Raw genomic sequence first — 288,358 nt, 5'->3', positions numbered from 1 at the left:
AAAACCAATGTTTTATATAAAGCTTTGATTTGATTGAAGTTCATCGTATTGTCTAAACTAATTCCAGTAGAACTATATAATTGTACTATATAGAGGAAGGCTGATGTATTGGTTAGTTCAACGTCTTTATATGACATTATTTGACCTTACACCCGATATATGACGTGGACAATAATGATCGCCATGTTGTCCAAGTGTTGGTATCACATGATACCTCTCGAGGACATCTTCTGCTTTAGAAACATATCGAGATTCATTTACTCTAGGTGTTCAATACGGGACAACGGAAAACCCGGGTTTGTCGATCAATACCTGTATAAAAACAAAGAATGAGTCACGCCTCACTTCACTAGCCTTAGAGGCCAATTAGTGCACTCCTGGTCCCTCCGCGTATGGCAGTGATTAGGTCCGCCTCATATCGTGACACCTTTGCACCTTAGAAGATATTACATGTTGATTTATACATTTGATACAAGCGTTCTTGTTGACGTAATCTTGGTGTTTGAGGAGGAGGCCTATGATCTGCTAACTGCCGCAGCTGACATTTGTATGCAGTTAATACAAAGAATACCTGGCGGCGAATATTGTAATTACATCAGGATCAGAATCAATGCTCTCTGCTGGCGAGAAAAAGAACTTTAGCACTTTTCAATTTTCATTTTTCTTTTGAACTTGATGAATGTATTGGTGGCATTAGTAGACCATTGTCTTGTCATTACTTCGCGTTAAAATGAAAACAGCCGTAAAACCGGAAATTATCGTAATAACCCGAACGTATTAGGGTGACTTGGTGCAGTCTAGGTAGTAGTGAATTCATTGTTATATGGAGGGTGTAGTAAGAACGGGGGGATTATTTACAGAGGGGGGCATACGGAAACCTTAAAGAATGATTAGGGGTGAAACATGACCAACTGGTTCAGGAACCCACAATTTAATCAAGAAGGCCCACAATGCGTCCCCTTTGGAACACATGTTTCGGCTGACATTCTCGGAGAAAACGGGCGATCGTTGAGCATTTTGTTTATATGGCTTAATGAATAATGCAGAGGTTGTAAACACCCGTACCTATATAGTATGTACATGTTTTACTAAGTAGACGTTCTATAACCGTGGTAAACCGACCGTGGCAATACCGTTGTCCAGCCTTCTAGTATTTCTAAATGTCAAGACTCCAGGGCCAAGTCTTGGTGCAAAGCATCTCCAGCTTAACCCATAATCACTAGATTTTTTCACATGCTATTCTTGTCGCGGTTAGTAAACCAAGATAGAAATTTATGCTTATCTACGTGTTGCGTAACTTGACTTATTTCTTAGTTGCTTGAAATGTTTGAAGATTTCTTGAATTATACTTTTCAATACACGATAGTGAAGCTGAGCAGTTGGTGAAGAATGGTAACGGGGGCAAATGAAAATAGATGGTTGGCAAGTCGACACGTCTCAGTGTGACTGTCCAGTTCGTATAAGAATTCTATATACGCAACATAATGATAAAAAACACTATGCCGTCTGACATTCGACATATGGAATGATTTTTTGTAAGTATTTCAAACTTTGGCAGGGACAGACGGAATGCCGTCAGTCACGCTTTCTTTGCGTCTTCTAAAGATGTCACCTTTCAATTGATGTATTAGTTTGACAGCAGACTCTTACGCGACAACATGTTTTCCTTTGTTTCCTATGTATACCCCATTGTCTTATACAACGTATACCCACAAAAAACCACACCAGGTGGGGAAGGCCTTTTTAATCATCGAATTTCCTCTGTTAATTTATTTCGTAACAAATTGCATAAACTATGCATCATTGCTGCATGGTTGTCTAGGTATGTGAAAAATGCATATTTTTCAAAATTCAATAATCTGATTTGGAATTATAAACCTGCAAGAGCACCCTCATAATCCGGGTTTCCGTACACCGGCAGCCGGTAGTGGTTTGGACCTTGATGTTAAACAGCCCCTACGTCGTCACGCTCAATTTCTCACTATATGGTTAGAGAATTAAAACTAACGGATGGTGACGTGAACCAACATCATGAGGATTTCCTGTTCCGGCCTCGCGTGTAGAGCACGTGTTGTCCCTCCCTAAAGCAAAGTACCTTGTGCTACAAGAAGCTGATCAATGACAGGTCACAAAAAGTTTTGTCCTATCAAAAGTATAAATTGGGATTCCTATCATCTAAAATTCAGATGTAAAAATAAATGTTTACCATGCAGACATCAAAAACTATGAGAGCGATGTTTATATAAAATTCACGATTATAATTCTTCTGGAAAAAATATCGATGTTTTCTTTGTCGGTTAATATCCGGACTGTCCGGTTGACGATCTCTTCAATCCACTTTCAAAATATTAACAGATGTACAACGAAAACAAGTCCGTAAACTTGTCTATCATTGCTACCATCCCATAGTGATTGTTCTGCCAACGTTCGCGGTTGCAGACACTTTGGGTACTGAACTCCTACTCTTGTAAGGACTTTGAACCAAAAAACAAACATCAATGTTTTCTTATCATGCAGATCATGAGAAAACCAAGCATCGTATGTTCTATAAAATTGGTCATGAAAACTAATCGTATAGAAAAATGACTCTGGCACAGTTCTGGTAATTGGCGACGGCCAGACTAAGTTGACAACATGTCAAACTGACCACTTCGGACTCGTTGACCACGGGGAAACCCGCGATGTCCATTCTGTACTCCTTGCATCCATTACCTCAAGAGTTTGACATATGTTCTGGGAAGTATCACGTGACCCGTTTACCGTGTTATTGGATACGAACCGGAAATAGTTTGAAGGGTTAGACATTGTTTCGCATTTCCGCCTTTAATTGGTCAATATTTAATGACAAATACCAGATAGTATATTTTCATTGTTAAGGATTTCACTTGATCAACAGATCTATAGGCGTTATACAACACTATGGCATACTATATTGGTTTTTCTATGGCCGCTTAATCGGTCGGTTCTTTGGACTTGAATTAAATAAGACTTGTACTAATTGACCTGTTGTCGAACAACAGCACGTGCGGACATTTACCCTGATTGGTTGGTTTAATACAATGATTATTCTATGGTACACATATATACTTTCTTTAAAGTATGTGATCGGACTTCCATTCAAAAATCTATGAAACTACTAAACACGTTGTTGCGTCAAGAAATGATAATTAATCATTTGTTATCACCGAATACATAAACGTTTCTTCGGTCTATATTATACTGTATTGGGATGGAATCATTCATATAACAAAACATCGTATTATTAGTTTAAACATATTTTATTGACATAAAATGACAAAAGGATAAGTCATTAAGTTTTTCCAACTTATACATGTGACTTCTCCTGAAATAGAGAAAATATAAACATACATAAATGAATAGTCACGTGATTACATGGAACAAAATAGTATGAATTCACATAAAACACCAAGAACATTAAACTAGTAAGAGAGAGGGAGACAGATAGAGATTAATCCCATTCATTGGGTTAAGAAATTGATTTGTACTCTTAGTATTTGTGTGATACCATTATAATACATAAAACAAGGATGAAAAATGGAAAAAAAAATCTTGACGACTTGTAATGATATAGGAAATAAGTAAGAGAGCGAAAGAGAGAGAGAAAGTGGGGGGGGGGAGGAGAGAAAATTGAAATGTTAATTATATTATAGTATTATTGATAGAGCTATGCAATAAATTTAGATTCGAATATTTTTATTTTGTAAATTCTTCCGCATAGTACACCTGTTCCTTGAATGCCCATTTAAAGATAAATTTGATTTGATTTCGAGGAGGTTTTTACCGGGTGAACTATTAAAACTGGAATATTTGTGTGTATGATATCATCTATACCTAGATATCATCTATAACGTGTCTCTTTCACTTTTACTCATTTTATACAAAACGTGTAAAAATACCTACTATTGACTATTTTGAAAGGGAATTAAACTATGAATCCTTTAATTCCCGTCTACTGCACTTAACGCTAGCAATAAATCTATAATCATTTTAAGATAAATCGTTATGGAACTAAAATTCAAGCTGAAGATATGTTTGAAGTCTGTTAACGTTTCTGGTGCACGATTTGACCGCCTATGATAATGTGACGATCACACATATTTGATGATTTTATGGTTATGGGGATGAGATAGGAAGGATGAACTATGCTGTCCTCTAGTCCATGTGAAATTCTCAGATGTGAAATTTTCAAAGCTGTCAACATATCACTTTGAAGTAATGTCGTGACAAGCGTGCGTATAAAATTGTACTTCACTCGAGCAGATCAAATTGTAAATTGTACTTCACTCATGTATGATAACAGATCTGTATCGCGTCCTATCAACTGTCATCATAGTTCTATAATTTTACCACAGTCTGTAACGTTTCTCCGAAGTCGATACTGCCCCGATATACCCACAGATACAACACAAGAACATGCACCTGACAAATCCACGTCAGTCGTCATTCATAATGAATTAGGCCTGTGCATATATAGACATGCACAATTTGAATATAATGACTTTCTGACACTCGCCAACTAAAAACGGTACCCCTGAACAATGCGATTCTATGCTTGGTTTGCTGGCGTTAGAGCCGCTTCACCGACAGATGAAGCCATTGCATGCAGCTTCCCATTGACTTGCCTGTTCCGTATTTGACAGAGTCGCGACGCAGCACTTAAGGATGTCAGAAAACGGAAGTCAGAAGGCTGTTCCGGGAAACTAAAACGGACGTGAACATGCGACAGTTACCGGAATATATTATGGGTTATTTCTATCGGTTTGAACACTTGCTGAAGTTCCATATAATATCGATGGCTATAAAAATACTTCAGCACCATGACGATGCGCTTTTGTGGTACAGCTCAGACTGTTGGTAACGTTTCTGGGTTTTTCCATATATATTTTACCTGGACTGCTGCCCCGGCCAGCCGGTTGTTCGGATACCCTCGATATTGTTCATTGATTTGCCGCAAGCATTGTAAACCCTGTCGAGTGAATACGATATTTCGGTGTATGATCAGGTTGTGTCAATATTTGGGACGAACCTCGACATCAGTAATTAGCGAAAAGTCACTGCGTTCAAAAATACACAGCCGATAAATATATACATGATGACTGACCGTGAAAGACTGAGGCTCGTCGATATTCTCGCTCTAAGCTGATGCATGTTGTTTTAGAAAGATAAAACGGTACGAATTAAAAAGTACCAGGCGTCAAGGTGAAATATTAACGATAATTTATTTTAATACAAATCAAAGTCGATATACAACCGCGTCTCGGTTTACATGACACAGGAGCGCCGTGTGTTGACATTGTCGTAAAAGAGAAGGTAATTTGTCCAGACGCCTATCGTTCACGCTGAAGCAATTTAGTTCGTTACTGGTCAAATATTGAACTTTCTTTGTTCAGAGTTTGCAACATATGGTGTCATAGTAATGTAATATTACTGTCTCCGTGTATGAGTGTATGTCAGGTACTGTATAATGGGCCACAGCGGGATTCTGATTTTAAATTCTATTAAATATTTCTACATTAAATTATATATTTTTAAAAATGTAATTTTCAATATTGAAGTTGTTAAGAGTTTTCTCTACAAACAATTAAAACAGAACATTGCATATGTTTGTAATTTCCTGCATCCCCTGTGAATTTCCGTCCGTAGTAAATGTGTAGCAGACATCGAACGAATTCATTCTTAAGTACACCGTTGGGTAGGTACACATGTAAGGCCACGCTGATTTAATCTTTTTTTTTTCTGAATTCAATTTGTCAGTGCGATAGGACAATTTCAGCAAGTCATAGATGGACCAGTAGACGAGTAATGGATGTCATACAGCGTTTAATTGCTAAGGGAATAATACATTGAAGAACAAAATTAGTATTTACTTTGTTATGGAAGGTTTTGTTTTTACCTTGCAAGAACTTCCTGTTTTGTTTCAAGATTTGGCTATGATATTCCATATCAGCTGTAGATCGTACAAGAACCTTAGGGCATGATATTGGGATTTTCTTCTTTATCATCATACTATATTTTTGTCCTAATCATACGATGTATTAAGTGTAACGACCCCCAGGCAGAAGCCACATTATTAGTCCGACAAGTGTAATTGCTATGGAGAATTAGTCCTATCTTGCTAATTCCGTAGATTCCCCAATACTAAAACCTAAAACACTTCACTTTGATTTTTTTTGTATTCTATTAACAACGCATTCTTACGCCATAACTATTCAATCTTCAGCGTATTAATGTCTAATCTGGCGAGCCGCTCGGATGGGCACCAGAAAGACCATCAACTTCCGGTAGCCGTTAGAAGTGTAGATGTTAATTTGATTTCTCCATTGACCTGCTTCAGTAAGCTAATTCACTAGAGGAGCGACTAAACACCTTGCTGGAATGCTTTCACTTACTTGAGCAGATCGTTGGTATTACGATATCGCCCACTCCTACACTCGATTGAATTAACTATACCATCTGGCTAAAGTATCAGTAATGTGTTATTAGGCGGGTTAATTAAAAATATGAGCTCGTGTCTGTTAATTAAGAGATAACATTTTAGTGTTTTTTATTGACAGGAGAGTTTACATCCGTCGGACTTGGTAGGTGGCTAAGGTGCTAATGAGTTTTTGAAGCCTTCCACCATCAGTCGGCCTCGATATAGATCTCGTCATCGCGTTACCACAGGGATAAATGAACACATTACACACTTAATCATGCGTACGTTTCAAATAAAGGGATACTAAATGTTTATACATGTATGTTTCAAGCTATTTTATTATATTGTTGTCCGGACCTTAACAATTGTATCCGTACAAAGCCGATATGTAATAGAATCGCCGTAAGGTCACCATGGCCTATGATTTAAAGAAAATATTTGGTAGGAATCGAGTTTTGCCTCAAAGGTCAAAAGACAATACTGTCAAATGTGTGCGCCAAGGTGAAGCCAATGATTCCTACGTCATGGTCCATGTAATATGCAAGTTCAAATGCGGGTATTTCAATAAATTTGCGCCGTTGCAATGTGGACACAAATATTGATTACAGCTATATGTGGTTAAGTAATAAATGGGTCCAATAAATAAGGTATTTTGTACTTTTCTAATCCCATTGTACCTGTATATATTGTTTTGTATCTGCCATTTATTCAATAAATTAATTTTAAAATATAACAATTACATTAAAGGGAAGCGCAAGCTGGCTTCAAGTCGTGTTTGACAGAACATGCTTTTATCTTACGCCGTAAGTTACGTTAACCCAAATAATAGAAACGACCTTCACCCATGGATAGACATTTGTATAGGTGACCCAGTTTCCTGATAACAAAAGCGAGTTTCGAACACTTTATATGTAAACCTAATCAATGGCCATTTTTTCGATTGATCCCCGGGGAATAAATACAATAAAACATCCAATGCATTGTGTCGTGTATTCCGGGTCATTAATAAGTTTCAGTATGTTTACTCAGCAAAATAACTTTATAATTAATAATTTACTTCCTGTTTGGGTTTAACTTGAGTTTAACTATTAGGTTAATATAGCGTTTTATTACATGATATAACCCCATGGTTTTTCAACCTACTACTTCCAACCAGGTAATATTCAATATTTCTCTGTAGCCTCCACAAGTATTTAACATAGTTATGTAATATCCATGGGTATTCAGCCAATTCCTGTTACCTTCTTTCAACATGTTCATGTGACCTTCACAGGTATTCAACCTGTTCATGTGACCTTCACAGGTATTCAACCTGTTCATGTGACCTTCACAGGTATTCAACCTGTTCATGTGACCTTCACAGGTATTCAACCTGTTCATGTGACCTTCACTGGTATTCAACCTGTTTATGTGACCTTCACAGGTATTCAACATGTTCATGTGACCTTCACGGGTATTCAACCTGTTCATGTGACCTTCACATGTATTCAACCTGCTCATGTGACCTTCACGGGTATTCCAGCTATTCATGCGACCTTCACGGGTATTCAAGCTATTCATCTGACCTTCACGGGTATTCAAGCTATTCATCTGACCTTCATGGTTATTCAACCTGTTTATGTGACCTTCACGGGTATTCAACCTGTTTATGTGACCTTCACGGGTATTCAACCTGTTCATGTGACCTTCATGGGTATTCAACCTGTTCATGTGACCTTCACAGGTATTCAACCTGTTCATGTGACCTTCACGGGTATTCAACCTATTCATGTGACCTTCACAGGTATTCAACCTGCTCATGTGACCTTCATGGGTATTCAAGCTATTCATGCGACCTTCACGGGTATTCCAGCTATTCATGCGACCTTCACGGGTATTCAAGATATTCATCTGACCTTCACGGGTATTCAAGCTATTCATCTGACCTTCATGGTTATTCAACCTGTTTATGTGACCTTCACAGGTATTCAACCTGTTCATGTGACCTTCACAGGTATTCAACCTGTTCATTTGACCTTCACGGGTATCCAAGCTATTCATCTGATCTTCACGGGTATTCAACCTGTTTATGTGACCTTCACGGGTATTCAACCTGTTCATGTGACCTTCATGGGTATTCAACCTGTTCATGTGACCTTCACGGGTATTCAACCTGTTCATGTGACCTTCATGGGTATTCAACCTGTTCATGTGACCTTCACAGGTATTCAACCTGTTCATGTGACCTTCACAGGTATTCAACCTGTTCATGTGACCTTCACGGGTATTCAACCTATTCATGTGACCTTCACGGGTATTCAACCTGTTCATGTGACCTTCACGGGTATTCAACCTGTTCATGTGACCTTCACGGGTATTCAACCTGTTCATGTGACCTTCACGGGTATTCAACCTATTCATGTGATCAACCTGTTCATGTGACCTTCACAGGTATTCAACCTATTCATGTGACCTTCACGGGTATTCAACCTATTCATGTGACCTTCACGGGTATTCAACCTGTTCATGTGACCTTCACAGGTATTCAACCTGTTCATGTGACCTTCACGGGTATTCAACCTATTCATGTGACCTTCACGGGTATTCAACCTGTTCATGTGACCTTCACGGGTATTCAACCTGTTCATGTGACCTTCACGGGTATTCAACCTATTCATGTGACCTTCACAGGTATTCAACCTGTTCATGTGACCTTCACAGGTATTCAACCTGTTCATGTGACCTTCACGGGTATTCAACCTATTCATGTGACCTTCACGGGTATTCAACCTGTTCATGTGACCTTCACGGGTATTCAACCTTATCATGTGACCTTCACGGGTATTCAACCTATTCATGTGACCTTCACGGGTATTCATCTACCTTCACGTTTCAATCTGTTCATGTGACCTTCACAGGTATTCAACCTGTTCATGTGACCTTCACAGGTATTCAACCTATTCATGTGACCTTCACGGGTATTCAACCTGTTCATGTGACCTTCACGGGTATTCAACCTATTCATGTGACCTTCACGGGTATTCAACTTGTACACGCAAACTTCAACCTATAACCTCCGGGTATTAAGCCTCTGTTTGTAACCATACTACTTCGTTTTCTCTGCAATATTGCCTCTTCGATTTTTATACGTCCCAAACATAACCTTTACAAAATGCTGTATGTACCGTTATTTGTAGCGTAACAACACTGCGTGTGACGTGACCCTTATGGCCTCCATACCTGTTCAGTTTGTACTTGTGACTTACTCGACCTTCATTGCTACAATTTACCTGTACGCAACAGCCTTCACCGGAAGTTGCAATCAGTTTACAATAAACTTTTTCAATCTCGAATAATGATCATCTTCTTAAGGATATCGAACAATCTTATCTTTCTTGTAATCTGTTTAAAGTCTTAGAAATGCATAAATCGACCATGCTATAAGTCTTATTGAATAGAGTAAAAATTGCAAATAATACCTATAGCCCACAAGGTCGTTATATACACACTTTGTTAACGCCTCGATATCAGCATCCGCCGTAAACCACAGCAGTCATGATATTCCCGATACAGGTAAATCATACCTGAATACAGGTAGGGATCAATAGTCCGTCTTATAGGACAGTTCGATATGTGTATGCGCCTTTGGTTATTTTCTCTGTCAAGAATAGAAGCACTCGTAAGACCCACGATATTAACCTTTTTAACCCATGCAGAGAAGTTCGAGGGATGACAGCCTCTCGAGCTGTTACTAAGTAGGTCAATCGGGAAAGAGGCCATCAGATGGTGGGGAGAGGGGTCGGCGGTGACGAGTCCAATCTGTCACCATGGAAAAATAAAAAATAAAAATAAAACGGGTTTCATTTGAATTAAGGTTAACAAAATAAACTAATTTGTTACTATTAGTTTTGTTGTGCTGAATGCCGTTTGTCTTTGATCGCCATTATTTTCTTTTCTTGGCAAATTCTAAGTTGTATTTTTGCGGAATTAACCTGGTGTAACCGTACTAAAGGTAACTGAAACCGCCGATATATAGATATGATAATATGTTTTATCACATTCATAATGTCGTTAGGTGCAACATGTGGCGTTTTCATATGTCCACGTTATATGCGTTTGATGTACAAATGATTCTTGTTTAATTTATTTGTTAATGCTTCGTTGGATTTAATCGTTCTGGACTCGCACCTTTATAGGTGGATAACGAGATTATCGTACATAAAGAGAAACTGGCCCTTTAGGGTCACTTTAGACACGACAGGGCATCTCTGTTATAGCCATTTCTAGCTCCCCTTTGAAAAATATACATGTAATGTACATACCAGTCTCAAACGCTAGTAGAATAGAGGGGCAACGGCTGCAAAAACATCAACACGATCTCGCCTAAAGATGAGCTCTGATAAGGGGAATTACTAAATCGTCGAATTTCACTTTAAATAGAAGGGATCTAAGGTGTGGACATATGTAAGTATAGAGAGACACATGTCGCTACAGATCACAGATGCTGGCCACAAGCGTATCACTGACACCGACTGGCGTGATGTTCGATCCCAGGGGGCGGTGTGAAGAATTTCTCTGGCGGTCACAAAGTATATACGTCGGTAGTTCCCGATAAAAACTATTATTTTCAGTCTTCCGCCTTAAAACTACGTGTGTGTATACACAATGCGACGGTGCCGAGAGGTGGAATGCTGTGAAAGTGATAAGGAAGGATTATCAAAGACAAGTTTCCACTCTCACGAGCATGTGCTCGTGCTATCAGTCATCTCTATCAGCGGTCTGCCAATTCCAACTGTTGTTCAAGTTTTGATGGAATATTCAACTTAAACTTCAACCAATAAAATATCACTACAGTGATGCTCGATCTCGCTTTCATGTGTTACACAAAATGTTACGTCCCGCCTCGTTGGGCATGCGCATAAACTGTGAATTGATAATCACAGATGACGTCTAGCAATATCAATTCTTTTGGTTTTGCGCAAATAGATGACGGTATAATCTGAGATTTTTGTATTCATGTTTCGTCGTTGCCTTGTCTCGTTACCATAGCGGTTTCACTACATAAGGGGCGTTTGATGATTATCTGTAGCATAGTGAACATTCCCTATCAACGCTTTCACAAACCAAAACTCAATCACCGCGGTGAACAACTGAAATAACCGAGAAAAGCTGGTGAAATGATAATGGTTAACGTCAGACACGGTGTTCGATATTTGACAGACTGTGTCATGTTTGAGGTTAGAACAAATGACTGGAGAAGTATAAAAGCCGTGATGGAGAGATCGAGACTTTGAGTGTCCAATGACGTGACAATTGGTCATATATCATTCATAATTCGCCAGGCACTAGTGTAAGGAAAGGTGGTGATCGCGTTAGCGAAGGGCGTCCTATAACGTACTGACAGGTCACCTATAGACGAGGCGCCATTATCTACTTCTCAAAGACTGGCGTGTGTTTGATTCTTATCTTGTCGCGAATACACAAATAGCATATAGAGCAAAATCTTCCCAGCAAAAGTGCAGTTAGTATGATTGTTCAGCTATACGGTCCAGTCATCTTTCTACATCAACCTAATACATTAATCTTAGATAGTCATCGACAGGTCATATCGACCTTTTGTCTGAGGCCATTGTTTAAAACTCTGACCACCTCCACCTTGGTGTCTTTCCGATCTCATCAGGACGATGTTTACTGTTTTCTGTGTAGTTGAGGTACATGTGATGTCGTTGGTTTTCGTTCTATGGGAGGCACTTAGGCCATGGTCACTTACCCCGAAACTAAGATGGTCAAGGACTATTGACCATTAGGATAGTGTAGACGATCATATTGTAGATATATTACGATGCGTAATGCCAAATGATGGATGTGTGCGTATTACAAAAGATTACGAACTGCGATAGAAAACCCGATTTACTCCGATATTCCCGTCACGTATATACAAAACTATTCCAGCTCTCAAAATTGCAATTACAGATACAAAATATCTTTGCGAAATAAAATCTCTGAACCATACATCTTTTAAAATGCTTGTTTCCGCAATATCCGTTGCCTATTGTATGTGATTTTAGGTGGGACTAATAAAACTGTCCATACATATATACACTGCTCGTAAATTAGACCGCAGTATATTTAGGATGTATTTATGTACCCGACGCACGTCATTTATTTAGACGTTACCCACTAACGGAGTGTGAGGGGCGTGGCTACATTCTCATTTCCGGTCCAGGAGAGTACTCATCCTGATACGTCGTCTGTGAACAGACCTATACTTTTGTCTGGTGATTTTATTTATAGAATGTCTAATCAATCTCTATTGCATGTTAATTGGGTGTAATTAGGCTAGACCGGGATAGAAGATGTGTACCCCGTGACCTAAGAACCTGATCACACGGTCGGGAGGTTGTCATGCTAGGTAACCACTGAGAACCGCAAGAGGGAGCACCTGTCGACAATGTCGGCCAGACGATGCCGAAAAGCGGTACAGCTCTTAAAGGGCATCTGTCGTAATAGGAAGATCCCCACGACACAACACCTGTCGCTCGGGTAGATCTAGGGTTAACGAGGTGGTGGGAAACAGGCACCTGTCGGCAAATTTCGGCACAGTCATAGTTCATCAAATATATCCGATCTCTTCCGATCGTTTTCTGCTGTCCATAATACGAGAAATATTCGATGACTTCTCTTGTGCTGTATTCATAAATGTAATAACATGGACCATCATTACAGTCACATTGTACTCGTTCAAAACCCAAACGAACACATATGCACAATATTTTCTTTTTTTTTCCGCAAAAAACATAGATTTGGGTTTTCCAAATATTCAACAAAATGTCCATTTGAAAAAAGTCGGATTGGGAAGCACGCACAATAACGCAATGCATGTTTGATTGTTATGCCAACATATTTAATAGACATCTTTTCGTTAGGCAAAGCACAAAACCAGCTTTACTTTCAATGATTGATGAACAGAGTGATGATTCATCGATTTCTTCTCGGATTCGGATGACGCCATTGGTCCATTCTGAATGATTTTGTCTTAATTTCCGATTTACAATATAAATCGCCGGTAGAAGTCAGTCAGTCAGTCGAGAAGAATGGTAGGAAACCCTATCCAATGATAAAGAGTTGCGATCTACTGTTACGGATCTCTCCTAAGTTGACATTATTACCTGTCTGCGGTTTCTATGGTAACCATGAATATTGGGTAATATTTCCCCGTAACATCATTAACACGTATGTTAATGCCGATACTGAAAGTGTCCTCTGACTCTACAGCAAAGAGAAAATCCAGTATCGAGGTGTCACGGGATGCAACTTTCATTATTATAGATAGAACACGTAAAATATGCTTAAGGAGCTAGATATAAGAGAATGACTAGGATACAAAATTAAAACGAGTCAATCTTCATAGTTTTCAAAAACTCCTCGTGTTGTTATATAGAAAGAATTTATTTTACGACCTCTGGTAAAAAGAGAAAAGATAAAACTGTCCAAACTTGTCCTTTACCCTCATAACATGGGTACAGCAGTATGTGGCCCTTTGGCTGTTTTCATCAAAGCATATACATGCGTCATTCAATTCTAAACTAGCGATCATCGAGTCAAAACAAAAGTTAATATATTAAAAGTTCAAATTTCATGCTAGCTGATCTGTCTCAGCCTGCCCACTATACTTGAACTGTCAGAAAAAAATCTATCGGAGAAAATTCCATGGTAATATTCTGCATAGTTTCCTGCCTATGCTATATCTGCAAAACCTGCGCACGCATTTTATCAGCACGCACGAAGGACGCTCTACATGGGGAATTCAGCTGTGCTCAATAAATTCTGAAATTTAAAGAAGAAAAAAAGAGTTCTTTTTCAAAATTTCTTTGCAACAAGCTTTCGACGACAGGTGAAACGATTACATCACGGCGGAGAGTCTAAGGAATTTATTGGTTAAACAAATGGCTATCAATATAGAGGGTATATACACACGACATCTATGTCAGACTATATTTATTGCAAAAACTGAAATAAGATCTAGCTCATCCGTCTGATTCAACAAGAACTGTAAATGTTACCGTTCTGTCACCCAGGATGAATTATAAAATGTTCAATCGGCACCTTGCCTCGTCCACGTCCAAAATATTTCCGGAGGAGAGGACGAGAAGATCTTGTTAAAAGAGGTTATTTCATTACGAAACAGGTCCTGTTGAGTGTATTCCGGATTATTACACACGAATCAAATTAGTAATACTATTCTGTTGTTGAAATTAATTTGTTACATAATGAAATAGTGATTGTGAATCACTTTAATTACGCTAGATGGCCAAGTTAACTAATATAAAATCAATGAAGTCTATTAACGCACATGTCTATTTTGGAAATTTTGGACTATACCGTGCAAGCCTTGGTTGTTCTTGTGGTTAAAATGTTCCTAGACAATAAGTTCTATTAGTTTAACTTGCATGTGCTATACGGGTCTACTGACATTGCTTCTGCTCTCAATTCAAAACGCATAATTCACAAATCTCTTCCTGACAAATCGTTCCTTTTGTTACGGATCGTGTCGGTTAAATAACACTAAATCTTTACATAAACAACGCTATCGAATCTACTTTTAGCTTAACATCAATTTATAACGTCATTATGACTATGGTATAATTATAGTAATTGTGAATCGCTTGTCAGCCATATTGGACACGCTCAATACCGTCAAAGTAAAACGAAACAGAAAAAAAAGGATTAATTTTGAGGTTGGTCCAGAAATGCCATTTCCCACGTCGTATTTACAGTCACGACTTCGTCATCACAACCAAGCAGCCGTCATCAAAATGAGATCATGTTACTATAGCAACATATGACTATTGGGTGCGCGGTACATGTAACCATGACGACATATTAAGATCTCTAAGCACGTATCCGAGCGCCGCGTGTCGGTACCCGACGGTAACAGCCATATTTAACCCTTATCACAGCTACAAACTGATTGAATCGTAATTGTACCTAACAATCAAGTTAGAAATCGATCACATGCACCGGACATTTATTTAGATAGCTGGTCTTATCAGAAGTTTGGAAGCGCACGAGACGGAAACACGTGCAATGCACGTGTCATGTCCATTCATTAAGTTCTCATTAATCTAGTAACAATCTCTATGACTTGATACGGATATCATTTTTGAATTCAAAACTGAAAAAAATAGTTGATATTAACGATAATTGCCTCGATATCAATTTTGGCGACATTTCAAATAAGAATTTATCATAATACGTTTGCCTGTAATCGGATGTATTATTCATCATATATGCCCTTCATCGGGCCATCTAAAACTAGATTCCTTAACAATTTAATAGCAAATCGCTATATCTATGAAATTCATCTGAGAGTTAGGCTGACATTATTTTGCCTCCTTTACTCCCATTTCCGTATATTTTTTTTCGAATTTCGTTATGACTTTGTTTTCTGTAGTAAGAAGACATTTTGTTATTTGTGGCGTATCTATTGTAAGTGTAATTTATAGTCGCAGTTTGCAATCGAAGACATCAAATAAATAGATAATTGTTTCCTCAAAAATAATAAAATTACCTGAAATTTCTAAGAATATTTGTTCTGTTACACTTACTCAATGTCATTCGCTGTTTCTTGGTTATGTCGGGCAAGATTATTAGTAAGCAATGTAACAGGGAGACGCAAACAGACCAACATACAGTTACTGTACACATCACACAGGGGAGGAGGGTGTCTTGTAACGAACGGACAATTAGATGACTATTGGTATAAAATTGATTAGAATACGAGATCACCAATTACCTCTAATGGTTTGTAATATCTATTTAAAGATCGATAACTATCACTTTGGAACCGAACTCTCCACATCGTCAGTAATGATGGATATATTGTAGCCAAAACAATGTCTCGTAGAAGTGGTATTTGTTTAATGACTATTAAGAGGGGTCACTTTCTAGCTAAATCAATGATAATATTTTAATATCCGCTAGTTCGTCTGCAATAATCACATTAAGTATCTGGGTGGATTGGATCCGCGCGACCCCGTAAACTCCATGTCTGTGCTATATATAGATCGGGTACAATGCATGACCCGGGCACGTTCGATATTTACCTTTACCTTTTTGTTCCATGGCAAAAATATTTCCATTTCTGAAGACTAGATGTCATGTGTTACTATCGCAATTCCGAAGTCATACAGACAATTCGATTCGGGCGACCTTGAGTATCAATCTTATTGCATTCCCAATCGCAGCATCTCGAAGACATTTCCGGCAATCTAAAATTTCCGAAGATTGCCGGAAATGTCTCCAAACTGTTGCGGTTGCAGTCCCCTGTAAAGTCGGACTATCTGTAGACTTCGCCCGAAGTCCGACCCAGCTCTATCAATGACAGGCCTGTTACATGCTGTGGAGGCCTTAATGATGGTGTTATGGCCTTGCCTTTTCATACTTTATGGAGAAAGAAAGTTATGTTACTCATAAACACTCTTTATGGAGTTTATACAAGAATAGCAAAACGAAAAATCGATATACTGTTACAAAACGTTATCGTCGGCAATGAAGGGGAACGTCATACAACAAATCAGCTCATTTTCTAAATCACAAAAATGGTGCCACGAGGCTTGATGTTGTCATTAGGTACAAATACATAAAATCTTCAGGGGCAATTATTTTACTCACTCGGTACTCTTAAACTAAATGCTGTATACCATTATTATTGTCTTTTCGAAAACGTTAGAATATATTTAAGAAAAGCACAGTAATCATGAAGTTTATTCTTATAATACAAAGTTTGTACTACACCTTTGTAAAGCTATGCAGTTCGTTTCTGTCCTATGTGTTGCTGAAGTGTCAGTAAAGAATAAAGGAGAGATAATATAAGAAACCATGCGTGATTTTTGGGAGACTGTTCGTGTTGGATGTCCTTGTAATAGTACAATCTCATTTTAGCGTTATCTCACTGAAGCATACCGCTAAAGATACCGAGCGGCACACAACATCCGGTCACACTACTATACTGACAACGGACAACGGGCAAACCAGTCGTCCCTTACCCTTTATGGTGAACATTAAACACCAGCAGAAACTACCACTTTTATAGACTATGGCTTGTTTCGTTCAAGGGACAGAACCCAAATTCTTCTTCACAAGGACGAGCGATCAACTCCAGGCGTTGCGGTGTATAGGGAGCTGTCGTCTTTTGCAATTATGTAATGGGGCAGCAGGGACAATTCTAACATCCTACCTTCAGGGTAAATCTATAATACTAGGCTACCTTTGCCAATTGTTTTTCTACACGTCTTTTTGTCTTTGCTTTTCAGTTCTTCTTGTGCGTTCACATCCGTTCTCATAAGACCCTGATGGTTGGTGTCTCACGACAACTCCTGTTTACATTCACCTTTGGAACAAAATCACACAATGCTGACATTACTGATATACAATTTCTCGTTTCAAACGACGATGAAGATAAACTTGTATATCTAATGAAGAAAATGTTGAAGTTTTGTTGTACTCGCTAGGCTTCATACTGACAAACCTGTCTGTAAAGGACATCAATTGTACCTAGTAAGATGTCCTTTATAGACAAGTGTCCTTTATAGCAGATTAGACCTAAACAATCGTGGGAATTTTATTTTATAGCTTACAGTCGTAGATCGCTAAATACATATATAGACATTGATTTCTACTAATAGTACTTCATTGGCCTTCCTTAATTCGAATCATTTTAGATCTATAATTTCATTTTATCCCATGGGAATTTGGGATATTTGGGTCAAATACAAGAGCAAAATAACCGATAAGTTATGCAATTTTCCGCTAGCGTCTGTCCCACCACAAAAGTCTAAAGAATAGTGTTTATTGTGTACTTTATCCAATTAAGCAACGCGGACCACGGTCGATTGGACAAAGGGCCCATCACTTCTAATCAGTATTGGTTGTGTATACAGTTGGGGACAGTACACAAATACTGGTGTTTTCCTCCTCAATAAATCTGTTTGTTCCGCAAATCATTCTATTGAAATTAATCAAACCTCTAAACCCAGGATACCTTTTAATTAGCTGTGTTTTCGCCAATAGAAGTGACCATTTACCTTATAACCTGGGCGCATTCAAGCTTTAATGAGGCCATTTTGTGATCACTTATTTCTTTACCCAGGCATGGCATCAATCTACCGGAAGTGGCCAGATGACATGCGTGACTGCTACAGCTAACAAAAACTCCATTTGAAATCGATGATTGGATCAATGATAGCACTTAATATGCTATGTTCTGTCATTCAGGAGAGACATATAGCTCGTCAGATGGCGCTAAATCTGCTTAAAAGTGATTTTTATCAGAATCTCATAAATATCTTCCAAATCCCGATTAAAAAATTCAATATCTTCAGCCTACAAAAAGTCCTAGCTAAGTATTCCATCAGTTATGGGTCGTATGTGCGGGCCTTTAAGGACATAGATATAAATACACGTAATGTTTGTCTCTCGTACTCAGAGATTTCTCATCTTTGTTTTTGTCTCTGGAAAATGATTCTAAAAAAATAATGGGCACTAACGAGCCCTGATCGATTTAATGAATACAGGCCGAGGCACGAGCCGGGCACCCGAGTCAGGTTTCAGATTTTACAATATACTTTGTCGTTTAGGGAAATATGATAGGTTTGTATCGTACTTTTTGTAGTTTTATGAGGAATTTTATCTATCGAGTAGTTAATTGATTATAATTTACGAAGATTCCATACATCATTCTGGCTTATTGATTATCGATTAATTTCTCATTTAATTTAGTTTTTTGCATTTGATTTTCTTTACGATTCTAATCAAAAGCAAATCTGTCTGCGACTTATAAGTCACTCGTTGTTAGATTTAACAAAAGCATTTGATTTTAACAAAGCAAAATTTATCAATAAGATTTGACTGAAGCAAAATGAGTTAAGTACAGACTTGATTTAAAATTGAAATCATTGTGTGTGCACTAAGGATATTAATATAATTTACTAACGGAATTGTCCGGATCGTGTTCAATTAAAATCAACAGTTGATAGGGATGCCGGCTGGACTTGTTGCTAGTAGCCACGGGGCCGTTTGACCCCGCCTTGTCCGCTGGTCGATAGGAGATAAGACAAAGGTAAAAATCAATGAGGCGCCCGATAATTGGAGAGGTAGCCAAACACTGATATGTTTCTATCCAGTATTTGACCTTGGTCCCGTTTTATCTTCCAATGGGATGAGGGCGGGTGCATGTGGATGGCCGTTAACACAGAAATAAAACACCCGACCAACACACCAGACCTATTATCTCAAAAACACATTGTGCATCCGATCATAAAAAAATGGACATGCAAATAAGGTCACGCATCGGTCAAATTGACCATCGCACGCGCAAAGCCGCTCACCTGGACCAACAGGTGGCGCCTGAGAGAGCAACAGTGGCGACAATAACGCCACTCTGTGGCAGACAACGTCCGCGATTGTGATAAAGATGGGAATAGGGACACCTTGGATAAAAAATAAGCGGTCATTATACGCCGGGGACAAATGGCCATCAGGTAACACGATGAGCGCCGTACACAGGTATATCCCGCGAAGTTAAACTTAGTCGGATTGAAAGCAGCGCGTGCCACGGATATATTTGTTACTTAACGTTGCAATCGCGACGGCAGGCCGCGGAAGATGAAAAAAAGTGTTAACGGTTAGATTTAATGAAGGTCGATGAATAAGACCTGTAGTCCAGTGCGCTATTATGTAGGCGCATTCACACGGATACCAAGGTGACGGGCGCCATATGTTACCGACACCACCCCTGAAGGGCTAAATGGGAATCTGTAATATATGTCGTTTATTTGATAAATTTGCTATGTCATTACGGCCGTATGTATCAATAGTGTGTCCTGCCATATTGCATCTATAAACAACGTCAATCAAATAAGTTTTGTTTAGTAAATAGTATACATCGTCAGTGAATGTCGAGAATATCAGAATGAATGGGGTACAGACGGAAGTAAGTCTTCTACTGGTAAGGATACGTGGCACACAATAACACAAATTACACACAAAACAAACTCACACTGTGAATGACACGTTTGTGAAGCACATACCCCACAAAATACACAATAGACACTACCAAATACATGAAATATACACACACGACATCGCACCTGCACAACACAACACACATACACTAAAAACATGCAGCACTGAAAGCAACACAGTCGTAAACGAAAACGTGTAATTACATTCAACACAAAATCAAATCATACCACACATAATCATGTATAACACAAAACTTGTAACGTATGCAACACATATACAACACAAAAGCATACACGAAACATGTCAAACATAACACAAAAATGGAACACGAGACACGTAACACAAACGGCACAAAACCATACAACATACACGGCAATGACAACCAGACACAAATTGTACAGCTATAACACAGACTATGAAATTTGACGTTAAACTTGACAACTTCCTGATTACAAACTCTTCAAAGTTGTCGAAATAAGTTGTATTTCTTCGGTTTTTATTTCACAACATTTAGAACAATCGTGTTTCCATTATGTGGCCAATAACGTTATAAGTTGAAAACGAGAAAGATTCCTTTCAGCATTACAGCATGTTTTTAAAAACATTTTTTGGTTATGTAACACCCATTGTGAAATCTACACCGATGACGCCACGAGCGTGATCAGCGCGAGAGAGATAGGTCTTGTTGTCGTGGAAGAGAATTCGACTACACATGGCGGTGTCACTCCTGATAAGAATTAATATATTATCTTTGTTTGGCTCACATACATCTCACATTTCATTCAGTTATTCATCTGAAAGTCTACAGTTGCGGTTTTCTAAAATTTTAGTCGTGCGATGATGATAGAAGTTGGTTAAAACTATTCTTCTTATCATGGCCCGACGAAAGTTTTGTTTAGTATCCTGTGAATCACATTGCAGTCGCGTGCCCGTCGCGTGCAGAAGCTTTAAGAACCTATATTACTGCAACTCACTACATAAATTATATATTACGGAACTTGAAGCATTATTTCAACTCAGGCTTTATCTCTCTTATCAATCATAGCCAAACTAAATACAAACACACGCGTTTGTTGTGCGTCTGTATCGTTGAGAATAAGGTTTATGCAGAAATTAAATGATAAACTCATTGTTCATCATCCCATATTGTCTATGTCAAACAATCAAACGTCCGGGTTTCTATACAATAGACACTCGTGTATTTTGTATACAAAAACTGCATTATATCAGTGAAAAAACCTTACACAGACTCTACTAAAAGGGTTGGAAATAATGAATTAACTCACTCTTCAGCTTTTTAATCCTAAACCTGACTTCTACACTTTTAAGAGTTTTATTGAATCGACCTTTCTTTGTCGTCGGTTTAAACTTTTTAGGAGAGGGTGAATTCATAATTGAGCCACAAAACATCAACAATTGCCATCGGTGCACGTTTTCAGTTAGCCAGAGAAAAGAGAGGGGAGCACCTGCCCGAATAAGGTGCTTATGATACCATGTGACCAGCATGGACATTATAGGAAGCCACTGGACAAAGCCTGTTGACCATTTCAATAGCTAGGCTGAAAAAATATAATTTGTAAAGGTGCCCGGATGATAATAACAGACTGCGTGACAAATGGCCGCCAGGTCACGCGACATCGGGCAGATTTTCTTTTTTAAGAGGTGAAAATCCGTAAATTGGTCTGAGGTGTTGGTCTAGCTTGACCTCGTGTCTGTAGACTGGACATGTGGTGTTAAAACAGTAGTGGACGAGGTCAACAATTAGTTCAACCTTCACCCGCCTACATTGTATCACACACCAGGCGGATGCCCATGTTTGCAAAACACAAGGCTGCAAACTGGACTCAATCTGTTTTAGATATTGGTAAACCTTCCTCCCTGGACGCAGGGAGTCGTATGTTCGACTCTAGATTTTGTCAAACTAATTAGCGTCGCACTCTTGAGTGACAGACGCGTAAGCCGATGTTATAAAAAATCTAAAGCTTCCGTACAAAGATGACGCCAATTAGTTTTTCCTGTTAGAGATAATTTATTTATGTTTTATGAATTGAGCGCCACCTATCATTTTGGCGAGAGTGACGTTTATGTGTCGCAGTCTACATAATCATAATATGAACAAATCTCTTCATCAAATACCCTAAACGAGAAAACTTTTCTTCTTCTTCTTTTTTAGCCATTAATGAACCCATTTATTACAAACCAATAATTGGCTGTGGAAGAAAATTTAACCTGCAAGAAAGGAAAAATTGAAATAGTCTGAAACGGATTACACCGCTCCGTGATAATTTTACAGAATATATGAATAGTAGCATCCAATCTCTTATCTTCAATGACAGATTGCGATTCTAAATATCAACACCATTATGATCATTGTGATTGCGATTCCTAAGGCGATACGGCCTGTTCCAGGAAGGTTACCTTGGTCCCCTTCCAATGTCACCTGGACATGACCTTTAATTGCAGGTAATGCATAAGTAACGAAATAGGTACACCACGGTTGTGTCATTAATGGCATTTTGATTACAATCACAGTAGGTGTTCACCTGGGAACTGTAACGGCCTTGTTGCTGATGTATCTATTGGCACAACACAAATCATGTCCAATCCAATAAGAAAGCCATTATGTAATCCGAATGTAGATTCATTTGTCTATAAAGGGGGTTCGCAGTCGGGTATTCCGTATTCGGCTAGTTATGCTTCTATCCTAATACACACAAATTCATTTTCTTGTGGTGAGGTGATTATTCGGTAGCCTTGACTATTCATAAGATCTGATAATCCTAGTAGTTACACGTCTAAACACCCGATGTCTTGGTCTCGTAATAATTTATTAATGTTGCATGCCGGGTAGCTATGAATGTCGGTTGAAATCCCAAGGTGCTTGCAGCAGTGAGATTAACCACTCTGGGGAGCGCCACATTAATTTTTGATGCCGATTTGGAGATAATAGCGATACTCTACACGCCAATTTTTCTGTGTTACGTATAAGGATCGCACTGGATGGTGTAAACCTAACACTGATTCGACGGATAGTTATCTATAACGGGGATATTACAATGGAACGATTCCATCCGTCTATTGACTAAATACTGCTGCGTTCATTGATCAATAAAGTGCATGGTTGTAGATTGATCTTATACATATCCCAAATACACAAGAAAAACCTTTCCTATATAGCAATTGCCTGGAACTGTCTTCGAGGGGTTTCTCGACAAATACTCGAGAGACCAAAAGAAATGATGTACTATGACTCTGTATACTGACCGTACGGTTAATGTATCAGATCTATTTCGATCCTGCCTCAGAAATAAATCGTTATTAAAGTTCCTACAAGAACAAAACATCATTATTGTTTCATCAAATCAGCGTTTGCTTCAACTAATCTACTTATAACAGGCTTAAAAGTGTCTGATCCAGATAGTTTAGTATTGTTTAAATACATAAAGAAGGTAATTTGACGGATTATTTTCAGTACGAAATTTTTGATAATTTATGGAAATCAAGTCCATTTATCAAGATAGTGTATCTTGAGCAAACAAGGTCACAATGGTGTCACGACCGCTACAGGTCGCCACCTGAAGCACCTGCGCGGTCGGGTCGGTTCCACTTCAGCCGTTGTTTTATCAGTGCAGAAAGAAAACATCAACGATACCCCGGTATCATATGAAGAGATTTTGAGTGGCCATCATGTGATGTTCTCTGATAGACAGATAACAATCCCGAGCCACGAGCGGTCGCGTGCCAGTTGTCTTGTCCTGTCAAACGCTTTAGTGCAGTTGTCTTGTTCTGCAAGATGCTTTACATGCAGGACTGGGTACCATGGCCTCCGCAGAGTGTTGAATTTCCGGATAATTCGGACGTGTCCGGTTTTGATCTCCTGTTGATTAGTATCAGTTTTAAAATTTGAAATTGTAAACTTGTTTAGATTTTGAGTAGTGATGATGGACACGTGATATAAATGCCATCCCAATATGATAATGGCGATGGCTGTCGAGGCTTGACGATGGACATGATAGATATCTCTGTGGTAAGGAGGGGTTATGCACACTGGCCAGTTATAATTATCACCGCCATTGTATCTACTCATTCCTGTGGTTTCGCCTGATATCATCAGTGCTCTCCAGCAATGCTTACCGCTGATCAACGACACCATTCTTTACCCATGATGTCACTGATAAGTCACGTGGCCCATGTTCATAATTAATGAAATCATGACATATTTATAACTTGAAAATAAAATTCAGATTCTGGTAGAAAATCACAGAAAAAAACCCAACAACAATTCAACAGCAGAAAACATCCGTTACATTGTATTCATAACAAGTTCAGGATTATAATTTTGTAGCTAATTTTCCTCAGTCACTGTGTAGAACCTAGACTCACATGGGAACATTCCACTTATGGTGAAAAAATAAGGCAGTTTCAGGATGACATTAAGAAGGAGCGAGCCATTTAGGAAAACGGGGAAAGATAGGATCCCAAATTTAGATTAGTCACCTTTAATGATCATGCTTTGTTGGTAGCAGGTACAATATTAACGACTTATAGTATGTTGGAACATTTACACAGAGATATCGGTTATCCATTGCAAATAGTTTATATATATTGCTATTTAAGAATGTGTCCCACATAGACCAGTTGCTCGTTGAGAACGGTTTCCTTAGAAGCTAGATTATAAAATGCATTGGTTTTATGAGTCGATTCTAAATGAAAAGTTTCTGACTCTACGTCGTGAAATCACGAGACAATTGTGAAGAACACACTTAACTTATTATGATAATGTTAATATGAACGAGACCTTAAACTTTTAAATACAATGGTATCGACAGTTTTGTGACATTCAAAGAGAAAAAATGTAAAACCATTTCGGTTTTACAGAATAACACCTCTTGATGAAAGCTAGAAACATTAACAAAATTTTGAGAGGTAACATTTAAACTAATATAAGGTGATTCAAACAGGCACAACCTGGTGACAGCTACTGTATAGTAAGACATTATAACATTTCTTTATAATAAAATCTTATTTGTCACCACAAAAGTATTTGTCGGACGTTTTTGTTTGGCTGGATGAACTGTGGTAGAAGGCTGCTCTTCCCACATACCAACAACTCCAATCGCTTCTTACAATACAATATCAAAGCCTGTCTGGAAAATGTATTACAAAATGTTTTATGTCGTAAACGGACATTGGCCATAACAATTTTGAATGATTTATTTAAGGATTAAACCTATTTATATAATTGTTAAACATCTTTTTTAAATCCAATTTTACACGTTATCTGCCTTTATCGTTTCCAGTCTGGTCGACAATGTTGTAATGATCAGTTTATGCTTCACATTGTACTCTCGTATTTTCTCGCGATAACATGATACGGTCTTAGATTACGACGATATTTCAAAAGAAGAAATATAGCGATTGTTATCTCCTCGTGGTTTTGAATTACATTTAAGGTATACGGTTATTTTCCCATGGTCGTGCAGTTTAAATCAGAATGGGTATTGTTGTTTGCCAGTCTAGGCTAATTGTGCGGCAAATGGCTCCCTTTATGTACCTAGCGAGCCGCGTAATGGCGAAACATACCAGGGGAAGATAACTCCTATCTCATCCCTATCGGCAAATTCTCTGTATTAGTGTATCGGTCAGACACAAACAAACACAAAAGAAAACAAATCAATAATTCTTAATTGTAATTAAACACGATTGACAGTCTAATTCATTATCTTGAGAACAATAGCTTTGGTGACGTCACACTCTCCGGGGAGCCAGACGTGGAGGAATTCCATTGATGACATCTTAGAAATTCACTCGAACCTCCCTAAGACGTTCTAGCAGATCGAGATACGCCGGAGACATTGATGGTATCTCTTGTGCCGCAAACAAGAATAATTAACACGTCCAAACCAAATTGAAACAAGGCAATTGCTACCTTCAGAAACAAAAGATGGATCCTCCCCAATTCTCTAATCTTGGGACTTGGAGGATAAGGGCGGGATTTACGATAATCCATTTGAGTATGTTCTGAGATAGAAATACCAATGTCTATCTTGGTGTCCTCTCCCTCCAGAGCTGTTTCGGGCGGAGAAGGATTCCAATAATCCAGTTTTGGCAGAGTCTTTATTCGCATTTCAGAACCAATGATTTTATTTCACTTCATAAACTTATGAACTGCTGAGTTGTTATAAAATCTTGAAACTTCAAATAGATATGCAGTACATCTTGGGCCCTCCCAAAACACAAACAATCAAGTCAGCTTCAAGAAAAATAAACAAACAAAAAAAGCATTTGAAATGTCTGTAGGCTTTGCATTATCCTATCTTTTAGACAGTAATGAGTTTGGATGTGGTGGGGAAAGCATAAGCCAATGCAATTACATGTATTTAAAACTAGCAAGAAACATCTCTTCAAAGCTCTATAGATTCTAGACAATACACCGGTACGATCAAAGCTATATCGGCATGTTTATCCCAAGTTATCTATTTTGAAATTAAAATGAATATTTCAATTTCGAATTTTGGCTGATTCTTAGCTGCCTTTACTCTAAACGAATAATTATTTTTAGTAAATCGTTTTCTTTAATTTGTTCATACCAAAATGATTCACCACTCAGCGCAATATTTTGGCAATAAAACAAAACACGATTAATATAATTTACAAATAAAAGAAATATAAATTAGATATTAAATGTAATGTGTGAGCACGCCTTCCCACGCGAAATCTACCCAGAAGCCACGCCAATCCCCTTTCAACATGGCACCATGACAGATTACTAGATCTAACAACAATTAAACGACGTACCTGGCGTTTAAAACATGCCCATCTAGTAATATCGTATGCCTGTTAAGTGCTATCAATTTCAATTAGACAACAGAAACCTGAATCAAACCTGGAAACCCTATCCGGGTAGGATTCTTGAGGAATGGTATATGGGGGTCGGCAGAGGACCTCTTAATCATCTGAATCTTCAGTATCGAGGGTTATCAGGGCTAATCCGCCCGATAATTGTCTCTATCATGGTAATCTCGATGATCGTGACCGTTCTGATAGCCTCTGACGTTTTAATACGCGATAGATAGATAACGCCAATTAGTCGCTGCTCTCAATCAAGACAACAGCAAGTTCCGGAAGAGCAGTGAGCCGTAGTTTCGTACCCGTTCCTACATGTCATTCTAAATCAATGAATGTCTGATACAATCTGCCTTACCATAATCAGTATTAATAGTTTTTAGTTTTGTTTTGTTTAAGTTGTTGATACACCTGTCCAAATGCAATAAAATAATAATAGACTAAATTAATAAACGTTTGTAAATGGTAACACAAGTGACAACTTTGGCACTTTGTTTATGAATCATACCTTGACCGGGTCTTGGCCAAGGTTAAGATGCACTTCATCACCTATAGCTAGGGTGACACCCTTATATCCCTACGGCCCAATAGTCCGAAGGCCCGTTAGTCCGAAGGCCCAATAGTCCGAAGGCCCGTTAGTCCGAAAATTAGTAAATATTGCAAGTTAGAGAGTTGTTATAGTTAACGTATTTTGACGAAAACATTTTTCGGCACTGATGATCTGACAATTTCTATGGACAGCAAGTTGTCATTTCTTCATGAGCAATGCCAGGTCAAAATTACATCAAAATAAAAAAAAAATAGATAAAAAAAAATAATAAAATAACATCTTACATTTTATAGGATATCTCACAAGCATACATTCTATGGATTATCTTACAAACATACAAGCTTTAAAATGTCCGATTGTTAGCCTTTTGTACACTGTATTGCATTAGGATTAACATTGCTTCATGAATAAATGATGTATATAATCAAATCTTATCGAAAAATGACTTTTATTATACCTGTAAACGTCGTTATTTTGTACAATATATACATGTATTTAAGGACTTATTTTTGCTTCCACATTCTTTGAATTGTTTATTCTACCCATAATGATGGAAATGGTCCGCATAATGATATTTTTCGGGGAAATATTAAACAGGATCACATTGTACATATACAAAATATTACTCTTTAATATCAGATACGTTTATGTATTTCAAGATTATGCTCTTTTTGAAAATACGCTACATTTCGTTGTTTCATATCATTTTCCGTATCAATTCTATAGTCACATACATGTAAGTATACCTTAGCAAGTTTACAACAAATCTTTTGCATCGAAAACTGTAATAAACGTTTGTTTCATTTCAAGTACTATTCGCATATAAATCCCAATTGTATTATCTGTTTTCGGACTATCGGGCCTTCGGACTATTGGGCCTTCGGACTAACGGGCCTTAGGACTAATGGGCCTTCGGACTAATGGGCCTTCGGACTGACGGGCCTTCGGACTATTGGGCCGTAGGGATATAAGGCGGTCACCATAGCTAGAGCTACTTAATACACAACATCATTTCTTCTAATTTATCGCTTTTAAAGGAGGGAAAGGGAATGATTAAATCAAAACTGTGGAAATGATTCTTTTATCTTATAAATATAACGTCAAAATAACATATTGGAAACATCAATTCATCATGCACTTTGAAGTTTTGTTATTGCAGAAACGTTGCTATGAAATCCATCCATTTGTCTATGCGAAAGTCGTAACACACGTGGTCGTTCAAAATTACTGAATATGAACAGAATCTATCTTGAAAGTATCTATTTCTTGTAAATGGCAAAATATAGCTTCTTATGAATAAGGTACTCCAGCAGATTAAAAGGAAATTGAAACTTCCAGAATAACTTGTTTCTTTTTATGTGTCGATAGGTTTGTAATCATACCAGGTTACATAAAACGTCAAAAAAAATTAAAAAAAAATAAAAAAAAATCTGGCAGGTCGGTTTGGCAATTGTAACCACAGAGACCTGGCACGATTTTTTTAAACTAACAGTATACATATATACATATTATAGTATCTATAATATATATATGTATACTGTTGGTTAAAAATTTTCGTGTCAGGTCCTTGTGATAGTAACCTATGGAATCGACACCACGCAATGACTAATATCATACCTGTTGTCGGATAGATGGATTCCGGACTCGCGCCATAAACCCATAATTTATCATACTCAGATCGATCTGTTGTGAACCATTATGATTATTTCATGTGAAGTTGGTCAGTAATGCTTGGCTAAAATTTATAATCCAATTGTCATCAAAATTAAAATCCAGCCAATGTTAAATAATACAATCACGAAAACATCCTACCGCACATACCGTCCACACATGCATTGGCATTGGAGTGTCTAAGAAACACTATTTTAACGTTGAAACTCAACTTAACATTTTTGATACATATGTCAGTAGTATCTTTGTTTATGGAGCTGAAGTTTGGGGGTTTCATAGGGCGCCTGACATAGAAAAAACTTCATTTAGGATTTTGTAAACGATTATTGGGCGTTAAAAAAAACTACAGCAATCTTTATGGTATATCAAGAATTAGGAAGAATGTCTTTAAAATTAGGGAGAAAACTTAAAATTTTCAAATATTCGATAAAGGAGTAGATATGATAGGACCAGTATTTGGCCTTAATTTTTCAGGCCGAAAAAACTTAACTCTGATCCCCATCAATTTCATATCAATAAATACTCTCATACTTGCCATTCATCAAAACATATTTTTTATAACCATGTACACGATGTGATCCACCTATGACGTCATCAAATTGATGATTTTCCTCTTCTCGCCAAATTTTGCTAGAAATTCATCATCTTTAGGTTAGAAAAGGCTTGAAATGGATTTGGCCGCCACCTTGGAGCAACTTTACATTTTGCATGGATATGCGTAAATACACGATACACAACGTGTGAAAATCTCTTTCTGCTCCACGAAGGCGGCCACATTCATTTTTAGAGAAAACCACTCAAAAAGTATGATTTTTCAAGGATTTTTGTAAAAAATGACGGGAAACTGCATGTTGATGACGTCATAGTGAACATAATTGGCACATGCGGGATATTTTCGAGATGTAATGTGTTAGCAAATGTATGCAGCTGTTATATGGCAAAATATGTTGTTCTTTACTGGAGAATTAATTTTGAGGCCATATTCGAGTCTTAACGTACCTTCTCCTTTAAAACAGACTGACAATCGTGTTTTGAACGCTTGCTATCTGGAAATGTTAGAAAATGGAAGTGAATTGTTGGATGGAGTGAGAAATGAATTATTTAGGATCGGGGTAGGGTATTGGTGGCAGTTTGGGGATGTATATACATCTGACTATATAATAAATGTTATAAAATGTAAATTATGTGATATATTCAAGCAGGAATGTAAAGAAAAAAAATGCGTCTTCAAAGTGTTCATTGTACAAGTTTATTGGTCAAAATTTCTGCTTACAAATTTATTTAACAAAACCAATTGGTGTCTTGAATTTAAAAGAAATAACAAAAATACGATTGTCATCTCACAAATTAAACATTGAAACGGGGAGGTATAACAATTTAGAAAGAAATTAAAGAACATGCAGATACTGTAACAGTGAGGACATTGAAGATGAGTTATGAGTTTCATTTCATTTTAAAATGTGAATGTTATTTAGCTTTAAGAAAGCGTTTTATTAAGAAATATTATTTCATTAGACCGAGTATATACAAATTAATTCAACTTTTAGAAACAGAGAACAAAAAAGAGTTGTCAAATTTAGCAAAATATATCAAATTAAGTAATAAAATAAGAAATAACATTTTATAAGTAAAATATGAGCATAATCCCACTACACTAGCCTTATGTATACTTACGAGGGTTGTTTGTGTGTCAGTGTGTAAGTAAATATGGCGAGAGCATGGATGTGAGTGTGTTTTTTGTGTATTGTATTTGTAAATATGATTGTTTCAAACCGATGAGCCGAAAGGCTCAAGGTAATAAAAGAATTGAATTGAATTGGATACAGAGGAAATTGCACATGATGGCGGTTAACAGTGGTCGGTATAGCATAATGGTTTTAATGGTTTAGATAATGATTTCGATTAAATTAAATTGCTTGTGTTAACAAATTAATACGTAAATAAAAGCAGTTTAACACGCGACTGAGGTAAACGAAGTCATGACAAGTACTGCACGTGCATATGGTTTGAATTCGTGCTTAAATGGCTTTCCTGTGATCAAACAAATTGAAAGCCAACCCCAATTGGTGTGCTTAATTGGATGGCCACTTTTCTATACGAGTGGTCACCCACTTCCTGTTTGGGGAGCGGTATTGTCCAGTAACGGCACGTGCGATGTCCGTGCCGGGGTTGATTAGACGATTAGGAGATACAGATGCTGAACGAATTGGTCAGTGATAGCGGATACGACATCAAACGGTCGGACTGGCTAGACGGTGATTGACCAAGAATGGAAAGTGTCCGGTTCCGTCCCTTTCCTGTACCGCTCACGCCGCTATAGATATTAATGCTTACTCCCCTTAACCTTCGGTGCACTATATATCAGAATTGTGTCCCTTTGTTTCTTTTTATAAAGCTATTTTGTCAGCCTATAGAACAAATATCTGATATCTTCTCGGATTTGTTGTAAGTTTTAATGTTATTATGTCCTGTTAAAATGTATACAAACTTGAAATCTGAAATAATTGAAACGAAGCTTGAAATATTTCAAATAGATACCCGTAAAATTGCTTTGTATTCATCAAAACCTGCTTAAACACCATTTCAATTAGCTACAAGACATAAGGGCAAATTAATGTACAATTGATACATTTTCACACGTCAATGTATACCATAAATCCACTTTACCCCAGACCAAAATCTGCAACGGCTTTAGTGCCGTCCAAAACGGAAATACCACTGTACTAAAAGACTCGTAAATCCAGAAAGTAGTCTCTTCAAAAAATAGGTAACGAAGACTCCAAATTGTAATTCCATAGCCTGCACTTTAAGCTGTGTGTGGGCAAGAGAAATACAAGTAAAAGACTTCCTGAACCTTGTCGTCTGCCTTTATAGTAAACACTGTGAAGGACACAGTCGTGTAAACATCTCGTTCATAAAGGAACAGTTTGCAAAATAGTACAGGAAAAAATTGTACAGAAAAACATTGTCACAAAAATGTCTTTAATGATAATCTTGTTCTAGTTCCAAGATAAACCCATGTCCTACCTGCACTACAGCAACCTCAGCAAAGATAACATGTCGAGATCTTATCACATATACTTCAATACGACAACCGTCTTTTCAAGTTTCAAGTCCACATACTGACTTCAGGTAAAGTTAAAACCGATATCGATATTTTTGACATGCACACAAATTTATTATGTTATTATACACTTTAATGAAAATATTACGCAAACTCGGAGCGTTGGTAATCAGTTTGCTTCATTCACCAACAACACCTTTTGCAATAAATGTCATTTGCTTTTCACTAGATGTGGCGAAATTGTTTGCTGTAAGAAACATAATTGCGACGATTTCCCCCGTGGAGGTAGTAATTACGTCTTGTGTTGTTAATTGATTGTCCATGAATCAGAGCTTGGCACTCGCCATATGATACAGAGATGATCGCTATGGTCAATGTTTTATTTAATTTCCACAAATTTCCGTCTGCATCGAGAATTAATCTCCCCTCGCCACAGAATATCGTTTTAAAATGTGATATTTGTGAGCTAGAACGATAAAACCAGATTGTATAATATATCAATAACTCGGGCCACACAACAAAGGACGGGAAGCGCGCAGGATGTCGGCTCTTATCGCAGTCTCAATATTCATTTGATCATTTCATTTTTGCCATAAGAGAAAAACTAAAAAGTCCTAGATGATAAAAAGTAAAATATCATGTGAAGTTTAATCAATTTTATTAGTTCTGTCTGTAATTTTTATCCAAATTACTCGTCTGAATGCCTGTCGTATCTAAATTATCTCATTTCTGTTTCGTTCTCCAAAGTTTTTGTTTGCAAGGAACATTTTTGATGACAGCTTTTGCATTAAATGTGTGTATCAATTGCACCTATACATTCCGCCATAGACAAAAACATTATACTATGGGGTTTGTAGATGTTTGATGATACCGCTTACAACACCAGACTCGTTCTGGAAGGGCCGCACGAATACAACTTTTATTGGACGCGCATGCGTAAATAGAACTTTCTCTAGTGACTGAAGTTACTTGTACTCTTGAATACAAAAAGTCCAACGTCTACATAATTTACTTACACTTCTGGTTAAAAGCTGCATTAAAGAGCTATATTTCAAAGTGCTAACCATTGCAATTTGCTAGTGAGTTAAATCTGAATAGGCTAAAACAAGTAATTTGCGGTATGTAATTGGCCATTGTTAAATATAACTGTTGTTGCTTACCTGTGTATAATCACCTGCCCTTAAGAAAGGCTATTCAATTGAAATAAAAACTTTTGCCTAATAATGACATGATTAGAAACGTGAACAAGTGAGCGTTGAATAGCGTAAGTTAAAAAAAATGCATCATCAGTTTATAACACAACTGAGAATTTGTTTGGATAAAAGGAGTGAACACACCTGTTATCGTCTAGATATTTTATTACAATTAACATGCACGGGTGATTACAAGTCTACAGCGTAATGTCACTGTAAACATGAATTAGCCCAGCATTATTTGTATACACTTTTGATTACCAAACTCCATCGAGGCTTAAATTATAAATGAGAGCGCAGTTTAGTGGCTCGGAATACATATACATCCCAGTACCTTTATTAGTTCATTGTTCACAAGCTTACTCATGCAAAACAATACATAGATGTGGAAGGTTACTGCACCTCGGACAAGTATCTACTCCATAAATATAATTCCAAACTCTTTCATATTCATTTCAAGGAAACATGCGATGACTTTAACTCATCGCGAGGATGGAGCTACCAAAGCGATTTATTTTTCAATAATTTATTCGCAGACATCGATCCATATCCAGAAAAAAAATGGCCTGTGTATATTTTTGTGGTGGACCTGTTGATTGACCCGGGGATGTTCTCGTCCGTCTTTGTAATTATCAGCACCTGGTCATCTCTTAGAGAAGGGCGGGACTAGGGCGAGGTCAGACTGGCAGATGTGCCTTGTCTGTGTACCCAAAGTAAATAACATGCACCCGATCTCTGGGCCATAATTTTACGAAGAATTGGAAATCGCTTGCTGCATGTATTTGACACAATTACAATGTTTATTGTAGGACGGCGCATTCGATGAGGCTGTCCGGCTTCGTGTGTCCAGATTACATTCTCCTTCCCTGTGCTGTCAATCAATGATCCAGTCTATTGAAATCTTAACTATTATAACAAAAGATTTACAATGAGCTTTGAGTGATTCCAATTGATAGGCCTCAAGTGACAATACTTTTAAGAGCCAGTAATCGGGCAAAGTAAACAGCGCGCCCTGTCCCGCCATTACCGCCACGCCATCTGGCGGTGAGTTACCGTCTAAGTGCTGTATGGCTATCCACCTGTTGTCCGTCCTTTAATCCAAGACGATAGTACTCAATCTTAGAATCAGATAAGTGCGAAAGTAAAGACATAGACTCCTTTGTAGTTATGTTGAACCAATATAACTTACATCTGGCGAGGCACGCGCCATAGGACCGCCCCATATTCATTATTATACCTATACTTTAACACATAGATTCGCTTGGTCGGTCACAGGTAAAAATCACAGGTAATCACAGGTATGCTAGTCTTTATGATCAGTAGACGAGTTCACCACTATTAATAAAACCTCCACACACTTTCACCACCTTCCAAATGTTGCTGTAGATGAGTTCGTGATAGACATAGATGAGTAGGCTTTCTACTGGCGTGGTCGTCAAACAATCGTTACTAACATTCCATTTTATGTCTAGAAACACTTAGAATCTGTATTAATCTGTTAAACTTTAACTTTACAATGTATTTAACTTTTAAATGTTATGTCAGTGGTCATAAACATCAAAGAACCGAGCACCTGTTCTATGATGACAGGTAGGGTGCGCATTACCAGTTTTCTTTAAATTCAAATTTCAAAATAATTGCATATACCGAAGATTGAGCAGGTGCAGCATGCTTCCCCATGATTCTTTGTACAAATCATATCTGTACTTTTTGATTTGGTACATACATATGCAATGCACTTTTCCATTTAGGCGTTTAAACAATGAGGTTTTATATAGAGCCGTTGCAATAACGAATGAAAGTGAATTGTTGAAGTGAATGTTTACCGAGGTAAATGAAATCCATCTTGGATTTTGTAGGAAAACTTCACCTGATTATTGATGGAGTTGGTGATGCTCTGAAGAAGCGTATGCAGTTTTTTTGGAAAATAAATTAGTAAACGAGGTGGCAAATACATCAATGTACGTAAATCTAGACCGTCTTGGTCATGGTTAAGATGGGAACGAACAAAAACTGCCAAACGTTTGAATCAACAATGATATAATATCAGTATTACTATGACAACGAGAGGACATTTGTGTCGTAATTTTAATTTAAATGCAATTTTATGCATGTGGTATTTTGCATATCAATAAAACTGAATTCAGAAACAAAGTAATATGCGATAGTAGCGTCTAGACCAAATATTTTATTTAGTATTCGTATTTTATGGCCCACACGCTATGTATTTACAAGAGAAATTTCCAATCGATAGTGAATTTCATTGCATTTGTTGTTTCTGCAGAAAAAGGTTAATTCTGCATGGCACGGGGAACATCTCTAAGGAAATAACCAACATAATTAGACAAAAAATGAAAAGAACATCATTTATGTAGATTGGTATACAATAACATAGACCTAAAAAACTTAATATCGACGATATAAAGTAAAGTGTATCGTCCGCCTTTTACTATCTTGAATATTCATTGCAGGTTTCAGAAAATATAATAACTTAACAACATGCTCCCTGGACTGCACTACAAAAGACACTTCTCTGTTTTGATAAATAAGAGACAGACAATATTTGAGAGTTTTTCTAGCTATTTTGTACCAGTGTACTTGACCCTAAATGACAAGGTCATACTGGTGTCCAGGAGTGCTCGATTCAGTGGGTATAACCCAGTGGACATGCGTTGTCGTGACTGCCACCATTTCGTGAGTGCTGCCACCTGTCGCTAGAAAGCAGTGAGTACGGACACAATATTGCACCACCGTCTGTCAGGGCTGAGGGGTCGGGTTCACATAGGACACACAAAGCCAATCTTACGGCCTAATTACAGTCCATATGTCCCTTGGTCCGACAGAATCCTCTCCCCTCTTCCTTGGCCCCTCCCGGCAGCTCCAAGATATGTACTTAAGAAAGTAAAGACAAATAAGGACTAATCCCCACATCCAAATTATCTTTGTCTTTTTAACTTTACATCGTCTACTCTTAGAGATCACTCTCCTATTGATGGTCAACGAGGGAGGGAACGAATACTAGATCAGCTCTGTTTTACTGATAAGTGATTGAAAGTTACATTTTAAAAATATTCATAACTCAAAGAGTTATTCCAAAACCTATATATTTTTTTAGATTTTATCAGTTTTATTAAAGTAAAGATTTGCATGAGAAAGTCAAGATGGTACATTTGATTACATATATTTGGTCAGTTGAAAGTTCAACTATACGTTAAACTTTGCAAATGAAGTAATTATACTGTACCAATTATCTCAAGGTTGATACATTAATTGATATCTTACTTGAATTTATCTATTATGGCCAGAATTTTTCAGTGTCCGTGAAACTCCAATATCAAGTGTAAATTTTGTATTTTTGTTATGCGTTGACTATAATTTTATTTTGATTACAATTATATCATTTGTAAATTTACCCCAAATCACATTGTTTTACAAGCCCTTGATAAAGTCAAGAATAACCCTCACTGTCGGGTACTATAGCAAACATATGAAAATAATGAATATTGAATATATTCTAATTTATTCTCATTGTAATGGCTTCTTTTCATTATCTAAGGACAAAAATATCTTAATGGTTTTTAAATAGGTAGTGTGATTTCATAGTCACTGCTCTACCATATGGCGGGGGAAATGGAACATATCTTTACTGTTTAGTTTTAACCAGAGGCATATCAGAGTTTCGTAACCTCGTGCTAGGTGCAAATGTTTTGCCGCTATTTGCATTTTAATTTTTACTTTATCTTTTAAGCTGACATTTACATTTCAGATTTCTATTTGTCATGCGCACCAGATAGGGGTGGATTTGTTTTACTGTGACAATAAATAGTTTTTTAGTGTAGCGGCCACCAAGCTGACAACATGAAATATTAATGTACGATGTCTGAAACATATTTCATTTGAATTAAAGAAATCCATTTTGAGTAAAAACACATAACGCAACAACACATGGTGACTATAGGTTAGAAGAAAATATTGATTTCTAAATTAAAACTGACACATTTATCTTTTAAAATGATCTAGAACTGATTTAATTCTTTTTTTTTTTAAAGAAGAACATGATTTCCCAAGCTCATAATTAATACATCGTGATTTTATATTCATGTTTATTCATGTCCGACTAGTCAGGAAAGCGAGATGACATCTACCTGTGTCAAGTATTATCTTAGTTTTTAGTTCGATCTGATAACTTGTGCTGAATATTAAAATTCAAGTAGGCCTACATGAAGTTAAACGTTATTCGCCAAGAAATCTAACGTCGTGACTCAAGTTTTCAGCTTCATATGTGATTTTATCGAACACTATAAATTATTATGTAGACAACTATCTATTTTTCTTTTAATGCAACTCACAAATCTGGTTATAAAGTTCTCAAAGGTCAACCGATTCGGCTTGTTATATAGGTAATAATATTAGAGATCGGACAATAGACAGTACAAACAGAACCCATTCTGAAAAGGTGACGTATCAATAGATAAAAAGAGAAAAAAATTGTGGGTGAACTCAAACTCATGTAACAAGGCATCTATAGCAATATTACCAAAATCCGATAAAGCGACAACAAAAACCCGAAGTACCTATACCAAAATTATAGCTATAGAAACCTCAAGTAATATACCCAAATTATACCAATATATGTGTGCGGACGAGAACACTATGAGAGCCAAATGTAGCAATATATCAATGAGGCCCAAGACCTATATAGCAACATCTAATGAGACGACTATCAGAGCCAAATGTAGCAATATATCAATGAGGCCCAAACCTGTATAGCAACATCTAATGAGACGACTATAAGAGGCAAATATAGCAAAATGCCAACGCAGCCCCAAGACCTATATAGCAACATCTAATGAGACGACTATCAGAGCCAAATGTAGCAATATACCAATGAGGCCCCAGACCTATATAGCAACATCTAATGAGACGACTATCAGAGCCAAATGTAGAAATATACCAATGAGGCCCTAAGACCTATAAAGCAACTTCTAATGAGACGACTATAAGAGCCAAATGTAGCAATATACCAATGAGGCCCTAAGACCTATAAAGCAACATCTAATGAGACGACTATAAGAGCCAAATGTAGAAATATATCAATGAGGCCTCAAGACCTATATAGCAACATCTAATGAGACGACTATAAGAGGCAAATATAGCAATATGCCAATGAGGCTCAAGACCTATAAAGCAACATCTAATGAGACGACTATCAGAGCCAAATGTAGCAATATACCAATGAGGCCCCAAGACCTATATAGCAACATCTAATCAGACGACTATAAGAGGCAAATATAGCAATATGCCAATGAGGCCCCAAGACCTATATAGCAACATCTAATGAGACAACTATCAGAGCCAAATGTAGAAATATACCAATGAGGCCCTAAGACCTATAAAGCAACTTCTAATGAGACGACTATAAGAGCCAAATGTAGCAATATACCAATGAGGCCCTAAGACCTTTAAAGCAACATCTAATGAGACGACTATAAGAGCCAAATGTAGAAATATATCAATGAGGCCTCAAGACCTATATAGCAACATCTAATGAGACGACTATAAGAGGCAAATATAGCAATATGCCAATGAGGCTCAAGACCTATAAAGCAACATCTAATGAGACGACTATCAGAGCCAAATGTAGCAATATACCAATGAGGCCCCAAGACCTATATAGCAACATCTAATCAGACGACTATAAGAGGCAAATATAGCAATATGCCAATGAGGCCCAAACCTACAAAGCAACATCTAATGAGACGACTATCAGAGCTAATGTAGAAATATATCAATGAGGCCTCAAGACCTATATAGCAACATCTAATGAGACGACTATCAGAGCCAAATGTAGCAATATACCAATGAGGCCCCAAGACCTATATAGCAACATCTAATGAGACGACTATAAGAGGCAAATATAGCAATATGCCAATGAGGCCCAAACCTATAAAGCAACATCTAATGAGACGACTACCAGAGCCAAATGTAGCAATATGCCAATGAGGCCCCAAGACCTATATATACGATTTAACCCTAAATAACAATGTCTGATTGGACGAACCAAACACAGAAAACTGCATTCTCCGTCATTTTACAAGTCAACTAATGTGTGTTTTTTTCTAGATAAGAATCTTTTATTTCATCTGTATGATGATAAAGTGTACCTATGGATATGATTTTATCTTTACTGAAGAGTGTCGTTTGGTCGGGGAGGTAAAGATGGGGTGACGATATTGGGTAGCTTGATTACAGGGTATCGCACTCCTGGGAGCTTTCCACATCTGAAATGAACAAACCTGATAACAGGACCAAGGTGATTTATGCATCACCATGTCCTTAGGAGCACAGATGCCACCAGAGTGTAAAAAACGACTATTGTACATGAACGAGGTGTGATTCTTGTCAAATGGGGTAGTCATCTTTCATACTCCGCGAACACCATGCTGTCCAACTACTACTGGTTGTCGGTGTAGACAGCAGAAAATGGTGTCTCCTTGTGTCCCCTTGTGCACGGACAACAATGGTCAGCAACAGGCCTTCGGCCAGACAAGTTTTATTCTCACGGGAACTTCTAAGGACCCCCATCACCCGTCCTGTCACGTGACTACCTCTGTCGAACCATTCGGGTGTCTTGTTTGGCCACTCAGGTACCCCGTCCAGTCCAGGGTACAATACCCGTGTTTATATTTCTTCTCTGTTTAAAAGAACCGTTATTTCTAATGACAATTGTTTTGTATACGACTAGTGGCAGTACAATATATCTCCGGATCCGACAGAAAGGCATTAAAAACACCGTTATTTCCTTTTAGTCTGAAGTACTTCTTTATGAACCGAAACAACGGCAGCGATCCTTTTCAATAGAAAGATGCTGATTTATTTTGTCAATGTCGCTACACATACAATATCGGATTTGAATTTGCTGAATTTAATTTTATGCTCTGTCCTATATGAATCAATGTTTTCACATGACAATATCGCTGTTCAACAAAACACGATTCAAGTGTCGCTTTGGACGAAATTGATAGTCTATGGGTCTAGACAAGGATTTATTCTGACACCTTTATTTTGTCGTTTTGTCTTTTGTAAAATAAGGACACCATTTTGCACAGTTCTGTTATTTCTCAGTTCTTAGTGGAAATGTATCCCAGCTAAGTTGCATATTGTATGTTAAATTCAAAACTTGGTAGGATTTTCTGTGGCCTTCTTTATAGATAGGCTATTTTCAAACGGAAACCAACATTTGGCTGCTAATTTCGAGGGTTTTCATTTTGTGAAATAGACCCGGTATGTTTGTTTCATTTGCGTCCGATGTAATTGAATAAAGAACAAACGTATAGACAATAAAACTGAAACGTTATTAGAGTTAATTAGAATGGGTTGGGCATGGTTCATTAATGTGTCCTTTCTTTTAAAAGGTGATGATATTTCTAGCTTCCCTTGATTTTTACTGCTATAAGATTCAATTAGAGTTTCAATTTATCGGCATTTTCCGAAAGGGTCAGAGGTGTTCATTAATTTGTATTGACTGATGGTACTCCGGACAATTAACTGTTGGTCATCTCATCTGTTCTCTGGACCATGAAGTTCGAATAACCAATCTCTATTTATTATTTAAGCATGTCCACTTCTCATGCGCCGTCCGCGCGACAATTAGCCAGTAAGGCACTCAAGGAGAACAGGTGTCCGGAGTGTGGAAATGGTCACTGTGACCTAGTCTGCAATTATTGACCAACAATGGTCACGCACCACGACATAAGAATGACCGCCCTATTACAGCCCTGGCAAATCTCCATTACACAATGGTCTAGGGAGGGTGAAGGTCAGAGGCCGTGACCAAAGCTGCTGACCTTCGTGACAGTGGCCAGAGAGGCTGACCGACTGGACAGTGGCCTAAGAAACTGGACAGAAGACTGTACTGTGTTAATTGTGCTTTCATTTTAACTATTGCGGAAAATGTGTTATTATTTAGTCCGTGGAGCTCAATGCCTTATGTTCATCTGTGCTTCTGACGACGCGTTTCGGATAAACATTTAATTTTCATTATGTTGCATAATGTGACGATATTCTATTTATATATATATATTTATTTTTTTTGCAAATATCAAAACGGATAAATCTTAAAAAGTCAAATGTTGCGGTGAGTAATGAATATCAAAAAAGCCAAAAACATTATTGGAATCGTTGCAAGGGTGGCCTCTTTCAACTTTTCTATTGTTATGCTTTATACCATAAATCATTTTTTTCAATTATCAGCTATACAAAAATGGATTCCAGATGAGTAAATTTGTCAAGAATAATTGTTGATAATATGTACGTGATACCACAAAGTTTAGCTGATGACAACGTATGATTAATAGAATTCGGCTTCCTCCGTCATCGTCTGTTAAGCCAATTGGTTTAACCAATCGATGAGGTTTTCTTTGCTGCCACAATGAAATAACCTTCACCCTTTTTAAATCACTAGTTTTTATTCCTTTTTAAGATATCGGTTAGTAATCAATAACTGAGTAGAAAATCTCTTCTGGAGTTCAGTGAGTTAACAAAGGCGCTGCTTACTCACTTCGATAAAAGGTAGAGAAGAATTTCCCGTGAAATAGAACACACATTACAAAAAAAACTTTGCGCAACATGCTCATTTTACTGCCATTATTTCTGAGAGTCATACCGCTTTGGTGCAATTATCATATTTGACAAGGGGTATGGAACTTTTGTATGTCACCAATACAATATGCAATGTATGACACATGTAAACACCCTTAACTACCATCATTACCAGTCTATCACTATCAAATACAACAAGCAACATCAGCACCATCACAAAGTCAACAACAAAACAACCACTACAACAACAATGACGTTCAAACAACGGCCAACAACAACGACAAATACTGATGAGGAAACAACATTATTGTGTCCGCCAACCTACAACTACAGACAACAATAACAAAATAAAAAACAACGACAACGGTACAGCGTTGATGAAAGATTGTCAAGGTCAATCAGAAAGTGATACGAACGCAAACACAATATTTGTCTAATCTAACGTGGTTTTGACAAACAGAAGCGTATAATATATTTTTATGTGTATTTTTTCAGTTTATGTCGCCATTAACGTATTATACTAATAATATAGATTCACAGCTTCAAAGTAAAACATATTTTAGTGTCAGTTTCAGGGACAAATAGTTTAGCGTCATAGCACAGCAGGGTTGAACTCCATTAAATGATGGATAGACCTTCAAAACCTTAAAGTGCGACAGGTTTTACGACAATCGCGACTGTTCCTTAAAGCGGTTTATGGCTCTTTTCAATAAAAAAAAACATCTTCAGCGATATAAGGAATATGAAGAAAGAAAACAGAACAGGTACCGTAGTCATGGTGATGTCATTGGAGCGTAACCTCATCCCTTGGTACGGATGCTGAAGATTTCCCCTGATTGTTGTGCCGTCACGTCAACAGATAGGCATGATGGACGAGGTATTGATGCTATGGAAATGGAATATCCACCAATCACTTTATAGCTGTTTAATTGCCGTAATATGACAGGAGGAAGACAGTTTGAGAACGCTTCTACTCCTGGCCCGCGCTTTATTCTGGATCTTTTGTGCTCTTTACGTCAATCTCGCAGTCTGGTGCACGTTTGCTTGGTGAAAAATTAGGACTTAAATTACATGATATTTTTGAGAAAAAAAAGTGTTGAGAGTATTTAAGATTTATGTGGAAATCCAGTATTCTTTCATTTACCTGGTTCACGATCTAGTGACTTTAAAATTAGATTTCTCTTCCAAGTTAATGATCCGATGAATAGTGTCTATTTAAAACGAAATAAACTAATTCCCTAAGTCTTTAAAACGAACGTCGTTTAATATTACAGCCTATCCATGTTAATTTACCAAGCAAATAACAAAACCGCAGAGAGTTTCTAGGTTATTGATCTTGGAAAATAAAAGTACACCACATTTGAATGTAAAGTTTCATTGGGAATTAATTAGTACTATATAACACCGGAGCCTACAAACACATCTGTCTTTCTGTTGGTAAAAATCAATATTCTCCATTTTTAGTTGTGTAAGGTAATTCTTTGGCTAACTCTTGCACTGACCCTCCCTTACAAACTGTAGTGAGCTGGATTGAAGGAGGGAACGACTATACATTAGAGTTATAGGAAGGAGGCTTGAAGGGGTGGAGACGCAAACGTCTGAATCCTAAGTGAAAAATAAGGGTTGCAGGGTGCCAACTCTTGCCCTCGAGTTTTGACGAGGCAATCCGAAACTATTTTAAAGATCAAATGGGTTTTATATTTCGAAGGTTTGGGGGTAGACTAAAAAACCCTCAATAAGATTCACGAAGAGTTGTTGAAATGGGGTTCAGCGGAGTTCGGATGTTACCTGGAGGAGAGGGGGGAGGCTTAAGAAGGGATACCTTTGTACAGAAGGGAGCAGATGTCGATGTCATTATGATTAAGTAGAGGTCATTCGCGTCAAACAAATAAAGTCAAGCGTAACTATATTAATATTATCTCGTGAAGTAGTGCAGTCAATCAAATATATGATAACACAAAATTTGATATTAGTTGGCTCGTGCCAGTTGTATAATTGATGGACATGTGCCTCGCGCCACCAGGTAAACTGATACAGGTAATATAGGTAATATTTCTATTGTTAGTCGCTGACGGATGACACCCTTAGTACCTGCAATAAACACTACCTACTTGTAATAAAGCAGGTGGGCTATTGTTGTGGAGACACTCTACCTGCCGTTGATAACCATCATCCTGTTAATCTAACGGTTAAATTAGCGGCTAGTGGTCAGCCACCGATGACCACCACTGAACATTCGATACGTGAGTCGTGTGTCACAACACTAAATCAATATGTCTGACGAAAACTTCTCCATCTTAGAAAGATAATATTCCGAAATTCTGTAGATCTACACTGATTATCTTTGGTATCTTGACGTTTGGAACATATATGTGTCTTCGTGACATTAATTGACGTTTTGTGTAAATAAATTTATAGATAAATGATAGATGTTTAAGTCTTCGTGAAGGCCACCGTAGTGGATTCGATCTGTAGTCCCCACTATAGGAGATGTATATTAATCACCTAAGATATCTAGGATAAATTAAATCACTTTTTTTCCAAATCCAAACAGTTTTCTGTGTATGTGTATATGTAATTATATAGAAATAAACAACATAACAAACTATAAGGAGGAAAAACATGAAGATAAATTTTATTTAAACTCGTTCACTTGAGTTTCTAATGGCTAGCATCAAACTCCAATTGGTGCCATTTGCACGTTTTTTGGACGATGGGAAGTAACTCGTACGAGAAAGAGGGTGTTTAACCTTTTGGCCAAAAGTTTTGGGTGTTTTTTATCAAACCATTGAATGTTGAGGTTCTGTATGCAACTGTTATACAAAGAAGATTAAAAACAATACTTAACCTTATATCTATTATTGGATTGGGATCTAAACTCTGGATTACAAGGCAAACTACATACGGGAAGTACACTTCACTGGTGGTACAAATCAGTGGACAGCAATGCCACTACACTACTGTATTACAATGTATATTGTTCCAAATATATTTCGGTTATAGTTTTAAGATTTTTTTCTAAATTTTCACCATCTTTTGTTGACATTATAGTCCAAATAATTACAAAATATTTTTGGTGTATAATAGCTGGAAGTGAGTGTACCATTCCGGTGAAAATTTGATGTTGCTAAAAATAGGTCTACAAATTTGGTCATTTTTGGTTTTAAGACACTGTAAAAATCTTATCTAAATTTTTTAAGCCACATATTCAGTCAATATTAAGGAAATATACACTTTTGAGAATATATCGTTTTACGAAATTGAACATTAATTTGATCTAGTTTTGGACCAAACACCTCAGGAGGGCAACATTAAATCATCCAAAGTACAGGCCCCTAGGACCTTTTGAATTTGAATGGTATGTTACAGGTTCTCTGGTGCATGCGCAATCAGTACTTAATTCCATAAAGGGCATAGAATATTTTCGGGACTTTTAATATTTATATCTCGAATTAAAATAAAAAGAGAAAGCTTTTCAATTGTGGTGATGGCGGAAAAGTAAGTAAATTTTCTAACAGAAGGAAAATACTAATTTGTCTGCTTTTGTTTTTGATAGAGAAAGAATACCATTAGTCGGCGGTGGAGCATCTTAAAAGTTATCAATATAAATGTTTTGATGTTATGATGAAATACGGAAGTTTCGAGATCCCAAAACGACGCGGGCAAAGTACTATTTACCGTCGATAAGTTCCACCTTCCGATGATTATGACGTCGTCATTTGGCGTGATTTTTTTTATGGTAACCTTTACTCAGAGTGAACAATTGTTGGAAACATCGCCCATGCAAGTTCGCCTCCGACTGATTGTGTGTGTTCAATAAGTGATTAAGCAGACACAAGGCCAAATCGGTTTAGTGACAATCTAATACTGGCCTACAACAGTATCTCATATCATCGATCACGGATTTTAAAAACAAAATGTGACTATTATCAATCTATACCAAACCTGGTGTTAACAGATGTCTGGGGAGATACCCGCCACTTTCAATTACCAACGTTTACTATCAATGCCTAATACTATGAGCAGTTATAATGACATTCAACCACAAGAGAAAACCAAACTATACCATCCAGGCTCAACCAACTATACTTTTACGATTTTAATTGCGCGTGTAACCGGAACTCACATTCTAGTCGGTGTAGGGAGAAAAGACCCCTATCGGACATCTCAAGCACGGAGCCTCATCAATGCCCCTCTACAAGTCCCCTGACTTTCCATGAGGCCGAATACCTGCGAATTACCTGCGAATTTAATCACTGAGCTTTGAATAAATAGTGCCGCTTGCTAGAACATTGGGCAAAGGGAAGCAACTCAAACAGCCGTAATTAACAAAGCACAAATACAGAAAGCAACAGATTGACAGGAGAAAGAGACCAAGGCACTGGATGTGATGAACTTTTGGTAAAGCAGTGAGACAAGAACAGCGATTAGTACATCTTCGGTCGTCAGCATCGGGAATGATTCAGTGGCGTAGAAAGATGAAACGTAATGGGGGGCAAAGGTCCTCAATATTTTGTAAACCCCCCCCCCGCCGTCGCACCTTCAGGAGGAGATTAACTCCCAACCATATATGCTTTATGTACATTTTTCATATATCATTAAATTTAATCCTTGTACACATTTATAGACAGTGGGGTCCCGAAAGCGCGAGATTTTGGTGGATTTTTTTTTTTTTGGGGGGGGGGGGGGGGGGGAGGGGGTCTCCCCCCGGAAAAAAATTACGATTTAGAATGGCTTAGATGAGGTTTTATTTACGATGCATTTTGATGAATTTGTGAGCGCCCAAAGGCGCGAGAATTTGGTGTTAGGGGGGTCCGGGGGTCTCCCCCGGGAAAAAAATTACGATTTAGAATGGCTGAGATGAGTTTTACGATGTATTTTAATGATTATAAAGCGTTCTTAACATGGTAATTTTTCGATTTAAAGCTACCTGCATTTAGAAATGATAATTTTGTCGTCATAACATTATGCAACCCTACTCGATCTGAATATACCGGCTTCACACCATCGGCACATTGTTGTGTAACATAAACAAATGAATTTATTGTCTCGCTAAGACATATAAATAAATTGATCTTTTAGAGACATTTTTTTTAAATAGTACATAGAATCCCTTGATGGACATTTTTAGGTCATCTGACCCGAAGGGTCAGGATGACCTATAGTCATCATGCTTCGTCCGTCGTCGTGCGCCGTGCGCCGTCCGCCGTCCGCCGTGCGCCGTCCGCCGTCCGTAAACTTTTCACATTTCAATCTTCTTCTCAAGTTTGACCAGTGGGATAAAGCTGAAACTTACATGAAATGATCCTGACATGGTCCCGACAAAGTGTTGTTATTTTTCGGGTCGATCCGAAATCCAAGATGGCCGCCACAGCCGCCATCTTGAAAACATATTTTGAACTTCTTCTCAAGTTCTACCAGTGCGATTTGGCTGAGACTTGCATGAAATGATCCTGACATGGTCCCGACAAAGTGTTGTTATTTTTCGGGTCGATCCGAAATTCAAGATGGCCGCCACAGCCGCCATCTTGAAAACACATTTTGAACTTCTTCTCAAGTTCTACAAGTGCAGATTGGCTGAAACTTGCATAAAAATGATCCTGACATGGTCCCGACAAAGTGTTGTTATTTTTCAGGTCGATCCGAAATCCAAGATGGCCGCCACAGCCGCCATCTTGAAAACACATTTTGAACTTCTTCTCAAGTTATACCGGTGCGATTTGGCTGAAACTTGCATGAAATGATCCTGACATGGTCCAGACAAAGTGTTGTTATTTTTCGGGTCGATCCGAAATCCAAGATGGCCGCCACAGCCGTCATTTTGAAAACACATTTTGAACTTCTTCTCAAGTTCTACTAGTGCGATTTGGCTGAAACTTGCATGAAATGATCCTGACATGGTTCCGACAAAGTGTTGTTATTTTTCGGGTCGATCCGAAATCAAAGATGGCCGCCACAGCCGCCATCTTGAAAACACATTTTGAACTTCTTCTCAAGTTCTACCGGTGCGATTTGGCTGAGACTTGCATGAAATGATCCTGACATGGTCCCGACAAAGTGTTCTTATTTTTCGGGTCGATCCGAAATCCAAGAGGGCCGCCACAGCCACCATCTTGAAAACACATTTTGAACTTCTTCTCAAGTTCTACCAGTGCGATTTGGCTGAAACTTGCATGAAATGATCCTTACATGGTCCCGACAAAGTGTTGTTACATCTCTGGTTGATCCCCAATTGAAGATGGCAACCATGATGCATGACACTATATCTAATTAATTTCCTATATGATTATTGCCAAGGTACTCAGATGACCGTTAAGGCCCATGGGCCTCTTGTTAGTCTAGTTTGTGTGCATTGAATTTTTACTATTTAAAGATGCTCCACCGCTGACAAATGGTATTTTTTCATTATCAAAGACAGGAGCAGATGATTTAGTACTTTTCTTCAGTTACAAAAGTTACTTACTTTACACATTTATCACCATTGAAAAGTTTGAGCTTCTTATTTTACTTCAAGTTAAAAATATGAAAAATAATTAATTGCATCCCGAAAAAAATTCCATGTCACTATATTCTATATGAAATGAAGTACTGATTGCGCATGCATCAATGGCGAAACAAATCATTTTATTTTTTGTGTGTATTAATTAGGCATATATATACACGATTAAACACCAATTATTATTCAAATGATGAATATCATTTATACTCTGTCGGCGGTGGAGCATCTTTAAGGTTTGGCATCATGTGCTTGAACGTTTTAGGAAATGCGTCGCGCAGCGGAAAATTTTCTGGAATGAAGTACGAAAAATGTGCAGGAGGACCCTTTTTTCTTTCAAATAAGCATTTTTTAGAAAATTTCAGTCGGCGAAAATTGGGGGGCAAAAAGACATGTTTGCAGTTGCCCCCCTGCCCCCCCCCCCCGCTTCCTACGCCCCTGTGATTACAAATACATGTACAAACATATCAATAAATTAAGTAATTATATACATATGTGAAAAATAAACTCTCTCTCTCTCACACTCTCCATCCTCTCTCTCTTGTAAATATGTAAATATGTATATTTTTTTTTGCTATCTTTGTGTTCTTTGTCATATAATAAATTATAATTCTGTAGGGAGAGGGCTTCATTTAAGTTGGAAAACTTCTGCCCAATCCCATTGTATATAAAATTACACAATGAAATATATGATTGCATAAAAAAATAAAACGGGTAATCTTTACAACCACACACCACTTCAACTTTTCTGCGATTCCTTGAAAATTGAGTTATTCTTTCGCTAAGAAATCATCAGTCGGTTAATACGATGTTATTGTGGACAGAAGAGGTAAAACATAAGTCTCCCGAAAAAGTTTATCATTAGATGGATTAGAGTATAACGGAGAAAGTAGTGATGTTTGCTTAGAGTTATTGACGAATAATATATATTCAGTTTTTGATGAGTTTTGTGTCAATGACAAATTTGTAAGTAAATGTGATTGCTCATGTCACCAAGTTAACAAATGTAAGGAGCCAGACAAGCCCTGGTTTAATACTGAGTGCAAACGATTTATAGTGAGTATAGAAAATCATTGTATTTGTTTAATAACTGTAGATTCCCCGGCAATAAGGAAAATTTAGTTCGTCAAAAGAAAAAGTATAAAGTGTACGAATCAAGGTTAAAACGTAACTATCTTCAAATGGAAGGGAAAATGTTAAGTATTTTGAAGAAAAATGACCTCAAATCGTTATATAAGCATTTTTCGAAAATAAATGGCCGAAATGCAGGAAATATAGGCTTGGATCAGTTTTATGAGTATTTTAAAGGTATTGGCAATATACCGATTGAGTGTTCTGATGTCAATTTTGATAAAATGCAAAGTAATGAAAGTTTATATCATGAACTTGACAATGATTTTACCATTGAAGAATTATTAGTTGCAATCAAGGGATTGTCTAGATGTAAATGAATACCTCATTGAATACGCTGATGTTTTTTACCAGGTTTTATTGAAATGATTTAATACGATTTTACAAGTCGGTTATTTTCCCAAAGCTTGGTCTGAAGGAGTTATCATCCCTTTGCATAAGAAAGGAGATAAAAGCGACGTTAATAACTATAGGCTAATATCCGATGCTCAATTTGGGTTGAAGCCCGGATGTGGTACCAGAGACGCAATATTTGTGATCATGTATGCTTACGACACTGTTTTGTTCTCCGAAAATATTAATGATCTTCAAAATATGCTTGACTTCCTGAAACGATATTCTAATCGATGGAATTTGTCCGTTAATATAGATAAAACCAAAATTGTAGTATTCAGAAAAAAACCATAAGCGTTTATTACCAAATGAACACTGGAAATATAATGGTATAGATATTGAGGTGGTAGACCAGTTTTGTTATTAAGGCTTAGTTTTTAATTACAATGGTAAGTTTACAATAGCACAGAACAACATTGCTGTAAAGGCAGAAAATCATTTTATCTTCTTACTCGTAAAATTAAATTTTTATATATTGAATGAAAATACAAAATTTTCTTTGTTTGATACTTACGTATCTTGTATTTTGAATTACGCTTCCGAAGTCTGGGGCTATAACACTGTGTCACAAATTGAAAAGCTACATTTGATGGTTTTAAAGTCAATATTGGGTGTTAAAAATCTGTTAACATTTCCATGGTTTATTTTGAATTGGGACGTTTTCCTTTTTACATTACGAGAAAGATTTATATTGCGAAATATTGGCTTCATTTATTGAAGACCGAAAACTGCATATTGAGGGCTTGTTATGAAGAATCAGTTGAACTTAATATTAAAAAGCCTAATTGCAAAGATAATTGGGTATATCATTTGAAAAACGATTTATGTTCATTTGGTTTTGGTGATATATGGTATGCACAGAGCGTTACAAATGAAAACTATTTTTGTTATTGTATAAATAACGTTTGCAAGACATTTTTATTCAAGAAATCTCTTACAGATAGTTGAAAATACGATTATGTCTCACGATATGGAACAATGTGTACATGTCAGAGACATCATATACTTGTCTCGTATGTGTTTAAAATCAATACAATGCACTAAAATATGTTCCACTGAAAAACATGCATGGCATGTATAAGGAGCCTCCGTCTTAATAGATCTATATAAATGTGTAAAATATGTGTGTCCAGTTCGGAGCCGAGAGAGAACAACTTCCTCGGAGCAATTTTAGCTGCTTTATCGGCCTTTTCATTCCCCTTTGTACCCACATAGCTGGGAATCCAGAGATAAGTAATTTGAGTTTTAGAAGATATTCGAAATGTTCGGATCGAAAGATTTTGGATAAATGTGTTTCTAGGGTTTCTTGATTGCAACGCCTGAAGAACCGAAAGAGAGTCGGAACAGATGATTGCCTTTTCAATGCGGTGTTCTTCGATATGGCCAAGCGCCAGACCGATAGCACTTGCTTCCGCAGAGAAAATGGAGGCAACATCCGGGAGTCGGATAGAGGAGCAGTGATTAGATGTACAGCATGCTGCCGCAACATTATCACCATCTTTTGAGCCATCAGTGTAGATCTGAACATGGTCAGGGAAAGCCCTAATGCACTCCCGAAAGGAGGATTTGTGTTCTTCGGGTAATGCACTGGATTTTGCCCTCTCATGCAGAGATAAATTGATATCAGGTGTTTGAATGAGCCATGGGGGTACATCCGATACGGTGTACTCGTCAATGGTGTCGAAATTTATATTTGGTTCCTGAAAAAAAAAAATGAAATTCTGATGCGAAATGTTGGTATAAGCTTTCGATTTTGTGTAAATATTTCTTGATGTTGTGGATTGAATACAAGGTTAAATGCGGGATTTTCGGGATTGGATTTCAGTTGAGCAGTATACTGTAAGGATAATTTCTTTCGTCGATCTTCTAGAGATGGCTCATTAGCTTCCACATGGAGACTCTTCACAGGTGTTGTTCGAAAAGCTCCAAGTGCGAGACCATGGAGACGCAGTCCCTGATTCTGGATATGGTCAAGCATCTGTAAATAGGAGCTGCGAGCCGATCCTTAGACAATCGAGCCGTAGTCAAGTTTAGATCTAATAAGTGCCCGATAGATACGTAGAAGCATTTCACGGTCTGCAACCCAATCAAAATGGGAAAGAACACATAGAATGTTCAGCGTCTTCGAGCACTTATCCTTCAGATGTTTGATATGTGGATCAAAGGACAGTTTCGAATCAACTATTAGTCCAAGAAATTTAGTTTGTTCAATTACTGGAATTTTAATTCAATTGAGTGTGAAGTCTGGATCATTGTGTGGTTTTCGTTTTGACAGAAGTGCATACAGACAGTTTTTGATCTTGAGAATCTAAAGCCATTTTCGTCAGCCCAATTTTGTAATTTGCCTAAACATTGTTGTAGTTGTCGTTCTATAGTGTGCATGTTTTTTGATCTATAACAGATCAAGAAATCATCCACAAATAGAGACCCTTCCGTTGATTGGCCAAGACATTTCAACGGGTTATGGCGTTAATTTTTAATCCAAAAAGTGTGACGGACAGGATACCACCCTGAGGGACACCCATCTCCTGTGTTTCTGTTTTTGAATAAGTTGAACCCGTTCGAACTTTGAAACGCCTGTCAGATATAAAATTTGAAATAAACTTTGGCAAATTACCAGTATACCGATATCATGGAGATCGTTCATGATTCCATATTGCCAAGCTGTGTCGTATGCCTTTTCAAGGTCAAAGAATACGTCCATAAGATGTTCTTTCTTGGCAAAGACTTCTCGTATAAATGTTTCTAGACTAACTAAGTGGTCTACCGTTCCCCTGCGGTTTCTAAAGCCGCTTTGCAAATGATTCAGGATTATCTCAGTAAACCATTGACTTTCAAAATAAAGCGAATAATATCCAAGTACAGATTAAGTGCCCATTGTTTGAACGTTGAAACTGGTAGATACACCGGTATCCCTAGACCACAAAGGCTGTGTACTTGTTGTGATAGCCATGAGGTTGAAGATGAAGCCCATTTTATTTTATTATGTCCAAGATTTTTTTGATATAAGGGTAAAATATTTAAAACCATACTTTTATCGTCGACCATCTTTTTCAAGATGGTTGAATAGTTTTGTAGTACCCATGTAAAAACTTTAAGAAATTTTGGTAAATATTTAATTCAGGCAACGACTAGAAGAAAGTTACTATTAAATAGTTAAGCAATTTATTTATATGATACATGTATTGAACACAATCTTAGCAAATTGCACACAAGATTTCGCATTACCAGTACCTATTGTCTTTTCTATGTTATTAATTGCAATTGTAAATTAACTGTAACTGTATGATACACATATATTTTGTTTCTTGTTTTCTTATGGCAAACTTATTAATATTAACACAAGCTTGTTGTAATGTATATCATAGTTTGTGTTGTATTACACTGACTGTGTTCTCCGCCATCTTGCACATATTTAATGTGTCGTCATATATATGTTTATTGTAATCCTATATGCTGTTTGCATTCGGAATAAAATAAATTGAAATTAATGAAATATATTTTAATTAAGCCAACGAAAATGGTCGTTGTGAGCATAAACACCTACCTGGTATTAGAGAGATTGAACTCCTTCTCATACAGAGGGACCGGTTTATAGGCAAAACACCAACTTTTCTGTAGTTATTAAAACACATACTATATTAGAAACATATATATGTGGAATTTTCAGAGACTTTGAATTAAAGAAAAAGGACATTGCACAATAAGTTTCATTTAAGTTAGCATGCAGTTATCTTGTATTTTTGTATATTATTTAATTCCATATTTTGACATGTTGCTGTACAGTATAGATCTATCTTTAAATAAACACGTTTTCACGCAAATAAATTTGTATCCGTATCCTCTATTATACGGTATGATAGGGTCTAATTTCAACAAAAAAATATCAATTATGATTATCTACAACTTTAATATCATTCTTAGCGGAAAACCAAACGAGTTGTACAATATATATATCACGAAGAGAATAACCTCCTCTCATAGAAGCAGCTAAATAACATTAAATTATGATTAAGGTTCATGTAATGGCTTTAAACAGTGATATTATGCAAGCCTAAAACTCATTACTGTGCTGCAATTGAACAGAACTAATTTCATTAATTGTTGGTATATACCCTGGCTAACTGTCAGTCTTACTGTTGATATGTAATTTGTGAAGCTGCGTGTAAAATACAGTAAAATATGAGAAAAATGTATATTTCTGGAGAAGACATAGAACTCGTGTGAATTGCATTGATGGAACCAGATAATCATGCCATCGTGTTCAGTTGTGAATATGCCAGGTACTCCAACAGTTTGTTTGGCAAAATCGGACCAGCAAATAGCGCATGAGCCTAGTGTAGTAAATGCAAATGGCTGCTATAAATGGCGGATCAAAAATATCGCATATAAGAAGCCATCTCAATTGATACAAATGTTTTTGTAGACACCATAAGGTACTCTGAACATAACAAGAAGACTCTTCACGAAAAAAAAATAGTTCAAACAATCTGTTTGGGGCGAAAAATGCAAATTTCCGGAAAGAGCCTCAAAGTCCACATTTTAACTATTTTTTTTTTCGTAAATATTCTTCTTGTCATGTTCAGAGTACCTTATAGTGTATATAAGAGCACTTGTATCAATTAAAATGTCTTCTTATATGCTATATTTGTGATCCGCCATTTAAAGCAGCCATTTGCATTTACAACAATAGGCTCCTGCGCTATTCGCTGGTCCGATTTTGCCAAACAAACTGTTGGAGTACCTGGCATAGTCACTACTGAACACGATAGCATGTTTATTTGGTGCCATCAATGCAATTCACACGAGTTCTATGTCTTCTCCAGAAATATACATTTTTCTCTTATTTTACTGAAATTTACAAGCAGCTTCACAAATTACTTATCAACAGTAAGACTGACAGTTAGCCAGGGTATATACCAACAATTAATGAAATTAGTTCTGTTCAATAGCAGCACAGTAATGCGTTTTAGGCTTGCAAAATATCACTGGTTAAAGCCATTACATGAACCTTAACTCCGTCCTATATCAAGTGCACAGTGCTGTACATTATAGACTCATGTGTTATTTGGATTTAATTGTTCCGTGTAAAAAATCATGTGTTATGAATTATAAAATGTTTGCATCATATAAGCCTACATACATCGTTTCCATGCGTTTTGAAATTAAATAATGGCATTGTTTTTGTCTCGACAATCCAAACCGGGTTCGGGGAAGGCGTGCGATCGAATTCTCATAACATGTACGAAAGTCCTCGAGGAGTTCCGATATTTAGGCAGCCATATTGGTATCTTCTCGAATATTCAACGTGATTCATGTGGGGACCTGCCGTAGAAATCCATTAACATCCACGATTTTACGGCAAAAAAGGACTTTTTAAACCATCCATCATGCCACCGGCACCTAAAAGTAACCAGACAAGGAAGTCAGAATACAAGGATAAAGAAAAACCGACACAAATTCGCTTCAGCAACATCACTGCCGCAAAGGGTTGGTTTACAGACGATACATTTGTTTACATTGTTGTGATCGTGACAACAGATATTTCTGTCGTTTTAAAGAATAAAATGTATATGTATTCAATATATTAACAGGCTATTTAAGACAAACAGATATTATTTTATTAATTTCTTATGTTTTATGACGTTTCCATGGCGTTTTTTTTTAATTCGATGAAGTAGATCTTTAGTCGCTTCACTCACCAGAACATTCCTGACAGTTCTAGACATTTGTTGGTATGGAAATCATATGCGTTTAAAGTATTCATATCACCAATTTACTAAGTGATAAAGCATAATAAAATATCCAATATTCCAATTATAATGCATTTATTCAATAATTATTCATAATTTTCAATGCAGTAATAAAATGACAAATTATGTTCTATTATTAGCCGTTGCTGATGCTGTCCGAACAAGTCTTGGCCCTAGGGGCATGGACAAGATGGTAAGTTGATAACAGCACTTAATGAATAGAAATCATCCTGCCATTTAATCTTTAGTTCATACTGATTTAACCATTCATAATTATGTAGCAGCCAGACCAGGGCTCCAATCTGGAACTTCTGAACATTGGCTGTATGCTATACCAATTGGCGATTGCGCACTGATGATCAGGCCAGTCCTAACCCGCTTCTAATCTACTAGTCTTAATGTATAGATCTAACTCTGACAGATTATGATCATCACATGAGTCTTTAGAGGAATTGGGGTAGTCAAAAGGGTTATACAAACTTGTCTCATCCATATCTTATTTTCATAAGTGTTACAATTGTGTGAATACACCAATGGCAACTTGATGCAGAAGCATATCAAATTTAAAATTGATATGAATTCCTGCAAAGATGGGAAAGTATGAAAACAGACAATTTAGGATTGGAAAGTCACAGGCCTTGTACATATCATCTTCGATACTCCAGGGGTTCGACCACATGCGATCTCTACACCCCTGGACTATCTCCAAGTAAAACATTGTATCAACTCAACATTTGATTGTTTCATCAACATTGTGCATAAGGTTTTTCATGAGTTTTAGCCCATACAATCTTTTTATAAAATCATCTTTTATAATCTGTGTTTTTGTTCTTACTTGCCTTTTTCTTACCCTGGTCTTTTTGATGCAATTATTATCTGGATCATTGATACTGATGCATGACTTGTAGTTTGACCCTAAATGATCTTAGTTGTTGATAAATCTCTTAACAAACAAAATGTTTACGAGGTAACAAGTTTTAAAGTTTTTTTTTCCGAAAATTGAAAGCCATATCTTGTGTTCACATACTAAATGAAATTTTGCAGATCCAGGCCTCCAATGGGGATGTAACAATTACTAATGATGGAGCAACAATCCTGAAGCAGATGATGGTTCTTCACCCTGCAGCGAAAATGGTACATTTACTTAAGTGTTCAGCCCATCATTTGGCCTTAGAGAGTGAACTGTTCAAAAGACTACAGGTCTTTTGACAATCGTTACATATATTTCTTTATGCCTCTTTGGCACCAGCTTATATACAGTCAAAATTGCCTTAGCGACCTTCTGAATTCAGCGACCTTCTGTCTTAAACGACCTAAATTATTCCTCCCAGCGAAAATTGCTATATAATCTATCTGTATTAAACGACCGTCTGTCTTATGCGACAAGCGACCATACTTTTAGGATCCAACGACACTCGATGTTCTGTATTTAACGACCCAAATCACACATGCATTTGTCTTCTATTCATATATAAAGCCAAGCCAGTTAACTATCCTGTAGGGCTTCCAACCCAGCCCCATTAAGGCAAGACAAAAGAGCTATCCATATGGCTTGGTTATATACACAAGGTGTTCACTTTGACATAAATTAGCACTTATTCATGCATGAAGTCTCTCGGCTTCGGTACTGATGAGCGAAGCCGTCTGCATGTCTGAGCTGGATATTGCAAGGAAAATGTGCTATTTATTCACGATGCTTATGATGAAAATCAAGAATAATCACTTCCAAAACCAACTAAAATAATGATGAACAATGATTTACTCACAAAAGAACGACATGAATGTAGAAATACTGAAAATGTATCAGTGTAGCTAAGCATGATGGCAGCCATTTTGGGAGATAGTAACAGAGGAGTCGGAAATAGCTGATTTCCGGATTTTTTTTAAATTATTTTTTTCACACTATTTTTTTATCTATGAAATAAATGAATAAAATGATGAAAGAAAATTAAAAAAAACATTAAAAATTATTTTTATTTTTTTCTGCTTTTAAATACATTGTAATTCTGTAGCTAATTATGATATATAAGTGGTAGGCCTAAACAAATATTTGTTTTAGAAATTCTTAATCTTATTCATTAATAAAAACAGAAAGATAAATAAAAAATAAATAGATAATTGAAAAATAAAAGTGCCTAAAATTAAATACTGTACATAATTAAAAGATGTATTATATTATGTGATATATTATATATTTAATAATTTCCTATTATTGTGACTGTTTTTAGTACAACAAAACTGTCAAAACATGTCCCACAATATACATTGATACATGTATTTAATTGTTTCGAAAGGGGTGATTCAATTAAGAGACCAACTGTCATATGTGACCTATTTTTCAATCTCCTTTGGAAGGTCTCTTAAAACAATTTTGACTGTAACTTGTCATAGTAACCATTTGTATCAAAACAAATCTGAATATCATTTTCTGTAACTATACATCCTAGATGTATAAAATTAAACAATAGAAATACATGGATATACAAAGATAACTTTATATGTAACTATGGATAACCTTTTTCAGCTTGTGGAGTTGTCCAAGGCCCAGGATGTCGAGGCTGGAGATGGAACTACAACAGTTGTAGTTATAGCTGGAAGCCTTTTAGATGCCTGCTCAAAACTATTGGCAAAGGGTAGGAACATATCTGATACCTTGTACAGACATTGTGGAGAGTTTTTGTGTGGACTTTCTTGAGCCAATTATTTTATTCCTTTCTTATCTGAGAAAACTTCTCCTTATGCTTAAAATTTTGAATTTGCTGAACATTTTGTCGTGAGCTGTACAAATTAGAAAGACCATGAAAATTAACATTTATTTTGGATATAAAATTTTAGAAACTTTTTGTAGTTTTTACCCCTCATTATCCTTTCAACTTGCAGTTATTCTTAACTTAAAAGGTAAATAGGCTTATTCAGAAATAGGTGAATAAATTCAATAGTTGTTTCAAGCAAAAAAAAAATTACCACTTGAATGTTTGTAAATTGTATGCTTGTGTTACAGGAATTCACCCAACCAGTATATCAGAAGCATTCCAGAAAGCCTCAGCAAAGTCTGTGGAGATCTTGGAGAGCATTGTAAAACCACTCGAATTATCTGATCGTGAATCTCTTCTAAAGAGTGCATCTACCTCTCTAAACTCCAAGGTATACCTATACATTTACCATTGATTGGGATAGTTGGGATCGGGTTATATTTAGGTAAAAAAAAATACAAACGAAAAACCAAATAACAAAAAAAAAAAAAAAATTAATGACGTCAATATCATAATATTGCTGAGATTGTCTCAATTTTGATTCGTATTAAAAGGGGATCACATCAGTTTTAAAACAGCATTTGGAAATATATACTGTTTTGGGTTTACCGAAAATTGGATTGTTGATTTGTGAAATCAGAAACTAGATATATCTAGAGGTATCAAACTAGAATATTACACAGAGCACAAGGAAACACCAAAATAAAACCACCCTATGTTTTACCACTCTGCCAACATATCTTAATATGCTGTAACTTAGGATGATAATAATTGTGTAATACATCAAATGATCTTGTGTATAGTAATAAGGGCTGAATCAATATATCGATATACCGATATGTATCGATTTTCAGTAGTGTATCGAATACCAATATGCAAACATGTTTTGTATATCCTAGTATCGTTTTTACAACTTAACCTACTGTTTTCATTATAGAAAGAGGAAATTTCAAACAAAATTTATTCTAAAACATTATTCAAGTCAGAGCATTTCGATCAAAGGGAAGTGTTTAAAGCATCTGTATCACCTAAATGGATTAGAAATGCCTTTTCATAACTAAGAATACAAATTGACAGAAATTAATTAACACAGATGTTAACTCGATGAATTTGAAAAAGAGGTCCACTGTATCGTCAATATGTATCATGTATTGTTTCAGTGTATTGTAAATACGTATCATATCGTTTTAGACCTTCCAATACCCAACCCTAATAGTAATTGTCATTTCAAAGAAACCAGGATAAGTTTGATAGTTTGACTGAAAATCTTTCAGTATAATTAAGTGTTTATCTGTGTTTCAGGTAGTATCCCAGTACTCTGGAATTCTGTCTCCCATTGCTGTAGATGCAGTGTTGAAAGTCATTAACCCATCAACAGCCACCAATGTGGATCTCCGAGACATCAAAGTAGTCAAAAAAATTGGGCAAGCATTTCCATGTGGATTTTATTCAAAATAATCTTTATTTTGCTAAGTTAACTTCCAAAAACTTGAGTGAATTTTTTTTATTTGGATAAAGGGGAAATATTTTTAAGAACAAATTTCCAACTTCATCTTCATTGTGAGATAGCATTTTGTCACAAAGTATATCCCAGATAAAAAGTATGTGTAAATATGCAGCAATGTTCGGTTATTTATAAGGGAAACAAAGAATAAACTTTGCATTCAATGTTGAGTGTTTCAAAGTGAATCATGTTTTACTCTAAAATGGTTGTCTTTATTCGTTTGAGAAAGAAAGAAAAACAGTTTGGTTTGAGAAATTAAGAATGATTTTGTTGTGCTGTTACAGTGGAACTATTGAAGATACCGAGTTGATTGAAGGTTTAGTGTTTAACCAAAAAAGTGCTGGAACAGGTGGTCCTAACAGAGTGGAAAAGGCCAAGGTTGGCCTGATACAGTTCTGTGTATCTCCTCCCAAAACTGATGTAAGTTTAAATAAAACTGGTAGCAATCGGACACAAGAAATAACAAGTCATCACATAACTTAAAAAACTACATAGATTTGTAAAGTTAGGTTCTATCTAAGTTAATAGAGAATTTGTCTGGTCACTAGTCTAACACAAACATATCTATCAACATGGCAGACTCCAGTTGATATTTCCCTCAGAAAGAATGAATTATCGGTCATTTTTGTAGTGCCACCATTATGGGTAAAAACTGATCATGTTAATGACGGTGTGTGGCTTGGTTGTGCCATGTGTAATGTATTATGAAGTCGCAGTACTATTTACCCTGTTTGTGCTATCCTTTCCCTATCTGACAAAGAACCTTGCCATTGACCCTACACAGAACCGATTTTAACGTGTAAAGTATTTGGAGGAATTAGTTGTGTTGAAGCATTCCCACAGTACTGTCTTCACATGAACATGTTTATACATAAACTTTAGTAGATATGTACAACAATATGAGCAACATGATAACTCTTGCTACGTTAATCTGGGCCTAAACCTTTAATAAGATGTAGTCTTATTTCCCTAAAACACCTAGCAGATAACCTTGTTATTAAAAAGTATGGGACAAACATAACTTCAGTGAAATGCACCAGCTAGGCTTCCTGTGCACCAGCTAGGCTTCCTGACAAACATAACTTCAGTGAATTGCACCAGCTAGGCTTCCTGACAAACATAACTTTAGTGAATTGCACCAGCTAGGCTTCCTGTGTGCTTTTGATTAGATAATTACTGAATTTTTTTCAAAATGAGACTTCCAAGAATCAACACCCTGGACCCAGTATCACAGAGCAGTATAACTTAAAAAATTTTACTTATTGCTTCTTTGCAGATGGACAACTCGGTAGTAGTGTCTGATTACTCTCAGATGGACAGAGTGTTAAGAGAGGAAAGACAGTATATCCTAGACATAGTCAAGAAGATTAAAAAAGCTGGCTGTAATGTTCTCCTAATCCAGAAATCCGTGTTAAGGTAAGTCTAGGCACCAAGTGGTTGTGTCCTTTCAATTTATACTCGATGTGAAGATGTTAATCATTAAAAGGAAACATATTTGTAATAGGAAACCCTTAATATATGTTGAAAGTTCTGTATTGGAAATTAGTATTTGATATTAAACTGTAAATGATTGTATTCAACACAATAATTTGTCCTGATATTATAATACGAATACTCTGACTTAAGTGATTAGATTTTTATCCCCCGCGAAACGCGTTTGCGGGGGATATTGATTTGGGCTCTGTCCGTCCGTCCGTGCGTGCGTCCGTCCGTCCGTCCGTCCGAGTATCGTTTCCGGGCTATAACTCCTAAACCGTTCAACTTGGCTACACGAAACTTTCTGTACATGTTAGGCTAGTGCTCTAGTTGTGCCTTTTGCTAATGGGAACCTTTCATTTTCGATACTTTTTCTGTTACCATGGAAACTTATTCAAAAATACCATATTATTAAAGTTTCCTTTCTATTCCGGGCTATAACTCGAAAACCGTTCAACTTGGCTACACGAAACTTTCTGTACATGTTAGGCTAGTGCTCTAGTTGTGCCTTTTTCTAATGGGAACCTTCCATTTTCAATACTTTTTCTGTTACCATGGAAACTTATTAAAAAATACCATATTATTAAAGTTTCCTTTCTATTCCGGGCTATAACTCGAAAACCGTTCAACTTGGCTACACGAAACTTTCTGTACATGTTAGGCTAGTGCTCTAGTTGTGCCTTTTTCTAATGGGAACCTTCCATTTTCAATACTTTTTCTGTTACCATGGAAACTTATTAAAAAATACCATATTATTAAAGTTTCCTTTCTATTCCGGGCTATAACTCGAAAACCGTTCAACTTGGCTACACGAAACTTTCTGTACATGTTAGGCTAGTGCTCTAGTTGTGCCTTTTGCTAATGGGAACCTTTCATTTTCGATACTTTTTCTGTTACCATGGAAACTTATTCAAAAATACCATATTATTAAAGTTTCCTTTCTATTCCGGGCTATAACACGAAAACTGTTCAATTTGGCTACACGAAACTTTCTGTACATGTTAGGCTAGTGCTCTAGTTGTGCCTTTTTCTAATGGGAACCTTCCATTTTCAATACTTTTTCTGTTACCATGGAAATTTATTAAAAAATACAACTGGGCGCGGGGGATAATGCCAAGCTTTGCGGCTCCTTGTCTTCTTATTAATTGATTTGAATTTCAGAGATGCTGTTAGTGATTTAGCTCTTCATTTCTTTGCCAAGATGAAAATTATGGTCATTAAAGATATTGAAAGAGACGATGTTGAATTTGTCTGCAAGGTAAGTTTTAGTTATGTAATAAAGGTTCAATATCTGAACTTAAAATAATGAAAAGGACAGGAAACTGGTATTGTCAGAACACTAATGTGAGCCATTTGAGATTACAAAGTGTGTATATAAAAGTAAGATATGTGAAGCTTTTTCACTTAGATTTGCATCTATGTAATACTGTATAAAATGCTAAAAAAATGTTCTTAGAGGAAAATTACTGCAAGATGTTAACAGTTACATTGCTGGTTGCTTGTTCATTCAAATATGATTCATTCTACAATTTGGACGGTTTTAATTTTTGTTTATAAAGTTGAAGAGTTTCTTTTGCCATTTGAAAAGTAAGATAAGTAAAAAAAAATTGTAATGATTTTTCTTTTGTATACAAATACATTTAATATTAGGATGACTATGTTATTTAGGGATTGGGATGCCGACCCATTGCTAGTTTGGATCATTTTATACCAGAAAATCTCGGATCTGCAGATTTGTTTGAGGAAATTCAAACTGGACCAAGCAAGATTGTCAAGGTATGCAATAAGTACATGGTATATCTAAACAAACAAACACGAGGAGAAAAAAAAGAACTGTTAAGTGCCTATACACTGCCTATACACTGTCAAAACTCCAAAGTTTGTAAAAAGTGTATTCATTTCAACAGAACAGATTAAAGGATTAAAGTGAGTTATGGTATATCATGGTGTCCAATCTCAGTTTTGTGACATGTTATAGATAGACATTGTCTTCGAAGGATTTTTCTAAACTGCTGAATAGAATTTATCTAAATTCAATAACATGTGGTTGTAAGGAGAAAGGATTCTGAATTGTACAATTAAAAGACAGAACTTGATGTAACTAAAGGGATAAAATCAATTATATTTTTTCTGTGATATTATCATGTAAATCACATTCTGACAGAAGCATTAGTGTTGTTATAAATAAAAATTTAGAAACAAAGTTTATTATTTATACTCTTTCCATATTGAGACATTTTGCCTCAAAACTTCTATGATGGTTTCATGAACTTTATCAACAGGTCACAGGTATCCCTATTCAAGGAAAGACAATGACCGTCTTAATCAGAGGATCAAACAAGCTGGTCTTAGAGGAAGCTGATCGGTCAATCCATGACGCCCTCTGTGTGATCCGCTGTCTTGTAAAAAAGAAGTAGGCATGGTTTTCATTATTTAAAATTACATCGGTTATTTTAAAACATTTCAACTTCATATGATATGCTATTAATAAAACATTTCAACTTGGTATGATAATCATATGTTATTAATAAAACAGTTAATAATTTGCAAATTATTAATTTTGATTTATAAGTCCTTACGAAGATTTTAACAATGTGTATATTATCAAAAGAAAGCACATTTGTAAATGCTTTATGAATTTTTCACAGCAAATGAATATTTATATACAGTCAATCTGATGTACACCTTACTGTTTGTCGTTACAGGGCTCTGATAGCTGGAGGTGGTGCCCCTGAGACTGAGTTATCTCTCCAGCTGATGGACCATGCCAACTCCCTAACAGGTGTAGAACAGTACTGCTTCAGGGCTTTTGCAGAGGCCCTTGAGGTAATACCCTATACCCTGGCTGAAAATGCTGGACTTAACCCCATCGCCACAGTGACAGAGCTGAGGAACAGACATGCCAAAGGAGAGAAAACAGCTGGTATTAATGTCCGCAAGGTAGGTCTTCCTTAAACAGCCTTAGCAAAGGATAGAAGTAGGAATTAGACAAAAATGTAGGTGGTGCTTTCACAGCTGCTGTTTCTTTTGATAAATATGTCAACATTAAACTTCACACAAGCTTTCCTTTAATACCAAAAGTGCTTGCTTTTTATGTCTGTAAATCGAAGGTCAACGTTACTATTACTATAATTTTGTTTCTGTACAGCTTGTGAAAACTTATATAATAATTTCTCAAACTTCAACTGTTCATCATTTTGATTTTTTTTTTCATATTTCAAATCATTATGACATTTTTTTTTTCAGGGAGCAATTACCAACATTTTAGAGGAAAATGTAGTGCAGCCTCTTCTTGTGTCTACTAGTGCTATCCACTTGGCATCAGAAACCGTTAGGAGCATCATGAAAATTGACGATATTGTAAGTAAGACCCGACAACCACCTTTGTTCATGTGACGAATGTTAAATCAAACATATTGAATAAACTATTTTAAGTGTAAATGATTTTGGTATTGAAAACAAATGAGCCATGTTTTTATTTGATCCTTGAAAACATTCCCTACTACATAGACATACCATACATAAAAAGGTTCTAATTAAATATTTTTGTCATCGTTGCAGGTAAACTGTGTACGTTAAATTATTGAGAAGTTACCAGAGAAGTATCCCCCTGCATCAAAGAGGTTTCCGTTTGAACAAAGTATGAGTGACAATGACAGTCTGTTGTTGGACAATTAACACGTGAGCATGTGGAGTGTGAGAACTGAAGCTTGCCCTTGTTAATGGCATTATACAAAGTTACTACACATTTTGTGGATACAATTTAGGACTCTGCAATATGCTGAAGGTGGACTTCATTTTACCATATTTAACGGAATCATCCAATGCTGATATTGCTATGTAATTAAACCGTTTGGTGTTCTCTTGTCATCAAATATTCATATTTATGTGAAACTGCGTGATAATATATGTGCTAAACAATCCTTTTGATAAGAAGTAAAAATTAAAAAATTGAGATATCACTTGAATGTTTTGTCATTTATAAATAAACCTATTACGTATTAGTTATGTGCCCTCGAAGGTAGGTATCAATGGAAACATCCATTTTTTGTGAGCAAAAATGACTTTGTTTTCTTTGAAACATCAGATACATCTATGCTGACAACCATGTTTGAACAATCTATACCTACCAGCAAGGACAGATAACTCTGTTTGTTTGTTTGAGTTTTACGGCCCATCGTGAACTAAGGTCATTTAGGGCCAAACTACAAGTCAGGCATTAATATCAGGATAAAAGATCAGGGTAAGAAAAGGCAAGTAATGACTAAAACACAGATTGTAAACGTTTATTTGATAAAAAAGGTTTGCATGGGATAAAATAGTTTTGGCTAAAACACATGAGAAAACTCATGCACAATGTTGATCATAAAATGTTGAGTTGATACGATGTATGATGATGTTCATATTTTGCTTAAAATACCGATCTCTTTGAGATAATTGAAAATACGATTATGTCTCACGGCATGAAACAAAGTGTACATGTCGGAGATATAGTATTTATCTCATATGTGTTTAAAATCAATACAATGCAATAAAACACGCTCCACTGTGAGAGGAGAATCACATGCATGGCATGTAGGAGGATCCTTCCCTCTCAATAGATAGGAATGTGTAAAATATGTGTGTCCAGTTCGGAGCCGAGAGAGAACAACTTCCTCTCTGCGGTCTCTCCGACTGGACAGTTTAGGATTAAGTGTAGGTTGAATTTTAAACAGTTTATTGTTGGTTTCGGTAGACCACCTTTGTTGCCAATGGTGTTTGATGGCTGACTAAATTGTTTCAAATCTGTTTGTGCTAGGCGAAGAGCAGTCTTAGCTGCTTTATCGGCCTGTTCATTCCCCTTTATACCCACATGACTGGGAATCCAGAGATAAGTAATTTGAGTTTTAGAAGATAATCGAAATGTTCGGATTAAAAGATTTTGGATTAGAGTATTTCTAGGGCTTCTTGATTTCACAGCCTGAAGAACCGAAAGAGAGTCTGAACAGATGATTGCCTTTTCAATGCGGTGTTCTTCGATGTGGTCAAGAGCCAGACCGATAGCACAAGCTTCCGCAGAAAAAATGGAGGCAACATCTGGAAGTCGGATAGAGGAACAGTGATTAGATGTACAGCATGCTGCCGCAACATTATCACCATCTTTTGATCCGTCAGTGTAGATCTGAGCATGATCAGGGAAATCCCTGATGCATTCCCAAAAGGAGGATTTGTGTTCTTCAGGTAATGCACTGGACTTTGCCCTCTCATGAAAAGATAAATTGATATCAGGTGTTTGAATGAGCCATGGCGGTATATCCGATACGGTGTACTCGTCAATGGTGTCGAAATTTATATTTAGTTCCTGCAAAAACTTTGAAATTCTGATGCCAAATGTTGGTATAAGCTTTTAATTTTGTGTAAATATTTCTTGATGTTGTGAATTGAATACAGGGTTAAATGCGGGATTTTTTGGGTTGGATTTCAGTTGAGCAGCATACTGTAAGGATAATTTCTTTCGTCGATCGTCTAGAGATGGCTCATTAGCTTCCACATGGAGACTCTTCACAGGTGTTGTTCGAAAAGCTCCAAGTGCGAGACGCAGTCCCTGATTCTGTATAGGGTCAAGCATCTGTAGATAGGAGCTGCGAGCCGATCCATAGACAATAGAGCCGTAGTCAAGTTTTGATCTAATAAGTGCCCCATAGATATGTAGAAGCATTTCACGGTCTGCACCCCAATCAGAATGGGAAAGAACTCGTACAATGTTCAGCGCCTTCGAGCACTTATCCTTCAGATGTTTGATATGTGGAACAAAGGACAGTTTCGAATCAACTATTAGTCCAAGAAATTTAGTTTGTTCAACTACTGGAATTTTAATTCCATTGAGTGTGAGGTCAGGATCATTGTGTGGTTTTCGTTTTTGACAGAAGTGCATACAGACATTTCTTGAAAATCTTAAGCCATTTTCGTCAGCTCAATTATGTAATTTGCCTAAACATTGTTGTAGTTGTCGTTCTATAGTGTGCATGCTTTTTGATCTGTAACAGATCAAGAAATCATCCACAAACAGAGACCCTTCCGTAGATTGACCAAGACATTTAGTTATGCTGTTAATTTTTAATCCAAAAAGTGTGACAGACAGGATACCACCCTGAGGGATGCCCATCTCCTGTGTTTCTGTTTTTGAATACGTTGAACCCATTCGAACTTTGAAATGCCTGTCAGATATAAAATTTGAAATAAACTTTGGCAAATTACCATGTATACCGATATCATGGAGATCGTTCATGATTCCATATTACCAAGTTGTGTCGTATGCCTTTTCAAGGTCAAAGAATACGGCCACAAGATGTTCTTTCTTGGCAAATGCTTCTCGTATAAATGTTTCTAGTCTAACTAAGTGGTCTACCGTTCCCCTGCGGTTTCTAAAGCCGCTTTGCAAAGGACTTAAAATATTGTTTGATTCCAGGAACCAAACTAATCTAGTATTTATCATACGTTCTAGAGTTTTACAAATACAACTCGTCAATGAAATAGGACGATAGTTATTGGCATCAGTAGCATCTTTCCCGGGCTTCGGAAGGGGTATAATGGTGATTCCTTCCAAGACTCGGGAATTTTGCCAGAAGAGTAAACTTGATTAAATATAGTTAAAAGACATTTTAGTGAAGAGTCTGATAATTGTTTTAAAAACATATATGGAATTTCGTCTGGTCCAGCTGCCGAGTCCTTTGATTTCTCAAGGGACTCGAGCAATTCTGGTATCTCGAAAGGCCTATTGTAACTTTCACTATTGGAGGATTTAAAATTAAGACGTCTCTTTTCCTTTTCTTTTTTAAATTTTTTAAATTTTTTGGAATGATTTTTGACAGATGAATTTTTAGCAAAATTTTTGGCAAAGGCGTCAGCTATTACGGATTTTGAGGAAAATATTTTATTTTTGTTAATGAGGTGGGAGGATGGTGTTGCTTTTCTTTTCCCACTGATTTTACCAATCATTTCCCAAACTTTCTTCGAAGATGTATTGGAATTAATTTTTGAGACGTACTCTTTCCGAGTACTTTTCTTGTCGGATTTGATAGACCTTCGAGCTTTTGCTCTCCAAATTTTAAAATTGTTATAGTTTGAGACGGTTGGCGAAGCCAAGTACCGCCTCAGAGCGGAATTTCTACCAGATCTATTGATAAATGAATCATTTGAGACGAAACTTTGTAGGTTTTGGCACGGATTTTGGTATGGTTTTTGTAGCGATAGAAGTGAGCGCTTCTGTGAAAATTTTAATGGGGTCATCGAGGTTCAAAAATTTATCCTCGATGAGCTTCTCTGCGCACAAATTTTTGAATTGAACCCAGTCCGCCTTATGTAGATTCCAACGAGGAATAGGCTCCTCAAGTTTTGGTGACCCTATGTTTTTAAGTATAAATGGAAAGTGATCGCTCCAAACTTTGGCTATGTAAAGGTCTGCAGATCTTTACACTGTGTAAGGATAGTGAATTCCTCTTGATTTGCTGATTGCCAAAGTGGTTCTTACAGTGCAGTACTACTTCAGTGTAGAATCGGAACACCATACCAAATTTGACAAGTGAATGTAAAGTGTAGAGATATAAGATGCATTCTGAGTGCAATCGACAGTAACAGCATAATACAAGTTTTCAAATGGCAACAATAATACAAATCTGTACAACAAAACTGTTGGGTTGAAATTGAAAATCCTTGTAAGATGTTATTAATAGTGCCAATATCGTAAAATTAATCAAATATTTCTGAATTGGTCTATCAATGTCACAAAAAGCCAACTTTATTTGGTGATGGTATTGTTGGTTTTGTTCTTAATGCATTACAATATGACTGTAAACTCAACTATACTAGTATATTCTTGCAAAAACCACTTCAATCACGAGTCTGTTGTGTTTAGTCCACGAATTAGGTTTTAGTTCCACTAGTGGGATTAAACTGAAACTTCAAATTTGACATTTGTTTTCGGGTGAGGCTGCCATTTGTTTTGAAATTTTTTTTTGTGGTAAAATGGATTGAAAACAGGCAAGCATATTTCAAATTATCAAATTCAATAGGACTCCATCTATCATCTTGTGTGTGGATTGTCAAAATCAAAGATGGCTGCTGATTAGCCATGTTTGTTCACAAAATGCAATTTGCAGAACCGTAGCAACCAAGAGGAAACTGAAATTTCTTTGATTCTTTCAGTACTTGAGAAATTGTAAAAACAAACTTCAACTGTCAAAATACGAGACGATGGTCTTGTCTCTGTCTGTACTGTACCTCACATGTAACTCGCAGGTGGTTGGCCTCATTGTAAGTCAGAGGACATTGATATGGCTCCATGAAATGCTTTACAGAACTAGAACCTACATATGAAATTTGAGAAAAAGCGGTGTTGCTATCAAAATCTAAGACAGTGTTCTGTTGTTCTGATTGGTTTCAAAATGCAACATGCACAACTAGCTATTGGGCCTAAGGGGAGCCTGCATATAAAAGCAGGAGACATATTCCTTCAGTAGTTCCAGAGAAAATGTGGTAACAAGAATTGTTAACGGATGGACCAGAGACGAAAGACAATTCAAACACAATATCTCACCAGTCATCCAATTTTGGCGAGACAGGAGATCTCCAAGTATTAGATATGAGTTAAGTAAACCTTGTGTTTGACTTCCATCCTTTTAAGTTGAAATTCTCCTGTCTCACACACAATTGGAGTATTAAACATTTATCAATGAAAATTAAAACATCTGTTTCTATTATTTATTGATTTCTGATATGATGTATTTCTTTCTCCAGAAACCAAACATTTATACGTCATGCATTCCTTTGCTTCTTCTCACAACATACACACTTTCTCTATGCACTTAAGATTATGTAAGTAGACAGTTTAGAAAAAGTTAGGACATCAAAGTAGAAATAGACAGTAATACATATTCTGACACTGGTAACTATAATTTTCTAAATAAATATTTGGAAAGTAGCTTTCCTGTATAACTGACTTCAGGATTAAGTATATACTTTTCTGCATCAAAAGTGGGAAAAAAGAAGACTCGTTCCACTAACTACTCACAACACAAAGGCCGTTTTCGTTTATTCGGAACAACCGGTTCGACCGTTAGTAAAAGTCATTATTTCAAGTATAAATCCTGACGGACATGCAGTTTATAATACAGGCCAGTGAGGGCTTTGTCAAGGCTCGTCTGAAAACAATATAAAATCACCAGGTCCGTCTTTAATTCATAAACAAACGACTAGGTCCAACCAGTTAAACCGCATAATCAAAAAAGGCCATAGACTATTAAAGTTATAAGTATACAACAAACACTGGCATGTAACAAAATCTTAAATAACACGAAACAATTTTCTAGGACAAATACTGGCACATTACTATCGTAAAACACCATTTGCACATGTTGAAAAATATATCAATTTCATACCCATTTTGTAAAACACCAGAAGTAATGTATTCACAAAGTTACTCAAATGTGTTATTCAATATACTATCCATACTTTGCTATTTGTGTACAATTTTTGTTTAATACATGTATCGGTATAGAATAATGCTGCAGTCAAAACAGAGATAATGCTTTGTAACACATTTAAAATGGTTCTACTGTGACAAAACATACAGCAAGGGACCTGATTATGTGATTTGTAGTCAACTGTGGCAGTAACAGTCTATTCATGACAAAAGAATAAATAAGCCCGCTTCAAATTTCACAGATAGTTTTCTAATAAATTGGCTTAAAAAGTAACAAATAATGATTTAATACTAGATATAATACAACATAGCTAAAGTTAATGATCTAGTGGAAATACAAAAAATTTGTTTTCAACATTTGGCCTGTACCCCTGCACTCTCAAATACATACCAATTATCATTGAAAAAGGGGAGTTATCACTGAAGAACCCATTAATATCAGGCTGGACTAAATAGAATATTGTTAAATAAACAAAATCCTAGAAATGTGTAAAAAGTTATTGCAGATTTCAGTACAATTCAGACTCTTGGATATTCTACCTTTGCAAACTTAATTTTCTACATTATTATTTTAATGTAAGAATATTGTGCTAGGTCACTTGTATACCAGTCAAGAGAATTTTCATAGACTGAAGTTGTAGAATTCTGTAGAATAACAATATTGCTATAAAATACAAAACAACTTTACTTCCTATTTTAGATTAGGTTTACATGATAATATCCATTTTTTTCTTCAAACAATCCTCAATGTATTCAATAATAATAAAACATCTATTATAGAAGAGAAGCTAAAGTTCATGAAGGTACAGTCTGTATTAAAATATTAAGGACAAAAATTCATTTCAGGTTTATAGCCGTGACTCATTTCAACATTTTCACATACATGTATATTGCCTTGTAATAAAAGTTTCTGTAACAATAACTACATGTACATATTCATGTACCAGGGTCTTCAAAAATTTACAAAACAATCGGGTATTGGACTTCTTTTTCATGACATGTTAACAAATGTTCTACATACAAGAAACCTATTGTACAAGATATACACTGATCAAAATCTCTTTGATAAGAAAATGTCTATGTACACTTCTACATAATACACCATACATGTTTGCAAGAGCATAATCATTCAAATTAATTAAATATGATGGAAACTTTTTGACATTGATATTTTAAACAAGTTATAATCTACAACTAAAATCTCTTTCAGCAGAGTTACCGTGCAGGACACCATACTGTTGACAAACGTACTTGTCTAGCCGCGCCGTGATCAGTGCGGCTGATACAGATAGCTTCAGCACTGCACGGGAAAGTGGTGTACTAGACGATCACCGCATAGTTTAAATATAGAACAACGCAATACAAACGCGTCGCTGACACTCACATGTTCGCGGTAAACTCTACTCCAACGGACGACGAACTGATGAAAAAACAAGACAACGACTAATTGAACTATACACAAACGGTAAGACATACAACAAATGAGCGAATTAACTGGATTAATGAGATGCGGATGTCAAAAGATAGAGAAAAACAGTTTATCGCATGAGGATCTGTCAACGAATACGTGAATTTTCCTACCAGAGAATTTTCGTGCCGGGGAAATTTTGTACCGTAAAAAACATACACAAATGATAAACTTACATGATATATTGTTATTAATGCTGTGGATGTAAGGAGTTATTCTATGAATTACAAGGAAGATTTCTTTTCCTTACGGTAGCTTTTCAGACATCGCAGCCGTCAGTGCTTGGTAGTAATTACATATTGTACAACGTATCTATCTGTAGTCTAAAAACAAATTCTAGTAGAATCTAGTACATTTTCTGGTGAACCATGATTTAAAAAATCATACAAAATGCCATTTATTTTAGAAATATGTCTAAAAAATTCTAAATAGCTGGGTCACTGGTCGGTTCAGAAACCACGCCACCTTGTCAATCACCTGTATTACTGACACGTGTGGTTAGAGCTAGCCAGCCAATGATATTTACCTATAGTAACGGGGGAGGGGCCATACACTTCCATGTCTGTCAATTATACCTAACTGACTGATTGATCAAAGGGACAGCCACGTGCACGGGAGCATGTCAGTAGACGACTGGTTTTTTATCGGTGCACCAAAAAACGAAATATGTATGTTGAATTTATATATCATTAAGATCATCCTGTTTGATAATAATCCTCTCAGGGTGACATTTCCACAATACCACGCAAGTTAAAATATCTGCCAGTACTGGGTAAATTATAAATTATTTCTGATGTGCTACATGTAAATGCAACCATGATTATATGAGGCAAAAATAGAAGAAAAAAATAGCGATATAAACAGCGCTGTTAAACAATATTTATTCGTATATTAGTTATATTTAAATATATGATTTACTTGTAATAAAACAAAAATTAACGCATGTTTTCTTGACAAAAACCCACCTGTTTTTTCTCAATCTTCTTTGTCTAGTGAATTTCTGTTTGAAAGTTATTTTCTACAGGTTACAGACTTGTTTTTCAAAAAACAGAAAGGCTTTGGCACAAGCAATCAGTTACTAAGAAAGACATTTTGTGCGATACCAGGGGCTTAGATCTACTATATACGTTGATGGTGATATCTTCATTCACGAGTGTCACTGCGCTTCCGGTAATCCCGCATGCTCGGATACTACAAACAACACGATCTAAATTTAGCACAATCACACCAGTCACTGTATCAGCTACCTGTGTCAGCCGCACTGATCATGGCGCGGCTAGACAAGTACGTTTGTCAACAGTATAGTGTCCCGCGCGGTAAATAAAACAAATGATTTCACTAAAAACATTATTGCATTTTACAGTCTTGATTATCTGCTTCTGTTGTATTAGAATTTTGAGTGTCTGTTTTACGTAGATGTTTACGCATTTCTGGTGATTTGCGTAAACTGAGCACTCTTTTGGCTTGTCCAACCTTCTTAGTTAGATCCTCTGTCGATGGGTGTGACAGCTTACTAGGGCTGTTGGTAATCGTACTCAGAGGTTTCTTGTTAAGTTGCAAATCTGAAAGGCAGAAAATATTACATAATTTTTTTTTTTTAATTTTAGAGACAAGACCGTTCACTTTCTCATTTAATATTATCACCAGTCTTAATTTACAGTATATATATGATATATTTAAACCTGTTAGAGTTATTTGGGATTGACCCTTTTAAGGAAGAAAGTACAATGTATGTGAATCTAAAAATTCTAACTGATTGAAAAACAAACCAATTGAGAATAAGGTCTAAGTCTAGTCAGATCACATAATAGTCAAGGACTTACATGTAATAATACATGTAATTTACTAGTGATGGGATGATGAATATTAGCTCTACATGTAGATACAACTTTAAACAATTGTGAAAGCTCTTATATCATAACTATTAAATGCTAAATATTCAAGTCATTAATTTAAACTATAGTATACATGTATACAGTTCTTAAAAACATGTGATTTCAACGTCTGAATGAGTGGCCAGCTCAGTTATACAGAACAGCCACTTTGACCAATTGTAAAAGTAAATATTCTGTAGATTTTGATACATCACATCCATAATTATATATATATATGTGTGTGTGTGTGAACAAATATGGTTAAACCCAGAAAAGTTAAAGAAAGTGACTTAGGAGAAAAAGCTAAGCCTGTTACCATACCTGCTGCGCTTTTCACCTTCTTTGTCACCACCTCATCCCGAGTCTCCACTTCGAGTTTGCGTTTTTCCTGACTCCTTGTTAGTCTGGGAATTGTGGATTTTTCTGTAGATAATTTTGAACTCATTGCTCTCGTGACCGGAGAAGATGATATTTTACTGGGTGACTTTTTATCTGCTTGATGTTTTTGCACTTGTAACATAGTTCTTGACTTAATATCTTTAGGCAAGTTTTGTGAAAGTTTGGTAGAGGAAGATCTTAATTTAGGAGACACTTTTCCCACCTGAGGTTCAGATTTTGATAAAGTAACAGTTGGCACACCCAAGTTCTTTGAATTTACTGGACGGCGTGGTTCAGGTTTCACTACTGTAAAGTTTGTAGGTTCAATGTTTATAGATGGCACCTGCTTACTTGTCATACTTTCATTTTTGGACACATCAGAAACCTGGGAAGTTGTTTTCTGTTCTGTCTTCTTCATATTCAGTATTTTACCTAAAACAAACAAATTTTTAAAATATTAATTTTCAAATGTATCACACTTTTTCACACATTTTCAAACAATTAAGAAGAAATAAAGCATGAAGTGATATTGAATATACATTTGCATTTTAATTAGTACAAATTTCAACTTTGAAAGTTTATGTATGTAATACAGAAATAATGGAGTCATTGTTCCTAAAATGATAGAGGGTGAGAATGTCTAGGGAACCTTCTGGATCATGACAGGTGATCAACATGTGATCTAGTGTCTGAGACCACTGCACCCTCTAGCCTTAACATATCCAAACATTTATATATACAACCAGCATATCTAGCAATGTAAGTACATACTTAGGTTGGTGACTTTGGTATTTAGTGAGGCGTTTTGCTGCTTTAGGGAATTCCTTTCGGACAGTGCCTGCAGTAGATCTGCCTGATATTTGTCCCTCTCCTCCATAGCAGTCTTTAATTTATCCTCCGAACCATTGTTATCCTAAAACATACAAACAAATCCAGTTTAACTGGTCAAGATTTTTTGATCAGTTTAGGAAAATGAAAATTATAATTACTATGATTAAAAGAATGTGATTTTAGTTGTCATAAATGACATTACATTTCAGTAAATTACTCACCGATGTGGATTCAGGCTCCTTATTGCTTCGTAGTTGTTTGAGCTTGAGTGAGCGAGCTTTTTCTGCTGATAGTTCAGTCTGTAGCTGAGAGCATCGACTCTCCCACTTCTTCATCACCTAGTAACATTTACAGAGTTATCTCAGAGGCAGATATAACAATCACAACAAGGATACTTCATTTGTGTGCTTGTATAAATGCAAAACAACAAGGAGCCGCAAAGCTTGGCATTATCCCCCGCGCCCAGTTGTGTATGAAAGCTCAAACATAAAATAAATAAAGCTCATTGTAACTAAGAGTTTAAATTTTGATATTGTCATCCATGTAGGTTTAACTATTTGAACAGAGCTTAGTAAATTGTCCTTGAATAAATTCATACAACAATATATCCGCTCTCCAGTAACATGACATTTAAAAGTAACAGAAAAAGTATCGAAAATGAAAGGTTCCCATTACCAAAAGGCACAACTAGAGCACTAGCCTAACATGTACAGAAAGTTGAATGGTTTCGATTATAGCCCGGAATAGAAAGGAAACTTTAATAATATGGTATTTTTTAATAAATTTCCATGGTAACAGAAAAAGTATTGAAAATGGAAGGTTCCCATTAGAAAAAGGCACAACTAGAGCACTAGCCTAACATGTACAGAAAGTTTCGTGTAGCCAAGTTGAACGGTTTTCGAGTTATAGCCCGGAATAGAAAGGAAACTTTAATAATATAGTATTTTTGAATAAGTTTCCATGGTAACAGAAAAAGTATCGAAAATGAAAGGTTCCCATTAGCAAAAGGCACAACTAGAGCACTAGCCTAACATGTACAGAAAGTTTCGTGTAGCCAAGTTGAACGGTTTTCGAGTTATAGCCCGGAATAGAAAGGAAACTTTAATAATATGGTATTTTTTAATAAGTTTCCATGGTAACAGAAAAAGTATTGAAAATGAAAGGTTCCCATTAGAAAAAGGCACAACTAGAGCACTAGCCTAACATGTACAGAAAGTTTCGTGTAGCCAAGTTGAACGGTTTTCGAGTTATAGCCCGGAATAGAAAGGAAACTTTAATAATATGGTATTTTTGAATAAGTTTCCATGGTAACAGAAAAAGTATCGAAAATGAAAGGTTCCCATTAGCAAAAGGCACAACTAGAGCACTAGCCTAACATGTACAGAAAGTTTCGTGTAGCCAAGTTGAACGGTTTAGGAGTTATAGCCCGGAAACGATACTGGGACGGACGGACGGACGGACGCACGGACGGACGGACAGAGCCCAAATCAATATCCCCCGCAAACGCGTTTCGCGGGGGATAAAAATACTGTCTGTCAGAGAAAACTAAAATTTAAGTCTAAAAGATACAAGGCCAATATGTCAATGATAGAGTCGATAAGCTAATGATATTTTTTAAGGATATGTGACTCATGCAAGCTAATCCAAGCTTGAATGAAACACAAGATCCCAGAGGGATCTTGATGCCCACCAAAGAATGATCTATATCTGAAAAATGACAGAGGGGATCTTTTCTCTCCTTTTCAAACTTTAATAATCAAAATCAAAGATGGCAGTCCGTCAGCCATCTTGTTGACCAATCATTCCCAAAATGCAATATGCACAAATTGGCCAAACCTGAACTATCAAAATCCAAGATGGCAGACTATCGGCAATCTTGTTGACTGATCCTTCCCAAAATGCAATATGCACAACTAAAGCCCTAGGGGAACCTACAGATGAAATTCGAGACAGACCCTTCAGTACTTTCTGAGAAATAGCTGTAACAAAATTCAACTACCAAATTCCAAGATGGCAGCCGGTCGGTCCCAAAATGCAATACATAATGTATGCACAACTGGGGCACTGGAGGAACATATATATGAAATTTGAAACATATCCATTCAGTACTTTCTGAAACTTAACTATCTGACTGATCAGTCCCAAAATACAATATGAACAACTAGGGTCCAAGAGGAACCTACATATCAAATGGGTAAAAGATCCCTTTAGTACTTTCTGAGAATAGCGGTGACAAGAATTGTTAACGTACACACGGACGAAAGGAGGATGGACCATGGAAAGAAAGTCAATTTGAATAGCTCACCATCTGATGATGGTGGGATAAAAAAAAAAAAAAAAAAAATTGAAAATCAAGATCAAGGCTAAATATTTTGAATAAACATGATAGCCATTCATCTAAACTTCCTACAAGTTAAATTGGTAAGACAATCAAAGAAAAAATTTAATGTGTATTTCCATTACTGAATGAAGAAATATCTCAAGGTATCACAAAGGATACTAATCTCTGGATGCCCAGATTTCCTAGAAGTCATAATAATGATTTTGGCATTGACCTTGGTAACCTGAAGCACAATAGTATTTTTCTAGGGTTGTCACTGGTTAACTGGTAACAAATATCTGTACTGTTTTAGGCAGACAGTGCAGAACTGATTGAACTTATGTAAATAAAACAATGTCATACCTTGACAAGTTTCTCCTCCTCATCAGACTGTGTTTGTATTTTGCTCTTGAGCTCAGCTATCTTTCTTTCTGCCATATCCAGAGCCCCTTGTAGGTTGTCACTACCCTGGCCTCCCACAGCCTGTGTTTCAAGATCTGTGATAGTCAGACGAAGCTGCTGAAGCTCCGATTCATACTGCTCCTTCATTCTGTCTGTTGTCATGGAGTGGTCTCCCATCATCCTTTCTATTTCCTCCGTATGACAGGAAGTGAGCCTCTCTACCTCAGCCTTGTGGGAAGAATTCATCTCCTCAATTCTGGAGTCCTTTTCAGAGAGATCAGCAGTGATGGTGTGAAACCTTTTTGTAAATTCCTCCTGAAACATTAATGTTATACTCATGTTTATTTTACTTCTTACAAATCACATTTAGTTAAACCAATTTATCAATAAAAGCTCAACAGATATATACGTATTATATGTGTAAATACAGGATTCCTTGCAGATAATACATATTTTAAAGATTTATTGTAAGATTTTATGCAATCACATAAAAAACAGAAAACATTTTTACAAATGTTATAAAAAGAGAGGAACATTGTAGTCTGTGGCTATCATAAATAAATTGAACGCTGCTACAGCATCAAATGTATTCTGATCAACTGTATTTTACAGTGTACTTGTTAATTTTGTCCTTTATTTGTTTGGAATTTAACGTTTTAAGACAGTTCTTTTTCCAATTTTAATTGTTTTTGGAAGATTGATCACTTTATCTGATGTTGATATTATCTTCTATTTATACAATGTTTACTATGTATACATACTTTAATGACTTCCAGCGTAGCATTGGTTTGTTCGTATTTGGTGAGTGAGGTTTTGGTTGAGGCAAGCTCCGCCTGTACTGCACATAGCTTGTTGTCTAACTCTGCCTGTTTTGTCTCCTTGATTGCCAGATCCTTCTGAGCCTCTTCTGCTTCCTTCTCCTTATCACGGCGTTCTCTAATCACATCATCCACCTATTCATGAACAGAATGCATCTTCCAATATAGTTTCTAATTGTTTAAGAAATATCAAATTTAAAGTCAGGATAAATATTATGTTTTATAAATCATAAGTACACATAATATATGGAATATTAAGTTCATAGAAATGATTTTGATTTTACTAATTTATTTTGGCCTTTTATTTCGGATTATTAATATACTAGTTTTTATTCCGTTTTTACCTCATTATGATTTAGTTCACTCCATCCAGGTTTCAATTACAGAAAATTAATTTTTGATGAAATGCTCTATTAATTTAGACACATGTATTTTTTGAAAGATTTACCCCCTAATTTTTCTCTCTCACCCTATGACACATCAATTAGAGGTTTTGTTAAGTTACTGCAAACTAACTGTCTTCTGCATCTGATTTACCGGGTATTTTTGTGAATTTCGCGATCAAGGTGAATTCGCCTAAGTCATTGTGAATTATATTGTCAACAGTTTTTGCATATTTCAATTAAAAGGTATTTCCATTCAATTTTGAATCTGCATAAAAAAATTGGCATTTAGGAGTACATTTTTATATAATATATCTACCTCGAGTCTGAGAGCATCCACATTCCTCTGTAATTGTGCTTTATCATTCTCCAGGTTGAGGAAGTCATTGAGTAGATCACTCTTCTCCCTCTCCTTTGTGGCACACTGCTGAGTCAGATGAACATTGCTCTCTGACAATGTCTTCACCTGTGACTTCAGATCCTCAAGTTGACCTTTAACCTCTTGCTGCGAATTTTCCCTGGAGTTAAGTTGGTCGGTTACTTGTGCCAGTTGTTTTTGGACACCACTTAAGTCGGCCTTTAAGCTACTCTCAGATTTACAAACAAGTCGGTGCTTCTCTGTTGTCTCCAGCATCTCTGTGTTTAGAACATCTAGGTTGTCATTTAGTGACGAGACTTGAACTTCTAGCTGTTTCACCCTATCCTTACTGGCCTGTAACTTGGCTGTCAGATCCATGTTCTCACCGCTCAAGTCAGTCTGCTTTTGCGAACTGGAGCTAAATTTATCATTGAGCTCTGCTACTTCCACCAAAAGAGATTCAATTCTGTCTCTGAGATCTTCTCTCTCAACTGTCCAGGATGCTCTCTCCTGCTCCATTTCTATCTCCTTTGTCTTATTCACTGTTTGTAAATTGCTTTCTATTTTTTCTGCAGTTTTCATGGCATTGTCTCTCTCCAGTCTTGCCTGCTTCAGTTCAGATTCCAGCGTAGCCTTTTCTACATTTAGACTCTCGTTCTCCATCTCTAGTGACTCCATGACATCCTTGAATGTTTCTTTATCAGACTCTGAAGCCTTCATCTCTTTGGTCAGACTTTCAATTTGTTCCTTCAGTTCTGTCATCTGCCTTACTTGCTCATTCACTTTCTCCTCAAGATTCTCTAATGTTTTTTTCAGCTCAGCAATTTGTGTATCTTTCTCCTTTATTGTCTCATTTTTCCTCTTCACAGCAGCTTGTAATTCTCCATGTGCAGAACTCAGAACCACAATGTTTTCTTTAATATCTGACAAATCTGATTTAGCAGCCTCATGATTATCCACCAAATGGTCTTTTTCAAGGACAATGTCATCCATTTGTTTCTGACAGGCAAGTTTGTCATTTTCAACCTGCTTCAATTTATCCATAACCTCTTCTATCTCCTTTTTTAGTTCAGAAATTATCTGATCTTTACTGACCATACCATTTTTCAGTTCCTGACATTCCATCTTAAGCACATTGACTCGGGTATTTTCATCTCTGACACAGTTCTCCAATTTTTCAATTTCATCTTTAGATTCTTTTAGACTTTGCTGAAGTGATTCATTCTGCTCAGCCAATTGTTTCTTTTCCTTATCTAGTTTACTGACAGCTTCCTGTGTTTCCCCCTTTTCTACAGACATCCATTCCACTTCAGACATCTTCTGGCTGTATTCTTCCTCTAATTTTTCAGACTTTTCTTTCAATCTTTGACAGTCTGCCTCTAACTCTGAACACGTTTTTTGATGCTGTTGTACCATGGCCTCTAGCTCTTTGACTTCAGTCTGTTTTGCCTCCAGGTCATCTTTGGTAGATTTCATCTCAATCTCCATCTTTTGAACACATGTATTGAGATCCTCTTTGTCGCTCTGTAGACATTTCATGTCCTCAGCACTAGAGCTTACCAGTGCTGCTAGGTTCTGGACTTCTCCCTGTAGATCTGAGATACGTTGAGAGAAAGTCTGAGTCTGTTCTTCTGATCGTTCCTCACTCTCCCTGAGCTGAATTTTGTACCGTTCCACGTCTATGGTAGCTTGCTGTGCTTTACTGACCAGCTCCTGGTTTTCTATGTACAGCTCACTGATACGTTCCTGCATGGCCTTGTAGTTTGTGTTAAGTGAGTCATGCTGAGACTGCATGTCTTGGGAGAAGGTCTGAGTGGCTTGAAGCTGAGTTTGAGACTCAGATATCTGGTCTTCTAAGCTCTGGTTATCCGTCTTTAATGTTATTATCTCTTTTTCTAGCTCTGATACTTTGTATCTAAGATCAGCACTTTCCTGTGACGTCTCTGATAGCAGATCATTGAGCCGTTCCTTCTCTGACACAATCTCCTCCATGTTTGATTCATTTACTTGCAAAATTCCCAACAGTTTCTCTTTCTCCGAACTTTCATTGTCAAACTTTGATTGTAGTGATTCAAGCTGCATATTAAGAGCAGAGATTTTTTCCTGCAGTTCCTCAATATTTACATCTTTGTCACCAATGACCTTTTCTAATCTCTGCCTCTCCTCCTCTTTCTCAGAACAAAGAGTTTCTATCCTTCTTTCAATATTAGAGATTTCTGAAGATTTGTCTGTTACTCTGAGTGCATTTGAAGAAATTTCCTCCTTCATATGTAGGATTTCGGCATCTCTTACACTGACTTGTTCCTGTGATGACTCCAGTTCGTACTGAAGACTTTCTAATTTAGACTTATTGTTTTCTATTTCCTCCTCCAAATCTAATATCTTGTTTTCAGCAGACATCAAGTCTGATTCTAGTACTTTTTGGTTTTCTTCATTGTCCATGATTTCTTTTTCGAATTCCTCTACCTTTGTTTTCAAGTTGTCCCTTTCCTCTTCAATAAGAGCTGTCTGTTTCTGATTATAATCCATGGTCTCCTCATTATGCTTCAGCTGCTGTTCCAGAGATGAGATTTTACCAGACCAGTCAAATGAATTTTGTTCCATATTACCTAGCTTTAATAAAAGTTCCTCTTTCTCTTGCTGGAGAGCAGCATTGACATCACAGCTCTCGCTCAGTCTATTCTCCAGGGAGTCACACTCCGACTTCATCTCGCTCATCTTTGCATTAATAGATGATAATTGTTCCTTGGTCTGGTTCAGTTTATCTGTCAAATTCTCCTCTGAGTCATGTAACATTTTCTCAAGTTCCTCAAGTCTTACAGTGAGGTCGTTCTTTTCACCTGTCACCCTCTCAAAGCAATGCATGAGCGTTTCCTTCTCTAACAGTAGTTGGCTGACTTTCTCTGTTGCCTTGACATGGTCTGATTGTAGTTGATCAAGCTGCTGCTGGAGTGTCTCAGACATTTCACTCTTAGTTTCTAGCTCAAACCTAGTCTCCTCAGCTGTTTGTGTAGTTCTGGCCTTTTCTGAGTGAAGGGCAGACAACTGTGATAGTAACTCGTCCACTCTATTCTGTAGAGTTTCCTTTTCACTCTCAAGAGATGCTGCTAACCCTTCTAAGCACTTTTGTTCATTTTCACGGACAGCAAGATCATTCTGAGAACTTTGTAGAATTGAGTCCTTCTCTATGAGATTATTCTCCATGTCATTTTTTTCTGTCAAGTACTTTTCAAGGTCAGCAGCAGATTTTTCCAAAGCAGCAGAGAGTTTAAATTTCTCACTTTCAAGTTCTTTGATATGTTCCTGTAGTTTTAACTCTTTCGTGCTGAATTCATCCTTGCCCTGGGATAATTTCACCGTAGCATCATTGACTGCAGCCTGAAGACTGTCAATTTTCTCGGTCAGTGACTTGACCTCTGCTCTTTCCTGATCAAGAAGGTTCTCTAGACGTTCTTTCTCACTCTCCATCATTGTGCTAGTATTTGTCATAGCCTCAAGTTGATTCTGAAGACTTGCCAAAGACTCACACATGTCTATATGCTCCTGGTTAGTGTTATCCTTCAGACTAGCATTTTCTTTCTTCATCAAATCCAGGTCACCATTTAATTTACCATTCTCCTGTTCTTTGAGAGATAATTCCAGAGCCATGCTTTCCAGTTTACTGATTAAATCTTGCGTCTTGGCATCAAACTCATCTTCCTGCTGCTTCAAAAGATCCATTTGTTTTTTCCTTTCTGTGTCTAAAGTGTGATTTAGTTCGGATACCTCATTTTCAACACTCGCAGTAAGATCCATCAACTTCTTTTCCAAATCTCCACTTTGTTCAGTTTTCTCTGCGAGATTTTTCTCAAGTCTGGTAATGGCATCAGTGGAGTCTGTAAGTTTACTCAGTAATGTCTTCTCCTGGTCTTCCCAATTGCGTTCCTTTGTGGCCAATTCCTCTGTCAATGTTTCAAAATTTGTCTGTAGTTCAAATCTAGCTTCCTCCTTTTCCTGGAGTTCCCTCCTCACTTTCCGTAAGGATCCCTCACACTCGTTCATCTTCTCTGTCATCTTCTGGTCCATTAATGTCTCATCAGACAGAAGTTTGCAATTCTTTTCCTCCAAGGTAGCAACCTGAGACTTCAGCTCTTCAACTAGTGATTCCAGTTCAAAGAGATTTTGTTTCAATAAGATTTCGTCATTTTTGGAGGATTTCAGACTTTCTTGTAAATCAAATTTTTCTTTTTTCAGTAGCTCTGCATCAGAAGACATTGATTTCAACTTATCATCATATCCCTGCTGCTGTAATTCTTTTTCCCATTCTATGCGACAAATTTCTGCCTGCTTTTCCTGCAGTTTATTTCTTAATGTTTCAATTTCCTCTTTTAAATGCTTGATATTTTGCTCCTTTTCATGTTTCTCCTCATTCACACACAACAGGGTTTTTTCAGAATTTTCTTTTTGGCATTTCATTTCATCTTGGAGTGACTCCATAGACTTCAATTTAGCTTCCACAGTAATTTGAAGTTTGCTGATCAAGACATCTTTTTCCTCTATAAATTTTGTCAGACTTCCAACTTGCAGTTTGAGGGCTTCCATATCATTTTCTGATGATGTGTTCTTTGACAACAGTTCCTCATACTCCTCAGATAACTTCATGGACCTATCTTTCAAGGCTTGTAGCTCTGCGATGTTGTCATGCAAGCTAGTCTCCTTATTTTTCAGCTGATCTAATGTATCCTGTAACTGTTTTTTCAAATTTTCCAAATCATTTTCATTTTTCTCTCTTTCTTCATCTCTCTGTGAAATCAATCTCTCATTTTCTTCTAATTTCTGGCTAAGTGCTTTCACTTCCTCATTGCTCTGATTCTTCTCAGACAGCATCATGTCAAGTTTCTGCTTAAGTTCATTCTCCAGGTCGCCTGTTTTTCTTCTGTTGTCATTAAGTTGATCAGAAGTACTTTTCAGTTCCTCTTCTAAATCTGAACAAAGTCCTTTCAACTTTTCTGCTTCTTTTTCTAAATTTGTAACGGTTGCCTTTAACTTTACGTTTTCGTCCCGGAGACTGTCTGTACAGTTTGTCAGATTCTGAGATTTGTCCATCATATCAGCAATAGTAGCATCGCGATCCTCAATATCCATTTCCAACATATCAACTTTACACTTAGCAGCATTCAACTCATCTGATAAAGTTTTAACCTTTTTCTCTGCTTCATCCAGATGACATTTTAATTTGTCTTCCATGGTGCTATTTGAATCTATCAATGAGTTATAAGCTGATGTTTTGGTCTCAAGTTGTTCAGATGTATCCTCTAATGCCATTTGTAGCCGGTCACATTCTTGGGATAACATTTTGTTATTTTCCTTGACTTGTTGGAGTTCCTCTCGATGACTGGTTAAGACTGATTGCATATCTGCCATGTTGACCTGAAGTTTTTGTAACTCTTTGACTTTTCTGTCCAATATGTCCTGTTTAAATGCTATCTGGACATTCAAGTTTTTCATGTCCTTTGAAGCAGACTTCTGCATCTCTTCTTTTTCTGTGGACATACTCCTCATTTTTTCCTCATGGATTTGTATTGCTGATCTGAGCTGTGTGACTGTATCAAAATACTCTTTCAGATTACTGTCCTTCTCATCCATTTCAGCTTTGAGGTCTCCGAGCTTGTTGCTGAGTTGATCATACTCTGTAGACTTCTGCTCCAGTCTACACTGTATTTCAGTAAGCGAACTCTCAAGGAGTACAACTTGGTTTTGGAGGCGTTCGTTACATTCGGTCTGTTCACCGAGATCTGAGCACCTGCTTTCCCAGTCATCCTGTAGTTTACTACACTGTACCTGTAAACTATTGATGTTTTCATCTCTCTCAGAAAGGTCATTTTTCAAACAGTTAATGGATCCTTCTAAGTCCTTTAAAGTGTTGTTAAGTTTTAGAATTTCACTGTCTTTGTCCTCACATGAAGATGTCATTTCCACTAAGTTTTGTTTAAGTTTGTCTGACTCTTCACACAGACTCTGGTATTTGTTGCCTTCCTCTCGTGCAGTTTCTGATTGTTTATTTATGACAGAAGTCTGTTGTTCCAGCTGTGTCGTCTGCTCTTGATAGCGTTGCTCCAAGGCAGTGTGTTCCTCTCTGAGATTATCCAGTTTGGCCACAACTTCAGTCATCTCTGCCTCAGCTTTAGCTAGGTCCTGCTCCTTTTGTGACAGAGATGTTTTAACTGCAGCCAGACTCTGCTCCATTCCTTGTGACTTACTTTCCAAATCCTCCATACATTCATCCTTGTCATCCATGTCCATCTGTAGCATCTCCATCTTTGTTTGAAGTTGCTGATGATTTTCTGATAGAGTGTGCATCTCAGCACTCTGTCGTTCCATCTCCTGGTCACGAGCCTTTATCAACTCAAGACCTTTGTCCTTTTCTATAGTCAGAGTATCAACTTGCTGGCGGAGCTCAGACAGAGTGGTCTCTGTGGCTGTACATGTAAACTGAGCCTCTTCCTTGACCCTACTTAACTCGGCTTCCAGTGATGAGATTGTTTGTCTCTTGTCCTCTACTGCATCCTTTGCCTGTTGTAACTGTTCGTTCACTGTTCCATTTTCTTTCTCCATTGATTCTACCCTCTCTGAAAGGCTCTGACATTTGTTTGCTAGTTCTTTATGTTCATTTTGAAGCCCATCCATACTCTGTTTCAGCTTATTGCTTATTTCCTCTCTTTCCTTAACAAGTTCACTCATTTTCATTTTCTCTTCTTGGTATTTACAGTTCTCTTCTTTTAAAACATCAAGATCTTCAGTCAACTGTTTACAATCACTATCTGCTTTTGCTTTGAGAGCAGACAGTTCAGCGCTCATGCTGCAGACTATATTGTTTTTAGTGGTGACTGCATCATTAGCCTGACTGAGTTGTTCTTTCAACTGACTGTTGTCTGATGACATTGTTTCTGTTTGATCCACCAGAGATTGACATTTTTGTGCAAGTTCATAGTGCTCCTCTTGGAGGTTTTTCAGTTTGTCCTGTATATGCATACACTCCTCTTCCTTGACTCGGAGAGATTCCTGTATTTTATCATGTTTCTCCATCACTGCTTGGAGTTCCTCACTGGTATTGACTAGACTTTCGATTTTTTTCCCCAGTTCTGTCTCAGCCTGCTTCTGAATTCCACCCAGTTCTGACCGTAACTGATCTACCTCTGAAGATTTCTCTTCCACTGCTGTTTTTGCCTGAGACAACATACTTTGAAGCTGTTCTTTTTCCTTTGCCAAATCTTCCCTCTCTTTATCTGTACTTTCTAGCTGAACAGCTAGCTCTTTCTGATAGGCATCAAGTTTTGACAGATTTGTCTGTAATTCCTCACACAATCTTTCCTTAGCATCCACAACCTCTAGGGCTTTGTTCTTTTCCATTAGACAAAGTTCAAACTCCTCCTGGGTCTTGGAAAGTGAGTCATACAATTCCTGACAATGGCTGTCAGATTTCTGTTTTAATGAGGATAGTTCTGTCTGTACCTCCTCAAGTTCTTGGTTTTTACTTAACACAGTAGACTTGGCTTGCTCATACTGAGCCTTGAGTTCACTGTTCTCGGATTCCACTCTCTCAAGCTGATCATGATATCCCTGAAGCTTGTCTGCTAGAGAAGAACCTTCAGTCTTCAGGTTGATCAACTCTTGGTGGAGCTTTTCACATTCCTGTTCTTTCACCTCAAGTAGATCAGCGATTTTGTCATGTCTCTCCCTGATGGAATCCAGGTCTCCTTGTACACTGTCCAAGTGTTCTTGTTTTTCCTTCAGGTTAGAATCAAATTCATCCTGTGAATACTGAAGTTGTTTGTCCAATTCTGTAAGCTCACTAGATTTTGACATCAGGGCACTCTCTGCTTGCTCCAACTTGATGGTCAATGTTTGTCTCTCACACATCAAGCTATCATGTTCGACAGTCAAAGCATTAAGCTTTCCTTCCAAATCCTGTTTGGTGGATGACATACTTTCCAGCTTACTTGTGATATCTTCCAACTCGGATTCCTTCTTAGAAACAATATCAAGTAGTTTGTCTTTCTCATTGTTACAAGTTTTAAGTTGATCTTTCATTTCCTCTAACTCCTTCTCCAGGTTATTTCTTTCGTTTGCCAACTGTTCTTGAATGTTTGATAACTCTGTTTTCAAAGCGACATTTTCTTTCATGTGTGACTCACTTGAATCCTTGGTGAGGTCCAATTTTCTATTTATGTCCTCTAACTCATTGGCCATACTTTTACATTTTCCCTCAAGTTGACTCAGAGTGTCCCTTGTATTATTCAGTTCATGTGTAGTTTCTTCATGACTCCGCTTCATAGAATCCATCTCCTGTTCCTTGTTCTGCAAAATATCCTTCATGTGACCTTCACTGACCTCGAGACCCTTGACCTTTTGCTCAAGGTCAGATATCTGTCCTACATAGGTCTGAGCAGCAGAGTCTACTTGCATTTGAACTGACAATAGCTGCATCTCCAGTGAGGTAATTTCTGCTGTTTTAGTTTCGGCGGACTGCTGGAGATTTGTCATTTGACTGTTCAGCTCAGTAATTGCAGTTTGGTGACGTTCTTCACATCGAATAGCCTCATCCTGCAGGCCCTCCAGTGTTGTCCTTAGCTCCTTGATCTCTGTATCCTTCTCTTCCACCAACTTTTTAGACTCCTGTAAATGAGTGGTGGCAGTATGATGGCTGGAGTGGAGCTGGTCCAGTTTGGTCTGTAGACAATGGTACTCGTCCATAGCCTTCTTGTGTTTATTCTGTAGAGCATCCAAATCAGACTGATACTGGGAATTAGCATGGGACAGATGTGAGTTTTCTTTTTCCTTTTTCTCAATTGTGCTCTTCAGATCCTGAAACTGGTTCTGTTGGTTTCTGTGGTCACTCTGTAGCTGTCTCATTTCTTTTTCTGTTGTGGAAAGTTTTTCAGCCATGGTCTTGAATTCTGCTTCTTTCTCATTACTTTGGTGATTCATACGAGCCTCAGTTTGCTGCCAAGATTTCTGCATCTCTGAAATAGACAAAGAAAAACCATTTTCAATTTCAACATATCTTAAATCCAGAAATGTCTGAAGGCATAAATGCTTCTATCTCAATACAAAATCCGAATTTGATGGGTCAGATATGGGTCATACAATATGTCCCTTCCCCATATTATGACAGGGTTATAGAAATTCAAACTAACAGCTTATATAAGTTAAAACAATATGTGGGAAACACCAACTCATGAGAGTCAAATAAGAACAATATGTTTTTCTATTCTTTTATGTAGAGCATAAGTCAAATTAAAGGTCACAGTGGCCTGGTTTAATTACATGACAAGCCACCTTGTCTGGGCTGAATAAATCCATGACCTTGGTAAGTAGTTATTGTGACTAGTAATATAAATAAAACATTCATGGCAGGGGCAAAAAGCATGTTTCTTAGGTGAGTTTGAAAGTAAAAAGAATGTCCAGGTCTATTGTAATGACAAGAAGCTCAGGCCAGTATACAAAAGAGCTCATAATGAGAGAAGAAAAAAAAATCACTCACGCTGCATCTGTCTGTCTTTCTCTGCGAGACTGTCCTTTGTGACCTTGATGTCATCCTTCAATTTGTTCACTTCCTCCTCTTTGCTTTCGAGTTTCTTCTGTATCACACTTTCATTTTTCTTCATCTGCCTGTAAAAGTAGAGAATCCTTAGTTTACTGATCTTCAACAGTTCTAAATAAGGCAAGCAGCCAGTGACTTACACTATAACTTGTCAAGACTGGCCCTTTTATAATCTGTATCCCAGTGTATTATGACACTATAACTTGTCAAGACTGGCCCTTTTATAATCTGTATCCCTGTGTATTACGACACTATAACTTGTCAAGACTGGCCCTTTTCTAATCTGTATCCCTGTGTATTATGACACTATAACTTGTCAAGACTGGCCCTTTTCTAATCTGTATCCCAGTGTATTATGACACTATAACTTGTCAAGACTGGCCCTTTTCTAATCTCTATCCCGGTGTATTTTGACACTATAACTTGTCAAGACTGGCCCTTTTCTAATCTGTATCCCATGTGTATTATGACACTATAACTTGTCAAGACTGGCCCTTTTCTAATCTGTATCCCTGTGTATTATGACACTATAACTTGTCAAGACTGGCCCTTTTCTAATCTGTATCCCGGTGTATTATGACACTATAACTTGTCAAGACTGGCCCTTTTCTAATCTGTATCCCTGTGTATTATGACATAATTGTATAGCATTTTCCTTCTTTAATTGTATTAATTAAAGGGACATGAACCTTAAATTATTTGTTCTGTATGCTTAGATATGGTTTTCAGATGTTTATCGAATATTTTATTACAATGATTGGTTATCTAAAACGACAGGAAAATGTGGGGAATACCTACCTCAAAAATGATAAAATAGACCGTCATATTCTATTTTTGGAACACAAAACGAAAGCTGGACGAAAGCGAGGTTATAATGAACAACAAACTTGCTGACATGACAAGGAATATTAGTTTTCCTCATTTTAAGATTATTTTCTAATTTACGATGGTTGACAAATGAAGTTTAAGCCATATTTGTTATAAAAAAATTTGTATTCAGCATAAGAATGATAAGTCAAACGAGACTTTTCATTCGACAGGGCACCGCAAAGGGAGGTTCATGACTTATTGCACATATGTACATCACACAAGTATAAAGTGGGGAGTTGCTCCCGTCTCTTGCATTTCAGTGATCCATTTATATTTACCTACTTTCCCAATCACACACGTTACTGACTCTTGATGTACACTGTTTTTTATCGGAATTCGTTTGTGTTCACTTCACCCACGTTTTTGACCTACCATTTTGTTTACATATGCAGTGCATTGTGGGAGGTCACTAAAGTTCAACACTACTATACTATCGTTACAAAATCGACCGGGCCGGTTCAAAATACAGAAAGATTGAATTTCCATTATAATTATTTTATTTGACACATTTGCACAATAATTGATATATATTACTTAGTAAGGTATCTGACACCTCTTAAATATGTATTTTACTCAAATTTACATGGTTTATTTAGGTTCATGTCCCTTTAAAAACCTGAATAATCTGGAAACCTTGTGACACCAGTCAAATATGATGGACGTGGTGACAAAACTTGGATATCTTCAGCTCCCATAAAGTTTTGATTTCTGCTAGGTTCACTTCTACTTTCTCTAACATGTTTACTAATAGTTTTATAGTGGTGTCTGTAGCTGCCATAAAGTTTCGAATCCTATCTGCTAGATTTACCTTTGCCTTCTTTAACATGTTTACTATAGACTTGTAGTGTTGTCTGTAGCTGCCATAAAATTTTTAAATTCTCTCTGCTAGGTTTACCTATGCCTTCTTTAACATATTTACTACTAGACTTGTAGTGGTGTTTTTGGCTAATTTTACTGTTGGAATGATGACATGCTCTATGTAGCCTGTTTACTCTGTCCGACTAAGTCATGCTCTCTGTAGCCTGTTTACTCTGTCCGACTTACGTCATGCTCTCTGTAGCCTGTTTACTCTGTCCGACTTATGTCATGCTCTCTGTAGCCTGTTTACTCTGTCCGACTTACGTCATGCTCTCTGTAGCCTGTTTACTCTGTCCGACTTACGTCATGCTCTCTGTAGCCTGTTTACTCTGTCCGACTTATGTCATGCTCTCTGTAGCCTGTTTACTCTGTCCGACTTATGTTTACTCTATCCGACTTCTGTCATGCTCTCTGTAGCCCGTTTGCTCTGTCAGACTTATGTCATGCTCTCTGTAGCCTGTTTACTCTGTCCGACTTACGTCATGCTCTCTGTAGCCTGTTTACTGTGTCCGACTTATGTCATGCTCTCTGTAGCCTGTGTACTCTGTCAGACTTATGTCATGCTCTCTGTAGCCTGTTTACTCTGTCCGACTTATGTCATGCTCTCTGTAGCCTGTTTACTCTGTCCGACTTATGTCATGCTCTCTGTAGCCTGTTTACTCTGTCCGACTTATGTCATGCTCTCTGTAGCCTGTTTACTCTGTCCGACTTACGTCATGCTCTCTGTAGCCTGTTTACTCTGTCCGACTTATGTCATGCTCTCTGTAGCCTGTTTACTCTGTCAGACTTATGTCATGCTCTCTGTAGCCTGTTTACTCTGTCCGACTTATGTCATGCTCTCTGTAGCCTGTTTACTCTGTCCGACTTATGTCATGCTCTCTGTAGCCTGTGTACTCTGTCCGACTTACGTCATGCTCTCTGTAGCCTGTTTACTCTGTCCGACTTATGTCATGCTCTCTGTAGCCTGTTTACTCTGTCCGACTTACGTCATGCTCTCTGTAGCCTGTTTACTCTGTCCGACTTATGTCATGCTCTCTGTAGCCTGTTTACTCTGTCCGACTTATGTCATGCTCTCTGTAGCCTGTTTACTCTGTCCGACTTATGTCATGCTCTCTGTAGCCTGTTTACTCTGTCCGACTTACGTCATGCTCTCTGTAGCCTGTTTACTCTGTCCGACTTGTCATGCTCTCTGTAGCCTGTTTACTCTGTCCGACTTATGTCATGCTCTCTGTAGCCTGTTTACTCTGTCCGACTTACGTCATGCTCTCTGTAGCCTGTTTACTCTGTCCGACTTACGTCATGCTCTCTGTAGCCTGTTTACTCTGTCCGACTTGTCATGCTCTCTGTAGCCTGTTTACTCTGTCCGACTTACGTCATGCTCTCTGTAGCCTGTTTACTCTGTCCGACTTATGTCATGCTCTCTGTAGCCTGTTTACTCTGTCTGACTTATGTCATGCTCTCTGTAGCCTGTTTACTCTGTCCGACTTACGTCATGCTCTCTGTAGCCTGTTTACTCTGTCCGACTTATGTCATGCTCTCTGTAGCCTGTTTACTCTATCCGACTTCTGTCATGCTCTCTGTAGCCTGTTTACTCTATCCGACTTATGTCATGCTCTCTGTAGCCTGTTTACTCTGTCCGACTTATGTCATGCTCTCTGTAACCTGTTTACTCTATCCGACTTATGTCATGCTCTCTGTAGCCTGTTTACTCTGTCCGACTTATGTCATGCTATCTGTAGCCTGTTTACTCTGTCCGACTTACGTCATGCTCTCTGTAGCCTGTTTACTCTGTCCGACTTATGTCATGCTCTCTGTAGCCTGTGTACTCTATCCGACTTATGTCATGCTCTCTGTAGCCTGTTTACTCTGTCCGACTTATGTCATGCTCTCTGTAGCCTGTTTACTCTGTCGACTTAGTCATGCTGCTTACTCTGTTAGCATGCTCTTGTAGCCTTTACTCTGTCCGACTTATGTCATGCTCTCTGTAGCCTGTGTACTCTGTCCGACTTACGTCATGCTCTCTGTAGCCTGTTTACTCTGTCCGACTTATGTCATGCTCTCTGTAGCCTGTTTACTCTGTCCGACTTATGTCATGCTCTCTGTCGACCTGTTTACTCTGTGACTTATGTCATGCTCTCTGTAGCCTGTTTACTCTGTCCGACTTATGTCATGCTCTCTGTAGCCTGTTTACTCTGTCCGACTTATGTCATGCTCTCTGTAGCCTGTTTACTCTGTCCGACTTATGTCATGCTCTCTGTAGCCTGTTTACTCTGTCCGACTTATGTCATGCTCTCTGTAGCCTGTTTACTCTGTCCGACTTCTGTCATGCTCTCTGTAGCCTGTTTACTCTGTCCGACTTATGTCATGCTCTCTGTAGCCCGTTTGCTCTGTCCGACTTCTGTCATGCTCTCTGTAGCCTGTTTACTCTGTCCGACTTACATCATGCTCTCTGTAGCCTGTTTACTCTGTCCGACTTATGTCATGCTCTCTGTAGCCTGTTTACTCTGTCCGACTTATGTCATGCTCTCTTTAGCCTGTTTACTCTGTCAGACTTATGTCATGCTCTCTGTAGCCTGTGTACTCTGTCCGACTTACGTCATGCTCTCTGTAGCCTGTTTACTCTGTCCGACTTGTCATGCTCTCTGTAGCCTGTTTACTCTGTCCGACTTACGTCATGCTCTCTGTAGCCTGTTTACTCTGTCAGACTTACGTCATGCTCTCTGTAGCCTGTGTACTCTGTCCGACTTACGTCATGCTCTCTGTAGCCTGTTTACTCTGTCCGACTTGTCATGCTCTCTGTAGCCTGTGTACTCTGTCCGACTTACGTCATGCTCTCTGTAGCCTGTTTACTCTGTCCGACTTATGTCATGCTCTCTGTAGTCTGTTTACTCTATCTGACTTATGTCATGCTCTCTGTAGCCTGTTTACTCTGTCCGACTTACGTCATGCTCTCTGTAGCCTGTTTACTCTGTCCGACTTATGTCATGCTCTCTGTAGCCTGTTTACTCTGTCCGACTTATGTCATGCTCTCTGTAGCCTGTTTGCTCTGTCCGACTTATGTCATGCTCTCTGTAGCCTGTTTACTCTGTCCGACTTATGTCATGCTCTCTGTAGCCTGTTTACTCTGTCCGACTTCTGTCATGCTCTCTGTAGCCTGTTTACTCTGTCCGACTTATGTCATGCTCTCTGTAGCCTGTGTACTCTGTCCGACTTACGTCATGCTCTCTGTAGCCTGTTTACTCTGTCCGACTTGTCATGCTCTCTGTAGCCTGTTTACTCTGTCCGACTTATGTCATGCTCTCTGTAGCCTGTTTACTCTGTCCGACTTATGTCATGCTCTCTGTAGCCTGTTTACTCTGTCCGACTTATGTCATGCTCTCTGTAGCCTGTTTACTCTGTCCGACTTATGTCATGCTCTCTGTAGCCTGTTTACTCTGTCAGACTTATGTCATGCTCTCTGTAGCCTGTTTACTCTGTCTTATGTCATGCTCTCTGTAGCCTGTTTACTCTGTCCGACTTATGTCATGCTCTCTGTAGCCTGTTTACTCTGTCCGACTTATGTCATGCTCTCTGTAGCCTGTTTACTCTGTCCGACTTATGTCATGCTCTCTGTAGCCTGTTTACTCTGTCCGACTTATGTCATGCTCTCTGTAGCCTGTTTACTCTGTCCGACTTATGTCATGCTCTCTGTAGCCTGTTTACTCTGTCCGACTTATGTCATGCTCTCTGTAGCCTGTTTACTCTGTCCGACTTTGTCATGCTCTCTGTAGCCTGTTTACTCTGTCCGACTTATGCATGCTCTCTGTAGCCTGTTTACTCTGTCCGACTTATGTCATGCTCTCTGTAGCCTGTTTACTCTGTCCGACTTATGTCATGCTCTCTGTAGCCTGTTTACTCTGTCGACTTATGTCATGCTCTCTGTAGCCTGTTTACTCTGTCCTCTCTGTAGCCTTTTATGTCCGATGCTCTCTCTGTAGCCTGCCTCCGTTTACTGTCACTCTCTGCTCTCTGTAGCCTGTTTACTCTGTCGACTAGTCATGCTCTCTCGTAGCCTGTTACTCTGTCCGACTTATGTCATGCTCTCTGTAGCCTGTGTACCTGTCCGACTTACGTCATGCTCCTTAGCCTGTTTACTCTGTCCGACTTGTCATGCTCTCTGTAGCTGTTACTCTGTCCGACTTACGTCATGCTCTCTGTAGCCTGTTTACTCTGTCCGACTTATGTCATGCTCTCTGTAGCCTGTTTACTCTGTCCGACTTATGTCATGCTCTCTGTAGCCTGTGTACTCTGTCCGACTTACGTCATGCTCTCTGTAGCCTGTTTACTCTGTCCGACTTGTCATGCTCTCTGTAGCCTGTTTACTCTGTCCGACTTACGTCATGCTCTCTGTAGCCTGTTTACTCTGTCCGACTTATGTCATGCTCTCTGTAGTCTGTTTACTCTATCTGACTTATGTCATGCTCTCTGTAGCCTGTTTACTCTGTCCGACTTATGTCATGCTCTCTGTAGCCTGTTTACTCTGTCCGACTTATGTCATGCTCTCTGTAGCCTGTTTACTCTGTCCGACTTATGTCATGCTCTCTGTAGCCTGTTTACTCTGTCCGACTTACGTCATGCTCTCTGTAGCCTGTTTACTCTGTCCGACTTATGTCATGCTCTCTGTAGCCTGTTTACTCTGTCCGACTTATGTCATGCTCTCTGTAGCCTGTTTACTCTGTCCGACTTATGTCATGCTCTCTGTAGCCTGTTTACTCTGTCCGACTTATGTCATGCTCTCTGTAGCCTGTTTACTCTGTCCGACTTATGTCATGCTCTCTGTAGCCTGTTTACTCTGTCCGACTTATGTCATGCTCTCTGTAGCCTGTTTACTCTGTCCGACTTATGTCATGCTCTCTGTAGCCTGTTTACTCTGTCCGACTTATGTCATGCTCTCTGTAGCCTGTTTACTCTGTCCGACTTATGTCATGCTCTCTGTAGCCTGTTTACTCTGTCCGACTTATGTCATGCTCTCTGTAGCCTGTTTACTCTGTCTCAGACTTATGTCATGCTCTCTGTAGCCTGTTTACTCTGTCCGACTTATGTCATGCTCTCTGTAGCCTGTTTACTCTGTCCGACTTATGTCATGCTCTCTGTAGCCTGTTTACTCTGTCCGACTTATGTCATGCTCTCTGTAGCCTGTTTACTCTGTCCGACTTATGTCATGCTCTCTGTAGCCTGTTTACTCTGTCCGACTTATGTCATGCTCTCTGTAGCCTGTTTACTCTGTCCGACTTATGTCATGCTCTCTGTAGCCTGTTTACTCTGTCAGACTTATGTCATGCTCTCTGTAGCCTGTTTACTCTGTCCGACTTATGTCATGCTCTCTGTAGCCTGTTTACTCTGTCCGACTTATGTCATGCTCTCTGTAGCCTGTTTACTCTGTCCGACTTATGTCATGCTCTCTGTAGCCTGTTTACTCTGTCCGACTTATGTCATGCTCTCTGTAGCCTGTTTACTCTGTCCGACTTATGTCATGCTCTCTGTAGCCTGTTTACTCTGTCAGACTTATATCATGCTCTCTGTAGCCTGTTTACTCTGTCAGACTTATATCATGCTCTCTGTAGCCTGTTTACTCTGTCCGACTTACGTCATGCTCTCTGTCGCCTGTTTCTGTTCTTGCTGGGCCAACTGTACTCGCTGTTGTAACTTGCCCTGCTCCTCTGAAATCTGTTCTAGTTTGCGGGCAGCTTCCTGTTGCTGAGACTGTGCCTTTTCCATCTCGGCTTGCAGCTTACTTGCCTGTCATGAAAAAAATACAAGATTATATTAAACTAGATGCTGGGATAACAATATGGTTCTAGAATATGACAAAAAATAAATAAAAATAAAATAAAATAAATAAAAGAACCCAGATATTTTCAAAATTACACTTTCACGGTTTCCCTGCAGTTCTCACTTTACAAATACCAAAGACTTTCAAGTTTTAAAATTTGACTCTCATTCTAAAACCTGTTAGTCTTTTCTGATAAAATAAGTTACAGATATTGTATGTTCAGGTGTATATTTAATAATTACCATATAATACAATGATATTTTCATCATTTTGAAATATTTATCATACAAAAATGCTCATGGTTTCTTTTTGTTCATTTGATTTGCATGTTACTTTTCATTATTAATACCATTCACATTGAGTTCCTGCAATCTTCATCATTTTATTTTAGGAGTCCATAGCTTTTGTTTTGCATATTAAAGAGAAATAGAATACCGCATCAGGAAAAACTACCTTTTAGTCTGCTATCCTTTTTTAATTTTCATATCTATATCACTTATGAAGTATACCTTTTGAGTTTCTGCTTCCACTTGAGCTTTAACATGGGCTAGTTGACCATCCAAACAAGATATCCTGTTGTCTTTGACCTGAATTTCCTGTGCCAGTTTTTGTCTTTTCTGCTCAACTGCCTCACAACTTGCAGATATTGTTTGCAACTCTTTCTTCAAGCTGCCAGTCTGATTCTTCTCTTCCTCTACCTTTCTCTTCTGATTATTTAATGCCTGTTTACAGTAAGAGTAAATGTGAACTTGATAACTTAAACTAGACCCCATAAGTTGATGGCAAGACAAAAGGATGTTACATTATGGCATCAATCGATCTTGGTCATTTGGACCAGGTGTGCAAATAACATTTCCTTTCTGACTTTTGTTAATCATTATCATAAAAGAAAGTGGTAAAAAATATAAGAAAAATAATATTTTCCATTTCAACATATTTTAGCAGCGATTAAAAATCAAAGTACTCAAAGTACTGCAAATACAACGCAGCAGAAACAGAAAAATAAAATGAAATCAAATGAATTTCCAAAATCAAAATATATAAACCATTTTAGAAAGACTTTGATATCAATTATTTCAAGAACATTCAACTGGTCACAGAAAAATACATATGTTTTGTATGACATTTTTCTTAATCAAAGTTCCTACATGAAATAAAAGATTTTAAAATTAGAAAAGAAAACAAAATTCTTCATTAAAATGAGTTTCTATACTCTTGTTTCTTAGGTTGCACATACACTTTTTTTGGTAACACCATGCACACATGAGGGCAGCCTTATAAGTTGCCTTTACATAAGATCTGGTTTTAACAATCATTTAAAAACATTATTTTAAGGTACACAGAAAGAACATCTCATTAGTTTACTTTATAACTCTCAGGTCTATAAGCCTTAGATAGTAAGTATAATTTGAATTATTATCAACAGAAATTATGTAAATTGGACAGAGGAGTCACCAGCAGGCACAACAGTCAGGGAGTTGACTTAGATAGTGCTGTGTATTATATAACACTCTGTGTATTTTATACACACTCTATGTATTCTACCAATCAGAAGGCAGACTTCCCATGACTACTGATTGGTCCAAAGGACAATTATTCAATGAATAGGGAATTTATGAATGGGAGTTAATGAATGAAATGGTTCAAGAGGTCACCACTAGATGTCATTGTAGGGCAAGTCCTACAAAACAACTGTAAACCGGATAGCAATAATACAAACCCTACACTATGTTACATATTGCATAGCTTTCACTGTCAGATACATACATAAATAATGGACCACTCTGACTACTAACTTTTGGTCTGAAATGAGCCATCCCCCCCCCCTTAAAATCTAACCAACCTGTTCTAGACTGTCGACTTGGAACTGCTTCTGATCTCTCTCCTTCTTCACCTTGTCCAGTTGAGCCTCTATTTGGCCAACTTTCTGTAGAGCTTGTGATGACAAACCATCCTTCCAGTCACTGCCGCCAGACCAGGAACTTCCACAAGCTGCAGAATCACGGTACATAACCTCAAATTAATTGTTTCTTTAATGAATTTTTGTTTTAATTCAAATACATTTCCCAGGAAATGCGACCATTGTATTTGTCACCGATATTTGCCCTAACATGATTTATGGATGGCATCCAGACGGATCCCTGTACTAGCCCCAAATTTTGTTGCTGGAGGAAAAGTTAAAGAAATTACTTTATAAAAACAAGAATTCCAAGAAAGTGGATGTGTCGCCTGCACAGCATCACAAAAAATAGTTATTTACAGTTGAAAATATTGTTAATAATTAGGTGAATTTAGCAAGTCCCATAACTCTTGCAAATATTGATGGATTTTGACCAGTATTAAACCCATTAAGGATCTCATTGATATATAGCAATACACCAAATTTGGTTGAAATCGGACAATAAATACTAAAGTTATCGAGCAGAAACCATGGATTTATCTGTTTTGACAATTTTTAAGTCCTGTAACACTTGCAAATATTGACGGATTTTTACCACTATTGAATTCATCTGAGATCTCATTGATGTAAAGCAATAGGGCTGCCGCGGTTAACCGGTATATTGGGGTATTGCAATACATCACCAAAAAATATTGTACCGCGATACAGTTTACCTGTACCGGTTTTTTACGATATATTTTCTTAGTATTATAATTTCATTAATTTGATATAATTAAAACGTCCTGTCATTAGAACAAAACCAGCAAGTTATATTTGTTTTCCTTTCCGATAATATGAAGCCATGTGGGTATCACTTTCGTTTTCATTGGATTCAGATGTCGGTCAAATGTTTGTAACTAACGTGTATAATGTTCAAATGATTCAAACATTTGCATGACGTTGAAAATAAACAATATGACATTAGGCTAGTTTCTGAAATATTATCAAGCTGATTCGCTCCATTAATCAAAAATACCGTAATATATAATTCTCTAAACACATTTAAGGCCCGGTGAATACATGGCTGCAGGGATTTTGCCAGCTATTTCAGGCTTCATCGTCCGCCGCCATTTTCGAATTCCTACACGTGTCAAAACAACACTGCAAGCCGATCAGCCCTTTGAAGTTTAATCACGATTGTAAGCTTATTTTGCCAGGACAATTGTACGTAAAATTTGTTCATTATTTAGGTTCAAAAGTGTTAATATTTGCAGACACTATCATGTTTAGTTATTGCATTTTTAGGTTACGATCGACTGTAGCTTAGCTTTTTCACAAACAGACTCATATTTTTTAAAACAAGAACCTCACATTTGAACATTTTTGTTACTCAACAACACGGTTGAAATCGATGTAAAACTACATAACATAGCACTGTATGTTTGTATATTGTAAAGGGTGTTTTATTATGGAATATATATGAAATAGACATCACATATGTTAAGGTCAAAATATTGCAATACATATCACAATACAGCTGTTGTGTATCACAATATATTGTGGTACGCTTCTGCCGTATCGCGGCAGCCCTATAAAGCAATAACCAAATTTGGTTGAAAACCGACAATAAATAATCAAGTTATCGCACAGAAACTGTTTCCATGTCCCTGACACCGACTTCGACATGGTAATACCTAAGTGTCTGCCTTGCGTTGCAGGCGACACAAAAACGATTCAAACTATTGTATACCTTTACTGTTCTGTCCACCATTAGACTCCATACCAATGCCGCCTGGAGCTGTAGTAGCTTGTGGATGATTTGATGAGCCAAAACCTGGTATGGAACTAGCATGGTGATTGGTTGATGAACCAAAGCCTGGTATAGAACTAGCATGGTGATTGGTTGATGAACCAAAGCCTGGTATAGAACTAGTATGGTGATTGGTTGATGAACCAAAGCCTGGTATAGAACTAGTATGGTGATTGGTTGATGAACCAAAGCCTGGTATAGAACTAGCATGGTGATTGGTTGATGAACCAAAGCCTGGTATGGAACTAGCATGGTGATTGGTTGATAAACCAAAGCCTGGTATGGAACTTGTGTGGTGAGTGGCGGAAGAACTGCAGGATATCCCATTAGCCTGTTGATTATTGGTTGATGAGCCAAAGCCTGGTATAGAGCTGGACATCTGGTTGGTACGATTTAGGTTATCTACCTTCATAGACAAATCAGATGATTGCTTTTGGTACTTCTCTAATTCTCCTGCAGATTGCTTAAGCTGGTCACCGAGCTAGAATTATACAAAGAATAAGAGAACTATATAAATGAAATATTTCATGAATTCAGACCTAAATGAACTGATGTCTGAACTACAATATTTAAACCCCACAGTTAAAAACAAAAAATGTCTTTAAGATATAAATGAGTCTGCCTACAATTTTTTCCAGCCAAATTTTATGTAACTTATGAAAGTCCTTTGTAAGAGTTTCAACCAATCCTAGCAGAGTTCATTGTCACATCTAGTTATGGACAATATCAAATGTTCTATGCCAATTCTTTAGTTTGGAAAATGGGACCGCTGACATTTTGTATGGGAAATCTTTCTTTGTAAGTAGCAAAATTGGGAGGCTAATAAAAATGCTGTGAACATGTAATTCCATTATTTCTCAAGGGAAATCATTTGTATCTGCATACAATTCTTTTGTCAAGTTAAAACATTTTCTATTTAAACATAAACCTCTTGCATAAACTTTTACTCTAAAGTATCGATTGGAAAAAATTAGCTACAAATTGGAAAAAAAAAATTAAAGAAAAAAATAAACATAGGCCCATATATTTACACTTGCTAGGCTTGGTCACTATACGCTAATACTAGCCGATTTTGTTTACCATAACTGCATGGTAACATTGAACTTTGAACTTGCGTAAGGAAATGTTCTGTGCAACGTAAAAGGACTACTTTTTTTAAAAGAAACACATGGCTTTGTTTACATTTTGACGCAACATTACGTGTATATTGTTGTTTTTCATAGAATTTTGGAAAAATGTAAACAATGTATACATGTTTTATATTTATATATGATTCAAACAATTTTTAAATTAACAATTGTATAAAGAAACGGAAAAATATCCCGACCGGGGCGACGTGCTTTCATTTTTGTTAAAAATGATGGGTGTCAAATGTAAACATTACCTCTGTGCCTACGATCGAGCCTTTGGGGTGGACGGGTGTGAGACCCTGTGATAGAGGTCAGTTATAAACATATCCTCTTGTCTTTGTTCTTTGAGTATTTAATCATGTGTATTATAAAACATGCAACGCTAATAATCCACGTGTTGACAGTTCCGCGTCACCACAAATACATTGTATCCATCGAACACAAGTGAATTTGTTTCATTTATCGATGGCGATATGGATCTAAGCGTAGATTATATAACCACATGGCTCCCAAGGATGTAATATCGTCAAGTCAGACGACATCTCAAACACATTGAGCTACTTGAAAATCGGTGTTTTCACAACTTCCGCAAACTAAAGTGTGTAAGCGTGCGTCAGCTTCGCCTCGCTGCACAATAACGGTCACCGAGTTCACACATGTGGCCGTGTACAAATTCTTTATGTTATTACGCTATATATTAACTTTTAGCAAACTTGAATATATATTTAAAGTTCTGATCTGATTAAATAAAATTATCTCTGAAATTTTCTTTGTTTGTCATGTTTATTTTACACTAAAATATTGAATTTTTTTGTCGTCGCGGATGAATAATTCTACCTTACGTGAAGCGTCATCATTTGCTGTTCAATTGAGTAAGCTCCTCCCACTTTTGACCGACTTTTATTGAATAATTACGTCACTTTCAAATGACGATTTTATAGCATAAAATATAAATAAAAAGTCGTGTGAGTGTAAATATAGGGATTGGATTTCGTTTTATGTTAACCATGCTTGTATGGAGCAATTCCTCTAAGAATATATTCAATATGGGGCGCTAACGGTTAACATAAAAACGAAATCCAATCCCTATATGAACCCTCAAAACAACCTACAGAATAGGCTATGTGTTGGATAGTTAAGTGTTACCTGTCTTGTCTGTCTCTCCAACTCTTCCTTTAACTGCTTAATCTCCATCTGATCCTTCTCTCTCATGACGTTTAACTGTGCTAACTTATTCTGTAGATCATTTGTATCAGCACCTAACAGATGAAAAGATTCAACATAAAGCTGTGATTTAACAAAATATTTTCATTGTTGATATCTCTATATTATATCAAACTTTCAACAGAATTTTCTTTTTTTTTTTCAGGACCTTTAGCACATTTTTAACTATCAGGGATCAATCTAGGTTTTGGGGGAAACTAACCTTTTTCAAAATAGAGGAAAAGTTTGGCGAAATAAAGGGGAATTTGAATCTCATTTTGGTCCAAAATTATATGCATTTTGACGAAAAAGTACTGTAAAACAACTAATTTTATTTTAGATTTAGTAAAGCAAGATTTTAAGCTCAATAATGAAAAATTTGGGTTAATCATAAAATATGCAGTAGCTGTATGATAAATATGAAGAAATATGCACACAAAAGTCTAAAATAAATTAATGAAAAATAAGTCACAGGGGAAATTTTGTTACAAAAACGGTCATATTTTAGCTTTAAATGGGGAATTTTAGGCCAGAGGAGAATTCATTTCTTGAGGGGAAATGTACCCATAAACGGTAATAAATCAGATCTAGATAGATCCCTGACTATGAAGATAAAGATCAGACTTAAAGCTGACAATGCAAGTTAAAAAAGGTACATTTGAGATTAAAAAAAAATAAACTAATGAATTTTTTTTTCAAAATTTGTTTCTGAGACAGCCCATTGCGTTTCTAAGGACGGGAAAACGCCATTTTGTTTGAACTCTGCTAGGATACGAGACGCCTGCCGACCCCTATATAAAGCTCGTGAATCGACACACGTGCGCTCAGTCATGTACATATACACCTAGCAGTTGTCCACTGTGTATCGCCTACTAATACATAAACAAAACCCCTTACCTGTAAATATGTGTAGGGCTTGTTTAGCAAGCAAACATGTCAACTTTTCTAAGCTGTCATTTAGATATTTCACAAATTTAACTTTCCACACAAATGAATAAAAATCCTGATAATAATCTGTCCACATATCTCCACGTATACTATCGTACCCAATGTACTCGACTGGCCACTTGCACGTGACCACCTGTCCCGAACAAGAGATGCTTCCATATATAAGCTACCAAAGGCACACACGTGTACATGTGCGTGTAATATCTAATGTATATTGAAGTGTTTTATTAGCTCGTATTTGACATATTTTGGGATCTAGCTGACAATATTACTTCAATGAAACCTTGTCAGGTGAGTGCAGTATTTATTTTTAGTTTTACAATGTTATCTCCTATTAGAATTTCCGTGTTTGTTTACGTTATAATCAAAATGGATCTCGCACGTGGAAAGAAGGTATGAATATTAATTCATTCATTACTTTTAATTTAACTGTATAGAACTTTATATGGTTCTTAAAAACTTTATTTGAGAAAACATTGAAAAGTACTAACCATTTTATTATCATTACTTTTTAAGCTTGGATATAGTACAGTAGATCTAGAGCCGGTCAAGTGTTAGTTGTTACACCTTGAACAGCAAGCATTCGACTGATTGCACCTGTGTGTGGTTCACGCGCTTTATCCAAGCAGAGTTAAAACAAAATGGTGACTGCCCGTCCTTAGAAACGCAAGGGGTTGTCTCAGAAACGAATTTTGAAAAAAAATATTGAAAAAAACTTTTTTTTATTCTCAAATGTATACTTTTTAACTTGCATTGTCAGCTTTAAGGTAGCTAAATACTTTTAGGAAAACCCATGTCAGCCATTTTTTTCTAACAGGGCTTATTCTCTTGAATTTTTCACGCAGATTTCAAATATGTGAAGTAAATTGGGTGTTCTCGAACTACTTTTTGAGATATTTGAACTTGAAATATAGCATCATTGCAAATTTGCTTGCCAAAAATAGAAAAAAATGATAAAATCGTGTTTTCTGTAACATTAGGGTGAATGTAATCTCAATCCTGTTGAATTTTGTTCTAAATTTCTAACTATAGAACAATATATAAAACTATTGTATTTTTACAAATGCTAATTAATTTTCCTTATTTCCAATGACGGTTTCTAAACGTAATTATCATGTTTCGCAATATTTTTCGTCCATAAAAAATCAATGAATAGGCTAAAAAGAAAATGAAAACCCATGTCAATTTCACATTTTTTGTATGTATAACCAAGGTAATATATTTTTCAAATATCAGATAAAACATGGGGTCCTCGATCAAATTTTCATAATTTTGTAAGCTTGAAGTTTGTAACTCGCAACCCTACCCCATTTCATCCAGTGCAAAGATGGGTTATATTTGACTATTTTTTTAAAGTCATGCCACAAAAAAATTTCCACATCAGTTCATATGTTTTGTGACATTATATCTGGTTAGATCATGATGTTGTGTTTGTATTTAGTGTTGATATGGCAAACAAACCAGAGAACCATCCATCAGTGACATTTGCACCAAACAGCTAATCATGAATCACGATAAAAAGATTAAAAACTAAATATCAATACCTGTTCCTAAAGCAGGCAATACAGGTTTTCTGCTGTGGTCATTGTTATGCTTAATATCACTTTCTAAGTTCCTGATGCGGTCATTCTGGCTGTCCAGCTGCACCTTTTGCTGTTTGCAATACTCCTGCAGTTTCTGGTGGTCAGCGGTAAGTTTCTCCATATTTTTGATGGAAGAGTCATAATCTCTTTGTATCTTTTCAATTTCACTCTGAAGTTGACTGACCTGTAAATTAAATAATTGTTTTACAAATATTTACGTTGGTGAGAAAAAAAAAACACCTTTGCCTAAGACTCATCAGTAACAGGTCCCTTAATATTGTAAGATTATTGAATATTGATGCATATAAATCCTACTCTCTTTTAAATAATGTGTTTAACATTATGTCAAATGGATAAAATTGCCATTTTTATACACATAAAAGACAATTCAAAATATGATATATACAAGGTGACTATGTATGGTTTGGACTCTGTTTTGTAAACACTTAAAATTGTCTGTGCATATTTCTTTTCATATTTTTATTTTCTTTTTAATACTTTCTTATTATACATTTCTGACCAGTTTAAATGCATATTAGCAAGGCTTAATAAAGTAGTACAGCTGATGCTATTCAATTGCTACTCTTCTAAAAACATGTTTTGATTAAATAAGCAGACCTTGTTGGCCTCAGCCTCGTACAGTGACTTTGTGTGAGACAATTTGCCCTCTATACAGGAAATATGATTGTCCTTAGTTGTGAGCTCCTGTACAACCTTCTGGCGCTTCTGTTCAAGATCCTGACAATTCTCAGACAGGCTCTGATTTTCTCGCTTATAAACGGCTGCATGATTCTTTTCTTCTTCTACCTTCCTTTTTTGCACTTGAAGAGCCTATTCAGAAAAGATCAAGCAGTTTTTAAATGATTTTAAAAAAGTGAACAAACACGGTTCTTCTACAATTTGAAGGATTAAGGGACTTTTTTTACCATATCAATATGCAATTTGATTCAAAATATTTTATTGTACAAAAAGTATAAAATAAGAACTAACAGGCAGGTCATATATATATATATATATATATAAATCTCTCATATTATGCAATGATCAATGACAATGTTGTCATTTTCAGATTTTTTCTCTCTATTTAATTGAGAACAAATAAAGCCTCAACAAATCATAAAGCTTGCATTCTGCAAACAAACAGAAAAAAAGTGCTGTTGAAACTATCAGAGATGAACAAAATAGTTCACTAGCATTTTCTTTCAATCATAACTAAACTGGGTTTCAACATTGTATTACTTATAATTTTTTTGGCATTTCATGATTAGTTTTAAGAATTTATTTTTCAATTTCCAAGATAATATAACATAGGGCTTATACCTGTTCAAGACTGTCAAGCTGAAATTGCTTCTGATCTCGTTCTTTCTTCAGACGTTCAAATTGTTGCTCTATCTGCCCAATTTTCTGAAGGGCTCGGGCAGGCAGCCCATCCTTCCACTCATCTGCTGCCCAGCTCATATCTATAGAAACACAAAACAAACACAATTAATGAAAAATTATCAGAAAGATATGGGTTTTATTATCTTTCAGGACAAGGTGGCCTGGGTAGCCACCAAATGAGTATTGTCTTCCAGGCATTCACCTCATACCCTTATAATTGTATGCACATGGCTGGTAATAATTTTTATTGTTAGTACTGTTAAAGTGAATAGTCGGGCAAAGGAAACCAGTCTAAATGCGTTCTTTGGCCTTCCAAAAGTCATTGCATACCATAATGATGGTCAAGTTCTGCTTACGGTGTCTAGTTTTGACCATTGAAATTTTGGGGAAGCCCCGTGTAAATTAAGCACAGTTCTAAATATAAATTCGCCAAACTCTCTGAAAACGAGGCTGCGTGGAAATGTCAACATGGACATGTGTTTCTCAGTCGTGTCGGTTTCGTTTCGTGTGATAAACCACTAATGCGGTATGTAAATTGTTGTTTTGAGATGATACATTTGATGCAAATGAAGTATTCTTACATTAATGACAATGCTTTGTAATCATTTTTCGATAAAAGCATCTTTATACATGGAAATCGACACAAATATTCGGCCGATGCAGAGATGGGGGCCCCGGCAAGGGGCAATTATTGCAGCATCGCATTCGTTGTATTTTACATCAACCGAATCATGATAATCGTAACATAATTTCCCATTTAAAACCACCCGAAAACGTTCCATACAACGTCCATGCATGTAGCTGTCAAAGATGTGAAAATAAATTAGCTCATACATAGATATTTTACAAGTACAATATATGTGTTCAATTATTCGTGTAGTTTTTTGCAGAGATTTAATTGAATTATCTATGTCTCTGGTTTTTTTTGTAAACAATATTTGAGTTCTGGAAAGAGATGACATGAATTAATGTCCAGCTGGAAGGAAAGAAACTTTTATGATGTATATGTATTGTACAATGTATATATGTAAACGTACATTCCATGTAGCTGCTATAGAATTACAACTAGGAAATTCTCTCAAATATTGATAATATTTAATTCTTCACATTCATGTAGGCCTATGCTGTGAGAATTAACACATCATATATATTTCCAGAAAACATATAGGCCTACATGTATGTTACTTTCCTTTTCTGTTGTTTCCTGTTCTTTTTTGTGCTCTGGAGAAAAAGATGATTGAGTTGGAAAAGTAATTAATTAAGAGAAATGTGTACCACAGTACTTGTCTGTAGCCGAGGGGTTCTATACTGTTTTAATAGTCCAATAATAGTTTAATAATACCGGAATAGGAACCTGAAATAACATGACAATCAATCAGGTATGTGTGTGTTGGGGGGGGGGGGGGGCTAAAAGACAGAAGAATCATGAGGTCGGGAAGTTGTAACTTGGGTGGGGGGTTGAAATATAGAAGAAATAGCTACAGATAACTGGAAGTGGAAGGGTGCTTTATCATTGATCTGGTCATTGCATATTTGGGGTTTACATGGCTTTTTTTTGGTTATTTAGTCTCATTGATTTTGGAGCAACTTTGAATCCATTTGGTACTGTATATCTTTCTTTTTTCCATGTGTAGCTATTTCTTCTGTATTTCACCCCCCGCCCAAGTTACAACTTCCCAATAGGTACCACATTTTTGTTTAAAACTCAAATCAAAGACATTTGTACATAGTACTACATACTACATTGTAGTCTATGTGTTTGTAATCACTGTTACTACAGTATTAATACATAAATGGTCTATGTACAAGTTACACATAGACAATAAATGTGAAATTTGGTTCAGACAAAAAGATTTGTAACATTTCAGATAACTTGCTAGTTTTACGGTTTTATTTATATGTTGAGTCTACTTTCTTGTATAGTAGAATTTAGAAATCCTAAGACAATGGTATCTATATTGCTATATGTAAAAAAAATCCTTATATTTTAAAAGTAATTGAAAAGCTATCTCACAAGCCCTGACAAACAAATGGGCAGGCATATGGATGCAAGAATTATAATCACTGGATATAGAGGACTAATATAAACAAATATTTCTACAAAGTTAAACAATGAAAAAGTATTGCGTCATAATTTTATTTAATGATTAGAGTTGAAAGGAACATTTCATAAATTAATACTGTTTAAATGTTCTGTTCATGATCTTCTAGGTCCATATTGGTAAAGTTTACTTTCAAGAGCACTCAAATCAACATTCTTCAGTCTTCATATGATGCTAATTGTATGTATATGTATACATACACTTGTATACAGGTCCAAGGGATGAACTTTCTGTATTCATGTCACTATGCATGCATGGTGCCTGAAAAAAAAGAACCAACAATTTTTTATATCTGTTGAATATGACAAAAATTGAAATGATCAATTTCAAATATATGTATATGAATAAATGTAGGTTCATTCTACAGGTTTTTTTTTTTAGAGAAAACATTTTATAAGTTGTGAATGTGTCACTGATGCATTTAACAGAATCAAATGTTGTTTCAAAAAAGATACAAAATTCATTATCTCTAGTTCCAACAAAAATGCAGAATAATTATAAATGATACATGGCTGCAGTACATTTCAACTCTGTAAAGTTTGTCATATACACATGAACCAGGTACAGTTGTAATAAATATACAAACACTATTTATTATTATGACCAGAAATAATACTGTATGTGTCCTCCAAATATATCTAAAGAACAAGCTAAAACCTACATGTACATATGTATATGTGTATATCAGAACATATACAATACAATTTTACCAATTAACCTACAATGTAAATCCTACATACAATGTATGTGTATAACACTACCAGAAACATATACAGAACAATAATTTACAAATTAAAAATCTATAAATATATACATCAGAACTGTATGAATTGACCGGTAGCATAATATTATAGATTAATTGAAACAAATCTTAGCTTGATAATGCACTAGCGGTTATATTCTAACTGTACATGCATTACAACGGTACATTTTATAAATATACAGGGCATTCATTACCCCTAAAGAAGCCCCACGAAAGAACCGCTATTTACCCCAGGGTTACGTTTTACGCTATTGGGGAACAGGTATGAAACATGTGACCATATGTGACCACTCATTCATGAAAAAATACTGCTAGGGACTATTTACATAATGATCAAAATACGAATACTCACTCACTATCAGCTGAGCAGGGAGTACCGGGTAGTAGGCCTAGGTACGTACAGTAGCGGTCTGGAGCCGCGTGCTCGTTTGAACTGTTCTCTTCACTATAACAAGTTGTATTAACACTCTCCATGCGTCGTAATGTTTACCGAGTCATTTGTTGGGATTGTCGCTGCTCCATTGCCTTTCCTTTCGCATTTTAGGTGAGTCAGTTGGTTGTTTTGGCGGAAACCTTTTGGTTTAAAACTACGGTAGCCATGCATGTTTTGTTTACTACGGAGAGTGGTGGATGTTGCGCATGCGTTAAGATTGAACTGCACTGATAGCCGGTCGGGAGGACGCATTAGGATTCCCATAATAAATATTAATTTTTTCGCATACAGAGCAATTTTGATGGGAGATTTTATTTTTCTATTTCATAAGAAATTATACTGGATATATTAACACCATTTTACCGATTTTAGCCCTTCTTTGCCCGACTATTCGCTTTAATGGGACTAATTCACGTACCACGTGATACCCAATGATAATTGTGTTGGACTCTCCAGTGGTGATGGAAATAAACTTTTTGTAATCTTACTGCTGAAATGACGTTAGCGCAAGGTATTCATATTTTGACGTCATTCCATCACCAATTAAAACAAAAGTCCTGCACAAATGTTATTAGGTATCACGTGGTGCATGAATTATTCCCATTAAGTACTTTAAACATTTACATTTCAGACCAGGTGAGCTAAAAATTAGGAAAAAGAGTAAGAGTAAATTTTGTTTGGTTACTTTTCCTGGGAAATGGGGACCATTATTAGCCCCCAAAACACTGCATGATGTCTAAGAGATAAGTGCTTATAAGGAAAGAATGTGTATAGACTAGCCTATTATTTGATGCTACTGACTTATACCATCTGTACATGTACATATGTCAATAATAACATTTGTTGAAATGAAATAAGTGTTATATAGAAAACAATCTAGTTCCAATGATTCCAAAGATTACATTTTGGTAAGAACAAAGAAGGAAATGATGTCATAAACTTTAATCATTACACAAAAATAATGATATTTTGAAAATATTACGTGCTGAAAGTGTAGCCAATTCCCTATATGTATGCCAAATTTGGAGGAAATCGATTTATAAATGAAATCAGGAAAATTCAAAGAAAAAAAAAAAGTAAAAATACACAGAACATACAGGGAAAACAGTGACAAATACTTATGTCCCATGACCGTAGCTCAGTTGGTAAAGCATTGAGTGGTCCTGGGATAGGACTGACTAGATGCTACATTTTCTCCAATTGACATAAACTTCAGCTAGATGAAGGTGGTCAGTACAATATAGACGTAAACCTTTCAACTCAGAAGCTTAATTATATTACTAGCTTCTCATGATCATCAGTCTGGTTTATTGTGATGTATGGTGGTATTTACATAAAAGGTAAAAAAATAAAATAAAATAATGTGCTATATTGGCAACGCATGCATTAATGATTTCAGTATCCTTGTGACAGATATACGATGCATTTTGTTTAAAACCATTTTAGATGTTACAAACAAATAATTTAAAATATAGACAATCAGTAACAGATTTTTTTAGAAACATGTATTCTTCTTCGAATGCACGTATTCTAATTGCATGAGCGCATCATATACCTAATTTCTGCATACGATAATCTGAATAGGCTAACACAAATTTTGAGAAAGGCGCTAAAACTGATTCAGTCAGATAAACTTTGTAGTCCAAATGAAATGGCCATTTACTCGCATATAATGAGTGAAAGGGCAAACCAATTATTCTGAAATACTACATGGATTAGAGAAAATATATCATGCAAGCGTCTAAATTTATGGCCTTTGCATAATCTAGATATTTATGTTGTTGATTTTGCTTACTAAATTTTCGTCCGCCATTCAAAAATCCCTCCTGTTATGTGAGCATGCGTGGAATTCAATAACACGCTCGACCTAAACGCTTGATTTTCGGGCAACTTTCAGATAAAGCTTACAAATGACGTGGATCACTATTGTCGCAAAAATATCATATTCAAAATCGAATTCAATAAATATATTTCGACATTGTTATGAAAATATATTCATACTGAATTAGATGTTTCGTGTTTCAATTATTTGTAATCTATTTCACTTGAATTTCTTGTTTTTGTTTACGACAATTAACAATCTTCACATTCTTGGTCACTTTACGTCACCGCGGATTGCCCCAGATGCTAAAATGTTTGATCACCTTCTGATGCCCACACCTGTTTAGTCAGTGAAGGGAGGTCCCCCCTTGTTGGAAGGCGGTGTAATAGTGATTTCTTGATCGCGAAATAATCATTCTGAACCCTTGGAGATAGTCATAAGTACAGGTAGGTTTGATTGTTATTAAAGTGCTTCATTTCATTAGATTCGCCGACACTGGTTTGTATGTTTGTTTCGAAAACTTACAACACTGAGTTTCCATGTATGCTGCTTCTGTCACATATTACATACAATGCCATTGCTATTTAATCAAATTTAGTTGCCTAAGGTATCTTCTAACTTGTTGAAATCATTGAATTGTGAATAGTCCTTTTTTAAATACCACGGTATAGGACATGCTGACTTGGGAATTTAAACAACTAGCCTATTAACTGTTTTAAAAGTGTCTTATCTGATAAACAAATTTTTGGACTCTGACAATCAGGTGTAAGACACTGCTGAGACTTGAGATGATTATGGTAACCTTTTTCCAATTTTGTTACAGTTATGGACTATTACAAATAATGTCTCTCAGCAATAAATATAGCTTCGTAAATATTGTGTATGAAAGAGTTATACAGGAAGAAGCTTAAACAAATATTTAATTGACTCTTGAATTAATGTGTGTTGTGCATTTACGAACCATTATTCATTATAAGGGTAATCAAAGTTAAACAATTATCAGAAAGTATATGATACATTATATAATTTCAACAACAACAAATACATGTATGTTTGCACTGTTCATATGTTGATAGTAAGATTAGCTACTGTTGTAGCGGAAAAAATATCACCTTCTGACTGTCAGAAGGTGATATCTTTTCCGCTACAACAGTAGCTAATTGTAAGATATGCCTTAGTGATTAGTTATATTTCATTATTATATATATATGTATATAAAAATCAATAAGATCCATTACCAGCTGCATTTTCCAATATGTATTTTTTGTAAGGTGCAAGTGTACATGTGTAGTAGCCCTAGATACTCTGGCCCTGACACCAGACTTAAACATTATGACAGATAGATGTCTGGTTTAGGGCCAGAGCGCAGTAGTACTTGAAAACCTGGAATAAGCCGACACCGTTTGGTATCGGACCAGGTACTCTCCGATTCAGCTACTTACAAAATATTACCACCGAGAATCACCACTTACCTTGGTTTTTTCAACAAATGAATAATTTATCTACTCATAGCCATCTATTTCATCACACATGCACGTTCTATTGTGTCAACACAGTAGTTTCTTTTCCGCAATTTTAAATTTCCCTCGTCGCCGTCGCCATTTTCTCGTAGTATGCAAATCATCTTTAATCTCGACGGATTGCTATATTTGGGTAGATATGATATTCATTTGTTGTATAGACTAAGGTTATTGGTGCTTCTCGGTGGTCAGTCTGAATCGGAGAGTACCTGGCCCGATACCAAACGGTGTCGGCTTATTCCAGGTTTTCGAGTACTACTGCGCTCTGGCCCTAAACCAGACATCTATCTGTCATAATGTCTAAGTCTGGTGTCAGGGCCAGAGTATCTCGGGCTACATGTGTAGGTAAAAGTGTATTGCAAGTTCAACATTCTGTATATATGGTGTGTTGCTTTAACCGGTCCACTGTATGCTTTAATATTAATATCACTAAAAAGTTTAAGGGTGTATGATTTAATGGCCCTCTACCTTTCAGAAAAGGCTCTTGTTTTTAAAGTGGGACAAGATTGATAATTTTGTAGAGTCGCAAAAGTTATTTGCTGACTGTTAATACTACACTTATTATCAGTGTCTGAACAATTTAATTAAATAAATTAAATGTTAATATTTGTAATGTGGGTCATCTTATGTTTCCTGTCATTGTCCTAATTACTGCAATCACAGCAGCATGTTAGTTGACTTATCACTAGTACTGCAGCAGATGGCAAAACAGTGAAATAAATCTTCACTGTTAACATCGTAGATTACAAAAGAATCTTGCGATTGTTTGGTGTTGTAACCTCACCTTAGACCATCAATAAAAATTTTCTTAAATGTTGGGTATCTTGTTGTTTCAAAAAACTTTTAAAAAATTGTGTTTTGGAAAGCCAAAGTAGAGGGCCTTTACTAGTAAGTTCTGATGAAATACAATATCCAAAACTTTTAGTCATCTACCAAGTTGGTCTTCTAAAAGGTGTTTGTGGTGAAGGATAATTTTTGGCTTTTCAGAAGTATCTTAGCAAGCTGAAGTCAATTTTGAATTTTCATTATCTTTACTGAATTAGATAAATCTCATTTAAGTGTATCTGTTGGCAAAAGAATTTGATAAGATCTAAACTGGATGTCTTTAAAAACATACTTACACACTCCTATTATGACTATACTGTTTTTAAAATGTAAAATAACACAAAGAAATAAAAAAAAAGTTTGAATATTTCATACTGATTGTAAAAGATTGACTAATTTGCATCACAGGAACTTCATACAATGTTGAGATGAAACATGTCATAGACACTAGATTAGTTTGGAGTTATTTCCCTTATTTTTTGGGCAATTGACATTAAGACGTACTGAGTGTAACTTAGTTACAATGGGCATGATAAGGCCATAATGAGATTAGATTATTACAGAATTAGGGATGTTTCAAGCTCCAGCCAAGTACTCCTATATCTAAATAGAGCTCCACAGGATAATCTCCTCGGGATCATCATGGCTTAATTTGATCACAGGATAAATTGCCAGGGAATTCTATACCCCCCCCCCCTGGTCTGTGTTAGTCATTGTAACTCACTCCTCACATTGCATGTTTACTACAGAAAATATGCAAAAACAATTGTTACAATGGAAAGCAGTGTTTACATGTATAGGAATACATCTTTCCGTTTTAGGGCAAAAATTGATTAGATGGATTTTATTTCCTGGAGCGTTGATTCCTAGTACATTGTATTTCTAATGTATGTTCTCATGCAAAATTCAGTACAATGGTAGCCAATCAAGAACCCATAAGAGACGACTTAATCAAATTATGAAGCAAATTAGTAGGTACCAAATTACCAGGTATTCCATGTTTTAAGTAGTGTTAACTTACTATCTTTACAAAAACATTTTGATACCTGGGAGCTTCCAGATAATTGATGTTTGTAGCATAAAAATCTTTTTAAAATTTTATAGATACATGTACAATGTACATTATTAGACCCAATAAGGGCCCAGGGCATTTAAAAAAAAAAAAAAAAAAAAAATGAAAAGATGCTTAATAAGACAAAATTACTGCAAACCTATGGTATACAGTTTTGGTCTTTGTTTATGCCTGGGCAATATTGAAATTGAGGTCTCAAAAGGGGGAGTGGGCACTTATTGGGTTGAATACACTACATATTTGATGATGATGGTGGCGGTGTATAATGTCTATTGTTGAGAGGGGATGTTATAGTACAACAAATGAGTTTGAACTGTAAACTAACTTTCTTTGACATGCAATTTATCATGATCAAAATAAATTTGTGTCTCTGTGGAAATATTCTTAAATTTCTGATATTGAAAGAAAATACCATTTAATTTTGCAAAAATTAATCTCCATGAACCTGTCTTAAAATAAAAATTTACAAAAAATAGTAGCCACGAAAAAATGTTGGTTTATTTAAATTAAGGTTTAAAAGTAAAAATTTCAAGGTGTACCGCTATATATTTAGGTGAGATTCCATTTCATTAATTCAAAGTCTTTTAAAAAGAATTTAGCCAGTACTACTAGTATAAAGATAAGAAAACCTACGCTATTTCATTTATATTCCTGTACATTATAATTAATCATGGAACTATTTTCATATCAACACTTCTCTGTAACACAAAATTGCTTAGCGAAGATGCATGGAATATGTTATTTTCCTTATGCTTTATAAGCCTGTGGGAAAACGACTCGGATATGATAGAATAGCAGTTGTAGTGATGAGTACATGTTACTTTTAAAACGGTTTAGTGATGTGAGTATGTCTGTGTATCCTCACGTTCACCCTCAACTTTTGTCTAATTGGCATTCTGATAGACTGATACGTCCCTAGATCTTTTAATGTTTGTATGTTTAATACAAAACAGATCTATTGTCTTGCTACATATGCAGTTTTGTAGAAAGAAGATAGAAAACAATGTGTCATGCTAAAATGTATGAAGGAATGTAATTGAAGTACATAGCAGTACATCTTGTGAACTGCATGTTTTACAGTTGTTAGGGCAAAGATTGAACTACAAAATAAAATTATCCAGATAGAATTTTTTTATGTACCGGTATCCATATATATGTCTGAGAAAAAAAACTCATTTCCTTTCTTCTAATGTCTTCTGGTGAACCATTTATTGTCTTTCATGATCACCTGGTCACCAATATAAATTAAAGGTTTCCCTGACTGGTCCCTATCATCTTCCCCTGAACCATTTAGTGGGTCACCTTCTGAGACCCAATATTCAGTTTCTGTGTTGTAATTGTTTCATCCTTTTCTATTTCTCTAGTTTGCCTTCTCTACACTCTCTCACATGCTGTAATACTTGTCATCAGAATTTTATACCGAAGCCAATCATTCAACTTTGATGAGAAGGTATGGCAAACAGTGACATGCACCAAAAGTAGGTCATTTTGACCTAATTTGACCTACATTTTATACTAAGATTGTCTGGGCCTGATATGTAATATTTTGCAGTATTCCTTGCCACTTACAATAGGTTTTTACATACATTGCTCTTGCTTAAAGTTTGCTTGAATTGAAATTCTCACATCCCTGAACAAATTTCCAGTAAAAAGTGTTAAAGTAAATGCACATAAAGTTAATGTCATTGTCATAATTATTATAATACTTGAAAAGTAAAATTAGTCTACCACTAGTATCATGGTATAATTTTACAAACACATGTGCATATAGTTCCCCTCGAACTGACTGGTAACTTGATCATAAAGTTTACATATTAATAATTCCTAAAACTCTTGACCCTGTTTGCATAAATGTGTTTACTACAAATACTACCACTGTTGATAAGGGATGGGTTGTAAACATCTGCAAGAAAATTAACATTCAACATCACACTGCTTGCCTTTAAATAAAGGTATTCACCGAGATGATCAGACATGTGTAAAATCCAGCTAAGATTAGGTTTCGAAGGAAGTTTTCGCTGAATTGATAATGGATTACATAATCTAATTCTCTTCAGTGTTTGATTAACTGTGTAAAGCTTGATGTCTATGGTCAGCGAGTACAATTACTCTTGACCCTTGAACTCTCCTCCCCCACTTTTTCCCTTCCCTGTGTTAACTCTAACATCAGTGTTGATGATACCTAAAGTTTAATGCTGGCACTATATGACTCTTTGTTCTGTCATTTAAACAATGGAAATGGGCATTTAAATGTTCTTTGGTTTTACACCAAAAGTAATCCTTTTTATATTGACTTTGTCACACCTTAATTTGTAACACCTGTAACCTACCTATAAACTCGTCAACAGAGCCAGGTAGATAGGTGATACACACATAGGGTGACCATCTCTCCAATGGATAGCCATTTAAGGTAGTGGACACATGACTCACTCTTTGGAAAAGCCGAGTATGTGCTTGAATGGAGATGTACAATTGTAAATAAGCTATGTGGAAAATTGGAGTATTTCTGAAATTTGTACAAAGCTTAGTACGCATATATATACGTCAGTGTGATATTTGTTGTCACAGTGTTGTGACTCACTGACGATTGAAAACATTTTCACTCAATTCATGAAATCACCATTGTCAAAAAAGTCACAGTCGGATGATGTTTATATTTGTATTGATATATATTTGATCTGTTTCTTGAAAAACTCATTTCCGTCTTCGGCTAATGTGATCTCAATACTTCAAAGGTAAACAGACTTGTTGTGTAAGTGTAGTCATTTGCGTACCATACGCTGTAGCTGAAATATTATTGTCACATTTTCATCAAAGAAGTATAATACATATCTTAATTCATTTGGAAATAACTTCATGTGAATAAGATGTGTTTATAATCTTAGGCTCAAGAATAAACTAATGTTGTCACTTATATTTTGAATACTATAAATACCAATATTTTGGTAACTATCTGAGATTTAGGTAGAAGACAATCTGTGATGACAGTGTATTGGTCGAGATCACAAATAGAGCAGATGGATTGTTATAAAATAATTGCTTTCTGGATGTTTACATGTTTTGTGGATAATACTGTGACATTATAAATATTATTCTCCATCAGTGAAGGTCAAGCTGAAGGTCAAGTTTGTGGTGAGTAGCACATACAGCTGTGTTTTCTATCCATCATTTGACTGGTCAGCTGTGTAAAATAGCCTGTGGTCAGTTTATAGCATATGGTCAAGACTAGTACTGTAGTCTGTTTGACCAGGACAAAATCTCCTCAAGGTTTTGATGTGAAAATCTCATAAATCATTCAATTGTTATCAAATATTTTTAGTTTGATGAAATGACATTTGTATTTTATCATGATCCATTAGCACTTGTGACAATTTCATCATATCAATAAATGATGATAACATGAATGTTTATGAGAATGATTTTGACAAATAGCACTTTTGTATTTTAAGCCTGTTCATAGTAAAATGGCTCAATTGTTAACGTACATGTATTTACATTAGCTACAACTAGCTATATATATAGATAGCCCTTCACCTATCTTTATTTTAAAAGATAGTACACAATGACACAGGAAATGATCATTAAAACAATCCAAAGCTGCTACATGATAAGTCTTTATTTCTTGTTTAGTTGTACAGGGATATCTAGTACTGTTGACTTGATTTATAAATATGCCATTATATTTACTTATGTGAGAAAATCACATTGTATATATATCTCAGATACAGATGACATCACAATGGATTTGATTTCTTCTCTATATTAACAATGTGTTAAAAAGATACAGTAAAGTATAATTATAACAAACATGCTTACAGCGATTCCGTGGTTATAACACAGTAATATTCATTCCACGCTCATAGTATGTTTGTGATATGTATAATGAGCTACACTTATAACAAAGCTAGAAGTTTGTTATAACCATGTTTTCTTTCATACCTATGAGTGCAATACTGGCTGGTCAAAGGCAATACACTCATGCCGCCTGAGGCTGTATTGCATGGCTACCCATGCAATAAAGCCTCATGACGTCAAAGCGTCAACAAAATTTCTATTGCCTTGGTAAAATTTTAACATTTTTTTCACAAACTTGACTGGTTTTACCATAAAAGATGCAAACAACAGAATTTATGTTGAAAATATCACGGAATTTTTTATGTATGAAAAATTGACTTTCAGCTGTGGATTTCCTTGAATTTATTTCAAAATGGTGGGATATTATTGTTGTAAAATTGCAATAAAATGTCCAGGTATGAAAGAAAAATACTCTTTCATAAGTGGATATGAAGGATAGGAATATTCTACCCTCGGGATCACAAAATGTTGCAAAACCCTCTGCAAGTCTCGGGTTTTACTACATTTTGTGACCCTCGGGTAGAATATCCCTATCCTTCATATCCACTTATGAAAGAGTCTTATATTACTGTACGTAGTTGTTTACAAATTTATTTTCAGTTGAAATTTGATTCTTGCAGTTTTGCGTAAACTAGCTTACCTGGTACATCAAATAAATACTATTATGTTAACAGATTATAATTGTTTTATTTTTCAGTTAATATTTACCTACCTACAGATCACCCATGTGTAGACATAAATAAGAAACATGCCATTTGGCTTACGTTTTAAAAGGACCAGGAGATATGAGGTTTCATCCAAGAATGTGTTTGTGGTTGGTGTATCCATGCTGGACAATTCATTCCTGGAATGTACTTTGAACTCGGATAGCACGGGACAAGAATGTCTGGACAGTATCGCTCAGCGCATTGAACTCACGGAGGTAAGCCCAGACATGCAATCAACTCATGTACACGCAACGTGCAGGGGAGGCAATCTTCTAATGATATTGACTGTTGATAGGACAAAATGAAATTAACCCACTCTCTTATTTCACAATTAACATTCAAATAAATTAATAACAAATTTTCTAGACATTTTTACTACCAGGTAATGTTAGAAGAGTATTCACAATCATTAATTAATAGGGAACTATTTTAATAGCTTTCAAATAAAACCTCAACCAATTTTTATTATTAATATATCAAAGAAAATCGACAAAAAATAAATTGTTAAAAAAAATCAGAAACAAAAAGATAGTCTTTGTTTGAATATTTTAATAATCAATTGGTAGCTTACCTGGCCTCTAATACATGTGACCAGACATTTAGCCTAAACATGTTTATTATCGCTAGACCCACTGCTCAAAGCCTGTCCAATGTGTAGAATCTCTCATAAACTGAGAAGTAAAATCACTCGCAGCTAAAAATTGATGGGTAAATCTAAAAGTTCTTGAGATGGATATCATGTTTGATTAACATAAATATATAGCCTTGGGCTTGATAAATATTTTGAATAATTTGTGTTCAGTCTTTTCTACTTAAAGGATAAGTAAGCTTGCAGATTACAGAGATACTTGGTAAACAGCATAACATTTCAAGGTCATCAGCTTTGTTAGAAACAGAAAGTGTTATTAGATTTCAATTGTTTTGGTTTAATGCATTTATATATTAATTTGATCTCTTATTAAAGTTAATTTGGCAAATCAGGAAAAAAAAGAAATTCTTTACTTGTACTGTAGTACAGATGGAATATTACAAAAGGCCAGCAAGGAACGTTAATTTAACGTAAATTGAAAAGATTAAAATTGGCAGGTTCTTACAGCTTTGTTGGAAACATTTTATATTTAGATTAAATATTTGACAATAAACCAAAATTAAAAATTAAAAATTAAAAAAAGAAAAAAAAAGAAAAAATGACAATTATCCAGGAACTTGAAATTAAAAAAGGAAATGTGAGAGATAAATGGATCAGATAACATATACATTAAAATATACTGGTATACTTTAATTGGTTGTGAATGTGGGTGTTTAACCCCGCTAATGAACAAACATCAACACCTCTAGATCTACAGATTGTTGGAAGGTGAATCACTGTTATATATAGGTTTGTGTAGTCTAATAAAACTTTTAAAGCTGCTCTTAGGAACATTTTATGGTGACAACAAGTACTTTTGTGTGCTCTGAACGAATTTGAACGACTACTTCACTGTGCCCTGTATAGATGTTGAAAGCAACCAGTTTTAACAATAGGTGTTATCAGGGTCTGGGTCAACTCAGGTGTAAAGATATGTATACAATGTACTATGTGCTGTCAGACTAATAGTTAACTGTCGTAATACAGTAAAACCCTTCATTAAAGGACTAAAAGGACCAAGTATATATCAAAGCTTTTAAGTAAATTTTAGATGTAATTAAGTAATTTTAAAGGCCTGTTGATAGTGTACATAGATTGACATTCACTACTGATGTAGATTTCTAGTTTAGGATAATTAAATTTTCTGGGGTTAATTAATAGCCAGGGTCATTTAAGTATATACCATATATGAATGAATGTAGACAAAAAAATGGAATAGCTGGAGAATAAGCCACTGATCTATATATGGCTATATGGTGCCTGACAGTTGCAACTTTCAAACATGTGACCCAGAGTTGAAGGACTGATTTACTATAAATGTCAGGATATATACTCAGACACTGTGATCCTCTTTCTTTCAAGTCTATTTTTCCTCATTATGCAATGTATCATGTTGTTGCTATATTTTGCACATATTTTTTTTTTTGGTTTTGATAGCCATTATAAATACCAAATAATTTCAGAGAAAATCTCATCTCGGTCAACAGGAAACTAATGCTTTTGATGAGGTATTATTAGGAAATTTATATCATTATAGAGTCAAATACAATTTTTTTATGTGAAACTTCTTTTTTTGAGTGAAATGTTTTAATACAAATATATATTCATGCAAAAGAGTCAAACCTACAAAAAAGGCCTAGTATATACTGTCTGTTCGGGGATCATTACTAAAAACACACTATATTGTACCGGTCATCAGACAGATTAAGAACAGGTTTATCTACCAAGACTTACTTATCATGGCTGTTTACTTTTTGAACAGAAAATAGAGTTTGTTATCATGGACAGTGTTAGAATCAGTGACTTGTTTAAATGTCCATTGTGTTGTCAATCAAGCTTAGGATGACAGGTCTTTGTCCTCTAAAAAATCTTCAGACAATAAACAAAGGTTTTTGTTCTGAAACAATATTTTTCAAGGAACTATATGCTTCTGAGATGTACTGTAAACCATTTTATTTTGTTGTATATATATATATACTCATTATTTTGCTTCTTTGTTATTTCAAACATGTTTGCAAATTCATGGCTCTTATTGACATGCAGTTTTATATAACAAATAGGCTCTGAAGAGCTTAGAGCAAAATCCTTTAGAATTTGAGTTTAGCTGTTATAATGGTGATAATGGTGACTGGTTATCATATCTATTTGATACAGTTGTACACTTCATGACAAGCTTAAGATAACTGAGGATTTTATTTTTGAAATCACTTAGATTGCTACTGATCCCTAACATTTGTGAGATTTTAGGAATATCTTCATGCAAAATATGTGTTTGAAATGTGTACATGTAAGTTAGATACATGTATATCAATTCTTTTTTTGTGTGTGTGTTGTGTTCATAAAATATATATTTTCAATTTAGACTTAAATTAAATTTAATTGGTTTTCTATGTACAATACATTGTATTTGTAAATTTTATGATATGACATATTTTATCCATTGCAGACTCAATACTTTGGCCTACGCTATGTGACCAAGAAACTACAGTTCCACTGGGTTGATCTGACCAAGCCCCTAAAGAAACAGATCGATAAGAATGCCCAGACGGCCACAGCACCTCGCCTCTACTTTGGGGTCATGTTTTATATCCCAGGGGCTCACAAGATCACGGATGATGCAGCAAGGTTAGTGGACATTTTATCTTTATCTTTCTTACTAATCTAGTATCATTGAAAATGAGTTCATTTGTAACAAAAGGTTTCATTCCTAAGTAAAAATCTCTGATTTCTTCGTTAGGTTACATATTTTGAAAATTTTAAAAGAAAAGGTCTTGAACTAAAAGTATTCCATTAAATAAAATGATACTGATTTGTATATACACTTACTTGTCAGATGCTTCTACATGTTTTTATGGTATTTTATAATGATTATCTAAAGATGTTATTCTTACTATGCAACAATTGATTTAAATAGTGACATCAAGTTATGGTTGTCTTACAGGTATAACTACTTCCTGCAGTTAAAGACAGACATTGTAGAGGGAAGAATTCCTATCATCTTAGACCAAGTAGTCCGGCTGGCAGCATTCTGCCTGCAAGGTAAGTTTTGTACTATTTTTTCATGATCATTATAACGTTAAATTTGGAGCTATTAACTAGATGTCTGATGGGGTACGATTCAGAGAGATCGTACTGCAAGTTCAATGTCAGATGTCAGCAGGAAAGTGAATTGATGTTATTCTTTTTGAACCACAAAAAGTAGGATGTGTCTTAGTAGTCAAGAACATGTTGGAAGGTAAATGTAGTAAGAATAGGACAGATCATAATGTCAGGTTTTCATTGTACTAAACAAGTTTGGAGACCTTGCTATTGGCAAGAATGTCAAAGACTAGTTGTCTCATCACAAATCTAGCAACTATTGGAACCTCTACACTGTATTTCAGCTGAGTTTGGAGACCATGATTACGATAAGAATGCCCAGGACTACTTTAAGGACAACAACCTGTTCCCTAAGACCATGTGTAAGGACGACAGCGTGATGGCGGAGATGATGAACGAGACACTGAGCGGTTACATCAGTCTCCAGGGGGTACATCCATTTAAGGCCGAGATGCAATACATCAAGGAGATACAGATGATGGACGGATACGGCATGGAGTACTACATAGCCAAGGTAAAGGTCAAACGGGGGTCATCTAGGTTTATAAATGTCATTCAATGTAAACATAGCAAGGTAAAGGTCAAAGAAGTGTCAAACAGAGGTTATCCAAGGTCACCTAGGTTCATTAATGTCATTAAGTGTAAAAATAACCAATGTAAAGGTCAAACAGGGGACATTCAGGGTCATCAAGCTAGGCTGCTATAGGTCATTCAGTGTTATCATAGCTAAAATGAAGTTTACACAGGGATAATTCAAGGTCATTAAGGTTCATGAATGACAACATAGCCAAGGTAAAAACCAAACAAGGGTCATCAAAAAGGTCATTCAATGTCAAAATTTACTCTAAATTGAATTTAAATGGGGTAAAGTTTCCTAGATTATATAATAATCCAACCAGAATTGTAAAACAAAATGTGTGTGTGTCTGAGTAAATGTTCAATTTCTTTAACAGTTTGTAATCTATATATTCACATTTCTATTGTTTCAAGGATGAGAAAGGGAAAGAGCTCTACCTGGGAACTTCATACCTGGGGATTTTTGCTCGTTATTTGGATGCTCAACCTCCTATTTTCTTCAGGTAAGTGACTGTTTATATGTTGCTCATAATGATGATACACTGTGTAGAGTGCAACAAGAAAGATTAGCATAACATATAACCCTATTGGTATAGTTTTGTTGAAATAGCGTCAGTCATTGTTTGATCTCACTATAATAAACACATCAAATTTGGACTTATTACAACTTATCTGTCAGTCTGAACTCACAGATGTAAATTAAAGTTTGGAGAATTAAGACATACGAGGTGATATTATTAAATTGTAATCACCTGTGTTTGTGAAATGTGTTAAACAATTATTCTCTTGCTCTACTTTTGGATTTACTATTACAGATGGTCGGAGATAGCTCGTTTGACCCAGAGTAAGAAAACACTGGAGATAGATACCTCAAAGTCTTCCTGTCAGTATCATATGGTAGGTATTGTCATAATCAGACAGACACACACACACAAGGCATCCAAAACAAACCTATCTGATTAAGATCATCTTATGTTGTATGTTGCCTGAACATCTGAAGGTGCTACTCTCAGAAACACTTTCAAATGCCATAAATTATTAATTTGTTATTGACCAAATAAAAGACAATCTTTTATAGGGTCTTAGATACTGCTATTGAAACACAATAGATATGATGAGAAACGCATCAGAATTCCTTCACAATGTTGTGTCAAAGCTTGAAGTTACAAAAGATGGTGCTATACCTAACATTTAAGGTGATGTAATGATTGACTAATGCTAGAGGTCATTTGGACTGCATCTGCTGGTGATGCAAGTAAGATATATGTAGCAGTGAACATTATAAATTTAATCATATTGCACATACACAAGGTTGTGCATGTGAGATAGGATGTCCTTGAATGGAGAATGTCCTTGAATGGCCTTTCAAATAGATGAATAAAAACATTGAAATTTTCCTTTGTACATCTCATTACAGGAGGATTCTGAGACAGCTAAGTACTTCCGGAGGATGGGTTCTCTACAGCAGAAATTCTACAGGGCAAACAAAGGAACTCCCAGGTATGTACCAGCATTTATTGTTCATTGATACAAGCTTTTAATTGGTGAAACGTGTTATATGATATTTCACCATCACAAATGTAATTAGTACATCATGTGACAGAATACAGGATTCTGATTGGCTTAACAAATGGCTACTATTTGCAATAGTGCTCAGGGAAGCGGACGCTACTGAAGTGCCGCAAGATTTAACGTGAATGTATTGTGACATCACTATTACATGACGTCATTATAATTGCATGCAAAAAGATGTCAAGATGGCAGACAGGCTGTGGTGTATGGGGAAGGAAACAGATGTTGCTTTTTTGAAAACAGCTTCCTATCTCCATGAAACTGAATCACGTTTGAAGAAATACAGATCTTTGCAACAATTTTTATGTTGTGTTTATAATGTAACAACATTGTGTAAAAGTAATGATAGCGTTGCGATGTGTCCTTTGAAGTGTTTCTATTATGACGAAAGAAAAGAAAAGGCGTTGTGCATAAATATGAAGGTGATGTACTAAACCCATTGTGGCCTGGTTGAGAGGGCACTATTGCCTCATAGTATTGTCTCATGATTAGATAGTGGCCTCGCCTTCGGCTCAGGCACTATTCCATCCCTCGACAATACTATGAGGCAATAGTGCCTTCTCAACCAGGCCATTATAGATAATCATTTCATTGGCACAAATACTTTTGTCTGGTCGATACAAATCTCATGTTTGGCAATATCACCCACACTTTTGGTACTTTAGTCACATTAGTCATTATATTTAAAATCACGAAAAACATTTTTATAAATTTCACTTTCTTTAATTTTGTGTTTGTGTGTTCACACTATGACAAAACTATGACATCAGTGACAACTACATTAAATAATTACCTTGTTCACTTCCACATGATAGAACATTAATACACTGAAATGGGTCAAAAGTGGATTCTTTCTTTATGTAAAAATGATATTAATTTGTTATTGAAAGATATTGAATTCCACTCACTCTCAAAAAATGAAACATGGGTAAGAATTTGTAGCTTCTCTGTAATCAAAAGATACGGAAGAAGAAGACTATCAGCAAATTTAGATACATTAAAGGATACATTTAGCCTTGATCATACATATAGGGTTACAGAACTAAGCAACTGATTACAGCCAAATCTGGTTGGTTGTCATGGAATTCAGCTTTAATTTGTGTCGAAAACTTGATACAAAGAGAGTTCAGTTTGTGACAATTTTGATTATCTGTCATTTCAGTGGTCAGATCTATTTTCATCCTATATAAATATTTATACATGCATGTGTTATGCATGAGTCATATACATTACTGACCAGTATAATGTTTATATATCAATATTTACATCAGTATTACTGATCAACATACTCGTCATTATTTACATAACACCAGGGATTACGTAATGAGGGGTTGGTTGGTGGACGAGACCGCATTCGTAAATCTAACACCAAAATTATTTAATATTTTGTTTTTCATTTTTTTAAGTACAAATTCCCTGTCAATGACAAATCTAAAATTAGATCATCAGTCAAATTACTAACCTAATGGATGGAGCATCCAAAAATTGATCAGAAAAAAATTTGTTTTCAAAGTTTTGAGTCACACTGATTTGAAAAAAAGCCTTAAAAGTAAACTTTTTAATTGTCTGTTGTGCTTGTTCACATCAGAATAGTATGTGTTACTATGGAGATGTTGTGTGATCCTGTGGCCACATCTGATACTGACACTGGTCTATAACTGACATTGCACGGTCAAACCCCCTTTGTCTGATGCATGTTTTTCATTACAGCTCGAGTATGGTAGATGTGAATGAATTTCCCGATTCTGAGGGCAATGTCATGTTGTAAGCATAATCCCGAGATTATAATAACTTAATAGTAACTTGTATATTCTATTGTATAACTGTTACTAAAAATACTAACTCCTCTTTACTTGTGATCAGCTCTTCAACCCATTCTCTCCATGATTTTCAAGTTTATTGGTTTCATGTTTGATTGAAAAGATTCTGTATTTATTAATTTATTGATTTAATACAAATTTATAATATCTGCATATGTATGATGAGTAAGTGCAAAGCACAGAAGATGAAAGTACGAGAGAGAATGGGCTTATTAATGCTGTGCATGCTTTGATCACTAGTAAAATACAGTACTATACTGCTTATGGTTGTCTGACTTACTTCATCTTACTGTGCTTAATATATACTGCATGTTTATTTAATAATTAATACTTAATTATAATCAAGAAAATTCAATTCACTACTTCCTTAAAGTTAAATCTGTTAACATCCTGTCCACATAGACTTTGACTATTGGTGTTACAAGGATGTATAACTCTGAAGCAAAATATTTATTTACAAATTCAGTACACAATTTTATGCAATAACATTCAAGGATTTGAATTAATTTACTATATGTAGATGACTGTATAGAAAAAAATCAAGAAATAATGACTGATTCTGTTCTACCAGTTATTCTAAGTTACATTAAACCAACTGATTTTGTGTACAATTTTGCAATTTTTTTCAGTCGTCCACCTATATATCAACAGACAGACATATTCAAGTTTACCCCACACTTTGAACTGATTTGCTTTTCTGTTTAATGGCAGAAATAACACTTTACTCTATTTAGGATCGCTAACGTTTATCTTCTATCTTTTCTTATTGAGCATGTTTCTATGTTTTTCTGCATGCATATTACTGTAGTATGTTAGTTGAAATGTATTGATAAATAGTTGTGTAGATGTGTACCATGTACAATGTCATGTATATATTGTATATGACTTTGTTAGTGTAAAATAACAGAATCTTTAGTGAAATACAACAGAAAAAGTGTTTCATTTTCCTTGCCATTCCCATTACAAAGGTATTATCCGCATAGATCCTAGAATATTATGCTACATCATCAATGCTAGTGGATACATGTGTCGTTTCTGTGATTGGTGATGGGTTGTCATTAAATATTATGTACTCCGATATTTGTTGAAAATATTTAAAAGAATAACTATGAGTAGAACAACAAAACCTCATTAAATTAATTTAATTGTTGAATATAACACATTTACTGTTTATAAATAGTATCATTTTCACACAAAATCTTTCTCGTTTAACTTCATTAGAAGAAAAGGGCCAGATTTTAATGGAGTACATACTCCCATTAAAGAAACAAAAGTTTCCGGAATTTTTTGTAAGCTACCAAGCAGTATCAATATAATTATAATGTATTTTACATTTGCATGTTGCTTCTTTCCTACTTATTGATATAAGCATGTGTTGTATTTTACTTGTTTCATCATGTCTATGTACAGTAGAGATGATATTAAAGTATTTTATATATTTACAGGGATCTACAGCAAAGTTTGCCAACACCAGCAGATTTCCCCGATCAACTGGTAAGGGGAAAAATATTGAAAAATATAAAAACAAACAAATTAAGATATTTAGGAAAGCTAAAGTTAAAATCAGGATCATTGACATGTTTTAAACTGGTGCTTTAGCTAGATTAGAAAGAGTCTTGTTTGAAAAAGAATGGAAATATTTCTATTGCAAACAGCAAATGTCTTTAGTGTGATCTGGTGACAGATTTTAATGTGTTTTTCTCAAATGAGAAGCTTAAGATTCATATAAGCAGAAATAGGCCGCCAATTTTCTTCAAAATGTTGTAAACCACTCATGTCATCAAAATGTGTTACTTTAACCAATGACCTTGTGGTGTTTTAGACCCAGTCCCAGACGTCACTGACCTACTCCCAGCATTCCCATCAGTCACAACAATCACAGGGCTCTCGATTTGAACAAGGTAAGTGTGTCTTATGTCGAGAATAGTCACTATTTACAATTTGGACCAGATTTATAATTCAACTGACATTGAAAAAGTGAGTATATTAATCCATCCTCATTTATTGAATGACTTTTGTTTATCCTCAGAGTTGTCCCAGTCCAATGCATCAGAAGACTACTATCGCCAGTCACAGCAGTCAATAGAGACGACCAGTAGCCATGAGTTACCACAGCAACCTCCACCACATGTGTTTCCTGATGGAGGTGTTATGATGAATGGTCGAATGTATAGTCCCATGATGCAACACCAGCCCATGCATCCACCACAGACACCCCCACAGCCTCCACACCTTGACCAATCCTACGCTAGCCGGGCTGCGGCACTTCCTGCCTACCGACCAAGTCCGTCTTATGAAGCAGTGATGAGGCAAAGAGTTACCCAGCAGAACATGCAAAATAACACACAAATATATGGACAGCAACCACAAGGAGAAACTATCTCATATACTAGCCAACAAGGTGAGACAATATCATACACTAGCCAGCAAGGGGAGGCAATTCAATTTTCCAATCAGCCAGGTGAAAGTTTGCAGTACACCGGCCAACAAGGAGAAGGGATAGCGTTCCCTCACCAACACATGACCTCTGACATGTCCCAGTACGGCCCTCCAGAGAATGACTATGTTAATAGTACGACTATCAGAAACTACAGCAATAGCACTATGTATGCTAATGTGTTTCAAGAAGAGAAGGCGAACTACCTCCAACAGTACCGACCTGAGAGTAACCTAATAATGCAGACTACATACAGTACCCCTGAGCTGAACTCTCAGGGGGCACTGCCCCAGTACAGTACAGACAATGGACTGAATGAGACCCTCCCCTTTCAGTACAAGCCTCCCCCTCCGTACCCTCGTGCCAGTAGTAGTACACCAGATCTGGCTGTACAGGCCAGTCATGCCAATAGTGTCGGCGATAGTCCTGATTTGGTGTCACGGAAAAATCTGGGATTATCTGCTCTAGCTTTACAGTCAAATCTTGATAAAAGTGTAGAAAATTTGGCTGACGTTGTACCCAAAAAGGCCCAGAATGTTGTGATGGACACTACCACATCTGAGATTGGGCAGGTCAACACAGGGGCCAGCCCTGTGGATAATGATGATGCATCAAGTGATCACTCGGGTGCAACATTCCATGCACGTGACACAGATAGTGAGGTGGAGGATGGCGGGGGTGATAGGACACTCAAGCGTGAGGGCAGTAAGTCACAAATACAAATAAAATATGTTGCCCCAAGCAAAGCTCCCCCACCGTCCACATCCAAGGAAGTGGTCACAAGGAGAGAAAGTTTCCGGAGGATGATGATCGCTCGGACTACTGGACAACTCAATCCTCCAACTACGTTATGTAGTGAGGAAATGTTGGGGGCCTCAGGAGTTGCGGGCTCAAATACAAAATCAGAGAACGATGTTATTCCTGAGCAAGTAGATATTGACCTTGATGCCTTAAAGCTAGAAAAAGCTAAGGTTGATAGAAATTTGTCATTCCAGTCAAAGTTAGATAGAAAGACTTCCATACAATCTAGTTTAGAAAGAAACAGAATTAGCCAATCGAAAGGCCAGTCAACATTAGAAAGAAAGTCTTCCAACCAATCAAAAGGCCAATCAACATTAGAAAGGAAATCGTCCAACCAATCAAAAGGCCAGTCAACATTAGAAAGGAAATCTTCAAACCAATCGAAAGGCCAGTCAACATTAGAAAGGAAATCTTCTAATCAGTCGACAAGCAAGTCAACGTTAGAAAGAAAGTCATCAAATCAATCAAAATTACAATCAACTTTGGAGAGGAAAGCCTCCAATCAGTCCAAAGTTGAAAGGACTAGTTCTGTTCAGTCTCATACCAGTAGTGTGTCCGGAGCTAGTTCAGTGTCTATGACTGAGAGAAGTTCACCAAGTGCTGACCATGACTCTTACTTAAGTTTTGTACCTCCTGTGGGGAATTACATGAGAGAAGAGACTGTTAAAAAGATAAAGGAGTTAACAGAGAGAGAGGAGGAATTCAACAAAGACTACCTCAGTGATTCTGACCCTGAAGAGGTAAGACAGCATTCTGTTAATACAAATAATGATAATTAATAGAAAAATGGTAAGTATCAAGTCAGTAAGTAATGGCATGGGGCTTATATAGAGGATGCAGTTTCACAAAATTGACATAAAGAATCACAATTATCTTTTTTGAATTGTAGATATTGCATCTTAGAAATTAAATTCAGTTTACAGGGTTCCACACAAAAGGCATTTATATCAAATTTAGCTTTTCTGTTTGTGGTAAAAATGCTGACATTGTAGTTTTGTCTCCATACAAAATAAAAAAAACCTATCAGATAATAGTTTATGTTTGACAAATGACCGAAATTTAACAGAATGGTACGGTTGAGAATGTGCATCATTAAAGTCTCTTCAGCATATTACAGATTGTATTTTCTTTATCAAAAGGAGGGAATCAAGCGACGCATAGGTCCACTAAAAATGGCTGCCCTAAATGGTCTTACATTGTCACGGCCTATGGTACTAGCCTTAATGAATGATGAGAGCAGAGCACCAAAAGACGAACGGGTAGGATTTCTGATACATTTACGTTTCTATATGCTATATTATTTTTGGTCAAAGCGCATTCTAATTTCTTGACTGTACATTGTGATTCCTTGTTCAATTCAGTCTATTCTTAAAATGGATTTGGTAAAGAATGTATCATAGGCATCCGTTTTGATATTTAGTGTGTTAGCCAGCTGGGTTTTAGTAATGGTAAGAAGATTCTATTTTAAGATGACCTGATTATTAGAGGTTAATAATATAATCTTAGCAAAAAACTGAATCATATTTTTTCTTTGAAAACTTATCTCAGATAGAAAATTTAAATGTTTGCATAAATGTGTTTCTTTTTTTTTCAGAGAAAGTTATTAGAAACAAAACTGTCAGAGAATCTCGTATTTAAGGAATTCGAAGAAATACCTAAAAAGGCACCATCTATGGAATGCCAGTGTGCTAAACTTACTGAAAATGAATCTCGTAATCGCTTCCGTGATGTTCTTCCTTACGATGCAACGAGGGTGAAGATTAGTCCTAGGAAAGATAATCCATCAGGATATATAAATGCATCACATGTAAAGGTATGGAAGCTATTTTTTAATAAATCAGGGCAAAGTTAAGAGACCAGACATCTCTGTGGTGTTATTTTGGAGGTGTGGATACAATTAATAAGGCAGGAATATTGCATTTTCATAAACCAGGATTGATATCTTATCACTTTACATCATCTCAAAAGAACTTGAATATTTATTATAAATACATTATTTCGTTATGTCAGCCAAACCCTGTAAGACTCAACTAAATTGATGATGATTGCCCGTTGTTGACCTTATCAGTGATTGACCTTGCTCGACCTAATTAATGATTGACCTTGCTCAACCTAATTAATGATTGACCTTGCTTGACCATTGTTACAGCTTCCAGTAGATGACAGAGTGTGGTGGTATATAGCTACACAGGCACCCATGTCAAACACTGCAGTCGACTTTTGGCAGATGGTCTGGGAACAGGAAGTGGACGTGATCGCTATGCTTACTGCTGTTGTGGTCAGTTTTTTTTTACATTTTGATAAATATTTCCCTTTCTGTGAAAAATTACAAAAACAGAAAATTAAAGATATTTTTATGGCATATTTTGACTGAAACCGAAGTATGTAGAAAGAAAACTTCACCAATGGTCTCTTTCAATAAAGAGCACATCATATCTCAGATTTTCGAGATAATTGTATCATACTATAATAAATTTACTTAACTGTTGAGTATATAATATATCTTATAATAGGTTCAATTTTAACAATTTCCATGATTGATTTCCAGGAGCTGGGAAAAAGAAAATGCTATGAATATTGGCCTCAGGAAATTGGTCCAGAGCACAAGATAATCTTTGGTCAGGTAAGTGTAAGATCACCCAAACAATAGCCAAGTGACTCATTCTTATTACCTGTTGTCCCTCATCCTACATCTACATGCATCTCAAAACCACCGTTGTAAGTGAAGCTTTCATTTGCTGTTACATTTTGAAATGATATTGACTTTTACAATTTAAGATGACCTTGATCTTACTTTCATAGTTTGAGGTGATCATAATATTATGACTTTGAACTTTATTCTCTCACTTATATAGTTTAAACTTTTACAATTTGAACTGGCTTTTAAAATCTTACTTTGATCTTAATGTTGTTATCCCCCGCCCAACGAAGTTGGCTGGGGATATACAAATGGGTTCCATCCGTCCGTCCGTCCGTCCGTCCGTCCGTACGAATGGTTTCCGGAGCATATCTCTAAAACCAGTAGAGATATTTCCAGGAAACTTCATACACACATTGGTCTTATGGTCTAGTAGTGCCTTTTGCTATTTTTAGGTTTTCATTTTTTGCATTTTTTCCGTAACCATGGAAACATTGCTGAAAATAACATATTTTTGTACCAGGTTCGTTTCCAGAGCATAACTCTAAAACCAGAAGAGATATTTCCACGAAACTTCATAGGCACATTGGTCTTATGGTCTTGTAGTGTCTTTTTCTATTTTAAGGTTTTCACTTTTTGTACTTTTTTCTGTAACCATGGAAACATTGCTGAAAATGGCAGATTTTTGTGTAAGAATCGTTTCCGGAGCACAACTCTAAAACCAACAGAGATATTTCCATGAAAATTCATAGACACATTGTTCTTATGGTCTAGTAGTGCCTTTTGCTATTTTTAGGTTTTCATTTTTTGCACTTTTTCCGTAACCATGGAAACATTGCTGAAAATATCATATTTTTGTACCAGGTTCGTTTCCGCAGCATAACTGGAAAACCGGTTGAGATATATGTACGTAACTCCATAGGCACATTAGTCTTATTGTCTAGTAGTGCCTTTTGCTATTTTAAGGTTTTCATTTTTTGCACTTTTTCCGTAACCATGGAAACATTGCTGAAAATATCATATTTTTGTACCAGGTTCGTTTCCGCAGCATAACTGGAAAACCGGTTGAGATATATGTACGTAACTCCATAGGCACATTAGTCTTATGGTCTAGTAGTGCCTTTTGCTATTTTAAGGTTTTCACTTTTTGTACTTTTTTCTGTAACCATGGAAACATTGCTGAAAATGGCAGATTTTTGTGTAAGAATCGTTTCCGGAGCACAACTCTAAAACCAGCAGAGATATTTCCATGAAACTTCATAGACACATTGTTCTTATGGTCTAGTAGTGCCTTTTGCTATTTTTAGGTTTTCATTTTTTGCACTTTTTCCGTTACCATGGAAATATTGCTGAAAATATCATGGTAAATGGTAAATGTTACTTTGCAAAACTCCACCCATCTTTGTGTATATAGTCTAATATAAATGTCAAGGCTGTATACCTGATTCAACAATTGCAGCCCCGCTCTACTTGAATTATACTTCATCTTTCTTTGGCTCAACTTCCTTTTTCCTGTTTCTTTTCATACACCTAAGTCTCCACAATCAAACTTACTTCAGCTTTGATATCTCCATTGGCGGGGGATCTGAATGACTATGTCCTTGTTACTTTTACAGTTTGAAGTGACCTTGAAATGCTTACTTTTACAGTTTGAAGTGACTTTGATGTTTTGTAACGACTCCCTGTGCTATGTGACCAACAGAATATCTGTGGTACATTTACCAACTAAAAAGGAGCGACAGTTGTGGCACCTTCAGTACACAGACTGGCCTGATCATGGCTGTCCAGAGGACATGTATGGCTTCTTAGGTAAGTATTAACAGAGACAAAAGATCTTGATGACTTCTTTCATGTTATACTTTTACAATTATGCTTATATTTTAAAGAAGATATTTGATGACCTCTGTCACTAAGTGGTCTGAAAAAGACATGCTAGCATTTGCCCCTCTACCTTGTTATTGACTGATTGTTGGTGCTTTTTCAGTTACCATATTACCAATTACCAGTATTTTGATACTGCTCAATGAATATGGTCTTACATATAACTAAAACAAAAATTCATTGCAGAAATTTTAGTAAATACATGTATTTGTTATACAGTCAAAACATAACAAGACAGCAAATGAATAGGATTGAAAATTGTTCATGTCTTCATTAAGGGTTAACTGTATTTACCAGATATTTAACTTTGAACTTGTAACTTTAAAGGTAATAAAATGTATATGAATGCTACTTGTTTAAAGATTTTGTAAACTACAATATTTGAATATCGACAGGTTTCCTGGATGAAGTTGAGTCGGTACAAAGACTGGCGGAGAGTGAGGAGGGAAGTGGGAAGAAGTTACCCATCCTCGTCCACTGTAGTGCTGGTGTGGGGCGGACTGGGGTAGTCATCCTCACACAGGTCATGAAGTGGTGTCTGGAACACAACCATGTAAGTATTCAGTGAGGAAGGATAGTGGAGGGAGCAGAACCATGTAAGTATTCAGTCAGGATGGGTAGTGGAGGGGACAGAACCATGTAAGTATACAGTCAGAAGGGATAGTGGAGGGGGCAGAACCATGTAAGTATTAGTCAGAAGGGATAGTGGAGGGAGCAGAACATGTAAGTATTAGTCAGGAGGGATAGTGGAGGAGGCAGAACATGTAAGTATTAGTCAGGAGGGATAGTGGAGGGGGCAGAACCATGTAAGTATTCAGTCAGGAGGGATAGTGGAGGGGGCAGAACCATGTAAGCATTCAGTCAGGGGGGATAGTGGAGGGGGCAAAACCATGTAAGCATTCAGTCAGGAGGGATAGTGGAGGGGGCAGCACCATGTTAGTATTTAGTCAGGGGGGATAGTGGAGGGGGCAGAACCATGTAAGTATTCAGTCAGGAGGAATAGTGGAGGGGGCAGAACCATGTAAGCATTCAGTCAGGAGGGATAGTGGAGGGGCAGAACCATGTAAGTATTTAGTCAGGGGGGATAGTGGAGAGGGCAGAACCATGTAAGTATTCAGTCAGGAGGGATAGTGGAGGGGGCAGCACCATGTAAGAATTCAGTCAGGAGGGATAGTGGAGGGAGCAGAACCATGTAAGTATTAGTCAGAAGGGATAGTGGAGGGGGCAGAACATGTAAGAATTAGTCAGGAGGGATAGTGGAGGGGGAAGAACCATGTAAGTATTCAGTCAGGAGGGATAGTGGAGGTGGCAGAACCATGTAAGTATTCTGTCATGAGGGATAGTGGAGGGGGCAGAACCATGTAAGTATTCAGTCAGGAGGGATAGTGGAGGGGGCAGAACCATGTAAGTATTTAGTCAGGGGGGATAGTGGAGAGGGCAGAACCATGTAAGTATTCAGTCAGGAGGGATAGTGGAGGGGGCAGCACCATGTTAGTATTTAGTCAGGGGGGATAGTGGAGGGGGCAGAACCATGTAAGTATTCAGTCAGGAGGGATAGTGGAGGGGGCAGAACCATGTAAGTATTTAGTCAGGGGGGATAGTGGAGAGGGCAGAACCATGTAAGTATTCAGTCAGGAGGGATAGTGGAGGGGGCAGCACCATGTTAGTATTTAGTCAGGGGGGATAGTGGAGAGGGCAGAACAATGTAAGTATTCAGTCAGGAGGGATAGTGGAGGGGGCAGCACCATGTTAGTATTTAGTCAGGAGGGATAGTGGAGGGGGCAGAACCATGTAAGTATTCAGTCAGGAGGGATAGTTGAGGGGCAGAACCATGTAAGCATTCAGTCAGGAGGGATAGTGGAGGGGGCAGAACCATGTAAGTATTCAGTTAGGAGGGATAGTGGAGGGGGCAGAACCATGTAAGTATTTAGTCAGGAGGGATAGTGGAGGGGGCAGAACCATGTAAGTATTCTGTCATGAGGGATTGTGGAGGGGCAGAACCATGTAAGTATTCAGTCAGGAGGGATAGTGGAGGGGGCAGAACCATGTAAGTATTCAGTCAGGAGGGATAGTGGAGGGGGCAGAACCATGTAAGTATTCTGTCATGAGGGATTGTGGAGGGGCAGAACCATGTAAGTATTCAGTCAGGAGGGATAGTGGAGGGGGCAGAACCATGTAAGTATTCAGTCAGGAGGGATAGTTGAGGGGGCAGAACCATGTAAGTATTAGTCAGAAGGGATAGTGGAGGGGGCAGAACCATGTAAGTATTCTGTCAGGAGGGATAGTTGAGGGGGCAGAACCATGTAAGTATTCAGTCAGGAGGGATAGTTGAGGGGGCAGAATCATGTAAGTATTAGTCAGAAGGGATAGTGGAGGGGGCAGAACCATGTAAGTATTCTGTCAGGAGGGATAGTGGAGGGGGCAGAACCATGTAAGTATTTAGTCAGGGGGGGATAGTGGAGAGGGCAGAACCATGTAAGTATTCAGTCAGGAGGGATAGTGGAGGGGCAGAACCATGTAAGTATTCAGTCAGGAGGGATAGTGGAGGTGGCAGAACCATGTAAGTATTCAGTCAGGAAGGATAGTGGAGGGAGCAGAATCATGTAAGTATTCTGTCAGGAGGGATAGTGGAGGGGGCAGAACCATGTAAGTATTTAGTCAGGGGGGGATAGTGGAGAGGGCAGAACCATGTAAGTATTCAGTCAGGAGGGATAGTGGAGGGGGGCAGAACCATGTAAGTATTCAGTCAGGAGGGATAGTGGAGGTGGCAGAACCATTAAGTATTCAGTCAGGAGGGATAGTGGAGGGGCAGAACCATGTAAGCATTCAGTCAGGAGGGATAGTGGAGGGGGCAGAACCATGTAAGTATTCAGTCAGGAGGGATAGTGGAGGGGCAGAACCATGTAAGTATTCAGTCAGGAGGGATAGTGGAGGTGGCAGAACCATTAAGTATTCAGTCAGGAGGGATAGTGGAGGGGGCAGAACTATGTAAGTATTCAGTCAGGAGGGATAGTGGAGGGGGCAGAACCATGTAAGTATTCAGTCAGGAGGGATAGTGGAGGTGGCAGAACCATTAAGTATTCAGTCAGGAGGGATAGTGGAGGTGGCAGAACCATTAAGTATTCAGTCAGGAGGGATAGTGGAGGGGGCAGAACCATGTAAGCATTCAGTCAGGAGGGATAGTGGAGGGGGCAGAACCATGTAAGTATTCAGTCAGGAGGGATAGTGGAGGTGGCAGAACCATTAAGTATTCAGTCAGGAGGGATAGTGGAGGGGGCAGAACCATGTAAGCATTCAGTCAGGAGGGATAGTGGAGGGGGCAGAACCATGTAAGTATTCAGTCAGGAGGGATAGTGGAGGTGGCAGAACCATTAAGTATTCAGTCAGGAGGGATAGTTGAGGGGCAGAACCATGTAAGTATTCAGTCAGGAGGGATAGTGGAGGGGGCAGAACCATGTAAGTATTCTGTCAGGAGAGATAGAGGAGGGGGCAGAACCATGTTAGTATTCAGTCAGGAGGGATAGTGGAGGGGGCAGAACCATGTAAGTATTCTGTCATGAAGGATAGTGGAGGGAGCAGAACCATGTAAGTATTCTGTCAGGAAGGATAGTTGAGGGGGCAGAACCATGTAAATATACAGTTGGGAGGGATAGTGGAGGGGGCAGAACCATGTAAGTATACAGTCTGGAGGGTTAGTGTAAAAGGGGGAGAACCATGTAGGTATTCAGTCAGGAGGGATAGTGGAGGGGGCGGAACAATGTAAGTATTCAGTCAGGAGGGATAGTGGAGGGGGCAGAACCATGTAAGTATTCAGTCAGGAGGGATAGTGGAGGGGGCAGAACCATGTAAGTATCCAGTCAGGAGGGATGGGCAGAACCATGTAAGTATTCAGTCAGGAGGGATAGTGGAGGTGGCAGAACCATTAAGTATTCAGTCAGGAGGGATAGTGGAGGGGGCAGAACCATGTAAGTATTAGTCAGGAGGGATAGTGGAGGGGCAGAACCATGTAAGTATTAGTCAGGAGGGATGGACAGAACCATGTAAGTATTAGTCAGAAGGGATAGTGGAGGGGGCAGAACCATGTAAGTATTCAGTCAGGAGGGATAGTGAGGGGGCAGAACCATGTAAGTATTCAGTCAGGAGAGATAGTGAAGGGGGCAGGCTTAGTTATCCACATTGATCATGGAATTGTTATTAAATACCATAATGTAAGCAAGGGAAGAGATGGTAGAGAGGTTGGTTGGGAGATGGAGGATTGCAGACAGTCTTAACCAGGTCATGGAGTGGTGTCTGAACAACAACAATCCTTAGGGCTAATGTTTGGTGGAGTTTAATGTGTTGTAATGAGATTTGTTATACAATGTATTGTCTGCTACCTGTATTTTGAATGTTTAGTTAATTCTCCTTCGTTTGTCTTGTAGGATATAGATCTCCAGAAAGCTCTAGGATCAATCCGCCAGCAGCGTATGTACCTGGTACAGACTGTGGGACAATACAACTTTATACATAAGACACTCATACAATATCTGAAAAACACACGACTCATATGATCCAACGGAAAAAGTAGGTCACAAGATGAAGCAGTTTCGCTTGCCTTTATTTCAATGAGGACCAATGTATATAGTCTAGCACAAATGCTGGTCAGGAAGTGCAACATTGGATATCTGGTATAATTTCCTATAGAGAAATGAATACCTGGTATTAGGATTTGAAATTGAGCCTCACTATGCAAAGATTTCAGGAGTTGAAATGAATACATTGTAATTCAGTTTTGTAAAATGTTTATCGTTTTTACATTGTAAGATCCATAAACTTTGAAGTCTGTATGATTTAAGACATTTGTGGATAGTTAATTAGTGCTTACTTTGTATCAGCATTTGCCAACTCGACCCTGGTGGGTTTCTACATATACCCAGGTAACATGATTCCTTAGGCACAAGTAACATTTGACATGTTGGTTTTAAGGTTCACACTATTATAGGATTCAAGAGGTTGAAATGTGAAGTTCAATATAATTTCCATTATAATGATTTTTACAATGAAGCAATGCTTTAAATGTCCGAAAAAAATCGTTCACCAGGTGTGAAACTGTTGGACATGTTTATATTTTTCACTTGTGCCATATACACACACGAACATTATTACCAGTTGAATTGTTTTTCAATACCATGTACAAATCACTTTGATATTGGCATTCTTTATAAAAAATAATCGTTAGAATCGCAGTTAAAAGTGTATGAAAGTGTATGACTATATGAAACAGGGAAACACAAAAAAAAGCTTTTAGATATTTTCAATTATGATTTTATTAGTGGTGAACTTGTAAAAACTTATTTAATTTTTTCTGTATTTGCATATTACGGAGTGATCTGTCCTTGTGGGAAGGTATTGATTATGATGTCACATGTTTGAGAGCGTAATGTCATACTTTTTAGAGAAAATGACCTGAGTTTGGCTCACAATATAATGATGTTACAATGAACACCAACTCACAAGGGAGGTGACTCTGTAAGATACAACGACGGAAGATACAGGGAGAGATGGACAAACAAATTATGTCACAAGTGTTTACATCAGTATTGATTTGTCCTTCAATACACATTGGACTGTTCTAATTTTAAAGCAGGAACACTTCATTATGAAATTACAGAATTTAATTATTAATTTAAAACTGCCCGATCTGATTGGATATTGTGTTTCAATCTACACGTGGTATTACAGTCATAAATAGAAAGTAGAAGATGATAAAAATAGCAAATAAATTGTAAAAACATATTATGTATTTTTAATTCTCTTTCAAAGAAATTGTGATATTTTTAAGCATTTGTGTCATAGAATTTCCTCTGAAATGTGTGTTTTCAAGAATTATTCTGTTGAAATATTGTATGCAGTATATTGTAACAAGATCAAGGATTCAGTGATTTAATGATACTTAATGCTAAGATTATAATGAAATTATGCAAAACTACATGTAGGTAAAAAAACGTATTATAAAATTATATACTGTATATTAGATACGATGTAGTAATTCTATAAAACATTGCCAAACATTAAGGTGTAAAGATCAGCATTGTTGTAGGAAATTATATCCATTTACTCATTATATACTCATCGTACAACAACTCATGCTTGACCCATATGTTCATGTATGTTTTGTTAAGTTAATCTAGTCATTGATTGATTGAAATGTATTGTTTGTTGAAATTATATGGTTTTTTTTAAAAGTTTTTCATCCCATTATCAAAATTCTGTCAAAATCTATGTAATGAGTTTTATTGGGTACCGGTAATCTGATTTGCTTTTCTGGATTTTTTGTTTGGTTTGAGAGAGTGAATGATGAATTAACAAAACAGAGATAATTTGCTTAAAAAACTAGACAAAAAAACCCCAATAATATTGTATTCTCCTACGATAATTGTTGTTTCAAAGGGGTTTATTGCTGTTTTTGAAAAAAAAAAATAGAAAAAAAGTAAAGTGATAAAAAAACCAATATCATAACTTGAATATAAATAAAAAATATTTGATAATTCTCTTTGTACTAAAATGTTATTACTGTTTTCTTTTTAGATAAAATAATATTTTTTTACCAAACAAATAAGCTAAATCACTATTGAAAACAATTGGTAATAAAACCGAAGTTGAAGTTGAATAGATGAATGGTTGTGATGGAGTATGCCAGTATGATATGATTGAGATTACCTGGTGCAATATATATAATGCTGTGTAGTTATTTTAATTCTGTAAGGTGTATTTAATCCATAGTATATGTTTACAGGCACAAAATTTCATTGAAGTTTACTATGCTTTCTTTGTTGTACGATTCATATGGTAGGATCATTTGAGAATCATGTATAATTATATTTTTAATTACACTTTTTAAGATTTGGAATGTGGAATGATGCCTTTTGTACACTTGTTTTATATTTGGTATATATTGAATGTGGTTGTGAATTTGTGATGCTGTCAGGCTAAATATTTTGCATATTTACCTTATGATTTTTAAAACGCGGCATAATTCAGTTAAAAAACTACTGTATTAAAAGCAGTCCAATTCTGACAATCATGAGTCAAAAGACAAATTTCTTTATATCGTTATGTTTTAAACTGTAGACGGTTTTGTTTCATTTAACAATTTTGGTATATACACTATGGAATATCTTAAAAAAAACAAAAAGTAAATGCAGTAAAAATGATCCATTAGATTGTACAAAAATTATGGGCTAAAAATATAAAGGCAGGTAACTCTATATATGATTGTTTTAATAATTCCAAATTGCCATACTAAATGATTTCACTAAACATGTACAACATTTAGATAAGGATTTTGGTTGATGTTAATGTGTTATTTCAAATCATGAAAATAAATATGTAATAATTTCAACTATATATATATGCTTTCCCTTATTTTAGCAATAATATTTTTAATGTACATGTAATAATTCCCGATTTAAAAAGTGAACTTTTGAAATGTTTGATAGGTATGTAGTACATTTGTACATCTGTTTTTCATTTCATGTGCCTCTATATTAGTATCTTTGATAGGTATGTAGTACATTTGTACATCTGTTTTTCATTTCATGTGCCTCTATATTAGTATCATGCTTTTTTCATTTACATATATATTTTTTTTTCAATTCGAAGTTGTAATATAGTCATATTCATCATAATCAGCATAAAAGTGGATATTTTATTTCTTTTCTTCTTTTTTTGTCTTTCAAAATTATTCAATGTAGATTGTAATGAAGTTTAAGGTTTAAGTATTTACAAAATGATACACTCATATATATATGTACTGTCTAACCTTTGAATTCATCTTAAGTTATCAAAGGTTGAGTAAACAAGGTTGTAGTACATGTGTTTGTTCCCTATAATTACTCCCATAAACATAGACTGTAATAACAGTTTAATACTGTATCCAGTATTGTTCCTCAAAAATCTATTTTATTTGTCTTGTTAAGTAATGATAATTGATCAAACTGACATTTATTCTATGGGCTGGAAGAGAGGAAGACATTTTCACAAATCTCCTCCCCAATTGACAAATGTTTTGTTTAAAGCCATAAAACCTGTATACTTTATACATGTACAAGAACTCACCAGGGGTTCATAGTATATACCTTATATCACAACTAGCCTCCCCTCTTTCCTATAGAATACATTCAGAATAGATCATAACAAATATCAGTATTATAGTGGTAAAGTAAATCTAGGAAATATTAGTTAAGTTTCTTTAACTCTAGAAATCCAGTATAATAATTGCAGGCTACATTCTTTCCACCTTCTTAATCTTCCTGATGATACTCAGCCAATTGATGGCTAGCTGTCGGTCAAACCACCCTTGGATTACTGGTCACTTTGTATTATTGATGTCCTAACAGTAAATCATAATGTGTACAGGCCTAGGGTGTGTGTTCTGACAAAGGTTTGAATTATAGGCAAACTGGAAATTTTATGTAGGTAAAGGGAGATAATCAAACATTTTGATATGAAATCTTATAAGGTGTTGACTGAAAATATATTTTGTGACAGATCTTATCATTGTAACCTCATACCTTTCATCAAAAGAAGACATTGGATCTGTTTGAAGAATCTCTTAGTATGAATATCAAATGATGTAATTCATATAGTCTCATGCAGAACGTACATCTGTGTAAAATTTGGAATGAAAAACCTAACAATATTCCATTACCTAGTGTAGTTCAGTAACTGACATAAATACAGTCAGATTTAGAGAGATTCACTTTTCATTGTGACAATTCATTAATTATTATTTATAAATCTTAAAGGATTTCCTACGTTTTATTTTCATAAAATTCATCAAATTATTTACTTAACTTAAGCATATCTAATACCTATCCTACTATCTTACAAGGGATGTAAGGGTCATACAGTCATTCTAAGCAAGATTTCCATGTTAATTTTTATTCCATTTTCTGTATGGTTCCATTATTCCATGCCTGTTCCTACCAGTATTTTGATTAACCCATTCATTCCTTAAATTTCATAATGACTTGAGTCTAAATGAGTCTTCGTGAGTAAATGGGTTAAGTGTTTAAATTCAAACCTTAAGATGAAAACAAAATCCAGTTCCTATAAAATATAAATGGCACCAATATGTTACAACCATTGTCTATTATATATCACAGAAACAAGTATTTATCCTTTTTGAATTTCCTTTACCTATATGTACTATATAAAACTGTAGACAGCTGTAATGGCATTCTATGGGACTGCAAAAAATTAAATATACAAAACTTAAATCTTGTCTTGTTTTCTTTACGTCTATTTCAGTTAAGGATAGAGGCTTCTTACCAAGTAACTCTGGCAAATCCAAGTTACTGTTTGAATTTATCACAGCTTTGATAAATCCAACTGCACATGGAGATAAACAGCAGTATTTCTGATAAAAGTTGACCAGTTAGAAGGAAGGGTGGAGGACAAGGGTGGATGTTGTGTTTAAAAATAGGTTCATCAAATCCTTCCATTAATCCTTGGAGTAAGCTACACAAAATTAAATGAAAGATCATCATTAAGTACACTGATTTCCTTGATGGAGATATAATACCAACAAACACACAACAAGTGTATTACTTACTTTATTTCAATCACAGTTCTACATCTTTGATGAAAATATAATTGTTCTTATATTCCAACCATTAGACTGTTCACTATCTCAAAAGAATTTACCAAAAGATAAAGTTATTATTGTACTTAGAAGTACTAAAGGAATGTAAAACAATTCCAGAATTACTGCAAACATACTTATTTCTGTGCTATCAAGTTTGAGAGGAAAACTGATTTTGAAAAGCTATACCAGTATTAGCATTTAAACATTCACAGTTAACATACAGAAAATTGTAAGAGGCGCAATAATACTTTCTCTGGAGTGAAAAGCTTTAAAAAATGTGATTATAAAGTATGTATGTTTACAGTTGGTTCTTTTTTCTTGATGAAATGTAAGAGTTTATCAATAAAGTCATGTCTTTATTATGTAAATTAGTGTGAAAGTGGGTATGAAAGTGGGTATACCTTAAAAAAGTTGAATACATACGATGTACCCAACCTACCAAGAAAAAGATTGAAGGAAATACATCAGTGACTTATTGATACCCGGTATATAAAGAGTAAAAAATCTATGCCCCCTCACTGTAAAACAGATAGAAGATTGTAAGGCAAAAAAAAAAAAATGTCTGTTTAGGGTTACCCGACCAACCCTAATTTTTTACCGCCAACCCTAATTTTTTTCCCCACTTTTCTATGAAAAAAAATTAAAAGTCATGATTTCGATCTCAGACTCCGGTTCCGACCATTATATTAGAGTGAAAGACACTAAACCACAAAATTAAAAAAAAAAATTCTTCCCGACCTACCCTAAACAGACATTTTTTTTGGCCTAATGATTATACACTGTACTGAATTTAGACAGTAACAATGAACTTTAGATGTCAATATCTACAAGGCAAGAAGTACTTTACCATGACAGACTAACTATCTATGAGACATCAATCTGCTACCAAACTGATCAAATTAAGTTTACATTTTATGAATGTTTGAATAATATATCAACATAATTACTTTTATAATAGAAATTTGAAGTATGTAACTAAAAATTCTTCATGATTAAATACTTGAATTTTCTATAGTAAGGTATCTTTTACTCTAAAATGGAGTTGCTTTAATATGTCATTAATCACTATCTAAAACGTTAATAGTAAGCAAAGCTCACTTTTATTTATTTCTGAATATTCTTTGCATGTAAAACACAAACTTTTCTTGGTTGGACAAATGTTAGTCTTTAAAAGTTTTTTTTTTTCTAATCAACATAACATTGTACTACATTCTCAATGGTATTTATATATGTATTGTAATTATAATGAAACAATGATATAGATTTTATACAACATCATAAACAAAACATAATAAACTATAAAAGAAACTTAACTGTTACATGTAAAACATGTTGAAAAACAGTAAAAAAAAAGATAAATATTATGACAAATATCAGTACATGCTTTGGGGTTAATTTGTGCATTCTACAGCAGATATTGAAATTTCTCAACATTTGTAATAAAAAAAAATGCACAAAAAATCAATACATGTACCATTTTTATTTCCATATCGGATGCATGCACACCAATCATTTTAGTCTCATATGTTTCTGACTACATGCTTCAAATTTTTGACATTTTTGGCCAATGAGATATTGTCATGTTTTAAAAATAAAAAAAAATCATTTCTATTCATATATTAAGGTAGTATTTCTTGATTTTTCTTAATGGCAGAATTGCTATGTATATCATTGAATCAAGAGACAAAGAAAAATCACAATAACATTACACACAGGGACATGGATTTCCAAACTAAATATGTATGTATTATTGTACTATATTGCAATACAATATATATTGACTGTTGGTTGGAATTTGGTGCCAAGTCCCTGTGATTTTACAAACAAGTCTGTTAAGGATGTATTCTTCTGAGGTTTCAGTCCCGTTGAAGTCTCGTTTCAACATAGATCAAAGAAGTTATGAGATTTTCAAATATAATTTATCAGTATCTGTAGCAAGTTGCCAGATGCAAATTTTGTCAAAAAATTACATTTCTATTTTTAGTAGATTTTTTTATACGGGGATTTTAAGAAATGGCCCATTTGGCGGCCATTTTGAAATTGTGTCTTTTTTCGCTTCAAATAGAGCAACAGTTTTACCATTTTTTACTGAAATTGTTTTTACTTAAATCATCACTGCGCCAGCATTTTTAGCTGTATTTAGCTAATTTTTGCTGTAAATCGTTACTAGGTTCGTAGTAATTAAAATATTGAGCATTAATATGTTAAACGATACACTTTTGTGACTTTATTTTTATATTTAATGGTAATTTGGGAACTTTTATTTTTTACTCTAAAATACTGAAAAATAACAGAAATTCAAATGGGGCAAAAAAGTAAGCACACGGACCCCCAATTTTTCTTCCTGATTTAGAAAGAACAACTGTTTCCCTATTGATATGCAAAATAATAGCAAAAGTTTAATACCAAAACTTTTTCTATAAAGGGTTAAATTTGGCAAAAATGGCTGAAAATGGTGCATTTTGTAGCACAAAATTAAGGGGTAGGGGTAGCATATATTGTTATTCTGAGAAAAATATTAGTCTAATTGATCAAAACTGGTATATTTTTAAAGAAGACTACTAGAAAATGAATTCTACAAACATTCATACATATCAAACACCTCATTAGGAAATTATGGCTTTAATCTCTATCTTATATGGTCAAAACGGCAAAATTCCCATAAAATCCAATATTTTGTCAACTAGGTGTCTTTGAGTGACAAAAGCTCAAAAACAAGCACACGGACATATGTTTTTTCTTCCATTTTCTTTTATGGTATGAACTCCTTTTTCCAAAATTCTATATGAGAGAAAAAGTTTGATACAAGAAATTTTTGACTTCTCAGAGGTGTACATCCTTAAGTACCAGGAGTATGTGCATATTAAGACAATTGATACACACTTCAACAAATCCAAAACTAGTTTTTACAATTTCGAATATTTAAGTCTTTTCAGATTAATTAGTGATTACAAATATTTTTACTATGGGGTACATGTGGTTTATTAGAATTCACCATCTTGATATTTTTAATTTATAAAATGATACTGAAAACAACAGGAAGAAGACTAAGAGGTCATAGGCTAATTCACCAAAATTCATGATACATATAAAGTAGATAATGGGAATTTTTTCTCGCTTCTCTCTATCCATTATCATAATTCATTGTCATAAAACTTCCCTAATACTCAATACTCTCATTCTACTAATTGCACAATAATATATTGCATATTAAAGCCGTTAACTAAGATAACTGAAGAAAGATTATAACATACAACATCACACACACAACATCACACACACAGAATTATCATAATGGAACTGAAAAAAAGTTAGTCATCATTATGTAGAAACTATAAGAACATTTATTTATATTATATCCTACTATAGACTTTAGCATATAGTGGTTCAGTGTTAAATCTTTACAGAGTGTAAAATCTTTTAAGAGGAATTATATTAATTCTTATAAATTGTTGTGCAAGACAAGGTCGACACAAAACCCTCTAAAAAACCCACAGTGACTAGTGTTTTGTATTATGAAATAATTTAACAAGCTACGCTAAGAAGTTAGGAATGTGACTAAAGTACCTTCTGCCATGCTTATCTGATCGAAGCTTGACAAAGATAATAGCATACAGATGAGAATGAATAACATAATTATTATAGACTTTGTATCAAATGCAATACCCAGAATACCTGGTAGTATGTACAGTGAAACTTGTTTAATGTGACATCTGCCTATTCAGACATCCTGTAAAATCCGATAATCATAGTGTATTCCCCTATACCAATAGTAGTCAATAAAAACACCTGTCTTGTCTGGCAACCTGTCTAACCTGACCTAAATGAGCAATCCCCCATGGTGTCGTATTACGCAAGTTTCACTGTATTACACATATAATGAACAAGGTACTAGACCAAGTGCAGTAGACTTTATATTGTAGTACACTACAATGTGAACTCCAATACACAAGCTAGTGAACTAGTCTAGAATTCATATTTCTGGCGCATTGAGTGCACTAGACAACCATATTTAGTTTAATATGACCTGTATTTGTATTATGACTGATAACGAAAATATTTTTTAAAACAAACTATCACATTAAGTTCAAGTATATACCTGTGTATGAAGCATGTGAAACTGATTTTGACATTCACTACAACACCTAAGGTGGGATCTACATATAATCTAGGAGTATATTAACAAATATGATACATATAATGTAACAGGTAAATCATTCGTGACTTAATTATAAAACAAGTTACTTGTAATCAACATTTCCACATTTGAAATGGAAATGAAAATGATTTAAGCAGTCTAATATATGATGAACAGGATGAATGAAATAAAATGCACAAATCCCTATAAAAATGAAAGGAAGTTATAAATACAACAGAAGCAGAAAAATGCACGGCTAGACCAGATTTAAAATCTGGGATCTCCCAAAAATTACTGGTTGTTCTATCAAATGAGCTACCCAGTCTACAACAATCAGAGTGGTTCAGAACTGCTACACAAATAAATCTGTATTGTAGTAATACTCTATGAATATATTTCAAATTTTATTTACAATGATGATAAAACCATAACAATCTCTGGTAGAAACTTTTTAATGATGCAGTAAACAAATGATACATCTTTGTAAACTTGAAGTATATCATGCAATGCCATACTCAACCTTATTAATGTCTGAAAAGTATAAAGATATACATATATAGGGCAAAGGTGCTTAGACCATTCAGACACAGTGTTATGAAATCAAAATAGCTAGAACATAGTATCTATCAGAAATTTGTGGTGAGCTAGTACATTACAAAAAGTTCTGACATACAAGCTAAATGCACAATATATGATATTAAGCGTTTACAATGAAATTAATTAGTGACATGATGAATAATAACATTATCATTTTGCTTCATACCAAACACAATATGCAAAATGAAATTAAAAGCCTGATCTTATTTTGTGTAAAAATCAATTTTGATGAAAAGAAAAAAAAGTACAGATATTATCTGTTAACAAAGTAAATGCATACAAAGTTTTGTGGACTATTTGCTTCTACTTAAATTGCTTCAAATTAAAAAAAAAGATTACTATAAGTTAGTACACTGCCCATTTCACACTGGGTTCCTCTTTTACATAATGCATTTTCACCTAATTAACATATTGCAACAAAAGCATACTTCATTTAATACTGTGATTTTTACCACTAGGTGTAAAAGTTTATCTTTGAGGCCATGGTCTTCTCTAATTAATGTATAGGATTGTCATTAAAGCCATGGTCTTCTCTGATTGGTGTAAAGGTTTGTCATTGAAACCATGGTCTTCTCTGATTGGTGTAAAGATTTGTCATTGAAACCATGGTCTTCTCTGATTGGTGTAAAGGTTTGTCATTGAAGCCATGGTCTTCTCCGATTGGTGTAAAGGTTTGTCATTGAAGCCATGGTCGTCTCTGGTTGGTGTAAAAGGTCTTTCATTAAACCTATGGTCGTCTCTGATTTGTGCAGTGTTAATACTTGAAGCCATGGTCTTTCACTTATAAGATTGTTCTAAAGTTCAATCTTTGAAAGCAAGCTTTTCCTTATGGCTGATAGGCAAATCCAGTATCTGCTGTAGGTGTATGGGAACTGATAGATCCATAGGAGTTTACAGGTGCTGGAGTGGCATAGTCAGCATTGGCTGCTGCGTCCCCATCCCTGTCAGGGTTCAATAGAACACTGGCTACGAATGGCTGTAAAATACAATTTTTTTATAAAATCAGTAGGAATTACAGTACATAACGTAGGATAGAAAAGCTCTAAAACACAGGAACATTACTTCACTAGTGATTTTCAGACTGTAATAGATATACAGCTAAATTCCAGGATTGTTGTAATAGTAAGGATTTTAAGTGAAATTAAACGTATTCCTACCTTAGGCTATATGATTGAACTAAGACTATATTTAGCATGGTGGTAAAGTGATTCAATGTAAACTTACCGTTGGGCCGGCTGGTCCCCCTGTGGGTGTGGTCATACCATCATCATTGAATGCCTGAAAATCAAAACTTTGAGTTTTACTTCACTGTGCAACGAATCTCAAACTAAATCTGCAAACAAGTACACTACATGATATTTGAGCGAGCCATTTTGTTATCATCAGTGTAAAAGATTGTTTACATGTCATTCTTGTTGATATTTCAATCCAAATAATACCTCTACAAAGTCAAGTTTTTTTTTTTTTGAACATGCAACACTTTATTATCGGGTAATATCTTACATTAATTACTCCAATATTTCCAATCACATAAAGACAAAGCAAAAATTCAATTTAACACAAAAATGAAAATTAGTTAATTTCATATTATTGTTAAAAAAAAGTATGAATAAAAAGAAATTAAATATGAAATGTGAAATGCAATCTCTGATGTGTTATAGTGCAAAGATTGAAAACTTTTCATTTCTACTTTAGAATAGAACAACATTCAACTGGTCATAATAGGTTAAATATCTATTTAAAACAGAAATCACAATGTATCAATGATATTTGATCAGAAAATTGTTTATGGAAATTAAATGAAAGTATGGAAGTCTAATGACAGAAGAAAGAGTCAGGTAGGCAATGGGCAGAGATTGGGACAGCAGTTACAGTTGCAGGCATCTGAAGGGCAACTGGCAAAAGCGTTAAGTCAGGAATACAAATGGCAGAAAAAGGAATATGAAAGAACAATGATAAAAGCAGTTAGGATATCAAATGGTCAAAGCAGGAATCAGAAGGGTAGATATAGAAGCAGAAGTTGGAAAGATAGGTCACGCATATTGGGAACGATGAGTATGCAGAGCGGAAAACTAGGTTAGGAAATCATGATAGTGGAAATCAAGATAGGAAGAGGATGAAGTAAAAAGGTGAGTAGACAATAAGAGGGCAGTGAGACAGAGAGATAGTAAGGAAGACACAAGTTTCAAGGCTATATGCACATAAAGCTTGGCATTATCCCCCGTGCCCCGCAGTTGGTATAAAAACCCAAATACATCAAGGTCAGAGTAACAATTATTCAAGTATACTTTAAATATATTCGAGTATTGTAAAAACTTTAAAAAAAAAAAGAAATAAAAAAATCACAGAAGGTAACAAAAAGAAACTGCAATTTGGTACTTTTGTGTTTCCTTGGTAGAAGAAAACACACCTAACATGGAAAGCACAACTTGGGCACTTGTCTGATATATTCAGAAAATTTCCTGGAGCTGCGTTGAATGGTTTTGGAGTTACAGTCCGGAAACAAAAGGAAACAGTAATTTGGTATTTTTGACAAAGTTTCCGTGGTAATGGAAAAAAATTCCCAAAATGGAAGGCTAACAATAGCAAAAGACACAATTAGGGCACTTGTCTGATGTATACAGAAAGTGTCAAGGAGCTGTGTTAAATGGTTTTAGAGTTATATCCTGGGAAAGGATATCGGATGCACAGAAGAACGGACGGATGGACAGAGCCCAATTTAATATCAACCGCAAACGTGTTTCATGGGGGATAATATGACAGTCTTAATATTGCAATCAATTTCCCCCCAGATATTTCATCAGTTGAGTGTAGTAAGCACTATTGACTAGCTGATCATACCCACCTCAGATTCTGGGCCTGTGTTAGCCTTCTGGATATAACAGATAGATAGAAGAGAAAAAGAGACATGGTGTCAGTATAACATTCTAAAGTGTAAAATGTGACAGCTACCTAAGTGCAGGCAACAGATAGCACTGACATTGTGGGCTAAAGATCAGGCAACACAGGCAAGTACAAAATCAATAAAGCAAGACAATAAAAAACAATCCAAGACCATAATTAACACATCAATTCTACATACAATCAAACCTGTCTATGAAGACCACCAAAGCCAAGCAGTGAAATAGACCATTTGGGACCCTAAGAAAGAGTTCTTATTAAGCAAGTGGTATTCATACAGAGGTGGTCGCTAATACATGCAATACTCCACAACAGCTGTTGGTCATACACTTATCATGCATTACCATATCTTGTTAATGAGGTTGTACAATCAATGTTAAATTATGAGACACTTGAGTTGATTTCCACCTAATGTCATTAGGATTGTTATATAGGTGGGAGTTGATGGAAGGCTTGATAGAAAATACCAGGTAGGTTATCTCAGATTTAATAAGTTATTATAACGAGAGAGCCAGCTATACACACTAATGTTGTTATACACAATACATATGGTACACACAACATATAGGGCAGTGTATATAAAATGTATTCACTCTTTTTGAACTTTCCAGATAGTCTTTACAACATTAGTTTGTTTTGGTAATAATTTTCTCATGCAATAAAAATATGTTAACAACTAAGGACACATAACTCTTAACAGTCTTTATTGTATGACAAAAAAACTGAATACAACTTTACAGCAGAAAGGTTTCCTAGCTATAAAGAAGACTACAGATATACAATGTTAAGGCTATACAACTTACAAAACTATTTACAATATTGTCTAATGGGAAACTACGCTACAGACAATGAAATTGACAATGCACAATATTATTGAAATACCATAACACCTTGAATCAACATTCATCTTATTATATAACATTAACATTATGTTATTAACATAACATGTCTTAAGTGAAGAAGGAATCAATTATATTCAAATATTATATTTCATTGTTAATAAGCTTCTTACAAATAATGAGTTGACACTGAAAAGCTAAATACACAAAGGGCCATAACTCTATAAAATATGGTTATGGTTTACAACTGACACTTATGTTTATTGCTACCAAGTTGGGTAATGGTATAGACGCAGGCTCTTTAATGTTACAAAATCCTGAACTTCAAATTCTCAAAAAACAATACTTTTTCTAGAAAATGAAGAAACAAATTTCATGCTTTGGAACTTTTTTCATATCTAAAATGCTATCATATGTGGACCTGGTAATTAGAACTAGAACTGTAACCCAATGGCTAACTAATACACCCCACTAATAAATAAGACTGAAATTAAGATTTAACTCAATGCATCTAAAATGTAGTGTAATAATCTCAAAAGCCATTACATAAATTTTACTCTCCCACATCAGATTTTGCAAAATAATTTTTTGAAGAATTTATTCATTCTTCTCTATATATCATGTTAATGAAATATTTTCCTTCGTAAATGTCAAATTGTCACATAAAAATCTTCATAAGTAATTGACTTTCATAACATGGAATCTAACACAATCAACATTATACTGTAGCAGTTTTTTTAACAATCTTTAATTATAATGTATGTAACATGTATATGAAGGTTATGAAACAAATCCATCTTTTCGTAATGCAATGCAAGCAAGCTTTGATTGTTATACCATAAGTTTGTATAAGAAAAAATACTAGGACAGATTTGTGTGGCATAACACTTTGTACACAAATGATACAACAATCCAAACTTGCTCACAGAACATTGAATTATGCATTATACTAAGACAGATCCTGTCCTCAACAGGTTAGGTGAACAGAGAGAGTGTATCAAGATTGAGGATAAGCAATCATAAAAAGTTAAGTATAGAGTGAAGTCAAAATCAGAACCAAATTGTGAATAAAAAAAAAATATTTTTTTTGTATTTCACTTACTTTGTATTTGAGTGGGTTAAAATGCTTGAACCATCCAAAGCAGACTCGACCAGTGAATGCTAGTAACGATGCAAACAGGGCGACGAAGGAGAAAAAGAATACAGCACTCACAGCCTCTGTTAGAATGAACACAATGATAGTCTTTTGAGTTATTTATATAGATACCCATACATAATATACAGATTTATAGCTGCAATGGTGTACCTGCTAGTTAGAATGAACACAACAATAGTCTTATTGAATTATACCTGTATATCTGTGTAAGAATATAGGTATAGGATGTAGGAATACTTACCTGAACGGACGGCTGTAAAGAATACAATATTACACTGCAGGAGGATGACAGACGCCACGACAAAGGTGATGGCTGTGTTGTGAATGCCCTTACTGATCCGAGAAGGACGATATGCAAAGTATATGTTGTATCTGTCCACCATATGCTTAAATATCATATGTATCAGACCTACAAATACAAATAAGGTCATTCATTAGAATTAAAACAAAAATAATTGGGTATTTTTTTGGGGTTATTTTTTGGAAAATATTTGTACATTGCAATTCTATGTTGAAAACTAAATTGTCTTTTATTATTTATACTCTAATACAAATTTCCAGCCAACTGTAAATAAACTAGGATCAAAACAGAATGAGTAGACCAGTTTGCATTGTAAGTACTTACCAAATGGTACGATAAGAGGACATGATATACTATAGGCGACTACCACAGCAAACACACACAGCATCCAGGCATACTGTATACCAAACTGGAACTCCCACACTGTCGTCTGCAAGTAATATGGAGCAACAGTTTAGTCATATGAATCAATTTCAATCGAGACTAATCTGTATTTGCATACTGCAGAGTTATCTGCCCATGTGGGTTGGTGTCGATTGAGATATCTTTAGTTTGTGAGAGTAATGTCATACTTTTCAGAGAAAATTCAATTTCCCTAAGAAAATAATGATGCTAGAAAATGAGGATAAATATAGGGTGGGAGGGGTATTGAGGGGAACACAATAAGGAGTGCTTATTAGGTTAAATATGTGGATCAATCATAAGTATAACTACTTTGTCTTGTCATTTCTTCTTACCTTTCTTACTGCACTTTCCTCTGCAGATGACCGAGCAAAGAAAAGTCTGACACTGTAGACCATGAGCTCAGAGAACCTCATCAGCTCTAGAGCTGTACCAATGAAGGCTGAGGTTATCACATAATTCACAAAGAAAGCGCCATTACCGGGCAGGAATATACACCTGTAACATCACAAATAGAAAGAGCCATTACCGGGCAGGAATATACACCTGTAACATCACAAATAGAAAGAGCCATTACCGGGCAGGAATATACACCTGTAACATCACAAATAGAAAGAGCCATTACCGGGCAGGAATATACACCTGTAACATCACAAATAGAATTAGCCATTACCGGGCAGGAATATACACCTGTAACATCACAAATAGAAGAGCCATTACCAGGCAGGAATATACACCTGTAAACATCACAAATAGAAAGAGCCATTACCGGGCAGGAATGTACACCTGTAACATCACAAATAGAAAGAGCCATTACCGGGCAGGAATATACACCTGTAACATCGCAAATAGAAAGCGCCATTACCGGGCAGGAATATACACCTGTAACATCACAAATAGAAAGAGCCATTACCGGGCAGGAATATACACCTGTAACATCACAAATAGAAAGCGCCATTACCGGGCAGGAATATACACCTGTAACATCACAAATAGAAAGCGCCATTACCGGGCAGGAATATACACCTGTAACATCACAAATAGAAAGAGCCATTACCGGGCAGGAATATACACCTGTAACATCACAAATAGAAAGCGCCATTACCGGGCAGGAATATACACCTGTAACATCACAAATAGAAAGCGCCATTACCGGGCAGGAATATACACCTGTAACATCACAAATAGAAAGCACCATTACTGGGCAGGAATATACACCTGTAACATCACAAATAGAAAGCGCCATTACCGGGCAGGAATATACACCTGTAACATCACAAATAGAAAGCGCCATTACCGGGCAGGAATATACACCTGTAACATCACAAATAGAAAGAGCCATTACCGGGCAGGAATATACACCTGTAACATCACAAATAGAAAGCGCCATTACCGGGCAGGAATATACACCTGTAACATCACAAATAGAAAGAGCCATTACCGGGCAGGAATATACACCTGTAACATCACAAATAGAAAGCGCCATTACCGGGCAGGAATATACACCTGTAACATCACAAATAGAAAGAGCCATTACCGGGCAGGAATATACACCTGTAACATCACAAATAGAAAGCGCCATTACCGGGCAGGAATATACACCTGTAAAATCACAAATAGAAAGAGCCATTACCGGGCAGGAATATACACCTGTAACATCACAAATAGAAAGCGCCATTACCGGGCAGGAATATACACCTGTAACATCACAAATAGAAAGCGCCATTACCGGGCAGGAATATACACCTGTAACATCACAAATAGAAAGAGCCATTACCGGGCAGGAATATACACCTGTAACATCACAAATAGAAAGCGCCATTACCGGGCAGGAATATACACCTGTAAAATCACAAATAGAAAGCGCCATTACAGGGCAGGAATATACACCTGTAACATCACAAATAGAAAGCGCCATTACCGGGCAGGAATATACACCTGTAACATCACAAATAGAAAGCGCCATTACCGGGCAGGAATATACACCTGTAACATCACAAATAGAAAGAGCCATTACCGGGCAGGAATATACACCTGTAACATCACAAATAGAAAGCGCCATTACCGGGCAGGAATATACACCTGTAAAATCACAAATAGAAAGAGCCATTACCGGGCAGGAATATACACCTGTAACATCACAAATAGAAAGCGCCATTACCGGGCAGGAATATACACCTGTAACATCACAAATAGAAAGAGCCATTACCGGGCAGGAATATACACCTGTAACATCACAAATAGAAAGCGCCATTACCGGGCAGGAATATACACCTGTAAAATCACAAATAGAAAGAGCCATTACCGGGCAGGAATATACACCTGTAACATCACAAATAGAAAGCGCCATTACCGGGCAGGAATATACACCTGTAACATCACAAATAGAAAGCGCCATTACCGGGCAGGAATATACACCTGTAACATCACAAATAGAAAGAGCCATTACCGGGCAGGAATATACACCTGTAACATCACAAATAGAAAGCGCCATTACCGGGCAGGAATATACACCTGTAACATCACAAATAGAAAGCGCCATTACAGGGCAGGAATATACACCTGTAACATCACAAATAGAAAGCGCCATTACCGGGCAGGAATATACACCTGTAACATCACAAATAGAAAGCGCCATTACCGGGCAGGAATATACACCTGTAACATCACAAATATAAAGCGCCATTACCGGGCAGGAATATATACACCTGTAACATCACAAATAGAAAGCGCCATTACCGGGCAGGAATATACACCTGTAACATCACAAATAGAAAGCGCCATTACCGGGCAGGAATATACACCTGTAACATCACAAATAGAAAGCGCCATTACCGGGCAGGAAAATACACCTGTAACATCACAAATAGAAAGCGCCATTAGCGGGCAGGAATATACACCTGTAACATCACAAATATAAAGCGCCATTACCGGGCAGGAATATACACCTGTAACATCACAAATAGGCAGCGCCATTACCGGGCAGGAATATACACCTGTAACATCACAAATAGAAAGCGCCATTACCGGGCAGGAATATACACCTGAAACATCACAAATAGAAAGAGCCATTACCGGGCAGGAATATACACCTGTAACATCACAAATAGAAAGCGCCATTACCGGGCAGGAATATACACCTGAAACATCACAAATAGAAAGAGCCATTACCGGGCAGGAATATACACCTGTAACATCACAAATAGGCAGCGCCATTACCGGGCAGGAATATACACCTGTAACATCACAAATAGAAAGCGCCATTACCGGGCAGGAATATACACCTGAAACATCACAAATAGAAAGAGCCATTACCGGGCAGGAATATACACCTGTAACATCACAAATAGAAAGCGCCATTACCGGGCAGGAATATACACCTGTAACATCACAAATAGAAAGCGCCATTACCGGGCAGGAATATACACCTGTAACATCACAAATAGAAAGCGCCATTACCGGGCAGGAATATACACCTGTAACATCACAAATAGAAAGCGCCATTACCGGGCAGGAATATACACCTGTAACATCACAAATAGAAAGCGCCATTACCAGGCAGGAATATACACCTGTAACATCACAAATAGAAAGAGCCATTACCGGGCAGTAATATACACCTGTAACGTCACAAATAGAAAGCGCCATTACCGGGCAGGAATATACACCTGTAACATCACAAATAGAAAGCGCCATTACCGGGCAGGAATATACACCTGTAACATCACAAATAGAAGGTTTAACTGTAACATGTCTGTTATATAACTGTCCATGCTGCTACTCAAAAGCTATAAAATAGCAAATTATCAACAAGGCCCACTTTCCGAAACTGAATTTAAAAGTAATTTTTAAAAGCAAAAATAACAACAGAAATATGTATTGATTGCCTAAGAGGAGGTTATAACACAAAACAAATGCAAGATTTCCTGTGTAATCTATGTTAACAGTGAAGATTCATTTCGCTGTTTTGCCGTCCGGCACAGTGAAAGTCAATTAACACTCGGTAATGAGGACAACAGCAGGAAACATAAGACGAACAATCAATTTAATTTAATTACATTGTTCAGAGAGTAATGGTAAGTGTAGGATTAGTGGTTAATTAAGCTAATAATTTTTGCGACTCTACAAAATTTTGTTTTACATTTACTTTTTGAAAATTAAAAGCTGTTTCGGAAAGGTAGTGGGCCTCTAACTGATTTATAGAAATTACAAAACAGGAGATTTCATCTTTAATGGCTACTAAATCTTGGTGATTCAATGTTAAAACAAGTTTGTGGAGATAAACTTTCATGAATATATTTGTAAATAATGGTGATATTCTCAAAAGTAAATCACACTCATAAAAAGTTTGAGTTTACAGCATGTTTTTTACTTACTTCCATCTCAAGTCATTCTGTGAGTCCTTCACCAACCATTGGAATAAAGCATTCACACTACAAATACAACAATGTTCAGTTAATACTCCTTAGACATCATACTCATGAGTACGTAGTTGTAGAAAAATTAACAGGTAAATGAAATTATGTAAATGCCAACAAAATGAAATGTCTATTCACATACAGTAAAACTCACATGTGTCAACATGATTGAATTGAATACATCGGATGAGCCAAATGTTTTGTTAGGTCCTGCTTTTCCTCCTCTTTACCGAATTAAACTTGGAAGTTTATAGCCATATTTAAGACTATACACCATGGTAGTTCTTTCCCTAGTATTAACCAATAGTATTTTAATTAGTCTGTTTATGAAAATCATGAGGAAATTCCCCTCACTAAGTTTACTTACATTAAATACTTACCTAAATAGACCTAAAGACGGCAAAATTAGGACCATGAGCAACAAAAAAATAAAACATTTTATCATCACAAAATGGTGCTCTGAAGTTCTGCAAAAGAAACAAAAGGACACAAACTAGTTAAAACCTTCAACATCTAAATATTACATTTCCAATGTTTAATAAAATCATTTTTTGCATCAAAAGTTTGTAAATTTCCTTACACATAATACATACACTGTAAATTCTGTATTAAACTAGGTTTAATTAAGGAAAGAAACCTGTGCAATATTTTAAAAGAGCTTCTCATAGACCTTGTTCAATGACTTTTTATCTGGTGAACAATATACATACAGAGCTTATCTGATGATCAATATATCTTTGTTCTATACTGTTCCTTGTTTATTAACCTATATCGAGATTGGATATTGACCTTTACTGATCTTAACTATTGTCTATAATGACCTTGTCTATTGACCCATTTACAAATCTTGTCCAGTGACCTACATATTGACCTTATCTAGTGACCTTTGTATTAACCTTGTCTACTGATCTTGTTCAGTGACCTATATATGGTGTCTAATGACCTATATACTGACCTTGTCCAGTGACCTATATACTGGTCCGAGTAATACACAGCATTTGGTAGAAGACAGGCAAATGTCCACAGCAGCAGAGTTGGCAAAAACTGCTGTATGACTGGGCTCTAAAAGTAAAAAAATGTGTGTTTTACAAATAATTAAAATTCATAGCTGTTGTAAATTTACATTGTTTTCCCATTTATCCCATTTAAGATACAAAATATTTTCATATCATAGACTCCATTTTTGAAAAGTTTCAATGACAAAAATTATCTTGCTTTATTTGTTTTTAATTTAATCTAATTGCTTTGAAAATCAAATATCCAAATTTACTGAAATTTTATAGATTTAATCAAAAATAAAAAAAGATTGAGTACACAGTCAGAATCAACAGTCAGCCTTAAGTTGTCTCTATAAGTGATTAACTTACTGTCAGGGTGCCTTTGAAGTATTCTATTTTGTCAAGGTTGTTTATGATGAGGAGTGGTGTAGTGAAGAAGAAAAGGAGGATGACCAAGATGCCATTAACTAAAATCGCAAATAACCACCAACGTATCCCAGATTTAGTTAGATTCTCCCTGAAGAAAAAAATTCTTGTGTTAAAATTTGTTTTTAAAGCATCAGATAATTTTAATACAACTGAATGAATGATGATCATAGTTCATCATTACTGAAACATTTACCAAAAAGGGTACATACGTCTGTATATACTGACCAATAGATGTTTTCTGGAGATGGTGCATATTTGACGTCCCACTCAATAATGTTAAGTTCCTTGGCCACACTGGACGGTGGGCAGCTATTTGAGCCTTTACATGCCAAACCAAAGTCAGCTAACACCCTACAAACATATAACGGTCAAACTCTCAAATATTAGGATATCTGCTCTTTCATAAATAATAAAATATTTTAAGACAGCATTCATAGGGAAAAGGCGGTCTGTTTCTCTTTCTAGGTCCTAACTTAGAAAGATAAAGACTCTTCACTTGTCATAGATATCATCTTAATTTAATGCCATTGTCCTATTTAATATATTGGCCATGTTCCAAAAACATATTTAGCACTGTTATCTTAAATGGGTGAATTACCTCCTGATTCTAACCCCATGCATCAGTGACAGATATAAGACTGGCAAAAATAATGACGTTTTTATTGCCTGTAAGGTCACATATTATTCTTTTCCATCTTTGCTTATTAAAGAGTTGTCTGCCTTTGCAGGAAGGTATTGATTGTGATGTCATGTGTTTGCGAATGTAATATCATACGTTTTCAGAGAAAATGATGTGAGTTCACAATATAACATCTCAACCAGTACCTTACCACAAGGGAGACAACTCTGTGATTCCTCTGTCATTCCTAAATACGGTCAAACAGTTTACAGACAAAGTAGATGAATAATTCAGCTCTACAGTATACTTACTTCTCTGCCATGTTATCAGTTTGGAAGGACACAAATGCAATGCCTTGTGGGTCCTGGTAGGCCGTCACCTTTTCCTCTTCACACCTAAGTTTCAGATCTGCCTCTAGGGCACTGTAGTATTCTATAGCATCAACCTAGATAACAGACAATCCACATCATCACTTTAATACATACTTATAACTGTACCATCTGTAACACACAGTCACTTCATTTTTCCACTCATACAAAGTTATTAATGCAGAGACATTTCCAAAGCAGAATGCTATTCTTTCATACCAACAAAACACTTGACAATAGTATGTAAGATTAAACTTGACGATTGCCAGCCATTTACATATGGTAGTTTGAAAATAGAACCTGCTAAAGAATTCACATCATAATGTCTAGTTTACCTTCTGGGAACCACAACAGCACCGACCACATACGTGAGGTCGCATTGTTGGCCGATTTCCTGTTCTGTCACATTCCATCTGAGAATTCATTCTTGCTTCACTCACAGTCTTCCTGGAAGTCACAGAAAACACATCTTTCTTAAAACTATACCATATCTCACTAAAACCCATCTTACTCATACGCATCTACTGGCATTGACAGCTTTAAAGATGTAAATAACCTTATAATTTCTAATGTGTCTTTCCAAATCAGCTAAACTTCACCTTACTTCATATCTACAGTAAAACCCCTATCACTCGAACTGCAGGGGACCAGGTCAATAGTTCGAGGAATACGGGGTATTCGACTCATCCGAGGTTGGTCAAGATCGACAGTTAAAATGTCCGGTTTCAAACTATGACAAACAATGCACGGCAATGACATTTAATTACCCTATCTTTCAGCATTTTGGATTTCTTTATTTAAGTGTTGTATTGATAGCAATATCAAGTTGAAAAAAATGTATAACATAAATTTAGCGTTTGGAAAAGCTAATGAGAAAGCCCTAAATCAAATGTCATTCACATCGAGTAAGCGCTCGTCATCTAGGTTAATGTACAATATCCATATTGGTCAACAAGGAGTACATTTTCTATTATTTAATTATCACAAATTATTTAAAACATTTACAAAACACATAATCACAATAAAGTTGTTAACCAGCATATTTACGGACATAAGGAATGATATCTATAGATGTCTATTTAGTATTTACGAGTAAAGTTACAAAATACAATTTACATGAAAAGATACGGAACGCACTGATAAAATGTACTTTGCATATATCGTTTGATATATCGTTTACATCTTTCGGCAAATAACATTGTGTTAGCCTGTCGAATGAAACCAACGAAGAAATTAAAAAAAAAATAAACTTTTATAATTAGGCGGATGTCAACAATATCTTCCGCCTCTTTTGTCATTTCACAATGCGTACTTTCTATTAACACGGATCAACAACTTCCGTATTTATAACGAAGATTATTACGAGAGAAACATTAATAACTTAATGCCTTTTCTGAAATATTTAAATAAAGTTAGCATTAAACAACGGCTTGCGATCGTGTAGGTAGGTAATAATGACACCGTTAATCCCTTAATTACATAAAGGCTTGACACGCCAATTGTATAAACACAAGATCGTGAGCAATTATCCATGTTGGTCGGTGCAGTCAGGTGTGACACAGGTAAAAAAAATCTCAAGGGCCGAACACCTGTTCGACGAATACATGGGTAAATACTATGTATTTGACACAACTGGGACATATTTCTGTTCGAGGAATAAGGGGTATTCGACGAACAGCTGTTCGAGCTATCCGGGGTTTTGTTACTTAGATTATATAGAGAGACGGTCGGGACCGTACGACCAGTTCGACGAATAGGGGGTATTCGAGGAATCCGGGTTCGAGTTAGAGGGGTTTTACTGTACTTTACCATATCTTAACTTACATACATGTATCAACTTTTAGTTATTCCATAAACCGATAAGACATGTTTAATACTCTTTCTACTTACAGTTTCTTGTCCAGGATGACAAGATTGGAGATGTTGTAGGCAAACTGTACATCTACTACGGAGGTCTCTGGGTACGCCTCTCTGAAACAGTCATCCCCATGGTAATAGACAAATTCAAACAGAAGGATAATTGAAAAGTAAACGTGCGTGCGCAAGCACAGGGCATTGCTATAATTAATCTGTTAACAGGACATACAGATGATCCTTTATACCTTAGTAGTGTTGAATGACTAGTGACAATCCTTAGTCAATTATGAAATTTGAGGATTTCATAAAAAATACTAATTCTAGAATTTTAGAATTTACATAATGTATATGACTTTAAGCTACCAGTTTAAAGATTGCAAACATAGAATTTTAAGAAGCTTTTAGACAGCAGACTAAAGGCGTCATGAAAGCACAAACAGAATGATTTCAATAATACTATGTTGCCTATTACTGAAACATATGCAATTTGTTATTATTCAGTCAGCTATCAAATTGAGTGCAGGTATCACCAGGTAAAACCAGTTTTCATAGACTTGAAGACCAAGGATGTATGAAATACTTACTGGAAATGTTGAGTGATGATGTTTTTAAAGCATCTGTGAGTTGGGATATTGGAGATCATCAATGTTCTTGACACCTTATAAGGTAACAACAAAACATTTAACAAACTAAGTATGAGATAAAGATAATTAAAATGAAAATTTAATGATTATATTATAAAATTAAATTAATGATTAAAAGATAGTCAAGATGCACAATGTATTTCAATCTCAGTCTATAACCTTGAAATCTGACCTAGGCTCTCAACTGTGGTATTCCATGTTATTTTTTATCCTGAACTCAGCCTTACTTCTCGTATCTAAGGGTGAGATCTGATGTTGAGAATCCCCGACCTTGACCTACCTGATCATCCTCCTGGTACTCCAGGTTACGTGAGAAGTGATGCATCAGGGCCACAATGATGATGAGGAAGACGATAGCCAGCAGGGCATGTATCCACAGGAGGGGAGACCTGTAACATTACATATCACATGTAACCACAGGAGAGGAGACCTGTAACATTACGTATCACATGTAACCACAGGAGAGGAGACCTGTAACATTACATATCACATGTAACCACAGGAGAGGAGACCTGTAACATTACATATCACATGTAACCACAGGAGGGGAGACCTGTAACATTACATATCACATGTATCCACAGCAGGGGAGACTTGTAACATTACATATCACATGTATCCACAGGAGAGGAGACCTGTAACATTACGTATCACATGTATCCACAGCAGGAGAGACTTGTAACATTACATATCACATGTATCCACAGAAGGGGAGAACTGTAACATTACATATCACATGTATCCACAGGAGGGGAGACCTGTAACATTACATATCACATGTATCCACAGGAGGGGAGACCTGTAACATTACATATCACATGTATCCACAGGAGGGGAGAACTGTAACATTACATATCACATGTATCCACAGGAGGGGAGAACTGTAACATTACATATCACATGTATCCACAGAAGGGGAGAACTGTAACATTACATATCACATGTATCCACAGGAGGGGAGAACTGTAACATTACATATCACATGGGATCTCGAGTGAAATCAGACTGTAACAGGAGAGGAGACCTGTAACATTACATATCACATGTAACCACAGGAGAGGAGACCTGTAACATTACATATCACATGTATCCACAGGAGGGGAGACCTGTAACATTACGTATCACATGTATCCACAGGAGAGGAGACCTGTAACATTACATATCACATGTATCCACAGGAGGGGAGACCTGTAACATTACATATCACATGTATCCACAGGAGGGGAGAACTGTAACATTACATATCACATGTATCCACAGGAGGGGAGAACTGTAACATTACATATCACATGGGGTCTCGAGTGAAATCAGACTGTAACAGGAGAGGAGACCTGTAACATTACATATCACATGTAACCACAGGAGAGGAGACCTGTAACATTACGTATCACATGTATCCACAGGAGGGGAGACCTGTAACATTACGTATCACATGTATCCACAGGAGAGGAGACCTGTAACATTACATATCACATGTATCCACAGGAGGGGAGACCTGTAACATTACATATCACATGTATCCACAGGAGGGGAGACCTGTAACATTACATATCACATGTATCCACAGGAGGGGAGACCTGTAACATTATATATCACATGTATCCACAGGAGGGGAGACCTGTAACATTACATATCACATGGGGTCTCGAGTGAAATCAGACTGTAACAGGAGAGGAGACCTGTAATATTACATATCACATGTAACCACAGGAGGGGAGACCTGTAACACTACATATCACATGGGGTCTCGAGGGAAATCAGACTGTAACAGGAGGGGAGACCTGTAACATTACATATCACATAGGATCTTGAGGGAAATCAGACTGTCACAGGAGGGGAGACCTGTAACATTACATATCACATGGGGTCTCGAGGGAAATCAGACTGTAACAGGAGGGGAGAACTGTAACATTACATATCACATAGGGTCTTGAGGGAAATCAGACTGTCACAGGAGGGGAGACCTGTAACATTACATATCATATAGGGTCTTGAGGGAAATCAGACTGTCACAGGAGGGGAGACCTGTAACATTACATATCACATAGGGTCTCGAGGGAAATCAGACCGTCACAGGAGGGGAAACCTGTAACATTACATATCATATAGGGTCTTGAGGGAAATCAGACTGTCACAGGAGGGGAGACCTGTAACATTACATATCACATGGGGTCTCGAGGGAAAACAGACTGTCACAGGAGAGGAAACCTGTAACATTACATATCACATGTAACCACAGGAGAGGAGACCTGTAACATTACATATCACATAAGGTCTCGAGGGAAATCAGACTGTCAACATGATAATGATGACATTTTAAAGTTTATATTAACATCAACATTCATATTATATCTATGCAGACAACTGGAAAGTTTGATATTCTGGTATTCTATCTCACAACTAGAATTTCTGACATATTGTCAATTTTTAGTCCATGGTATGCTGATCTCATTTTGATTCTAATCCACTTCCATATTGATATCTTAATCCTGAGGGAATCTATAGGCATAAATCTAGTGTAACATATGACAATCTCCCTTGTATGTGTTGTATCCAGCAGATGTGGTTCTGTCACATATATTTTCACATACAAAGTACAGGTCTTTAACTATATAATAGTACACTAAAACTTGTTCATATTAAACATGTTTGAGAGGCCACAGGAATTATTACATTAATCGCCAAATTTTAGAGACTTTAAAGAATAATTATGTTTATAGTCAAATGCAGAATTATGATTTACCACCTTAGAAGCAGAAACTTTGCATTAAGTGAAACCTGTTCATAATAAAGCAGTTATCATTGATAAACAGTTTCTCATCTCAATAGGCTAGTGGTCTGTGAGTATGAAATAATGGTGATTACACAGTTCTCATTGCTTGTAGTACTTACTTTGGGTCTAGGTTTCCTATGGTTGTGTGACCAAAGTCTGTAGCATTGCCAACTACAATCAACATACAGGCATATAATTTAGTAACGTCAATCAACAAATAAGGATATAAAAGTAAAAACTTGCAGTATTACCTAATCTATGCATAGTTTTAATTTAAATTTGTTTTTCACTTTCTGAACTCTTAGTTTCATAGGTTAAAAACAATTCTTAAACATTTGATTCAAAGCTTGAAACATTTGTTAGACATTTGTTATATTTGAAGTTTGGACAGAACCAGACAGGACAAAACAAAAAGGCGTAACATTATAGACTTCTCTTTATTTAATGGCAGGGGCTAAACATAAGCCACAGGATATTATCTGTATTATGAATGACAGTAGGTCTCAAAGTACTCAAAATTAAGATATCTGTAATAAGTATGACATAAAACATTCATCAATTAAGAGTAATCAAAGATACTGAAAATAAACTGCTTACTAATGTCGCCAGAGAAGTTGGTGGGGATGACGACAGCGACGGCTAAAATACAGATTATGGTGGTGTAGATAATCAGGTAGCGCTGGAATGATAGGTACTGGATCGCATCATGGCCGCACTTCTGTAGGATATCTGCATCCCTGTTATAACAAATAAGTACTGGATGTACGGACTGTATTGAAAATTCAACAATCTATTTTGTCTATACAGTAAGGATTACTTTTTTGTCCTGTATTTACTGTATTTGAAGTAATTAGTATCTTACATACATACATGTTTAAGGATCCTATGTTACCTGTAACATACAGTTGATATGACTTGTAATAAATCAATAAAATATATTGAATATGATCAACATCCATTGGAATTATTTCATCTTATACCTTGAAATGAGATACACTACACTTTATTTAATGTAAAGTTACCAGGAGGTACAGACAAAAGATTCCACTTACTTGACCCTGAAAAATGCTGGAATCCATGCACAGAACCCCTGTGAGAACAGAGCGTTAAGCTTAAATTGTATGTTAGATAATTATTAAGGTCTACATTTGTTTAATACGATTTTCATGGATATGATAAAAAAATATTTTGATCTAACATTTGATAATTGACTAAATAGGAAATATGACTTTGCTATGAGCTGGATGGGATGCCTCAACATACAAATGTGGGTCATTACTATCACTTCGGTTCAGATTTGTTGACATATAAAAAATAAGTTTTTATTGATCGACTGAACCTAGCCGAATCCAATCAGAATTTGAAAGCAGATGCAATAAAGGTTTCAGGCAGAGTATCGTACTGAATACCCTTGGCTAGCGAAGTTGAATGAAATGGATGCCTCTAAATTTTTTCTATAACACATTTTGACTTTAAGCAATCATTGACATAAAGATTTCAACAATTTCTTAAATTTTAAGCCTCCCTTCATAAAATATCATTAATTTACCTAATTAAGATTTGATATCTATTTTAACCCTCAATATTCATTTTTTTTTTGTAGTCTTTAAGAAACAAAAATTAAAACTCCAAGACAAGTTTAATATAATCTTTTCTGATATGAAAACAAATATAGATATTTTTTCATCACAATATCATACATGTATATATATAATTTTTGAGGCCATCTGATTTCCTGTTATATCATACACACCTTATCCTGAGAGTGAAGATGGGTATCTAAGGATTCCTGTGATCCGTGAGCTGGCTTGTCTCTCTCCCCAAAAAATAGTGACGTCCATCTACAATAATCCAAACAAAATACTTAAAGAACTACCAAGACAGTCAGAAAGAAAATGGAATGAATAACAACACACAAATTCCAGTCATAACAGCCATGAATACAAATTATAATAAAATAATCTACAGTGAAATTGATTCATAAATAATAATCAATGTGGTGCAAATTACGGAAAAAATGAAACAGAACCTGCATCAGGATAATAATCATATTTGACATTTTAATTCTGATGTAATGGTGAATTATTTAATATCCAAAGAGATATCCTCTTTCAATTAATGAATAAATTAATGAATTAATAAATAGTTATAGGTATCATTAAGTGAAAAACCACCAGTCCTAGTATGATATATATATACTGATAATGCATGGTTACAATTCTGTTACTTAAACAGAATTTATTCAGGAATGCTGGTTAATATACAGTTAGTATTATCATGGCTGATCAGATATCTATACATTACGTAAACAAGCTGTCAAATATTAAAGGTACACCTGTACATTTGTATTAAGTAAATGACTACTTACTTGTAAACAAACAAGAGATAAAACCCCAATGCCTCCTCAACCAAATCCTATACTGAATAAATACATTCCAGCACCAGAACTATGAAGCTATATCAACTTGGGTAATTATGGCTGTGGCAGTGTAGAAAAGATGGGAAAACATTCAGAAGACCAGGATTTCCTTTGAGGAACTCCTTTCTTAGATCATTTAATGACCCCAGAAACATCTCATAAAACCTGTATTCATGCATGTTACATATACATGTATACCATTTTCACTCTCACAGGATCTCTACAGATTTCAACTCTATAGTCAGCAGGTTCCATCATTAGTTCATGAATTAGATTGTGAGGTAAAAACATGATTTCCTCATACAAAATGAATACCCAGAAGAGCAGATAATTCATTACTCTAGATGTATTAGAATCTGAGATGTTCTACAACATCCATTCTAGGACTTATCAAACTATTTCCTTGCATTAGATTTTTTTACTGCTATTGTAGTTATTGCATGATGAGTCAGAGACAAACAAGCTTTTGGGATTTTTGTCGGTCACCTTGTAAAAGGACAGTCAGTATAATGAGACCCAGATGTATGTCAGGCTGTCATTCCCTTTATAGGTGTTGACATTTCAAGCATCCATGTCCTGTTTAATGCTAATACAAGTACAGAATTTATACTAGGTCATAACCAGTATGCTTAACTTTTTATTGGCTAGAACATTAATAAAAATTTCTATTTTCAGACAACAAGCATGAGGATGAAAATGAAACCAATCACAGGCAGCTCTTTCTGTCAAAACATCATAAAATCATACTAATTTTCATATCAATATATTCATGTATATAATACAAAAATATTGTTAAAAACCAAGATATATATGTCTGTAGTAACCTGCTTATCACCAGGTATATACATTTTACATGTATATAGAGCAAAAATGCAATCATGATACAGTAAAACATGTTGATAATGAGCATGCTTACAATGAATTTATAGTTATAATGTAGTCTTTTCCATTCCCCACCAAGGTTCCTTAAGACATCTGCATTATTGGTATAATGTTTTATGCTTATAACAAAGTGATTTTGTTGGTACCAAGATGTTCGATATAATTATACCCATGTTTTACTGTAATGTGGTATTATTGTGGTAATTTATAATTATAGACTACTGGTAATTCAGGACTTCAAATTGCATATCACACATTAACAGTGTTTAGTTAGAGTGAGATTAGGTAATATAAATCCACTAATAGACATTTCAGTGACTGATTAAGTAATGTTTTTAATGCAATGAAGTACAAGTAATTTGACAAGACTATACTAACTGAAAGGGAAACAGTTGTCCAAACAGAATGAAAATGCAGCATGATGGGAGACAACTCCATGGGATATCATGATCAATGATCAGAGACAAACATGAGTTACACTATATTCCCTTTACTTCATGGTGAGAGCGTAAGCATCATGCTTGTTTTTCATATGTAAGTTATGCTTTAAGTTGCAGTGATAATGCAGGGTGATGAATAGGAGCAGTTGTCTAATCTATGTATATATACAAGCTAAGGTAGATGTTACAAAGCAGATATAGTCATACACATTGTAGCGATTTTCCTTCTTCAGCACTCCAGCACTGCAAACAAATACAAAATAAAAAGCAAACAAAAACAACAACAGAAAGAAAAAAAATGTCACTAAAATAGAGAGTATCTGAGAAAAAAAACATCATTGCCATTTTAAATTTTTGCAGTGTTTTTGCATGTTTTTGCATTGGTAGATTTAGCTATCATTTCAGAAGTGTCTAAAATTACTGTAGGAGCTACAGTAAACCAAAGGGCATTTGCAGTCATCTGACAACCTTGGCTAAAGTTGCACAGGAAAAGAATTATATAAGTTTTATAAATACAACAACTTTGCCCTCCATCTTGGATCGTGAACAGACTGGTCATATGTTAAAAAAATAATTACATTTCTTGGAATGCTTTTCCTTTAAATTCACACAGCACTGATAATATAGAAGAATTTGTAAATGTGTTTTAAAATCGTAGCTACCTTAAATTTTGAATCAACACAGGTAAAAAACACCACTTGATGGAGTTTCAGCTAAATTGCATTCATAGAACTTGAGAAGAAGTTCAAAATGTGTTTTTAAGACAATAGTTATGGCAAACATCTTGGATTTTGGATCAACCAGGAAAATAACAACTCTTGGTTGGGAGTCAGGACCATGTCTGGATTATTTATGAGTTTCTACTAAATCCCACAGGCAGAATTTGAGAAGTTTAAAATGTGAAAAGTTCATGGACGAAGCATGTTGCCTATAGTTCATCTTGTGGTCATCCTGAATTGTTGAACATAGCCATTTGAGGCATTCAAAATGCAAAAAAAGGATTGATTCGTTTGCATGTCATCTCCAGTACAAAAACATCTGATAAAGGGAGTGAAAATAAAATCCTAGACTATCTATTATTTGTTTTACCAGAAATCCACAGAACTAGATACATTGGTATTCTACTGACAGCAATGTATAGAGTATCACTTCAGGGAAAACAGGAGAATTGATTTTACCATATCAGCATAATTTCTGCTGTAACATGCATATTATTCAGTGATCATAGAATAATACCTTACTCTATAGAACAGATAGACAGAGACAGGGGTCGCTCTAGGGGATTAGCTCCATCATTCAACCTTAGGAAAGATTCCACTAAAATCAAATTTGATTTAGACATAAACTTTGGTCAATTTAAGAAAATGCTCTTGCATGATTTTTGAATAACTGTAGACAGACAATGTGGTTTGGTATAATAATGCATAGGTCTTAGCCTGAATAGGTGAACTGAAAAACTCAAAATAAATATCACACAAGACGACATATTTTAAGAAGCATGCCTGATAATAATGACTTGATTCTTACTTTTCTTCAGTTCGGCTCACAAGTGCTATCCGACCATAATCCCATGCAATCTTCCTCAAAATGGCAAATAGTATGATGAGCACCTTAAATACATAAAACATTCATATCAAAGTACTATGACTTTTACAGTAGTATGGATGGAAAGAGAAAATTCTGTAATCAGGGTAATGCGAAAGCTTTGTCGTGAAAATTTACCCAGTGGTACTATGTTGTACATGTATTCGCTTTGATGTTAAAAGTTTTATCTATCGCCAAAATAACAACACTGCGAAGTTGTATGCAAACAAATTGCAAAATTAAGGACTCGTGAAAATATCCACATTTACAGGCAATTGGATATACCAGGTATATTGCATATTGTATGTTTATATTACCATACACGACAAAATATACATGTGTTATCCATTCCAATATCAATATTCAGTCTTATACTAAAGCATGATCACTTACCACCCACACAATTGCATTGATGATGAGAGTAAAAGGGATCTCTCCATACTCGCCACCAGTGAAGTCATATTTAGTCTGATTGTGAGACCAGAAAACCCCACACTGTTCTTCTGACGGTGGGGCCACGGGACGTGAGGTGGTGGGAGGGCCTGGCCCCTGGGAATTCATCACTCAAGGGAATGTTGTCACACAATTCTAAAGGCCATACTCAGGATCTCAGATCTGTAAACATAAATACATTTATATTGTCACACAAATCTAAAGGCCATACTCAGGATCTCAGATCTGTGAACACAAACTGTAGTCACACAAGTCTATAGGCCATAATCAGAATCTCAGATCTGTGAACACAAACTGTAGTCACACAAGTCTATAGGCCATACTCAGGATCTCAGATCTGTGAACACAAAATGTAGTCACACAAGTCTATAGGCCATAATCAGGATCTCAGATCTGTAAACACAAAATGTAGTCACACAAGTCTATAGGCCATAATCAGGATCTCAGATCTGTCAACACAAAATGTAGTCACACAAGTCTATAGGCCATAATCAGGATCTCAGATCTGTAAACACAAACTGTAGTCACACAAGTCTATAGGCCATAATCAGGACCTCAGATTTGTAAACACAAACTGTAGTCACACAAGTCTATATGCCATACTCAGGATCTCAGATCTGTATATACACACACTGTAGTCATACAAGTCTATAGGCCATACTCAGGCTCTCAGATTTGTAAACACAAACTGTAGTCACAGGACTGATAAAGTGTGACTGACTTTAGTTTATTAATGATATATTTTATGGTACCTATACTATTACTATAATCCTAACTTATACAATACATTAAATCCTACTGAACTTAACAATATAAATGTTATTCATCATTACATAGTCTTTTTCAGGACAATTTTCTATTTTCCCTGTGGAACTTTCCTGGATGATTGAAAATATATAGTTACAATAAAATTATACATATAGCTATGTGTGGAAGGCTATCATATCACACATTTGTATTTGATTATGCTTTTATCAAGTTCTTTATCTGGAGTCCTATCAACAAATATTCTGGAACTCCAAATGGATCTATGTAAATCAACATATCCCTGGACTGCCTCATATATTGGAGAGTATACATGTCCAATGATCCCCTAATATTAGATATGTCAGTCAATAATTGAAGATGTCAGTACTGGGCAGTGGGATATCTACATATACCAGAATAGTCTAATGTCTCTGGACAGTATAGACTTCCCACAGGACAAATCAACTAGACAACAAATGCAATGGAAAAGAATGATCTGATACCAAGGCAAAGTTCCAAGTAAACGCAGGAAAGTCATTCACAGATAACATATACGTTCCGATGGCCACCGTTTCTTCAGATAGAAATCGACTCCAGTATATATAACCAAATCCTAGAGTGACATATGTTTCAGTACTCTAAAACTCTTACTTTCCCTGGCTTTATCATGAATTTCCCTTTGGACTTTGCAACTGAACTAGAATGGACTGATTGCCTTTTGGTTACTGTAATTTACAACTGTCTTCATACTTATCAGATTACCTGTGAAAAGGTATTTGGATATGATATGCAAAAAGCACCAATTAAAGATACATTTTCAAATTAACCTTTAAGAATTATTTACTCTCCATAAATTAAAGCGCCACCTACAAAATTATTTACTCTCCAGGAATTAAAGCGCCACCTACAAAATCATTTACCCTCCAGGAAGTAAAGATGCTCCACCCCCGACAGAGCATAAATGATATTCATCATTTGAACTATAATTGGTGTTTAATCGTGTATATATACATGCCTAATTAACGCAAACAATAATACATTGTAACTTCCCAAAACCGAACCTTCTCAAAACCGATCACCTCTAGAAACCGAACATGAATGTCATGTACGGAATGAATTCCTCTTTATTAATAGTAAATGAAACTTCCCAAAACCGATCCCTCCCAATTCCGAATACCGAAAAATTTTGAGATCGGAATAGTCAAGTGTAGCTAAAATACACATGTTTCTGAAAAATAGCCTTACCCGAGCAACATCGATAGCTTAATGCATTGAGATCTGATCAACCGATCGTGAAATACACATGTATCTGTATCCATAGTTGTAGCATGCCATGTCCTGGGGCATGTATACAGGTGTGAAGGCTATAGGTATATGTACACGGTAATTATACCAGAGATGGTGGTGCAATTATTTAATCATGTCTATTGTTTAGATATTTAACGAAGGTCTACCACATGCACTGTAGGAAAACAAGCAGAGCTAGTAATTAAGAGAAAGTTTCATAATCAATTTTGAGAGTCTCAAGCGGGTTAGTTGTTTACGCGCAATTGTCAGACAACGTAAATTATCTGTATGAAGAAGCCGAAGCCATGTATTGTTTTAGAAAATGATCATGTCATATAATGACCGGCATCTACTGATCATCGTGTAATATTAGACCTACTTAATTTGATTCTTGGTGTAACCGGAAGCAATCGGCTGTATATGTAGGTTAGTGCAGATGAGAACATCCCCAAGAACATTCACGCAACTAACTACGTTTATAAGCAGTAACAAAGTCAAGATTGTTGTAATCCATTTCTATTAAACGTACAATTCTCTCTTTTGTGATTACATTCACATTATCAATTAATATCGGTCGGTTATTACGAACACTAGCATACAGGCAGAACAGTTTAGTGTAGAAAACCACTTCCGGTCAATTAAATCTGGATTGTAATGATCGATATTTGGTGAACATCTTTAAAGAGCCACCTACAAAATTATCATTCTCCAGGAATTAAAGTGCAGCCTTAAGGTACATATAAAGGAACTCTCCAGTAATTCAAGTACCATCTACTACTGGCTGTCAGAGCCAATTACTTCATGTGAATTACACAAACTATCGGACTTCCATATGGCAATATGTTTTCTATATTGTCACATAATAAACCTAAACATGTACTCCAGAGAGAAACACGCATACAAGAATCAATGAAAGCCTCAATATCCTCATCGCTGCTTTACATCTATTATCTTGATATTACAAATTTCTGTCATACAATTCAAGTAGGAGACAAGCTACACAACTAACAAAATCAATTTGTGAGATGCTGAATTCTAGTCATACACATTGTATACATAACATCATATTATGATATCAGTAAATTTTTTTTTACATAGAATGTATATTACCACTGTATACGTTTTTCAATGAAAATTTCAATGGATAAAAGTATAGATGCCCAATAGCTAACAAATGAAATCTGGTCCTGAAACTTTTATCTTGAGTTCTTCAGCTGAGCCCAGCCAAATCATGTCTTGTAACCATGGAGATGATCACCTGATTTGTCCATTTAGAAGTAAATCAGTGGTGACAATATAAGCCATGGTGTGGTAACCATAGAGAGTGTCACCAGGTCACTCCACAGATTCTAACGAGTAATTCAATTGGTGGCTGGGAATGGTCTTCTTTTTTTCAGCACATCATGTTAACAACAGAGGGTCATATAAATCACCTAAAAGCGGAGCATGTAGAACAAATCCTAAAACACACCCGGCGATTCATTCAGTAAATGTGACAAAAACTCTGGCCTAAAATAGTTGTAATTAAGAATTCAACTTAATACATGAAGCTGTTTGTTCCATTAAAAAGAAATTATTAAGAAGCAAATAAAGTTTATATGCAATGTAGATATGAGCAATATCCATAAATCACTTTCTTTCAGAGACGAAGCAATTCTAGCAATATGGCTAGATTGACCCTTTTTGCCTCTGCCCCTCAGGCCCAGGAGTCAACCCAACCATTTGCACAATGATGCTACATACAAAATATGAGCAAAACCATTTATAACTTTTTTACAAGTTGTTCTTAGCAATATGGCCCCGGGGATTAATCAAACCATTTGCACAATTTTAAATCCCCATGCAATAATGATTCCAACAGCCAAATTTGGTTACTTCTGAAATACATTTATGACTAAAAAGAACATAACAGTGGTAAAATTTACATAGCCACATTTTTAATATATCAGCTGTAGTGAAAGGTTATGTATGCTATCATAATCACTTTGTATTTTAAGATTCTGTCATTACTGAACACTTTGCCATTAGCAAATTCATAGAAATACAACAGATTGTAATGGAAACAATAATTACATGAACGTACCACCTACACGTACCACATACAAACCCCATGTTCACAATAACAAAATTTGCCTAATCAATTATCATCAATCAGTTTTTGAAACATCATTAGGCCTATCACCCTTCATAATTGCTCTGAAGCATTCCTCCCTTACACACCCGATACATTATTGATTATCGTGTCACCTATCAATCATATTGTCTATAGCCAAATAGGCATCCTGGGCACTGCATAGTATGGTGGGTGCTTCTTGTAATGTATTTAAGACAAATATATTATAATCATTATATTTATATAAGGTCATATAATTGACTCAGCTAATGAACCAGAACTAACTCCATTATAGTTGGCTCCACCCAAGTAACCATGGTACACAATAGCACATGTAAAATCCTCTCAAAAACCAATATAACTTATAGCCTGCAATCATTTACACCATTGATGCATTCACTGTCATTTGAAAATCAAATTCATATTCACAGCTTTCAGAGATTCGTACACAATGGAAGCCTTTTTGCCTGGATTTTCCTGTTCAATCACTTACACGTTCCGCTTGATAATAGAGATAGGTTTTGTAGGATGTAATACAGATCTATAAATCCATTCAATGTAAATATTGACAGCAGGAAAATATTGATTACACCTGCAATCAATGATTCATAAAGACAGGTGTTGGCAGAATCAATGATGGATGTGTGAAATATGGAGCCGTGCACTCTCAGTGGTGACATCACAGCACATACTGGAAGTATGAAATGTGCTAGCTAGGGTAATTCATTGACACCTTCACATCTAGACTACAAATACCATATGCCCATAGAGATCTTCACATCTGAGAAACACAAAGTACTATACAGATTGCAGATCACCACTATATATATATATCTTGATTAGGGTAATTCATTGACACCTTCACAGACTACAAATGCCATATATACACAAATTACTATAAAGATTACAGATCACCACTATATACATTAGAGATTTATTTATCTTGAAAGAAAATTTTGAAAATCAATTAGAACAAGCAATTGCCAAATAAATCAAATTTCATTCTACATCCTTCCTTCTGCAGTCCTGCAGTGTTATCTTACTTAAAAGTTAGACAAGCATATTCAATCTTCCAACAGTAAATATGGTAGTACATGTAGAAATCAATACAACAATTTTAACATTTAAAAGTACTTCATTGGTAGGATGACTTGTGATGAACTCATTGTGGTATACAGAAACACAGAAAACTATAAAGCTTCATACTCGGCATGAATCACACACAAACATCACCAATAATCAATGACTTTCATGTCAAGGTAATGATATCTCAGTAGTTACACATCTGTTCCACAATAATTCTAAAGCCTTCAACAAACAACAATCTACATCTTCAAGTAGTGATCTTTATCATAAAGACTCTGTACATGAATGAAGAGAAGTCTACCAGCCAATAAAACTGCCCACTTTTCTGGACTCTGGAAAATTCTAAGAAATTGTCCAGCCTGATTAATACTGAATAGAGAGGACTACAATCATCCTAAAGGCATGTACAGTGAAGGTGTGAAAATCATCTGACAGCAATAGTCTGGAAAACACACATTCTACACAGAAATATCAGAGAACAGATTTTATTATTGATTAAAAAAAAGAATCCGGCAGTCCAAAAAAGTCAGAATCCGGATGGTTTGGGCTAAGAACGCAAGTGTTTGGAACATCGAGAGTTGTCTGTACTCTTACTAATGGACTCACAATAGTGGCTATAAACTCCTGGCAGCAATTCTAAAGAAACATACTTGTAGTGACACTGGACTGGGTCGATCATTGGTGACCAGGTAGTGAAGATGGTTGGTGTTTGGAGGTCCGGGTTTGGTTGTTTCATTTCTCTCCACACATGTTTACATATAATAAAGCAGTTAGTAATCCATAACGGTTTCAATTATATACTGAAGACATCCATGTATAAGTACAATGTACAAAACATGTTTATAACAAATACACTTACATCACATTCATGGTTATAGCATAGTAATTTTCATTCCCCATCAATGTTCCTATAAGATGTCTGTAAGATATGTATATAACAAACTACGTTTATAATGAAGTAATTTTGTTGGTCCCCTGAGATTCGTTATAACCATGTTTTACTGTACATACATTTGATGAAAATATGTCTTGTTTATGCTAAATGAATCACATAAATGACATAATCTTACCTTTACTCATAAGGTACCATTTATCATGTAAGATTTCAGTGTTTCACTAACACATGGATGCTGTTATACAGACAAAACAGCTACAGTTTCCGTCAATCTTATACAAAATGTAAGATACCTTGTCCCAATGATTATCTCTGCTAGACTTGACTGCCTGTATGGCAATTATAAGTAGATCGTTTAACCTTTCAGAGGCTTAGGATGCAGATCATACACAGGACTTGAAAACCTAATGTGTACAAATTCAGCTATAAAATATCTCTAAATATAAATACCACAGACTAAAGCGAGACAAATAAAAGAAGCATAGACATAAAAACATACTGATAAATCTATTCTCATGTAAACACAGTCACACCTTGCTGTTTGTAAACAATCCTCATATCAGATCAATGTATATATAGTGTATCTAAGGTCAAACAAACTTATAAACACCATAGTAATATGATTTTAAATTATCAAATGTCGGACAGAGACATAAATCTGTTCAGCATAAGACAGATGGATCAGATATATATCTGGTCAGGGGTTTAGAGAGGCTGTCAGTTCATCATACATCAGTGGTTAATGAAGAAGATTAAACCAGTGATAGCATGTTGTATTTTCCTCAAGAAAAAAATGTCTTCCAATGATGTATTTGACAAAATTATAAATCAATTATTTCCAATAAATTCCAATAATGTGGTGGAAATATATTTTCCAGTTTATCATTGGCTGAACATTATGATAACCTTGCAGTCATATAAATTCTGCATAATCAGCAGAATCTAATGATCTGGGTGGCGCAGGTCTATTCTGTAGCACTGTTGCCTTCCATAGACTTAAAAAATAAAGACATGTTTAGAATGTTAAAACCAAGACTTCAGTCAGGGAGAATATGATAATACACCATTCTTCAAAATCATTCACTGGAGAATCTTTAGAAGCCGTCAAGTAGTGTTTTATACATCGCACCAAGAATCATACACTGTGACAGTATACATATAATATATATCAAACACGATAAACCCTACCATATGTTCTGAGTTGGGCAACCACCTCCATTTTGATACAGGTCCCCAAAATCTTTCATAATATCAAAAATTCAGTAAAAATATGTACTGACTTTCAATCAAAAGAAATTTGAAATAAGAAAAAGAAATATGATTCTACTTACTTTAATGGTGATTTCATACAGCCTATCAGTTACAATAAAAATGTAAACAAAATTTAAGGCATGCATGCATATGTTTTACGTGGAGTTTGCACCACAGTAAACACTATTGTGAATCATGCTAATATACAGATATAGTGTACTTCAGAGCACCATCATTAATAATGAAACACATTGTTACTATATATATGGTACAGTTGGTAACATATGGTGAGGTCCATTTATCAATGGAACTGAAAAGTGCTGTACACATCATTAGCAATAACTACAATGACCACTAATAGGGCTAGATGATAACTGACAACTCTACAATTATCTCTACTTTAAAACATAGCCGACATTTCCAACTGACAAGTCAGAGCATATACTTCAACATGAACGATACACTAGGTACCAGATGTTGATTCATATGTCAACGACTCAACATTTACAATGCATTCACATGACCAGGTAAAGTCAATTGTTTTGCATCATGAATAATGGATATGACTTAGAAACCTACCTGTCCAGGATAAAATTATTAGAATCCAAGAGAAAGTGAGATGGAGTAGCGTTGAATACCTATATCCCTATGGTGGAGCCAGCAGACAGTCAGTGTGTGTACAGACCTGATACCAATAGCCTGGGCCCAAAAATCAATACTAATTTTTGTTATCCTCCAAACACAGCAGCTGAAATATCACTCAGTCATGTTCCTTATGAATTGAAAGCTGCTGCTAAAACAACCAGAGATAATACTTCAGATTTTGTTTCCTTCTGGTTCAATGATTTCCTGATGTTTTTTTTATAAATATTGCAAATTATTTGAGTGTTAGGGTTACAAGGTACTGGACTTCTCTATATCAATAGTCAGGCAGTCTGTCTAATTAAACAGTGGAGGTTATAGGCCTGCCATTTCCAATCAATATCATAATAATCACCATGAATGACTAATAGTTACTCCATACATCAGTGGTTACTAACTGGAGATATCATTTCCTCATACATCCATGGTTTAGTGAGGCAGTCAGTCCTTTATACATGATTGGTTTTGTGAGGCTGTCAGTCCTTCATACATGATGAGTGGTTTAGTGAGGCTGTAAGTCCTTTATACATGAGTGGTTTAGTGAGGCTGTCAGTCCTTTATACATGAGTGGTTTAGTGAAACTGTCAGTCCTTGATACATGAGTGGTTTAGTGAGGCTGTCAGTCCTTTATACATCGTTGGTTTAGTGAGACTGTCTGTCCTTTATAAATCGTTGGTTTAGTGAGTCAGTCAGTCCTTCATACATGAGTGGTTTAATGAGGCTGTCAGTCTTTTATACATGAGTGGTTTAGTGAGGCAGTCAGTCCTTTATACATGAGTGGTTTAGTGAGGCTGTCAGTCCTTTATACATGAGTGGTTTGGTGAGGCTGTCAGTCCTTTATACATGAGTGGTTTAGTGGGACTGTCAGTCCTTTATACATGAGTGGTTTAGTGAGGCTGTCAGTCCTTTATACATGAGTGGTTAAGTGAGACTGTCAGTCCTTGATACATGAGTGGTTTAGTGAGGCTGTTAGTCTTTCATACATGAGTGGTTTAGTGAGGCAGTCAGTCCTTGATACATGAGTGGTTTAGTGAGACAGTCAGTCCTTTATAAATCGTTGGTTTAGTGAGTCAGTCAGTCCTTTATACATGAGTGGTTTAGTGAGGCTGTCAGTCCTTTATACATGAGTGGTTTGGTGAGGCTGTCAGTCCTTTATACATGAGTGGTTTAGTGGGACTGTCAGTCCTTTATACATGAGTGGTTTAGTGAGGCTGTCAGTCTTTTATACATGAGTGGTTTAGTGAGACTGTCAGTCCTTTATACATGAGTGATTTAGTGAGGCTGTTAGTCTTTTATACATGAGTGGTTAAGTGAGACTGTCAGTCCTTTCTACATGAGTGGTTTAGTGAGGCTGTTAGTCTTTCATACATGAGTGGTTTAGTGAGGCAGTCAGTCCTTGATACATGAGTGGTTTAGTGAGACAGTCAGTCCTTGATACATGAGTGGTTTAGTGAGGCTGTTAGTCTTTCATACATGAGTGGTTTAGTGAGACAGTCAGTCTTTGATACATGAGTGGTTTAGTGAGGCTGTTAGTCTTTCATACATGAGTGGTTTAGTGAGGCAGTCAGTCCTTTATACATGAGTGGTTTAGTGAGGCTGTCAGTCCTTTAAACATGAGTGGTTTAGTGAGGCTGTCAGTCCTTGATACATGAGTGGTTTAGTGAGACTGTCAGTCCTTTCTACATGAATGATTTAGTGAGGCTGTCAGTCCTTGATACATGAGTGGTTTAGTGAGGCTGTTAGTCTTTCATACATGAGTGGTTTAGTGAGGCAGTCAGTCCTTTATACATGAGTGGTTTAGTGAGGCTGTCAGTCCTTTAAACATGAGTGGTTTAGTGAGGCTGTCAGTCCTTGATACATGAGTGGTTTAGTGAGACTGTCAGTCCTTTCTACATGAATGATTTAGTGAGGCTGTCAGTCCTTAATACATGAGTGGTTTAGTGAGGCTGTCAGTCCTTCATACATCAGTGGTTAAGTGAGGCTGTCAGTCCTTTATATATCAGTGGTTTAGTGAGGCTGTCAGTCCTTTATACATCAGTGGTTTAATGAGACTGTCAGTCCTTCATACATCAGTGGTTAAGTGAGGCTGTCAGTCTTTTATACATCAGTGGTTTAGTGAGACTGTCAGTCCTTGATTCATGTGTGGTTTAGTGAGGCTGTCAGTCTTTTATACATTAGTGGTTAAGTGAGACTGTCGGTACTTTCTACATCAGTGGTTTAGTGAGGCTGTCAGTCTTTTATGCATGAGTGGTTTAGTGAGACTGTCAGTCCATTCCACATCAGTGGTTTAGTGAGACTGTCAGTCCTTGATACATTAGTGGTTAAGTGAGACTGTCAGTCCTTCATACATCAGTGGTTTAGTGAGACTGTCAGTCTTTCATACATCAGTGATTTAATGAGGCTGTCAGTCCTTTATATATCAGTGGTTTAGAGAGGCTGTCAGTCCTTTATACATCAGTGGTTTAGTACGGCTGTCACTCAGACCTTTATACATCAGTGGATTAGTGGGACTGTCAGTCCTTCATACATCAATGGTTTAGTACGGCTGTCAGTCCTTTATGCATCAGTGATTTAATGAGGCTGTCAGTCCTTTATACATCAGTGATTTAGTTATGCTGTAATTCCTTTATACATCAGTGATTTAGTGAGGCTTTCAGTCCTATATACATGAGTTGTTTAGTGAGGCTGTCAGTCCTTCATACATCAGTGGTTAAGTGAGGCTGTCAGTCTTTTATACATCAGTGGTTAAGTGAGACTGTCAGCCCTTCATACATGAGTGGTTTAGTGAGACTGTCAGTCTTTCATACATCAGTGATTTAATGAGGCTGTCACTCAGACCTTTATACATGAGTTGTTTAGTGAGACTGTCAGTCCTTGAAACATCAGTGGTTTAGTGAGACTGTCAGTCTTTCATACATCAGTCGTTTAGTGAGACTGCCAGTCCTTTATACATCAGTTGTTTAGTAAGGTTGTCAGTCCTTTATACATGAGTGGTTTAGTGAGGCTGTCAGTCCTTTATACATCAGTGATTTAATGATGCTGTCAGTCCATTATACATCACAGGTTTAGTGAGGCTGTCAGTCCTTTACACTTTAAGATTTAGTAAGGCTGTCAGTCCTTCATACATGAGTGGTTAAGGGAGACTGTCAGTCCTTCATACATCAGTGGTTTAGTAAGGCTGTCAGTCTTTTATACATCAGTCGTTAAGTGAGACTGCCAGTCCTTTATACATCAGTTGTTTAGTAAGGTTGTCAGTCCTTTTATACATCAGTGATTTAATGATGCTGTCAGTCCATTATACATCACAGGTTTAGTGAGGCTGTCAGTCCATTATACATCAATGGTTTAGTGAGACTGTCAGTCCTTTATACATCGTTGGTTTAGTGAGTCAGTCAGTCCTTTATCCTTCAAGATTTAGTAAGGCTGTCAGTCCTTCATACATGAGTGGTTAAGGGAGACTGTCAGTCCTTCATACATCAGTGGTTTAGTAAGGCTGTCAGTCTTTTATACATCAGTGGTTTAGTGAGACTGTAAGTCCTTCATACATCAGTGGTTTAGTGAGACTGTCAGTCCTTCAAACATCAGTGGTTTAGTAAGGCTGTCAGTCTTTTATATATCAGTGGTTTAGTGAGACTGTAAGTTCTTCATACATGAGTGGTTTAGTGAAGTTGTCAGCCCTTTATACATCAGTGATTTAATGAGCTATCAGTCCTTTATACATCAGTGGATTAGTGGGACTGTCAGTCCTTCATACATCAGTGGTTTAGTAAGGCTGTCAGTCCTTTATGCATCAGTGATTTAATGAGGCTGTCAGTCCTTTATACATCAGTGATTTAGTTATGCTGTAATTCCTTTATACATCAGTGATTTAGTGAGGCTTTCAGTCCTATATACATGAGTTGTTTAGTGAGGCTGTCAGTCCTTCATACATCAGTGGTTAAGTGAGGCTGTCAGTCTTTTATACATCAGTGGTTAAGTGAGACTGTCAGCCCTTCATACATGAGTGGTTTAGTGAGACTGTCAGTCTTTCATACATCAGTGATTTAATGAGGCTGTCACTCAGACCTTTATACATGAGTTGTTTAGTGAGACTGTCAGTCCTTGATACATCAGTGGTTTAGTGAGACTGTCAGTCTTTCATACATCAGTCGTTTAGTGAGACTGCCAGTCTTTTATACATCAGTTGTTTAGTAAGGTTGTCAGTCCTTTATACATGAGTGGTTTAGTGAGGCTGTCAGTCCTTTACACATCAGGGATTTAATGATGCTGTCAGTCCATTATACATCACAGGTTTAGTGAGGCTGTCAGTCCTTCATACTTCAAGATTTAGTGAGGCTGTCAGTCCTTTATACTTCAAGATTTAGTAAGGCTGTCAGTCCTTCATACATGAGTGGTTAAGGGAGACTGTCAGTCCTTCATACATCAGTGGTTTAGTAAGGCTGTCAGTCTTTTATACATCAGTGGTTTAGTGAGACTGTAAGTTCTTCATACATGAGTGGTTTAGTGAAGTTGTCAGCCCTTTATACATCAGTGATTTAATGAGCTATCAGTCCTTTATACATCAGTGGATTAGTGGGACTGTCAGTCCTTCATACATCAGTGGTTTAGTAAGGCTGTCAGTCCTTTATGCATCAGTGATTTAATGAGGCTGTCAGTCCTTTATACATCAGTGATTTAGTTATGCTGTAATTCCTTTATACATCAGTGATTTAGTGAGGCTTTCAGTCCTATATACATGAGTTGTTTAGTGAGGCTGTCAGTCCTTCATACATGAGTGGTTAAGTGAGGCTGTCAGTCTTTTATACATCAGTGGTTAAGTGAGACTGTCAGCCCTTCATACATGAGTGGTTTAGTGAGACTGTCAGTCTTTCATACATCAGTGATTTAATGAGGCTGTCACTCAGACCTTTATACATGAGTTGTTTAGTGAGACTGTCAGTCCTTGATACATCAGTGGTTTAGTGAGACTGTCAGTCTTTCATACATCAGTCGTTTAGTGAGACTGCCATTCCTTTATACATCAGTTGTTTAGTAAGGTTGTCAGTCCTTTATACATGAGTGTTTTAGTGAGGCTGTCAGTCCTTTATACATCAGGGATTTAATGATGCTGTCAGTCCATTATACATCACAGGTTTAGTGAGGCTGTCAGTCCTTTATACTTCAAGAGTGGTTTAGTGAGGCTGGCAGTCCTTTATACTTCAAGATTTAGTAAGGCTGTCAGTCCTTCATACATGAGTGGTTAAGGGAGACTGTCAGTCCTTCATACATCAGTGGTTTAGTAAGGCTGTCAGTCTTTTATACATCAGTGGTTTAGTGAGACTGTAAGTCCTTCATACATCAGTGGTTTAGTGAGACTGTCAGTCCTTCAAACATCAGTGGTTTAGTAAGGCTGTCAGTCTTTTATATATCAGTGGTTTAGTGAGACTGTAAGTTCTTCATACATGAGTGGTTTAGTGAAGTTGTCAGCCCTTTATACATCAGTGATTTAATGAGCTATCAGTCCTTTATACATCAGTGGATTAGTGGGACTGTCAGTCCTTCATACATCAGTGGTTTAGTAAGGCTGTCAGTCCTTTATACATCAGTGATATAATGAGGCTGTCAGTCCTTTATACATCAGTGATTTAATGAGGCTGTCAGTCGTTTATGCATCAGTGATTTAATGAGGCTGTCAGTCCTTTATACATCAGTGATTTAATGAGGCTGTAAGTCCTTTATACATCAGTGATTTAGTTAAGCTGTAATTCCTTTATACATCAGTGATTTAGTGAGGCTTTCAGTCCTATATACATGAGTTGTTTAGTGAGGCTGTCAGTCCTTCATACATCAGTGGTTAAGTGAGGCTGTCAGTCTTTTATACATCAGTGGTTAAGTGAGACTGTCAGTCCTTCATACATGAGTGGTTCAATGAGACTGTCAGTCCTTAATACATGAGTGGTTTAGTGAGGCTGGCTGTCCTTTATACATCAGTGGTTTATTGAGGCTGTCACTCAGACCTTTATACATCAGTGATTTAGTGGGACTGTCAGTCCTTCATACATCAATGTTTAAGTAAGGCTGTCAGTCCTTTATACATCAGTCATTAAGTGAGATTGCCAGTCCTTTATACATCAGTTATTTAGTAAGGTTGTCAGTCCTTTTATACATCAGTGATTTAATGATGCTGTCAGTCCATTATACATCACAGGTTTAGTGAGGCTGTCAGTCCATTATACATCAATGGTTTAGTGAGACTGTCAGTCCTTTATACATCGTTGGTTTAGTGAGTCAGTCAGTCCTTTATACTTCAAGATTTAGTAAGGCTGTCAGTCCTTCATACATGAGTGGTTAAGGGAGACTGTCAGTCCTTCATACATCAGTGGTTTAGTAAGGCTGTCAGTCTTTTATACATCAGTGGTTTAGTGAGACTGTAAGTCCTTCATACATCAGTGGTTTAGTGAGACTGTCAGTCCTTCAAACATCAGTGGTTTAGTAAGGCTGTCAGTCTTTTATATATCAGTGGTTTAGTGAGACTGTAAGTTCTTCATACATGAGTGGTTTAGTGAAGTTGTCAGCCCTTTATACATCAGTGATTTAATGAGCTATCAGTCCTTTATACATCAGTGGATTCGTGGGACTGTCAGTCCTTCATACATCAGTGGTTTAGTAGGGCTGTCAGTCCTTTATGCATCAGTGATTTAATGAGGCTGTCAGTCCTTTATACATCAGTGATTTAGTTATGCTGTAATTCCTTTATACATCAGTGATTTAGTGAGGCTTTCAGTCCTATATACATGAGTTGTTTAGTGAGGCTGTCAGTCCTTCATACATCAGTGGTTAAGTGAGGCTGTCAGTCTTTTATACATCAGTGGTTAAGTGAGACTGTCAGCCCTTCATACATGAGTGGTTTAGTGAGACTGTCAGTCTTTCATACATCAGTGATTTAATGAGGCTGTCACTCAGACCTTTATACATGAGTTGTTTAGTGAGACTGTCAGTCCTTGATACATCATTGGTTTAGTGAGACTGTCAGTCTTTCATACATCAGTCGTTTAGTGAGACTGCCAGTCCTTTATACATCAGTTGTTTAGTAAGGTTGTCAGTCCTTTATACATGAGTGGTTTAGTGAGGCTGTCAGTCCTTTATACATCACAGGTTTAGTGAGGCTGTCAGTCCTTTATACTTAAATTTAGTGAGGCTGTCAGTCGTTTATACTTCAAGATTTAGTAAGGCTGTCAGTCCTTCATACATGAGTGGTTAAGGGAGACTGTCAGTCCTTCATACATCAGTGGTTTAGTAAGGCTGTCAGTCTTTTATACATCAGTGGTTTAGTGAGACTGTAAGTTCTTCATACATCAGTGGTTTAGTGAGACTGTCAGTCCTTCAAACATCAGTGGTTTAGTAAGGCTGTCAGTCTTTTATATATCAGTGGTTTAGTGAGACTGTAAGTTCTTCATACATGAGTGGTTTAGTGAAGTTGTCAGCCCTTAATACATCTGTGATTTAATGAGCTATCAGTCCTTTATACATCAGTGGATTAGTGGGACTGTCAGTCCTTCATACATCAGTGGTTTAGTAAGGCTGTCAGTCCTTTATACATCAGTGATATAATGAGGCTGTCAGTCCTTTATACATCAGTGATTTAATGAGGCTGTCAGTCCTTTATGCATCAGTGATTTAATGAGGCTGTCAGTCCTTTATACATCAGTGATTTAATGAGGCTGTAAGTCCTTTATACATCAGTGATTTAGTTATGCTGTAATTCCTTTATACATGTAATTGTCCTTTATACATCAGAGATTTAGTAAGGTTGTCAGTCCTTTATACATGAGTGGTTTAGTGAGGCTGTCAGTCCTTTATACATCAGGGATTTAATGATGCTGTCAGTCCATTATACATCACAGGTTTAGTGAGGCTGTCAGTCCTTTATACTTCAAGATTTAGTGAGGCTGTCAGTCCTTTATACTTCAAGATTTAGTAAGGCTGTCAGTCCTTCATACATGAGTGGTTAAGGGAGACTGTCAGTCCTTCATACATCAGTGGTTTAGTAAGGCTGTCAGTCTTTTTATACATCAGTGGTTTAGTGAGACTGTAAGTCCTTCATACATCAGTGGATTAGTGGGACTGTCAGTCCTTCATACATCAGTGGTTTAGTAAGGCTGTCAGTCCTTTATACATCAGTGATATAATGAGGCTGTCAGTCCTTTATACATCAGTGATTTAATGAGGCTGTCAGTCCTTTATGCATCAGTGATTTAATGAGGCTGTCAGTCCTTTATACATCAGTGATTTAATGAGGCTGTAAGTCCTTTATACATCAGTGATTTAGTTATGCTGTAATTCCTTTATACATCAGTGATTTAGTGAGGCTGTCAGTCCTATATACATGAGTTGTTTAGTGAGGCTGTCAGTCCTTCATACATCAGTGGTTAAGTGAGACTGTCAGTCCTTCATACATGAGTGGTTTAGTGAGACTGTCAGTCTTTCATACATCAGTGATTTAATGAGGCTGTCACTCAGACCTTTATACATGAGTTGTTTAGTGAGACTGTCAGTCCTTGATACATCAGTGGTTTAGTGAGACTGTCAGTCTTTCATACATCAGTCGTTTAGTGAGACTGCCAGTCCTTTATACATCAGTTGTTTAGTAAGGTTGTCAGTCCTTTATACATGTGTGGTTTAGTGAGGCTGTCAGTCCTTTATACATCAGTGATTTAATGATGCTGTCAGTCCTTTACACATCACAGGTTTAGTGAGGCTGTCAGTCCTTTATACATCAATGGATTAGTGGGAATGTCAGTCCTTCATACATGAGTGGTTTAGTGAGGCTGTCAGTCCTTCATACATCAGTGATTTAATGATGCTGTCAGTCCATTATACATCAAAGGTTTAGTGAGGCTGTCAGTCCTTTATACATCAAGGTTTAGTAAGGCTGTCAGTCCTTCATACATGAGTGGTTCAATGAGACTGTCAGTACTTAATACATGAGTGGTTTAGTGAGGCTGGCAGTCCTTTATACATCAGTGGTTTATTGAGGCTGTCACTCAGTCCATTATACATCACAGGTTTACTGGGACTGTCATTCCTTTATACATCAAGGTTTAGTAAGGCTGTCAGTCCTTCATACATGAGTGGTTTAGGGAGACTGTCAGTCCTTCATACATCAGTGGTTTAGTAAGGCTGTCAGTCTTTTATACATCAGTGGTTTAGTGAGACTGTAAGTCCTTCATACATCAGTGGTTTAGTGAGACTGTCAGTCTTTCATACATCAGTGATTTAATGAGGCTGTCAGTCCTTTATATATCAGTGGTTTAGTGAGGCTGTCAGTCCTTTATACATCAGTGGTTTAGTGAGGCTGTCACTCAGACCTTTATACATCAGTGGATTAGTGGGACTGTCAGTTCTTCATAAATCAATGGTTTAGTATGGCTGTCAGTCCTATATACATAAGTGGTTTAGCGAGGCTGTAAAGGCCCGTTCACACAGTAGATCAAGGATGATAAACCTTGTTTCATAAAGCAAATATCATTGTGTGAACTAGCTTATTCCTCTGTAGCATAATCCTTCTGCCAGGAAGATAAACCACATTTTAGAATAGAGCATGCTCTATCCTGTAAACCAAGACGTACACACTTTGGCCAGACTGACCAATCAGTGACCAGCTCACAGCTGGCAGGGATAGGGATGGGGCACAGCATCATAAAAACTGATACACATATTAGAATATTTACTAAGAAAATGGATGCCAGGAGTACATAAAAGGCATTTTCTGGACATAGGAACCTAATCAATCATTACTTATCAAATAAGAATTAAATATATGATGACAGATCAATTGTACTAGAGAGAATAACAAACTTTTATTAATTACTGTAGGAATATTACAAGAGTAAATGGTCATATTTTATATCAACACCTTTTAATAAAGTGAACCTGCACAAGTAAAACTCATTCATACAGTACATCAATATCATCTTTCTACTTCCATGTTGTCCATCTTGACTGAAATGGTCGGAGTGTTGTGTTAACATTAAGTTACGGGAACTCCAGCAGGGGGTATATACAGCTTGGGGTTTACAGTGTGCACACAGAAGGTTTATACATCACAAGTTTTATAAAACTGGTTGTATGTGTCTTGTTTTACTGTGTGAACGGGCCTTAAGTCCTTTATACATCAGTGATTTAGTTATGCTGTAAGTCCTTTATAATACATCAGTGATTTAGTTATGCTGTAAGTCCTTTATACATCAGTGATTTAGTGAGGCTGTCAGTCCTATATACATGAGTGGTTTAGTGAGGCTGTCAGTCCTTCATACATCAGTGGTTTAGTGAGGCTGTCAGTCTTTTATACATCAGTGGGTAAGTGAGACTGTCAGTCCTTCAAACATGAGTGGTTTAGTGAGACTGTCAGTCTTTCATACATCAGTGATTTAATGAGGCTGTCACTCAGACCTTTATACATGAGTGGTTTAGTGAGACTGTCAGTCTTTCATACATCAGTGATTTAATGAGGCTGTCACTCAGACCTTTATACATTAGTGGTTTAGTGAGACTGTCAGTCCTTGATACATGAGTGGTTTAGTGAGGCTGTCAGTCCTTAATACATGAGTGGTTTAGTGAGACTGTCAGTCCTTCATACATGACTGGTTTACTGAGGCTGTCAATACTTATACATCAGTGATTTAATGATGCTGTCAGTCCTTTATACATCATAGGTTTAGTAAGGCTGTCAGTCCTTCATACATCAGTGGTTTAGTGAGGCTGTCAGTCCTTTCATGCATCAGTGGTTTAGTGAGACTGTCAGTCCTTAATACATGAGTGGTTTAGTGGGACTGTCAGTCCTTCATACATGAGTGGTTTAGTGAGGCTGTCAGTCCTTTATACATGAGTGGTTTAGTGGGACTGTCAGTCCACAATAGGCGGTGTTATTCTACTCTCATGGTATCAAATAAACAGTGCAGCTGTTGATTAAGAATTTGTTTATACCACACGTGGTATAAACTCTTGACGCATTCTGATTGGCTGACACAGTGAACTTTGACCAAACTACTTATTTCTCAGTGTCACATCATCATTGTCAACGTCATCAATAATCAAATGACGTCATTCTATGTTGTAATCGGCGCTTGACATCCAAAACTACTGTTGGAAAGCGTATGCATCGTGGTCAATGTGTCAAAATATGTGACGTTTTCATACATATGTTAAATTGACCTTTAGTACTAATAATACATCTTTTGTTTTGAAAACCACTTGCCCGAATTTAAGATTTCAGTCTAACTTTACCCTAAACAGTGTAATTTACATTAAAATTGGGCAAGTTTACACCAATTTTCACTTGCCCTGGAGCATATGTTACTGGTCTCGAGCCATCGGACCTGGGATATTTCTTGCCCTGGACGGATAAGAATTTCACTGATGAGTTTCGTAGAATCAACATGTATGAAACAAACTTGATCTTAAGATCTTGATGGTAATGGCTTGATGATTATCTCGCTGGAAATAGACGATGCCAGGTCATGCTAATACTTTTACATGTATACATGTATTCCGACATTGAGCTTTATTTTCTGGAAGCAACTATGAAGATTTGAACTCAATAAGACCTTAAATGAGTATTATTAAAGATGTTCCCAATTAGAAGAATTTGATATTGATGACTTTTGTACTTTAAAAAGTTGAATCTCTTCTAAATTTGACTACTGTTCAGTTGAATTTCGTGACCTGTACCACAGGAGTTTGAAGTTCTGTCAATAATAGATAGGCTAGTATATGTAGCGGGGGACATTAATTTATATGTTTACTGTCTAGGCAAGCTAACCAGTCAAGCTGTTTTGTCCGTAGGTGTATTGTGTACCTGTGCTGTGACCTTTGTATTTCTCTATACTGTGGTAGTGTTTGTGTCGTGCATTCATTTCTCGTGAGATGTCCTAAATGTGTGTCTGTGTTTTCTCTGTTGTGATTGGCTGCCTAGACTCGGGTATGGGGATAAATTCGGGGTAGTTCTAGTAGACTGGGCAGTCTGATGGATTAAGTTCCTGCGTGCTGCCAGCTCCGCTACTAGGCTATAGGTGACTATTTTATATTTAGTAATTAGATGGGAATAAAACTGTAATAGATAATTAGGTACGGGAAAGGGGGCTGGTTATAATATGAGTGTTGATGTATGTGTGATGTATGTTGTAAATAGTTACTGTTATAGTAATAATAAACTGTTCATTATCGTCTAAACCCGGTAGTTTGTTCTTCCTCCTACCAACAGACAAGCATATTAAATAATACCCAACGAACCTGGGTTGCACTAGGGGCGCGCCGGGCGAAGTTTGACATCCTTTCAAACTGGGCCCGTCTCGCTCCTGTTACAAAAGTGGTGCTGTTTTTGACCAGAGCTTGTTCTGTTTGTAGGGGGAGAATATATATTTTGTAAATTTATAGCCAGTAGTTCAAGATGTCCATGTTTGGGAATAGCTTCAATAGCCTCGCATATAGTCTAGGATTACGCACGCCTAGGACACAGGGACCCGACAATATACAAAGCAATGATAACACCGGTTTTTTTGGGGAGCCCACTACACCAGAACATCCAATTATAGTAGAACCCGTATATTATACACGGAGTGATGAAAACATGTCCATAGAAATGCACAAATGTATGATAGTAGTTATAGCGAGGCTGGTTCTAACAATTGTAAAGAAGGTGTTGACTTATTATACATGTAATTACAGAATCAGCTTCCAATGCAACAATTAGTAACATATAGTAAAAAGTTTCAACACATATACATGTACACTGTTAAGTATTATGGACAAAATAACACAACAGATATTGTGGAGTACACATCTCCACATACAGAACATGTGAGCATATAGTAACAAGAGGATGAGGGCACATTCATCATTGGCAATGGGTGTACAATCGCAGGGCGGAACTGGTCAAGTACCAGTGTACCCTGCGTACTTCGAACAGTATTGCAAACTATAAGGCGCCATTATCAGTTTACCTGGGACGCAGCGAAGGAGGGGGTTTGATCCCCCTGAGGCCGGTTCCTAAGCGGGTTGCAGCATATAGCGGGAGTGTCCAGCGGAGGAGACACATTGCTGCTGGAATCGGTCCAAGGTTGATCAAGACCTCCGGAGTGCGGGGAGGATGGGGATGAGGAGGGAAGGACCATAGCCACCACCGTGACATATGGACTAGGGAGGAGCCGAGATGGAAGCGCCGATAACACTGGAGATCTACAATGTATACTGTACAGAACTATGGACTGTGTTAACGTGTTCTGTCTGTGAATGGAAAAGGAACATTATATTTTTGGTGTACATTTATTTATCATGGTTCAATTATACAATTGTTAATTCTTAAAACTATTATGATAAAAGTTATCTTTATAACGTTTTTACTTTGTACTTTATACATTTTTCTAAGTGCTTGTTTTTTTTGTATGTAAGATTTGTCACGGGATGTAACTTTTTGTAAAGAAAGGGGAATGTGTAGCGGGGGACATTAATTTATATGTTTACTGTCTAGGCAAGCTAACCAGTCAAGCTGTTTTGTCCGTAGGTGTATTGTGTACCTGTGCTGTGACCTTTGTATTTCTCTATACTGTGGTAGTGTTTGTGTCGTGCATTCATTTCTCGTGAGATGTCCTAAATGTGTGTCTGTGTTTTCTCTGTTGTGATTGGCTGCCTAGACTCGGGTATGGGGATAAATTCGGGGTAGTTCTAGTAGACTGGGCAGTCTGATGGATTAAGTTCCTGCGTGCTGCCAGCTCCGCTACTAGGCTATAGGTGACTATTTTATATTTAGTAATTAGATGGGAATAAAACTGTAATAGATAATTAGGTACGGGAAAGGGGGCTGGTTATAATATGAGTGTTGATGTATGTGTGATGTATGTTGTAAATAGTTACTGTTATAGTAATAATAAACTGTTCATTATCGTCTAAACCCGGTAGTTTGTTCTTCCTCCTACCAACAGACAAGCATATTAAATAATACCCAACGAACCTGGGTTGCACTAGGGGCGCGCCGGGCGAAGTTTGACATCCTTTCAAACTGGGCCCGTCTCGCTCCTGTTACATATACATATATAAAAAAATACCCCTTTATACTATGATACAGTACTGTAATTAGTACATGTAGCTAAATATTGCGCTCTTCCTGGGATCTGCATTAATTCGTGTTATTATGTACTTGTGTATCCGTGTGTTTACATACATAAAGAATATTATCAAAATCAAAATTCAAGTATCATTTCAGCTGTCATTTTCATGTGACGTTGCAGACGATTCATGTCAGTCTGACAGTTCGTGCCAATGGCAGTACCATCATGGTATACACATGTATATTAAATTTGATAATGACTACTTGTCTTATGTAGCGTATACAACTTACCAATGTTCTTTAGACTATTTCGTAGACTATCTCAATTGTCAATTTTCATCCGTCTGTAGTAGGCCGAACATTTACTGTCAGTAGTTAGTAATCTCATTGGTGAAATCGGTGATAGGATACAATATCCGGAAAATATTAAGACGGCGATAATAAAACAAATAGAATATATACAGTGTATATCTAAAAGGTGGCATTCAAATTAAAAACATAATTGATAAGAATATGTGAGGCAAACACTAAACTAAAAAAGTTAAAATTAATTTGAATTAAAAAAAAAATCCATCGAAGTCGTTACCGAAACCGAAACCGGGTTATAGTTGATACAAGCGCCACATAGATTCAGATCAATTTAATCAATGTTCTTTGCATGCTTCCATGTTGAAACTGAAAATTATGAAAGAGGATGGAAAAGTTGTATATGTGCTGATTTCAACGTCTTTCTCATAATGGCATTGTTATTTTCAAGAAGCCATAACTTTTTTCTAAAATCATGCATCACCAATTGTTCTTTGCTTGCAAAAAACACTGGAATTTCTACTATCCGTCGCCTGACACAGGCACCTACAAAAACTATTTCCAATGATCTCTGCAGGAACTCGGTACTTAGTACTGTATTTAAGAAGCGATTACTGTTGGCTCCTAAATACATCTTTCAAAACGAAAGCAGTGTTATTTGGGGATTGAAAATATACCGGTTGTTCAGTACAGGAAATGAATATAAATCACCTAAACGTAATACCAAAAAAGAGTTCAAAAGTCTATTTGATCTGGACACTAATGTTCAGCAAGATGTTCTTCTATTCAGTTGCCATAAAGCAGATGCATTTTATACATTTTTCTCTTGGTTTGGACTGATCTTTTTCTGTATGGCAATTGCGGTGGGAGAAATGGCCTGGACATTATTCGGTGCTCTTCCATCTGAAACTGAGGAGGAAAAACAACAAGCTTGGTATAACAGATTTTCCCTACGAAACAAAGTATTGCGATACATATTTATGTTGCTGATAGTTTTAGTAGGTAAGATATTTACAAGCTCACTTTCAGATACTAGGAATATTGATACATCCATATTAAATCTGTAGAAAATAATCTAGAAAAATAAATCTTATTTGCCCCATGTTGTTTCCCCTGTGTATTTTTGCCCATCCTTGAAACCCCAGGGGTTTCTTTCACTGCCGTAATATCTACTCCTGGAATATTATGCCATAGGCTCAAATTAAAGGTAGTTAGACTGACCAATCACAGGCCTACAGACTTCCTTTTATTTAATTTAATTCAATTAATTTGATGCATATAATGAAAGGACCAAACAAGGATGTCTCATCAAGATATGTTGGCACACACAGAGCCTTCAGTTTTGGTATGCTACAACAACAGAAGTGACCCCAGGCATTTTGAGGATGAGTTGTGCTCTAAATGCAATATTATTAAGGGACTCTGTGAACTATTCACTGAGTTTAATGAAACAGCATGGTATGTAGCAACATCAACAAGATCTCAATTCAATGAGCCACAGGATACTTTCTGGCCATACTGGAAATGACCATGTTGGTATTTGATACTTGAGATAGTTCAATATTTTTATTTGAAAGCAGATAAGTAGACTCTTAATTCAACATAACTTAATTAAATAACTTCATTTGATACGGTGGGAAAAAACTAAAACCAAATGCATTATTTTTTCTTTTCAGGTATGATGGGAGTTGCATTAGGCTTCATGGTTCCGATGAGAGCAGTGCGAGAGATTCACTTGATGGCAGGAGGGAAAATGGGTCGGATCATTACATTTGGACCTTTTGGAAAACATATGACAATAGAACAGCCTCTTACTAATATTGTTCCAATACATAGTCGCACTGAGCACAAGTCCAATATGATGGTAAAAGTTCTTGGATATCGAGGCTTCTTCTCATGTGATGTTGGCAAAGGAATATTCCATGAGAAGCAGTTATATGACTTTACAGTGGGGTCAAAGAGCTCATTATAAAATCATGTTGAACTGTACTTGTAAAATGTTGTGAAATCTAGATACTTCGATTTTTAAGCAGTGAGATTGGTGTGACTGCGTGTTAATTACAAGCAATTTAAATAAGAATGGAACATTTTGATAAGAAAAAAAATTAGATGACAAATGCTGTTGATTTTATAGTATCTAAATTTGTGTACTTGTACGATAGTTACTGTGCTTTCTGTAAAGCCATGTGTGTACAATGTTTCTCAGATTATCATATTAAACAAATTTATAAAGATGCGTTCTTGGTGTAATTTATATAAATACTCTACCACTGGTATATGGTTAAAGACGGAGAATCATTTTTAGGTCATGTACCGTCCATCGTCGTGCGCCGTGCATAAACTTTTCATTCAAACGACTTCTTCTCAATAACCGAAAAGCCCAGGGTACTGATATTGGGCCTGCATGCCGGGATGAAGGGCTACCAAGTTCGTTCAAATGAATGACCTTGACCTTCATTCAAGGTCACAGGGGTCAAATAGGCTAAAATCCTTTAAACAACTTCTTTTCGAGTATGGAAAGGCTCAGGATTCTCATATTGGGCCTGCAACATGCTGGGATGAAGGGCTACCAAGTGTGTTCAAATGAATGATCTTGACCTTATTCAAGGTCACAGGGGTCAAATAGGCTAAAATCCTTTAAACAACTTCTTGTGAATAACTAAGAGGCCTAGAGACTTGATATCTGGCCCCTGACATGCTGGTCCTTTAAACAACTTCTTGTGAATAACTAAGAGGCCTAGAGACTTGATATCTGGCCCCTGACATGCTGGGATAAAGGACTATGAAGTTTGTTCAAATGAATGACCTTGATCTTCATTCATGATCACAGGGGTCAAAAAAGCTAAAATCTTTAAATGACTTCTTCTCAAGAACAGAAAGCCCAGGGTACTGATATTGGGCCTGTAGCATGCTGGGATGAAGGGCTACCAACTTGTTCAAATGAATGACCTTGACCTTCATCTAAGGTCACAGGGGTCAAATAGGCTAAAATCTGGAATCAACTTTTTGTGAATAACTAAGAGGCCTAGAGACCTGATATTGGGCCTGTGACATGCTGGGATTAAGGGCTACCATATTTATTTATTTTTAAATTACCTTGATCTTCATTCAAGATCACAGGGGTCAAAATGGCTAAAATCTTTAAATGACTATGTTGTATTGTGCCAATAGTCAGATGACCGTTAAGGCCCATGGGCCTCTTGTTTACTGGACGTTGACAGGACCATGTTAAATGTTTCAAGACAATCAAGAAACCGACAATTACAAGTATAGTCAAGTCTATAAAGAACACCCAAGGGACAATTGGTCATTTAGGACCATAGATAAGTGGCCTTATTAAGCAGGTTGTCTTTATACAGAGGTGGTCACAAAGGCAGATTTACAGTACTTCATATAAGACAAGCTGTTCAAGCTATTGGAGTTTGAGTTTATGGGGTATACACAATTGAAAGGATCGTTGTCCGATACCAGTCTATCGCTATCTGTATGTCAACTATTTGATTACTTTATCCATGGACCAACTGCATGAAGTGAAGATTTGGTAGGCAACATCCAAGGTGGTGTCCGGAAACAATTCTTGTTACCCCTAAACTGTTACTACAGAAGGGATCTGTATTATAAAGGCTACAGCAGGGATCCGTCTCAAATTTCATGTAGATTTGGAATTGATCTTTTATCAAAGTGGCCTCTGACAGGCAGTCATCTCAGATTTTGATAGTTGAAGTTTGTCATTGCATTTTTCTCCGAACTAAAGGGATCTGCCTCAAATTCAATACATGTATGTGGTCTCCCCATATGCATATTGCATTTTGGTATCTGATTGTGAACAATATGACTGTCAGGTAGCCATCTTGGATTTAGATTGAAGCTAGCTATTGTTACTACTATTTCTCAGAAAGTACTAAAGGCAACAAGATGGCCAACGGGCAGTCATTTTGGATTTGGAAAGTTGGTTACTTGACTAATCAGTTTAATTTCATATTAAGCTAGTCAGTTTATTCTGAAGGGATCTTTATCAAATTAATTTCATATTAAGCTTTCCCTACATCCCTGGTTGTGCCATATTGTAGTTTGTGAGGGATCTTAAATTTTAAAATTCTTGAATTTTTTTACCCAATTATTTCATAAAAAGTTCTGAAGCGTCTTTCTCATTACTGCATGTATAGGTATATCCATATATGCATTCAATGTCACAAGGGTCGAGTAGGCTAACATGTTAAAATGACTCCTTGTCAATATCTAAGAGCCTGGGTCTGTAGCATGCTGGGATGAAGAGATACCAAGTTTGTTCAAATGAATGACCTTGAAAATCATTTAAGATCACAGGGATCAAAGAAGCTAAAATCTTTATAAAATAACTTCTTGTCAATAACCAAGAGCCCTAGAGACCTGATATTGGACCAATGTCACATGCTGGGGTTAAGGGCTAGCAAGTTTGTTCAAAGGAATTACCTTGACTCTCATTTCAGGTCACAGGGGTTAAATAGGATAAAATATTTAATAAAATCCTCATCAATAACTATTTGACTTTACCATTATTCAAGGTAACAGGAGTCTAATAGGCTAAAAATCTTCAAACAATTTTAGTCAATAATTTAGATGCCTAGAGATTTGTCAATAACTTAGATGCCTAGAGACCTGATATAAATGTGACATACTGTATTCAGATGAAAGGCTACCAAGTTTGTTCCAATGAATATCCTTGACCTTCATTCAAGGTTAAGGGATTAAATTGGCTAAAATGTTTAAACAATATGGTATATTGTCCATAACCAAGAGGTCTTGAGACTTGGTATTACCTGGGTCAAACTTAGAAATTCTTATCGAGTCTGTTAATTACATATACCAGGTATGCACCATGATACCAGATAGCAGGTGAGCGATTCAGACCCAATGAGCTCTTGTTATACTATACAAGAGGCCCAGAGGGCCTGTATCGCTCACCTGGTTTTTTTTTAGTAATTATCACAAGACTTTGACAATTAGAAAAATAAGCAAAATTGACTCCTAAAGTTTAATTTTGAATCACAACCATACAATGATGCTACTGATACCATACAAATATGCTATAAAGTAATTTATATGAAAATATTAGCCTAATTGACCTTTTTGACCCCGCATCTATTGCCGTCTAAGGCCCGGGGGGTCAGCCCTATCATTTGTACAATTTCAAATCCCAACCCTATAAGGATGCTACCATTGCATTATGAGTGCTCTTCCATGCTTAGTTGCAGAGAAGAAGTCGTTTATATAGAAATAGCTAAATTGACCCCTTTTGACCCCACCCTTCAGGCCCCCGGGGGGGTCAGCCTCATCATTTGCAAACTTTTGAATCCAAACCCTGTAAGGATGTAACCATTGCATTATGAGCGTAATCCCATGTTAAGTTGCAGAGAAAAAGTCATTTATATGGAAATTGACCATTTTTGACCCTGCCCCTCAGGCCCCGGGGGGTCAGCCCTATCATTAGCACAATTTGGAATTCCCACCATATAAGGATGCTACCATTGCATTATGGGTGCTATACCATGCTTAGTTGCAGAGAGTGTCATTTATATGGAAATAGCCCAATTGACCCCTTTTGACCCCTCCCCTCAGGCCCCCGGGGGGTCAGCCCTATCATTTGCACAATTTTGAATCCCCACCCTATAAGGATGCTACCATTGCATTATGGGTGCTGTCCCATGCTTTGTTTCAGAGAAGAAGTCGTTTATATGGAAATAGCCAAATTGACCACTTTTGGCCCCGCCCCTCAGGCCCCTGGGGAGTCAACCCCATCATTTGTACAATTTATAGTTAGTAGCCCATAAGGATGCTACCAGTCAAATTTTGTTGAAATCCGACCAGTGGTTATGGAGAAGAAGTCGATTGTTGACGGTCGCCGGACGCCGGACGCTGCGGTATCCCATAAGCTCACCTCGGTCCTTTGGACAAGGTGAGCTAACAATGTATATATTCACATATTAGTCTTGACATGCATCAAGGTGCATGGGGCAAAGAGTGATGACACATTAATTCTGTATCAGAACTCCAGTGACTGTTTAGGTCCCTGATTTCTTGTTATATAGACATCTTACCAATAAAAAACATTTTTGCTTCATTCCTTGGTTAGTGTATATGTTTCTAGTGTTAAGGTCAGGGAAGAGTTACATTGTAAATTGCATTACAATATTGTTCTGTGATGTTATAATATAAATATATATATATTAATAGGTACTGTAAACCAACTTCCTTTTGCAGCTATCAAATTTTGTGATTCCATTCCCAAACAAGTTCACAAAGATAAACATTCACAGATTTACAAATTGAACGGAAATTCATATCAATATAAGTGGTATTCATTCTTGAAGATAAACTTTCGCAAATTTACCTGGATCACAAAATAAATTGCACGCGAAAGAAAATTAGGTTTACAGAAAGTAGAACAGGAAACTCAGCTGATCGAATGTTAATTACTTTTATTTTAATTTCATAGCTATTGGGCAAATTATATCCGGCAGAAAATATAAATAAATTTAAATAAAATAGTGAAAAAGAATCTCATTAAATCCCAGCCTTTTCGTTGGTATTAAAAGTTTTTATAACACTTCTTTTATCTGCCTTATGATGCTGGTATGCTGGACATTTGAAGAACACGGCCTAGATTTAGACATGTTACAATTTATATCATGTAAAGCCATATTCCTGTCCAGGTTGGTCATTCTAGACCCACATCAGCTCTCAAACTATTGCTATAAATATCATTAAATAAGGGAAGTCACTCTAATAAATTAATAAAAGGTCAGAACTCTCGGGATCAAAAAAGAGCCATAAAAGCACTGAGACCACCATAGTCCTGCCCTGCTTGAGCCTGCAGGGACTGGCCTGAAGTTGGAGAAGCCAAGCCCTGCTGACTGACTGAAGACTGGGATTCATGTAGGTGCACCTGTGGCTGTATGTAAGACTGGTGGTCACTTTCCTGCAAAAGTAACCGCTGATCCGCTTCTGACATGATCACCCGCTGATCAGACTCGGAGAGGAGTGACCGTTGATCAGACTCTGTCATGATGACACGATGATCACCATCCTGTACAGAAATTCTATGTGTGTGAATCATAGGAGGACCTTGATTGACACTTATGTTCCCTCCCTCAGCTACACTGACAATACTGAGGCGATCCTCCATGGTGACTCCATCCTGGTCTAGATTAGAGGCCAAGGTCACAGGCAGAGACATTGATGCAATGTTCATTTCATTGGTAGGTAAAAGCCCAGGGATAGCCTGGACATTACCTTGAAGATCGTGGATGTAAGTTGTTGGGAGCGGCATGGTGTAGGCATGATCAAATTCCTGTCTTCCTGTTGATTTACCTACCACCGGTACAGTCTCTTTCGTTTTCCTCTTCTTGTACTGTGTTTTCGCTGTGGCATTTTCTCCATGATGTTTGTCAAAGTGGGCTTTGAGTTTGTCACACCGTGTGGTTGTGTAGCTACAATAATCACACTTGAAGTCTGACTCTCTTGTGTGGATTTTAACATGCCGGTTCAAATGACTTTTTTCTTTGAAAGACTTCATGCAGATCTCACAAACAAATGTGCGTACATCTTCGTGTTTCCTGTTGTGATTTTTCAGTTGACTTTTCTTTGGAGTGGTGTATGTACATCCTGGGTATGTACAAGGAAAAACGTCACCTGTGAAAGAAAACACGGAAGTATTTTACCTCCGGAAACACATATATGTATGTATATACTACCACATATAGATGTCTTAATATCTTCAAATATATCATATTCGCTATAATTAGCGCCCCTCCCCCTATATGTGGCCCTCCCCTCTTCTGGAAAAGGAGTTGAAGCTGCAATGTTTTACAACTGTGTGCTTATAAGTTAAAATATTTTGTCTAAAACTTCCTTTGGTTCCCTAATAAGCGACCCCCGTTTGTTATAATTTTTTAGTAACTTGGTCACTAATTATGGCGAATACATATAACATGGATGCAAAAGTCTCAGTCTGAGCAAGTTTGAATTTTTTCGAAAGCTGTAAAATATAAGATTGCAGAAAAACAGATATAATTTTAGAAAAATATTGCATTATGTATATCAGTATATGTCGTACAATTTGGATGACTACTTAAATTGTATCCGAATCTGATATTACCTGTATGAATCCTTTTGTGTGAGATGAGATGAGACTGGAACTTGGTTGAGAATCCACACAAGTCGCAGAGATAGGGTCGTTCATTGCTGTGAGTCACAAGATGAGTGTCCCTCGTATTCCGTGTCCTGAACTTCATATGGCACACATTACACTCAAAAGGACGATCTTCTATTAAAAGTCAAATAGAAAATATATACAATTAAGTTCATTCCATACCAATGTTTCAATTCATGGGGTCATTGAATTCATTTTGAATTCTGAATCTGAAGTATATAATTAGTTGTCCAGAGAACAATTTCTGGTTTTAATTTAACCAAGTTAGTGGTTAACAATGTTGATTGAGATTTAACTGTGAGAGTAGTAAGCATAAATATCCACCTACAATCATTCCTTTTTATTGCTTTCTGAGTTAATTATGCTATATTTGTGTTTGCTCATTATTCATCACCATGCTACATTGCAAATGCTTGGTCATTGAAAGGATTTTAACACACAATGCAGTACGTATATGTACTAATATCATGATCATCTTTATGAATTCAAAGATTTTAAAGAAAACAAAACCATACCTGAATGAGTTTTCAGATGAGCGAAAAAGTTGTTTCTGGATTTAAACTTCATGTTGCAGATGTCACAATGATATGGTCGATCTTCAGTATGACTACGTTGGTGCGTGATGACACATTGCAGCTTATCTGAGGAATAGTCACAATCCTCCTGTTTACAACGAAAAGGTGGACCTTCATAGTGTTTACGCATGTGTGCCAAGTACTCTCTGTTCACACTTGTGTGAAAGTTACACTCTTTACACTCAAAGTACAGATTTTTAAAATGGGCTTTTACTCTGTGTTCTTTCATGACTGCCAATGATGTACATTTAAAACCACAAACACCACATGATCTTGTTAACTTTTCTTTAGGTAAACTTGAGCTACTGAAATTGGGTTTTCTTCGCTTTTTATGAACTTTTAACTTTTTTGAATCAGGATCAGATGTGTTTGTTTGCAATTCATTCTCTGAAGAATATTCTTGATCATCTTGAAAATCATTATTCAGATTCACATCCATCTCTATATTGTTTTCATATTCATTTTCATCAGTTTGATCAATACTATTTTCATCTTCATTCACATTTTCAATGATTTCATCTTCATTTTTATCCTCTAGCTTTAGAACAGCTTTCTTTGAGAGACCACTTCTAGTTTTCAATGTCGAGTGTTCTTCAGCATTGTTTTTGTGTGTGCGTATACTTTGTCTTGTTGTTCGTAGCTTGTTTTGGGGAGGAACTGGTAAAATGAGCTTAATTTTCTTTGGCATTCCTTTCCGTTTGTGTACTTTCATAGCATCTGACTGGACATCTATGTATGTATAAGGCACCTGTTGCTGAGACCCTTCCGAGTTATGATCATTGATTTCTTCAGTCTCCTCCTCTTGGTCACTACCCTCGACACTGTCATCAGAATTCATATCAACATTTCGTGTGATACTCATTCTCCGAGGGGCCGGCATAGCTGCCTCCACATCTGGCCCAGTTACTTCTGTATTCACTGCTGCATCATGTTTCGTGCAAGAGTTCATGATGGATGACACACTCACGGTGACTGGACAGAATGTCTCCATTTCAGGCGTAACAATACCAATCTGAACAATGTTGTTTAAAATGTGGGAGTACGTCTGTCGCAGAGCTGGAAAAAGTTCAACATATGGTCCAAGTGAAATCTGAGAGCTGTACAAGGTTTGAAGCAAAAGATACAGACTAGATTCATGCGTCGTGAAGAAATTCTCTGTTCTGCTGATTTCCAGGAGAAAGTCACTTGCCACAGTTGACCAGTCTATGTGTTTTAACAGCATCACCAGATAACGCTCGCGGTCTTGCACATCAAAACCTACCCAGCTGATGATCAGAAATAATTTCACTTCAGGTTTAATTTGTTCCATGCGACCTGTAGAGAGGAAGGCATGGATCCGTCCAACTGGGAGAGACAAAAATTCATTTTGTTTTACAGCATCTGATAAATTCATCTGCAAAAATCCAGCAATGAAGTCCTCTAGAGATGTTAGACTGTACTTTTGGCAAAGGAAGTAGGTGCTGATAAAATTGCCAAGGTGAAGATTAGACCTCAAGTATTCCTCACAATCTCCCCTCAAGGGATCAATCTGAAAACTCACAGCCAGATGCAGCAACTGAAGGAAATTAGTTTCCCTGGGTGCTATATTCCCTGAATAAAGGAAATCTAGTAAGTCTGAGAAAACCTCATGGTTATCATAGTTAACGATCATGAGATCTGTAGATGTGTAGCCATCACCGAACAAATGACAGTCAAAGTAGGGACTCCAGGCAGCTAGCACATTCTTGTGAACCCTGAATTGCCTCCCTTTGACATCAATAACTAAGTCACAGTATTTCCCAGAATCTCTCAACAGCTTCATCTTTTCTAGAATCTGAGGTTTTTGTCTCACAGGTGGCGCTGCAGAGCTGACAGTGGAGACCTGTGGCACTGCTTGAAGTGGTGGCAGCTGTCCTGGCTGCTGGGAAGGAATAGACAAAGATGTGCGTACAACAAGAGGTGTTGTGGGCTGTTCCTGTTGTGGGTTCCCTGTAGGTATAGGGGCATGTGTTAGAAGGGGAGCCAGATTGACAGACTGAGTAGGGGCTGCCATCCTGACCATGGTATTGAGGCCTCCAGTGTAGAGTGTCAGACTCTCTGTAGAGAAACGTGGGTCCTGGAGATGGTAAGCCATCTTTGAGGAATCTGCTCATCAATTGGGTTATTCTACAGCATTCTGAAAAGATATCAGATAAAAATCTATCATTGTTTTTTTGTTTTTGTTTTTGTTTTTCTTACTGATTGGTTATACACTGGGTTATATTGAAGATATGCAAAGTATATGTGGTCAATAATTTCATATAATTTCATCATTTTTCTTTGTTTTCATACTAAATCTGACTTTCTGATTGGCCAACATTTTTTTTTGCATAACGCTATGAGAATAGCGCGAAACCCTGATGTTATCATAACACACAATAGAGATACATTGACGTTGGGTATTGATTATGAAAAAAGAATCTCTTGAAAAAATCATTAGAATGGTACATTTAAACATATTTTATTTTATCAAATAGATCATAAAATATGTTATAAGCACTGATGTCACTGTTTGTTAAAGATGCTCCACCGCCGACAGAGCATAATGGTATTCATCATTTGAACAATAATTGGTGTTTAATCGTGTATATATATATATGTCTAATTAGCACAAAAAATAATATAAAATAATTTATTTTGCCTTTGGTGCATGTGCAATCAGTGCTTCCTTCCATATATGATGTAGTGCCACGGAATTTTTTCAGAATGCAATTAATTATTTTTTTTATATTTTTAACTTGTTGTAAAATTAAAAAGTCAAACTTTTCAATAGTGGTTATGGTGTAAAGTAAGTAATTTTTGTAACTGAAGAAAAGTACTAAATCGTCTGCTCCTGTTTTTGATAGTGAAAAAATACCATTTGTCAGCGGTGGAGCATCTTTAATTTAATGTAAACTTTATTTTATTCATTCATTAATAAACATATAAACAGTACTCAATCAAATCAGTACAACATGAATCAGATTCGGAAACAAGTGTTAAAACATACATACATAGAGATTGGCAACTCTGCCATTTTTACAAACGGCAGATGTACCTACGGTGTGAGTTTAGGGTTTTTTAGATAAACTCTTAAATAGTAAAACACAACAGAATAATTTTGATATATGTTATAAAAGATCAGTATTAAATTTTCAGATAGTTTAAACCGTTTGAGTACGATTTTGGACAGGAAAAATGTTTTAACTTATTTATTAATAAAACAAAATGCACTTCTGTTTTGAATGTCTGATTTTCGAAAATCAGGTAAAATTGCTGATTTTCATGCTTTCAAAAATCATATCAAATCATATTGATCGGGACATTATGGTAATATCAAACCATGATAAAATGTTTAAACTTTGTATTGATGCAAAAAAATATCATGTTTGAAATAATACACTTAAAAGTAGTTAGCCAAGGGAAAATGCCTATTCCATTGCCTGTCAACATAGACAAAGAAGGAGTTTCCAATAACTTTCTTTTTTTTAAATTCATCGGGTTATGAAAAAAAAAATTGTTTGCAAACTTTAAGGAGTATCCACTACTCGCATACACACAGTTTGTAAACAATTTTCAGATAAAAATAATTGTCAAAAATAGTGAAATAAATGTTAAAGGGACATCACCCTTAAATAAGTTGTTCTGTATGCTTAGATATGGTTTTCAGATGTTTATTGAATATTTTATTACAATGATTGGTTATCTAAAACGACAGGAAAATGTGGGGAATACCTACCTCAAAAATGATAAAAATAGACCGTCATATTCTATTTTTGGAACACAAAACGAAAGCTGGCCGAAAGCGAGGTTATAATGAACAACAAACTTGCTGACATGACAAGGAATATTTGTTTTCCACATTTTAAGATTATTTTCTAATTCACGATGGTTTACAAATGAAGTTTAAGCCATATTTGTTATAAAACAATTTGTATTTAGCGTAATGATAAGTCAAAAGTCAAACGAGACTTTTCATTTACATCACGCAAATATAAAGTGGGGAGTTGCTCCCGTCTTTTGCTTTCAACGATCCATTTGTATTTACCTACTTTCCAAATCGTGCACGTAACTGACTCGTGAAGTACACTGTTTTCTATCAGAATTCATTTGTGTTCGCTTCACCCACGTTTTTGACCCATCATTTCGTTTACATTTGTGCAGTGCATTGTGGGAGGTCACTTAAGTTCAACACTACTATACTATCGTAACAAAATTTGACCGGGCCGGTTCAAAATACAGGAAGATGGAATTTCTATTATAATTATTTATTTGACACATTTGCACAATAACTGATATATATTACTTAGTAAGGTATCTGACACGTCTTAAATATGTATTTTACTCAAATTTACATGGTTTATTTAGGTTCATGTCCTTTTAAATATAATGTAGGTTAATTACCAAAAGTAGGTCAAAGTGACCCGATTAGCTGATTTTGCCACAAATCATGTCACTTCGATTATACAAGTTTGACTATTGTGAAATATTTATAATATGTGGTAAATCATTGCTTACAAATTAAAATTTAAATAATGCATACAATATTATATACCACAAACCAACATATCTGCCTGTCTGCTGGTGTTGATATCATATAATTGGGTTATCTCCCTTCCACAGTTTACGCCTTATAAATTTTGATTGAAACATGATCTGTTAAGAAATTATCATCTAATCAAACGATATGCCATTACAAAAATGTTTTAATTTCAACACGACCAACGTGCAACTTTGTTATGAAGACATCACCAAGTCAAAACACACAGACGATGCTGAGAGAATAATGATCAGGCCTAGGGTCGACTGTGAGGGTGACTGCCTAGAAACCATATGAGAAAAAGTAGCACACTTTATATAGTAGCACCCGTCACTTTGTTTTGCATTTTAAAAGTTAATAAAGAAATTTGCGAATCGGTCGATTTACTATTTTGAATTCATTTGAGATCTTTATATACTATGGTATATATATATCCCATGAAAATGAAAGTATGGGGGAACGTCACCGTGTCAAACTTTTGCTGAAATACTTACATTTGAAATCATCCCCAATCGTCGCCGGAAGTAGTAGTCTCGGAGAATCGGGCAACTTGCATTTTAAATAAAAAATGTTTATTATCCGTTATGGCTTAAATATAGACTATTTAAATACGTTTGATTAAATTACAAATATATTTGCAGATTGTGTGTTCAAGCCCGTGAAAGAGTTTGTCAAGTGGTAAAAGGCTCATTGGTCCTGTATCGCCAGTCTGTCATACCCAGAGTTATCGTTCCGTATACATACCCACATGCAGTATGTTTGCCTTGTTTTTGGGGTGTTTTTTTGCTTCTTGTTTTATTTTTTTGTCAATTTGATAAAACTTAAAATGTTGGGTTTTTTTTCGAAAATATAAATTCCTTTCGCTTTTTTGGTAAATCGAATCTCATCCTCCATACTCAGACTCCAGGTAAGGGTTACTAGTAAGTACTACATTTTTTATCACTGGACTATCTCATAGTAAGACTAAAGGCAGCAACATAGTCAACTGCAGTGTACCGTTATAAATAAATACTGTCGTTATATCCACGTCAGTGATAGTAACCTCTGGACCACGAATGAATCATAAAGTAACAGGCGAGAGTCAAATCTCGTATAGCTTTCGCTTGTTGTGATCTACGACACCAGGGCCGTTTTCGTTTATTCTGAACAAGCGGTTCGATATTTGGTTAAAGTCATTATTTCAAGTATAAATCCTGACGGACCTGCAGTTTTTGATACAGGCCTGTGAGAGCTTTGTCAAGGCTCGACCGAAAGCAATATAAAATCACAAGGTCCGTCTTCAATTAATAAACGAACAACTATGTCCAACCAGTCAAACCGTATAATCGAAAATGGCCCAAATGTAACAGGGCGAGAGTAGTGTGCCGCCAGCCGAGTTCGAACCCGCGACCCCGGACTTATATGGTCCGCCGCTCTACCGACTGAGCTAAAGGGAAATTCCCCTTAGCGCGAAGCTAGAAGGCGACCGTATTACTATTTACTGTTTTCTGTTGCCTCCAGTTTTATTATGTGATAGTCGAGGATGAAACAAATTCAGCCACCAATAGTAGAGGCTGTGAGTACAAGCTTAGAATGCCAACTGTCGCCATTGTAGACATCGGCATTCGCTATTTAAAATGCCATGAACTAATCGTGGATTTATAACAAAAAGACTAGTGAGAGAACAGATAATTAAAAACAAAAACAAAAAAACACCGGAGTGTCGATGTCATGAAGATAAAAGTGGTCTAGAAGCCGCCAATTTTCCGAATTTCATGTAAATGCCCATCCTCGGTACTCCAGGGGTTCCGATCACTTACGATCTCTACACCCCTGGACTATCTCATAGTAAAACTGGAGTCAACAGAATAGAACAGGTAATTTAGTCATTTGATTTACATACGGCTCTTTTGATGTACATCAAATGACTAAATTACCTGTTCTATTCTGTTGCCTCCAATTTTACTATAAGCTAGTCCAGGGGTGTAGAGATCGTAAGTGATCGGAACCCCTGGAATATCGAGGATGGTAAATGCCAAAGCATCAGAGAAACCGAGCACGAACTAGTTTTTAGTAGTATAGAAAAGGCGAGACAAAATTACCATCGCGCCGACACTCACGACTTGAAAGACTATACAAAAGAGAAACAGGGCATGAGAAACCTAGTAAACGAGGTTTACCTACACCGCCTTCAAAAAAAAGGGGGGGGGAATCAGATACTTACACCGACAGGCCCCATGCTCTGATCATATGTAGGCATGCGCATATAGTCATCCTCATCGTCGATACTCCAGAGGCTACTATCACTGCATCCTCGAGTACTCCATGGTTTACTATCTCTGAAGCAGTGGAACTAGGTGTTCAGGGGGCCTGGACAAGGTGGGACACAGAACCACGGGTTCTATCCTGGACAGAAATCTGGAAGTACCCGCAGTTCCAACTGTATCAGCAAATCTCCATAGCTGGGACCTTGTGGAAACTTTTCCGGATATTGTTCCCACCAACCTCAGACCGGATATGGTTCTATGGTCACCAGGAACAAAAAAAGTCATCATTATCGAACTAACCGTCCCATGGGAGGAAAGGTGCAGTGAAGCACATGAAAGGAAGAGGGCGAAGTACGAGGCACTGCTGACGGAATGCAGGGAGCAGGGCTGGCATATACATGGAACTACCCTGTTGAGGTTGGATGTAGAGGCTTCCCCGCACAGTCTGTGTGGAGAATGCTATCTGCATTAGGGTTGTCGGGCAGGACCAGAAGGACAGCAGTGCAGAGGATGGAGTAAGGCAGCAGAACGATCTTCATGCTGGGTGTGGATGAAGAAGGACACCAGTAGCTGGACACCCACCACCGACGCGCAGTGACTGATCATTACTGTGGACCCCCCATCCTCAGAGTGTACCGAGTAAGGGGTCGAAACACGCAATGAGGGATGGCCTCGGCTGAGGACGTCGGCGGTGCTGCAGTATACCATCACAGCTGTATTTAGGTAATGACGTTATATCCATCCCTGGACTGGAAACTGGAGATAACAAAAGACCCCTGCTAGGTAATTTGATCGTTAAATGAATGTTCAAAGAAATTGTACCGCGGTACACTATGGTACACTGTGACTGTGGTTGCTTAGAAGTTGGACGTAGCTCTCTGTAATCTTCATTGAAGGAAGTCTCTACGGGCCTGTGATTGATCTTTTTTTCTCCTGAACTGCCTCCAGATTTACAATGAGATAGTCCAGGGGTGGATATAACGTTAGTGATCGTAACGATACTATCACAGTCGTTATATCCACGTCCAAACCCCTTGACCTATAAGGATATCCCAATTGCGTCAGTTAGTCAGCCACAGTTGTTCTTCCTCTGCGCGCATGTTGATCTTTTCACAGTTGATGAAGCCCTCCTCTAGTTTCATATCCTATTGTTTAGCTCAAGCAGAGACATAGATTATTTAATTAAAAATCTCTGGTTAAAGGCGTATTGCATTAAAATGATTAAATAGAACAATTCTGGATTCAAATATCTTTTATATATATATATTAAATATAATATATTTTGTATATTTTTTACAATTACTTTCAATACAGTACTGTTAGTGTTTCAATATAGTTAGCGTCACGTTCATTATTATCTTTAGGGCATTCACTGAGAGTGTAACTGACATTTGTTGTTTAATGGCCATTCATTTATCATCATTTCAACTAACGCAATAGAGGTAGAGTGTTCTTGCAAAGTTGTTTCAATAGATAGCCCAAAACAGGGGCGTAGGAAGTGGGGGGGGGGGGCAGAGGGGGGAGAAACATGTCTTTCTGCCCCCCCCCCCCCCCCCCCCCCCCCCCCCCCCCACACACACACACACACACATTTGCGCCGACTGAAAATTTCTAAAAATGCTTATTTGAAAAAGAAAAAAGGGTCCTCCTGCACATTTTTCGTACTTCATTCCATTCTTGAAAATTTTCCGCTGGGGTCACCCTAAAACACCAATATCTCGCGCCTTCGGCGCTCACACGCTAATTTGGCCAATTTGCGTATTTTTAAATTACCTTTTAGCGACCCCACTGTCTATAAATGTATACAAGGGTTGAATTTAATGATCTATGAAAAATATACATACAGCATATTTGGTTGAGGGTTGATTTAATCTCCTTCTGTAGGTGCGGCGGCGAGGGGGTGTTACAAAATATGGAGGACCTTTGCCCCCCCATTAAGTTTCATCTTCCTACGCCACTGCAATATATATGCACGTTTCTGGTCCAAGTAATATTTTGGTAGTATGCACCCTTTAGTTTTGCCAACCACGAATTATCTACTCCTTCTTTCAATATTTTCTCGCCAGGTGGCGTTATCTATTGTATATAAACATGTCACAAGACGAAGATAAGTAAAGTGATAAATCCACGCACAGGGATTTCAAGAGCGGTATTTTTGTCTTGAGACTATTGAGAATGAAGGTTCTTATTATTCTAAGTTGTGTGATAGCCTTCTGCCATGGAATGGAGATAGTTGGAGTTCCGGGTGGTTATTCACCTGCTAGCGTTTCAGACCCAGAACTTTTAAAGCTTGCAGATATGTTTGTTGGCGAATACAACGCAATGTATCAAAGTGCTGCTAATGCCGCACAGTACCACACCGAGACACTTATATCAGCTTCACAACAGGTAAGTTTCTCCCAAATGCCATACCTAGGTGTAAGTAAAGACTTATGTTGTCAGCAGGTGATTGTTGGCTTTTTTGAAAGTGAAAGTAACTTAGATACAGGTGTTTTCTATTTCAACAATAACATTAGCTAATTTACCAATCTTTTAGTTCGGTTGATATGCTTTATTTTGATATAATTACTCTAGCCGATTTGCAATTGGTCTTCTGTAACTTAACTTGTGAGCATTAGCCTCCAACAACTACAAGCTTTAAAAGCCTGACAGTTACATCTTACAATTATGTAATTCAACAAAAAAAAAAAACAAAAGCAAAAAAAAAAAAAAGCAAACAAACAGACAAACAAAAAAACCAAACACAATTTAGTCAATGTCAATGAATGCTTAGACAATAAACATGTTCAAATAAATGATCAGTGTTAAAGTCTGTTGACAGCTTTCAAATTATATAGCTATACTATATAATCAGGAATTCCAATGGTATCAATTGAAATGTTCTCAATAATGTGGAGTATGTCAAATTCATTGCTTCATTTTCATAAGGAATGTAACGTCATTGTACCCAAATTGATACCAATACAAGCAGATTTCTCTTATATGACATTTGCAGCATAGTGTGTTTCAGTTTCTTGTTTTGTTTTGAAGAAGAGTATACAAACTTTACTTTGATGCTTTGTATTTGTTATTACAATGCATATTTGTACTGTTAAAACGATTAATAGCATGTGTCGAAATTTCTAGTTTTTTCACATGATGTGTACCCAAACTGATACACAGCAAGAAATATTACTTTCCATTGATCAATCAGCGTACAGATTACGTGTATGGCGACAAGGGGAATAACTCCCACAGGATTTGTGTCTGTTCCATATATGGTAATTCAGTGGACCTGATTTTTGTAGATCCGGCCTTCGGCTGCCACTGCCGAATGGTAAATTGCGCTCCCTTGTGCTGTATAGTTTAATATTTGTCTACTTTCTCCCGCTTTACTGTTCATATCCTATTATGTAATCATGTTCGTTTTGTTTGTCTTGATAAAGGGGCAGATCGCCTCGAAAATTTGACAATTTTGTTTTGTCCACACGGTTGGAATTACTTCCTTGTTCCATATATATATATGCATGTTATCTGTACCAGAGAGGGTCTGAACCATCTACAATCAATCCAATTATAATTAATTTATATATGATTATATTAACCATGGCAATTATTGTTATTATTTTTTTTTATTATTATTGTAACTATTTATTTATTTAAACGCTCCTGTTTTGGGTCACCTCAACATGACCTCTGGCCTAGAATTGGAACATCTCAGGACTCACTCTAGCCATTTACACTTCTGAATGAATCAACCACACTGAAGATTACGTAGGCGCCATGCTAATTGGCTAACCATAGGGGTCATGCTGAGATGACCCCGAACAGGGCATTGTTAGATCTTGTATTTGAGCGTAACGTAGAGTATCGTAGTGGAGCGGAATTAGAGGTCTAAATTTTGATTTAATAGATTGTACTGTTCTCAAACAGCTGTTGATTTTCTATGCTTTCTGGTATGCAAATAAATATATTTTTGCTTTATATTAAAAAGTTATAGTCATAGTTAAATAAATGCAAATTGGAAAAATATTTTGGAAATGTTGAGCTTGAAAACCAATCATTCTGTCTACTTTTAGTAACAAATCCATAATCCAATTGGTTATAATAGGGTAGTTTGAGTATAATACACAATTAAGAAGTAGGTAGTGTTCCCTGACCTGGTTAATGGTTGACCAAATTCAATTCATGTTTGGCGCAATTCATGTTTGGCGTTCCATGTCCACATCATCAGTTGACAAACACATGTGAGGTAAAAGGTTATACAGTCCTCATGTGTGATTTTACTGGACTGTAGCATCAACAACGGAAAATTAACAGATTATCCTGGTATTCCTTACGTAATGTGTTTATGACAAACTTAACTACAGTGGAACTTGGTTGAGACGAACTGGGATAATTCGAAAACCCGGCTTAATACGAAGTTCTCTAAGAACTCGGATAATACGAAGTAAATTTTGGGTCCGAATGACAAATATCATACATAAAATGTTCTTATAACTCAAAATGAGAGTTTTGGACAACGAGATCGCCGAAAATGCCGACTTCTTTTTCATAAATTTGCCGTAGAACGGCATTTCAAAATATATATCTCTGTTATATTGTTATAATTTTGCCACTACCATCGGCGATTTTGACATCTCTCTTGTTCACATCGTTCTATGACATGGAACTAGTCTATATATACCAAGTAAAGAGATCGTAAGTAGACATGAGAACTCGCTTAATTCGAGCACTCGGATAACTCGAAGTCTTATCTCGGTCCCTTCGAGTTTGTATTAACCGAGTTCCACTGTACTTCATTTTATCATCATAAGATGGTGGGCTATTTAGATCACCTTTCGTTTGTGGTCCATCCGTCCTTCCATTCATTAACAATTTTTGTTATCGCTATTTCTCAGAAAGCACTGAAGGGATCTTGGCTCAAATTTCATTTTCCTCAGCACCCTAGTTGTGCATATTGCATTTTGGGACTGATTGGTCAACAAGATGGCCGTTAGGCAGCCATCTTGGATTTTGATAGTCAAAATTTGTTAAAACTATTTCTGAGAAAGTACTGAAGCGATCTTGTCTAAAATTTCATTTGTAGGTTAATGTTCCCCTAGGGTATACATATATCATACTTTTTAAATCTTTCCTTATTTTGAGTTATTAATTTATTTTGAATTAAGAAATTATAGATGTACAAATTACTAATAACATACAATGGAATTTGAGGTTGATTAAGATTTAAATAGATTTTAATTATGAAAATTACAAATATTATTCTGATACTTAATTACTACTATTAAAACAGATGGCTGCATATGTATAATATAAATGTATAACTTAAACATGTATCAGAATTATTCATTTCTATATTTGTATTTGGAAAGTAGATATTTAGATGCAATATTATTTTTATATACTAATGGGTATAATTATCGAGTCCTTACATGGGCACCAATGTAACAGAAAGCAGAGGACTTGCACATAAACATAATCACTACCTCAGATAGGGTGAAAACACAACACCTCTGGATTACTATAGTCTGAAGCTCAATCAATTGTTCTCTCTAGTTGAGAGGTTTTTCATGGCTATATTCCATGGCAAGCCGTTTGGGTTTTTACCAGATTCAAATGAAGATATCTGTATTCAAAATAAATATGTCATTCTTAGTATGAAATTCAAAGATATCTTTCATTCAAATAGAGATATCTTTAATATTGAATTAGAGATATCTCTATTTAACAGATATCTTAAGATAAACACAAAATGGAGATATCTCTAATTCAAATTCAATTAATGTTAACCTTATTTCAATTAGAGATATCTGCTTTTCATTGTAAATAAAGATATCTATATCTAAAATAAAGATATCTTTAATTCAAATACATATATCTCTAATTTTTGTAGAAATATAGATATCACTATTTGAATAAAGATATCTTTATTGCACATGAAATAGAGATGGTATCTGTATACATATTCAACCATCAAATAGGAAAACGACTGCTCCCTTGACTCTTCCGTTTGCGCATGACAAAAGTAAAGCAGTAGTGACACAAAATGTTTCCACTTTCAATGGTACTGTGTATAGCCGCAACAGTTCGCTCTGTTTCCCGTAGCACAGTTGCCATGTTCTGTTCTTTAGAAATTTAATTTAAAGCGCTTTGTTAACAGTCTTAACACTGACCAGGATTAGGGAGTAATCATTATTTTCTTTGTGTTTCAATATCAATCTGTGTGAATACCAATCTTAAATTCAAATAGAAATATCTGTATTGCAAAGTAATAAAGTTCCCCCAATGAAAACAATAAGTCGAATTGCCATGAAATTTCATGAGGTCATTTCTGGTGACCTGAAGATGTGTCGACCGGTTTCATTTTTAGCTCACCTGGCCCGAAGGGCCGGTGAGCTTATGTCATGGCGCGGCGTCCGTCGTCCGTCTGTCCGTCAACATTTCCTTTAAATCGCTACTAGTCATAGAGTTCTGCATGGATTGTAACCAAATTTGGCCACAAACATCCTTGGGGGAAGGGGAACAGAACTTGTATAAATTTTGGCTCTGGTCTGCCGGGGGCAGGTGAGGCGGGGCCCAATAGGGGAAATAGAGGTAAATCCTTAAAATCGCTACTAGTCATAGAGTTCTACATGGATTGCCCAATAGGGGAAATAGAGGCAAATTGTATAAATCGCTACTTGTCCTAGAGTCCTGCATGGATTGTAACCAAATTTGGCCACAACCATCCTTGGGGGAAGGGGAACAGAACTTGTATAAATTTTGGCTCTGATCACCCGGGGGCAGGAGGGGCGGGGCCCAATAGGGGAAATAGAGGTAAATCCTTTAAATCGCTACTAGTCATAGAGTTCTGCATGGATTGTAACCAAATTTGGCCACAAACATCCTTGGGGAAAGGGAAACAGAACTGATATAAATTTTGGCTCTGACACCCCGGGGGCAGGAGAGGTGGGGACCAATAGAGGAAATAGAGGTAAATCCTTTAAATCGCTACTAGTCATAGAGTTCTGCATGGAATGTAACCAAATTTTGGCCACAAACATCCTTTTTGGAAGGGGAACAGAACTTGTATAAATTTTGGCTCTGGCCCCCCGAGGGCAGGACGGGTGGGGCCCAATAGGGAAAATAGAGGTAAATCCTATAAATCGCTACTTGTCCTAGAGTTTTGCTTGGATTGTGACCAAATTTGGCCATAAATACCCTTGGGGGAAGGGGAACAGAACTTGTATAAATTTTGGCTCTGACCCCCTGGGCGCAGGAGGGGTGGGACCCAATAGGGGATTTAGAGGTTAATATTAAAATTCCTTCAGAAAAGAAACAATGAACCTGTATTCAGAACATTACTTGGCATTACAAACCAGGTGAGCGATACAGGCCCTCTGGGCCTCTTGTTTAAGTTGTAGATAATACTGTTCCTAGTGACCTAAAAGTAATTTGAGGTCGTTTTTGTTTTTGGCAACTTTTGGAGTCAAGATGGCTGCCACAGCATGCAATTGGTCAAAATTGCAAAAAGGAACATGGTTGAGAACACAAATCTAATACAATTACAGGCATTGCTCTATTTATATACTGGTAAAACAATGTCATGTCATCATTCAGGGGAGGTCACTCTTGTCATATTAGGCTCTGTGGAGATTGGGGGAACTTTCTGTGACGGCACTCGTCACAATTAGATCTTGTTGCAAATATCTCTAATTCAATTAAAGATATCTCTATTTTAGATACTGGGACCCAACCAGTAGCCGTCACGGAACAGTAGTCATGATTGTGTGCATATTACAAACAAGTGTGTGTTCAAATTTCCAAATGTCTGGAGCTCCCGAGCTGATTACAAATACTTCATGATGGTGTTGTTTTGTTTATGTGGAAATGATATCTATCGTGAGATGCAAACAGTTAATTTTTTCCCAAATCATGACTACTGTTCCTTCACGACTACTGGTTGGGTCCTAGTAGAGATATCTGTATTTGAATTAGATATCTGTATTTAAATTAGAGATATCTGTACTTCAAATAAAGACATCTCCATTTAAACAAAATTAAAGATATCTATTTGGTTAGAATCCATGCAGAACTCTATGACTAGTAGCAATTTAAAGATTTACCTCTATTTCCCCTATTGTGCCCCACCCCTCCTGCCCTGGGAGGGGTCAGAGCCAAAATTTATACAAACTCTGTTCCCCTTCCCCCAAGGATGTTTCTGGCCAAATTTGGTTAGAATCCATGCAGATCTCTATGACTAGTAGTGATTTAAAGGATTAAATTCTATTTTCCCTTTTGGGCCATGCCTCTCCCGTCCCCAGGCGTCGGACGCCATGCCATGACAAAAGCTCACCGGCCCTTTGGGCCAGGTAAGCTAAAGATTATCCTTATTGCTGAGTGGTTTTTATCCACAGATTAGAATGTGTAAAACTGACCATTAAGGATCCCAAGGGAACAAGTAGTCTTAGCAGTTGTTATACAGAGATGGTTGTTCAATTTTATAAATTTTATGATAAAATATTTTTGAAACTTTGCATCTATAATGAATAAACAAATTCATAATCATCCAGAACCTATCTTCAATGATCGCTGGTTGTCACTACAGTGATAATAATATCAAAATAAGCAAATGACAGTTTATGCACTGAACAACGTGTTTGGTAAAGTTAGCTAGGTTGGCAGTGAAAATGTAAATATTATAATGATATTTGTACTTTAAAAAGGCCATGTATATAAAGTAGGCAGAAGCATACAGGTATATATTTTTGCTTTGTTTCAGGTTGTTGCTGGTATGAATTATAATTTGAAGATACGAATGAACAATGGAGCAAAAACGGTTTGTATATTTTAATTTTCCGTTTTTGTGTAATAATGAATACATACATTATGATCCAGAAATAAAAATCACTTTTTTTAATATTTCTTTTGCCAAGTTGTGCTTTTATTTAGAGAAGAAATATAAGCAAAGATTCTTTTTTAAAGAGTTTCCCTTCCTGGCCAGAAAGGATACATAGTTTCCGCTAAATCCTAGGTGAAATGCCTTGATTTCATCAATGATTTGTCATACCGAATAATCCCTGATCTGATGTGTGTGGCTGTTTGCTCAACCACTTAGTTCAGAGTTCTCCAGTTACCTCCCTCAACCACTTAGTTCAGAGTTCTCCAGTCTCCTCCCTCAACCACTTAGTTCAGAGTTCTCCAGTCTCTTCCCTCAACCACTTAGTTTAGAGTTCTCCAGTCTCCTCCCTCAACCACTTAGTTCAGAGTTCTCCAGTCTCTTCCCTCAACCACTTAGTTCAGAGTTCTCCAGTCACCTCCCTCAACCACTTAGTTCAGAGTTCTCCAGTCTCCTCCCTCAACCACTTAGTTCAGAGTTCTCCAGTCACCTCCCTCAACCACTTAGTTCAGAGTTCTCCAGTCTCCTCCCTCAACCACTTAGTTCAGAGTTCTCCAGTCTCCTCCCTCAACCACTTAGTTCAGAGTTCTCCAGTCTTCTCCCTCAACCACTTAGTTCAGAGTTCTCCAGTCTCCTCCCTCAACCACTTAGCCCAGAGTTCTCCAGTCTCCTCCCTCAACCACTTAGCTCAGAGTTCTCCAGTCTCCTCCCTCAACCACTTAGTTCAGAGTTCTCCAGTCTCCTCCCTCAACCACTTAGTTCAGAGTTCTCCAGTCTCCTCCCTCAACCACTTAGTTCAGAGTTCTCCAGTCTCCTCCCTCAACCACTTAGCTCAGAGTTCTCCAGTCTCCTCCCTCAACCACTTAGTTCAGAGTTCTCCAGTCTCCTCCCTCAACCACTTAGTTCAGAGTTCTCCAGTCTCCTCCCTCAACCACTTAGTTCAGAGTTCTCCAGTCTCCTCCCTCAACCACTTAGTTCAGAGTTCTCCAGTCTCCTCCTTCAGGTGCCCTTTCATTCTGGCTAACAACAGTGATCAAAAATATTGTCCATGGAGTCTGAAATCGGTGTATGAATGGTTAAAGCTCCGAAGAATAGACATATTTATTTCCCTGTAAAATTTTAAACCTTCTCTATCTATGTAATTTGCGCATCCCTAAATTAAAATTGTATCCTAGCACAGAAAAAGTTCGTAAATTACACAAGTTTTTTGGTAAATGTTTTCTTTTCCTTTTTTTGCAGCAAATCTGTGATGTCATCATATTTGTCCAGAGTTGGTCAAATACCAAACGTGTTACATCAGAGCGTTGTAACCCTGAGGCTAACAAAAGAGGTGATGTAGTGGGTGTGTACCTGCCTTGTACTGACATCTGTGCAGATCCTTATTAGTACTAGAATACCAGAAGGTTACCGTGAACCAACTTTCTGTCTCGTGCGATTTATTTTCATGAATTTCGCAAATGAGATAAATTCACGAAAGTCAATCTCCGAGAATCGGTATCTTTAACAATTCTTTCACAGTTAAGCTTGATGATATTTCCATTCAATTTTAAATCTGAAACTTAATCTCTGCGAAAATTGTTTTGAAACGGAATTTGCAGAATTTAGTAGCCACGAAAGAAAGATGTTTACAATATCTGCTCAGGTATAAAAAGTAATTAAAGCAGTTTTGAGATGGTAAACAACATCATTACAATGTTCTCCCTTTACCAGTATCAGGCATCATACAGTTCTAAGATCTGAAGTCACAATCATTGGACTGTTGGACTAATCGTACTCAAACAATACCATTATACTGACTGTACCAGTTAGTAAAATGGTCTAATTTGAGTACATATTAAAATGAACATTCCTTAACTTTAGGAATTCCTTAAAATAAATTTTCCCAAAGAAAATCATTACAACATTTGAAGAAAAAATCTTACTTGAAGGAGCCTTCCTTAAAATTTGTAATGCTTTCAGTGGAGAATTTTAAATGAAGAGATTCCTTAAATTTAAGGAATGTTTGTGAAAATGAGCCCAGGACATGATATACATAGTCTGAAAGAAAGGCTATGTTATATCATTAAAAGAAAAACTCTTTTTATGAAATTGCATACCTAGAAATAATTTTCCGGATACCTGGATAATTTTTTTTTGTGATTCTCCAATTTAAAAGCCATAAACTCTGTTATTGAAAATAAGTGATTTAAAAAATGAAAATACAAATGTGTATTGATAGTAAATTTTGATATTTAGTATAGATTTTTCTTTCTTACCTACGGGTGTAATACTGGCTGGTCTACGGCAATACACTCATGTCACCTGAAGCTGTATTGCATGGCTACCCATGCAATAAAGCCTCTTGACGTCACGGCGTCAACAAAATCTCTATTTCCTCGGTAAAATTAAAACATTTATTGTCACAAATATGACTGGATTTACTATAAAAGATGCAAACAATGGAATTTGTGTTGAAAATATCACATAATACTTCCAGTCGTGGATTTCTTTGAATTTATTTCAAAATGGCGGGATATTATAGTTGTAAAATTGCAATAAAACGTCGAGATATGAAAGATTAGACAGATGGCAGTACAATAGAAGTCATGGTAAGCCATGTGCCAAAAGCAGAGATTAATAATATCCCTGTTTAATGTATCGAAATTGCGAGATTTATTTCTAGAATTTCTATAATTGTGGATAATAATAGAATCTTTATCAGGTTGTGTTTGTGTACATTTTACAGTTGGAGGATATACCAAGCATGATGTGGATGCTACCGTTATGATGATGGCCAACTTTGCTCTTAACCAGATGAACATGCAGTATAAGGCATCCAACAGCTTGGTCCGCGTTGTATCTGCCAGTACCCAGGTAAAATATAACATCATTAACTACAACATAATCTGGTTAGAGTCTTTTATTTAAGACTTGCTCTTTGCCTGAAGGTATCATGATTACATTCAGATGACCCTGTATGCATTAATGGTCACTTAGTATTGACGAGAGGTGAGCTTTTGAAATGTCTTTTGATCTGAGTGATGGCTCCAAAATAAATTTCAATATTTATATAGCTGTTACCTTCACTCTTTAGTAAGAAATGGAAAGCTTCAAAACTATACTCATGCTTAGATACATAAATACTTTAAAACAACTAAACAGTTTGTTGTTGCTATTTTGTATCAGAATACCTTGGCAATGGTGAATAAACATAAGAATTGTGATAGATGACATCTCACCAAATATCACAAAGGCAATGTGCTGATTGGCTAAACGTCAAAGGTCATATGAACTCTATTTTAATAATTTATTGTTGGATGTTCAGGTGTAGATTTGGTGTATCAATGTTATGAAAAAATGATTTCATTCAGACTGACAGTCAAATTTTCCATTTATTTTTAGGGCATTACTGTACAGAGTCATAAAAACATATTCAGACCTCAATATTTTAGCAATAAATAAATAAATAAATAAGAGAAAACGAAAAAGAAGAAAATATAGCAATTAAACATAATGGATGATAACTGATAAAATCTATGACTGTGGATTTATCTTGAACATTTTCCTGTATCTAACATAAATTAGTTGTAAGTTTATAGTTACAAGATGGTACATATAGCCATATTCGGACACTGAATTCTCTTTTATCTCCATTAAGTTCACATTGAGAATGTCTGACCATTTTCCTGTGTTACAGGTTGTTTCAGGTACCAACTACAAGCTCACACTGGAACTTGATAATGGGGTAAGTTATGCACATGTGTAATAACACTATTACTATGTCACATGTAGTTTTGATGTCAAAATGTATGTATAACGTCGCATGTTTGTTTCAGTAGATTGAAAGTCACATATGGAGACGAAATATATTTCTGTTAATAAAAGTTATGTGATAAATAGATTCTTACACTCGTGACTATGTGATATGAAATTTATCAAACTTGTTTGATAAATTCCATATCACATAGCCAGTCCTGTAAGATCCTCTATTTTTAAAGTAAATTCACTGTGAATAATACTAAATGTCAATACTTTCAGCAAATGTGTGAGGTCGTAGTGTGGGACCAGCCCTGGACTCACACCACACAAGTGACCAGTAATACTTGTGCTGCTTCCAAGAGACAGCTGGGCGCCCCTCACAGTGTCAGCAGCAGTGATGCTCATGTTCAAGAGGTTATGACCCAAGCTGTTGAATTGGCTAATGGAATGATAAACAGCATGTTCAGACTTTCTCTGATTTCCATTTCCGATGTTAAAAAGCAAGTAAGTGTGATAAACATCTCCAGTAATGTGTAAGTGTTTGATAAGTGAGGTTTTCCCCAATATCATGTCACCTTTACTTAATTCCATGAGTATGGTAAATTGGGAACGTTCATCATTTTTGTATCAAAAAAGAATGGCTAAATTTTGGTGTGTTTAAATTTGGTGTTTTCCTGTGTTCTGTAATTCTGTAACTCTTATCTGAGCGAAAGATAAAAATTCTGAAGATTTGCTTGGTTCATCGGTCCCTTTGTCGCATAGATCCCTCAACAATGAAAAACTGACGTGATTGGATTTGAAGCTACGTCAATACTTGACAACCCTTGTACATATTGGTATTCAGTAGAAGTGATTAAAAAACCACATTCCTATACACATGTTTCCACAAAAGATAGAAACACTTGCGCTGGTGTTGTTTTTCTGGTTGACAGAACATATGTTTTTAAATCTGATTGAGTAATTTACTGCGGAGTACATGTTCAGCAAAGTGTAATGATCCTAATATACAAACAAATAAATATGTAGTCATATTTTGGTGTGTTAAATCTTGAGGTTTTCGTGCCAAAACGCCAAATTAGCCAAAATATGACCTCGTCCAAAATTCTTTATCCCAATTTACAGTATGCCATTGAGTAGGTACTATTTTAAAGTCTCAATCACTATGATTCTATGTATGAGTAATTACATCATCTGCTACAGGGATATTTCTTTGTTTTAACCCTACAATAAGCTTGAGTATGGTTGAGAAGATTTCTGTACTTCGCCCCTAAGTAGCTGAATTATTTTTCAAATTAATATTATGATGTTAATAATTTTTCTACCTTACGTCAAATTTTAAAAATTGGTCATGTTTGATATAACTTATTTGTTACAGGTTGTAGCTGGTATGAAATACGAATTTGACATGCAGATGGGAAAAACTTCTTGCATGAACAATGATGACAGCAAGGGTTTGACTGCCGCCCAGTGTCCAGTTACTAACGGAGCACAGGTCTGTGTGATATATTACTCCCTCACTGGGAAAGGGTGGAGGACTGCAGTTTTGTGTCATATGTGTCCTTCTATTTGTCATGTACCAAAACCAGGTCACTGTAGCTATATTTTGACCTTGACCCTCCAGTTGAAAACCTCCATTTTGATCTTTGACCTTAATTTAAGAGAGAGCTTGTCCTTACTCTTATCTCATATCATATGGCACTGGAACTCCATACTTGATGTATGTTCATATAGGTGAGGTGGTGTTTCACACACCTTATTGGATCACTGTGACCTACAATTTATCTATCTTTGACCTTCTCCGTTATTATATGAAGCACTAAATGGAACAAATGGTGGGGTACTAAAAATTTGCCAAATTAGCCTATTTGTTAAGTTATACCTAATCTAGTAACTATCTATATTAATATTAATGTCAAACAGTTAATGTAGAAGCCTTTTTCTGGTTATTAAATGAGTACATTTACTTCACATGTGGGTCAGGTTGTCTGAGTGAATGGTCAGTATACTGAGGCTTTGTTTTTTCATGAGGTTTTATTTCTACAATAGACCCCCATGTAACTGAATATTTTTTAAACTTTTAATCCATATCCATTTATTTCTGTGCTATTTTTCAGCCTGTGGAATTCCATGTGGTTGGTATATGGCAGTCCTGGATGACTCCCCAGTACCAAGTTACTGTCAAACCAGTGGTAGGTAACCAAGGAAACACTAACTCACTTCTGTAGCTGCATGGTGCATTCTACTCTAGACTTTCCTGTTAACATTTTCATTTGATACTTTTAATTGGTAAAGATGAATGGCTTTGGTACTGATTTTCTTGGTTCTTGTTTTGATATCTCATTTTCTGATGCTGCAAACAACTTGTGATAATATTTAAATGCTTTGGCATCTTCTGTTACAGCAAGATAGCAGGTTTATAGAAAAAAAATGAAGTTATTTGTTGAGGAAAAATTTTTGATTGAAATTTTCATAAAAAATACCATCCAAAAAATCAATTTCACCTTCAGAAATGTTTTACCTAAAGACATGGTATGATGAAGGCCTGATATTTGGACATTATGGATGGATGGCCAATGGCTTATTGTCTCTTATATTTCTGCCTGTTGCATGTGCTTTGAATTTACTACTTTGTAGATTGCTAACTGAGAGATCTGGCTGTGTACACTACAACCCACCGCACACTTTTACTAACAATCAAACTTTCTTTGTGTCTTTTTTACAAATAAAAGTCATTAACCTGATTTCTTTTCTTATTGTATGTCACTAGCCTTTTCTGACTTTGCACCTTTTTGTTTTTATGCATGTTTATACTTTGCATGAGTTTTGAGAATTTCTTAGGTGCAAAAACCCTATTCACACTTGAATATGTGCTTGGGACTTTGATCATATAATATATCATGAGATGAAGAGAATTATAGTTAGAAAGGTTTTAAATACGTAGACTTTAATCAAAATATGGATTATTAGACACAATAATTGCCTTTGCATATATTTTATTACTTCAATAGAGAAGTAATTTTAAAAGTATATATAATAAGATTTCATTATTCCGAGTCATTTTTGTCATGCCATCAACAAATCATGGAAGGGGAAATTAAGGTGTTGCTTTTCTGCCGGTGGCGCCAACAGTAACCACTTTGGACAAAGATACTTACCAGTACATCTGATTAAACAGACACTCAGTCAGCTTACTCCTTGCATTAATCAGAGGACATGGACAAAGATTGAGAAAAATATTAAAACCTGTTCTGGTATTATCTCCTGGCTTTTGAGAATTTGTGTTATAGTACACTTTTGACATAGTTATACACATCTGATAGAACTGAAACTTGGTCAAATTACTCTTTGCATTAATCAGAACACAAAAGATCTAGAGAAATATTTATATTCCGGTTCTGGTACTTTTGGGTTTAATACATATTACTTCAGTGAGTTTTGATAATTAATGTTAATCCATTCAAATTGTTCTGAAATTTGGTGAAGATATACTTAATGTCCATCAGAAAACTATAGATAAAGAATAAGAAAAACCTTTTCTCTTGGTTTATTAGTAGTTTAGAACCGTCTGTTTGTGTAAATGTCTACTTATTGACAAAGTTTGTCTAAATCATATCAGATTGAGGCTTGGCAAATGAAGTTCTTATTACTATCAAGTACTAGAGTATATTTAGGTACATCCTTTTGTGTACTCAGAATTCAGCACCCAACCAAATGTTCACTGATTAAGGCAACACTGTATTAGACATGACCTTGCTCCAGAATCATGAAACAGCCTTAGGTTTAATTATTTACTTAGCCACTCAAAAATGACTTAAAATTCTTGTGACATTAACTGTGATTGGCTTAAGTCTAAACATAAACCTGTTTTTGACTTTCGTGATCATTGTGAGTGGCCAAAGGCACATACAAATAGTGATACAAGAGTGGATTTTTTCCCCAAAAAGATACTTCCTCTTCAAACAAAACCTAGCCACTGTTCTAAGTAATTTGTAAATGACCACAGCTGTTATAGTATAGGATGTATATCAAACATTTGCCATGAAAGATGAAAAGAAAACTGAGGGATGAATTTTGGATATTTTGGCATTCAACTGCATATATGAAAGCCTAATTATTGGTGATATTGAATTAATTCTTAATGTGTATAAGATATTGGTCTATAATGTTCATTAAACAAGCTATAATATTCATGTACATGATTGTATAAGTCACACTTTACACCATAGCACTACTTTATAAAGGATTGGACAATTTGCTCAGTATTGGAGATAAGCCATCGCAGATAACAGATATCTGGAAAATGTAGGAGATGTTCAACCCAAGAAATAGAATCATCATTCTGTGCCTACAACTAGTCCACTTTCCACTTTTCAAGATGCTCGCTTCCACACATTGATGTTATTGGATATAATATTATAATTTTTAATCTTCATAATACACACTAGCACACAATGGATTGATCGTCTAAATAACTCTCTTTCTCTCTATATATTGACCATAAATTTCTTACAAAAAATATTAATCTAATGCTAATATTTATATTGTTTAATCATTTTTGGATATCTACTTCAACATTATCTGTGTCATAATGGTCACATTTTGGATCTCAATAATATAACTTTAGTACATCACGTGACAGAATACTGGATTCTGATTGGCTACACACATGGGGACTATTTGCAATAGTGCCCGGGCAAGCGGGCACTATTGAAGTGGGGCAAAATTGAACATGAATGTATTTTGACATCACCATTACATGACATCATTATAACTTTGCACTTTGACCAAGACGTCAAGATTTTGCTTTTCTACAGACGACAGCTCACTCATGTTCTATATTGATCTACTTTAAATCTTCATGAAGCTGAATCCCTTTTTATAGAAACACAGATTTCTTCCATAATTCATATGTTGTAATTTTAATGTTACAACGTGGTGTGAAAATTGAAATATCCTGATGGGATAGTGGCCTCGCATTTGGCTCAGACACTATTCCATCCCTCGACAATACTATGAGGCAGTAGTGCCCTCTCAACCAGGCCATAATAGATAAATAATATAAATAACTTTGCGTCCATCCGTCCGTCAACATTTCCTTTAAATCGCAACTAGTCATAGAGTTCTGCATGGAATGTTACTAAATTTGGCCAGAAATATCCTTAGAGGAAGGGGAACAGAGTTTGTATAAATTTTGGCTCTGACCACCAGGGGGCAGGAGGGGCAGGGCCTAATAGGAGAATAAAGGTAAATCCTTTAAATCGCTACTAGTCCTAGAGTTCTGCATGGAATGTAACCAAATATGGCCAGAACCATCCATAGAGGAAGGGATAAATTTTGCCTTTGGCTCCTCGGGGGCAGGAGGGGCGGGGCCCAATAGGGGAAATAAAGGTCAATCCTTTAAATCACTACTAGTCCTATAGTTCTCCATGGAATGTAACCAAATTTGACTAGGAACATCCTTATTGGCAGAAGAACAGTTTGCATAAATTTTGGCTCTGAACCCCCGGGGGCAGGAGGGGCGGGGCCCAATAGGGGAAAATGAGGTAAATTCTTTAAATTGCTACTTGTCATAGAGTTCTGCATAGCATGTAACCAAATTTGGCCAGAAACATCCTTGGGGAAATAGAGTTCTGCATGGAATGTTACTAAATTTGGCAAGACACTTCCTTTGTGGAATAAGAACAGATTTTGTATAAATTTTGGCTCTGACCCCCAGGGGCAGGATAGGGGGTGCAGGAAAATGAGGTAAATCCTTTAAATCCCTATTATTTAGGACTTTATAAGAATTCTGTATGCTTTAGATTGTAACCAAGTTTGGCCAAGAACATCCTCTGTGGAAGGGTAACAGAATTATTATAAATTTTGGCTCTGAGCCCAGGGAAATTACAGGTAAATCAATGATCCTGTATCCAGAATATTACTTTGCATTACAATTACCAGGTGAGCGATACAGGCCCTCTTGGCCTCTTGTTGTTTTAATGTAACACATAATAAGCACCATACTAATACGCATTACTTGGTACTTTAAAATAGAAATCACATCTCCAATGACGTAGAATTCTTTTTTTAATTTTTTGTTTGCGCTTACAGCTACCAGTAAATTTATAAATCTGTGAACATGTTTCCTTATGACAAAAATGAAAACAAGAAACATATGATCTTGAATGACACCAATCTAATATACAGATGCTGTAGTAGACATGTTTCTAAATTTTGACAAAAATAATGATTTTTGCATAGCTATGTTCTGTTTCAATTCATAAGATATATGAATGCCCACTATTTGACACGAAAATAAATACTGTGTTCGCCATTATTAGGGTCCAAGGTGCTTAAAATTGTAACAAAGTGGGGTAATTATTAGGACGCTAAACTGCAAGTTGTGGACGAAAAAGCTATAAGTCAGTCATATTTTACCTCTTTCCTCACTCACATTTTTTGTATTCCTTCTTTCCTTTGAAATGAATTATTTACGTAGTGATTTACATACAAAACTTCCAAGTTCAAACACATACCATAGCATGATTTTCATGTCAAACAGGATACAACACCAATGCTATAAGCATCACACAGTTGTAAAACATTGTTTAATCTATAGAATGGGGGCATTTATATAACTTCAACAAAAGAGGGGAAGCAGTCTTAGGAAGGAGGGACGCTAAAAACAGCGAATACAGTTTTCTCTGGGGATTTCTCTGACATCAATCACAAAGCAAAAAGTGTTCATAAAGGCCAACAATATTTGCTGTGTTTTATAGGAGCCCTGTTTGCATATTGGGTCAAGTGTCATGCTATCTTTAATTAATGGGTAAAAGAAAATTTTTGTTAATCAATGTAAAACTTTCAATCAGGCATCAGACCTGATAATTTAAAAAAGGAAAATATCTATAATAGTAACAAAAGATCTCTCTCAGAATAAGAATGTAAAAACCAAAGTTTCAGAAAATTGCATGATGCAAGTTGCAATTAAGGATTGATTGTCAATTTTGTTGCTTGCATTGACTGATGAAGAAATGCAAATGAAGTGAACTGTGAAGAACTGTTCCACAGCTGTACATACATGTGAAACAAATGGTACAATAAATCCCAAAACTTCTGTTGACAATGAAGTTATTGTTATGAACATGTTTTACTATATAATACTGCAAGGATATGATGGAACATGTTATTAATGTTAGTATGTCTGTGTGGTTTTATATATTTATATTGGACTGGTACTGAGACGATATACTGTCATTTCTAGGTGGATAGTGACAAACCTGCAGAAACAGAGCATGTATCTACCATGTCCAGATTCTTGGCATTCAAGAAGACACACAACAAGACCTACAAAACTACAGCTGGTATGTTCCTTAGACAAGTTTTATTGTCTTTTTACTTTTAAAGTGATATTTATATGTCTGTTATCCATTTATAAACAATATCTGAAGTATGAAATCTGAGAAAGGCATTTTATTGATTATCATGTTAGTTGGTTATACAAATATAATGTATTAGACAATATCTATTTGGAACAGATTGCTCCTGAAATGAATACCTTGAACTGCTAAAGTCACTGGGGACTAATGTATTAAAAAATGTTCAAAAATACTAAACAATTGGCAGATAGAGAAAATTGGTTTTATACAAGAAGATTTTCCCCATGTAGTAATTTGAATTGTCAAAATAATGTCATTAACTTGACCTAAGTACAAGGTCTGAAAGTCATGGTCATGATATTTGGCCATTACATAAATGTACTCCTATATAGTCACCAATGAAAGATGTGTTCAACAACTTCATTGATTTAATCTTATCAACCAAAAGGCTCAAGGTCATGATATTGATACAGTAGTACCATATGGTGGGATGTGTGAGACAACCAAGTTTAGTCAAAGAAGCGACCTTGACCTATTTCAACACAGAAGGACAAATTTACTAGGGACATACATACAAATATATCTAAATAGAATTTATTAAATTCATATTTATATATTTTAACAATAAAAATTATATGGGGTGACATTTCAGAGGAGAAGAAGCGATATCTGATATTCAAGAACAATATGAGACTTGTGTCCAAGATACAACAGACAGAGCAACCAGGCAGTACTGCACGCTATGGTGCTACCAAATTTGCTGATCTTACAGGTAGGGTTTGAGGTTTAGATTAAGGTTTATTTTATTAATGCAAAGGATTTGGAAAAAGTCATTAAACTTGTATGAAGTCCTCTCCAATTATGAGAACATGGACAGTGGTTATGAGTATTAAACATTAACATTGTCTTGTTTTGTGGAATTGTCTGGTTTTTAAAAGAAAAAAAGTATTTTGTACATTTTTAATTGAAACTCAATGAACAAAAGAAATCCTGAAATTACATGTGTCCCAAAGAAGTGTCTTATTGGGAGTGTCATGCTATGTGCCTTTGTCAGTATTCTCACAAAGACAACACTTTAAAAGCTAGCATTAGGTCCTGAAAATAAAGTTCACTTATAGTTTGGGACCCATTTGAGATGTTTGCATTAATCAGTTGCTGACTGAATTCCAAGGAAGTATAAATCAAAAGATCAATGTGCATCAGCTATTTTGTCAACAAGGTTTGATAGAAAACACCAATTGGGAAGATCAATACCACAACTGAAAATGGAAAGGTTGCTGGATGGTAGGTTGCATTGATTACGTTAACATATTATTACAGTAACCAAGCACACCCCACCCAGTCATATTATACAGACAACAGGCAAACCAGTCATCCCACTCCCTTATTAACAGTGACCAAGCACACCCCATCCAGTCATATTATACAGACAACAGGCACACCAGTCATCCCATTCCCATATTTACAGTGACCCAGTACACCCCACCCAGTCATATTATACAGACAACAGGCAAATCAACCGTCCCACTCCTTTATTAACAGTGACCCAGCACACCCCACCAGGTTATATTATACCGACAACAGGCAAATCAGTCGTCCCACTCCTTTATTAACAGTGACCCAGCACACCCCACCCAGTCATATTATACAGACAACAGGCAAACCAGTCCTCCCACTCCCTTATCAACAGTGACCCAGTACACCCCACCCAGTTATATTATACCAACAACAGGCAAACCAGTCGTCCCACTCATTTATTAACAGTGACCCAGCACACCCCACCCAGTCCTATTATACAGACACCAGGCAAATCAACCGTCACACTCCTTTATTAACAGTGACCCAGCAAACCCCACCCAGTCATATTATACCAACAACAGGCAAATCAACCGTCCCACTCATTTATTAACAGTGACCCAGCACACCCCACCCAGTCATATTATACCAACAACAAGCAAACCAGTCGTCCCACTCCCTTATTTACAGTGACCCAGCACACCCCACCCAGTCATATTATACAGACAACAGGCAAACCAGTCCTCCCACTCCCTTATCAACAGTGACCCAGTACACCCCACCCAGTTATATTATACCAACAACAGGCAAACCAGTCGTCCCACTCATTTATTAACAGTGACCCAGCACACCCCACCTAGTCCTATTATACAGACACCAGGCAAATCAACCGTTACACTCCTTTATTAACAGTGACCCAGCACACCCCACCCAGTCATATTATACCAACAACAGGCAAATCAACCGTCCCACTCCTTTATTAACAGTGACCCAGCACACCCCACCCAGTCATATTATACCAACAACAAGCAAACCAGTCGTCCCACTCCCTAATTTACAGTGACCCAGCACACCCCACCCAGTCATATTATACAGACAACAGGCAAACCAGTCCTCCCACTCCCTTATCAACAGTGACCCAGTACACCCCACCCAGTTATATTATACCAACAACAGGCAAACCAGTCGTCCCACTCCCTTATTAACATTGACCAAGCACACCCCACTTAGTCATACTATACAGACAACAGGCAAACCAGTCGTCCCACTCCCTTATTAACAGTGACCCAGCACACCCCACCCAGTCATATTATACAGACAACAGGCAAATCAACCGTCCCACTCCTTTATTAACAGTGACCCAGCACACCCCACCCAGTCATATTATACCAACAACAGGCAAACCAGTCATCCCACTCCCATATTTACAGTGACCCAGTACAACCCACCCAGTCATATTATACAGACAACAGGCAAACCAGTCATCCCATTCCCATATTTACAGTGACCCAGCACACCCCAACCAGTCATATTATACAGACAACAGGCAAACCAGTCCTCCCAATCCCTTATTAACAGTGACCAAGCACACCCCACCCAGTCATATTATACAGACAACAGGCAAACCAGTCATCCCACACCCTTATCAACAGTGACCCAGCACACCCCACCCAGTCATATTATACGGACAACAGGCAAACCAGTCGTCCCACTCCCTTATTAACAGTGACCAAGCACACCCCACTTAGTCATATTATACCAACAACCGGCAAACCAGTCGTCCCACTCCCTTATTAACAGTGAACATGTACACCTCACCCAGTCATATCATACGGACTACAGGCAAACCAGTCGTCCCACTTCCTTATCAACAGTGACCCAGTACACCCCACCCAGTTATATTATACCAACAACAGGCAAACCAGTCGTCCCACTCATTTATTAACAGTGACCCAGCACACCCCACCCAGTCCTATTATACAGACACCAGGCAAATCAACCGTCACACTCCTTTATTAACAGTGACCCAGCAAACCCCACCCAGTCATATTATACCAACAACAGGCAAATCAACCGTCCCACTCATTTATTAACAGTGACCCAGCACACCCCACCCAGTCATATTATACCAACAACAAGCAAACCAGTCGTCCCACTCCCTTATTTACAGTGACCCAGCACACCCCACCCAGTCATATTATACAGACAACAGGCAAACCAGTCCTCCCACTCCCTTATCAACAGTGACCCAGTACACCCCACCCAGTTATATTATACCAACAACAGGCAAACCAGTCGTCCCACTCATTTATTAACAGTGACCCAGCACACCCCACCTAGTCCTATTATACAGACACCAGGCAAATCAACCGTCACACTCCTTTATTAACAGTGACCCAGCACACCCCACCCAGTCATATTATACCAACAACAGGCAAATCAACCGTCCCACTCCTTTATTAACAGTGACCCAGCACACCCCACCCAGTCATATTATACCAACAACAAGCAAACCAGTCGTCCCACTCCCTAATTTACAGTGACCCAGCACACCCCACCCAGTCATATTATACAGACAACAGGCAAACCAGTCCTCCCACTCCCTTATCAACAGTGACCCAGTACACCCCACCCAGTTATATTATACCAACAACAGGCAAACCAGTCGTCCCACTCCCTTATTAACATTGACCAAGCACACCCCACTTAGTCATACTATACAGACAACAGGCAAACCAGTCGTCCCACTCCTATATTAACAGTGACCCAGCACACCCCACCCAGTCATATTATACAGACAACAGGCAAATCAACCGTCCCACTCCTTTATTAACAGTGACCCAGCACACCCCACCCAGTCATATTATACCAACAACAGGCAAACCAGTCATCCCACTCCCATATTTACAGTGACCCAGTACAACCCACCCAGTCATATTATACAGACAACAGGCAAACCAGTCATCCCATTCCCATATTTACAGTGACCCAGCACACCCCACCCAGTCATATTATACAGACAACAGGCAAACCAGTCCTCCCAATCCCTTATTAACAGTGACCAAGCACACCCCACCCAGTCATATTATACAGACAACAGGCAAACAAGTCATCCCACACCCTTATCAACAGTGACCCAGCACACCCCACCCAGTCATATTATACGGACAACAGGCAAACCAGTCGTCCCACTCCCTTATTAACAGTGACCAAGCACACCCCACTTAGTCATATTATACCAACAACCGGCAAACCAGTCGTCCCACTCCCTTATTAACAGTGACCATGTACACCCCACCCAGTCATATTATACGGACTACAGGCAAACCAGTCGTCCCACTCCCTTATTAACAGTGACCATGTACACCCCACCCAGTCATATTATACGGACTACAGGCAAACCAGTCGTCCCACTTCCTTATCAACAGTAACAAAGCACACCCCGCCCAGTCATATTATACCAACAACAGGCGAGTCAGTCGTCCCACTTCTTTATTAACAATGAACCAGCACACTCCATCCAGTCATATTATACAGACAACAGGCAAACCAGTCGTCCCACTCCCTTATTAACAGTGACCCAGCACACCCCACCCAGTCATATTACACAGACAACAGGCAAACCAGTCGTCCCATTCCCTTATTAACAGTGACCAAGCACACCCCATCCAGTCATATTATACAGACAACAGGCAAATCAGTCGTCCCACTTCCTCATTAACAGTGACCCAGTACACCCCAACCAGTCATATTATATAGACAACAGGCAAATCAGTCGTCCCACTTCCATATTTACAGTGACCCAGCACACCCAACTCAGTCATATTATACAGAAAACAGGCAAATCAGTCGTCCCACTTCCTTATTTACAGTGACCAAGCACACCCAACTCAGTCATATTATACAACGAGCAAACCGGTCACCCCACTCTCTTATTAAGTGACCAATCACACCCAACCCACTTTTATTATACAGACAATAAGCAAACCAGTCGCCACAATCCCTTTATGCTGAGCACTAAGGAGGAGCAGAAACTACCACTTTCATAGATTATATGGTATGTCCCAGCCAGAGAAATACAGTGAAGTGCACACATTAGGCAATTAAATAGTGTCTACTATTCTCGTTAAAAATGATAAACATACTAAATATTATGGAGGATTGGACTAAACTTTGATCTCCTTTCTCTTTAGAAGTGTAGTTGACAGTTATAAATCAGATTCCTGATTTGTGTACAGGGTTTGAGTCTTTCCTGGGATATGTTAAGGCTGTGAGATCTTTGAGTGGCCGAGTGATCAATGTGATACAACATGTGGCCACAAGCCCTCCATGGGTTTAGAGTGCAAATCCTACTTAGGGCTACTGCTAGGTACTGACTGTAGGTTGTAGATTTTACTCCAGGTACTCAGACTTTTGCCACTTCATAAACATGGCATCTCTTTAAATGTTCCTGGCTGTCAAGAGAATGTGAAACAAAATAAAGAGTGCACATGAGATCTTTCATCTTTTGATGGTAGAGTCTCAAATTCCATCAATGTATTGAGAACTTTGATGTTGTTGTTTACTGAGGAAATTTTATTCGAACTTTGTTGTATGTAAGTTTGACCTTTGTTTTTGTAGTGGATGAATTCAGTCAGCGCCATGGCTATCAACGGGACCTCAATGCTAACAAGGGTATGGAGAGGGCAGATATTCCCCCAGGTGCCATCCCAAAGGCCTACGACTGGCGCGACCACAATGCTGTCACGGAAGTGAAAAACCAGGTGGGTACTGTACTGTATTTCAATCAATTTATATCTAATGAATAGCACTGAATTACAGGTATTTCAAAATTAATGAGGGGATGGTTTTTAAGACCACTAAAATTACACCAAATTCAACTTTTCTAAACTGAACTCCGAGACTGGTTTCACCTTGTTTTCTCCCATGCGTATGCTTCGACAAAGACATCAAGATGGCAGACAGATTGTGGTGTATGGGGAAGGAATGTTGCTTTTCTACAGAAGATAGTTCACTAGTTCTACATTGATCTACTTCTAATCTTCATGAATCCGAATCTTGTTTAAAGTAACAGATATTTGTGAGAGTTGATCATGATATGATGTATTTATAATGTAACAGCATCGTAAGGAAATGAAGATACAGTTGCGAGCGGTCCCTTGAGGTGTTTCTGTTATGATTAAATGAAAAGGGGTCATACGCATATGAGGATGATGTATTAAACCCATTATGATCTGGCTGGGAGGGCACTATTCCTTTCCTTGACAATACCATGAGGAAATAGTGCCCTCTCAACCAGGCCATAATAGATAAATAGTGAAGATGTTTGTAATTTTTATTAGCTCACACTCATCAGATGGTGGGCTATTCATATCGCCTTTCGTCCGTGGTCCGTCCGTCCTTCCGTCCGTTAACAATTCTTGTTACCTCTATTTCTCAGAAAGTACTAAAGAGATCTTTTCCAAATTTCATATGTAGGTGCCTCTTGGGCCCTAGTTGTGCATATTGCATTTTGGGACTGATCGGTGAACAAGATAGCCGCCAGGACCCTAGTTGTGCATATTGCATTTTGGAACTGATCGGTCGAGAAGATTGGCCGGTGGATATCTTGGACTTTGACAGTTAAAGTTTGTTACCACTATTTCTCAGAAAGTACGGAAGGGATCTTTCTCAAATTTCATTTGTAGATTCCCCTAGGACCCTAGTTGTGCATATCGCATTTTGGGACTGATCGCAAAACAAAATGGACGACTGTCAGCTATCTTGGATTTTGATAGTTAAAGTTTGTTACCACTATTTTTCAGAAAGAACTGAAAGAATCTTTCTCAAATTCCATTTGTAGGTTCCCCTAGGGCCCTAGTTGTGCAGATTTCATTTTGGGACTGATCGGTGAACAAGATGGCCGCCAGGCAGCCATCTTGGATTTTGATAGTTAAAGTTTGTTACCGATCTTTCTCAAATTTCATATGTAGGTCCCCCTAGGACCCTAGATGTGCATATTTCATTTTGGGACCTATCGGTGAAAAAAATGGCCGCCAGGTGGCCATCTTGGATTTTGATAATCAAAGTTTGTTACCGCTATTTCTCAGAAAGTACTAAAGGGATGTTTCTCAAATTTCATATGTAGATTCCCCTAGGACCCTAGTTGTGCATATCGCATTTTGGGATTGATCGCAAAACAAGATGGACGACTGGCAGCTATCTTGGATTTTGATAGTTAAAGTTTGTTACCACTATTTTTCAGAAAGAACTGAAAGAATCTTTCTCAAATTCCATATGTAGGTCCCCCCTAGGACCCTAGTTGTGCATATTTCATTTTGGGACCGATCGGTGAACAAAATGGCTGCCAGGTGGCCATCTTGGATTTTGATAGTTAAAGTTTGTTACCGCTATTTCTCAGAAAGTACTAAAGGGATGTTTCTCAAATTCCATAGGGACCGATCGTTAACAAGATGGCCAACCGGCCACCATCTTGGATTTTGATAGTTATCGCTATTTGTCAGAAATTACTGAAGGGATATCTCTCATATTCCATGTGTAGGTACCCCTTTGGCTTTAGTTGTGCATAGTACCTTTGGAACTGAACATGATGGCCAATAGGCCGCTATCTAAGATTTCACAGCTGTTTCTCAGAAAGCAATGAATTGATCTGTCTAAATTTCATATGTTGTATGTTTGAAAAAGTTTGAAAAGCAGGGAAAAGATCTCTCTTGCCATTGTTAGCCATAGATCATTGTTTGGTGGACGCCATGATCCCTCTGGGATCTCTTGTTGGATTGAATAAATCTGAAATATGTGACCTATTTTTCTATCAAAATTTCTGTAATTTTACATTGAATGGAAATTTTAATTTCTAAAGCCATTGACTGGGACAACAGTAGTTTCAGATTTAACTGTACTAAGTTTTTGTTGAATCACTTTGTTTTAGGGCTCCTGTGGATCCTGCTGGGCCTTTTCTACCACTGGAAACATTGAGGGCCAGTGGGCGATCAAACGAGGCAATCTGGTGTCCCTATCAGAACAAGGTATAAAAGGATATGTTGGCTTATACAATATTAGTTGAAATTCAAAGACGTCTATAAATATATGTTGGGGAGGAAGAACTGAGTTTTCAGTGTCATAATTTTGTTTTTAGCTTTACAAGGTGGATGGGGAAGGTGGGTAATGGAATCACCTTGGCGTCGGCGTTCAACTTGACATTGAGCAGGCTAAGGTTTTAGTGCAAGTGTTGAAATACTGTTATCTGTCACAACTGACATTGATTTCTACATTAATAAAGGATTTTTATCCCCCGCCCAACGAAGTTGGCGGGGGATATACAAATGGGTTCCGTCCGTCCGTCCGTCCGTACGAATGGTTTCCGGAGCATAACTCTAAAACCAGTAGAAATATTTCCACGAAACTTCATACACACATTGGGCTTATGGTCTAGTAGTGCCTTTTGCTATTTTCAGGTTTTCGTTGTCTGCATTTTTTCCGTAACCATGGAAACATTGCTGAAAATATCATATTTTGTACCAGGTTCGTTTCCGGAGCATAACTCTAAAACCAGAAGAGATATTTCCACGAAACTTCATAGACACATTGGTCTTATGGTCTAGTAGTGCCTTTTTCTATTTTAAGGTTTTCACTTTTTTTTATTTTTTCTGTAACCATGGAAACATTACTGAAAATGGCTGATTTTTGTGCAAGAATCGTTTCCGGAGCACAACTCTAAAACCAGCAGAGATATGTCCATGAAACTTCATAGACACATTGTTCTTATGGTCTAGTAGTGCCTTTTGCTATTTTTAGGTTTTCATTTTTTGCACTTTTTCCGTAACCATGGAAACATTGCTGAAAATATCATATTTTTGTACCAGGTTCGTTTCCGCAGCATAACTGGAAAACCGGTTGAGATATATGCACGGAACTACATAGGCACATTAGTCTTATGGTCTAGTAGTGCCTTTTGCTATTTTAAGGTTTTCACTTTTTGTACTTTTTTCTGTAACCATGGAAACATTGCTGAAAATGGCAGATTTTTGCGTAAGAATCGTTTCCGGAGCACAACTCTAAAACCAGCAGAGATATTTCCATGAAACTTCATAGATACATTGTTCTTATGGTCTAGTAGTGCCTTTTGCTATTTTTAGGTTTTCACTTTTTGTGCTTTTTTCTGTAACCATAGAAACATTGCTGAAAATATCATATTTTTGTAGCAGGTTCATTTCCGGAGCATAACTCTAAATCCAGCAGAGATATTTCCACCAAACTTCATAGACACATTCTTTTTATGGTCTAGTTGTACCTTTTGCTATTTTTAGGTTTTCATTTTTTGCACTTTTTCCGTTACCATGGAAACATTGCTGAAGATATCATGGTAAATGGTAAATGTTACTTTGCAAAACTCCACCCATCTTTGTGTATATAGTCTTATATAAATGTCAAGGCTGTATACCTGATTCAACAATTGCAGCCCCGCTCTACTTGAATTATACACCATCTTTCTTTAGCTCAACTTCCTTTTTCCTGTTTTTTTTCATACACATAAGTCTCCACAATCAAACTTACTTCAGCTTTGATATCTCCATTGGCGGGGGATCTGAATGACAATGTCCTTGTAAGTCTTGTGATGGATATGAATAATCGTTTTAAGGACAAAATGCTGGATTTTGGTTATTTTAAGAAACCCAACTGGCAAAGATGTATGTGTGATCAAGCTCTTTAAAGTCTTTAAAAACTGCCAGAGGCAGGCTTTGCTGTTCTCAAACAGCTCATGTATCAATTTCTATTTTCATTTTACTTATCTGTAACAGGTGGGTTTCTCAACTTGTCGCACCTTTCTGTACTATTAAGTGATGATTAAACAATTCAAGGTTAGCATGGCCAGTTGTAACTTTCTCACCTATCTCCTGTGAACGGTGCGATAGTCTTTCAGACAGGTGCTGTCAAGGCTATCGAGATTGATGTCACGAGCAGTGTCTCCGACAGATAAAGTAGCCTGATCAGGGTCATTGACATGTTTCAGGTCACAAAATCTTTATAGGATGGTGCATATATCTGACAACACTACTTGAATCTACTTGGAGAACAAAAAAATAAAATACCATATTAAGTAATATTTATCATAGGCATCAGAATTGTAGAAATGCATGTACATGTACTATATATAAAAGAGGTTTGTATATTGATTTTAAACTAAAATGTCCTGTGCAATTAAATAATTTACTTATGATTTATTCATCTAAAACTTAATATTAAACTTGAAGGTTTTTTTGGAAACAGTCTTTTGAATAAAATAGGTTACTAAAATGTTAACAGGTTGTAGAATAGCCTTTATTAGCTCACCTGGCCCGAAGGGCCGGTGAGCTTATGTCATGGCGCGGCGTCTGTCATCTGTCCGTCAACATTTCCTTTAAATCGCTACTAGTCATAGAGTTCTGCATGAATTGTAACCAAAGTTGGCCACAAATTAAACATCCTTGGGGGAAGGGGAACAAAACTTGTATAAATTTTGACTCTGACCCCCTGGGGGAAGGAGGAGCGAGGCCCAATAGGGGAATTTGAGGTAAATCCTATAAATCTCTACTTGTCCTAGAGTTCTGCATGGATTGTAAGCAAATTTGGCCACAAACATCCTTGGGGGAAGGGGAACAGAACTTGTATAAATTTTGGCTCTGACCCCCCGGGGGCAGAAGTGGTGGGGCCCAATAGGGGATTTGAGGTAAATTCTATAAATCGCTAATTGTCCTAGAGTTTTGCTTGGATTGTAACCAAATTTGGCCACAAACATCCTTGGGTGAAGGGGAATAGAACTTGTATAAAGTTTGGCTCTGATCCCCTTGGGGCAGGAGGGGCGGGGCCCAATAGGGGAATTAGAGGTAAATCCTATAAATCTCTACTTGTCCTAGAGTTCTGCATGGATTGTAACCAAATTTGGCCACAAACATCCTTGGGGGAAGGGGAATAGAACTTGTATAAATTTTGGCTCTGACCCCCTGGGGGCAGGAGGGGCGGGGCCCAATTGGGGAAATAGAGGTAAATATTTGAATTCCTTCAGAAAAGAAACAATGAACCTGGATTCAGAACATTACTTTGCATTACAAACCAGGTGAGCGATACAGGCCCTCTTGGCCTCTTGTTTAACTTTTGGAAAAAATTTCCACTTAAATATCAGTACCGTAATGTATTTATTAAATAATATGAAAGTTTGTCGATACTTTATGATTTGGTACTTCCTATGTAGAAAGAAGTGGCCCTTATATGCCAAAATTGTTGTTTTTATATCTGTGGCTTAAAAGCAAATATGAAAACAACAAAATTTTCTTCACAATGAATATTTTATAATATTTGAAAGGTAAAAAATCGCATTAAAGATTTAGTGGGTGACATTTTACAATCTATAGAACATTTCTAGGATGTCAACTGTTCAGATATTTCAAAATGTAAATTTGGTCCCTTTTGGTGAAAAATGTAAAACAATTTGACTCTATCCAATCCCAAAATGCCACAAGGACCTAACCCATCGCATAAATTGGCAGGTGCTTTAATTGGATATCTTTGGCACGTGATAAGGCGTACAAATCACCTATTTTGTGGGCCCTATATTAGATAAGGTGATTGTGGTGAGGTCACCACCTGCCTTCTCCCATCATTTCTGGCCTACTCTCTGACCTTGTATATCATTCAGGTCAAGAAATTAAAGATAAGACAGAAAAATACTTATTAGGAAATTCGCAGAACTTATATGGAAATTCCAATTGATGAGTGTTATGCAACATAATACATAATACAAAAATAAAATGCGGTACAACATTATATATATTATACATATATTTACCAAGTTCCACACTGATGGTGAAAAAAATACTGACATCTCTGCAGTACAATTTACTTCCATGCAATTTTTTTCAAGATGTAAGCATTTTGCCACATTGCTAAAAAATCTATGATTTTTAGGCTACGTTAACAAAGTCTCTGTGACCTATTGTGATTACCTTGGACACAGTGGCTTACTTGTTGCCATGGAACTCGAGCAAGCCATGTCATCAAGTAGGCAACCCAGTTAATACATGTAGTACGAGTAATATTGTGTTCATCAGAGTTGATCATAGACAGTCAATCAGAGTTGATCATAGACAGTCAATCAGAGTTGATCATAGACAGTCAATCAGAGTTGATCATAGACAGTCAATCAGAATCAGAGTTGATCATAGACAGTCAATCAGAGTTGATCATAGACAGTCAATCAGAGTTGATCATAGACAGTCAATCAGAGTTGATCATAGACAGTCAATCAGAGTTGATCATAGACAGTCAATCAGAGTTGATCATAGACAGTCAATCAGAGTTGATCATAGACAGTCAATCAGAGTTGATCATAGACAGTCAATCAGAGTTGATCATAGACAGTCAATCAGAGTTGATCATAGACAGTCAATCAGAGTTGATCATAGACAGTCAATCAGAGTTGATCATAGACAGTCAATCAGAGTTGATCATAGACAGTCAATCAGAGTTGATCATAGACAGTCAATCAGAGTTGATCATAGACAGTCAATCAGAGTTGATCATAGACAGTCAATCAGAGTTGATCATAGACAGTCAATCAGAGTTGATCATAGACAGTCAATCAGAGTTGATCATAGACAGTCAATCAGAGTTGATCATAGACAGTCAATCAGAGTTGATCATAGACAGTCAATCAGAGTTGATCATAGACAGTCAATCAGAGTTGATCATAGACAGTCAAAAACTAGGAGATCAAATAATGACAAGCCATCTCAGTGAAATTTTAATATTTATTAAAGTTATTTCTAAGCATTATAAAGATGATATAAATGCAAATGCACATTTGAAATCCAGAAGTTATAACAATCTAAAGCGCCTGTTCATTAAACATATATCTGTTAGAGGAATAAGGGGTATGTGATATTAAGTGGTTCAATCTAATGTTACATGAAATACACAGGGACATAGTCAGGACCATGCAATCAGTTAAATGTATGGGGTATATTCGAGGAATGCAAGTTCAAGTTAAAGGTGTAGTACTGTAGAGGATCTTACTTGAGTGGCAATGTGATATGAAATTTATCAAACAAGTTCAATAATTTGATATGCCACTCACCTAAAGGCTTGTGGCATATCAAGTTATTTAAAAAGTTTGATAAATTTCATATCACTTAGTCACAAGTGTAAGATTCAAATTATCACATAACTCATATTAATAGAAATTTAAGTAAACTGTAAATTTTGTCTCTATATAAAACATTATCCGGCTCAGATGTGGCATTTCTGTCAACAGAGATAATCATGCATGCAATGTCATATATAGATTTTGACGTCGAAACTGCAAGTGACATGATAATACTGTTATTACACATATGTCTTTCTATATTTATGACATGGCTAGACGGACCAGTTATGTGATAATTTAAGATCTTTCTTATGGACATGGTGTTCCTATAGTAGAGCTACTAGTCAAAGTGAACTTCAACTGATATTTCCAGATCAATTCCTCCCAAACTGGAAAGAATTATTAAGACACATACATAAAAAATAAAATTCCTGCTGATTTGAAGTGTTACATGAATAAATAGAAGTAATCGAGGATGTTTGATGGTGATCCCAGTTGATTTGAAGCATTAACTAGAAGTAATTGAGGATGTCTAATGGTGTTACAGAGTTGGTGGACTGTGACAAGGTAGATGAGGGCTGTAATGGTGGACTGCCTAGCCAGGCCTACAAAGAAATCATCAGACTTGGTAATGTCTAGAGAACATTATTCATTGATCAAATCCAGCTCCAAAGTAAAGTGGTGATATCACCAGTCAATAAAAAGTACAGCATGTTTTTAATGCAAACATCAAAATGGTTAGGTTATTTTAGCCCTTTTCATGGGTACATGGCTAAAATACAATTGAACTAATTGTATTTACATTGTATTATGTGATTTCATCACTGCGGTAACCTGTTCAAAATAAAGTTTACACCAAACTTTGATTGCATCAAAATAAGAATGTTTAAAGTTTTTGAAGAACAATATGTTATACATATGATATTAACATCATTTAAGTGTATAAATTTTAACTGTAAATCTCTATATGAAATCCTACATGTGACTTGTGGTAAAGTTAGATTGTGAATCTTTATGTAATCCTACCTGTAATCTGTAGTAAAGTTAGATTGTGAATCTTTATGTAATCCTACCTGTAATCTGTAGTAAAGTTAGATTGTGAATCTTTATGTAATCGTACCTGTAATCTGTAGTAAAGTTAGATTGTGAATCTTTATGTAATCCTACCTGTAATCTGTAGTAAAGTTAGATTGTGAATCTTTATGTAATCCTACCTGTAATCTGTAGTAAAGTTAGATTGTGAATCTTTATGTAATCCTACCTGTAATCTGTAGTAAAGTTAGATTGTGAATCTTTATGTAATCGTACCTGTAATCTGTAGTAAAGTTAGATTGTGAATCTTTATGTAATCGTACCTGTAATCTGTAGTAAAGTTAGATTGTGAATCTTTATGTAATCGTACCTGTAATCTGTAGTAAAGTAGTTAGATTGTGAATCTTTATGTAATCCTTCCTGTAATCTGTAGTAAAGTTAGATTGTGAATCTTTATGTAATCCTACCTGTAATCTGTAGTAAAGTTAGGTTGTGAATCTTTATGTAATCCTACCTGTAATCTGTAGTAAAGTTAGGTTGTGAATCTTTATGTAATCCTACCTGTAATCTGTAGTAAAGTTAGATTGTGAATCTTTATGTAATCGTACCTGTAATCTGTAGTAAAGTTAGATTGTGAATCTTTATGTAATCCTACCTGTAATCTGTAGTAAAGTTAGATTGTGAATCTTTATGTAATCCTACCTGTAATCTGTAGTAAAGTTAGATTGTGAATCTTTATGTAATCCTACCTGTAATCTGTAGTAAAGTTAGATTGTGAATCTTTATGTAATCCTACCTGTAATCTGCAGTAAAGTTAAGTTGTGACTCTTTATGTAATCCTACCTGTAATCTGTAGTAAAGTTAAGTTGTGACTAGTACTCTTTATGTAATCCTACCTGTAACTTGTAGTAAAGTAAAGTTGTAAATCTTTACGTAATCCTACCTGTAACCTGTATTGTAGGAGGCCTTGAAACAGAAACCAGGTACAAGTACGAAGGAGAGGATGAGAAGTGTACATTCAACAGGTCTGATGTTAGGGTCACCATCAACTCATCCGTGTCCATCTCCAGTGATGAGACAGGTAGGTTGTCAAAGTCACCATCAACTCATCCGTGTCCGTCTCCAGCGATGAGACAGGTAGGTTATCAAGGTCACCATCAACTCATCCGTGTCCATCTCCAGTGATGAGACAGGTAGGTTGTCAAAGTCACTATCAACTCATCCATGTCCATCTCCAGTGATGAGACAGGTATGTTGTTAAGGTCACCATCAACTCATCCGTGTCCATTTCCATCAATTAGACAGTTAGGTTGTCAAGGTCACCATCAACTCATCCATGTCCATCTCAAGCGATGAGACAGGTAGGTTGTCAAGGTCACCATCAACTCATCCCTGTCCATTTCCATCAATGAAACAGATAGGTTGTCAAGGTCACCATCAACTCATCCGTGTCCATCTCCAGCAATGAGACAGGTAGGTTGTCAAGGTCACCATCAACTCATCCGTGTCTATCTCCAGTGATGGGACAGGTAGGTTGTCAAGGTCACCATCAACTCATCCATGTCCATCTCCATCAATGAGACAGGTAGGTTGTCAAGGTCACCATCAACTCATCCATGTCCTTCTCCATCAATGAGACAGGTAGGTTGTCAAGGTCACCATCAACTCATCCATGTCCATCTCCAGCAATGAGACAGGTAGGTTGTCAAGGTCACCATCAACTCATCCGTGTTCATCTTCAGCGATGAGACAGGTAGGTAATCAAAGTCACCATCAACTCATCCATGTCCATCTCCATCAATGAGACAGGTAGGTTGTCAAGGTCACCATCAACTCATCCGTGTCCATCTCCATCAATGAGACAGGTAGGTTGTCAAAGTCACCATCAACTCATCCGTGTCTATCTCCAGTGATGAGACAGGTAGGTTGTCAAAGTCACCATCAACTCATCCATGTCCATCTCCAGCGATGAGACAGGTAGGTTGTCAAAGTCACCATCAACTCATCCGTGTCCATCTCCAGCAATGAGACAGGTAGGTTGTCAAGGTCACCATCAACTCATCCATGTCCATCTCCATCAATGAGACAGGTAGGTTGTCAAGGTCACCATCAACTCATCCGTGTTCATCTTCAGCGATGAGACAGGTAGGTTATCAAAGTCATCATCAACTCATCCGTGTCCATCTCCATCAATGAGACAGGTAGGTTGTCAAGTTCACCATCAACTCATCCATGTCCATCTCCATCAATGAGACAGGTAGGTTGTCAAGGTCACCATCAACTCATCCGTGTCAATCTCCATCAATGAGACGGGTAGGTTGTCAAGGTCACCATCAACTCATCTGTGTCCATCTCCATCAATGAGACAGGTAGGTCGTCAAAGTCACCATCAACTCATCCATGTCCATCTCCAGCGATGAGACAGATAGGTTGTCAAGGTCACCATCAACTCATCCGTGTCCATCTCCATCAATGAGACAGGTAGGTTGTCAAGGTCACCATCAACTCATCCGTGTCCATCTCCATCAATGAGACAGGTAGGTTGTTAGGGTCACCATCAACTCATCCATGTCCATCTCCATCAATGAGACAGGTAGGTTGTCAAGGTCACCACTAACTCATCTATGTCCATTTCCAGCAATGAGACAGGTAGGTTATCAGGGTAACTATCAACTTACTTGTGTCAAAAATTATGAGACTGATAAGTTTCCAAGAAATTAATCATTACTTTTGTTTGTTGTTTTTGCGTCATCCATTTTGTCCGAAAACAGTTTACATTTTTGACTTCTGCAGGAGGTTGTGGAAGGGGCCAAAATGGGTAAAAATGGGAAAAAATTAAAAATTTTCTAAACTCGAAGGTGTGATGGAACAAACGCTCTTTAGGCCCTTAACAAAAATTGCGTGGTCCTGGAGTCTCACAGTTTTCCATTTGGAGGGGTCAAGTTTACCATACTAAAGTTTACATGTGGAAAACACATCTTTGAGCATTATTTGTTCAATTCATAGGAAATAAGTAAAACATGGCGATACAGCAAGCATGAAATAGTTTTCTGACAATATAGCCTAATACAAGTCCTAACTGACTCCTTGGGGCCAGAGGGGAGGAACCAAAAATAGCTCATATTCTGTTGGAATCAAATAACTCTTCACAGATTGAAAGTCAGTTTAATGAAATAGATTATTTAAAAAAAAAATGCAATGCATGGGGCTATTTTTATGGCATTCTTTATTAGAACTCAGGTGACTGTTAATGCACCTAGGACATCTTGTTTATAGTTATGTCTAAACATGCTGCTCTACTTTTATCTTCTTTACAGAAATGGCAGCTTGGCTTGCAAAGAATGGACCCATTTCTATTGGCATCAATGCTTTTGTCATGCAGGTAAAAACTTTTTTATCATTGTTTACTCAATATTATCTAAGGGGAAGTAACTTCTACATATGTATATAGAAAAATTCCAACTTGTGTAAATAATGACAAGTTTGTCCCAAACTGCTGATCAGGTATAAGGCTGTAAAATAGTGTACATATTCTGATTTTGAGATAATGATTTTTTAAAAAGAGAAAATGCTATTCATAGTAATTATAAATTGTTAAAGGTAGGTTTCGCCCAACCAAATGAATATTTTTTGTAAAATCCGATAAACTTAAGAAAAGATGAAAAAGCATATTAAAAATACCTAAATTTAATTTCTTTATGCTTTTGAGATTGCACAAATGTATCTTGAATACAAAATTGAAGGAAATCCTTGATTTATTACGGTGTCCGTCAGACAAAATAGTATGCAAATGAATCTGCGTTGGATCGTGTCGTCGAAGTTTCGCGCATGTGCATTGTTACGCACTAAAAGTCAACAAAAGGGCTGAACGAAAGGGTGTAAGATAATGAAAAATATGTCTGAATCAGCAACAAGGTGGAGGAAATTCTAATGGAATCAGTAGCATCCTAGGATATCTGTAGGTAATTAAATTCAGAGATGGCATGTAGCAATAGAAGAAACAGAAGCCACATCTCAAGCGGAACTTGCCCGGATCTTTTGGGACTTGTGTAACGGCGTTGCACGTGGTGAGTTAAAATTACAGCAGCAGACTAACTACATATTTGTTTGGTGTACTAAGCTATCAAGCAGCGTATGTAAGTAACATGAAGTGTTTTAGATTATATGATATGTATAAACAGTCCATCGCACTTCGATTTGTTGTTGTTGGGTTTTTTTAACTAAACATGCCCTGGCAAGCTGTCGCTGCCATCTGCACGCTTCCGTTTGTTGCTGCGGCCTCGTGTTGGAAAAAATACGTCATGTTGTATGTAAAGCTTGACTTCGCTCTATTTTTAGAGGACTATTTTCCTGGTCAAGCTAGGCAACTGACCACCCATATTGTTAGCTGTATGCATTGAATATGATCTGAAGATAATATCTATGCACAGGATAAATTTCAATTTCGTAGTCTTTATATTACATTGGGCGAAACCTACCTTTAAAATCTTAGTCATCATTTCAAAGATGTTGAAATCTTGGTCATCTTTTTCTCAATTCATTTATGTGTGACTATGTAAATATCTGATTGTTGGTATAAATATTATACATTGTACAAGGGTTTATAAAACCTCCTTTCCAGTTCTACATGGGAGGGATATCCCACCCCTGGAGTTTCCTCTGTAACCCCAAGGAGTTAGATCATGGTGTCCTCATAGTAGGTTATGGAGCCGACCGTAAGTATCGGATACACATGGTATACATTTTCATATTCATAGTGTAGGTACCAGGGGTATATTTCAAAATCAAGCACCAGTTGTTTATATTGATTGTTAAATTTTCTAAACCCAACATCAAATTGCATTGTTTCAGTAAATGCTTAATCAAGATAACTTTGAACCCCATTGTTCACATTTCATTAATGAATTTTTATCCCCCGCCCAACGAAGTTTGCGGGGGATACACAAATGGGTTCCGTCCGTCCGTCCGTCCGTCCGTCAGTATGAATGGTTTCCGGAGCATAACTCTAAAACCAGTAGAGATATTTACACGAAACTTCATACACACATTGGTCTTATGGTCTAGTAGTGCATTTTGCTAGTTTTAGGTTTTCATTTTTTGCATTTTTTCTGGAACCATGGAAACATTGCTGAAAATATCATATTTTTGGACCAGGTTCATTTCCGGAGCATAACTCTAAAACCAGAAGAGATATTTCCATGAAACTTCATACACACATTGGTCTTATGGTCTAGTAGTGCCTTTTGCTATTTTTAGGTTTTCATTTTTTGCATTTTTTCCGTAACCATGGAAACATTGCTGAAAATATCATATTTTTGTACCAGGTTTGTTTCCGGAGCATAACTCTAAAACCAGAAGAGATATTTCCACGCAACTTCATAGACACATTGGTCTTATGGTCTAGTAGTGCCTTTTGCTATTTTAAGGTTTTCACTTTTTGTACTTTTTTCTGTAACCATGGAAACATTGCTGAAAATGGCAGATTTTTGTGTAAGAATCGTTTCCGGAGCATAACTCTAAAACCAGAAGAGATATTTCCACGCAACTTCATAGACACATTGGTCTTATGGTCTAGTAGTGCCTTTTGCTATTTTAGGGTTTTCACTTTTTGTACTTTTTTCTGTAACCATGGAAACATTGCTGAAAATGGCAGATTTTTGTGTAAGAATCGTTTCCGGAGCACAACTCTAAAACCAGCAGAGATATTTCCATGAAACTTCATAGACACATTGGTCTTATGGTCTAGTAGTGCCTTTTGCTATTTTAAGGATTTCACTTTTTGTACTTTTTTCTGTTACCATGGAAACATTGCTGAAAATGGCAGATTTTTGTGTAAGAATCGTTTCCGGAGCACAACTCTAAAACCAGCAGAGATATTTCAAAGAAACTTCATAGACACAATGTTCTTATGGTCTAGTAGTGCCTTTTGCTATTTTTAGGTTGTCATTTTTTGCACTTTTTCCGTAACCATGGAAACATTGCTGAAAATATCATATTTTTGTACCAGGTTCGTTTCCGCAGCATAACTGGAAAACCTGTTGAGATATATGCACGGAACTCCATAGACACATTGTTCTTATGGTCTTATAGTGCTATTTTTAGGTTTCACTTTTTGTGCTTTTTCTGATGATGGTGGGCTATTCAAATCGCCCTGCGTCCGTGGTCCGTGGTCCGTGGTCCGTCGTCCGTCCGTAAACAATGCTTGTTATCACTATTTCTTAACAAGAGGCCCATGGGCCTTAACGGTCATCTGACTCATTGCACAAAACAACAAATTCACAGTATAAAGTATTGGTTAAAGATTAATATAAACAATACGAGGAACTCCTTAGTTGAATATGTAAGTTTCTGAAATAGGTAAATGTCATTTGTTGAACAAACTTGGTAGCCCTTCATCCATATATGGTTGTAACCCATTCATGGATTAATATAAGGAGGAGTCAGATTTTAAAGCCAAATTTCAGCAAAGCTTCCATTTTGGACGTCCGCCGTACTATCCCCAAGGGTCTTAGCTCGGTCCTTTATAAAATATGATTGTCCTCACCTGAAGTTCCCCCTTCTGAATCAATTAAAACCCCTATAGACCAATTTTCCTTGAGATCGGAGACTGAAACCTGAAAACAGGAAGTGGGTCAGCGGCCATCTTGGAATACCAAAATCTTTACGAAAATGTTTGCATGTTGTTCGGCATCAATTTAAACCCCTAAAGAATAATTTTCATTGAGAACAGAGACCGAAACCTGAAAACAGGAAGTGGGCAAGCTAAAATTAAGAAAATTTGCCCTTTTGGGGCCCCACCCCTCAGCCCCTAGGGGTCGGACCAGACTCATTTATATAAAATATGATTGTCCTTCCCCAATAACGTTTCACACCAAATATGAATGAAATTCATCCAAGGATGAAAAAGGAGTAGGATTTAAAAGCTTAAATTAAGAAAATTTGCCCTTTGAGGGGCCCCACCCCTCAGCCCCTAGGGTTCAGACCTATCTCAAATATATAAAATATGAATGTCCTTACCTAATGATGTTTCACACTAAATATGGATGAAATCCATCCAAGGATGAAGGAGGAGTAGGATTTTAAAGCTAAAATAAGAAAATTTGCCCGTTTGGGGCCCCACCCCTCAGCCCCTAGGGGTCGGACCAGACTCATTTATATAAAATATGATTGTCCTTCCCCAATAACGTTTCACACCAAATATGAATGAAATTCATCCAAGGATGAAGGAGGAGTAGGATTTAAAAGCTTAAATTAAGAAAATTTGCCCTTTTGGGGCCCCACCCCTCAGCCCCTAGGGGTCAGACTTATCTCAAATATATAAAATATGAATGTCCTTACCTAATGATGTTTCACACCAAATATGGATGAAATCCATCCAAGGATGAAGGAGGAGTAGGATTTTAAAGCTAAAATTAAGAAAATTTGCCCTTTTGAGGCCCTGCCCCTCTGACCCTAGGGGTCGGACCAAGCTCATTTATATAAAATATGATTGTCCTTCCCTAATAAAGTTTCACACCAAATATGGATGAAATCTATCCAAGGATGAAGGAGGAGTAGGATTTTAAAGCTTAAAATAAGAAAATTTGCCCCTTTGGTGCCCCACCCCTCAGCCCCTAGGGGTCGGACCAGGCTCATTTATATAAAATATGATTGTCCTTCCCAAATGATGTTTCAAACCAAATATGGATGAAATCCATCAAAGGATGAAGGAGGAGTAGGCTTTTGTATAAATAGTCTTACGCACGACGCACGGCGGACGGCGCACGGCGGCGCACGGCGGACGGCGCACGACGACGGACGAAACACGATGACAATAGGTCATCCTGACCTTCGGTCAGATGACCTAAAAACTGCTGCAGGGATTTTGTTCAAACTTCACATGGAGGGTCCCCTTGGTCCATATTTGTGCCATACAGATTTTGAGGCTGATCGGAAAAACAAGATGGCCGCCAGGCAGCCATCTTTGATTTTGGCAGTTGAAGTTTGTTATCGATATTTCTTGAGAACAACTGAAGGGATTTTGTTCAAACTTCACATGGAGGTTACCCTTGGTCCCTAGTTGTGCCATACAGATTTTGAGGCTGATCGGAAAAACAAGATGGCCGCCAGGCAGCCATCTTTGATTTTGGCAGTTGAAGTTTGTTATCAATATTTCTTGAGAACTACTGAAGGGATTTTGTTCAAACTTCACATGGAGGGTCCCCTTGGTCCCCTTGGTCCCTAGTTGTGCCATACAGATTTTGAGGCAAGATGGACGCCAGGCGGCCATCTTGAATTTTAAAAGTTAAGGTTTGATATCCGTATTTCTCAAAAAGTGCTGAAGGGATCTTTCTCAGATTTTATATGTAGGTTCCCCTAGGGACCTAGTTGTGCATATTGCATTTTGGGACCGATAGGTCAACAAGATGGCCGCCAGGCAGCCATCTTGGATTTTGTTATTCAAAGTTTGTTATCGCTATTTCTCAGAAAGTATTGAATGGATCTTTCTCAAATTTCACATGTAGGTTCCCCTAGGGCCCTAGTTGTGCATATTGTGATTTGGGACCGATTGATCAACAAGATGGCCGCCAAGGAGTCATCTTGGATTTTGATAGTTGAAATTTGTTACCGCTATTTCTCAAAAGGTACTGAAGCGATCTGTCTGAAATTTTATATGTAGTATGTTTGAAAAAGTTTAAAAAGTAGAGAAAAGATCCATCTTTCCTTTGTCAGATATAGATCATTCTTTGGTGGGCGCCAAGATCCCTCTGGGATCTCTGGTTTCTGTAACCATAGAAACATTGCTGAAAATATCATATTTTTGTAGCAGGTTCATTTCCGGAGCATAACTCTAAAACCAGCAGAGATATTTCCACGAAACTTCATAGACATATTCTTTTTATGGTCTAGTAGTACCTTTTGCTATTTTTAGGTTGTTTTTTTTTTTGCACTTTTTCCGTTACCATGGAAACATTGCTGAAAATATCATGGTAAATGGTAAATGTTACTTTGCAAAACTCCACCCATCTTTGTGTATATAGTCTAATATAAATGTCAAGGCTGTATACCTGATTCAACAATTGCAGCCCTGCTCTACTTGAATTATACTCCATCTTTCTTTAGCTCAACTTCCTTTTTCCTGTTTTTTTTTTCATACACATAAGTCTCCACAATCAAACTTACTTCAGCTTTGATATCTCCATTGGCGGGGGATCTGAATGACTATGTCCTTGTTTCAATTGTCTTCAAAACTGATTGAATGAAATTTAACATTAGATGATGTCAAGTACAAATATGTATCAAATTTGCTTTTAACTGATATGTAAGTTTCAATATGCAGTGGATAAGTTGTGATAATATGTAGACACTCTGGCTACCTTATACTGTGTCCTACACAGAGTGGTTATAATGATTATTTGTGTTGTACAGAGAATGGCACACCTTACTGGGTGGTGAAGAACAGCTGGGGACCTGACTGGGGAGAAAAGGTGAGATTACAATCTTCCCAAATATCCTTTCAAGATCAACAAACATTCTAGCTGTGCCCTTCGTGTTATTTCCTGTATGTTCATGTAAAAAGACAAGATTTGTGAACTATTTCTAGAAAACAAATGAATAGAGTGAGATCGCATTTTATAGTTAACATTATGTCTGTGAAGTTATGGAAATAAACATTGGTATACTGCAGCCTCTCAAAATTACCTTGGTTATCGGTAAGATATAAAACATATTTATCATTGTTACAGGGTTACTACCTGGTATACCGTGGAGATGGTGTGTGTGGTCTGAACACCATGTGTACATCAGCTGTAGTGGACTAGTGGACCAACAATCACACTCACTGGTGACCACAACTTCAAATGATAGTCACAAATGTCAACTATTTACAACTTCAAATAATAGTCACAAATGTCAACTATTTACATCAGCGGTAGTGGACCAACAATCACACTCACTGGTGACCACAACTTCAAATAATAATCACAAATGTCAACTATTTGTATAGAGAATGAATTCAAGATTTACTTTTACATCTTACTACAGTGTATCCAAATTGTGAATTTCAAAATCATATTGAGAAAACATATTTGTACCCCATATTTTATAGAGTGTACATCATTTACATTAAAATTCTTGTATTAAGCATCCTTTGTATTGTGTTTCGAAATTGTAACGCTTTCTATCATTATGATATTTCGTTTACAGAATGAAATATACTCAAATATATGGAAAATATACATATTTTCTTCCACATGTTGTGATAATGTATGATGGCGTTTCTACTTAAAACCATGTTCTGATGAGATTATTTTAAATATTAATTGACTAAGCATTAGATAATCTTCTATGTCTAAGATCTTTCTGTTTTTGAGATGTTATAGATATAATAATAACTTTTACAGATTCTTTTGAACAAATTTTATATATTTTGAAACATTTAAAATATTGAGTGTTTTTGTTGTTAAAATTAAGGATTTTCGTTCTGAAATATACAAAACAATATGATCTATTATGTTTTTAGTTTTGTCCATTTGTGCCTAATGTGCAGGTGTAAATATCAATTTTATGCACTTTTATGATATACCTTTACTTGAAATTTTCAAGATCTGAATACAGCTACCATGAATTGCTAGGCTATGCTTGTACAATTTATTTCGTGTTGAATACCTGTGCCACTATTGTTATATGTTTCATGTTAAATCTTTGGTTGAGATATCCACTTAATGATTATAAAATACAGAAGTGTAGTGCTAAATGATTATAAAATACAGAAGTGTAGTGCTACCACTATTATATGTTTCATGTTAAATCTTTGGTTAAGACATCCACTTAATGTTTATAAAATACAGAAGTGTAGTGCTCCACTATTTTATGTTTCATGTTAATGGCAGGCTTAAAAAACCCAGCTTTATTGTGCACACACGTTTTTCTCTTCTATTTTTAGATCAACCCAGCCAATCAAAATCTTTGGTTAAGACATCCAGTTAATGTTTGTAAAATACAGTTGTGCAGTGCTAACATGCTAACACATTAACTTTTCTTAGAAAACATCGAAGAATTTTACATTCCAGGCCGTGAAATGCGATGTTTATAACAAGAACTTTTGTAAATTTTATACCCAGGTATTTGCTCCATGTTTTTCTTCTTTTAAAAAAAAAAAAAAATGTATCAAGGAACATGTATTGTAATTGTAATATTTAAGTATGCCACTTATTATTTTTGCCCAACTTATAATTTAATATGAGGTTTTAAGTGAAAATATATACCAGATATTATATTCTTTCATTCATTGTTGATATAAAAGGTAAAATTGCTTTGGTTGTATACTGCACAAAAATCTGCCTCAACTCTGGAAATTTTTACAAGAAATATTGCTTTTTATGGAAAATAAATGAAGAAACCTGAAAATATTCATGATTAAATTTATATTTGTTTTGTACAAAGAAAATAAAATATTTACAAACAAGGAAGTATTAGAAGAGTCATATTTAGCTTGCCTGCTGAAAGTTTATTTCTTTTCATACATCTTTGACCTGGTGCATATTAGGGTTCTAAATTGGAATGGTGGATGCTGGATTGTATCTCCACGATTCATAAACTGCTTGCCATCTGAAACTAAATAGTCTTTCGACTGTCCTTCCATTACAAGTTCTTGTTACGACTGCGGTTTGGAAAGTAATGATTCAGCTATTCTCAAATTTCTCTTGCCTGTCCTTGGTCACTAGTTATGAATGCACTTATTACTGCCGTTCTATCATAAGATTGCACGATTGTGTTACAGTACTAGTGTATCGACTCACTGTAGTAGATTACATCGCTACATGGTACAGATGAAGTGTCTATGTAACACGCATTGTGATTGGCTGAAGTGTGTATATAAATAAACGTTACACAATGCAACCTATTTGTGCAATCGGGACGTTGTAAGTACGTCGAAACAATTACAAATGTTCATAGATAAACATCTGAAAAATTAATATTTGTAAAATAGAAGTATTACGCTGTAAAAATAAATAACGCTGATATATAGAATTCGCGCTGTAATATACATGACTGTTGGGTGTTTTTTTCCGTAGTACACCTAGCACATGTGACGAACTTGACTGACAGAGTTTCCTGAAATAGCTGTTGTAAATATATAAATAAGATGATTGAAAAAAAAAATCAAACATGGAAAGAGATAACACACAATCAGGTTATACTAGCTGTAGAAGAATACATAATACTGATTTAAACATGATAATACTGGTACCGTTAATGAATAAATATGAAGGTCAAGAAGAAAGTATCTGCTAAAACAACTGTTCAGTTTCATAATTATGGTAGGGTATATTTAAAATGTCAATTTAACTCTGAATTTGAACTTTATACTGAATAAAAAGTGTGGAAGTACTAAAAATCGTCGATCGCCAAGCTGCCAACGCGTGCATATTATACATGTAAGTTACCGGTAAGATACATGTGTGTTTGCACATGTGTAACGTTACGTTACTATTTTAATCTCTCGCTAAAATTGCGCCAAAATTAGAAGCGGTTCAACCGATCACAGCCAAAATTAGAAGCAGTCCTCAACCGATCATATGTCGACATGTCAAAGCCACGAACCGATCTAAAAGTACGCGAAAGGGTAGTGAAAATGTACAATGATGGCATGGGGTGTCCTATGGAAATATATCTAAAGCGGCCGACGTTTGTAAATCCACCTGTCGGAAACATCGCAAAGTTGTGCGAGGAACAACATGGTTCTCTGCTTCCACGTGTTCGGTCTATCATGACACCAACAAAGGTCAGTGAAGAAGTTGTTAAATTCGTCGAATATCGGAAGAAAATGAGACCAAGCATGGCAGGCTAAAAAAACCAGCTTTACTGTGCACACACGTTTTTCTCTTCTATTTTTAGATCAATTCAGCCAATCACAATGCGTGTTACATAGGCACTTCACCTGTAACATGTAGCAATGTAATCTACTACAGTGAGTCGATACACTAGTACTGTAACACAATCGTGCAATCTTATGATAGAACGGCAGTAAGCAGCAATCTTTCAACATGTGTAGTTTGGTTTCAATTTTCGATTCTTATCTCAAGATTTGATTATATTCTGTTCAATTGTTTGTTAAATCTTCTCAAGAATTCACAAAATTACATGAAATTACAAGATGCATTGACACTGGAAAGTGACCTATAAGACTGTCGATCTCAAAACCCAAAAACATTCAAAACTGAGCAAACCTAAAATGTGTTTGTGCAGGAGGAAAAACAAGGTCCAGTCTATCAACCATCATTATAGGATAATGATGTATTCATGTCAGTCATTTGATTGATGAGTGAAAACCATTCAAATACATTGTCTGTAGAGCTTTCTGCATTTAATACAGGAAACATGTAGGCCATTCTTATTTACAGAAACAAATCCAATCCGGGTATAATGAAATGAAAATTGGATAAACATCAATGAAACATTTCCTACTGCATTTATGAACGAAGTTTTATTAATTAGTCCATTCATTCAAAGATAACAAATAATAATTTTAAAAAAAAAATCACTGTTTCATGGAGACTGTTTATTTGGTCATTTCATAACAAAAGAAAAATGTACTCAACATCAAAACAGCTATAAACCCACAATGATGTGTTGATATATCAATGTTAGTTTGATGAGTCCTGAAGAGTCTCTTCAACATAGTAATTTTCCATTTCCATTCCCTTGGACTTAAACAATAATCTGCCTGATGTCTTTCATATCTCTATACTAAATACACTATCAAATCTGATAAAAAGTACAAAAACCAATCACAGAAACAATATAGAAATTGACTATGTATTATAGCCTCCAGGTTGACAATATCTTATAGACGGAGCCACAATGAGTGATGAATGTAATTAAGATGTAAAATGCACATGATTTCTGACAAACATATATATATACACCATTGAGAACACTGTGTTTTAGCGTTGGTAGTTTGAGCCGCTGCTTCCGTATGACCCCCACTGATTGTAGTTAGATGCTGCCGTGTTGTTTTGACCAGTGGCCCCCGTTTGTTGGTTGTAACCTTGCCAGTAATTCTGGTTCCAGTTATTCTGGCTTGGCCAGTTGTAGTTTTGTTGCCCACTCTGAGCGTAGTTCCATTGCTGCAATTTAACATTAAATAGTAATGAACGCACTGGATTTGGAATCAATAAATTTTCATAAAACTATCATATAGATCAACATTATTATATAGTGAAATGTTCTGTGAAATGTGTAGAAGATCATGTACAGAAACATCTTGGCTAGCCAAGGCCTCTGATTATGTTACACTCCATGAACCCTAAAATAGAATTGGATGCATATGAAAACTACCTACCTTTAGTGAACCATAAGGACATTTATCTTGTAATGTAACACAATTAATCTTTGATCTTGTTTGGAAATGTAAATGTCTGAGAACGCTAACTCACCCCATAGCCTCCCTGTTGCTGCTGCTGAGTTCCCCAGCTTCCTTGGTTACCCCAACTTCCTTGCTGGTTTCCCCAACTTCCCTGCTGGTTTCCCCAACCTTGTGATTTGTTTCCATAGCTTTTATTGGAGTTCCTGCTGTCATTGCGATCCTGAAAAACATCAACCAAATGCAGTTTTAAGAAAATTCAAAGAGGAAGCAGGAGCATTGTGATATAAGCTAGTAACAATGAGGACAGACAATTCAGATATTTTATAAGCATGCTTGAATTGAGAGTTACTTACCCGACCCTTCCAGTCGCCACTACCAGAGCGCCTGTCGCCACCAGAAATTCTGCGATCGTTCCTGTCGTCTCGTCTGTCATTGTGGCGGTTATCATACCTATTGTAACCACCTCCTCTATTGTAACCACCTGCGAACACGACATTAATGTCAGACAGATTCTTGTAAGAATATCAACCAAATACTAATGTTTCATTGATACAGGACCAGTGTTCCCGGTCATTTTTTCAAATGGGTTTTTTATACCCCCATAGCTTGCAAAATGGGGGTACAGTGCCATATTTAAGAGGTACTCTATATTTGCATATTTACCCCATGTGTATTCTTTGATAGAAAATAAAGACAAAGTAACGTAGATTTCGCCAAAGGATTAAAAACAGCGTTAGATATATATCCCTTTGTTTGATTTATTTTGAACAATATTGCTGCTTCTTAAATTTGCCTGCAAGTTATTCAATCAGATAAAGTATGAACAGACGACGTACTAAACATGTCTGCCGTGTTGTGTCAATTTTTTTCACTTAAAAATCATGTTCTCAATATGCATAAAGTCCATCTTACATTGCAATTAATTTATAAATTCATTCTGAAAAGCAATTTTCAAAATATTTGGTATAGATCTACAGATTTTTCACCCTAACAGTCTGTGAATGTGCCGATCCTAAAAGGCATGACTTCGATAAAACATGTCGCTGGTAAAATGTATCGCTGTCTTATAGCCATTTCTGTCACATAGCCGATTTCTGTCACAAACAATTTTCTTGTTCAAAGAACCATGTGGATTTGAAGTTTGTTTTCATACTCTATGATAATGCTGGACATACACAGCTCTACACACTCTTGTTGTTATTGCACGATTAAAATTTGCATCGTAAATTGCTTCCTGTAACACATGTTCTTTGAGCGATATAATGATCAGTCCCGACACTACTGATGGTGTTGGGTATGGTCTCGGATTTTATCATAGGACAACACAGATAAGTAGTTAACACATCTGGTACAGGTTGTCAAATTTACGGGTGCAATAAAACAGATTGTACGTGATTCACGCACGTTTCTGCGTGATCGGGAACACTGCAGGACCTATCATCTAGTCTGAAAAACAGGATCAGGGCCTTTTGAATTAGGAATTTTGAAATATCTATAATAGTGAAATTCTTTGATATTAGCATTTGGTAACTTCATTGTTCTCAATTGAAATGTACATTATTCTTTTTTCTTATTTATCATTTCATACCTATCTGGCTATCAATTGGGGGAAAAAACATTTTGGATTGGGAATTGGGCTGATCACTTCATAATAGGCCCTGTGATAATGTATTTACCACTCTTTAATTCACTCCTAACAAGAGGCCCATGGGCCTTAACAATCACCTGAAAATTAAAGCCATTTGGACCCCACTGGCCTCCACTCCTCAGCCTTTGGGACATGAACTCTAAAATATAGTTAGGCCATTCCAATTTGATTTCTTGTTCTTCGGATTTTGGAATTTTGAAATAGGAGCGAGCAAGCGAATTTTTTTTAATTTTGAAAATATTTTGAAAGCGGAAAAAATTGGAGCGAGCGAATATTTTCATAGAATTTTTATTAGACTTTTATGTTTATTTCGTGAAATAGCACTTAATAACCAAGTTTTTGTGTTAAAATATGAGTTTTGTTGTTTCCTTCAGTGTTTTCGATATTCATAGCTGCTATTATGCTATTACACAAAATGCTTTCAGTGCATGGTACATTACAATTTTAAGACAATCATGACATGACAATTTTAACATTGAATAGCAATGTTTAGTATTTAAAAGGAAATAGTCAAGAAAGCTTTATTTATTCAATTGTCAATAATTTCAATAATTAATTTGCTGTTGACAGAGCTATCAGTAAAAACCAACAAACTAATAGAAACAATCAGCGATTAGCATTAATGTATCGCTCACCTGGTTTTTTGTTAGTAATTATCACAAGACTCTGACAATTAGAAAAATAAGCAAAATTGACTCCCAAAGTTTAATTTTGAATCACAACCATACAATGATGCTATTGATACCATACAAATATGCTATCCAATACATAGGTTCAGAGACAAAGTAATTTATATGAAAATAGTAGCCTAATTGACCTTTTGACCTCGCATCTATTGCCGTCTAAGGCCCCGGGGGTCAGCCCTATCATTTGCACAATTTCAAATCCCAACCCTATAAGGATGCTACCATTGCATTATAAGTGCTCTTCCATTCTTAGTTGCAGAGAAGAAGTCGTTTATATGGAAATAGCTAAATTGACCCCTTTTGACCCCACCCTTCAGGCCCCCGGGGGGTCAGCCCCATCATTTGCAAAATTTTGAATCCAAACCCTATAAGGATGTAACCATTGCATTATGAGCGTAATCCCATGTTAAGTTGCAGAGAAAAAGTCATATATATATGGAAATTGACCACTTTTGACCCCGCCCCTCAGGCCCCCGGGGGGTCAGCCCTATCATTTGCACAATTTTGAATCCCCACACTATAAGGATACTACCATTGTATTATGGGTGCTATACCGTGCTTAGTTTCAGAGAAGAAGTCGTTTAAATGGAAATAGCCAAATTGGCCACTTTCGACCCCGCCCCTCAGGCCCCCTGGGGGTCAGCCCCATCATTTGCACAATTTTGAATCCCCACCCTATAAAGATGCCACCATTGCATTATGGGTGCTATACCATGCTTAGTTTCAGAGAAGAAGTCGTTTATATGGAAATAGCCAAATTGGCCCCTTTTGACCCCGCCCCTCAGGCCCCCAAAACGGGGGTCAGCACCATCATTTGTACAATTTTGAATCCCCAACCTATAAAGATACTACCATTGCATTATGAGTGCTATCTCATGCTTAGTTTCAGAGAAGAAGTCGTTTATATGGAAATAGCCAAATTGACCCCATTTGACCCCGCCCCTCAGGCCCCCGGGGGGTCAGCCCCATCATTTGTACAATTTTGAATCCCCACCCTATAAGGATGCTACCATTGCATTATGGGTGCTATCCCATGCTTGGTTTCAGAGAAGAAGTTGTTTATATGGAAATAGCCAAATTGACCCCTTTTGACCCCGCCCCTCAGGCCCCCGGGGGGTCAGCCACATCATTTGTACAATTTTTAATCCCCACCCTATAACGATACTACCATTGCATTATGAGTGCTATCTCATGCTTAGTTTCAGAGAAGAAGTCGTTTATATGGAAATAGCCAAATTGTCCCCATTTGACCCCGCCCCTCAGGCCCCCGGGGGGTCAGCCCCATCATTTGTACAATTTTGAATCCCCACCCTATAAGGATGCTACCATTGCATTATGGATGCTATCCCATGCTTGGTTTCAGAGAAGAAGTCGTTTATATGGAAATAGCCAAATTGACCCCTTTTGGCCCCGCCCCTCAGGCCCCTGGGGGGTCAGCCCCATCATTTGTACAATTTTGAATCCCCACCCTATAAGGATGCTACCATTGCATTATGGGTGCTATCCCATGCTTGGTTTCAGAGAAGAAGTCGTTTATATGGAAATAGCCAAATTGACCCCTTTTGGCCCCGCCCCTCAGGCCCCCGGGGGGTCAGCCCCATCATTTGTACAATTTCCAGTTAGTAGCCCATAAGGATGCTACCAGTCAAATTTTGTTGAAATCCGACCAGCGGTTATGGAGAAGAAGTCGATTGTTGACGGACGGACGGACGGACGGACGGACGACGGACGACGGACGCCGGACGCCGGACGCCACGGTATGGCATAAGCTCACCTTGGTCCTTCAAACTAATAGAAACAATCAGCGATTAGCATTAATGGAAAATCTTTTAAACCAATATAACCTCCTCCGACATATACATTCTTTCTTAGTTGTCACATAATATTGTATGGAACTGACTTATTGTGTTTAGCATGTTACCTTTTTAGCTGCTCACACTTAAAATGAGATAATGTTTATAAATGTAACTACAAAAAATATAAACACAAAGATTATTCATTTTAATTACACTCCTTCATTGTCTTTAAAAAGAATATTTGTATGAAAATATATGGACAGTATGGCTCAAAAGTTTCACGACATGCATATCAGCATTCATATCATAAAAGAATTATTCTAAATTCATTTTTTATGATTTTTTCATGAAACATTTTTTTTGGTAAATCAAACGCAAACATACATATAACCTATCAACACATAAATGAAGGCAAATGTATGTTACATTGTTGTAAAAGTCAAAATGAAACAGAAGTAACACTAAGTTTGGATCCCAGTAAAGTGTGTAATTTACTACAATATTTGGCCGAATAGCAGACGAATCGTCACCTAGCTGTTACTAAGTCATGCAGTCAAAACATGTTAACAAAATTCGAGCTATGTGGGCCACGTTTCAAAATTTTGGTTTGTTTGTTTATTTTTACGTCCTATTAACAGCCAGGGTCATGTAAGGACATGCCAGGTTTGTTGGTGGAGGAAAGCCGGAGTACCCGGAGAAAAACCACCGACCAGCGTTCAGTACCTGGCAACTGCCCCACATGGGATTCAAACCCACTTCCCAGAGGTGGAGGGCTTGTGGTAATATGTCGGGACATCTTAACCACTCGGCCACCGCGTTTCAAAAAACACACTGACCGGGTCTGAAGAAATCAGGTAACTGAGCTGTTATTTAATTAGCGATTGCCATCAAATAATTGACATGCTTGATTATTGTTTTTCGTTGCTAAATCGGCCAGTCAAAACACCTAATATGGTCACCATTTTTAATGTGAGATCGAATGCAAAGTCTTTTAAATGAGTTGCAGACATTGGCAAAATCAGAGTGAAATCGGGATCAGTGAAATCAGTTTCTATCTCTAAGTACCACTTTGCCTGCACGTTGCGGAAAACTTGACATCTTTGTTGTTGTAAAGGTTTGTAAGACGCTTGCGTATTTGAAAATACATGCAAGAATAATTCAAACATCTGAGTGACCAGGAACGGTGACTAGTAAAATGAACCCTATAAAATTTTGCCTGGGTTCGTCAGATTCTCAGACAAAAAATGAGGAGCAGTAAATATATTATTTTATTTTTATTTCATTTTCAGAAAATAGGAGCGGGAAATCTGATGAACAAGAAATCAAATTGGAATGGCCTTACCGTCGAAAAATTTCCTTTTTCAAACTCATCCTAGATCTTGTTGATATAAGGCTACATACAGAGTTTCATCAAAATCAGTTCACATTTACCAAAGTTATCTTGTTCACAAGCACAATGATAAAATTAGAACAAAGGGCAATAACTTGTACGTTACTGTCGAATAATTCCCATTTTTGAACTCGTACGAAATCTTGTTGATATAAGGCTACATTTAAAGTTTCATCAACCTCGGTTAACATTTACTCAAGTCATCATGTTCACAAAGTAAAGTTAACGCACGATGGACAATAGGCTATTGCAGTAGGTCACTATGACGTATGGTCAGGTGACCTAAAAATAGTAACAGTGACCTTGACCTGGCAATCCTGAAACTGTATCTTGTCGAAAATATTATGGTCCTTTAAATTTGTGTTAAGTTTGATCAAAATCACTCAAGGAATGAAGCCGCTAGAGTGCTGATAGGGATTTTCTAAAAATAGTAGCAGTGACCTTGAACTTGACCCAGCAACCCTGAAACTCGAACTCGTCCGAGATCTTGTTAATATTAAGCTACATACAAAGTTTCATCAATCTCGGTTCACATTTACTCAAGTTATCGTGTTCACAACAAAAAGTTAACGCACGACGGACGACGACGGACAAAAGGCTATCGCAATAGGTCACCATGACCTATGGTCAGGTGACCTAAAAATACTGAGTGCTAAGTGAGATAAACAGCTACAATTGTTATTATGTTCTCAGGTTGACACACTAACAACACCAGACAGCTATATGTACCTCTATTGCCACCGTAGCCACCCCCATAGCCACCACCACCGTAACCGCCTCGTCTGTCGTTACGGTAACCACGATCACGGTTATCTCTGCCACCATGTCGATCGTAGCCTCTGCTGTCACGCCTTTCAATATCTGAAAGATAGCAACAAAAACACATATAATACATACCATGATGTAGACTATTTTCAGATAGCATCTTATTAGTAATGAAATCAAAAGTAATATTGTTAATATGGTATTTTTTATATTTTTGTTCCAAGTGCCATAAAGACAGAAATGACGAATAAGATACTGAAAACAACAGGATTGTGAGTACCCAGGCCATAAAACTGCTCATTTTTTAAATACAAAAACTGCTTTGATTCAAAATTTCAATGAACAGTTTCAACAGTAAAATCAAAAGCAAACTTGAAACATGCTAGGTTGTAGAATAAACATTGATTCAAAACTTTTCTCATTGTTTTACAGTTCAAGTATAACTTGTCTAAACCAAACCCTGTATAAACTGGAAGCTTGTCTATACTGATTAATTTGTTTGGTCCCGGCAAATTTCTTAATAAACTATAGTACCCAAAACCTGCATAATCCGGAACCTGTCTACTCTGAAAACCGGAACTGTCTAGGTAATGTTACTATACCTTTCTTTGTAAAATTAACTTGGGCAAACCGGCAGCAATGTTTTCACAATATGGGACTGATCATGAGACGCCTAAGGGGATTTACCTGTACCCATATACTAAGGGCTAGATAGTGACAACTTTTCACTTTTCATTCGATGGTTTTGTTACATGTACATTGTATTTGTGAATACTTTTCACGGTCAATTCTAACAATAAAACATACACATAACTTCTGAGAGTTCATTTGAATGTAGTACACCGAGAGAAATGGATCGTACATGTACACCTCAGAAACCAAAAAAACGTAGAATGGAATTCTGTGTTCTACCATGTACATATGTGAGAATAAATGTTTGTGCTGTAATAAAAAAAATTCTTCTGATGATTTCCATGTGAACATATTGTGATGAGGTTATATCCTCTATAAACCGGACACCTGTATAAACCGAACAGATAGACTGGTCCCGTTCACATCCGGTTTAGACAAGTTATACTGTACTATAAGAACCGTAACTTACTTCCAAAGCGACTTTCCCTGTGTCGTTTCTCTGGAGGTGGCAGAGCATCTTTGCCTTCCTTGTTATATTTCTGGATGAGTTCCTTGAGTTCATCACCTTCTAGCTCCACGTTCTGCAACTCGTCAAACAGCACACCCTCTTCCGGCAGGGAGAAGTTGGCTACAAACAGATAAGACATGCTGAAACGCCACCAAATATCGGCCAGAGATGGTCCTTTCGAACTGGCACCCCTGGCTGTAATGGGCTGGAACATCCTACACCTTACAGAGAAAGTAATCTTTAGTCATAGGCATGCTATATAAGAGTGAAGGGACTACATACATTTAGAGTATGGCTAGCTGGTGCCAGCGTTGGATGTCAGCACAGCCTACCTTTCATTTCAAGTACTGCTCTAGTTGGTACTTCCTTTCCTTCTTCCTTCTCTCGCTGCTCAATGCGTTTTTTGAAATCTTCATCAGACGGAACTATCAGAACAGCTTTGCGTTGAAAACCTTCAAAAGGCTGCATCTTACGTCGTCTGGCTGATGCATACACATTTGTCTAGCGTGGCAACAGAGAATATAAATATCAATCTCGGATTGGGCTGACTGTCTGATTGCCTACAGAGGCCGACAGTGTAAAGTTCAAACTGTTGCTAGAGCAAAAAAATAATCCATCCAATCGATCTGCAATATACTCCAAGAACATGTAAATGAGTGATTCAGCTCCATCATCAGTTCAATACTTACCAGCCTCCTCTTGAGCTGAAAAGAACCAACCTACACTAGCCTAAAAGTTTTTCTTCAGCAAGTCTTCATCATATCAAACATCACAGATATTGAGTCTCAGATCATTTCTACAGCACAAACAAGCTGTGAAATCTACCATTCTTGTCAATAACTCCATCTCCATAAAAACATCAATAACAATGTCTTTGTTTTTATATGATATCCTGACCGGAAACATTTTGTTAGGTAAACAGTAAAAAGTTTCTCTTCTGATAATTATCAGACTAAATCAGATCTCTCCGACATCATTCATAATCATCCTTTGTATTGTAGAATAACATCATGTGCATTGTATTATATATATATATCCTACCATTCCTTCCTTAATGACTTGTGTTCAGTCAATGAATATCTATACAACGTTAAATGTTTTATACATACGGACGCGACTAAATACCAAAGGTATTGTATACATACAGGTGCTTCAAAACATGGCGATTGTGTCGCAACACTATACAAGTCTAGAACTAAATACACTCACCTTCATATCCAGAAGTTCCAAAGGAAAGTTGTGAACTTGTGGGTTTGGTAAGGGGCGGGGCGGTACATACCTTGGACATTGATGAAAAGGATGACATCAGCTGTTTATACCTACCTGACATGCAAGTATAGTGCATGTGATGATGATCATTGTATGGCCAGATTTGCCGATTATTTTTTTTAGTTGTAACAGGATTGCCACTTTACATCCAAATATTGTACTTTCTCAGCACATGATCGTCGAGTGCCAATTACATTACCTGGTCTAGGATGTAGTTCCTCTTTTTGCTTGCTCCCAACTCCAGCATTTTGTTGAGACACTTGGTAGACAGATCAATGAGGACATCCCAGCGTCCAGCGTAGTTCCTTTTTCTTGGCAGACCCATCACCTACGGAAACAGTACAAAATTTAAAGATTCAACAGAATAATTCTGTGTCTGAAACTAATAATAAAACTGAACTGATATAGGTTAACAACATATCATGGAAACAATATAATGAAGCAGTTTGAAGTCTGAAACCTAATGCAAAATGAGGATATGGAGTTTATTTTGGTATATGACACAAGTCAAAATGTAGGTCACAGTTACCGTATTTTTGCGCGTATAGTGCACACTTTTTTTCATAAATTATCAAGTCAAAAGTTGGGGTGTGCACTATACGCAGGTACATGGCCAGGTCCTGCGTCATGATCACCGGCCGGCAGGTCCCAGCTAAAGAGTGCAGTAACATTTTGTACATGTTGTCGTGATAGGGTTATGATTAAATACTTGAATCTTTAAGTCAATGATCAATGTATGTATTCAATATAAAAGGAAAACATCACTTGAAATTTCTATCTTTAATTCCTTGAAAGTCCGTTTTGGGAGCACATGTGTTCATGACCGGACACATGTTACGATCGTGAATCTTCAGTAAGGTATCTCCAAATCTAAATGGCTAAATGATTATAGTCTGGAGCTTGAAACGAAGTATATGTGTGTAATTGATTCGTCACATTAAACAGATTACCTTATAAATATGTTTCTCCAGCATGTGAAAAACTTTTGAACTTGCAAATGTTTACGGAAGTGAGTGTAATCGCCACATGCAGAGCCAGCAAATTAAATACGAAACTAAAACCTTCTTACATTAACACTGACCAATCGGCACTATAAATGATGGTATGAATGTAAAATTTACTCTTATTACCATCTTTTGAAATGGTTCTGTAAGATCACATCCTGATTTCAATACTAATTGAAATAAATGAGAATACGAAAGTGTGCAGTCAGTACTCAAATATGGCGGCCACCTTTGGTTGATTAGCCTACCCAGTCGGCTTTCGAGCTAATATCTTGGATAATAATTAAATCTAAATGCCTATCAGATACACAATAGACTTGATTGATACCACTTGGAATTACACAAGGTATGATTAATTATTTGATTGTAAAAACATCGTTGTTGAGATCCTCATTATAGTGTCACCGGCAATTCACAAGCTAACTAGGCCTGCCGTTGTGTAAACAAAGTGTCAATCATCGTGTCAAACTCCTCTCGCCAGTTAATGTTAATGAACAGAAGGTTGTTTTAAGCACTGATTAACAATAAGAACCGTTTGATTTTGTTCTTCAAGAGTGTTTGGAGTCAATGCAAAATGTTTTGAACGAAGATACAAAAACTGAGATTTTGTTTGTAAATATTTTTTTTCCAAAATGAAACTCAAAAGCATACCTGCGCACTATACGCGGGTGCGCACTATACGCGCAAAAATACGGTACTTACTTTTGGACCCTACACACCACAATACCTACTAAACCTGTCATCATTCACCAAAGCCTGAATCCCATGAATTCCAATGACAAGGAGTATTAGTATAGGGTCCACACATGATTATGTTGGGGAAGCATACACTTAGCAAACGTTAACATCCCCTTCCTGATACTAGTAGAGGAATATACAATATCAAATCGTTTAACTAGAAAGATGTAATTTTGCACACAAATTATTTTATAACATATTTTTCTTAAGATATCAGATTAAAGATAGATAATATGGTATGAAGAAATAAAAGCAAAAAACCTTTTTGTGCATCCTTTCAAGTTATCAATACAGGTAGGATTTATTGGGACAAGTCTCCACAAGCTTCTTACCTTCATTTTATCAATGATGTTGTTGGTTCCCAATATGTTGAACTTTTTGTCCAAGTTCTCTGATCTGTGTTTCTCACACCATGTGGTCTTTCCTGATCCTGGTAGACCAATCATCATCAACATCTGATAGGAGAAATATCAATTTACATTAAGACAATAATGTTCTCTTTTGTTGTAATACAAGAATCACATCAAACAGCAGTAGCAAGATATCTGAGCCAGATCAAAAGGGCAAGACAGGCTAACTTTTCTTTCATAATCAACTTAATATCTAAACGTCAGCGCTACTTTCCACAACGTTTTTCATGCAATTGATATGACAAAACATGAAAAGCAACAAACTCTAAATACTTTTCACTATGACAAAATGGTGTGTACTAATTTACGAAATGAAATGTCTATAATTTTGATTAAAAGTGTGTATTTTATAAAGAATGAGGATTTAAAATCTCTTACCTGACACTCTTCCTTTTTGGCCGGTGGAGCTGTCCCTCGGACTTTGTCCTCTACATTTTCAATGAACACAAAGTCCTCTTTCAGGGGGAACCATGGCTCTTCCTACAATACAAATGTACTGAATCGTGACTATGTAAATTTGCAGTTGGTAAATGTTTGTCAGTGTGCCAGCTAAAACATTGTCTCATTCCTCTAACACATTCATACCAAATAAATTTGTGATATGATCAGACTAAATCCATTTGAGATATCATGACACATCAAAATCTGTTGTATGATATTTGTATCCGAATTCTGAAAATCACTGTTTTATAAATAATCTTTATTTCTTATAACAGTATACTGTAAATTGTCTCACCTGAGCTCCAAAGTTGACCTCAAATGATGTGTTTTTAGTCAAGACATGAGGAAACATGGCATTATCTCCAAGAGTTGATTTCTCAATTGAGAAACACACTCCTAATTCTTCACCATTCTTGGAATAGCTGAAGAAGACAGTCTCATCATCTTCAAAGTCCTAATAATAAAAGAAAATATGTTATTTTAAAATATACAAATACATCAATCTTTTGAATACATAAAAGACCAATTCCAAGTCACGAAAATGGCAATTATAACAGCAGTACCCAAACAGACTGAACATTTTTATTTTTAATGGTATAAACAACATTTCCTTATTCATCTTTAGACATGTTTCCTGATGTTAGAATCAAACTTTAACCGTTTTCTTTCTAAGAGACAGTTTACAGGTTAACAATCTTCAAAATTCGCATTGCAAGGCATCATATAATACAAGTTTAATGACCGCTGTTTAAACCCAAAAGTTAACATCTTGACAATTTGCTCAGAACTTTAAAATTAATAATTAAGTGAAGACTTACAATGTAGCTAGTGATAACATCACCAGCAGAGTACTTCTCTCCATAGTCCTCAAATTTACAGTCCACAGACGCCTTCCCTGTACCACCATAACCGTAAGAGAAGGCCTCCTCACCTTAATGTCACAGATGGCATTAAAAATCAATATCAATATTTATTATTTGTAATGAAACACTGTTTAGTATTTGAAGTAAAAAAAGAAATTCAAATTTAATTTGATAATGCATAACATAGTACATTCTTACTTTAAATCAATTTATTTTTGCATACAATTAAATTTCACTTATTTCATGAGCAATAGGAAATAATGAAAATCCTAACAAAGGTTAAGTAAAATGCTTGAGTCTAGATTGTGAAATTCAACTGCAGAGAAATTGCGAAAACACTAAAAAGAACAAAAAGGTAAGAATGCATAAGAAATTTTCTAGATAAAAACCAATGGCACAAATAAGCATTTTCTAAAGCATATTTGTTTTTGCCATATAAGCCTGGCATTTTCTAAAACATATTTGCTTTTGCCATATAAGCCTGGAGAATAATTCTACATTTAAATCATACAGAATAGACCAATACAATAGCATGTGTGTTAATTACCAAGTTGTAAAGATGTAGAGTCCATGGACCAGCCAACCCTAGCTACATGTGGGTTGGTTTCCTCCTGTCCAACATGATCTAGGTGCATATTCTCCAAAAGCTGTCAACAAAAATACAGCCTTTATTGTAAATACACATTCCTAACACATTTTTGTCTTCAAATATTAACGAGATTTGACTTCAACTGGACAAAAGACCAATCTTACAAATACTTTTCCTTTTTAGGTTGCTAATAAAAATTTTGATTTCAAATATGATCAACATCAGTTGATAAATCAATGACAAACCTGAAATAATTATGGCCGAGCTATAGATAGTTTCAATAGATGTTTTTTTCTTGAGATCAAGTACACAGATAACATCAATCACTCTATATTGTACACAACTGCAATCAATTATGTGGTTGAATAGCTAGGACGTTAGTAAAGAAGTAACTCAAAACCAAAACTGCATTAGATAGACAGAATTGTGGCCAATTCTACTAACTAGAATTAGATAGAATTCAGAATGTAACCATAGCAGAGAATGTTCGTAGATACATATAACATTTACATCAAATGAATACAATATTTAAGTGAATTAATTGAAATTATTTTTATCCCACATACAGCTTTTTTTCTCTTGCCATATTAAGGCTAAATGTTAAAATTATGCCTTGACAGTACTTACTTTAACTTCAAAAGCCACTTTGCCTTTGTTTACACCGTACATTGCTCTAGCTCCAGCCCACATCATGGCAAACCCATCATGAGTTAGAGGTTCAGCCTTCAAGTTTGTCTCGTCAATCTTCAGGTTCAGATCACTGTTGTCTGATAGGATTCAAAATTGGTTCTGTAAGTGACTACTTCTTACTAACATGGCACAGGAATATGTATTTAACAAAATTCTTATTCTATATGTGTCATTTGAACTTCAAACCAACAATGATTTAAACATACGGTAATTCCCATACTGCAAAATTCATTTTCTATTGACAACTCAATGTTATCCACAATTTGTTTGAAATCAATCTTCCATCTTTCAATATTAAAGAGTTATCTGTCTTGCAGGTAGATACTGAATGTGGCATCATGATTATAATATGAGCATAGTCATATAACATCATGATTTTAGCAAAAAAATAATTAGGTCTTTCGAAATGGCAGATAACTCTGTTATATGCAAGGACAGAATAGTATAACATATATTAGTTAAGAATAAATTTTCAATGACAGTACATGTGCATGTTTAAGAAATGTTCCTTACATCTGTCAAGAAGCACTTGTGTAGAGGACTCCCAAGTCTCATCTTCCATGACAATTTTTTTTGGACTTCGCTGCCTACAAGGTAAAACACAAAGATTATTATTTCTTAAATCCATTAACAGTAATGTCAAAAAAATATCAGGACGCCAAACAGTACCATTTTGAAGTGATTTCAGGAGGGAAAAAAATAAATTAATCCGGTTATTTTGAAAACATGGCTTTACACAGTCCTTTTCCTGGTGGAAACAACCAAAATGTTGAAACCAATTATAGCATCCTTCTGAAACTCTGAAAAGTCCAACAATGGTTTTTATATTTATCACAAATATGAAGAGTAATTGAAATATACTCTTTACTAAAGATGCTGACATTTAAAATGTGTGTAAGATAGCATGCAAAATATGTCTTAATTGGTGAAATATACTATCATAAAATTCAAAATACCATAATTACCTTCTCTCTCTTGGTGACCGTGACCTCCTTCGATCTCTGGGTGATCTTGAACGACTTCGATGTTTGTCATGTGAATGAGAGCGTTTTCTTTTGCCGTCACTTGATTTTTTATCACCATCTTCTGGGAGAGTGAAAAACACATTTCTTTTATTATGCAAACATTATATAGATTCTTTGAACAGTTCGAAATTGTCTGGCTTTTAAAAAGTTGTAAACATTAAATCATTTCTGATATTTCCAAATAAAGAAATGAACAAAATATCTTAAGAATTTACGGAAATCAATTAAACTATGCAAACACATCTTAAATGTACTGTAATGTATTCAAAATAATGAACCTTTTGTATCTTCATCTTCATATGTTGCCTCGTCAACTGTTGTAAGCTCTTCAACAGCAGGCACCTCTTCATCTGTTTCTCCTAATAGTTTCTTCTCTTCCTCCTCGTTAACATCTTCAGTTGCCTCTTGTTCCATTGGTTCCGACTCAGATTCCTCCTTGACTGGTGTAGCTACCTTAACGGGTGATTCTTGTTTGACTGGTGATTCTTGTTTGACTGGCGATTCTTTTTTGACAGGTGATTCCTGTTTAACTGGTGATTCTTGCTTCACTGGTTCTTCCTTTACTGGTTCTGGTTCTGCAACTGGTTCAGGCATTGGCTCATCAACTGGCGGAGGCTCTGTGGCAGATGTCTGAAAGTAATATGCAACAGTAAATAACAATGACCATATGCATGTGACATATCATGGAATCAAAATTCTATTTATCAGTACTAAGAGTATAATATTGTGTACTTATAATTCAATATTTTAGAAAATGCCCAGAATAAAGATTAAAATGGACAAAAAAAAAAGTCATCGTCTTCTGATCATAGATCTGCAAACTTTAATATGTTTTATATTAGGAATGTTCAGGCATGCTCAAATTTTGGATCTGTGGCTTACAGTCAACATATCAAGCTAAAGAAAAAAATCCTTGTAGTTGAGAAGTATATTGCAGATAGTATATAGAGACATTATGCTAACAGAAAACATACATCTGTGATCTCTTGAGAGCTTTCGTCCAGCGCTGCATCTTGCGAAGAATCATCATGGGAAGTTTCTTCTGTCAGTGATTCATCTGCAGCTACAACATGAAGCAGAAAGAGCCACTATTGTTAAAATGTCTGGAACTTGGATTAGCTTTAATAGTTGCCTGATTACCTGATAAAGGCAAATATACAACAAACACAAATATGATTTATGTGTATGCTTTTCTTTATCTGCTGAATACAGACATCGTGCAATTTGTACCAACAAATTTTGACCTGGTACTGTCTATTTTAAACTTCGGTCCGGACCGACCGTACAGCAATTATTGAGTACCAGATGTCGGTAAAAATGGCGACTGAAGTATATGCAGCAAAATCTTGTTTGGTCCGGCCTACTCACAGTCCTTGCCGGTCCAAATGTCCAGCAATTTTTTTCAACTTTCGTAATGTCTTCTGAATACATATGAAGTTAAAACCCAGGCCAAATAACACTGTCTGGACACTAACTCAGTAGAAACAGGTGTGTGTAAACAGTAAATTATAATGCAGTAGAGAAGAAACGTCTAATTTACTATAAAATTCATTAACACCCATGATTATACATGAAAATCAGACTATAAACTAAAAGATGTATTAAAGTTTGAGATAATAAGTTGATGCGCAGAAGCAACGATGGAAGTGTTATTTATAACCAAACGGATTCAAAAGGTCAAGGTCGTCTTCATATTTACACACACCGGTAAATCAACATACCACGTGCAAAACGATACAATGAAATCAAGCGCGTAGTGCAAATTTGAATACAAATAAATAAAACATTCATGTAGATAATAGCGAAACAATACATTACCTGCGTTTCCAGCTTCATCGTTTAGGGCCTTTTTCAATCGCTTTACCAAAACAGCTTTTGTCCCTTTCGTGTCCAGTCCCCGGTTCTTCAGTTCCTCGCGTAATTCTGCAACTTTTAATTTGTTCGGATCTATATCACTCATGTTTGCAGTTCGCTTTTGTAGCTAATTAGCGGTAAACTATAACACAGTTCATCAATAACGAGAAGAAGGCGGGATGTTTGCTGCAAACTGGACTGCTTCCTCTCCCACCAGCAGATCGTAAACAAGATGGCGGCAAGGGACGCACATGGAAGTTTTATGAATTTACAAATCCCATTTGGCTTCCAAAACAAACGAAACGCAAACATGTTAACAAGACAACTATTCTCAGTTTCCCATCGATATGAAAAATATTAGAAAAGTTTAATACCAGATTTTTCCTATAGAGGTTTAAATTTGGCAAAAAAGACTGAAATAGTGCATTTTATAGCTCATAATTAAGGGGTAGGGGTAGGCCCTAGCATATGTTATTATTCTGAAAAAAATATGAGTCTTATTAATCAAAACTGGTACTTTTTAAAGAGGATCACTGGGAAAACAAATTCTACAATCACCCATACATATCAAACATCTCATTAGGAAACTGTGGCCTTGAACGTTTGGTCTAAACGGCAAAATTCCCATAAAATCCAATATTTTGTCAACTAGGTATATTTGAGCAATCCTTTTCATATACGTCCTTGATTTGAGTGACAATAATGAGCACACGGACATATGTTTTTCTTCCATTTTCTTTTATGGTGTGAACTCCTATTTCCAAAAATCTATATGAGAAAAAAAGTTTAATACAAGAAAATTTTGACTTCTCAGAGGAGTGTATCCTTAAAGGCTTTCTAACGTTCCGAAACGGCTTTTAATTTTTAGCTAACCTGGCCCGAAGGGCCGGTGAGCTTATGTCATGGCGCGGCGTCCGTCGTCCGTCGTCCGTCGTCCGTCCGTCCGTCGTCCGTCTGTCCGTCAACATTTCCTTTAAATCGCTACTAGTCATAGAGTTCTGCATGAATTGTAACCAAATTTGGCCACAAACATCCTTGGGGGAAGGGGAACAGAACTTGTATAAATTTTGGCTCTGATCCCCCAGGGGCAGGAGGGGCGGGGCCCAATAGGGGAAATAGAGGTAAATCCTTTAAATCGCTACTTGTCCTAGAGTTCTGCATGGATTGTAACCAAAATTAGCCACAAACATCCTTGGGGGAAGGGGAACAGAACTTGTATAAATTTTGGCTCTGGTCCCTCGGGGGCAGGAGGGGCGGGGCCCAATAGGGGAAATAGAGGTAAATCCTTTAAATCGCTACTAGTCATAGAGTTCTGAATGGATTGTAACCAAATTTGGCCACAAACATCCTTGGAGAAGGGGAACAGAACTTGTATAAATTTTGGCTTTGACCCCCCAGGGGCAGGAGGGGCGGGGCCCAATAGGGGAAATAGAGGTAAATCCTTTAAATCGCTACTTGTCCTAGAGTTCTGCATGGATTGTAACCAAAATTAGCCACAAACATCCTTGGGGGAAGGGGAACAGAACTTGTATAAATTTTGGCTCTGATCCCCCAGGGGCAGGAGGGGCGGGGCCCAATAGGGGAAATAGAGGTAAATCCTTTAAATCGCTACTTGTCCTAGAGTTCTGCATGGATTGTAACCAAAATTAGCCACAAACATCCTTGGGGGAAGGGGAACAGAACTTGTATAAATTTTGGCTCTGGTCCCCCGGGGGCAGGAGGGGCGGGGCCCAATAGGGGAAATAGAGGTAAATCCTTTAAATCGCTACTAGTCATAGAGTTCTGAATGGATTGTAACCAAATTTGGCCACAAACATCCTTGGGGGAAGGGGAACAGAACTTGTATAAATTTTGGCTCTGACCCCCCCCCCCCCCCCCCCGACAGGAGGGGCGGGGCCCAATAGGGGAAATAGAGGTAAATCCTTTAAATCGCTACTTGTCCAAGAGTTCTGCATGGATTGTAACCAAAATTAGCCACAAACATCCTTGGGGGAAGGGGAACAGAACTTGTATACATTTTGGCTCTGATCCCCCAGGGGCAGGAGGGGCGGGGCCCAATAGGGGATATAGAGGTAAATCCTTTAAATCGCTACTAGTCATAGTGTATTGAATGGAATGTAACCTAATTTGGCCACAAACATCCTTGGGGGAAAGGGAACAGAACTTGTATAAATTTTGGCTCTGGTCCCCCACGGGCAGGAGGGGCGGGGCCCAATAGGGGAAATAGAGGTAAATCCTTTAAATCGCTACTAGTCATAGAGTTCTGAATGGAATGTAACCAAATTTGGCCACAAACATCCTTGGGGGAAGGGGAACAGAACTTGTATAAATTTTGGCTCTGACCCCCTGGGGGCAGAAGGGGTGGGGCCCAATAGGGGATTTAGAGGTTAATATTAAAATTCCTTCAGAAAGGAAACAATGAACCTGTATTCAGAACATTACTTGGCATTACAAACCAGGTGAGCGATACAGGCCCTCTGGGCCTCTTGTTTAAATAGGATCGATAATTTTGTAGAGTCGCTACACGTTTCATCACTTTCTAAACAATTTGATTTAAGATAAGATAAGATAAGATAAGTTTATTTCTAGTTCTGGACTTATATGTAAAGTCCTCTATACCAGACTCAGACAAAATATAGAGTTTACAGTTAATACATTTTTATCCGGTAATAATAATAAATTAATGATGTACAAAGGCTTTGTAGTTGTATAAGAGTTCTTGTTCTTTCCAATGTTTATCTAACGCATTTTTGAAGGAGTTTATATTTGGCGCCATCACTACATTCTCTGGTAGATCGTTCCATATCTTAGTAGCTCTTAGTGAAAAAAAGTTTCTCCTAATCTCATAGTTTGATCTTGTATGGAATAGCTTCCTCCTATGCCCCTGCTGCTCTCGCGGTCCGTTGCATCTTTCCATAAAGATAAAATGTTACAACATTCGGAGTTATATACTCCATCTAAAATTTTGAAGAGTTCTATCATGTCTCCTCGTATTCTTCTATATGCCAATGTTGGTAATTTCAGTTTCTCCACTCTTTGACTGTATGCTAGATGTGACATTCCTGGTAGACATTTTGTCGCTCTTCTTTGGACACTTTCTATCATTTCTATATGCTTCTGTAGGTAAGGCACCCATACGGGGCAACGGGGCAAGCATAGTCCAAATGAGACCGAACTAAGCATTTATATAGCGGAATAAATAATTTGATGTCTAAAAACTGAAAAGTTCTTCTCAAAAGTCCAAACATGGAATTGTTTTTTTTTTTACTTTCTCTGATATATGGCTGTCGAAGCTTAACGTGGAATCTACAACTACTCCTGTATCTTTTTCTTGGTCTATATGTTGCAGTGTTTTTCCATTGAGCTGGTATTGTATAATTTCCTCACATTGGTTTCTTGTTCTCTGTTTGTGTATCCTCATGTATTTACATTTATCTGGGTGCATTTTTAGAAGCCACGTTTCACTCCATTTCGACATTGTATCTAAATCACTTTGCAGATCTAAAGCATCATCTTTGCCACGGATAGCCTTGAATATTTTAGTATCATCCGCAAATAAGTATACGTCTGACTGCACTATGTCTGGAAGATCATTAACAAATATCACAAATAATAAGGGTCCAAGAACCGATCCTTGTGGAATTCCTGATGTTACGCTTGACCATTCAGAATTTTTGCCATTCACTGTTACCATTTGATGTCTTCCTTTCAAAAAAGATAAAATCCAAGTTTTCATCTGCTGGTTGCAATTATATGAGTTTAATTTATTCAGTAAACGGTTGTGCGGGACTGTATCAAAAGCGTTCTGATAATCCATGTATATACAATCAACTACGTCACCTTTATCTAAAGCAGTTGTTCATTTATCCAAAACTTCTAAAAGTTGTAATGTTGTTGATCTACCTGATAAGAAACCGTATTGTTTGTTGGAGAAGTACTTGTTTTTCCTCATAAATGTTACTATATGATCCCTTATTAGAGTTTCTAGTGTTTTACAAACAACTGACGTGAGACTTACAGGCCGTTTCCCGGTTCACACTTATCTCCTTTTTTTTGAAAATGGCACATACTCGAGCCCTTTTCCAATCATCCGGGAGAGCTCCTGTTGAAATTGTTTGGTTGAATAACTTCGTTATTGGATATGATATTGTATCAGAGGTATTTTTCAGGAACATCGGGTGGAGTTCGTCTAGTCCGGGGGATTTGTCCGGTTTGAGATTTTTCAGGATCTTTGATACAGCTTCTTGTTCTATATTCATTTGACATCTCTTCGGCAACTTGTCTTATGTACAGATGAGGGGTCGTGTCCGATTCCTGTATGAATACACTGCTAAAAAACCGACATACCACTTCTGCTTTTCCCTTATTTGATGTTACTTTAGTTGAAGTTTTGTCCGCTGGTTTTGCATATAGTTCTCTAATCTCTGATTTCGACGTAGATTTAGATTTTATATAATTCCAAATCGCTTTTGGATCCGACTTTGCCTTTATCGCTATATTGTGCTCATATTCTTTCCTCAATCTGCGTGTTAATTTCCTTACGTTATTTCTGAACCTATTGTATTCCTTTCTCACGTTCATATCCTTTGTAGTTGCAGCCTTTCTTGATAACGAATGCTTCTTTTTTATGGCTTCAAGTGTTGTTGTATCTGCTGGGAAACTATGCTTGTTGTTCCGACCTATTTTAATGATTTTTGTAGGGACATGGCTTTCTTACGGTGGCTGGGATTGCGTGTGAACGCAATAATTATTGCATGCGAACGAAATACTATTGCGTGCGAAATATTGCGTGTGAACGCAATAATTATTGCGTGCGAACGCAATAGTATTAGCACGCAATACTATTACGTTCACACGCAATAATCATTTCGTTCGCACGCAATACTTATTGCGTTCACACGCAATACTATTACGTTCACACGCAATAATTATTTCGTTCGCACGCAATATTATTGCGTTCACACGCAATAATTATTTCGTTCGCACGCAATAATTATTTCGTTCGCACGCAATACTATTGCGTTCACACGCAATAATCATTTCGTTCGCACGCAATACTATTGCGTTCACACGCAATAATTTTTTTTTATTTCATGTCCGCTCCCAGCCACCGTACTTTCTTCTATTTCTTTGACCACACTTTTGAAAGTGTTCCAATTCTCGTTGATGTTGTTAGAGTTCATTATTTCGTCCAAGTTGGTATCACTTATCTCCTCGTTTATCCTTTCATAATTGGCATTTTTATAACTCTTTTTCTTCTTGCTTTGTAGAGCTACCTTTACTTTACAAATGACCTTAAACAGTAGTACACAGTGATCACTTTTACCTAAAGCGCTTTGATATTCAATATCTGATAGTGAATGCTCGTCTTTGCTTATAATAAGATCTAGGACATTCGGATTGTCTTGAACTCGCCATCTTGTTGGTTCTTGGTCATGTTGGAAAAGAAAGTTGTCTTGGAGTTTTTTAATGAACTTGTATTCTTGAGAATCTGTTTTCTCGCTCTTTGTATTCCATGTTTCCCAGTTTATATTTGGATAATTAAAGTCTCCCATTATCAAAAGTTTGTTGTGGTTTTTTTCTGAGCAGCTTCTTCAATCAAATCTTGTAATTTATTGTTATTGTCCATGGTTCCCGGTTCCGATCTGTATATCAATCCTATTAGCAGTTTTGTAGTTTTCCCCGTTTTAATTTCTACAAATAGATTTTCACGAAACTGTGTTTCCATTATTACTTCTTTTGCTATGAACTTGAAATTTATTAACCTTTTACCTGAAAAAGTTTCAATGTTCTTGCTGAACAGTGAATAATTTTCATTTCCATCTAGGCTGTATTCTGATTCCTCATAACTTTGCAATCTAGTTTTTGCTTTCACTTCAGTAATTCCGATTACATCTGGTTTGTAGTTACTCACTCTTATGTTTAAATCTGTCATTTTGTTTTTTAGTTGATCCGCATTAGTATACATACAATTTAGGTGTTCGACAAGCCTCTGCTTTCTGTCTTTATCTTCATGGTTGAAGTTTCCATTTAAAAACCTGATTTCCTCACTTTTTTCACTGATCTGGCCCAGGGAGGTCCTCGGACTTTGAAGGTATATTCCCCCGAGGAATTTTGTTGTCTTTATTCCTTAGCCAGTTCCCATAAATGTTTTTCTTGCTCCCTTTCTGCCCTAGTGAGATCGTTGCTTATTCTTATATCTTTTAGGTCCTGGTCGTGGCCTAAAGTTTTTGATGTTCCTGAAAATACTCTTTTTTTGTTTCAAGATTGTTCAGCGACACAAGCATAGGTCTATTTTTCCTATTTGTTTCCTTGTTATTCTGATGATATTGTCCAATTCTGGAACATCTGGTAACTTTTCCTTCAAGATCATGTACTTCACACTTATTGAGGATTTTATTGACAATACCTGTGTCGTGTTCCTTCCTTACTTTACTGTCCGTAGATTCAGTTTCTGGAACACCGTATACCACTATATTGCTCTCTCTAGCTTTTCTTTCATTTATCTCAGAGAAAACATTCTTGATATCCTGTGGTGGTGATCGGGATTGAGGGATGTCAGTAATTTTAGGCCATTCAATATTGTTTTCCTGCTCTGACGCTCTCATTTCTTTGACGATATTTCGCACCTCGGACTGCGAACATTTGGTTTTGATCAGATCCTCCATAGCTGTTATTCTTTTCTCATATTTTTCCATAATAGCCTGGCAACGTTCCTCGATCTTCAGATCTATTGCTATGTTTTTCTGTACAATCTGTCTGCAAGACATGCAGAACCACATGTTATCAGAATCTTGGAGGATTCTATATTCATCTTCCGATTTCCCTAGACATCGTATACAATGACGCGATGTGCAGCGTTCACATTCTAACATTTTGTCCTCTGGATCGGAAAATATATTATCACAATCAATGCATTTCCATCCCAAATCCTCTTCATCGCTGTTAAAAATAAATAAATAAATAAAATGTTAATTTTCATAACGCGGGTCGTCTTATGTTTCCCGCCGTCGTCCTAATTACCGCGAGGTAATTGACTATCACTGCGCAGCGAAAAGAATTTTCACTAGGCATAGATTACGAAAGAAATCTTGCGTTTATTTGAGTTTGTAACCTCATCTGAGGCCATCAAGAAAGTTAGTGGGCCGATCTGAAATCGATAAATATTTCAAGCAATATTCATGCAAACCCTTCAAATTTTATTCACGAGAAAGGGAAAGTTTCATAAAAATAATTTTCTACTGCGCCTGACGGTAAAACAGCGAAATGACACTTCATGGTTATCATATATCACGCAGGAAATCTTGCTTGTTTGGTGTTGTAACGTCATATCAAATCATCGGTATATATATTCTGACATCATTAATGTTAAAACCTTCAACGTTTTGCTCCAGAAATGTAGTGGGCCTTTAACAAGACAAGGACGTACCACAGGGATCTGAGAATAAGTTACAGATTATATAATTATGGACCCACCAGAGTGCCCTTACACCAATAATCTGTAATCTCAGATCCCTGTGGTAAATCATTGGACAAAACAAATGTGTTTAAATACATGTAAGCTTATAAACATGAAATTAATCATGAAAAATGTGTCATTTATTCGGAAACTCGCGATGTGCTGAAAGGAGTGCGATCCTCTGGAATCAATCTTGGACCCAGTCCTTTTCAATGTTTTTGAGATTGATATGATCATTATATACATATTTAAGTCATCAAAATATATATTATGCTGATGATACTGCCAGTAAATTCCAATAAAGATGTACAGGCTCTAGAAGAGAGTCAGGAAACTGAATGTAAAAATCTTAAATTATTGTCTGATTCAGTTACAATCAAATTAAAGCCAACCAAGAGAGGTTCCAGTCCATATAATTATGCAAGTTTGATTCATTGTTCAATATTTATCTTCATATTTCGGAAATTTGATTTGTTTGATTAAATTAACACCCCATTAACAGCCAGGGCCATGTAAGGAGGGTCCCCATGCATGCGGTGTGTTGCGTGTATGTTCGTTTTGTGTCTTTCTTGTATAGTGGAACTCGTGCCCTTTTATAGTACCGAAAACACTTTCAAGTTTTTACTATTGTCCTCTTGTACGACATTTTACCGATGGTCTGTGTCCCCCCTCCTCTTGTACGACATTTTACCGATGGTCTGTGTCGCCCCCTCCTCTTGTACGACATTTTACCGATGGTCTGTGTCGCCCCCTCCTCTTGTACGACATTTTACCGATGGTCTGTGTCGCCCCCTCCTCTTGTACGACATTTTACCGATGGTCTGTGCCCCCTCCTAATTGTACGACATTTTACCGATGGTCTGTGCCCCCTCCTCTTGTACGACATTTTACCGATGGTCTGTGTCGCCCTCTCCTCTTGTACGACATTTTATCGATGGTCTGTTCCCCCTCCTCTTGTAAGATATTTTACCGATGATCTGTGGCCCCCACCTCTTGTACGACATTTTACCGATGGTCTGTATCCCTCATCCTCTTGTACGATATTTTACCGATGATCTGTGGCCCCCCACCTCTTGTACGACATTTTACCGATGGTCTGTACCCCCTCCTAATTGTACGACATTTTACCGATGGTCTGTGTCCCCCCTCCTCTTGTACGACATTTTACCAATGGTCTGTGTCCCCCTCCTATTGTACGACATTTTACCGATGGTCTGTGCCCCCTCCATTTGTATGACATTTTACCGATGGTCTGTGCCCCCTCCTCTTGTACGACATTTTACCGATGGTCTGTGCCCCTCCTCTTGTACGACATTTTACCGATGGTCTGTGTCGCCCCCTCCTCTTGTACGACATTTTACCGATGGTCTGTGCCCCCGCCTCTTGTACGACATTTTACCGATGGTTTGTGCCCCTCCATTTGTATGACATTTTATCGATATCTGTACCCCCTCCATTTGTACGACATTTTACCGATGGTCTGTGCCCCCGCCTCTTGTACGACATTTTACCGATGGTCTGTGCCCCCCTCCTCTTGTACGACATTTTACCGATGGTCTGTGTCCCCCCTCCTCTTGTACGATATTTTACCGATGATCTGTGGCCCCCCACCTCTTGTACGACATTTTACCGATGGTCTGTACCCCCTCCTAATTGTACGACATTTTACCGATGGTCTGTGTCCCCCCTCCTCTTGTACGACATTTTACCAATGGTCTGTGTCCCCCTCCTATTGTACGACATTTTACCGATGGTCTGTGCCCCCTCCATGGTCTGTGGTCCCCCACCTCTTGTATGACATTTTACCGATGGTCTGTGCCCCCTCCTCTTGTACGACATTTTACCGATGGTCTGTGTCCCCCTCCTCTTGTACGACATTTTACCGATGGTCTGTGTCGCCCCCTCCTCTTGTACGACATTTTACCGATGGTCTGTGCCCCCCGCCTCTTGTACGACATTTTACCGATGGTCTGTGTCCCCTCCTCTTGTACGACATTTTACCGATGGTTTGTGCCCCTCCATTTGTATGACATTTTACCGATATCTGTGCCCCCTCCATTTGTACGACATTTTACCGATGGTCCGTACACCCCGCCTCTTGTACGACATTTTACCGATGTTCTGTGTCCCCCTCCTCTTGTACGACATTTTACTGATGGTCTGTGCCCCCTCCATTTATACGATATTTTACCGATGATCTGTGGCCCCCCACCTCTTGTACGACATTTTACCGATGGTCTGTACCCCCTCCTCTTGTAATTGTACGGCAGTCCCCCTCCTTTACCGATGGTCTGTGTTCCCCCTCCTCTTGTACGACATTTTACCGATGGTCTGTGCCCCCTCCATTTGTACGACATTTTACCGATGGTCTGTGGTCCCCCACCTCTTGTACGACATTTTACCGATGGTCTGTGCCCCCTCCTCTTGTACGACATTTTACCGATGGTCTGTGTCCCCCTCCTCTTGTACGACATTTTACCGATGGTCTGTGCCCCCTCCTCTTGTACGACATTTTACCGATGGTTCTGTGCCCCCCGCCTCTTGTACGACATTTTACCGATGTTCTGTGCCCCCCTCCTCTTGTACGACATTTTACCGATGTTCTGTGCCCCCTCCTCTTGTACGACATTTTACCGATGGTCTGTGCCCCGCCTCTTTTACGACATTTTACCGATGGTCTGTGCCCCCTCCATTTATACGTACGACATTTTACCGATGGTCTGTGTCCCCTCCATTTATACGACATTTTACCGATGGTCTGTGCCCCCTCCTCTTGTACGACATTTTGCCGTGGTCGACATGTGCTGTGCCCCCCCGCCTCTTGTACGACATTTTACCGATGGTCTGTGCCCCCTCCATTTATACGACATTTTACCGATGGTCTGTGCCCCCGCCACTTGTACGCCATTTTACCGATGGTCTGTGCCCCCCTCCTCTTGTACGACATTTTACCGATGGTCCGTGCCCCCCGCCTCTTGTACGACATTTTACCGATGGTCTGTGCCCCCTCCATTTATACGACATTTTACCGATGGTCTGTGTCCCCCTCCTATTGTACGACATTTTACCGATGGTCTGTGTCCACCTCCTCTTGTACGACATTTTACCGATGGTTTGTGCCCCTCCATTTGTATGACATTTTACCGATGGTCTGTGCCCCCTCCATTTGTACGATGGTCATTTGTACGACATTTTACCGATGGTCTGTGCACCCCGCCTCTTGTACGACATTTTACCGATGTTCTGTGCCCCCCTCCTCCTGTACGACATTTTACCGATGTTCTGTGCCCCCCTCCTCTTGTACGACATTTTACCGATGGTCTGTGCCCCCGCCTCTTGTACGACATTTTACCGATGGTCTGTGCCCCCTCCATTTATACGACATTTTACGATGGTCTGTGCCCCCTTTAGATGGTCTGTGTCCCCCCATTTATACGACATTTTACCGATGGTCTGTGCCCCCCTCCTCTTGTACGACATTTTTGCCGATGGTCTGTGCCCCCCCCCTCTTGTACGACATTTTACCGATGGTCTGTGCCCCCTCCTCTTGTACGACATTTTACCGATGGTCTGTGCCCCCTCCTATTTGTACGACATTTTACCGATGGTCTGTGCCCCCCTCCTCTTGTACGACATTTTACCGATGGTCTGTGCCCCCCTCCTCTTGTACGACATTTTACCGATGGTCTGTGCCCCCCGCCTCTTGTACGACATTTTACCGATGGTCTGTGCCCCCTCCATTTATACGACATTTTACCGATGGTCTGTGCCCCCCCGCCTCTTGTACGACATTTTACCGATGGTCTGTGCCCCCTCCTCTTGTACGACACTTTACCGATGATGTGCCCCCCTCCTCTTGTACGACATTTTACCGATGGTCTGTGCCCCCCCTTTGTACGACTTTTTACCGATGGTCTGTGCCCCCCCCCTCTTGTACGACATTTTACCGATGGTCTGTGCCCCCTCCTTGTACGACATTTTACCGATGGTCTTCTGTGACATTTTACCGTGTCCCTCCTCTTGTACGACATTTTACCGATGGTCTGTGCCCCCTCCTCTTGTACGACATTTTACCGATGGTCTGTGCCCCCTCCATTTATACGACATTTTACCGATGGTCTGTGCACCCCTCCTCTTGTACGACATTTTACCGATGGTCTGTGCACCCATCCTCTTGTACGACATTTTACCGATGGTCTGTGCCCCCCCTCCTCTTTTACCTCTTGGTACGACATTTTACCGATGGTCTGTGCCCCCTCCTCT

At 36.8% G+C, this 288,358-nt stretch overlaps 9 protein-coding genes and 1 long non-coding RNA gene across 24 annotated transcripts; 5 read left to right on the top strand and 5 right to left on the bottom strand.

Annotated features, from left to right (window-relative positions):
• The first annotated feature begins 7,651 nt into the window (after positions 1 to 7,651).
• Positions 7,652 to 8,857, top strand: LOC138319689 (uncharacterized). The gene has a single exon (XM_069262835.1). The coding sequence runs from the start codon at positions 7,652 to 7,654 to the stop codon at positions 8,855 to 8,857; it is 1,206 nt and encodes a 401-aa protein (XP_069118936.1).
• Positions 8,858 to 55,642: 46,785 nt separating this feature from the next.
• Positions 55,643 to 65,833, top strand: LOC138318712 (T-complex protein 1 subunit delta-like). The gene is made up of 14 exons (XM_069261348.1): positions 55,643 to 55,875; positions 56,279 to 56,331; positions 57,183 to 57,272; positions 58,663 to 58,771; positions 59,140 to 59,282; positions 60,194 to 60,315; positions 60,680 to 60,815; positions 61,672 to 61,811; positions 63,033 to 63,129; positions 63,540 to 63,647; positions 64,154 to 64,284; positions 64,577 to 64,811; positions 65,118 to 65,231; positions 65,433 to 65,833. Exons 1-14 carry the CDS (start codon positions 55,776 to 55,778, stop codon positions 65,448 to 65,450), a joined length of 1,596 nt encoding a protein of 531 aa, XP_069117449.1. The 5' UTR covers positions 55,643 to 55,775; the 3' UTR covers positions 65,451 to 65,833.
• Positions 65,834 to 70,596: 4,763 nt separating this feature from the next.
• Positions 70,597 to 112,353, bottom strand: LOC138318711 (centromere protein F-like). Its single transcript, XM_069261347.1, has 17 exons — positions 112,313 to 112,353; positions 107,160 to 107,299; positions 106,458 to 106,670; positions 105,801 to 106,023; positions 103,252 to 103,364; positions 100,916 to 101,456; positions 99,130 to 99,278; positions 97,796 to 98,008; positions 97,101 to 97,252; positions 89,687 to 89,814; positions 80,125 to 89,165; positions 79,366 to 79,557; positions 78,566 to 78,919; positions 76,104 to 76,220; positions 75,823 to 75,964; positions 74,995 to 75,483; positions 70,597 to 74,361 (listed from the first exon to the last, which is right to left on the bottom strand). Exons 2-17 carry the CDS (start codon positions 107,295 to 107,297, stop codon positions 74,147 to 74,149), a joined length of 12,420 nt encoding a protein of 4,139 aa, XP_069117448.1. The 5' UTR covers positions 107,298 to 107,299; positions 112,313 to 112,353; the 3' UTR covers positions 70,597 to 74,146.
• LOC138320048 (uncharacterized) lies at positions 109,338 to 110,832 on the bottom strand. 2 transcript variants are annotated; one of them, XR_011208076.1, is made up of 2 exons: positions 110,437 to 110,832; positions 109,338 to 109,582 (listed from the first exon to the last, which is right to left on the bottom strand). It is a non-coding gene; the product is annotated as an uncharacterized lncRNA (long non-coding RNA). The 2 variants fall into 2 exon arrangements; XR_011208077.1 differs by having other exon boundaries at positions 110,441 to 110,832.
• A 268-nt stretch (positions 112,354 to 112,621) lies between the features above and the next one.
• LOC138318710 (tyrosine-protein phosphatase non-receptor type 21-like) lies at positions 112,622 to 145,030 on the top strand. Of its 8 annotated transcripts, XR_011207911.1 has the most exons (20): positions 112,622 to 112,785; positions 120,309 to 120,533; positions 123,393 to 123,571; positions 123,888 to 123,985; positions 124,330 to 124,559; positions 125,036 to 125,124; positions 125,437 to 125,518; positions 126,039 to 126,121; positions 127,904 to 127,957; positions 129,459 to 129,507; positions 129,836 to 129,914; positions 130,043 to 131,991; positions 132,391 to 132,510; positions 132,846 to 133,064; positions 133,401 to 133,529; positions 133,800 to 133,874; positions 135,539 to 135,698; positions 136,166 to 136,323; positions 140,192 to 143,248; positions 143,313 to 145,030. XR_011207911.1 is itself a non-coding variant. In XM_069261339.1 (19 exons), exons 2-19 carry the CDS (start codon positions 120,360 to 120,362, stop codon positions 140,318 to 140,320), a joined length of 4,056 nt encoding a protein of 1,351 aa, XP_069117440.1. In that variant the 5' UTR covers positions 112,622 to 112,785; positions 120,309 to 120,359; the 3' UTR covers positions 140,321 to 145,030. The 8 variants fall into 8 exon arrangements, 7 of the variants coding, with proteins under 7 accessions (XP_069117440.1, XP_069117447.1, XP_069117444.1 ...); XM_069261339.1 differs by having other exon boundaries at positions 140,192 to 145,030; XM_069261343.1 differs by lacking the exon at positions 112,622 to 112,785 and adding an exon at positions 117,120 to 117,206 and having other exon boundaries at positions 140,192 to 145,030.
• A 927-nt stretch (positions 145,031 to 145,957) lies between these two features.
• On the bottom strand, positions 145,958 to 196,288 carry LOC138318708 (calcium permeable stress-gated cation channel 1-like). Of its 5 annotated transcripts, none has more exons than XM_069261332.1 (25): positions 196,012 to 196,288; positions 173,557 to 173,778; positions 173,107 to 173,189; positions 171,787 to 171,822; positions 169,592 to 169,679; positions 168,891 to 168,928; positions 168,436 to 168,575; positions 167,958 to 168,009; positions 165,346 to 165,454; positions 165,006 to 165,079; positions 164,455 to 164,535; positions 162,900 to 163,011; positions 162,508 to 162,641; positions 161,803 to 161,928; positions 161,518 to 161,665; positions 161,106 to 161,212; positions 160,531 to 160,617; positions 160,109 to 160,165; positions 156,068 to 156,230; positions 155,655 to 155,760; positions 155,271 to 155,438; positions 154,976 to 155,091; positions 152,979 to 153,005; positions 151,358 to 151,411; positions 145,958 to 151,109 (listed from the first exon to the last, which is right to left on the bottom strand). In XM_069261332.1, the coding sequence occupies exons 2-25, from the start codon at positions 173,722 to 173,724 to the stop codon at positions 150,960 to 150,962; spliced, it is 2,424 nt and encodes an 807-aa protein (XP_069117433.1). In that variant the 5' UTR covers positions 173,725 to 173,778; positions 196,012 to 196,288; the 3' UTR covers positions 145,958 to 150,959. The 5 variants fall into 5 exon arrangements, with proteins under 5 accessions (XP_069117433.1, XP_069117434.1, XP_069117436.1 ...); XM_069261333.1 differs by lacking the exon at positions 196,012 to 196,288 and adding an exon at positions 181,575 to 181,740; XM_069261335.1 differs by lacking the exon at positions 196,012 to 196,288 and adding an exon at positions 179,920 to 180,123.
• A 72-nt stretch (positions 196,289 to 196,360) lies between these two features.
• Positions 196,361 to 198,260, top strand: LOC138318709 (transmembrane protein 223-like). Its single transcript, XM_069261338.1, has 2 exons — positions 196,361 to 197,028; positions 197,703 to 198,260. Exons 1-2 carry the CDS (start codon positions 196,368 to 196,370, stop codon positions 197,996 to 197,998), a joined length of 957 nt encoding a protein of 318 aa, XP_069117439.1. The 5' UTR covers positions 196,361 to 196,367; the 3' UTR covers positions 197,999 to 198,260.
• A 4,207-nt stretch (positions 198,261 to 202,467) lies between these two features.
• Positions 202,468 to 209,911, bottom strand: LOC138318707 (uncharacterized). The gene is made up of 4 exons (XM_069261331.1): positions 209,824 to 209,911; positions 204,733 to 206,947; positions 204,164 to 204,331; positions 202,468 to 203,697 (listed from the first exon to the last, which is right to left on the bottom strand). The coding sequence occupies exons 2-4, from the start codon at positions 206,903 to 206,905 to the stop codon at positions 202,823 to 202,825; spliced, it is 3,216 nt and encodes a 1,071-aa protein (XP_069117432.1). The 5' UTR covers positions 206,906 to 206,947; positions 209,824 to 209,911; the 3' UTR covers positions 202,468 to 202,822.
• A 3,728-nt stretch (positions 209,912 to 213,639) lies between these two features.
• Positions 213,640 to 256,838, top strand: LOC138318705 (uncharacterized). Of its 2 annotated transcripts, none has more exons than XM_069261330.1 (18): positions 213,640 to 213,963; positions 220,319 to 220,375; positions 221,675 to 221,765; positions 223,161 to 223,288; positions 224,112 to 224,159; positions 224,453 to 224,677; positions 225,549 to 225,665; positions 226,288 to 226,362; positions 231,417 to 231,516; positions 232,184 to 232,303; positions 237,448 to 237,590; positions 239,756 to 239,852; positions 245,493 to 245,573; positions 246,939 to 247,058; positions 249,295 to 249,359; positions 250,599 to 250,692; positions 255,386 to 255,444; positions 255,703 to 256,838. In XM_069261330.1, exons 1-18 carry the CDS (start codon positions 213,751 to 213,753, stop codon positions 255,775 to 255,777), a joined length of 1,908 nt encoding a protein of 635 aa, XP_069117431.1. In that variant the 5' UTR covers positions 213,640 to 213,750; the 3' UTR covers positions 255,778 to 256,838. The 2 variants fall into 2 exon arrangements, with proteins under 2 accessions (XP_069117431.1, XP_069117430.1); XM_069261329.1 differs by having other exon boundaries at positions 221,675 to 221,777.
• Positions 256,839 to 259,505: 2,667 nt separating this feature from the next.
• LOC138318704 (heterogeneous nuclear ribonucleoprotein U-like protein 1) lies at positions 259,506 to 276,894 on the bottom strand. 2 transcript variants are annotated; one of them, XM_069261328.1, is made up of 18 exons: positions 276,601 to 276,894; positions 275,757 to 275,845; positions 275,061 to 275,412; positions 274,723 to 274,840; positions 274,271 to 274,344; positions 273,695 to 273,834; positions 273,026 to 273,125; positions 272,434 to 272,546; positions 271,911 to 272,069; positions 271,553 to 271,654; positions 271,097 to 271,219; positions 269,222 to 269,350; positions 268,086 to 268,254; positions 267,715 to 267,873; positions 266,577 to 266,708; positions 260,681 to 260,808; positions 260,398 to 260,547; positions 259,506 to 260,088 (listed from the first exon to the last, which is right to left on the bottom strand). In XM_069261328.1, exons 1-18 carry the CDS (start codon positions 276,740 to 276,742, stop codon positions 259,906 to 259,908), a joined length of 2,562 nt encoding a protein of 853 aa, XP_069117429.1. In that variant the 5' UTR covers positions 276,743 to 276,894; the 3' UTR covers positions 259,506 to 259,905. The 2 variants fall into 2 exon arrangements, with proteins under 2 accessions (XP_069117429.1, XP_069117428.1); XM_069261327.1 differs by having other exon boundaries at positions 274,723 to 274,843; positions 276,601 to 276,893.
• Between the last annotated feature and the right edge of the window lie 11,464 nt (positions 276,895 to 288,358).

This window comes from Argopecten irradians, chromosome 3 (assembly GCF_041381155.1).
Source record: "Argopecten irradians isolate NY chromosome 3, Ai_NY, whole genome shotgun sequence".
Classification (NCBI taxonomy): domain Eukaryota; kingdom Metazoa; phylum Mollusca; class Bivalvia; order Pectinida; family Pectinidae; genus Argopecten; species Argopecten irradians.
Note: the sequence above shows the minus strand (reverse complement) of the source record. Positions and strands in the feature narration are given on the sequence as shown.

Excerpts from the sequence above, each read along its gene's own strand:
- LOC138318709 (XM_069261338.1), top strand. The coding sequence starts at position 196,368 with ATGTTCTTTGCATGCTTCCATGTTGAAACTGAAAATTATGAAAGAGGA. Across the intron at positions 197,029-197,702 it reads GTTGCTGATAGTTTTAGTAG|GTATGATGGGAGTTGCATTA; the intron begins GTAAGATATTTA and ends TTTTCTTTTCAG.
- LOC138318708 (XM_069261332.1), bottom strand. The coding sequence starts at position 173,724 with ATGAATTCCCAGGGGCCAGGCCCTCCCACCACCTCACGTCCCGTGGCC. Across the intron at positions 163,012-164,454 it reads GTCATCCTGGACAAGAAACT|GAAGACTGTGAGTGAAGCAA; the intron begins GTAAGTAGAAAG and ends TGTGACTTCCAG. Across the intron at positions 151,412-152,978 it reads ACACAGGCCCAGAATCTGAG|GCATTCAATGATGATGGTAT; the intron begins GTGGGTATGATC and ends TTTGATTTTCAG.
- LOC138318710 (XM_069261339.1), top strand. The coding sequence starts at position 120,360 with ATGCCATTTGGCTTACGTTTTAAAAGGACCAGGAGATATGAGGTTTCA. Across the intron at positions 129,508-129,835 it reads CAGATTTCCCCGATCAACTG|ACCCAGTCCCAGACGTCACT; the intron begins GTAAGGGGAAAA and ends GTGGTGTTTTAG. Across the intron at positions 133,530-133,799 it reads CTATGCTTACTGCTGTTGTG|GAGCTGGGAAAAAGAAAATG; the intron begins GTCAGTTTTTTT and ends ATTGATTTCCAG.
- LOC138319689 (XM_069262835.1), top strand. The coding sequence starts at position 7,652 with ATGGGTATTCAGCCAATTCCTGTTACCTTCTTTCAACATGTTCATGTG.
- LOC138318705 (XM_069261329.1), top strand. The coding sequence starts at position 213,751 with ATGAAGGTTCTTATTATTCTAAGTTGTGTGATAGCCTTCTGCCATGGA. Across the intron at positions 231,517-232,183 it reads GACCTACAAAACTACAGCTG|AGGAGAAGAAGCGATATCTG; the intron begins GTATGTTCCTTA and ends GTGACATTTCAG. Across the intron at positions 245,574-246,938 it reads CAAAGAAATCATCAGACTTG|GAGGCCTTGAAACAGAAACC; the intron begins GTAATGTCTAGA and ends CCTGTATTGTAG.
- LOC138318712 (XM_069261348.1), top strand. The coding sequence starts at position 55,776 with ATGCCACCGGCACCTAAAAGTAACCAGACAAGGAAGTCAGAATACAAG. Across the intron at positions 55,876-56,278 it reads CAACATCACTGCCGCAAAGG|CCGTTGCTGATGCTGTCCGA; the intron begins GTTGGTTTACAG and ends TTCTATTATTAG. Across the intron at positions 64,285-64,576 it reads CGCTGTCTTGTAAAAAAGAA|GGCTCTGATAGCTGGAGGTG; the intron begins GTAGGCATGGTT and ends TTGTCGTTACAG.
- LOC138318707 (XM_069261331.1), bottom strand. The coding sequence starts at position 206,905 with ATGGCTTACCATCTCCAGGACCCACGTTTCTCTACAGAGAGTCTGACA. Across the intron at positions 204,332-204,732 it reads TCATCTGAAAACTCATTCAG|AAGATCGTCCTTTTGAGTGT; the intron begins GTATGGTTTTGT and ends GACTTTTAATAG. Across the intron at positions 203,698-204,163 it reads ACACAAAAGGATTCATACAG|GTGACGTTTTTCCTTGTACA; the intron begins GTAATATCAGAT and ends TTTCTTTCACAG.
- LOC138318704 (XM_069261327.1), bottom strand. The coding sequence starts at position 276,742 with ATGAGTGATATAGATCCGAACAAATTAAAAGTTGCAGAATTACGCGAG. Across the intron at positions 274,345-274,722 it reads CGGTCACCAAGAGAGAGAAG|GCAGCGAAGTCCAAAAAAAA; the intron begins GTAATTATGGTA and ends TTTACCTTGTAG. Across the intron at positions 260,809-266,576 it reads TGGCTACGGTGGCAATAGAG|GTGGTTACAATAGAGGAGGT; the intron begins GTACATATAGCT and ends TCGTGTTCGCAG.
- LOC138318711 (XM_069261347.1), bottom strand. The coding sequence starts at position 107,297 with ATGAGCTGGGCAGCAGATGAGTGGAAGGATGGGCTGCCTGCCCGAGCC. Across the intron at positions 103,365-105,800 it reads ATTGCCTGCTTTAGGAACAG|GTGCTGATACAAATGATCTA; the intron begins GTATTGATATTT and ends TTCATCTGTTAG. Across the intron at positions 75,965-76,103 it reads AGGAGCCTGAATCCACATCG|GATAACAATGGTTCGGAGGA; the intron begins GTGAGTAATTTA and ends TGTATGTTTTAG.